The following is a 287255-nucleotide window of genomic DNA, read 5'->3' as shown; positions in this document are numbered from 1 at the left end:
GATGAGCCAATCTATCAAAAAGCTAACTCACAACACCTTTCTTTTTATGTTAGGACAGATTACAGATGTTTTTAAGAATTTTGAGTATCTTTGGGTATTTGATCGTACTCTGTTGATATTGTCAGGTTTGCTGAATGTGTGTCAGTTCATGCTAGTGATAAGAGAGAGGAGGCTAAATAGGAAGACTGTGTTTATTCCAGCTCCTGAGATATACGTTGTGTCTGCTCAAGCCTTGGTGACAGGCTCGGCACTTATGGCATATCCTAAGGCAGCTACTACAGCCACTGCCCCCCACCCTTCACATGGGGCAAAACAGCCAAGGCCGCTGCTCCAGCACCCACAGCCGCTGCCCTCCCAACACCAGGCTCTGCCGCTTCTCCAGCCTCAGTGACTGACAAGACAGCTACTGCACCCCCGACACTGGGCACTGCTGCTGCTGCAACCTCCACAACAGGCACTGTAGCTATGCCAATGGTGGTGACAGTCATTTATGCTCTGGAAATAAATCAAGAGATACCGAGCCCATGTCAACATCACTTGCTGGTTGTAAGAGTCACAGAAAAGACCATTCATGCTGCAGATGACGGCCAAGAGGCATCACCAACGCAAGTGGTATTGAGGCGCGGAATGACCTTACAACCCTTGAGGTTATAAAGAAGGTATGTATTTATTTACGACATCGGACACACGGGGAATCATTTCACCTAATACGTGTGTAAAATTACAGTAGCTGTGAACTTGGTTAAACGCAGTAAAGTGTTACATATTCATGAAAGTTTTAGGAATGCCTATACATATTCATCACCTGTCCCCGAGAAGGCGGTTCTTATTACAATGAGTTCCGGGAGACCATTTCCATAATCTCCACCTCTGGCTCCTCCTGGTTGCAGCTGCGCAGTGATCATGAACCCGGGTCCTCTTCTCTGTACACGGCCACCTTTGGTCCAGTGTGATGAGTTGGTTGGGTCTCAGACTGCTGAGTTGGTTAAAACTGGCATATCTCCTGTCCTGTGCCCAAATTTCTGTAATCTAGTTCACCCAAGGATGCATCAAGGATTATTATTTTTGCAAAGCGTCAGTGAAGTCCTTTTTTTCGTACAATAAGTAACAGAGTTAAGCAAGGCTAGGCAATAGTGATGTGGGTTAAAGGGTTAGCTCCCTAAGTGTCTTTAGTGATGTGGGGTAGGGTTAGTTCTTTAAGTGTCAAGTGTTAGTCTTTTTAAGTGTTAATTAGTTAATTGTCAATTCCCTGTATCAGTATCATCAACACAAAGGGAAGAGGAAGTGATAGCCACTTGATCCTTTCCTCCAGGTGAGCTGAGAGATCTGTGAAAAGACTTCAGTCGTTGTGAAGGTGAGAATGTTGTAACCTGACTGCTCCAATGCTGGGATAATGGAGCTGATGGTCCACAACTAGAAGGCAGGGAAGCCAGGCAGCTGGGATCTCTGTCAAGGGATGCCACCCTCAATAGGGCAATTTCAAGAGAGACTGACTTCTCCAACCCCTGGAGGTGACTCCTCACAGCTATGAAAGCAAGGTTTCCCTTCAAGGAAGATGTTATATGCAATCCAGGGAAATGGAAAACTATAGAGAGAGGTGTCTAGTTCCTGAGAGAATTAGCTGCACGGGAGATCATCTTTTTTGAGCCAAACAGCCAAGAGGGGACAGACACAGATAGAATCAATTTTACTCGACCTTTGTGACACAGGTTTGTACAAAATGCACCACCTGCATATGCTAAGTCATTGGCAGCAATGGTCTGGACAGCTGGAGGTGGATAAAACTTTTCTGATGTGATCAAGCAGCTTAGCAACTTTGAGGACAGCCTTGCTGATTCTCTACGGACTTGTGTCTCAACTGTGGAGAAACTGTGTGAAAAATCTGATGACCGGTTTGAAAAGATGTTGCAAGAAATCAAAACACTCAGAGAAGACAGGTTCCACTCACAGCCTGTACACACCTGTGTTTCAGCTATTAGGAGAAGGTGTTTCCAATCCGAAGAGAGAGGATAGAAGAAGTCCACAAAGAGAGGCACACTGTGGTTCTTCCTACATGAGCAGGGAGAAAACATGAGGAGGTGGGATGGAAGACTTACCTCAGAATTTCAGAAATGAGTACATGAGTTAAAAGGAAAAACTTGTAGGAAAATGACTGCTCTAGTCTCCAGAAGCAGCAGAAGAGATTCTGATCCTCTTGAAGAAACCTCTAATTCATACCCAGAGACTGTGCAGACACAGCCAGGTGGAGAGAAGGGACAACAGAGTTTATTGGACTGTGCTGATATGATGGCCTGGTACAACACACCCCCAGGAGTACAAATCTTTGGTGGACACTGGTGCTCAGTGCACGATAATCCCCTCAAACTATAAAGGAACACAATCCATTAACATTGTTGGAGTGACTGGGGGATCCCATCTGTTGTAGAGGCTGAAATGAGCCTAACTGGAAAAAACTGGCAAAAGCATCCCATTGTGACTGGCCCAGATGCTCTGTGCATCCTTGGCATAGACTACCTCAGGAGAGGGTATTTTAAGGACCCAAAGCAGTATTGATGGTTATTTGGCATAGCAGCTGTGGACACTAAGAATATTGAACAGATGTCTGATTTGCCTGGTCTCTCAGAGGACCCTTCTGTTGTAGGACTGCTGACGATCAGCAGGTGCCAATTGCGACCACGATGGTGCATCACTGAAAATATCGCACCAATCGAGACTCTTTGATTCTTATCCAGAAGCTGATTCATCAGCTGGAGGTTCAGGGTGTGATCAGTAAGACTCACTCACCTTTTAACAGCCCAATTTGACCAATGAGTAAGTCTAGTGATGGGTGGAGACTGTGGCCTGAATGAAGTTACACCACCACTGAGTGCTGCTGTGCCTGACATGCTAGAACTGCAATTTGAACTGGAGTCAAAGGCAGCTAAGTGGAATGCTACAATTGACATTGCTAATGCATTTTTCTCTATTCCTGTAGCAGGAGAGTGCAGGCTGCAGTTTGCTTTCACCTGGAGGGGTGTCCAGAACACATGGAATCACTTGCCCCAGGGGTGGAAACACAGTCCTACCATCTGCCATGGACTGATCCAAACCATGCTGCAACCAGGGAAAGCTCCAGAACACTTGCAATATACTGATGACATCAATGTATGGGGCAACACAGTGAAAGAAGTCTTCGAGAAAGGTGAGAGAATAATTCAGATTCTTTTGAACGCCAGCTTTGCCGTAAAATGAAGCAAGGTCAAGACATCCAGTTTTTAGGAATAAAATAGCAAGATGGTCATTGTCAGATCCCAATAGATGTGATCAATAAAATTGCAGCTTTGTCTCCACCTGATAATAAAATGGAGACACAGAATTTCTTGGGCATTGTAGGTTTTTGGAGAATGTGTATTCCTGACTACAGCCAGATTGTGAGCCCTCTCTATTGAGTGACTTGAAAAACAACCATTTTGGGTGGGGCCCTGAACAACGACAAGCCTTTGAACAAATTAAGCATGAGATAACTCATGCGGTGGCCCTTGGGCCAGTTTGGACTGGACTAGATGTTAAAAATGTGCTCTACACCACAGCCAGAGATAATGGCCCTACCTGGAGCCTCTGGCAGAAAACATCAGGAGAAACTCAAAGTCGATCCTTAGGTTTTTGGAGTCGAGGATACAAAGGATCTGAGGCCAACTACAATGACTAAAAAAGAGATACTAGCGGCATGTGAAGGGGTCCGAGCTGCTTCAGAAGTGATCGGTACTGAAGCACAGCTCCTCCTAGCACCTCGACTGCCGGTGCTGAGCTGGATGTTCAAAGGGAACCCTCTACGCATCATGCAACCGATGTTATGTGGAGTAAATGGACTGCATTGATCACGCAACGAGCTCAAATTGGAAATCCCAATCGCTCAGGGATCTTAGAAGTGATTAGAGAGTGGCCAGAAAGCAAAGACTTTGGGATGTCTCCAGATGAGGAGGACGTAACACGTGTTGAAGAAGCACCACCGTATAATACTCTTTCGGAGACTGATAAGCAGTGCGCACTGTTCACAGATGGATCCTGCCATCTTGTAGGAAAACATTGAAGGTGGAAAGCTGCTGTGTGGAGTCCCGCACGACAAGTCACAGAAGCCACTGAAGGACAAGGTGAATCTAGTCAGTTTGCAGAAGTGAAAGTCATCCAGCTGGCTTTGGACATTGCTGAACAAGAGAAGCAGCCAGTCCTTTATCTCTATACTGACTCACGGATGGTAGCAAATGCCTTGTGGGGGTGGTTACAGCAATGGAAGAGAAGCAACTGGCAGCACAGAGGTAAACCCATTTGGGCTGCCACACTGTGGCAAGACGTTGCTGCTTGGCTAGAGAGCCTGCCTGTAAGAGGTCATGTGGATGTTCATATGCCTAAAAGTTGAGCCACTGAAGAACATCAAAACAACCAGTAAGCAGATCAGGCTGCTAAGATTAAAGTAGCTGAGGTGGATTCAGACTGGCGACATTAAAGTGAACTTTTCCTAGCTTGGTGGGCCCATGATGCTTCAGGGCATCAAGGTAGAGATGCAGCATATAAATGGGCTCATGATCGAGGGGTGGACTTAACCATGGACACTATTTCACAGGTTATTCATGAATGTGAAACATGCACTGAAATCAAACAAGCCAAACATTTAAAGCCTGTATGGTATGGGGGGTGATGGTTAAAATCTAAGTATGGAGAGGCTTGGCAGATTGATTATATTACACTTCCACAAACCCATCAACGTAAGCCCTATCTGCTTAAAATGGTGGAAGCAGCCACCAAATGGTTGCAAACATATGCTGTACCTCATGCTACCCCTAGCTCAGAATACTATCTTGGGCCTTGTCAAGCGAGTCCTTTGGTGACACGGCACGCCACAAAGAATTGAGTCAGACAATGGGACTAATTTCAAAACCAGTCTTATAGACATTTGGGCCAAAGAACATGGTATTGAGTGGGTATATCATATTCCATATCATGCACCAGCCTCTGGGAAAATTGAAAAGTACAATGGTCTGTTAAAAACTACGCTAAAGGCAATGGGTGGTGGAACCTTTAAAAACTGGGATTCACATTTAGCAAAAGCCACTTGGTTGGTCAACACTAGAGGATCAACCAATTGAGCTGGGCATACCCAATCAGAAGTTCTATGTACCATAGAAGGAGATAAAGTCCCTGTAGTACACATGAAAAATATGTTAGGAAAAGCAGTCCGGGTTACTCCTGCCTCAGGCAAAGGTAAGCCCATTCGTGGGATTGTTTCTGCCCAAGGACATGGCAGCACCTGGTGGGTGATGCTTAAGGATGGAGAAGTTTGGTGTGTACCTCAAGGGGATTTGATTTTAGGTGAAAATATTCAATACTGAACTGTATGATGTCAATTGCTACATGATGCTATATGCCATACTAACAGTGTTCAGTAAGTGTCTTTCAGATCAAGACAGTGGTGATGAAACCAGACCTGCTTCAATAAGTGGTGCCTGACAGCTTCTTTGAAATTGATGTCTTTAACCCACAAACTGTGGGCATGAGATGCACTAGATGTACCATTTTCACTGCCCTGGGAGACTGTCGTGATAAATGAAGCTTAAAGTAATTAACTAAATTAACTGAATGAGCTTTTCAAAAGGATGGTCCATGGACTAAGAGAATGATGAATTACATCTATACATATATGTACATATGTATATACATATATATATATATATATGGTAGTAGTAATTAATTAGATTGTATTGATAAAGCCTAAGCATGCCATGAATGGTATGTGATAAGGGGTAGAATGTTCCGGTTTTGTTAAAAATAAGAGAAGTTTCTCTTTAAGTGATTTTTTCTTTCAGTTAAGCCCTTCTTAGTAACTGCACTTTTCTGAAGCTGGATACATGTTTTGGTAGACATAGCAATGGAATGCAAGGTCGCTGATAAGGATGCACGTCCTGTAAGTGAGAGGGGCAAGGAGGAGCAAACTGAACAGGTGACTAAAACTGACCAACTAAGTATTCCATCCCATTCATGTGATACTTCATATAAAAGTGGGAGATCATGAGGGTCTTGGCCCTTTTTCCCCTCTTCAGCTATGGCTGGCACCTGGTAAGGACCTTGCAAGTCGTCCCTGCAAACTGAGGCCTAGTGACAGACTGAGTCCAGTTCTGGTTTGCTGCAGAGTCCAACTTAGGACTTCTGGGTGTCTGCTCTGTTGCTGCTGGGGCAGCCAGCACTGAGTTGCCGGGAATTTCAAGATTGGTTTTGTATATTTTGTATTATTTTCTCTGTTTTATTAGTAGCATTAGTAAAACATTTTGAACTTTTTCCAACTCTCTCTCTTTGTCTCTCTTTGCCCTCCTATCACTTGTACTTAGTGGGGAAGGGGGACTGAGAGGGTCTGGGGGGGGAGAGGGGGTTTACAAAGCATCTGCCACAGTGGTTTATTGTCGCCCTGCAATCAAACCTTGACACTCTGTAGATCAAGAAACCAGCAGGAAATAATTTGTCTGAGCTCCCATCTCTTCCAATCTTCTCTGGAGCTGCGGATACAGCCCCAGCAGGAAGAAAGGGTTATGGAGTCAAAATTCCAGCTGCCACATGGAGGAGCAGCCCATGGGACGGGAGGCTGCATCTTGCTGACTCAGCAGGGGCTGCCTCTCTGCTGCCTGATGGTCACCATGGTTGCCACTTCCCTGGAGCCATGGCCCTCCAGAGTGTTGACAGCTTCCCCCAGTTTCATTTCATCAGCAAACTGACTAAGCAACCCCTCAAGTCCCGAGTCTAAGTCGTTTATAAAGACATTGAAGAGTGCTGACCATAAGATGGATCCTTGTGGAACCCCACTAGTGACTGGGCGCTGGCCCAACATGACCCCATTTACTAGAACCCTTTGAGCCCAGCCCATCAGTCAGTTGCTCACCCACTGCATTGTGTGTTTACTCAGCTGTGTGCCGGACATCTTGTCCAGGAGGAGACTGTGAAAGACAGCATCAAATGCTTTACTGAAATCCCAAAAGATCACATTGACAGGCTTCCCTTGGTCAACTAGGTGGGTAACCTTGTCCCAGCATGAAATTAAGTTTGTTAAGCAGGACTTTCCCCTCATGAACCTGTGCTGGCTGGGACCAATGACTGCGTTGTCATTCAGATGCTTTTCAACAACTCCCAGAATGATCTTCTCCATAATTTTGCCAGGAACATCAGTGAGGCTGACAGGCCTGTAGTTGCCAGGGTCATTCCTGTTGCCCTTCTTGTAGACTGGGACAACGTTTGCCAGCTTCCAGTCATCCGGGCCGTCTCCAGATTCCCGAGAGCATAGAAGAATCATGGAGAGAGTTCCCTCTGGGATGTCAGCCAAATCTTTAAGCACTCTTGGATGAATCTCATCAGGCCTCATCGACTTCCAGGGATCTAGCTGGAGTAGCCAATCCCGTACAATTTCCGAATTGATTGGGAGTTTATAATTCTCATAGCTATGGTTTTCTAACCCAGGGTTATGTGACCCCCAAGTCCCTCATTGGTGCAGCCCAGAAAACAATAATATCTTGGGCTGCATCCAGTGCAGCGTGGCCAGCAGGTTGAGAGAGGTTATTCTTCCCCTCTGCTCCACTCTGCTGAGACCCCACCTGCAGTGCTGCATCCAGCTCTGGGTTATCCAATACAAGAAAGACACGAACCCATTACAGTGTGTCCAGAGGAGGCCACAAAAATGACACCAGGGTTGGAACACCTCTGCTACGAAGAAAGACTGAGTTGAGGTTGTTCAGCCTGGAGAAGAGAAGGCTTCTCATGACCTTTCAATATGTAAAGGGAGTTTATTGGAAAGATGGAGAGAGACTTTTTGCCAAGGCCTGCAGAAACAGGACAAAGGGCATGGTTTTTAACTGAAAGACAGTAGGTTTAAACTGGATGCAAGGAAGAAATTTTTGTATGATGAGGGTGGTGAGACACTGGAACATATTGCCCAGAGGAGCTGTGGATGCCCCATCATTGCAAATGTTCAGTGTCGGGTTGAATGGGGCTTTGAGCAACCTGATCTAGTGAAAGATTTCCCTTGCCATGGTAGGGGGGCTGGACTAGATGATCTTTAAATGTCTCTTCAACATCAACTATTTTGTGATTCTATGATTCTGTGCTTGAGCTGTATGTGAAGGTGGATGAGCCATCACCACCCACCAACAGCCTGTTGTTTGGATTAATTTATGTGGAGACAATAACCCTCAAAGGATGTGTGGAAAATCGCGGTGCTGAACTTGAATTTCTTTTTTTCTGGGATTTTCTGACCACATCAATCTGCGAGGCTTGCCCTTCACAGTCTTCCTGTTCGTCAGCATCAAGGTTCTCACAGGGCCAAGTCATCACAGTGGGGGACTTAAGTCTTCACAGCCCCTTGTACTTCTTATTCAGGAACTCATCCTGAGGACTTATCAGGTGTTCACTTTTGTCACAGAATGGAGATGACAACCCATCTCTAAGCCTTCTTCCTGGGTAGGGCCTATGGGGCACTTTGTGTCAGAGGTACTTTCCCAGCCATGTCCCTGCTGCTGGCCTGTCACCTCCAGAGACAGAACTGACCTCACAGTCCCCTTCACAACCACATGCTTTTTACTGAAGTATGAGTTTCTGAGACACAACTGACCTCATAATACCATAGCCATCCATCAGCCTTCTTATGGCCCAGGACCTGAACAGATAGAAGTGTGCCTGTTTTATCAAATTGATCAAACCCTACTAACGATTTGAGTTGAGAAACATTCTTCCAAGGAACTTCTGTATTTATGCTGACATCTTTTATATCTCCTGACTCTTTTTAAATTTTCTTTTCTTTTTCCTCTCTGTATTCTTTCTTCAAAAACCTCTCAAAGGGAAAGAGTCATTGAATCACAAAATAACTCCAGTTTGAAGAGAGCCCAAATCATCTTTTCTCACTCTGCTGTTCAAGGCAGGGTGAATCACATGAGGTTGTCAAAGTGCTCCGCCTAGCTTTGCATCATCCACAAAGGTGCTGAAAGTGCACTCGTTAACATCATACAGTGGGAATATAAACGCATTCAACAGTCTTGGCCTGGGTTCTGGTCACTGAGGAATGCGACTAGTAACTGGTTGCATGGAGTATATTTTACTACAGGTGACACTTGATCTTGATGGTTCAGCCAATTTCCTACCCAATGTCCTCTTATTCAGCCCAGAGAGAACCAGTCTGGCTATAAGGACACCACAGGACATCACGTCTGAGGTCTTGCAGACCTCTATGTACATGACATTCCTTTCTCTCCCCAGCCTGTTTTGGTTTCAGCAATCCCTTTCCTGTCCTTCAACGGCCTGGAAATGGATGCAGAGGGACATGGCCCATCCCCTTCCCAGAGACAGAGTCAGGCTGATCAGCCTTATAATTCTCCCAGTTCTCATTCCTGCTCTTCCTGAAGATGGTTTTGATGTCTGCCTTTTCCAAGGACCCTAGAACCTCTTTCGTTGCTCTGGTGCTTTTGAGAGTACAACCCAGAATCAAGGGCAAGGGTGACATAGCAAACAGGAGCATTTGCAATGAACCTCTCCAAGGCAGCTGAGAAGAATCTTACTGGGCCAGTGAGGTTTTTTCCTGGAGTCACACACAGAAATGTCAGGGTTCTGTTGGGCATCCACATCTGGGCTGGCCTCGTGGACTCCCTATGTACCCAGGGATGTTCAGAGACAGACATTTCCCTTTTTCATACATAGGCAGGATTCATGGTGCCTCTGTGACCTGCTGTTGACACTCCCAACTGACTGGAGGTACTTCAGCCCTACAGTGTATCATCCTGCTCTGCACTGATCTGAGATTTCCCATTTCATGAAGAATGGACATGGGGATCTCAGTTCAAGGAAGCACATCCCAGTGCTGCATTCAGCCAGGTGCCCACAGATGTTACTCCCAACATAAAGTGACTTGAGACACTGTCTGTCCCACAGGCCTTCATGGAACCTCAAGGAATAGCTGATGACGTTTCTGCTCACTCCGGTTCATCTCACCTCAGATACGTGATGTGCATGTGTATATCTCACTTGTACAATGCTAACGTGGACTTGTGATCTACTCATTTCATGTCCCTCCATGGAGGGAAGAACAAACTCTGAGCTGGGCTAGGGGGCTGGAAATGGTGGTTGTGAGGGGCCAGTCTCTAATAATTGCTCTAGGGCAGCTTCTATGTGGTGTCCAGCACACACAGGCACACACCAGACCCTGCTCTGTTGGTCCTGCAGGTCTCTGTCAGGGGGCCTGGCTGTGAGAGGACACTGCTGTGTGCCCCAGCACTGCACACCCACACTGTTCAGCTGTACACTGCTGTTTGTATCTGTGGGCCACTTCCTTGGGCATGTTTTCCAGAAAAACTTCAGAAGAAGATCTAAACCTTCAGGTATTGCCCTGAGAAGATCAGCTTTCTTTATGGAAAGCCTGTTATGGAGTCCAGCTCTGTCACGCAAGTGCCCATTGCCTGTTCCTGCCTGTGGTCACAGGACTGCCACACAGCAGGACGGTGACCAAGCTGCCAGAGCACTCAGGACGTGCACCAACACAAGGGATCAGAAAGAGACTAGTTAAGTTCAAAGAGAACAGCTGGAGAAAGCCAAGCTCTGATGCTCCCTGAAAGTTCTGCCATGCTGGGATCTGTTCCCCTTCATCCACGTACACGGGAAATGTCCCTGCACCACCAAACAGCCCTTGAAGGAATGATTTCAGGGAAAAAAAATGCTGAAGGTTCTTTATTTTGCTTAAAAGCATAGGGACCATGGCTCCTCATTTAGGCAGCAACTCAGGAAAGAAAAGCAGACAGTGAACTAGAAGGGGTCATGTCATTGGTGCCTTCACCTGCAGGAAATTCTGCTGCAGCAGTGCAAAATTTGGTGCATTTCTGTTATCACTCTTTCAGCACAGAAAATCATAAATAAACAACTGTTTCCTAGGAGATGGTCAAAAAGTCCCTGTTACAGCCAGGAAAGCTCAACATGAGTTCTGGAGGGAGAGAATAAGTATATAGTAAGCAACAGGAAGATCCAGGAATCCCAAAGCCACTTCTGAAAAGCAAGTGGTTCTGACCATCAGTGACTCATCATGTGTAGGTGTGGGAGAGAGGGTAGGAGGGTGTCAGAGAGAAAGAAGGGAGTGGCTGATGGCTTTAGCCCTTGCACTCATTTGGGATCTGACCCTTTACCTTCCTTGCCTAGAAAAGAAACAGCTGCCATCTTCCACCTGTCCTCCACATAATGTGGAGAAAAGATATGAAGCAGGGATAATTTAAGGGCATTTGTCTTCCCAAGTAACTGTTACATGTGATATAGCCCTGCTTTCCTGGAGGTGGGCTGAACACATGCCTGCTGATGGGAAGCAGTGAATGAATTCCTTGGTTTGCTTTGTTTGCATGCACGGTTTTTGCTTTTCATATTAAAATACCTTTATCTCAACCCACAAGTTTTCTCACTTTTACCCTTCCAATTCTCTCCTTCATCCCACTGCGGGGGGGAGTGAGTGAGCAGCTGTGGTGTTTAGTTGCTGTCTGGTGTTAAACTATGACAAACAGAAATTCCAGAGCTCTCCGGGCCCCTGTTCCAGTACTGGACTGTTCATCAGGTGATTTCTGGTCTTTTATTCCTTATGTCAAGTTTGTCTACCATTACACAACGCAGTGCAAGACTCATAGCAACAGAAGATGACCTGCAGGTCTTTTGTCTTTTTTAAGCTAATTCCATGTGGGGAGACTGCAGGTAATCCATGGGGTCTAGCAAGGGGTTTCTCAGCCCTGAAGATGGTCATCTCTTCATCAATTGTGTCACCCTCTGGGGCCCATTGACTACTGGCCATGCTTTGACTATTTCCGTTTAATGTTACCTTGGTCAGACAGAGCTTGAAGTAGCTGTTGGCATTAAGCTATTTAGGGGCACTGAAGATGCTCTAGAGTACAAAGACAGCATGGTGGGGCATGAGATAACAGGAATGTCTAAGGAGACCTTTCCCCTTCTTGAGGAGGATGAAAGCCAGAGTGGACACATGGTTTTGTTTGAGCAAATATGGGATGCTTTGTTCAGGCAACCACGTACCTCAGTGGGACTTCTGGTACTATTTGGAACTATTTTACATACTCTGTAGTATCACTTTGTCCATAGGAGTCTCTTCAAGGCAATTCTCACTTCCTTATTTCTCAGGCTATAGATGAGAGGGTTAAACATGGGGGTCACAATTGTGTAAAACAGGGCAAGGTATTTGTCGATGTCTACAGAATTCCTTGACCGTCGCTTTAAGTAGACCACTGTGGCTGAGCCATAGAAGAGCGTCACCACTCCAAGGTGTGAAGAACAGGTGGAAAAGGCTTTGTATCTGCCCAGAACTGAAGGTATTTTTAGAATTGCCCTGATAATATTAATGTAAGAAAGAATTATTAAGGAGAAGGGAAGCATCACAAATACCACGATGATGGTGTACAGCATCACTTGGTTCCAGAAAGTGTCTGCACAGGCCAGTTCCAGCAGAGGAGGGACATCACAGAAAAAGTGATGAAGGTCATGGGATGCACAGAAGGGCAAAGTGAACACCTGGTAGGTCTGTCCTATTTGCACCGGTGCAACAACCACCCATGACCCCACCACCAGCCTGATGCAGAGACCTCTGCTCATCATGAGGGTATAGTGCAAGGGGTCACAGATGGCTACATAGCGGTCATAGGCCATGGCAGCCAGGATAAAGCATTCGATGCTGCCCAACAAAACCAGAAAATACAGCTGAGCAGCACAGCCAAGGAAGGAGATCCTGCCATCTGCCATCAGGAAACCCACCAGCATTTTTGGCAGAGTGACTGATGTGTAGCACATCTCTAGGATGGACAAGTTCCTCAGGAAGAAATACATGGGGCTGTGGAGGGTGGAATCCACTACTGTGATGAGTGCTATCAGGCCGTTCGCTGTGAGGACCATGAGGTAGATGGCCAGGAAAACTGTGAAGCACAGGCCCTGCAGGCTGGAGTGGTCAGAAAATCCCAAAAGAATGAATCCAGGTCCAGCGGTGTGATTCTCCAAGCCTTTTCCTGGGAGCATTTTGCCTACAAAGAGCAATCCAAACAACAGGCTCTTAGAAGATGCTGATGGCCTGTCCACCACCACATACCCTTCAAGCCCAGAGACAGACTCCAAACATCAGCATACATGTGACTGCAGGATTAGGTGACATTGACCAAGATACTCATAAATGTTTGGAAATCTAACATCATTTATTTGCTGCAGATGGGTTTGTAAAGAGAGGAAAGAACAGAATCTTTGAGCCAGAATGACACTTTTTCATCATATGCTTAAAAGAAACTCGACTTCCTTTTTTAGAGGTGATTTTATTAAATATATTAACTGGTGATGGATGAGAAAAATGGAAGAAAATTGATAAATACTAGCACCCTTAAGAACAGTCTTGCTTAAGAACCAGTCTTACATGGTGAAGAGTGAATCCCATCAGGAGTAAAACAGGCTTCTACCTGTCAATGAATCCAGTGACACTGATGCATCCATGCAACATTTTAACAAGACAGATAAGCAGTAGTTTATACATGAATCACAAGTTTTCAGGGTGCTAAAAGACTTCTTTGTGTAAGCCATAGAACTTCTTCATGCAGTTTTCAGTCACACAGAGAAGAAAGTGATTAAAAGTGGGTAATCTCCCTACGGCACCCAATTTTCCTTAACAGGTCAGGTTTTTATAACTTCTGAATGAACCCTGAATAATTCAGCATTCCTAAACTTGCTGCTCTGTCACTTGGATTTCTGACAGATTACAAATCCAGCTGAGGGCCCATTCACTATTGTCCCAACCCTGCAATGCTTCCCAGATTACTACAAGCCCTCACAGATGCAGAGCAATGGGGAACTGAGCCTTCCCTTCACATTCCCCACCGTCCCAGAGCACAAGAATGTCTTGCCAGGTACAGATGAAGGGTGTGAGCTACAAGCAAGCAGGACTGCAATAGCAAGTTGCTTCTTATGCAGAAGGGGCTCAGCTGAAATCTTTTTAGGAATCTCAGCTTGACATGAGGAAGGAATGTCCTCTTCCAGGCAGAGGACTGAGGCTGCTGGCTGTGTCTTTCCAGCTGTCACCATCTCCCTTTGAGAAGTCTTAAATTCCAATGTATTAATGATGAGAACAACAGATCAGAAAACATGATAAAAGTACTCAGGTTAGCTAAGTAAAAAACACAGGGTGGTTTTCTCAAGAGAAAAACCTGAATTCACAAAAAACCCGTGGTCCTAATAGTTCAGTTATTTTTTCAAGCTATTCTTGCTTTTTTCCTATGAGTTTTTTTTCTGTCTCATAGAGATGCCATTTAAAATTTCCAAGATAAAATTCGGGTTTGCATAAGGGAAAAGTCACAATGATAGTTTTTCAATATACCTATTTATTAATATAAATGTAAAGAAAAATAAAATACTTTTATTTTCTGAAAGAGCTGTAAGATACCACATTTATTTTAAATTAAGGCTTTAACTCAAAGCAACCATTTACCTTCAGATTATCTACATACCAACATTTTCTGCTTGTTTCAAAATGTCTTCAAACATACAGCCTATTCTTTTTAATTCTCAGTGCTTCACAAGATCAGAGGTAGAACACAGTTCAGGCTAGCTTTGCTCAAGGGAAGCTGACAGAGATCTTCTTATATTGTGATTAACCCATAGGCAGCACTTCTCAAAGCTGAAGGGAACACATTCCAGTGAGCCCAGCCAAGCTGGACAGATGCCTGCACCTGTTTCTGGCAGTGTCTGTGCTGCCAGACTATACCCACATTTCAGAGCCTGCCAGAAGGGATTTACCGTTGCCAGGAGCCGAGAAGCAGGAGAACACACCTCAGTCCATGATGCTGCAGGAGGCAGTGGTGACCTCTTTTTCTCTCCGTTGTTCCCCTGAAAACCACCTGGATTTGGTTTTCTGGGCACCTCTCTGTCACTCTTAGTTATAAGACAGTTGGTAAGCAGCCTCAGGAGAGAAGGCGGGGATGCTGGTGATGTCACATGGACACCCACAGCACCACAAACAGTTTTAGAAAGATTGTCAGAATCATGGGCGTTGGTGTGATGAGCAACAGCCAATATAACCATAGGTCTTTAAAAAGTAGAAAAACTGGGACATGAGGTTTAGTTGCTCAAAAGAAAAGTGTCAAACTTGTAGGAGGAAAAACAAAACAAAGGCAAGCAGGACAGTGGAAAAGAAACCAATTCTATCTGTGCTTAACTTCACTGTGCAGCAACAGAAAAGGCTTCTTGGTACCTCCCTGTCTCTGGGACACAACATGTGACTGTGCCCCACGTTATCCCCAAGACTGAGGTGGCCCTGAGAGGCTGAACTCCAATTGCTTGTGGTGCCTGCATGCTGGTTCACATCTAGGAAGGGCCTGAAGATGAAGACTGGATTTGAGACATGTACATTGGAAGGAAAAAAGGACCATGTCATGTCACTACACTGCAGGTCTCTGTATTTGTACAGAATAAATCGACCTCAATGCCTGTACTTGTCTGAATCGTTGACTGAGTCTGACCTAGACAGCTTTGGTGGCTTCATAGCCAATAGCACAAATAACCACTCCAGAGGAAAGTAACTCCTGCCATTGTGTGAGGTTAATGCTGTCCCTGATTTCTTGCTCTGAAACCCTCCATGTAACTCAACAGCTTCCAGTCTGTCCTTTGGGGTGACCTAACAAAGTCAGGATTAAGACAAGAAGATGATCTCCCAGCAAGACCAAAATACCCAATAATGAGAAAGGCCATGAAATGCTGTTTTTTGGACAAATCCAGGCACTGCAGGATGATTTTCTCCTGTCAGAGCTGTAGGAATGTAAACACAGAGAGTGACTGGGGCCAGTAGAGCTGCTCCAAGAGGTCATTGCACAAAAAATATCCCACCCACAGACTTACACGTCAAGGTAACTAAGTTCTTCATACAATCATCAAAGAAACAATGGACATAGTATATGAGAAATATAAAACAGGTCATCTGATCTATGAGTCTGATTTGGGTGACAGTGGTGCCCACAGCCTCCAGTTCATGAGGCAGCAGAGGGCAGCTGCTCATATGTCACGGTCCATTTGGTGGACTCGTGATAGTTCATTTACCTTGATCTCAAAGAGCAAAATTAAGGCAACCAAAATGCCAAGGGGCATCAATCAATCAAACAGTGTAATTTTATTATTTTGCCCATAAAGCGGCACATGATAGAGAAAGTGGAGAAAAAGGAAAGCAAAAAAAAAGGGGATTATGACTACCACCATGGGTCCAAAGGTGTGCCTATGGTCCCAGGTCCTGAACAGTGTACTGTCGGTCCTTTGTCGTGATCCATGATCCTTTGGTGGGGAGATCTCTCCAAGATTTGGTTAGGAACCATCTTTTATGTTCACCTCACACCTCCTCACTCCCATGGATTGAGGCAAATCTCTGCCTTTGTTTTGCAATCCAGACTTAACTGAGCAGGCCCCAAAAGTCCCCGCTTCGCTTGCCAAATCCTGAGTGCGCCTGTATCGCCTCACATTCAGGGGTCTCTTACTTGTCTGCTGGGTGACCTCAAGACCCTTTGTGAGCCTCTGTGCATGCTCCTCTTCATTGGCCTTAGTAACAGGGAGGAGGTGGGGCAGGTTTGGCTGAGGCAGCAGGTGAAATCCACCTTCTGGACAGCAGCTATTGTTACTTGTAGTCCCAGGTTGGAGACTACCTGTACCATGCAGCTCTTTCTCTCAGGTCATTTGTTTCTTGGCATCTCCCCAAGTCCCTGATGGTGATGTTGAGGCAAATACTGTTCTTCGGACTGACTCTTACATCAAGCCATCAGGCCTTGAACCAGCACTGATGAGATGATACCAGGGTGCTCATCTGTCCATCCCAGGTACCCCTCCCCCCGCCTTTTTTTTTCTCTAATGCTGCTACCACACTAATCATCACCTGATATGATACCACCGATGTTGTTACACGGGTGCTGCTGGCCTTGCAAGATGGTTTAAGATATGTTAGGTTACTTAGGATTTGGGTTCAGGTTTGATTTGGAGTTAGAGTTACGATTACAGTTGCTTTATGGTTAGACTTCAGGTTGGTGTTAGTGCTCATTTAGGGTTAGCGTTTGGGTTAGAGCTGAGTTTTATGATTACAGTTGGTGTAGGGCGACGATTGGGTAATGGTTAGGGTAAGGTTTAAAACTTTAGTTTGGGGTTAAGTGAGGAAGTATTTGTCTTCCAAGTTACCATGAATGTCCCCCTTCATCCTTCTTTTCCCCACCTTTGATTGTTGAGCATGATGTCATATGCTCTGTAAGATCCTTTGGTCAGTTGGTGTCAGCTGTCCCAGCTGTGACCTCTCCCGGCCTCTTGCCCACTCCCAGCCTACTTGCTGGCAGGGCAACGTGAGAGGCAGAAAAGGTCCTGACACTGTGCAGGCACTGTTCAGCAGTAGCTAAAACATCCCTGTGTCACCCACATTATTTTGGTCACAAATCCGAAGGATGGTACCATACAGCTGCTATGAAGAAAATTAACTCTACCCCAGCCAGGTCCTGCACGCTGAATCTTTCGTTTCTGGGCATTTCTGATAGCAGTTCTGTCTCATTTCCTGCCCATTGCAGACCAACCATCTGCAATACAAATGTGGGTGCCAAACTCCTCTGATAGGCTTGGATAAGTAGTTAGACCTCAAAGAGCCCAGCAGTCCCTCAGAAAGGTCCTCTCCTTCCCACGATGTTATTCCTCAACTGTTTTTTCTTTTAGGATCCATGAATGGTGAACAGAGAAACCTGGTCACCCTCTGAGGATGCAGGGAAGTTTGGGACTGGGGCATCTTAGGTGACCAAGGAGCATTAGCAGGGCTATGAAAGAAGCCAGACTGATTGTGGGGAATTCACAGGCATTGTCAAATCCCCAGAAAACCACAGATTTGTGGTTAAAGCAACAGCATCTGCTACCACCCCTCTCCATTCACACTGACCCCAGGAAGGTCACGGGGCAGCAGGTGGGGGAAAGAATCTCTTTTACCAGGCCCTGGGGGTCAGGGCTTGGACATTCTGATGCTAAACAAACATCAAGAACTTGCATGGCATCAGAGGCACCTGTATGTTTCATTTACCACCTGAAACCAGTGTTTCCAAGTTTTTGTTTAACCAGTCCCTGGGAATGGGCACCTCAGCTGGTCATTGCCTTCACAGCTTTGTCAGTGATGACCCTCAGTGGGGCTCCCAATGCCCTCAGAAAATTGAGGTTTGCTTCTGCCTTTCACTTCCTCACAGGCTTGTTCGTTCTTTCAGCATCTGTAGTTCAAGAACTCAGCACTAGAAGGCTCATGGACATGTAAAAGGCACTAAGAAGCCAAGTGTCTGTGCACAATTTTCCTTAAGGCTTCAGTCTTCAAGACTTATGTGGCTGATTAGAGAGAGGGAGATTTCAGGAGTGTAGCCAAACACAGAACATGGCTTCAGTAATAAAAAACAGTAAACCAGGTTTTCAAAGGGAAATTCCTCCAGCTTTTTTTTACTTTTCCTCTAACAGAACAAATGGTATCAGCCTTCTCCAGTTCACCTGCATCTGGAGTGTCTCCTTATGAGACACCTCCCCTTTTCCTTCTTCTTTCAGTTCTATCATCTGCCACCTGGGACTTGCATCATGCTTTCTTAAATCTAAGCTTTTCCCACTGAAGTCTGCAGCTACATGATTAAACTCATGTGCACCATTTCCCACCTGTTTCATTTGAAAAAAAAAAACAAAAAAAACAACAGCCATGCAGACTCACAGAAGGATGTTTCTTACTTGCTAAGAAGAAAGAAAGAAAAAAAAATAAGAAAACTAATAGTAAAGTAAAAAATAAGACACATTCCTCAGCTCGATATGAAGTCAAAATTGCTTCCATTGAAGTCTCCTTTCCAGAGTGGATAACTTCAGAGGATAACCTTCAGTGAGATAACTAGGAAAGGGAAGGTACAAACACGATTAAGGAGTTGTCTAAAGAGCCCTTCTGACAGACTACTGACAGACAGGGCAAACTTTAACTCCCTGAAACTCAGAGAAGCACCTGGACAGCTGAAAAAAGCTGGACAGACACTGGAAAATGTTTAAGTCCAGACAGTCAGCAGAACAGAAGCCTTTAGAAGTGGTAAGTCTGAGCAGGATCTGTGGAAACATGTGAAAAAGTGGTAAGAGTTACCACACAGTGTCCTGGGCAGACCAGTGTCATGGGTATAACAGGAACAAGCAGTATTTCTTCTCCTGAGTGTAGCACATGTGCTGCAAATGTCCATGTTGGCATCAAGGGAAAATATTGCCTGGGGAGGGAAAGTGTTCAATGCAGTTCAGCTGACCAAAAATGTGCTCATATTTTCTTTAGAAGTGGAGAACAGTTCCTCAGCTCTGCAGGCAGGGCACAGCTGTGCTTGATCATTCAGGCAAGGAAGGTGCTCACCATGCTGGGCAGCTGGAGGTGAGTTTCTTCAGTTTATGCACAATCTCTGCAAGGAATGGGATTCATCCTGCCTAGTGTTAATGGTGTCAAGATTTTGATTGCAGGGTGACAAGAAAATTGTGGCAGATGTATTGTTAGCCCACTCTTCCCTGCCTCTCCCCCGTCAGTATACCATTGTTATGTCTACCAAAACATGTATCTGGCTTTTCAGGAAAATGCAGCTAATATGAAGGCTTCAGCTGACAGGCAAATTCACTAAAAGAGAAACTTGTTTTTAACAAAACCAGGACACCAGGTCTTTCTCTTTTCCTTTGCAATATCAGCAGAGTATGCACATCTCACCATCATGTCCTACGACCGCTACGTTGCCATCTGCAAACCGCTGCACTATGGGGCCCTCCTGGGCAGCAGAGCTTGTGTTCACATGGCAGCAGCTGCCTGGGCCAGGGTTTCTCAATGCTCTGCTGCGCATGGCCAATACATTTTCACTGCCACTCTGCAAGGGCAATGCCGTGGACAAGTTCTTCTGTGAAATCCCCCTAATACTCAAGCTCTGCTACTCAGACTCCTACCACAGGGAACTGGCCTTCTTGCTTTTAGTGCTTTTCTATTTTGGGGATGTTTTGTTTTCATTGTGCTGTCCTACATGCAGATCTTCAGGGCCATGCTGAGGATCCCCTATGAGCAGGGACGGCACAAAGCCTTTTCTACATGTCTCCCTCACCTGGCCGTGGTCTCCCTGTTTGTCAGCACTGGTGCATTTGCCTACCTGAAGCCCCGCTCCATCTCCTCTCCATCCCTGGATTTGATGATTGCAGTTCTGTAGTCAGTGGTACCTCCAACACTGAACCCCCTCATTTACAGCATGAAGAACCAGGAGCCCAAGGATGCTCTAAGGAAGCTGATGACTGGATGTTTTCAGCAGCCATAGGCTGCCTAATTCCCTCTGAAAATTGCTCCCAGTGTATGTCTTGACAAGCCAAGTCTGTCTTTCCTTGATTACATTTTTTTTCTTTTTCCACTTGCACTGTTGATGTCTTCAAAGAAATGTCACTATTCATCTCCTCCTGCTTCATTATCCACCCATCTTCTTTGACCCAGAGACTTTGTGTAAACTGGTAGTCTCTCACTGAATTTAAGTTAAATAAATGAATCTACAGCAATATTTTTATTTTTTTTTTTTCCCTGAGATCCATACTTACTCCATGAGAGATAAATGGGAAATGAAAACACCTTCCTGGCAGCACCAGCTCTGGGAAGGCTGCTGGGTGCCTGGAGCAGTAAGAGCTCTTGAGGACCTCAAGGGCCAGGGGTTTTCTGTTGTGGGATCACATGGAGGGGCTGCGGACTTCTCAGGATCTGCTGGAGAGGAGAGCAAAGGACATAGGTGCCTCCTTTCCTATTGCTGTGCATGTTCACCCACCTCTGGGGTGACCCCTCTCTGACCCCCAGGAGCTGCTGTGCCCTTCAGAGGGGCAGAGTCTGTGGGGTGACTGCCCAGAACACCTGCAATGGGCACTGGTGTGGGACCAGCCCAAACTGGGCTTTGTTGGGCAGAGGGCATTGGGGGTGGAGACAGGGCAGGGGAGGTGGGAGAGACTCGAGGGAGCTTGGATGGGCTGGAAAGTACCTGGGAGAGAAAAACATCAGCCTGTATCTCGTGCTGCATGGCCATGCAGGGTGAAGACTCACACTAGGGGTTGTGGTGCAGAGCCAGGGCTTGTGGAAAGGATCAAAGACATGCAGGTGCAGGAGAGAGGAGGCTGCTCTGTGACCTTGGTGGCTTGGACAGACCAGGAAGGTGGCCCAGGGCCTTTGTCACCCCAGCCACTGGCCATCTCTCATGGGCCATGTCCAGCACTGGGCGCTCAGCCCAGGATTACAGGTGAGGTTCTCTGTGAGGCCACGTCCATCCTGCTGCTGGGCTCAGGGCCTGTCTCAGGGAATGGCCAGCCCTGCCCAGCCTCTCTCCTGGCCCGGACCCTGGCAGAGCCTGGGGCTGGGCTGTCTGTGACCCCACAGCTGACATGGCCTCTCCAGCAGCTTGGAGAGGAAGCACAACAGGAGAGCAATGGGGTGACAAAGCACCAAGGACTGATGTGGGCATCACACTGGGAGACCGTTCCCCACCCTGAATGCACCCTGTCCTGTGATGAGCCTGCACCGTGGGGCTGTGGGACCATCTGTGGGGCAGCAGGGCTGGGCTGTCACAGCACAAGGTGCAGACAAGGGCAACAAAGCAGCTGTCAGAGGTGACAGCAAGAACAGGTACAGGCAAGGAGTTCATGTGCATCGCTTTTGCTGAGCAGGGATAATATTGGGAAAGGCAAAGCTCACCTGGAGTTGGTGACTGCAAGAAAAGTCAAGATCAAAACCAAGAACTTCAATGGCTGAGTCAGGGACGATGGTTGAACAAGGGAAATGTGGGGCTGCTGCTGGGTGGGGAGGGGATTTTAATAACTGAAGACACTGACACTAGTGCTGAGGGACTCAATGATTTCTGTGCCTGGGTCTGTACTGAAACACCCTACCAGGCCTCTGTGCTCGATGAACGGGTTCAAGGAGGAGAAAAACACATCTTGGCAGGAACCTCAGGAAACCCCAGCAGGACAACCTCAGTGTCTGCCCCTGCAGGGGACTCACCTGGCAATGGCACAGGCTGGGGCTGCCTGGCTGGGAGCAGCTGTGGGAAAGGTCTGGGTGGGCAGGGAGCTGGACAGGGGGCAGCAAGGGAGGCCACCAGAATGCTGTGCTCTGTGACCAGGAACATGGCCAGGAGATCGAGGGAAGGGAATCTCTGGAATACTCCATCCAGATTTCAGATAGATGCCCCGGGAACACCTGCTCAGCCTCCACCTGCAGCTTGCAAGGTGGTCTGGTCTCCCCCAGGTCCTTTGTGGTAGATGCCAATCCCAGACCAGCACCTCAGGGACACTGGGGCCCCTAAAAGTGACACTGGCTCTTTGGCTCTTTATGGTCAGACAAATAATGTCTGTCTGGAAAGGCGCACAATTTTACATTTTTGGTTTACATTTCAAAAAAAGAGACAATCACATTTTCATCAACTGGATAATCTGAGTACTTTTTAAAACTGGCAGTGTATTCCCACCATGACAGAATGGGTATTTCCAGTCTGGACTAATGGCAAGAGAAGAAATATTGATCTTCCCCTGTACGTCAATTACCAATACCTATCGTTTCATTTCCCTCACCATTCAGGAGTTTCTGCCTCTATTGATTAAATGTCCATGTCTAAGGACACCTTTCAGCACTGTGTCTGGACATACACCTTTCCCAGGGCTCTCAGTTTCCCTTCTCAGCTTGCTCTTTGATCATTCATATTCCTCACTGCTGGCTGGTTTCTGCTTTGAGCTTCAGGGAATCAGAAACTCCATTTTTCAGAAGTCTGGTGAAGACATTACTCAGCATTTTAATTGTGTTTATACCTATCCTTTCCTATTTCTTTGTCTAAACCAGTTTTTGTACAGATGACCCTTGTGGACAATGGGCTTCATTATATCCTTAGACATACAGTTGAGGAAAGTGTTTCACTGCTTATTAAATTGTGTAGTGGTTGTGTTTTGTTTGTTGGCCTTTCAGTGCCTGTCTCTAAGGAGAGCAGGTGGGAGCTGCTGTACAGGAGCTGCACCATCTACCTGCAGACCTCAGTGAAGAAGTCTGATGTGAGGATAAGTGATGTAAGTCCCAGGTGGCCAATGAGGGAGCTCATGGGATTTGGGGGATCAGAAGTGAGGTTGTCCATACAGTATCTGACCTCAAGGGTCTGCTTCTTCTGCCTGTCCAAATGTCGTTAGGAGACCCTGTGGATCAATGTCCATTGTAGAATGCTGCTATCACTTCTTCTATAAAATCAAAATTGATAAAATATACCATTGAAATAAAAAGAACTCCTTTATGAAATTTTCATCATGAAGTATCCCACTGAAACCTCTCCAATTATTTGTACAAGTCTTGAAGACTTGAAGAAAATCACAGGAAGAGATATGGCTCATTAGGGCTTTTTGTATTTTAATAAGCCCCATGGTGTATTTGGTGCTGAGTCCATGAACCTCAGGTACCAAGAACAGACTGAAGAATCTTCACAAGAAGCCCCAAGTCAGGAGCAAACTCCAAAGTACCTTGAAGCATTAATGGGTCCCACTGAGAGTCATTACTGAAAAGCCTCCCCAAGGACTCGTTAGAGCAGATAATCAGAGGCTGTGATTGCATCAGGTAAAGCCAAAGTGCAGCAGCTCTGATGCTGAGAAAACCCTTGGTTTGTTTGATGAAAGAGGATGGTCAAACCTTGACCCCCTGCCCATAGGAAGGGAGATCCTGTTCCTCACGTGTGTCTCAGGGCTCTTGCTGGGAATGTGGGGATTGAGATGCCAGGTGAAGGACGATGGTGTGACACCTCCATGTCTCTGCTAGGGCATGCAAGTGGGCAATGAGGCCCCATGGCCATGATGACAATGTGTTTCCTCTTAGGGCTCAGTGGCAGTGACATCAGCCACAGCCAAGGGGACAAAGACCTTGGGTCTTTCAGGGACATTCAGCCTCACCCTTGGTCATCTCCACTGCAGGTCATTCTACACTGTCCCAGGCCTGTGGCTGTTTCCCCACAGGCTGCAGACACCCATGCACTTCCCCACATTGTTCTCACCTCAGTACATCTCCACCTGTGCTGCTGTCTCTCCATCCTTACCAGCTGTTCCTTGAAACACAAAGTCATGGCTGATCCAGACTCCCTCTGAATGACCACAGCACTGTGCTCAGAATGACATTTCTTTATCCTGAGTCCACTCTGGACCTCCAGAGCTACAGTTTCTGGTGGTTTTCCTTTCTCATGCTGTTTCCCACTACCAAAAAAAAAAAAAAAACCACACCATATTGGAAAGTGATTTTCAAAATTTCTCAAGCTACTGCTAGTCTTTCTTGTCATGGTTTTACCACAGCCACCATCTAAGACCATAATAGCTGCTCACACTCTACTCCCAGCCCCACCAAGCGGGATAAGGGAGGGAACTGAAAGGGTAAGGAGAAACTTGTGGGTTTAGAAAAAAAATAATAAGAGAATAAAAATAATACAAATAATAATACACCACTACTAAAAATGTACTGATACTAAAATATACATAAAATATATGATACCCAGTGCAGTCCCCCACGTAATTCCAGTTGTGCCGAATGGCCAGCACAAAAAAGGGAATGCCCTGGTCCCAAACAGCTGATTCCAGCAAGAGAAAACAAAAATGTAAATGCAGAAAAGCCCAAGGGCCAACTGAAAAACAATTAAACATCATAAAACTGAACTAAAATCAAAATCTCAATGGAATGGAACTTCCAAACAGAACTAACCAAATTAGCCAGAAAACTTGAACTATCTAGCTGGAAAAGGCATCTTCAGCTTTATATCGAGCATGGCACTAATGGTAGAGAATAGCTCATTGATTGACCTGGATGTCAATCAAGGTGCTGTCCTGTCTGTGCTCCCTCCTATAATTTATACCTGCAGCTGGACACCAAAAAAGTCATTGGTTTCACTGACAACAGCCAAGGTAAATTAAATAGAGATAGACAGATAGATAGACAGATAGATAGATGTAGTTTAAATTAAGAAAATATACTGAGTGCAATCTCTCATGTAACTCCAGTCACACAGAACAGACAGTCCTGGAGAAGGGAGCACCGCAGTCCCAAACAGCCAATCCCAGCAAGAAAGAGCAAAAAGACAAATGGCAGAAAGGCCCAAGGGCCAACTGCAAAATGGCAGAACAGCAAAAGGCCAAGCTAACATTGAACTCCCGACAGAATGAAAATTCCGAATGGAACTAACCAAACTAGCTAGAAAACCCAAAGTAATGGATGTATCAACATATAAAAGCTGGCTCCAGCTTTATACCGAGCATGACACTAATCATAGTGAATATTTCATTGATCAGTCTGCATGTCAATCTAGGTGCTGTCCTGTCTGTGCCCCCTCCTACTCATGTGCACCAGCATCTGGATGAACAAAGAAGTCCTTGGTTTCCCTGACAACAGTCGAGATATCAGTGAGTTCCGACAGTCCTTTCACACCAAATGGCAAACACTGTAAAGCTGCTAAAAGAAAAAATTAACTCTGTCCCAGGGAAGAAGGAGTGTTATCTCATTGTTCTCATGGTAAATCTAAACAAAAGACTGTACTAGCTATGGAGGAGAAGAGACTCAAAATGCATGAAGAAAATTGACTAAATTTCAGTAAAACCAACATGTTTCCTCAGTCTCCACTTCAACAGGCTAAAGAAGTTAGGGTCTCTCAACATCTCCACATATGACCCAGACTTTCATTGGCCACGTGACAGCTCCTTCACATTCCTCCAGAATGGGGAGCCTCACTCTGGAACATGACACTCCAGATGTGACCACACGAGTGCTGAGTCAAGACAAACAATAGGTGTCCTTGTCTGGTTAGCCACACACCTCCCAGTGCAGCCCAATAAGCTCATGGTCATATTCCTGCTTAGTACCACTGAGAACTGACTGAAGAGCCAGGCTCAGAGGGTTGTGACCAGTGGCACAAAGCCCAGCAGGAGGTACAATGAGGAGCACTGAAGGACACCATATCCCTACCCAATATCTCCTTCCAACAGGTGTCTCTTGGGTCCCTGGAAACATCACAGTGATAAGGAGGAGGGCATTGCCTGTACAGGATGAAGGAGATGGGGTCTGGAATGAGGGTCCTGGGGCAGTTTCTCCTAGGTGTTCATGCAGCAACAAGCTGGGCTGGATATTTGGACAGAGGGAGGCATCCTGAGGGTCCCCCAAGGGCATGAGGAAGGTCTGCAGTTTCCTAAGTACTGGTGGGGACCACAGAGGCTGCCAGCCCTACAGAGGAGCCAGAAGAGGCCTTATCCTTCCTGTGGTCACAGCTGGAACCCAGTTCTCCAGCTCAGACCGGCTAAAGAGCCTTGCCTAGGGGAGATTTTTGGGGTAAGGGTGACATAAGGGGTAGGGAAGGTTGTCTTAAGGACATGTGCTGGGCATCAGTACTGAAGTGCCAGCGTAAAATGATGTGACTTCTGGATCAATACTTCCTTCAGTGAAGACACAGGCTCCCAGACTTGCTTTCCATACCACCCATCAGTAGGGACAATGGCACTGAGAGGTGGCAAGTGGTGAGCAGCCAGTTCCCTGTCCTGGTGAAGCACCAGGACAGCAAAGACTTCTGGCTCTGCACCCTAAACTCTGGGTATTATCTTGGGGCAGCTGAACACCAGCATTTTTCTCTCCAAGGCAATTTCCAGCCCAGGTCAGCTCCTTTCTGATCTCCCCCCGTCCCTTCTCTGATCTGGTCTGGTGTTCCTGATCCTTCACCTGTGCTCCCCACAGGGTCCCAACCTGGCAGTGATGCTCTGCAGAGCAAGTTGGCTGCAGGACCATAGGTGACACTGGCTGTGCTGATCAGTGATAGAGGCAGATGCAACTGGATGGGCCGCACTGACACTGAGCTCTTTCCCAGGGGTCTAAAGCTGTGGAAAGGGCTCAGAGCATTTCTCATGACTTGGGGTGTTCTCCATTGCCCACACTGGGATTTTGCTGAAGGAGATGTTAATCATCCTCCAGTCTCCATTGCACAATCTTGCTGGGTCCCCACGGCCTCCTCTGGGATAGCAGAGACCTTGTGGATACTGTCCTGGTTTTAGCTGAGATAGAGTTAATTTTCTTTCTAGTAGCTGTGTTTTGGATTTAGTATGAGAAAAATGTTGATAATACACTGATGTTTTGGTTGTTGCCAGATGTTAAAAGACTTTTCACCTTCCTATACTCTGCCAGATGCAGAAGAATTTGGGAAGGAGCAAAGCTGACCCAAGCTGTATATAAAATGAAGTTGTATGGGGCTCAAATACCACTACTTGGAAACAATTGGTGTTATGGACAGTAAGTGATTTCATTTTGCATCACTTTTTGGAATATTCCATTATTATTATTATTATTATCATCATCAACGACATCATCATCATCATCTCTTCCTTTGCTGTTCTACCAAACTGCTCTTATCTCAATCCATGAGTTTTTTTCCTTTCCCCCATCTCTCCCCCACCCCACCTGGGGAGGCGGAGTGAGTGAGTGATTGCGTGGTCCTAGCTGATGGCTGGGATTAAACCACAACAATCCTTTTTGGTGCCCAACATGGTGCAAGAAGAATTTGAGATAATAACTGATTGAGCAGATCATATTAAAGGATTTATATCTTTTAATAGTTGTGGGTCATAATATTGATTCATCTGGTTTTGATATTTGTTTATTTGATCTGAACTCTGCTCCTGTTTTTGTGGTACAAGTTAAAAATGGGTGCTCATGTTTGCACCTTGCTGTGTGCTGCAATGATTATTGATGTTTTGCCTGGGAAATTTGTTATTAGAACACTGACCTCGAGTTTAATCTGGTATTTGAGCTTTGTAATGAAGACATTAGTGTTCTTTGGCCACAATCGTGTGGAGATAATTGTAATTACACCTCTTCTTCCAATAATTTTTTTTTTATGGAGGAAATACAAAATAGCACCTTTGCTGCCTTCTTCTGTGATGTTTCCTCCTTCTTTACAATAACTTATCAGTAGTACAGTGAACAGCCTTGGGTAGTTAAAACACTTCTATTAGTGTTTCTTGAGAGTATTGTTTCTGTTTTGTCAAAGATTAGCAAGTAATTTGAGAATATCATGCAGATATCTGCCCCAAGGCTGAGAGTATAGCATCAGCAAATACCTAGGACCATGTGTGCCTCAGGTGCTTTGGAACTCCACCCCTGAACAAGGGCAGAATCTTAAAAAATTGTAAGATATTTGGAAGAAGTGTGGTGTCACCCTGGCAATTTCGGGGATACACAGATCCCTGCAATGTGCTGGAGCCTGGCCCATGACTACCAAGCCCTGTTCAACACTGACCAGTACTCCCAAGGGGAAGAGATGATGTCCCATCCTCAACAGATGGGATGAGGGATTGTAGAGCGAGATAAAGGACCAAGCAAAACAAGTCGATTCAATGTGAATCACGCTAAGCCATTTATTACAGAAACAAGTCTCCTTATATACGTAACTATATTCTAATCACGCGTCCACGCTCCAAGTATGGATTTGTTAAATGAGTATCGTGGGCTGTCCGTGCGCTGGAGTCTCACTGATGATACGTCCGATGATTCACGCCACGCCAGGACCCCGGTGATTGTGGAACGCCCCTCTTTCTCACAGCAGACTCTGTTCTCGAAGTGGCCTTGAGATACCTTTGAGCCTGACTAATTCAGCAACAAATCTTTATCTATCAAGACCCACCCACACTTCCCCCTTTCTTTTCCTGAATTAGTCAGGCCCCTTAAACTGCACGGTGCATCATTTTTGAAGTATACTGCAACATATAACACGTGATTAACAACGTAATTACGATTACATATAATGCAGTTAAACCTTACTTAATAAGATCAAACAACTACCTGCCTATTCTTAAAACCTTAATTCTACTATGACAACCTTATTAACACACTATTTTAATAGATTCAAAATAACCAGACAAGTTAATACAATATATTCTCTTAAATTCCTAAAAGATTTATAACTGCGCAGTTTATAGGGTAACTTACTTAATATCATCAGCATATACTAATAATTGAATTAATATCTTAAAAGTTATCTTAACCTATTTAAAAGATCAATAGCTTAACCTTAATATCCCTTCTAAAACTTTATCAGTTGCTGAACTTAGATTACTATGATAGAGATATCTCATAATTTTACCTTATCTATGCATTGACTATCTAATCATAATATCACCCTTTTGGATCTCCTGCTGATTGTTCAAATTGCCATTCTCCACAGAAGGCACACCACCTGCTTGCTAATAGGTTTCTAGACCACCAGGTCTGCGAGCATCTGTAACACTGAATTAGGATCCATGGTTTACATCTGAAACAGTCCTCACAACTTATCTCCCTCCTGTCCATCTGCATCCATTGAATCTTTGTTGAATCCACTTCAATCCTTGGCCTGTAATGACACAAACATAACCTTTTCCCCAGGTTATCAATTGATGTGGCCTTTTTAATTGACTAGTGATTTGACCATAACTAATGTAGGTTCTTTCTGATTTAGCATGGTTTTGGGTCATACTTGCAAAGCATTTCATCACATACAATGCTTTTGACAATTGGTTTTGTGGTGCTTCCCCTACTTCCCCCCTTTTTTTTTTAAAAAACAAACAAACAAAAACTTCAGAACCAGATATGTGCGTTGGACCTTGACTACGTACTCAGAATCACAAATCAAATTTAGAGGTTCCTCCTTAAAAAGCTCTAAGTAATTTAAAGCTGTGCCAAGTTCTGCTAATTGGGTTGAACCTTCAATAATTTTTACAGAATGACGCCAATTGTTATCTCCACACCAAACCACTACAGCTTTATGAGACTGCCCAGAACCATCAACAAAAACTTTGCAAGTATGTAGGATCAGACCAAATACAAGTATGGCCTATGACTTGATGTTAAAGGCTTGCAGGTTCTGCAGCAATTTACATTTAGGCGTGTCAAAAGCTGTGCTGTTAAGAAAACCAGCTAGTGCGATTTATAAAGACATAGATTACAAATAAAAAAAAATCAGAATTAAATTTCACAAGTGGTACATATATGACAAAAGGATCATGGTCTATTAAGACTTAAATTCATTCCCTGCATTTTCTTGATCAGAGTGACAATTGGTATATAACAGTTGGTATATCAGTTTGCTAGCAACCTCATCATACTGTCCCACAATAGCCACAGGTTGTTTCTATGTTGTAGCCATAAACAGACAAATCTGCAAGTTCAATCGAATGCAGCCAGCCTGTAAGGTTGTCATAAATTCGTTCCTCAAAGTTTCTAACTCCATTTTGGCTGTCATATTTATTGGATATTGTTTTCCCTTACCAGATCGAAGTCCTGTTTCAGATCTATCAGTGTAGTGTTTGCTTTATCGAAACATTGGCTGTTAATAGTAGTAGAAATACAGCATTTGAAATTTCCTTGGAGATTTCTCACTTGCAGCAGCAGATCTGCACCATCCGAGCAGCTTCTTGTAGGCCATGCAACTAAACAGAATTCTCAGAAAATGTTATTTGAGCTTACAATTTACTTAGCAAATCTCAACTTAAGAGAGGTATAGGACTTTCTGGCAAATATAAGAATTCATGTATTAAAACTTTGTTTCAAATTTGGTATTCCACTGGTCACAAAAAACGGCCTTTCTTTCGTTCTCTCCCATGACCTCAAAAACTAGCATGATGAGTTTACTGAGAAGTCACTTACAACTAATTACCACAGAATAAGTCTATTAAAAAAATTTTTGGTTTAATTTTCCAGTTTCATTAGAACTATGGATCCACTGGCGATGCCTTAAATTTCACCCTCAGACTCCTTCATGCAGTATTACAGCTCTCTAGCAGTAACATTGCTTGGGGGAGGGGCACGAGGGGGAATAAAACTTCCCTCTCGCCCCCATTTGAGATGGCAAGACGTACAGCCCAGTATGAAAACACATCAGTTTGAATTCCACATCAAAACAATCTGGCTCCACTCCACACTCAAACCAGTACCGGTCTGACCCAGAGAAGCACTGAACACTGTGACCCCCCAAAGCTGACCAGTGTGAAAAGACTGACTTCAGCAAGGAGGTAAAATTATGAGCTCTTTTTCCCAAATGTGCCAAAACCTAGGAAACAAGACAGAAGCAAAAATAAACACCAACAACCCCTGATTCAAAGCCAAAAAACAACACAGTGCCACAACAAAAATGGATGACAATACTTCAGGGAAAAAAAAGGACAGAGCGGGGGGAGTAAAGCCCCCCTTTCTCCGCTTAGCAGCGGGAAAACAGGTTTCTCCATTTTTTTTTTTCGTTCTCTTCTTCCTGCAGTTCAGATATAGCCAAGGTCACGCAGCTGGTACGAGGTGGGAGGCTCTGGTAAACTCCTCAGTTACAATGAGCTGCACATAGGCCTGGAATATTTTGCTGTTTTGTTTTCCCATTTCATTCCAACCATAATACACTTTAAATGCAATTTCAAGTAGCTCAGCAATAGTTACATTCCTTAGCTCTGTTTACCTGTTACAATTTAGAGATGTCAAAAAACAGTATAAACCAGTATAATAAACATAAATCCATTATTCTATTTTCCTAAATCTAAATCAGTTAATACTCTAGCAACTTTTAAATACAACCTCTTCCAAATTCACAGCTATCATAGCATTTTAACAATTTAAATGCTTTTCTAACAATATAAGCAATTACTCTAATGTGTAAGGATGCATCCTAAGGGGGAGCAAGGTGGAATTTTAGCAGTGGAACCGGTTCCCATTTTGTAATTATCTCCCCAAACAAGATTCTTTTGGTACCAAATATGAATATACAAACTAAAATACTGAGCTCAGATATGAAAACCATATACCAAGTTCAAATATGCAGATGGATCACAGTTACACCAATTTAAGAAAACATCTCAATTTTTTATATTGCACCTTTGGGCCGCTCACTGCTCAGCCAGGTGGAGGTACCTCTGGGTCTCCCTGACAAAAAAGGTCAGTTGCGCGCTGAAACCCATCCACATCCACCGACCCGGACTGAGCAAGGCCTTCTTTTGTTTTGTTTTGTTCTGTTTTTGTTTTAGTGTCTCATCTGGTGCGCTACAGCTGCCATTCCAAAACCAGGATTCTTTACATGATGTGCATACGGAAAAACCAAATCCAGCACACCGAGAGGAGACACAGCCTGTCACAGAGTTGCGCAAGTCTGAATGCTGGAATAAAGCTAGCATGCTAGAGAAAAAAAAAATAACAGCTACTACATGCAAAATTTTACCATCACATTCACGCAGTAAAGAACTAAATTACTCATGATCTTCTGAATTATCACAAAATGCACATTTTGAGTCAACGGATTCTCATTATTTAACAGACTGTGAACTTATCGTACCATATAGCACAGACCTACCAAAATTGCAACATACTTAAACAGATACCCACAAAGAAAACAGGTTAATAAGGAAAGCATCTTGCAGACTTTAACAAGTTTTCTGTGACCTGTGTGTTATCAGTTAACTCTCAGCTTGTTGAAGTTCAAAGCACCCCGCCTGTAAAATTGTCTGAAATGATTTAATGATCTCTTGTAGGGATTTATTTTGTCCTGATCTTCTCGCCCTAAAAACGACATTAATCGCAACAAGATTCTATTGTCCGGACACTTTTCTCAATCATTTAACTTATACCGCAGCCACCATTAATTACAATATTTTACAAGATCTTCCTTCCTTATAATTCCGAGTGCTTTCCTAAGTTTTAAAACACCTCCAAATACTGATTTTTTAGGAACACAACTGAAAACAATTATTCCTGACCCCATCTTGCAACTAAAAACCTTGAGAAGGGGGGGGAGGGAGGGGGAGGAAGGCACAGGGCTGTTTGCAGCGAGAATGGGAAAAGTGGAAGAAGGTTTTACAGCGCACTTAAAAACAACTAGTAAAACAATTAACTCACATTCCTGACAAGCTGCTTGATTTTCAGAGAGGCAATACACAGGAGCACATAATATGTACTGGAAAACTTGCAAATAACACATTGATAGCAAACATTAGCATTATCTACTGCTAATCTCAACACTAGTGCTTCCTTAGCTTCTAAGTTTTCGGCCTGCTTACTGATGGCGTCTTGAAGATGGTCAATAAATTGCATGTAATTCTCATTGGGATCCTGATTAATAGTTGCAAGTGATTTGGCACCTCTCTTATAGCTTGATGTGCAAGATCTGTTGACTGCCTCAGGATTTCAGAAACTTATCGTGTCTGTAGTTGCGGTGTGTCGATTAGTGTCTCTTCCAGGAGTTGTGGGACACCTGCCCCCCTCGACGAATCCCCATTGTTCTGTCCTAAATGATCTATAGCTGTTACATTTCACACAGTTCTTTTGACAAATTATCTGACTCCAATTCCTTGGACTGCTTGGTCTCCTTAGGGTCGTGTGATGGTATGGGAGGCCATCCACTCGGTAATTTTCCTCCCCCGGCCCAGATTGCTGAATCAGTGCCGCTGGCACAACAGGGGATGGAGTGGGGAGGGGGTCAAAAGACACGATCCGGGTAAAATTCACAGTCATTTTTAGGTTTGTTATCAGGCTGCAATGCTGGAAAAATTCTGGCAATAGTAGCCCGCTCAGCCTTAAAGTCTTTTAAGGTGGAAATTTTAAGCTTCCCTTTAGTCGCTAGTGATTTAGTTTCTTTATCATCTCCATTGCTGACCCTATTCCATAATTTCTGCCTTTTATCATCCCAAAGTTAACGTTTAAAAGCCTTCTCATTTTCTTCTGGGTAGCCTTTAATTCTATACTGAATTAATAGTCCACATATGTTACTTTCTTCTTATTTAAGTCCTCTCATAGAGAGAATAGGCAGGAGGAGTTTAACTACGGCTTCTTCCTCAAAGGATTTATTTTGCCCCATAACTTCACTCTTCCCTCCTCCCGCTCCCAGCCGCTCACCCTTTTACGGTGACTTCTTCAACAACGCGGAACGTCCGTACGCCTCCGCCCGGTTCTCAGTCCAGCTGATCCACCTCCGGCTGGGCCGCTCTAGGCTTTTCCCCAACTTCAGTGGTACGCCGATCAGAGTATCACGTCGGGGTCACCAGATGTAGAGCGAGATAAAGGACCAAGCAAAACAAGTCGATTCAATGTGAATCACGCTAAGCCATTTATTACAGAAACAAGTCTCCTTATATACGTAACTATATTCTAATCACGCGTCCACGCTCCAAGCATGGATTCGTTAAATGAGTATCATGGGCTGTCCGTGCGCTAGAGTCTCACTGATGATACGTCCGATGATTCACGCCACGCCAGGACCCCGGTGATTGTGGAACGCCCCTCTTTCTCACAGCAGACTCTGTTCTCGAAGTGGCCTTGAGATACCTTTGAGCCTGACTAATTCAGCAACAAATCTTTATCTATCAAGACCCATCCACAAGGGATGAGTTAATTCTGAACATGACATGCAACCTACTGCAACAGATGAGATCAGGTGTGAATTAACTCTGGGTATTTCTGTGCGGTAATGTCAAGTGAATGACAATCACTCCAGAGGTCCAATTCAATTATGAATTTACTAAAAGCACTTGGTGGAGTACAAATGACAGCGATTAGTGACTTGGCAAAAGTATGTTATAATATCACAAAACTTGTCAATACATTGACAGCAAAAACCCTTCTAAAAATAGTGGACTGACGACAATTAGTAACTGTAATGCAAAGCTTAACAAGACTTTAGCAGTAGAACTTAGAATGATATTACCTTAATTTGTTCAAGAAAAACAAAGAGAGAGGGAAAACTAAGATATCAGTGAGAGAGAGAGGGAGAGTAAGATATCACCCATCCACAGGTCTATTGACCCTGTAATGTCTTCTAGGGGGGTGGACACATTGAAGATTTTGGTACATGCCACCGCCTTGTATCACACGTGAGGTGTTTTTATAACCCAGTTCATTTACATGCAAGATAGGAGAGGACGGTTCATCTCCTCCTTCTGTTTGCTCTTCATGCTAATTAGGAAGACTCTTCTGGAAATAGGTCTGGGGTCTTCAAACTAGGGAAAGTTGACAGTACTCACCAGAACTGAGGTTTTTGCCTGTCAGGAGTAGCTCTTTGTTAGTGGCTACTTCTGGTGGTTGGCTGTCCAACAGAGGGTTCATCTCTATCATCCCGATTAGGCCATGAGGCCTTTCACAGCAACACTGTTAATTGCCTTTATCTTACAAGGTGTCTGCCTCCACAGCCATCTATTGTTTTCTCCCTAAGTAACAAAAAGCAGACATTAAAGGCATAACATAGCCCTTTGTTCTGCTAAGGATGGGGGGAGCACTTCAAAGTTGTTAAAGAGGGTCTCTGGATCTGACAACAATGCAACAATAACTGCATTTCCTCCACCCCCTGCCACAGGCCCCGTTGCTGCTCAAACCCTGATGACAGGCACTGCAGATGGGCCAGAGGACAAACCCGTGCCAGTACCAGTTGCATCTGTACAAAAAAAGAAAGCTGAAAGTGAAAGTTGGCCCATTTAGTAAAGGATGATGAAAAAGCAGGACCACCACAAGAACGGGAGGAGGAAGAAGATGAGGTGGTAACCTCCCAATCTCTATGCCTGACTGAGCTGTGAGACATGCAAAAATATTTCAGCCATCGTCCAGGAGAGCACATGATCATTGGTTTGCACAGTGATGGGATAATGGGGCCAATAACCTGGAATTGGAGGGTAGGGAAGCCAAGCAGCTTGGATGTCTGTCTAGGGAAGGAGGTATTGACAAAGCAATTGGAAAAGTGGCACAAGGGCTCAGCCTCTGGAGTCCACTCCTGTTGGGCATAAAGGAAAGGCGTCCCTTCAAGGAAGAATTTAACCATCCTCTACTAATGGCTTTGAGGGAGCACAGGCAACCAGGAATGCAGCAAACAGAGCCAGCAAACAAGGCTGAGGCAGTTAGCATGTCAGTTCATGTGGAAGGGCAAGTGGCAAGGGTGAGTGGGGAGGATCCTATCATTTCAAGCGGAGACTAGAACCTGCTAGCAAGAAGCTAAGTACACCAGGAGGCACAGTATCCACCCAGAGAAGAGCCGTACCTTCAGTGGCCCTCACAGTCCCTCTGTTTGCGAGAACTGATGTAGCCACTGAAACTGAGTTTGGGAGGGAAGATGCAGCTGTCCAGCTGTATATACCTGTATAAAACAGGTATGAAGCCCTGGAATTGGATGGGCAAGCAGCTGATGCTGCTGGAGAAGACTCTTCTGGAAAGGAGGCGTCCTCTAAGCAATCCAGGCCCCACATGAAAACACTGTAAACCCATTAAAACCTCACATGTAAAGAGAAAAAGAAAGTTAATTGTCATAGGCAACTCCCTTCTGAAGGGATCAGAAGGCCTGATATCCTGACCCAACTCAACCCACATGGAAGTCACTACCTCCTTGGGTCCAGGGTAAAGAGATGTGACTCAACAACTCACCAGGCTGGTAAGGTGCTCTGACTATTACCTGCTATTGGTTTTTAATGTTGGCAGGGAAGAAATAGTAGTAGTATTAGGCAAATAAAAATTTATTTCAGAGTTTTGAGGTGGCTGGTCAATTGCTCATGTGCTTAAGCGCTTTTCTCCTCCATCCCTTCAGTAGCAGGCAGGAATACAGAATGGAACAGGCAGGCTCAACTGTTCAACACATGACTAAGTGACTGGTGTGATCGATGGAAGTTCAGGTTTTTCAACTATGGGATAGTCAGTCCTTTGCCAGATCTTCTGATACTCAATGGAATGCACCTCTCACAGAGGAAGAAAAGGGTCTTTGCTCAGGAGTTAACAGGACTGATTGTCAGGGCTTTAAACTCAATTGGAAGGGGGAAGGGGGCAGTACCAGGCCAGTCAGTGATGAGCAGCGGGATGGACACCAAAACTTGAGGAGGTGCTTGGCAGCGATACTTCTCAGACTGCGCCATGGGGTGAAGGGCACAACCAACCACACTTGAAGTGTTTCTACACTAACGTGTGCAGCATGAGGATCAAGTAAGATGAACTAGAAGCCTTGACCCGGTCCCAGGGATATGATATAATTGGCGTTAATGAAACCTGGTGGTATGAATCCTGTGATTGGTGCACCATGATGGATGCTACAGGCTATTCAGAAGAGATAGGCAGGGCAGGAGAGGTGGGGGGCAACACTGCTTGTAGCTGAGAGGCTGGAGTGCATGGAGCTGGCAGTTGGTGATGGCAAAGTTGAGAGCTTCTGGGTAAGGACTGAGGGTCAGACAAATAAAGTGCATGTCATCGTAGGTATCTGCTATAGGCCATCCAGCCAGGATGGTGACACTGATAAGTTATTCTTCAAGGAACTAACTGAAGCCTCCAAATAACCTGTCCTTGTCCTTATGGGGGACTTCAACTTGCCAGATGTCAACTGGGAATATCACACAGCTGGAACCAACAGGTCCAGAAGATTCCTAAAGCATCTGGATGATAACTTCTTGGTGCAGGTACTAAGGGAACCGACCAGGAAAGGTCAGTGGCGACTGGTGGCTTCCTTGGCCGCAGCGACCACGGAGCAGCCAGGTTCAAAATCTTTGCTAACGGGAGGAAAACTGCCAGCAAGACCTTAACAGTAGATATGAGGAGAGCAGACTTCAGGCTGCTCAGAGAACTACGTAGTAAGATTCCCTGGGAAGAAGCTTTTGAAGGTGTTGGGGTCCATCAGTGTCGGTCACTTTTAAAGTACCACCTACCAAAAGCACAGGACCAGGCAATTCCAAAATGCCAAAAATCTAGCAGGCAAGGCAAAGCCAGATTGGATGAGCAGGGATCTTCTTCTTGAAATACAGTGAAAAAAGAAATTACATGGTCAGTGGAAGCAAGGTCACACAATGTGGGAGGGCTACAGAGATGCTGCTCACCACTGCAGGGAGGAAATGTGTGCTGCCAAAGCTCAATTAGAATTGAAGCTGGCCAGTACTGTGAAGGACAATAAAAAAGGCTTTTTAAAATATGTCAATGGCAAAAGGCAAACTAGAAATAACATTGGCCCATTACTTGATGAGCATGCTCACCTTATTAACAGAGACATGGAGAAAGCCGAGAAGTTTAATGCTTTCTTTTCCTTGGTCTTCAATGCTGAAGATTGACTTGGGGGCCCTTGTAGCTCTGGGTTAGAAAACCACGGCTCCAAGAATTATAAACTCCCAATCAATCATGAACTTGTACAGGATTTGCTACCCCAGTTAGATACCTACAAATTGATGGTGCCTGATGGGATTAATCTAAGGTTGCTTAAAGAGCTGACTGACTGCTTTGTCCTTCAGGACTGCATCCTAAGGGACTCTGCCAAACAGCCTCCTAAACAGATCAAAGTCTGCCCTTTGGAAATCTGAAGTAGCAGTTCTGCTGACCGCCCTCCTTACTTCTCCAAGAATAGAAAGCTAGATCATTTCATGATTGCTAAGCCCAAGTTGACATGTGACCAACACATTACCCATGAGTTCTGTTCTATTCATAAACAACAGGTCCAGTGGGGCTCCTTTCCTGGTAGGCTCACTGAACAGCTGTGTCAGAAATTCACAGAATCACAGAATGTCAGAGATTGGAAAGGATCTCAAAAGATCATCTACTCCAATCCCCCTACCGGAGAAGGAACATCCAGATGAGGTTACACAGGAAGGCGTCCAGGCGGGTTTGAATGTCTCCAGAGTAGAAGACTCTACAACCTCCCTGGGCAGCCTGTTCCAGGCTCTGACACGCTCACTGGGAAGAATTTTCTTCTCATATTTAAGTGGAACCTCTTGTGTTCCACTTTGCACCCATTACCCCTTGTCCTACCATGGGTTGTCACCGAGAAGAGCCTGGTTCCATCCTCATAACATTCACCCTTCATATATTTGTAAACATTAATGAGGTCACCCCGCAGTCTCCTCTTCTCCAAGCTCCAGAGCCCCAGCTCCCTCAGCCTTTCCTCACACGGGAGATGCTCCCCTCCTTTCAGCATATTTGTTGCCCTGTGCTGGACTCTCTTCAGCAGTTCCCTGTATTTCTTGAACTGAGGGGCCCAGAACTGGACACGATATTCCAGGTGTGGTCTCACCAGAGCAGAACAGAGGGACAGGAGTACCTCTCTGACCTACTGACCACAACCATTCTAATCCACCCCAGGTACCATTGGCCTTCCTGGCCACAAGGGCCAGTGCTGGCTTGTGGTCATCCTGCTGTCCACCAGGACCCCCAGGTCCCTTTTCCCTATGCTGCTCTCTAACAGGTTGTTCCCCAACTTATACTGGAACCTGGGGTTGTTCCTGCCCAGATGCAATACTCTACACTTGCCCTTGTTATATTTCATTCAATTATTCCTCGCCCAACTCTCCAGGCTGTCCAGGTCTCTGATGGCAGCACAGCCTCTGGCGTGTCAGCCACTCCTCTCAGTTTGGTGTCATCAGCAAACTTGCTGACAGTCACTCTATTTCCTCATCCAAGTCATTGATTAATATATTGAAGAGTACTGGTCCCAGTACTGATCCCTGAGGCACTACAGGGCTCAACTGGACTCTGCCCCATTGACCACGACTGTCTGGCTTCCTCCCTTCAGCCAGTTCGCAGTCACCTCACTACCCGGTCATCCAGACCGCACTCCCTCAGTTTAGCTGTAAGGATGCTGTAGGAGACTGTGTCAAATGCCTTACTGAAGTCAAGGTAGACCATGTCCTCTGCTCTGTCATCATCCATCCATCTTGTTATGTCCTCATAAAAGTCAATGAGGTTGGTCAAGCATGACTTCCCCTTGGTGAAGACATGTTGACTGCCCCTAATGACCCTCTTATCCCTGATATGCCTTGATATGGCACCAAGGATAAGTCGTTCCATCAGTTTCCCAGGGATGGAGGTGAGGCTGACTGGTCTGTAGTTACCTGGGTCCTCCTTCTTGCCCTTTTTGAAGGCTGTCTTCCATACACTGCAGGAGCCTCCTAGACTGCTTCCTCTCTGCTGTGTTGTCTTTCCAGCAGACATCTGGTAGGCTGAAGTCCCCCACAAGAACAAGGGCTAGCAATCAGGAGATTTCTCCCAGCTACCTGCAAAATATTTCATTTGCTTCTTTGTCCTAGTTGGGTGGTCTGTAACAGATTTACTCTGCCTTTAGGCATAAAAATATAATAGGATTGTTTAGGGGCATCTGATGTTGTTTGTGTCTTAATCTCACTCTTGGAATCGTTTTTGAACCTTCCTGAGTCAGAAATTTGACTGGGACCCCACACCATCCAGATGTGAGAGTCATTCCACCATGTTTCCGTGACAGCAAGTACATGGCAATTTTTGTGCTGCACAATGCCGTCCAGCTTCTCCTGTTTGTTGCCCATGCTGCCTGCATTCATATAGATGCACTTCAGCTGGACCATTGATCCCACCACCTTTTTCTGGGGAGAAGTCCTGATTACTTTTTGGCCATCCTCAGGTGCTTCCACATTTTCTAACACATAAATAACCCTTGTATCTCTTCTATTGCACAGTTCTCCGTCCCCTTACCTTTACTGGGACTGCAGACCGAAGGGCCTCTTTAGCATCCCTTCTTTCAAATTCTGGCATCCGACTCTTGGGTTTGCCTCTGCCACAGGGTTTTCTCCCCTTCCCCCTTCAAATCTAGTTTAAAGCACTTTCAATGAGCCCTACTAACTCCTACCCCAGAATCCTTTTCCCCATTTGAGACAGGTGAGTCCCATTTGTCACCAGCAAGTCACATGCCATGTAAACCAACCCATGATCAAAAAACCCAGAATTCTGTTGGTGACACCAGTCCCACAGCCAGGTCTGGCTGTATCTGCTCAGTCTTCCCATATCTTTCCTCATCACATCCTGTAAATGGGAGGACAGAGGAAAATTCTACTTTTGCTCCTGATGGCTTAACCAGTTGTCCCATGGTCCTCAAGTCCCTCTGCAGTTCCCACTGCAGTCTCATCACTGCCTACCTGAAAAAAGCAGTAGTGGATAATTATCTGAGGGCCTTATCAGGGCAGGAAGATTTCACTTTTCTAACTTGTGCTCCACGGAGGCAGCAGACTTCCCTAAGTGGGTCTCATTTGCGTATTGAGCCTTCTGTTCCCTTCAGAAGGGAGTCTCCTATGACAATGACCTAATTTTTTTCTTTATAGCAGCCGTTTTTATGGAGGCTGCAGATCAGCTTATCCTCTGCAGCACCTCCAACTTAGTTGAAGTACCTTCCTCAACATTCAGTAAAAGTGCGCGTAGATGGAGGAGGTGAGACAGAGAGGTGAGATAGTCTATGTGGTCTTTGCCTCAGACTTCACCAACAGTCTCTCAAGCCTTTAGCTCAAGGTAGGTCTCTGGAGAGCAGCCAATGGTGGACAGGAATCAAGTCTCAGGTTGCTTCAGCAAACTCAATCCTTACTTGTCCGTGGGAGCAGAGGGGCTGCATCCAAGGGTACTGAGAGAGCAAGATGATGTCACAGTGAGATCAGTCTGCACTGTTTAAGAGAAGTCACGGAGACTGGGGGAATTCCCTGGCAACTGGCAAAAAGCAAATGTTGCATGTACCTTTCAACAAGGCTCAGGGCATGACCTGGGGAGCTGAAGGCTGCTTAGCTTCACTTTGGATGAGGGACATATACCAAAGCATGTACTCTTGGATTGCATTTCTGGGTGTGTGAATGAGCAGGTGACTGGGTGAACCCAGGTCAGATTATGCATGACCATCCTCACTGCTTCCTGAGATGAAAGGACCACATGTCTGGGTGAAGGGAGAGTAGTGGGTGTATTCAACCAGGACACCAGCAAGGCTTTTCACACCAACCCCCAAAATATTATCTTTTCAAGGACAAACAGGCTGGATGGCTGAGTCAAAGGGAACCCTTATGATATCCAAGAAGGGGAAATCCAAAGTCCCTGGGATGGATGAGCCCTTTGAAGTAACACAGCATAGGGACATCGTGGCTGGCTTACAGCTCTGCAGAAAAATTTCTCCATTCACAGTGTTGGGAAGAATGGACTTTTGGAACTGGACTGTAAAAATCTATATTTACATAGAGTGAAAGCAGTGCCAACTTGCTTGTCCACATCTATGGCCCATGACAAAAATAATGAGAATTTATAGATCAGCTTCTAAGTTTTGAAAATGAAGACTTCTTACACCGTTATTACACAGAGATCTTTTCTGTATATGTTTCAACTTTAGCCTAACATCTTCATTCAGAGGTTGATGCAGTCACCCACACAGAGATGGCCACCGCCTCCAAGATACACAGAGGGAGCTGAAGCCCTTATGTGGGACAGGGAAATGTGACCCAGGAACTACAGGAGACTTTCTGAGGCAGGAGCTGGTGGCAGGCAGAGAAGGCTAAGACATCTTGAACGAGACAACTGATTTCCCTCTCTTGACTAGACAAGGAAACCTGGGCAATTGCACCCAGGGTGTCCAACACCGCTCTTATCCCTCTCTTCACCTATAATAGAGTCATACATAATTTGCTGGGAATGAGAGAACCAGAAGATGTCCCTTGTACCCAGATATATTGGGATTTGAGCAATTTTAATGTCCAAAAAAAAAGAGCATTTAATTTCAGTTTGTCTGCTTCCCTTGGTGATTCAAGGGAGCTGTGACTTCAGTGTGTGACTCTCTGTGTGCAAAGAGCAAATCTGGACAAACAGGTGCAAGTAGGCTGTGCTCTGAGGGGTTTTGGCATCTGTGCTTGACATGAAAATGTGTTTTCTGCTGGTGTAAGATTTTTCCACTGTTGGAACTGGAATTCAAAGGAAATAATGTGGACCTAATGCAGCTGAGGAATGGGCTTGATTTTCTCTGAACTAAACCTGTCTTTTAGATGTATTGGCAGTTAAGAAATGTCCTCCTGTGCCTGTGTGCAGCTGGTTCTCCAAGTAAAGCAAATGGGAATTGGTGCCTGCTGAGAAAAATCTCATGGGTCAACATAAAGGCATTTGTGGAGTGAGGGAAGGAAAAAACAAAGCAAAACAAAACAAAACACCAAACTAAAAAAAAAAAGAGGCAAAAAGCAAAGGCAACATGCAGAAGCAAAACATAAACAAAGGACATTTATTCTTTGCTTCCCATCAGCAGACCATGTCCAGCCACCTCCTGAGAGGCAATGATTCAGTACACGTAGCAGTAACTTTGGAAGATTAATGTCTCAATAACAAATGTCATCCCCTCTCTCTCCCCACTCCTTTCTCTTGGCTTTTGTTGCCGAGCATGATGTCATATGGTCGGAATATCCATTTGGTCAACTGAGGTAAGTTGTCCCACCTATGTCTCCTCCCAAACACCTGCCCACCCCAAGCTGACAGCTTTTGGGGACTTGGAGAGACAACTAAACACAGCACAATGATGTTCAGGGGTGTCTTGCAACATACGTTATTTAGGATTCCATTACTCTTTTCCTTGGAGAGCTCTTTCAAGTCAGAATACACAGAGGAAGAAGAATAAACAGAGAGGCAGAAGCAGAGATATAAAATGCCCCAGTGTAAATACAGCACAAGGAATGTTTCTCCTCTCAAACCCTTGGTAGGAAATCTATTAGATAAATTTGATGAAACCAGCTTAGTTTTATCTGCTCACACACTGCACCACAAGGGGGGTGATGGCTGGGTACGATGTCATGCGGTCAGTTGTGTCTCAGGAACTCATAGTCCAGTAGGAAGCCAATGGCTCTGGAAGGGACTGTGAGGTCACTTCTGCCTCTGGAAAGGACAGACCTACAGCAGGAACAAGGGACTGTGAGGTCACACATATGAGACAAGCAATAGAGCCCAAGCAGCTGGGTTTATGAAAGGCAGGTCCTGCTTGACCAACCTGATCTCCTTCTATGACAGGGTGACCGGCTTAGCAGATGAGGGAAAGGCTGTTGTGGGGGAGTGAATCCATCATGCAGGTTGTGGATGTTGTGTACTTGAACTTCAGTAAAGCCTTTGACACCATATCCCACAGCATCTCCTAGAGAAGCTGCAGCTCATGGCCTGGACGGTGTATCTGCAATGGATAAAGAACTGGCTGGATGTCTGGGCCCAAAAAGTTGTGGTGAACGGAACCAAATCCAGTTGGTGGCCAGTCACGAGTGGTGTTCCCCAGGGTTTGGTATTGGGGTCAGTTCTGTTTAATCTCTTTACCAATGATCTGGATGAAGGGACTGAGTGCACCCTCAGTGAGTTTGCAGATGCAACAGACTACCCAGTGAGGTGGTAAAGTCACCATCCCTGAAGGTGCTTAAAAGATGTGTAGATGAGGTTCTTAGGGACATGGTTTAGTGCCAGATTTAGGTTACAGTGGGACTCTGATTTTAAGCATCTCTTCCAACCACAATTATTCTATGATAAGTCATTTTTTATATTTTCTTTCTCAGAGGACCATGCAATCTCCCTCGGAACCGTGACTTTTCTGAGGTGTTTGAGAGATGTCTCACAGTGACACCAGCCAGTTCCACCAGCACCTTACTGTCCCTTCCCACACCAAAAGTTTTCTCCATATCCCAAACTTCCAGGAGAGTTTCTGGGACACAGCGAATGCTGTCCAGGTCCTCTGGGCCTGTTCAGAAGAGAACAGCAGGCCAACATGTTGATGGGCTCTCTGTGCACCTCCAAGCTTTACTGACCAATTTTCTCTGTGCTCCACTTCTTCCCAATCTTTCTGGTCCTTAAGCTGTGTATGAGGGGATTGAGCAGGGATGTGAGGATGGTGTAGAAAAAAAGGCTTTGTCAAACTGTCTTGGGAAGGCTGTTCTGGGCATCCCACAGTGAAGGATGAGATGGCTGTAGAAAACAGTGGCATTGGTGAGAGGAGGTGGTGGAGAAGGCCTTATGCCTGTCTACACTGGGGTAGTGATACATTCATGGGATGCCCATGTGAACAGGAAGGGGAGAATCGGCTCTAAAATGTAAACAATGCATGCAGGAGTTGTAGAAAGAGTCCTAACATGTCTGTGAGCAGAGGTGATGCTGTCATCAGCCACGAAGCTGGGCAGCAACTGGGCCTGGGTGGTGCAGCTGTAGCAGGTCTCCAGGGAGGACACAAGGACCTTGGTTCAAGGAAGCACATTGTAGTGCTACATTTAGGTGATTTCTCAGGGAAGTTACTCTCAACATGAAGTGACCTGTCCCACAGGCCTCCATGGCCTCTGCAGCAACAGCTGATGGCATTTGTGCTTATTATAGTACATGTTCCCACACACAGGATGTGCATGCTCACATCTCATCTGAGTGCACACCTGGACTTCTGACCTAGTGTCCTTCCATATAGGTCTCCCAGCTGTGGTGAGAGGACAGTGATCAAAATGGTGGTTCCAAGAAAGAACAGCCCCAAGCTGGTACCCAGCAGTATGACAGACTATTTCCATGTCTCTCTTGCACACACACTGTGCCCTGCTCTTCTCCTGGGACATCCCTTCTCCCCACAGAGTGCACCTGCACTGGCCTGGCCAGCCATTCCTGCATCCTCTCCCCATGTTCCCCACAGCCCCCAAGTTGGGGATTTTGCTCTGTAGCTCAAGTGGGCTGTGGTGTGTGGACTGTGGTGACTCTGCAGGGTCATACTGGTCAGGCTGGGAGGCAGACCCAACTGATGGTGGCCACTGCCACTGACCACCTCCACTCAAGCTGGCTATGGAGGGTGCTCAGAGTGACTCAGACTTGTTCACCATCTGCATGGGTGCTGGCTACCAACAAGCAACACCTGAACCAGCCCTAAGTGTCACGAAAAGTGCACTGGGACCCTGATGTCATCACACTGAGCCCACAGAGGAAAAAGCAAAGCAACGAGCATCTTGAGAGTCTATTTCTTCGGCATGTTCTTTAGAACAACTTTGGAAGAACCTTCAGACACTGTGCAAAGAGATCCTCTTGCTGACAGAGACGCTGATTGTCGTGGTTTGATCGTGGGGAGACAATCAAAACCGTGGCAGATGGTTTCCCTTCACCCTTTATCCTCCTTCCCCCTTCAGGACCCCCCCCCCCTTCCTCCTTCCCCCTCCTTCTCACTAGGATTTGGGGAGGACAGGAAAAGAGAAAAGTAAAGGAAAAGAGAATTGGGAAACTTGAAAACGTTTACTAAGACTAGGAAAATGAACACAGAGAAAGATAACACAGAAACAAATATTGTAAAACCAGTCCTGAAGTCCAGCAGGATCCCACAGTTGAACTGGAAACAGCACAAGACCTCAGCTTGCAGGAACAGCAGAATGAAGGAAAGCGCTCCAATGAAAAAGAACCAACGCGCCGAGCAGCCGATGCAAAAAAAGAGAGCAAGCCCGTCCACGTGCTCTGCTTTTATAGGCAGGAAATCATGAATAGGATGGAATACCCCTATTGGTCAGTTCGTGGCCACATGACTCGGGCCAGTTCCTTCCATTGCTTCCCCTCGCCCCGGCTTCAGCCCAAAATGGGGGAGGGAGAGTGGGGGGTTGGGGGGTCACAACACCAGGACACTGATATGGAGGCCAGCTCTGTCACAGAAATGCCCATTGCCTGTGCCTGCCTGCACACATGGGACTGCCACACCACAAGACTGTGACCAAACCTCAGGAGCAGTCAGGCCTTACACCAACACAAGGGCTGAGAAGGAGGGTGGGGAAGCGGAAAGAGAACAACCCAGGAGAGAACAAGGCTGGTGCTCCCTGGCAGAGCTTCTGTGCTGGGATCTTTGTATTCAGTTTCACAAAGGTCTCAGAGGAAGGATCTCAGAAAAACAATTCACTGCAGGCTCCTTTATTTTGTTTATATGCACAGAGAGCACGACTTCTCATTTACACAGTCTGTGACTCGAACTATAAATGTAGATGTTGAATTAGAAGTCAGATGGATAATGACTTTTTTTCGTGGACAATATCATCACATTTAAAAAAAAAGCAAAACCAAACAACCCTCTCCCCAGCTACAAACAGTAATCTACAACTACAAAATATACAAAAGAGAGACTGTCATGAGTTATACCATCAGTGATGTGCAGAAGATGGGCAGTTTATTGCTTTTGAAAAGCATCCAGCCATTAGTTTCCTCAGGGCATCCTTGAGCTCCTGGTTCCTCATGCTGTAGATGAGGGGGTTCACTGCTGGAGGCACCACCGAGTACAGAACAGAAACCGCCAGGTTCAGGGATGGGGAAGAGATGGAGGGGGGCTTCAGGTAGGCAAATGTGCCAGTGATGATATCTAGGGAGACCACAGCCAGGTGAGGGAGGCGCGTGGAAAAGGCTTTGTGTCATCCCTGCTCAGAGGGGATCCTCAGCACAGCCCTGAAGATCTGCACATAGGACACCACTGAGAAAACAAAAGAGATTAATATTACTGAGATACTAACCAGAAGAAGCCCAAACTCCCTGAGGTAGGAATCTGAGCAGGAGAGCTTGAGGATCTGGGGGACTTCACAGAAGAACTGGTCCACAGCATTGCCCTTGCACAGTGGCAGTGAAAATGTATTGGCCATGTGCAGCAGAGCAGTGAGAAACCCACTGGCCCAGGCAGCTGCTGCCATGTGCACACAAGCTCTGCTGCCCAGGAGGGTCCCATAGTGCAGGGGTTTGCAGATGGCAACGTAGCGATCATAGGCCATGATGGTGAGAAGAGAAAATTCTGCTGTAGCAGAGAAAAAATTTAAAAAGACCTGTGCAGCACATCCTGCATAGGAGATAGCCTGGGTGTCCCAGAGGGAATTGGCCATGGAGTTGGGGACAGTGGTAGAGATGGAGCCCTGGTCCAGCACGGAGAGGTTGAGGAGGAAGAAGTACATGGGGGTGTGGAGGTGCTGGTCACAGGCTATGGTGGTGATGACGAGGCCGTTGCTCAGGAGGGCAGCCAGGTAGATGCCCAGGAAGAGCCAGAAGTGCAAGAGCTGCAGCTCCCGTGTGTCTTTGAATACCAGGAGGAGGAACTCTGTCAAGGAGCTGCTGTTGGACATTTTCTACATTTGAGCATGGGGCACTGTCACAGGAGGAAAAGAAAGTGACAAGTTAGGGGATACTTCTCTGAACAAAATCAAAGCCATTTCTCATGCACCCTCCCCCTGCTCCACACCCCCTTGTCCTTTTCCAGACTTTCCTTCAGCTCCGAGGCTGAGCCCTGGGTGGTGCTGGCCGGAGGTGCCGTGAGGAGCAGGGCCTGTGCCCGCTGGCTGCTGAGGAGTCAGCCCTGCTCTGCAGCAGGGGGCATGGGAACGGGGGAGCAGCAGCCAGTCCTGGGGTTCAACCTTGTCAGATGGAATGACTCATCATGCAGACGGCTTGTCAGCATCTGCACTCCAGTGATAAGGAGCTGAGATGGCAAGGCAGGCACTTTGAGAGGTTTTGCTTTCTTATGGCTCCTTCTGCCCTCCCACCCTGGAGAGTGTTCTTAGGTGTCAGAAACCCTCAGCATTTCTGCTGCACTCAGGGAGAACAGAGTAAATCCTGCTAGGCAAGAGGATGCCTGTGGCTTAGTGCAGAGTGAGAGGAGCTGGTTTGTCCCTCTGTATTGCTCCCAGCTGCTCTGGGCTGGCACCTTTCTGAGATGGAGGCTGATCACACTCCCATGTTACCCTGAAAAGCCACCAGGCACTGCTGAGAGCAGAGGAAACCACCTCAGACCATGACATATCTCACCCTTTCCTTAAGGTCCCAGCATCCCACATTCAGCTCATTTTGCAAACGCAACAGTATTTTGTCCATCATAGCATCTCTGTGCTTATGTGTGGGGAATTCAGATAACACAAAGATGCTGTAGGATGGGCTTTCAACCTGGAGTGAAGCTCACAGCTTGGAAGGAAACTTCAAGAAGACAGCAAACTGTCTTAATGATGGCATTTCATTCAGGGAGATTCAGCTCATTCCCCAACCCCACAGACTGCATTGCCCACAGCCCCACAGGTCAGAGGAAAGCTGGGACACGTGTGCCCATGGACACACCTGCAGGAAAGGACCCACAAGATCAGGCTGTGACTCTGCAGCTGATACTGCCATCCCCAGAGAGCCTGACAGCAAGAACAATATCACAACAACAGGGACCCAGAGCAGGGGAGCAAGAAGGAAAATGCGGTGAGGCTGGGTGTGCGAGAGGCCAGGGCAGAAGCAGACGGGCACTCAGACAGCATCACCCTTCCCCAGCTGTGCAGCCACCTCCCAGACACCAACCTTGCCGGGCAGCTGCTCTCAGCCCCTGTGCTCTGCAGAGGAACTGGAGCTCTGGCTGCACAGGAGCTGGTTCATGCCTTGGAGCCCCCGGCCCTGAGGGCAGAGGCTTTGCTGGGGGGGAGAGGGGGCGAGGGGGCTGCTCAGAGGAAGGATCTGCACTGCAGGGGATCAAAGGGAGTTTTCAGTATTCTTCCTCCCACAACATTTCTGGGTTTAATTCCTCTCCTTCCCAGATCACATTCCTGCTGTCTGGAGATTTTCCTCTTTGGAGATGTTTCTCTGTCCCGTGTCTTTTCCATGTCAATGCTCACCGACCCCATCCCACCCTCTGTGCCCTCATCCTGGCTGTACAGACACCTGCCTGTTTACAGGGCAGTGCCTGGGCACATCTTCTTGTTTGCAGGTTAGAAAAAAACACAGGTCAGACTAAGCTGGATGTGTCCAGCAAATGTGATGCTGGTGCAGTCCACAGGCAGAGGAGTGGCTGAAGGGAGGATATGAGGCTTCTGGCAAACATATTGATCACTCGGAATTGCAGTTCAGGAGTCTCAGTGACTTCTTAAAACTAGAGAGCTCCTTTTCTATGTATCCTTTTAACCCCAGCCTCTTCCAACCCCAATCCCAACCCTCCTTGATTAGGAAACTGAAACGACAGAGTCTCTAGAGCTCCTTATCTTCATAGTAATCGCTGCATAGATTTTTCTTTGGAACCTCCTATAGTAAATACTCTGGGGTGATCTTAAGCTGTGGGCAACCTTGACCCACGCAGCACCCTCTTAACAGCAGAAGGACCCTGCCCTGCCAAGGGTCACTCCTTCCACCCAGAGCTTCTCCCCACAGCACCGTGGTGATCTCCCTGGGCAGGCTGAACACTGACCCTGACAGGTGGCAGAGTCCCTGTCCTGGCACCACCCTGGGGTGCAGGGACCCTGCCCTGCAGGATAGGCCTGGGCACCCCTGGGTGCACATTTACATTTATACCTCTGCAGCTATCCTTGGGAGAAGGCAGCCATCATGCCCTGTCCCTCTGAAGGTGCAGATGACAATGGCTGCTTTGCAGCACATCCTCCTCCTCAACATCAGAGAATCTCTGAGAGTTGTACTTACGTCTCTTGTAGGCTCTGCAATCTGCCAGCTTTAGGAGATCCTGCCATGATTTGCAGATGAAATGCCTTCCAGCCACAGAATTAATACCCGTGAAGATTTCATTTCCAGTGAGTTCTCAGCATCCTCCCACCCCACGTTGCCTTTCCCCTCTCTCTCTCTGGCTTCTCTCCCCTCGGTGCTGCAGGCAGAGCCCTCAGCCCTGCTGCAGAGCTGTCTCTCTGCAACGCTGCCGCTTGCCGTGAGCTCCCTCTGTCCCAGGAGCCCAGCCCAGATCAGCAGCACAGGAGCAGCCCATGATGTCCCTTTCTCTGTTCCCTCTGTGCTCCCCTGAGGTGTCCCTGGGGCTCCAGAGGAACCTGCTCTGAAACTGGATGAAGTTATCACTGACATTCCTTTCACCAACAGAGGCACCCTTATTTTTCACTGAAGTCCCCTGACTGTCTCTCCCAGACCTACACATCGACATCCACTGCTGCTCAGGGCCTCTCATTCTTGCCTCTTGTCCTTGTGTCTTGTACCACAGACATGAACCTGGCTTATTCTTCCAGGGAACTGTGTAATGCTTCTACATTTTCCCTCCAAAGATCTCTTTTACCAGTTGGTCAAGTCCAGATCTCTAAACTTCTTCTCACAGTACATGGTTTATCACCCTAAACACCTTGGTAGTCCTCCACTGAATTAGATCCAGATTTTCTAGGTCTCTTTGTCATTGTGGGGTTTCAAAACCCAGGAAATATTCTGAATATGGTGTAAGAAATGCTGAGAAAAGGGGTATAATCTTTTCCTCTCATTATGCTCCTGCTCATAGAGCCCAGGATGCTGTTGGCCTTAGAATGATAGAATCACAGGCTCATTTTGGTTGGAAGAGAACCTCAAGATCATTGAGTCCAGCTCTTAACACTGACACTAAACTGTGGTGATGAGAACGATTCATACAGACGCAGATACACACACAGACACAGAGTTCTTGTTAGCAGTGAGAGCACAGCTAGGCAGAGCTGAGCTGACTTTTATTAACAGTTCTCAATTTATAGGTTTACAGATACGGGCCTGTACCAAGAGGTTAGACAGGATGTTTTTTCAATAATTCCAAATATACCACACTCATATTGTGACTGTTATCAGTCACATTGCCATGCATATCTTGTGGGCGGTATTCCAACCCACTCATTCACAAACCCAGGCCCAACATTCACACATCATACATATGGGGGCAGTTTTCTGACCCAAGATATCATTCCCACTGGCCTGGGCTATCACTGCTTACACTCATAAAAAACATACTTCTATATAACCTGTCCAAGGCCCTTTAGCCAAAACCACACATCCTACCATTCCCACACCAAACAATGTCCCTAAGAACCTCATCTACACGTCTGTTCAACGCCTCTGGGGATGGTGACTCAACCACTTCCCTGGGCAGCCTGTGCCAATGCCTGACATTCCTTTCTGGGAAGTAGTTTTTCCTAATACCCAATCAAAATCTCCCCTGACACAACTTGAGGCCATTTCCTCTATCACTTGCTACCTGGGAGAAGAGACAACACCCTCCATGCTACAACCTCATTTCAGGCAGTTGTAGAGAGTGAGAAGGTCTCCTCTCAACCTCCTGTTCTCCAGAGTGAACTCCCCCAGATCCCTCAGGAATGTGTCCAGGCAGGTCTTGAGTGTCTCCAGAGAAGGAGACTCCACAATCTCTCTGGGCAGCCTATTCCAGGCTCTGGCACCCTCAAAGTAAAAAACTTTTGCCTCGTATCCAGATAGAACCTCCTATGCTTCAGTCTGTGCCTGTTGCCCTTCATCCTCTCATTAGGCACCACTGAAAAGAGTCTGGTCCCATCCTCTTGACATCCACCCTTGAGATATTTATAGACATTTATGAGATCCCCTCTCAGCTTCTCTTTTCCAGCTGAACAGACCCAGCTCTCTCAGTCTCTCCTCATAAAAAAGGTGCTTGAGGCCCCTCATCATCTTCATAGCCTGCCACCAGAGTCTCTCCAGTAATTCCTTGTCCTTAAACTGCAGAGCCCAGAACTGGACACAGTACTCCAGATGCGACCTCACCAGGATACAGTAGAGGGGGAGTACAACCTCCCTCAACCTGCTGGTCACACTCTTATTAATGAACCTCAGGATAACATTGGCCTTCTTGAGCACAAGGGCACATTGGTGACTCATGGTCAACCAGAACTCCCAGGTCCTTCTCTGTACTGCTGCTTTCCAGCAAGTCGGCCCCTCAATTGTACTGGTGTCTGGGGTTATTCCTCCCCAGGTGCAGGACCCTACACTTGCCCTTGTTGAACTTCATTAGGTTCTTTTCTGCCCAGTCCTCCAGCCTGTCCAGGTCCCACTGAACGGCAGCACAGCCTCTGGTGTGTCAACCCTTCCACTCAGTTTCGTATCATCAGCAAACTTGCTGAGGGTGCACTCAGTCTCTTCATCCAGGTCACTGATGAAAAGATGGAACAGCACTGGACCCAGTACTGACCCCTGGGGAACCCAACTAACTACAGGCCTCCAACCAGACTCTGCACCATTGATCACAACCCTCTGGGCTCTGCCATCCAGCCAGTTCATGATCCATCTCACTGTGCACAAGGTCACAGAGCAGCCTCCTCTCTCCTGCACGTGCATGACTTTGATCCCTCCCACAAGCCCTGGCTCTGCACCACAACCCCTGGTGTGAGTCTTCACCCTGCATGGCCATGCAGCACGAGATACAGGCTGATGTTTTTCTCTCCCAGGTACTTTCCAGCCCATCCAAGCTCCCTCGAGTCTCTCCCACCTCCCCTGCCCTGTCTCCACCCCCGATGCCCTCTGCCCAACAAAGCCCAGTTTGGGCTGGTCCCACACCAGTGCCCATTGCAGGTGTTCTGGGCAGTCACCCCACAGCCTCTGCCCCTCTGAAGGGCACAGCAGCTCCTGGGGGTCAGAGAGGGGTCACCCCAGAGGTGGGTGAACATGCACAGCAATAGGAAAAGGAGGCACCTGTGTCCTTTGCTCTCCTCTCCAGCAGATCCTGAGAGGTCCACAGCCCCTCCATGTGATTGCCCAACACAAAATCCCTGGCCCTTGAGGTCCTCAAGAGCTCTTACTGCTCCAGGCACAGAGCAGCCTTCCCAAAGCTGGTGTTGCCAGGAAGGTGTTTTCATTTCCCATTCATCCCTGACACAATGAGGATGAATCTCGGAAAAAAAAAAAAGTTGGCACATGTTCATTTATTTCACTTAAAAACGAGAGACTCCCCATTTACACAATGTCTTTTGGTCACACTAAATGGGTGGATAATTAAGGAGAAGGGGATGAATAGTGACATTTCATTCAAGAGAAAAACATCACAAGTGTTAAAAAAGGTAAAAAGTAAAGAAGGAAAGACAGACTTGGCCTGTCATGACCTACGCCTTTGCGGGAGGAAACAGGCAGTCTATGGCTGTTGAAAACATCCGGTCATCAGCTTCCTCAGAGCACTCTTGAGCTCCTTGTTCCTCATGCTGTAGATGAAAGGGTTCAGTGTTGAAAGTACCAGTGCATACAGTACTGCCACCACCAGATTCAGGAGGAGGTTTTCAGGTAGGTAAACGTGCCAGTGCTGACGAACAGGGAGACCACGGTCAGGTGAGGGAGGCATGTGGAAAAGGCTTTGTGCTGTCCCTGCTCAGAGGGGATCCTCAGCACGGCACTGAAGATCTGCATTGTAGGACAGCACAATGAACACAAAACATCCCCAGAATAGAAAAGCACTTAAAGCAAGAAGTCCAGCTTCCCTGTGGTAGGAGTGTGAGCAGGAGAGCTTGAGTATCAGGAGGATTTCACAGAAGAACTGGTCCACAGCATTGCCCTTGCAGAGTGGCAGTGAAAATGTATTGGCTGTGTGCAGCAGAGCACTGAGAAACCCACTGGCCCAGGCAGCTGCTGCCATGTGGACACAAGCTCTGCTGCCCAGGAGGGTCCCGTAGTGCAGGGGTTTGCAGATGGCAACATAGCGGTTGTAGGACATGACTGTGAGGAGAAAATACTCTCCTACAATCAGGAAAAGGAAGAACTGTGCAACACATCCCATATAAGAAATGGTCCTGGTGTCCCAGAGGGAATTGGCCATGGATTTGGGGACAATGGTGGAGATACAGCCCAGGTCAAGGAGGGAGAGGTTGAGGAGGAAGAAGTACATAGGGGTGTGGAGGTGCTGGTCACAGGCTATGGTGGTGATGATGAGGCCATTGCCCAGGAGGGCAGTCAAGTAGATGCCCAGGAAGAGCCAGAAGTGCAAGAGCTGCAGCTCCTGTGTGTCTGCGAATGGCAAGAGGAGGAACTGGGTGATGGAGCTGCTGTTGGACATTGGCTGTTTCTTGGCATGGGGACTCTGTACAATAAAGGAAATTACAACTTCAAATGAGAGCAGACTCCTCTAACCAAAGCCACTGATTTTTGTAGAAATCATCCCCAACTGAAATACATTTCCTTTCTCTGTTTTTTGCTGGCTGAGTGTGCTGAGGGGAGCAGGACCTTTGCCCGTGTGCTGCCAAGCAGCCAGCTTTGCTCTGCTGCAGTGGGGACATGGGAGCTGGTTTTTGACAGTTCTGACATTCCCAAGGAATGTCAGATATAATCCAGCTTTAATGGAAACGTTCTGTGTGTGCACTCATTAGTTGAAAGGGTGTGGTCTCCACAGGAAATGTTTCACGTATCTTTGTGTGAACTTTTTCTGTATTTTTAACTTTCCACCATGACATCTGTGGAATGTGTTACTTATGGGTAGAAATAGGGATTTATATGACTGAAAATGGGAAGAATCTTGAGACAGGACAGGCGAAAGGGCTCAGCTCTCTGTAGCTCAGTGCAGAGTCAGGAGAGCAAAAGTGTCTGTCATGTTTTTTACTCATCTCCCCTGTGCTATCACTGGTGCTGTGTTGAAGATGTCTTTATATACAAATTGCTCTTTAAAAAAAACTCAAACAGCTGGACTCATACAGGAGCAGGGGAGCACTGTTTGAAAGGACAGACCTGAATACTCTTTGTCCCAGCCCAGAGGTGGAGATGTGATGGAGAGAGCAAGGTATGACCCATCACTGAGAGAAGCAAAGGACCTTGAGAGGACAGTGCAGAGCCCAAGGAAAGGCTCAGCACTCGTGGGATCCTACAGCAGACCTGAGCCTTTCTGGGGGCAGCTCGTGAGCCCAGCAGGACAGGCAGAGCAGAGTCAGGCTTCTGAAGATGGGATCTGCTAAAGGGACAGTCAGACCATTGTTCAGCAAACACCCAGAAGACAGAATGCAGCCTCCCCCCAGCTCACACAGTCCCTGTGAATCCTCCCTAAATTTGCAGCCATTCAAAGTTGCCTGACAAAAGCCCCTGGTCAGGGAGTCCTCATGACACATCCTGTGAGCTGTGGCTGTGCCAGCATCAGGAGATGCCTCCAGGAACTGCAGCTGCGTTGCCCGGCAACCAGAGACTTACCATGTCAAGGGCTGTGCAGATTTCACTTCCAGTGAACTCTCAATCATCCTTCAACTCCCAGCTGGCCTCTACCTTCTCTCTGCCTGGCTCCTCTGCCCTCGGTGCTGCAGGCAGAGCCCTCAGCCCTGCTGGGTGTGCAGAGGAGCTGCTCCTGGGCAGAGCTGTCTCTCTGCAGCGCTGCCGCTTCCATGAGCTCCCTCTGTGCCAGGAGCCCAGCCGAGCCCAGCCCAGCTCAGCAGCACAGGAGCAGCCCAAGGCACTTTAATGACCCCTCTGGTGTGTTTGGTTCCAAGACTATAGACAGTGATAGGAAGTTGAAGAAGCCTCTCAAGAAGTCAAAGTTGCAAACTCCAAAGTTTCTTGTAGTGTTAATGGACCCCACTGAGGGACATATCACTGACAAAGCTTGTGTGCTTGTTAAGGCAGAAAACTGGTGACAGTGAGGACAGGTAGGCAAAGGCAATGGGAAAGTGGCTCTGATGCTGTGTAACCAGCCCCTGGGGAGGCAGATCTTGTCCCTCAAACATTGCTCAGGGCTCTTCCTGGGGCAGTGGGATGTGGGGCTGTGCAATGCCAAGAGCAGAACTACGGTACAATATCTCCCAGGCTTACAGGTTGTGACGAGCAGGCAATGGAGTACTGGTGCTATAGTGGTGTCTCATAGACATCAACTGCTCAGAGAACAGCCACAGCCCAGGAGGCAAAGGCCTTGGCTGTGTTGGGGGCTTTCAGCCTCGCCAGTGCCTCCAGCTTTCTCCACCACTGGATGCGATACAGTGTTGACCTCCACCCTGCTTACCAACCTTGGTTGCACCTGAGCATCTTCCCACCCTTACCGATATCTCTCCATCCTAACAGACTGTTCATTGAAATGCAAAGCTTTGGCTAATCCAGACTCTTTGTAAGTGGCCTCTTGTACCACAAAACTGCACTTGGAGTGGCATTTGTTTCTCCTTTTGTCAAATCTCAGCCACCCCATCTGCACTTTGTGGCTTTTTTTCTTTCCAAATTTTTCTTACTCAATTTTGAAAAAAGCTCCATCATCTCTGAAACTACACTTCAAGCAGTCTCAGGCTACTCCTATACTGCCCTGAGCCTCTGTGCCACTGAGAAAGAAGAGCAAATAAGTCCAGGTCTCTCAGTCCCTCTACACAGGGCATCTGCTGAAGGCCCCAAACTCCAGATCTCCTCTGGGCACTCTCCAGCTCCTCTCATCTCCATCAAAATAAGGAGCCAATAACTGTGACAAACCCATGTGTGTGGGTCCCTGCCAGTGACCAGTGCTGTGCGAAGAGGCATAATATCTCCTCTGGGTGAACATGCTCAACGTAATGCAGCCCCGTATGCAGGTGGTCTTGTTCATGGTCAGCGTAAATCACTGGCTTCTGTGGTATCTCCAATAGTTCCCAGGCTCTTCTCCTCAGAGTCACTCCTCAGCACTCAAAGTCACACAGACTCAGGTCCCAGCTGGACCTGATGTGCAGGTCTTTTATTCCTCTTGAAGCCAGACTGGCCAATTATCCTTGTAAAGTTTGAGAGGTTTCTGTTGGCCAAACCCCTGAGTATCTCAAGGCCTCTCTGGATTCAAACTCCATTTGCTCATCTGCTAATATCTGCATGCAGGTGGCTCACCCTGACTGTGGTGTGGTCTCACAAGATAACAACATGAGGAGTTGAAGGTCTCTGCAAACTCAGGCAGGATTTACCATGAACACAATCTCCAAGACACCAAAGGAGGGTACAAAGCAAGCAAAAGCAGAGTCAGCAGAGAAAGGATAAATGAAGGTTGGGCTGTTCGTATGCAAGGCTATATTAGTGGAAAATGTACGCATATATAGACACACAGAAAATGTGGATGCCTGCAGGGGCTGGTCATAGACCCTTTGTCTGTGCGGGAGCTGGCCCCAGGATCCCCTCATCTCCCCATTTCCCCCCCACACAGACAAACTCACACATGCAGATGTCTGTCTGCAGCACAGCAGCACAGAACCATTGAGGCCAGAAGGCAGCCAGCTTCCGCCTTCTCTGTGCTTCCTTTTCATGGCTGTATTTTGGAAAGAGCTCTTTTCAGTTACTCCTTTGTCAAGCATTTCCATGCCTTTCTCCTGCCACCTTTTCTTAACAATCTGCATGTGGGAGTAGAGCATTCTGGAGGTTGAAGAGGAGATCCTTGACCATCAAACAGCACACTGCAGCCCTCCTCTCTGTAGGGCTGCATCCTATAGAAATCTTAGAGGCAGGTTGCCCAGCAGGCCAAAGCCTGCCTCAGGATCCTGCACTCTGCTTTCTCATCCCTGCCTGTTACATCTCTGACCAGTTCTTCCTTGTCTGGAAGTGTCAAGTCCCAAAGGACACCTCACCTCATTGACTCTTCTGTTTTTTTTCCACTCTGCTCCCACCAGAGAGTAGGTTTGTGGGCAGCGAGGGAACTTGCTAAAACCCCAGTGAGAATTGGATCCCAATGGACAGTGACCTGTGGAACAGTTCACACTGGAGTTACATCAGCTGAGGGGATGGTTGCCTTTGGATAAGTCCATGTCAGAACATGCACACCCCTGCAGGGACTGTGAGGAGTCACCCACACCAGAGCAGGGACAGATCTGAAGGGTTGTTGAGACAGCCCCAGGTCTCTTAACCTCTCCTCATATGCAAGATGCCCTTTATGGCCCTTTGCTGGACTCTCTCCAGTTGCTCCAAATCTCTCTTGTCTGTGGTACAGACCCCTCACTCACACACACATGTACTGTGTGTGGCCCCAGACATGCAGCCCATCCTGGAACTTGTCTTGGATTCTTGCTCTTCCCAGGTTCCTTTGTTCTAGAGACACCCATGTCATGGAGTGTCTTTCAACCATATGTGCACACACCAGACACACAAAAATGTACAGAGAAACATGTCTCCCAGTCACCCCTCAGACCCCATAGCCTTTCCAGCACCTGCAAGGACTCCCCTGGTCCCTCTGCAGCCAGCTCCTCCCATTGTGTCCTCATCAGAGACCCTCACACAGCCTTGGCTTCTAGGTCACTTCACCTACATTCCAGCTGATCCGGCTTAATCTTCACCTCTGATGGCACATCTAATATCCCAGAGCCCACTTGATCATTAATGTCTTCAGTGATAATAATCTGTATTCTGTTTTCTTTCCTTTTTTTCCAGCCTTTAACTTTTTAATAATCTTCCCAGATGCTTTCTGTCACAGCCACCTCTAATGCACCCTCTCACTAAACAGAACATGAATCAAAATAAAAATTCTCCCACTACCTCTACGTGCCGAGGAACTAACTGTAACCACAACCCTGACTTGACTTCAGGCTGTTGTATCACTGAGGTACCAAAAATTCTCTGGGATCGGTGGGACAACTTCTCTCCAGATCATTAAAAGTTATGTTCATGCGTTGTTTAAGTCTGAACTGCTTCTTTTCAGTGGTTGGTTGGTTGGTTGGGTTTTTGGTTGTTGTTTGGGTTTGAGGTTTTTTGTTTGATTGGTTTTGTTTGTGTTGTTTTTTTTCTTGGGGGGTGGGGGATGTCATAAATGGAGATTTTTAGGAGCTTTCTGAATAACTCCTCTTTTTGTAAGATTTTTGGTGCTTGAAGGCATCTCATCTTTATTGTTTATAAAGATGTCTACTCTTCTTCTTTTTCTTTGTTTTTTTTCACCCACTTGGAGATGATGATTTCAGGGCTCCTGTTTCTACTTTTTGGGGACAGCCTGCACTAACAGTCATCATTTTCTCAGCTCAGATTTCTTTAACTTCAGTGTTCAGTTTGTCCTCGTTTTGTTATACTTTTAGCATCTTCTCTATCTGCGTTTACTCTTTGAGAGTCACCCGTCTCACCTGTATCAGATATAACTGGCCCTTCAAGGATTACTCATTCTATTGAGGGAGGGGTCAGTATCCAGTGGAACACAGGGAAGTCTCTTATTTCCCTAGTTAACTCTTGTATGTACTATACTGAAAAAATTAAAAATTATTATATTTGAGTAAATTCAAGAATTGTTAAATGCTGCCAGTTCTTTTCACCTCTTTCTAGTCCCTTTTTTCTGTTCTTACTGTTCATTTCAGCTTCCATAGGACCATAGAATGGTTTAGGTTGGAAGGGACCTTCAGAGCCCATCTAGTCCAGCCCCTGCCATGAGCAGGGACATCTTCACCCAGCTCAGGTTGCTCAGAGCCCCATCCAGCCTGGCCTGGGATGTTTCCAGGGATGTGGCATCTACCACCTCTCTGGGTAACCTGGGCCAGCATTCTGCCACCATCAGTGGAAAAAATTTCTTCCTCATGCCCAGCCTGAATCTCCCTCCTTTAGTTTAAAATCACCACCCCTTGTCCTATCACAGCAGGCCCTGCTAAAAAGTCTGTCCCCATCTTTCTTATTAACCCCTTTTAAGTACAGAAAGGCTGCAATAAGGTGTCACCAGAGCCTTCTCTTCTCCAGGCTGAACACCTCGACTCTCTCAGCCTGTCCTCACAGCAGAGCTGTTCCATCCCTCTGATCAATTTTGTGACCTCCTCTGGCCCCTCTCCAACAGGTCCATGTCTGCCCTGTGCTGAGGACCCCGAGCTGGATGCCGTACTCCAGGTGGAGTACCACCAGAGTGGAACAGAGGGGCAGAATCGCCTCCCTTGACCTGCTGTCCATGCTGCTGGTGGTGCAGCCCAAGATACAATTGGCCTTCTGGGCTGCAACAGCACATTGCTGGCTCATGTCAAATCTTTCATCCAGCAGTACCCCCAAGTCCTTCTTGGCAGGGCTGCTCTCCATCCCTTCATCCCCCAGCCTGTACCGATACTGGGCATTGCCCTGACCCAAGTGCAGGACCTTGCACTTGGCCTAGTTGAAACTCAAGTTATTCACATGGACCCACTACATGAGCTTGTCCAGGTCCCTCTGGATGACATCCCGACCCTCAGGTGTGTCAACTGCACCACTCAGCTTGGTGTCATTCATAAACTTTCTAAGGGTGCACCCAATCCCTCTGTCCATGTCATTGATGAAGATATTAAACAGCACTGGTCCCAGTACGGACCCCTGAGGGACACCACTTGTCAACAGTGTCCATCCAGACATTGTGCCATTGACCATTACTCCTGGGGTGTGACCATCCAGCCAGTTCCTCATCCACTGAACAGTCTACCCACCAAATCCACACCTCTCCAATTTAGAGAGAAGGCTGTTTATGGGGGACTGTGTCAAAGGCTTAACAAAAGTCCAGATAGACAACATCTGTAGCCCTTCCTTTGTACACTGATGTAGTTACTCCATCATTGAAGGCCCCTAGGATGGTCAGACAGGACTTGCCCTTGGTGAACCCATGCTGGATGTGTCAAATCACCTCCCTGTCCTCCATGTGCCTTAGCACAGCTTCTTACTCTTTACGTCTCTTAGACATGAACCATTGTTCAAGTCTGGAACTAAGTTTAGATCCAGCTGCACCCATACTCCTCACTGAGAAGGAGTTTAGAAAGCAAGGGGGTCCATTCTGAACCTTGTGACTCAATGGGAGGGCCTCCTTCTATTCTTTCACGTCTCCTGTCCCCACAGAAATCACTCTGAAACAACTCTCATCCTATTCTGTTTGACACATTTCCTCCATGCAGTAAGTAATAGAGTGAACCTTGCCATCAAACTCTGTTAACATGCATTTTTCTTTAAGTGTCCTAAATACTGCTCTGCAGCAAGCAGGACCCTAAACCACTCAGCCGTGCAACTTCTCACAGGGAAACCTGAGCACCAATCCTGACCAGAAGACCATTGTACCTCAAGCAGTAACTGCTGTGCTGTGCTGCATGTACAGCGTGTCCTTCATGCCTGTGCTGGACTGCAGGAATCCCTTGGCCACATGACAACCTCAGCAGCATACTGTCACGCAAGAGTTGCAGGCAGGTCCTACTCTGTACCAGACATTATGCTTTCTGCATGGCCTTGCCTGGATCTACCAGTGCAGAAAGAAGATCTAATGAAAACATAATTTCTGTTGAGTGTAGAGATGATGAATAGAGTTGTTTCAAAGTAATAAAATCCTACAATAGCTTGAATGACCAAAACAGAAGACTGTCTTCTATGGATGGGGTCTACATTGTGTGCTGCATTTAGGTCAGAAGCTTGTTCAATGCTACACCTTCCAGGGTTTCCACCAACTGAAAGAACATAAGATTGCCCATGTGACACTTCTCTTACAGTGCTAGACCTAATGAACAACATTTTAAATTGTTATCTAATCTTTATTATCTTAAAAAGCTTATCTTGGTGCCTTTCAATTACTTTTCGAGTTTCAGTTGAGTTTTGATATGAACCATTGCTGCGCTTGGAGGATGCCGTCTTGAAGACAAGATATATCCAGGCCCACTGTTAAAGTATTTGGTCTTTTCATTGACTATATCAAGAGAATGAGTGAAGATCCCTGTGTGATGTGCTGCTTGTCTGTGCAATGTCTGCAGCTATAGAACAGAGACAGACCTTGCCTCTCTGATGACATCTGATGACTGATGTCTCTGACTGATTGTATCAGCCAACAGCAAACAGGCAGTAAATTCCACTCTGCAATGCTGTCTGGGGCAGTTGTGATGCACCTGCCCTGAGTAGGGTAGATTTCCTGGAGGTCTTGTGTGGTTCTTGTCAGCCTTGGCATCTCATGTCGTTGTATGGGCCTGGATTTGAACATGAAATTGAGTATTTGTCCTGAATTCAGTGAAGCAACGTGGAGATGAAGATGGGACAACTGCCAGTGTAGTCATTGGAGAGCTGGTAAATTCAGCTGCTGGACAAGAGAGAGACTGAGCTGTCCCTGTGGCACAGGACTATAATCAATCATTCATATGAATACCTCTATCAACTACCATGAACACAGTGAGAAGGACAAGGTTCTTTCAGCCTTTATTTGGACATCATCTGTCATTTCACTCGGCCAAAGGGATTCCCCACCAGGCTCATGTATGATCCCAGAGATGTTGCCCAGTCTCTATGGACTTCTCCATTAGATCTTGCAATTACCTGCATATAGCTTGCACCACCTGTGGCAGCTCCAGTGTAACCAGGTATTTGCATCTGAAGGTCTCACTCCTGCATTTTGTCTCCATTAATTATCATGGGAGTTGAGAAAAGAAGATGACATGCCTATTTTATGTCTCTATTTTGTGCACAACTGAACAGATGTGAGAGAAATCCCACCTCCTGTGAGTTTCTGGCAGGCACAGGAGGGAGCTGATTCTCCTCCAAATGCTGGGAATGCAATGCAGGATGAGATGCCTCTACTGACTCAACTGAATCTCTGCCCTCAACAGGGATAAAGGAGATCCCTCCCTGTCACCCTCCAGCTGTCCTGTCTAATATAAGACAAAAAAAAAAGTGATATTTAGATGTAACATTGTCTCCGAAAGGGGAAATTACACTTCTGGAAAAGTCTGTCTCTCCCCAGATGAGGGGGAGGTAATATCAGTGATGACTTCTGCCAGTTTCACAGCAGGTTCCCTGGAGCCCCAGGGACACCTGGAGGGAGCCCAGAGAGGACAGAGGAAATGCCACCTTGTGCTGCTCCTGTGCTGCTGAGCTGGGCTGGGCTCCTGGCACAGAGGGAGCTCATGGAAGCGGCAGCGCTGCAGAGAGACAGCTCTGCCCAGGAGCAGCTCCTCTGCACACGCAGCAGGGCTGAGGGCTCTGCCTGGGTATCTCAGGGAGATGAGCAAGTCTAAGAGAGAGCTGAAAGGTGATCAGGATTGAGAGGATGACTGAAAGCTCACTTGAGAAGAAATCTTCACAGCCCTTGACACGGTAAACCTCTGGTTCAGTGACAATGCATCTGTGGCTCCTGGAGGCATCTTCTAAAGCTGGCACAGCCACAGCTTGTGGGTTCTGTAAGGAAGGGGCTCCTGTCAGGCAATTTTGAACAGTTATGAAGCCATTTGTGCAGTCAGGGGTGCCCAGGGCTGTCCTGCAGAGCAGGGTCCCTGCACCCCAGGGCTGTGCTGGGGCAGGAACTCTGCCACCTGCCAGGGTCAGCACTCAGCCTGCCCGGGGAGATCCCCACGGTGCTGTGGGGAGAAGCTGTGGGTGCAAGGAACAACCTCTAGCAGGGCAGGGTCCTGCTATCGAGAGGGTGCTGCATGGGTCAGGGCTGCTCACAGCTCTAGATCAGTGCACGACATTCCCAGGTGATGTTTAAAGAAGGGTAGCAAGGCAGGGGCTACCTGAAAGGGAAGGATGCTTTTCTTTCAGTCTGCTACTCCGGGTTTTCTGTGTGGGCAATGGGACATAGAATTAATGTCTCAATTCAAGAGAGGCACTGAAATTACAGATCTATTTCTTTTAGCAGTGAATAAACCTGGAAGTATCAGAAATGGACACACCATGGCTTACAGACAGCATCAGGATGACTTTTCCAGCCTCATCAGAGCTGCCCCTGGGCAGCGCCGGCTGCTGGGAGGGGTCTGCAGAGCAGAGCTGAGCACACAGCGGGTGGGATGGGGTCTGTGACACTGACAGCAGGAGACCTGGGGACACAGACACAGCTGCAGGCAGGGACAGCTCCCGGCAGCAGAGCAGGGGGTATTCAGGATCTCTTTTGGTCCTTCTCTGCAGATGATGCTGGGTGTTGTGTGCTGGGCAATGATTTGACTGTCCCTTTAGGACATCTCGCTTTCAGGAGCCTGACTCTGCTCTGCCTGTCCTGCTGGGCTCACGAGCTGCCCCAGAAAGGCTCAGGTCTGCTGTAGGATCCCAGCAGTGCTGAGCCTTTCCTTGGGGTCCACACTGTCCTTTCAGAATTCTTGGCTTCTCTCAGTGATGGGTCATACCCTGCTCTCTCCACCACATCTCTAACTCTGGGATGAAACAGAGGTTCTGGGATCTGCAAGCAGAGGTTTACAGAACTGCCTTTTCAAACAGGACTCCCCTGCTCCCATATTAGCCCAATTGTTTGGGTCTTTCCAGAGTTTATATTCTTTGTGATCAAATCTTCATGACAGCAGAAATGAAAGCACATGGCAGATCGGTAAAAGCCTGATGGATGGTGAGGCTGTCCTGATTCTGCACTAAGCCACAGAGAACTGAGTCCTTTGGCCTGTCCTGTCTCAAGACTCTTTGAAGTTTCAGTCATAAAAATGAGAATTTCTAACCCTGAACTCCCACTCACCAGATGTGGTGGTGGAAAAAAAAAAAAAAAAAAAAAAAAAAAAACACCGAAAAAATTTCTGTAAAGACATGCTAACCCTCTCTTCTGTAGGCCACACTCCTCAGAGTCATGAGTGCAAATACTCAACTTTTTCAGTAACAGTGGATAATATTTGACATTTGCTGTGAATGTCAGAGCTGTCACAACCCAGCTCCTGTGTCCCCACTGCAGCAGAGCAGGGCTGGATGCTTGGCAGCACACGGGCAGAGGTTCTGCTCCTCACAGCACGCTCAGCCAGCACAGACCAGAGAGAGGAAATGCATGTTATTTGGAGGGCTGGGGGGTGGTTTCTGTGAAAAATAGAGTGACTTTGGTAAGAAGATTGTATTCTAATTTTATGTTGTTCTTTCCTTTGTTTTTTAACAGACCCCCCATGCCCACAGCCAGCAAATGTCTAACAGCAGCTCCATCACCCAGTTCCTCCTCTTGCCATTCGCAGACACACGGGAGCTGCAGCTCTTGCACTTCTGGCTCTTCCTGGGCATCTACCTGGCTGCCCTCCTGGGCAACGGCCTCATCATCACCACCATAGCCTGTGACCAGCACCTCCACACCCCCATGTACTTCTTCCTCCTCAACCTCTCCCTCCTTGACCTGGGCTGTATCTCCACCATTGTCCCCAAATCCATGGCCAATTCCCTCTGGGACACCAGGGCCATTTCCTACGCAGGATGTGTGTCGCAGATCTTTTTTTTCCCCTACTTCACCACAGCAGAGTATTGTCTTCTCACAGTCATGGCCTATAACCGCTATGTTGCCATCTGCAAACCCCTGCACTACGGGACCCTCCTGAGCAACAGAGCTTGTGTGCACATGGCAGCAGCTGCCTGGGCCAGTGGGTTTCTCAACGCTCTGCTGCACACGGCCAATACATTTTCACTGCCACTCTGCAAGGGCAATGCCCTGGACCAGTTCTTCTGTGAAATCCCTCAAACTCTCAAGCTCTCCTCCTCACACTTCTACCTCAGGGAAGTCTGGGTTATTCTGGTCAGCCTCTTATTAATATTTGGATGTTTTGTTTTCATTGTGGTGTCCTATGTGCAGATCTTCAGGGCCGTGCTGAGGATCCCCTCTGAGCAGGGATGGCACAAAGCCTTTTCCACGTGTCTCCCTCACCTGGCCGTGGTCTTCTTGCTTACCAGTACTGGTACATTTGCCCACCTGAAGCCCCCCTCCATTTCTTTCCCATCCCTGAATCTGGGGGTGTCTGTTGTGTACTCAGTGGTACCTCCCACGTTGAATCCCCTCATCTATAGCATGAGGAACAGGGAGCTCAGGGATGATCTGAGGAAGCTCATGACTGGATGTTTTCAGCAACCATAGACTGCTCCCCTCTGCATAGGGCTCCTAGTGTATGTCATGACAGGCCAAGTTTGTCTTTCCTTCTTTACATTTTTTTTCCTTTTTCCACTTGCACTGTTATTGTCTTCCAATAAATGTCACTGTTCATCCCTTCCCGCTTAATTATCCACCCATCTTGTGTGAACTAGTGACTTTGTGGAAATGGGAATACGTCATTGTATTTAAGTGAAATAAATGAACTGACAACACCATGTGTTTCTGGGCTCTTCCTGGGGATGTGGGGAGTCCGATGCTACTGAAGGATGATGGTGTGACCTCCTGGTCTCCCGGGGACATGGGTGTAAAGAGGCAATGAGGGTCCATGCCCATGATGATGATGTGTCTCCTTTTAGGCCTTAGTTGGAGGCACATGAGCTATAGCTAAGGGGACAAGGACTTTGGGGCTTTCAGGGACATCCAGCCTTACCAGCATCCTTGGCCATCTTCGCTGCAGGCCATTCTACACTGACCCAGGCCTGTGGCTGTTCCCTTGCAGGCTGCAGGCTGCAGACACCCAGTGTGTTGGGAACAGAAGGGAAAGGGAGAAACCCATTGGTTGAGGATAAAAACAGTGTAATAAGACAACTATAAGACTATAATAAAACAAGACTATATTTAATAATATACTACTAAAAATACAGATGTGTAAGATAAAATAATGATATTCAGTGCAATCCCTCATGAAACTCCAGTTGTGCTGAACAGTCCTGGAGCAGGGAACATCCTGGTCTCAAACAGCCAATCCCAGTGAGAGAGAGAGAGAGCAAAAAGGTAAAGTGCAGAAAGACCCAAGGGCTGACTGCAAAACAGAGGAATGGCAAAAGGCCGAACTAACTCCAAACTCCCAGTGGAACAGAACTTCCAAACAGAAATAACTAAAGTAGCCAAAAAAAATGAGCTAACAGAACTGACTAGCTGAAAAAGCTGGCTGCAGCTTTATACTGAGCATGGTGCTAATGGTAGGGAATATTTTGCTGATCAACCTGGATGTCAATATAGGAGCTGTCCTGTCTGTACCTCCTTCTACCAATTTGCACCTGCAGCTGGACAGTCGAAGAAGTCTTTGCTTTCCCTGATAACAGGCAAGGTATCAGTGAGTTCTGACTTTCCTTTCATGAGAAATCCCAAACACTGAAAAGCTACTGGAAGAAAATATTTGTTCCATCTCAGGGAAAAAACAGTGTTATCTCATGATTCTCAGAGTAAATCTAAAAAATAAAAGACTATTAAAGCTATGAAGGAGAGAAGATTCTAGCTACATTAAGAAAATTAACTCAGTTTCAGTCGAAGCAGCATGTTCCCTTGACCTCCACACTTCAACAGGCTAGAGATGACTGGGCCTCTCAGCCTCTCCACAACATGACCCCAACCCTATCTTGGCAGACTTTCTCTGGCCACGTGACAGCTACTCCACATTTCTCCAGAACGGGGAGCCTCACACTGGGACACACCACTCCAGATGTGACTACACCAGTGCTGAGTCAAGATGGACAATAATGGTCCATGCCTGGTTGGCCACACTTCTGCCAGTGCAGCCCAATATGCTCATGGCCATATTCCTATTTAGCACCACTGGCTGCTATGGCATTACTCATAATGTCCAAACCCTTCTTGCTGAGACTGCTCCTCAAACAGTCATGCCTGAGTCTACCTTGATGTGTGGGTGTTGTTGTTTAACCCCGTAGACAGGTAAGTCCCACATAGCCACTTGCTCACTCATGATGTCATATAGTGTGGAACATCTCTTTGGTCATTTGGGGTCAGTTGTCTCAGCTGGGTCCTCTCCGAGCTTCTCATGCACCTCCAGCCTACCTGCTGTGGAGCAGCATGAGAAGCAGACAAGGCCTTGATGCTGTACAAGAACTGCTCAGCAATAACTGGAACATTGGTGTGTTATCAGTACTGCTTTGTGCACAAATCCAAGCCACAGCACCATATGGGTTGCTATGATGAATATTAATTATACTCTAGCCAAAACCAGTACAACAGGGTGGTTCTGCCCACTGATGCAGCGCATCAGAAGCTCAGAAGGAGAACAAACATTCTCTTTAGAAAACTTCTTGAGGTTTCTATTGGTCAAATCCCAGAGTTTCTCAAGGTCTGTTTGGAGTGAAGCTCCATTATGTCAGTGGTTAAGGTGAGTTTGTAGATGGTTCACCTGTGGCCCCTGACTAGATCAAAGCAATAGGAACTAAAGGATGTGACAGAATAGAAATAAACAGAGGAGTCACTAGGTAAATGAAATTGCAGTGGGAAAGCCTGGAGCTTTGCCTTGGAATAGTTGACAAGTCTGTTGAGAGCTTGTGGGTCAGGATTAGCCAGGCAGACCAACATGGGTGACCTCTTAGTGCATGTCTGTTGTTGACTGCTTGTTGAGGAAGAAGTAGATGAGAACTTCATCAGGCCATTGGAAGAAGCTTCATGTACTCACACCCTGGGCCTCCTGGTCTTGGAAATGGACCACTTTATTAGCTCCCTGAGAGGCAACATAGTAGGGTACAAACCATCCAGAAGGCTTCTGGAGCACATCAGTGATAACTTCCCAAGTGTGCAGAGTTGGGATTAGGGAAGCCAAAGCCCAGCTCAAGCTCAATCTGCATTGTGACCTGAAGGACAACAAAAAAGGTTTCTACAAGTATATAAAGTGCAAAAAGAAGACTAAGGACATGGTATATGGTCCAGGATATGGAAAAGCCTGAGATAGTCAATGTTTTTCTCATCTCAGTCTTTACTGATAGGACAGACATTTGAGAATCCCAGGGCCCCAAGAGCAGAGGGAAATCTGGAGCAAGGAAGTCTTACCCTTGGTGAAGGAGTCTCAAGTTAGAGAACATTTAAATAAACCAGACATACTTAAGTCTATGGGAACTGAGGGGATGCACCCACAAGCGCCAAGGGAGATGGCTGATGTCACTGCGAGGCCATGCTTAATTCACTTTTAAAGGTCATTGTTACTGGGAGAGGTTCCTGAGGAGTGGAAAAAGGTAAATGTCAATCCTGTCTCAAAGAAGGGCAAGGAGCAGCATCTGGGGAGCTGTCAGAATGTCTTCTCTAACATCCTGCTGGACATGTTGATGAAGTATAGAGTACATAAGTGGAAAATGTGGTGTACTCAGAACTGACAGAACAGTCAGGCTCAGAAACACCAGGCAGGAAACACCATGAGGCCTGGTGAAGCACCAGGACAGCAAAGACTTCTGGCTCTGCACCCTAAACTCTGGGTATTATCTTGGGGCAGCTGAACACCAGCATTTTTCTCTCCAAGGCAATTTCCAGCCCAGGTCAGCTCCTTTCTGATCTCCTCCCGTCCCTTCTCTGATCTGGTCTGGTGTTCCTGATCCTTCACCTGTGCTCCCCACAGGGTCCCAACCTGGCAGTGATGCTCTGCAGAGCAAGTTGGCTGCAGGACCATAGGTGACACTGGCTGTGCTGATCAGTGAGGGACGCAGATGGAACTGGATGGGCCGCACTGACACTGAGCTCTTTCCCAGGGGTCTAAAGCTGTGGAAAGGGCTCAGAGCATTTCTCATGACTCAGGGTGTTCTCCAGTGCCCACATTGAACCATCCATGGGCTTTTGCTGAAGGAGATATTAATCATCCTCAGATCTCTTTTTGATGATCTTGCTGGGTCCCCACGGCCTCCCCTGGGATAGCAGAGGTCTTATTTACTTGTGGATAATGTCCTGGTTTTAGCTGAGACAGAGTTAATTTTCTTTCTGGTAGTTGTGTTTTGGATTTGGTATGAAAAGAATGTTGATAATACACTGATGTTTTGGTTGTTACTGGTTAGTCAAAGACTTTTTGTCTTCTCAGATGCAGAAGAATCTGGGAGGGAGCAAAGCCAGGGTAGCTGACCCAAGCTGGCCAAAGGGTATTCCTTACCGTATGATGTCATGCTACCTATATAAATCAGAGTTCCTCAAGAGGCAAATATTGTTGCTTGGTCATGGATGGACTATTGGTGTTGCAGTTACTAAGCATTGTGCATCACTTATTTTGCATATTTCGTTGCTACTACTACTATTATTATTATTATTATTATTATTATTATTATTATTATTTTATCTTCCTTTGCTATTCTGATAAAATGTTCTTATCTCAATCTATGAGGCTTTTTCATTTGCAGTTCTCTCTGCCATCCCACTTGGGGAGGTGAAGTGAGAAGTGTGGTCCCAGTTAACACCTGGGATTAAACTGCAACAGTTCTTTCTGGTGCACAACATGGTGCAAGAAGAATTTCAGATAGTAACAGAGTGACTAGAGTGTATTAAGGGACTTATATTTGTTAACAGTTGTGGGTCACAATATTGATTCATCGGTTGTTGATATTAGTTTATTTGATCTTAACTCTGCTCCTGTTTTTGCGATATATGTTAAAGATTAGTGTTGACTTTTGCAGTTTGCTGTGCTCTGAAATGATTAGTGTTGTTTTGCCTGGGAAACTGGTTATTAGAATACTGACCTTGAGTTTGATCTGGTACCTGAGCTTTGTACTGAAGCTATTGCTGTACAAGAATTAGGGAGGAATCAAAGCCAAGACAGCTGACCCAAGCTGTATAAAAAGTAAAGTTGCCCAGGGGGCAAATACTGCTGCTTGGAAACAAACAGGCTATTGGTGTCACAGGCAGTAAGTGACTTCATTGTGTATCACTAGTTTTGTGTATTCTATTATTGTTATCATCATGATCATCATTTTTCTCTTCATTTACTGTTCTAATAAACTGTTATTTTTTCAGTCCATGAGGTTTTTTCCCTTCTGATTCTCTCCTCCATTCCACTTGGAGTGAGTGAACGATTGTGTGGCTCTAATTGCCAGCTAGTATTAAATGACAACAGTACTTCTTGGTACCCAACCTGGTAGAAGAACAATTGGAGATAATAACAGCTACAGTAGAGCATATTATGGAATTTCTATCTCTTAACAGTTGCAGGTCACTATATTGATTAATCTGTTCTTGATATGAGTTAATTTTGTCTGAACTATACTTCTGTTTCGCTATACATGTCAAAGATGGGTGTTGGAGTTATCAGTTTGCTGTGGTCTGCAGTGATTAGCGGTGTTTGCCCTGGGAAATCTGTTATTAGAAAACTGACCTTGAGTTTAATCTGGTATTTCAGCTTCATACCAAAGCCATTACTGTACATCTGGCACCAACTAGTGGAGACAATTAATAATTATACTTCTTGATCTGAGACAATTTCATGGAGGAAATACAGAATGGCAGCTTTGCTACCTTCTCCTGTGATGCTTCCTCCTTCATTCAAATAACATCAGTACCTTCAAAATCTTTGGTACTTAGAATACTTGTATTGGTATCTTTTGGAATATTATTTCAGTTTTGTAGAACAATGCACAAAGAATCTGAAAAACATTTAAAAAGCAGCTGAAAAAAAACCAATTCCAAACAATGCACCTCTAGAAACCAATCAGTCTCAACCAGCCTCAAACAACCTAAACCAACCAAAACCAAAAACCCTCAGCAAACCCAAACCAAAACAGCCTGAACCACAAACCTTAAAGAACCAACCTGAGACAATTAAACTCAACTAAAACAACACACTTTCAACAACCTACAAACAATGCAAATGGCAAAGGAGGCACCAGGGACACCCAGCAGCTGTGCCCAGTGCCCAGTGTCACTAAGATCAGAGACAGCCCCCTGGGCCTCTTGTGCACAGGGACCCTCAGGGACAGCAGCACAAGGGCTCCTCCAAAGGGTACTGGGGAAGGTGGTGGTGGGGGATGCAGAGGTGGGCAGGGCTGCATCCAGGGGTCACCCCCATCTCACAGGGCCACCACCTGGCAATGTAGGCATCACAATGCTCCAGGGCAGGAGAAACAGCAACGTCCTTCTGTGCCCACAGCCAGAACTGGCCTGGGCCAGCCCCAAGACATCCCAGAGGAAGTCCTGGAGGAGACAGTGGCATCACTTGACAGGGCTGAAGGGACCAAGGGAAGCGGCTGGACCAGGCTGCTGCAGCTTCTCTGCTGCAAGGCTCATCTCATGGGTGGAAACCCTTTTCAGCTGGACAGCAGAGGCAAGACCAAGGAAATGACTTCTTGAGGAGCACTGCAGAGCTCGATGTCTTCATCCACTGCAAAGCCTGTGGCAGCAGGCATAATATATAGGATACAGAGATGTTGCAAGTGGTCCAAATGACCTGGATCATCCCCTGGGGTCCTGACAGGCACAGGAAGGACTCTTGTCCCTGAGGTCACTCAGGTCACAGGAATCTGGGAACTCTCAGAAGCTCCAAGTCAAGAGAAAATAGGGCTTGGGAATCTCCTCAGAGGCGTGAGTAGCTTGTGGGATGAGGAGCCAAGCCTTGCCTAGGGAATATCCAATCACCATCCCTGAGGTCGGGAAGGAATTTTACCCCAGGCAGATTGGCATTGGTCCCCAGGGTTGTTTTGCTTTCCTCTGCAGCATTGAGCATGACCACTTCTCAGGGCTTCTCTGGTCCCTCTGGGCTCAGTGAGAGTCTGCTGCTCAAGCACTAACAAGATAGCCTTTCATGCCCTGCAGCTGGGGGGAGAAAGGCTTTTATTTTCTTATGCAGGAAAGTAAGTGTCCCCAGGGTTGTTTTTTTTTGGCTTCCTCTGCAGTGTTCAGCATGGCCCCTTGACAGGGCTTCTTTGGGCCATTTTGGCTGCCTGCTGCTCCTGCTGCATGAAGGTGGGCCTGGTGCCCCACACAACCTGCCTAAACCAAAACAACCTACCTAAAAGAAAAGAACCCACCCAAAACAACCAACATAAAACAAACAAACAAACAAACAAAAACTGGCTAAAAGAAAGAACCTAAACCAAAACAAACTACCTAAGCCAATCTACCTAAAACAACCTACCCTAAGAAACCCTAAACTGAACAACCTAAATGAAACCAAACCAAAAAACCTAAACCAACGCATCTTGAAACAACCCAACCTAAAAGCAACACTACCTGACACAGTCTACCTAGGAACAACTAAACCAACCCAAACCAAGTAACCTAAACCAACATCAATGGAAACACTTAAACCAACCTAAATAATGTAAACCAAACCTGTTTCACCCAACCTACCTAAAATCACATGCATACACCAAACTTATCAAACCACCTACCAAAAAGAACCAATCTAAAAGACCTTTAGAAGAGAAAATTTCATGCCCTAGTAAGGCCCTCATATTATCCATTACTAATTTTTCAGGTGGGCAGTGATGAGACTGCAATGGGAAATCTAGGGGCAATCAAGGGAGACTTTAGGGCATTGGGACAACTGTAGGAGGGAAAAAACAGAAAGCTCTGTATGATCCTCCTGCAGTGCAGACCCCTCCTCTGAGCAGCCTCCTCACCTCCTCTCCCACCCAGCAAAGCCTCTGCCCTCAGGGCCGGGGGCTCCAAGGCATGAACCAGCTCCTGTGCAGCCAGAGCTCCAGTTCCTCTGCAGAGCACAGGGGCTGAGAGCAGCTGCCCGGCAAGGTTGGTGTCTGGGAGGTGGCTGCACAGCTGGGGAAGGGTGATGCTGTCTGAGTGCCCAGCTGCCTCTGCCCTGGCCTCTCGCACACCCAGCCTCACCACATTTTCCTTCTTGCTCCACTGCTCTGTGTTCCTGCTGTTGTGATCCTGTTCTTGCTTGAAAAAGGTAGTTGTCAAACCTGTCTTCAATAAGGGCAGGAATGAAAACTGTGAGAATTACACGTTGGTCACCCTACCTCTGTCCCTGGGAAGGAGATGGGACATGTTCTCCTGCAGCCATGTCTAGGCACTTGGAAAACAAAAAAGTGATTGCTGAACAAAAATGGGCAGGGGAAAGAAAGGTATGTTGTGCACATGGAATTTTCCAAGGTGTCAGACATTGTTTCCTGTGGTGTCCTTATAATGTTATTGGTGCTCTCTGGGCTAAAGAAGTGGATTTGGGGTGGGAAGTTGGTTGGATGATGAAGCCCAAATGTCAGCAGTTACCAGTGGAGTCCTTCAGTGACCAGTACTTGGGCCAACACTGTTGAATGTCTCTGTTCTCCCCCTGTATGATGTGACAGAGTAAACCTTCAGCTCCTTTGTGGATGGTGCAAACCTGGGAAGAGACCTTGAACAACCTCATCTGGTTCACCCTGTCCTGAGCAGGAGAGTGAGACAAGATGATATTCAGGGTTTTCTTCAAACCTGAGTTACTCTGTGATTCAAGGAATCTTTCCCTTAGAGAGGTTTTGGAAGACAGACTAGGGGGAGGAACAAGAAAAAAAAAATAATTAAAAAAAAAAAGAGGCAGATGAGGAGACATTTCCTCTTGTCCTATCACTTGTTACTTGGGAGAATAGACCAACAACCTCCATGTTCCAACCTCCTTTCATGTATTTGTAGAGAGTGAGAAGGTCTCCCCTCAGCCTCCTTTTTCTCCAGGCTGAACAGCCCCAGTTTCCTCAACTGCTCCTCATCACATTTGTGCTCCAGCCCCTCACCAGCTTTGTCGCCTCCTCTGCACTCTCTCTAGTATTTCAATGTCCTTCTTATAATGAGGGGCCCAAAACTGAACACAGGATTCAAGGTGGGACCTCACCAATGCCGAGTACGGTGGCATGATCACTTCTCTAGTCCAGCTGGCCACACTGTTCCTGATACAAACCAAGATGCTGGCAGCCACCTGGGCACATGGCTGGCTGATATTCAGCCGCCTGTCAATCAACACCCCCAGATCCCTCTCTGCCAGGCAGCTTTCCAGCCACCCTTCCCCAAGCCTGTAGCATTCCTGGGGTTGTTATGACCCAAGTGCAGGACTTGGCACTTGGCCTTGTTCAGCTTCATACAATTGGCCCCAGTCCAATGATCCAGCTGGTTCAGATCCCTCTGTATGGCCATCCTCATGTCCCACATCATAAGGAATGGACATGGGGACCTCACTTCAAGGAAGCACACCCCAGTGCTGCATTCAGGTGGTCTCCCATGGGATGTTGCTGGCAACATGAAGTAACCTCGTGAATGATTGTTCCACGGGCCTTCATGGAACGCGCAGGAATAGCTGATGGCATTTGGTTCCACAGCAAGAAATGGAGGCCAATAAGAATGTTCATCCAGCCGGCATGCTGATGAGATGCTGAGATCTCCAGACCAGGTAGTTGGCAATCTTAGGTGCCAAACTTGCAACCTAGGACAGCATGAGAGAATTGACGCAGAGGATCCTCAGGAAGGTCCTGCTGCAGCAGTGACAGGGCAGCCTGCCCCGAGCTGCCAATGGCAGCAAAGAGTTTCTCTTTCCATGTCTGCACACACACAGTGCCCTGCTCTTCTCCTGGAACATCCCATCTCTCCACAGAGCCTTCTCCCGAGAGACCTCATCTAGGCTGACCCAGCCAGCCATTCCTGCACCCCCTTCCCATGCTCTGCACAGCCTTGAGCTGGCATTGCTGCTCTGCAGAGCAAGTGGGCTGTGGTGCCCAGGGCCATGGGTGGGTCTGCAAGGTCATGCTGGTCAGGATGGGATGTAGACCCTGCTCAGGTTTGCTACTGGTCTCTCCATCTCAGCACACAGACTTGGCTCCTGCAGCTCCAGAGATCTCGGAGAGAGGATCTTGGACAAACAAGTCAGTGCAGGGTCTGTTTTTTTGTTTGAGCACACAGAATGAACACCTTCTTATTTATACAAAGTCTGTGGGTCACACAAGACAGGTAGATGCTGACACAGAAATGGGATAAAGAATGATTTCATTTTTTGTCACCAGCATTAATACAACCAAGAAAAGCTAAAAAGCAAAGAAACCAACCAAGCAACCTACCAAAACTAGGCTGAGTGCATATTGAGTTACACTATGAGTGATATGCACAGAGAAGATATCAGTTCATTACTGCTTCTGAAAAGTGAACAATCATCACTTTCCACAAGGCATTCTTGAGCTCCTGGTTCCTCATGCTGTAGATGAGGGGGTTCACTGCTGGAACCACCACCGAGTACAGAACAGCCAGCACCAGATCCAGGGAGGAGCAGGAGATGGAGGGGGGTTTCAGGTGAGAAAACACACCAGTGCTGATAAACAGGGAGACCACGGCCAGGTGAGGGAGACACGTGGAAAAGGCTTTGTGCTGTCCCTGCTCAGAGGGGATCCTCAGCACGGCCCTGAAGATCTGCACATAGGACACCACAATGAACACAAAACATATGAAAACTAAACAGGAACTAAACACAAGAAGCCCAACTTCCCTGAGGTAGGAGTGTGAGGAGGAGAGCTTGAGGATTTGGGGGATTTCACAGAAGAACTTGTCCAGGGCATTGCCCTTGCAGACTGGCAGTGAAAATGTATTGGCCATGTGCAGCAGAGCAGTGAGAAACCCACTGGCCCAGGCAGCTGCTGCCATGTGCACACAAGCTCTGCTGCCCAGGAGGGTCCCGTAGTGCAGGGGTTTGCAGATGGCAACATAGCGGTCATAGGACATGATTGTGAGCAGATAAGTCTCTGAGGAAATGAAAAATACAAACAGAAAGAGCTGGGTAGCACATCCTGCATAAGAAATGACCCTTCTGTGCCACAGGGAATTTGTCATGGATTTGGGGACAATGGTGGAGATACAGCCCAGGTCAAGGAGGGAGAGGTTGAGGAGGAAGAAGTACATGGGGGTGTGGAGGTGCTGGTCACAGGCTATGGTGGTGATGATGAGGCTGTTGCCCAGGAGGGCAGCCAAGTAGATGCCCAGGAAGAGCCAGAAGTGCAAGAGCTGCAGCTCCCGTGTGTCTGTGAATTCCAGGAGGAGGAACTCGTTTATGGAGCTGCAGTTGGACATTTAATCTCCCTGTGTATGGAGCACTGTCATAAGAGGAAAAGAGAGTGACAAGTTAGAGGAGCACTGAGCAAAATCAAAGCCATTTCTCATTCACTCTCCTCCTGCTCCACACCCCCTTATCCTTTTCCAGACTTTCCTTCAGCTCCGAGGCTGAGCCCTGGGTGGTGCTGGCTGGAGGTGCTGTGAGGAGCAGGGCCTGTGCCCGCTGGCTGCTGAGGAGTCAGCCCTGCTCTGCAGCAGGGGACATGGGAACGGCGGAGCAGCAGCCAGTCCTGAGGTTCAGTTTTGGCAGATGGAACTGCTCCTGGTGCAGAAGGGCCTGTCAGCATCTGTACCCCTAGAACTGAGAAACTGAGATGGCAGAAGGTAGTTTGAGATGTTTGGTTTTCTACAGCTCCCTCTCCCCTCCCACCCTGAGGAGTGTTCTTAGGTGTCAGAAACTCTCAGCATTTCTGCTGCACTCAGGGAGAACAGAGGGAGTCCTGTGAGACCAGAGGAGACCTGAGGTTCAGTGCAGAGTGAGGGAAGCTGATCTAAACTTCTGTCTTGCTCCAGCTGCCCTGGGCTTGCACTTATCCAGGATGGAGGCTGATCACACTCCCACGTTATTGTGAAACACCACCAGGCACTAATGAGAGCAGAGGGATCCACCTCAGACCACAACATGTCTCACCCTTTTCTAAGGTCTCAGCATCCCACGTTTAGCCCAGGATACACACAGCTTATTTCACAAACCCCATTTTCTCTGTCATAGCATCTCTGTGCTTCTCCATGGGGCTTTCAGATAACAAAAAGATGCTATAGAACAGGTTGTCATGCTGGAGAATGGAAGGAAGCCTCAAGAGGATAGCTTAATATCCGAATGATGGCATTTGATTCAGGGAGACACAGCTCATTCCCCAACCCCACAGACTGCATTGCCCACAGCCCCACAGGTCAGAGGAAAGCTGGGACACGTGTGCCCATGGACACACCTGCAGGAAAGGAACCACAAGATCAGGCTGTGACTCTGCAGCTGAAACTCCCATCCCCAGAGAGCCTGACAGCAAGAACAATATCACAACAACAGGAACACAGAGCAGTGGAGCAAGAAGGAAAATGTGGTGAGGCTGGGTGTGCGAGAGGCCAGGGCAGAGGCAGCCGGGCACTCAGACAGCGTCACCCTTCCCCAGCTGTGCAGCCACCTCCCAGACACCAACCTTGCTGGGCAGCTGCTCTCAGCCCCTGTGCTCTGCAGAGGAACTGGAGCTCTGGCTGCACAGGAGCTGGTTCATGCCTTGGAGCCCCCGGTCCTGAGGGCAGAGGCTTTGCTGGGGGGGAGAGGAGGTGAGGGGGCTGCTCAGAGGAGGGGGGCTGCACTGCAGGAGGATCATACAGAGCTTTCTGTGTTCTCCCTCCTACAGCATTTCTTGTTTTGTTTTCCTCTCCTTCCTAGATCATATCCCTGCTGTCTGGAGGTTGTTCTCCTGGGAGGTGTTTCCCTGTCCCATGTCTTTTCTCTATCAGCACCCTCAGATCCCATCCCAACCTCTGTTCCCTCACCCTGGCCCTACAGAGACCTGGCTGTTTGCAGGGCTCTGCCTGGGCACATGCTCCTGTTTGTAGGTTGGAAAAATGGCATGTCAGAACAACACTGGTGGGTCCACCAAAGGTGATGCTGGTGCTGTCCATAGATAGAGGAGTTGCCGAAGGCCACTTAAGCTTACAGCTCAGTGGTGTCAGTAAGTTGTTGAAGCATGAGAGCTCCTTTTTCTTTTTTCTTCTCCCATTCCACAAGGGAAGCAAATTGAAAACACAGACTCAGAAAATCTCCTTAGCATTTCAATAATCCCTGCCTTTACCTTCCCTGTGATAAGTGCCCTCAGAAATGTCCTGCCATGATCTGGATCTCTGAGCAGCCCTGATCTGTACAGCACACTCTTGAGAACAGGAGGACCTTCTTCTGCCAGGAGTCCTCACAGTGTTGTTGGAATCTCCCTGCACAGGCTGAGCATTGACCCTGGCAGGCGGCAGAGTCCCTGTCCCAGCACAGCCCGAGGTGCATGGACCCTGCTCTGCACGACAGCCCTGGGCACCCCTGGCTGCACACACATCTTTGCAATTTGTAGCTATCCATGGGATAAAGCAGCCGTCCTATCCTTCTGAAGGTGCAGCAGAAAAGCCGTGCTCCAACTACATGCTCCATGCTGGAGGAGAAATGGCAAGGCTCCTGACACATCCCATAGAATGTAGGACATGCCAGCTTTAGAACATCTTTCCAGGAACTGCTGCATTGCCCTGGAGTAAGAGACTTACCATGCTAAGAGTTGCGAAGATATTTCTGCAAGTGAGCTCTTCTCTTTCTTCCCACCCCAGACTGCCTTTAACCACTCTCTGCCTGGCTCCTCTGCCCTCGGTGCTGCAGGCAGAGCCCTCAGCCCTGCTGCGTGTGCAGAGGAGCTGCTCCTGGGCAGAGCTGTCTCTCTGCAGTGCTGCCACTTCCATGAGCTCCCTCTGTGCCAGGAGCCCAGCCCAGCTCAGCAGCACAGGAGCAGCACAAGGTGGCACTTTCTCTGTCCCCTCTGGGCTCCCTCCAGGTGTCACTGGAGAAAAACCTGTTGTGAAACTGTCTGAAGTCATCACTGTTGTTTTCTCTCTCAGCTGGCCAGACACACATTTCTAGAAGTGTGATTTCCCCTCTCAGAGACAAAGTTACCTCTGAATATCATCCTTTTTTGGTTTATTATTACATGGGACAGACAGACAGAGAAAGGGAGTGATCTCCTTTACCCCTGCTGAGGGAAGGAATTCAGCAGAGTCAATGGAGGAATCCCATCCTGCATTTCTATGCCCAGAATTTGAAGGAGACTCAGCAACCTCCCATCTCTGCCACAAACCCACGGGAGGTGGGATTCCTCTTTCCTCTTTTCAGGTGGGCATGGGATAGACAAACAATATAGGCATGTCAGCCTCTTTTCTCAACTCCAGTGCAAATTAATGGAAATGGAAGGCAGAAGTGAGATGTTCAGATTCAAATACCTGGTGACATTTGAGTGTCCAGACGTGGTGCATGGTATGTTCAGGTAACTGCAAGCTATAATGGAGAAGTTCATAAAGACAGGGTAATATCTTAGGGATGATACATGTGGAGCTTGGTGTGAAATTCCTTTGACCAAGTGAAAAGACAGATGATGTCCCAATAAAGGCCAAAAGAACCATTTCCTACTCATTATGTTCACAACAGTTTATAAATATTTTCATATGAACAACTGCAGTCCTATACCATCAGGACAGCTCAGTCTCTCTCTTGTCAATCAGCTGAATTTACCAGCTCTCCAGTGACTACACTGGCAGTTGTCCCATGTTCATCCCCACATTGCCTCCTTGAATTCAGGGCAAATATTCAATTTCACGTTCAAATCCAGGCCCATAGAGCTACATGAGATGCCAAGGCTAGCATGGACCACACAGGACCTCCAGGAAATCCATTCCCATTCAGGGCAGGTGTGTCACAACCGCCACAGACAGCATTGCAGGGTGGGATTTCTTGTCTGTGTGCTGTTGGTTGATACAATCAGTGCAAGGCATCAGACATCAGAGAGGCAAGGTCTGTCTCTTCTCCACCCAACAGCCACAGGCATTGCACAAACAAGCAGCAGATCACACAGGAATCTTTACTCACTCTCCTGAGGGTACAATCAATGAAAAGACCAAATACTTTAACAGTGTGCCTGGATCCATCTTGTCTGCAAGGTCAGCATCCTCAAGTACAGTGATGGTTCATATCAAAACTCAGTTGAAACTCAAAGAGGAATTCCAGGGCACCCATATAAACTGTTGCTACTTCAACAACAGCTAAAGAAGAACCCTAAATTCTGTGAGACCACTACTAAATTTAGTAAGACTAGGTGTAGGTAAATCCAAGGTACTTCATGTCATTGCCTCAGTTACCACCAGCAAGGTCTTCCAGGCCTTTGTGCTTTCAGGCAGGACTCTGGAGTAGAACAACCAGTGGTGGATGGGGATAAAGCCAGGGGTTACATAAGCAAACTGCACCCTTACCAAACCTCGGGACCAGAGGGTTTGCATCCGAGAGTGCTGAGAGAATGCTTTTCCCAAGGAGGTGCTGGTCTGTTATGATCCTGGTGAGAAAGGCCCTCAGACTCTGTGAGGTATTTGAAATGTTGTTCTTTAGGTCTAGCACTATAAGAGGAGTCATAAAGACAATCTCACCTCCCTTTAGATGGTGGGAACCCCAGGTGGTGCAGCATTGAGGGAGCTTCCATGACAAACACTCTTTCATGGTGCAACAGCTGAGGTACTGTGGCCAAAATGTGTACTGCCAGGAGGTGTCCCTTGTCCTGTCACAGCACTGTGACATTTTTGGATTCAGTGAGATGTGGTGGGACAGCTTGTTTTTCTGGGGTGCTGCAATGGAGGGATACAGGCTCTGCTGGAGTGTGTAGCAAGGAGGATGAGGACAGGAGGATGCCCCTGTGTGAAGAAGAATTTCAGATATATGGAGCTTCTCAATGAGGTTGGCAACAAGTTGAGTTAGCCTGTGCAAGTGTGGAGGAGAGGAGAAGTCAGTAAGGGTGACCTGGGATTTCACAGAAGAACTGGTCCACAGCATTGCCCTTGCATAGTGGTAGTGAAAATGTATTGACCATGTGTAGAAAATAGTTGAGAAACCCACTGCCCCAGGCAGCTGCTGCCATATGGACACAAGCTCTGCTGCCCAGGAGGGTCCTGTAGTGCAGGGGTTTGCAGATGGCAACATAACGATCATAGACCATGATGGTGAGAAGGGAACACTCAACAAGATCAAGGAGAGAAAAAAAAAAAAAAAAAAAAAAGCTGTGTAGCACATCCTCGATAGGAGATAGTCCTGGTGTCCCAAAGGGAATTGGCCATGGATTTGGGGACAATGGTGGAGATGGAGCCCAAGTCGAGGAGGGAGAGGTGAGAAGGAAGAAGTACATGGAGGTGTGGAGGTGCTCATGGAGGGGAGAAGGAGTTCTTGTCTGGTGGGGGCTTTCAGCCCTTTTATATCCCATCTCCACGACAGCCTGTCCTATGCTGTGGCATCACCTGAAACTCTTTCCCTGCTGGCTGGAGACATCCTCCCTGCTATCCCACCTTGCTCTTGTCTGAGCATCTTCCTTCCTTTGCTGATATCTCTCCATCCTCTCCAGCTGTTCCTTGAAGCACAAAGAGTTGGGCTGATGCAGACTCCCTCTGGGTGACCTGCTCCACCACAGCACTGCCCTTCCAGTCACATTCCTTTCTCTTCATGTCCAGCCTGCACCTCCCCAGCTGCACTTTGTGCCATTATTTCTTTCTCAAGCTCTTTCCCACTATGAAGAAAACTTCCACCATCTCTGAAACCACCCTTCAAGCACTCTCAGGCTACTCCTACACTGCTGCATCCTCCCCAGCGCTGCTCAGCCAAAGCAGCCCAGGTCCCTCAGCATCCCATGCTATGTGTACTATGTCCCAAACCCTTCCTTGGCAGAGTCCTGCACTCTGCAGTTTCTCCATACTTCTCCAAACTGGGAAGCTGCACACTGGCGCACACCCATGTGTGTGGGGTCACACCAGTGCTGAACCGAATGGGATGAGAACTCCAGGTGTCTGCATGCCCACGCTCCTCCTAATGCAGCCCCATGTGCAGCTGCCTTGTTCATGGTGAGTGCACCACTGACGTGTGTGGCAGCCTTTGTGGTGCCCAGGCCCTTCTCCTCAGGTTCACTCCTCAACATGTCAGGTCCTGGTCTGGATGGGGTTGTTCTCCTGTCCCAATACAGAACTCACCATTTCTCATTGTAATTCTACAGACCTTTCTGATGGGTAAATCCCAGATTTTCTCAAGGTCTTTACTCTCCCTGGACAGAAGCTCCATTTGCTCAGCTGTTAATGTTTGCATGCAGGTGGCTTATGCTGATAAGGGTGCCTCTCCCAAGATAACAGCACAAGGAGTTACAGGACACTATGAATACCACCTCCTGGAGAAACTGTGGGGTCTTGTGGGTCTGGTTCTCATAATACCAGAGGTCTGGAGTCAGAGGGGAAGCTTCCCTTCCTGTGGGAGAGCAGCGTGGAGCTCTGCCTGGGGACAGATAATATGAGCTGAAAGCTGAGGATACAGCATGAGAGGGTAGAACAACGTGGGCAATGTTGTGGTGGGTGGACATCAGCTACTGCCTCACTGATCAGGAAGAGGAATTAGATGAGGCCTCCTTCAGACAAATGAAAGAAGTCTCACGTTTCCAGGGCTCTGTCCTCATGGCAGACCTAAGATATCCCAATACCTGCAAGGTACCAACCACCCAGGAGGGTTTTGGAGTTCATTGGTGAGAACTTCCTGATGTGATTGACTGAAGAGTCAATGAGATGAGGTGCCCTGTGGGACTTCAGACTTACAAGCCAGAAAGAGTTGGTCAGGGATGCAACAGTCAGGGACAAGAAAGTAGACTTGAGGCTCCTGGAAGATGATAACAAGGCAAAGAGCAGGATTTCAGGAGAGCAAGCTTTGGCCTGCTGAGGGACCTACTTGGGTCCTATGGAATATGACCTCTTTGTCTGCAGCATTTTGTCTCTCACATTTCCTCCCTCTTCTCTCCCACCTGCTGGTGTGCAGCGTTTTTTACCCTTTCTCAAATGCAATATCACAGAGGTGCTGCCAACATCACTGAGTGGCTCAGATTTGGCAAGGAGTGGGTCCATCTTGGAGCCAGCTGAAATCAGTTCTGTCTGATGTCAGTCAAAGTCCTGTTGTCTTCTCAGACAGGCGACAACTGTAGCACACCCACACTCACCCCCAGTTCCAAGTCTATGTAAATCCAGTACGGGGTGACAACGTGTTGGATGTTACAAACTACTTGGTCATGGAGAACAAATGGAAATTATCTTCTGTCAGTAACCTGAGGATGTCCCCTGTCAATGAGTAGGTTTCTATGGGGAACTGTAATTGCTCTGACATTCACTGGCCAGGTAAAGCAGCAGGTGCCGCAGGATCTTGGGCCAACTTCTTAACATGACTGCCTGGTGGGCCAGCAAGGGAGATGCTCAAAGGGATCTGTTACTGGCAAACAAGGAAGAGCTGCTGAGAGATGTGAACATCAGTGTCCACCTTGGCTGCCGTGACCATGAAACAGTGCAGTCTCAGGCACCAGAGGGAAGGGAGGAAGGCCAGTAGCAGAGCACAGGCTGGTGGGCTCCAGAGAAGAAGACTTTGACATACTGGGGGATGGCAGCCAAGTTGGCAACATGGTGACATGGAAGTAGGTCTGAAGGTTGAAGGAGCTCAGGAAATTTGATAGGCCTTACAGGACAGCCTGCTCCACGCACAAGCATGATCTCTCCAAGTACCCATGAAAAGCAGCATTTATCTTGTGAGGTTGCTCATCTGATCTGATGGAGCTCCAGGGCAAAAGGGCAGCACACAGGAGGTGGAAGTGGGGGATCCTGAAAAGGAAGAATTTAGAAACGTTGCCCATGGATGTAAGGATGATGCCTAAGTTTCCCTGAGCTTGACACCTGCAGAGGAGGGTGAGGGCAGCAAGATGAGCTGAAACTGCTTCATTTGCAGTAAAAGAACAGACAGGGCTAACGTGGGCCGGCTACTGCACTTTGTAAGAGTAGAAAGAGGCAGGACTGACACACTATGTGGCTTCCTTGCCTCCATCTTCACCAGCAAGGTCACTTGGGACTTTGTTCTGGAAGGCAGGAGTCAGGAGAAAAAACAGGAGTGACCCCTCAAGTCAGGGGTTCCCTGCGCAAACTCAGACACTGTTACAGAAAAGGAGATGGGTCATCTGACCAGCTCCCTCAACACAAGTATCGCTGTGCTGTGGCACCTGAGATTCCCAAGAACACGCATCTCTTGATCCAGAGTAGTGTGACTCCTCTTGAGGTATCCTGGCCTGTCTCCTCACTCACATGGTGCTTCAGGCACCCCACTTTTCTGACATGTTCGGTCTTTATCAGGAGACGCTCCTGGTCAATATGAATCAGATATCGCTGATACCATCTGTTCTGGAAGTGAGGGCATGGGAAAGGGGAAGGAAATCAAATAAATTTGACTTTATAGCTATTTATTATGGAAATGCTCTCTGTTTGGCTATTCCTGAAAACTCCCTAATCATCCACACCAGACTTGAAGCCTTTAGGAAAATGCAGGAGAGAGCCTTGGCTTGTAAGGGTATTTTGGATGTTAATGAGCCCTCTGCTGCCATGACCCTGACTGCAGATACTGAAAAAATGCACAAACCTCCAATGAATTAAAAGGCAGAAGCAAACTCAAGTTTCTGAGGGTGTTTGGGGCCGCACAAATGGACATCGCTGACACAGCTGTGAAGGAAACAAACAGTCCCTGTCCCTGGAGGCTGGTGAAGCAAAAACTCAGGCACTGGTTACAGGTGGTAAAGGCGATGGATGCAGAGGTGGCTCTGATGCCACGTCATCCCTTCATGGTGGTTTTTCATCAGAAAGTCCAAGCCCTGACCCCCAGGGTCTGGCAAAGGAGACCCTTTCAATCAAATGCTTCTCAAGGCTCTGCCTGTTGTCAGTGTGAGTGTATCTATGTTTTTGGTGTGGGTTTGATGCCAAGTGTCACTTTAACCACAAGGCTCTGTTTTTCTGAGGAGCTGGCAATGCCTGTGAGCACCCAGCTTCTTTCATAGACCTGACAATGGTCCTCAATCACCTAAGCTGTCCCAGTCCCAAACTTGCTTGAATCCTCAATTTGGATCCATGCCCCAGAACTGAAATGCACATGTTCCTTCCTCTGCTGTCCTAAAATAAACACATTAAAAAAAAAAAAAAAACAACAACAAAAAACAACCAAACAACAACAACAAGAACACACACAGTATCACAGTATCACAGTATGTTCTGGATTGGAAGGGACCTCAAAAGATCATCTAGTCCAATCCCCCTGCTGGAGCAGGAACGCCTAAGTGAGGTTGCACAGGAACATGTCCAGGTGGGTCTTGAATGTCTCCAGAGAAGGAGACTCCACAACCCCCCTGGGCAGCCTGTTCCAGTGCTCTGTCACCCTTACTGAGAAGAAGTTTCTTCTCAAATTTAAGTGGAACCTCTTGTGTTCCAGCTTGATCCCATTGCCCCTTGTCCTATCATTGTTTGCCAACGAGAAGAGCCTGGCTCCATCCTCATGGCACTCATCTTTTATATATTTATACACATTAATAAGGTCACCCCTCAGTCTCCTCTTCTCCAAACTAAAGAGACCCAGCTCCCTCAGCCTTTCCTCATAAGGGAGGTACTCCACTCCCTTAATCATCTTGGTTGCCCTACGCTGGACCCTCTCCAGCAGTTCCTTGTCCTTCTTGAACTGAGGGGCCCAGAACTGGACACAATATTCCAGATGGGGTCTCACCAGGGCAGAGTAGAGGGGAAGGAGGACCTCTCTTGATCTACTAACCACCCCCCTTCTAATACATCCCAGGATGCCATTGGCCTTCCTGGCCACAAGGGCACAGTGCTGGCTCATGGTCATCCTGTTGTCCACCAGGATCCCCAGGTCCCTTTCCCCTACACTGCTCTCTAATATGTAATTTCCCAACCGATACTGGAACCTGGGGTTGTTCCTGCCCAGATGCAGGACTCTACACTTTTCCTTGTTAAATTTCATTAGGTTATTCCCCGCCCAACTCTCCAGCCTGTCTAGGTCTCGCTGGATGGCAGCACAGCCTTCTGGCGTGTCAGCCACTCCTCCCAGCTTAGTGTCATCAGCAAACTTGCTGATAGTACACTCTATTCCCTCGTCTAAGTCGTTAATGAATATATTGAATAATACTGGCCCCAGTACTGACCCCTGAGGTACTCCACTAGATACTGGTCTCCAACTAGACTTCGCACCATTGACTACCACTCTCTGGCTTCTCTCCTTAAGCCAGTTTGTAACCCACCTCACTACTCTATTGTCTAGACCACACCTCTGCAACTTAGCAACTAGGATGCTGTGGGAGACTGTGTCAAAGGCTTTACTGAAGTCAAGGTAGACCACATCCACGGCTCTGCCATCATCCATCCACCTTGTAACATTCTCATAAAAGGCTATGAGGTTGGTCAAGCATGACTTACCCTTGGTAAAGCCATGCTGACTGCCCCTAATAACCTTCTTATCCTTGATATGCCTTGAGATAGCACCAAGGATAAGTTGTTCCATTACTTTCCCAGGGACAGAGGTGAGGCTGACCGGTCTATAGTTACCCGGGTCCTCCTTCTTGCCCTTTTTGAAGATTGGAGTGACATTTGCTTTCCTCCAATCCTCGGGCACCTCTCCCGTTTCCCAAGACTTGGCAAAGATGATGGAGAGCGGTCCAGCAATGACCTCAGCCAGCTCCCTCAGCACCCGCGGATGCATCCCATCTGGACCCATGGATTTATGGATGTCCAGTCTATTTAATTGCTCCTTAACCCAGTCCTCATCAACTAAAGCAAGCTCCTCCATTGACCTCGCTTCATCTGGGGTCTCAGGGGTACAGGGCTCCCCAGGACAGCCTCCGGCAGAGTAGACAGAGACAAAGAAGGCATTCAGTAATTCTGCCTTCTCTGTATCTTCCGCCACCAGGGCACCCACCCCATTCCTCAGTGGGCCTACATTGCCTCTGGTATTAGTTTTATCCGCTATGTATTTGAAAAAGTTCTTTTTGCTGTCCTTGACCCCTCTCGCCAGCTGTAATTCTAAGGAGGCCTTGGCTATCCTAGCTGCCTTCCTACATCCTCTAACAGCAGCCTTATATTCCTCCCAAGTGGCCAGCCCCTGCTTCCATGACCTGTAAACTCTCCTCTTCTGCTTGAACATACCCAATAGATTCCTATTCAACCACGCAGGCCTCCTGGCTCCCTTCCTTGACTTCCTACGTGTGGGGATGCTCTGATCCTGAGCGCGGAAGAAGCAATCTCTGAATGCAATCCAGCTCTCTTGGGCCCCTTTTCCTTCAAGCAGTCTTGCCCATGGGATTTCCCCCAGCAATTGCTTGAAAAGGCCAAAGTTAGCCCTGCTAAAGTCCAGGGTTGCAATTCTACTTGCTATTCTGTTCCTGCCACACAAGATGCTGAACTCCACCATCTCGTGGTCACCACACACACACACAAATCAGTCTATTCCACATTAGCATGACCAGCACATGGTCTTCAGGTCTTTTTCTTGCCTTTAACACATTTACTGCCACACATAGACCACTCTCTTCCTGCACTCCCATGTGTATCACAAACCTTTCACTCTTGTCCTCCAGTAATGGGCCAACACTCCAGAAAGGTCATTTCTCTTCCAGTGTCATGGAGGATTCCTGAGGACCATCGAAGTGTAGGGACTGTGAGAGAGGAGCAAAGCAAGGTCAGCTCATGGGCCATGACTGAGCATTGCGAGCCCCAGCAGCAGCCATGCCCGATCTCCCAGGCACAGCCATGCCCACAGCATATTAATGTCACTACCATGTATGATTAGCCCAAGAGAAGCCTGCCTTCTTTCCATAACCCTCCAAAAACACTTCCTCCTATTCCCCCTCCACCCATAGACATCAACCACATTCCACTTGTGGACTCAGACACGGTTGTAAAGATTTGCTAAAGTAATCAGCCATCACCCTTTTGTACCTCACATCGCCTGACGCTCTCTCCCACTCCTACACATGGACATTCATGGCTGCTCAGGGCCTCTTACTCTTCAGAAGTGGCCTTTAACTTATTGGTTCTTCCTGGTGCTTGGTTATAATCTTCCTCGCTCCCTCCAGAGCTCATGGTGAGCTTTCTTGGTCATGACAGGGCCTTTGTGTCCATCTCTTATGAAATGGTTGTCTTTTAATGATCACCTGTGCAGAAGGAGCTATCACAGAAAAGCACCAACTACATAAGATCTGATGATGTTGAAGTAAATGCAATAAAACCTTGTTGAGTCATCCCATAGCTGTGTCTTTCCAGCAAATAGTTTCTCCTGAAAAAGGGATCCAGGGTCTGTCACTCTCTGGAGAGGCACATGAGAAATGTCCATGTCACCTGGGAACAAAAAGGTTGAATTTTGAAAGACCACTCTTTATCTGAACTTCTTAGATATGTACTTATGGATGGGGCATCAGACCTTACAGTGCAGCAGAGACTGGAGTTCTGAGTTCTCTTCTGAGCACCCAACCTTGGCAGTTTATTCCATCCATGTAACAGCTCTGTCTCCAACACTGATGGCTCCAGCAAATCCAGTCAGGTCCCTGGCTGAGGGCATTGCCTTCACATTTGGGCTGAACCACTCCAGCTGTGGCACCAGCCCAGCTCTGACTCACCATAAGGAAACCTGGTACCAAGTGTGCAAGACCCCATGTGTGCAAAGGTTTTGTTTCAGAGCACAGACATGACATGGTTAAAAGACTGTTGAATGTCTCTCTAGACCTAGGAGTATAAAAGCAGAATAAAATGTCTAAATTCATTCAACTGAAGATATTCCTCCCCCAGCTTGAAGAAATTAGATCCTTTGCTGTAACATGCCTGGTGTCCTGTCTAATGATGGGACAAGAAAACATTCTTTTCTTGCCAATTTATTTTTTAATACGAAGAATACAATGCTGGAAAGAAGTGTCTCTGCAGAGGAGAGAGAAAAAACATCACTGATTACTTCAGGTTGTTTCAAAGGATGTGCCCCTGGAGCCCCAGGGACACCTGGAGGGAGCCCAGAGGGGACAGAGAAAGTGCCCCCTTGGGCTGCTCCTGTGCTGCTGAGCTGGGCTGGGCTCCTGGCACAGAGGGAGCTCATGGAAGCGGCAGCGCTGCCGAGAGACAGCTCTGCCCAGGAGCAGCTCCTCTGCACACGCAGTAGGGTTGAGGGCTCTGCCTGCAGCACCGAGGGCAGAGGAGCCAGAGAGAGAGGGGGGAAATGCAGTCTGGGGTGGGAGGATGCTGAGAGCTCACTGGGAGATAAATCTTCACAGATATTGAGTCTGTGGCTGCAGGGCATTGCATTTGCAAATCATGGTAGAATCTTTGAAAACTGTCACATTGCAGAGCCTGCAAGAGATGTAAGTACAACTCCCAGAGATACTCCGATGCAGAGGCAAAGGATGTGCTGCAGAGCAGGGATCACCTCCTGCACTGTCAGAGGGACAAGATGTGAATGCTGCCTTTTCCCAAGGATGGCTGTGGGTTGTAAATGTAAATGTGTACCCAGGGGTGCCCAGGGCTGTCCTGCAGAGCAGCGTCCCTGCACTCCAGGGCTGTGCTGGGGCAGGGACTCTGCTGCCTGCCAGGGTCAGCACTCGGCCTGCCCGGGGAGATCCCCACGGTGCTGTGGGGAGCAGCTGTGGGTGTAAGAAGTGGTGCCTTCATAGAAGGGTCCTTATGCTGTTGAGGGATATTTTGTTGGTACAGGCTGCTTAGAGCTACAGCTCACTCCCACAATACTTCCAACAGTAGGTTTCATAAAGGAGGTCAAGACACGTGTTAACAGCAATATAAGAAACTTTCCTGAGTCTGTGTTTTAGATTTCCTGCTCTTTGGAAATGGCAACACATACATGGAAAAGGAGTTCTTAATTTTAAACAAGTCGTTGTGACTCCTGAACTGTAACTATGGGTGATCAGTAGGACTGCCAGGAGGCTCCTGATGTGTCTTCAGCCAGTCCCCAGCCTGTGGGAAACACCAGCATTACCTTGGCTGCATATCAGGCAAAACATCTGGCATGTCCTTTTTTCTGACCTGCAAACAGGAGTATGTGCCCAGGCTGTGCCCTGCAAACAGGCAGGCTTCTGTAGGGCCAGGGTGAGTGCAGAGTCTGTGGGTTAGGGTCTGTGAGCACTGACAGAGAAAAAACAGGACACAGGAAAAAATCTCCCAGGGGGGGAATCTCCAGAATGCAGGGTTGTGATATGGGAAGGAAAGGAAACTAGAACAAGAAATGTTGTAGGAGTGTCCCGAGGGAGTGTCCACCACAGGGAGGGAGAATTCTGAAAACTCACTTTGATCTCCTCCAGTGGAGAGCCCTCATCTGAGCAGCCCCCTCACCCCCTCTCCCCCCCAGCAAAGCCTCTGCCCTCAGGGCCGGGGGCTCCAAGGCATGAACCAGCTCCTGTGCAGCCAGAGCTCCAGTTCCTCTGCAGAGCACAGGGGCTGAGAGCAGCTGCCCGGCAAGGTTGGTGTCTGGGAGGTGGCTGCACAGCTGGGGAAGGGTGACGCTGTCTGAGTGCCCGGCTGCCTCTGCCCTGCCCTCTCGCACACCCAGCCTCACCGCATTTTCCTTCTTGCTCCCCTGCTCTGGGTCCCTGTTGTTGTGATCCTGTTCTTGCTGTCAGGCTCTCTGGGGATGGGAGTTTCAGCTGCAGAGTCACAGCCTAATCTTGTGGTTCCTTTCCTGCAGGTGTGTCCATGGGCACACGTGTCCCAGCTTTCCTCTGACCTGTGGGGCTGTGGGCAATGCAGTCTGTGGGGCTAGGAAATGAACTGAATCTCCCTGAATCAAATGCCATCATTAGGACTCTTGGCTGTCTCCTTGAGGCATCCTTCCAAGCTGTGAGCTTCACTCCAGGATAAAAATCTGTCCCATAGAATCCTTGTGTTATCTGAAACCCCATGGACAATCACAGAGATACTGCGACAGAGAAAATGCTGTTGGGTTTGTGAGATGAGCCGTGTGTGTTCTGGGCTAAATGTGGGATGCTGAGACCTTAGCAAAGGGTAAGACATGTCATGGTCCAAGGTGGATCCCTCTGCTCTCAGCAGTGCCTGGTGGCTTTTCAGGTCAACCTGGGAGTGTGATCAGCCTCCATCTCAGAAAGGTGCCAGCCCAGGGCAGCTGGGAGCAAGACAGAGGGACAGACCAGCTCATCTCACTGTGCGCTAAGCCACAGACATCATCTTGCATCACAGGACTCATGCTGTTCTCCCCCAGTGTAGCAGAAACGCTAAGGGTTTCTGACACGCAAGAACCCTCTCAAGGTGAAATTGGGTGGAAGCTATAAAATCCTAGAACTCTGAAACTGCCCTTACCATTCCCGTATCTTATCCCTGGGAGTGCAGATGCTGACAGGCCTGTCGGCATTAGCAGTGGTTTGCACTTGACAAGGTTGAACACCAGGACTGGCCACCTCCCCTGCCCACTTCTTTAGAGTCAGGCTGACTTACCAGGAGCCCATGGTAGAGGGCCAGTTCTTCATAAGGTGCTTATCAAGCACCAACCAGGGCTCCAGCTACAAAGCTGAAGGCGGTCTCCAGGAAAAAGAAAAGTGTCTGTGTGTGACAGTGGGGCTTGTACGGGAAATGGCTTTGATTTTGCTCAGAGAATTCTTTTGTAGCTTGTCATTGTCTTTTTCTCCTATGACATTGTCCTCATGCCCAGAGGCAGCACGTCTAACAGCAGCTCCATCACCCAGTTCCTCCTCCTGGCGTTCACAGACACACGGGAGCTGCAGCTCTTGCACTTCTGGCTCTTCCTGGGCATCTACCTGGCTGCCCTCCTGGGCAACGGCCTCATCATCACCACCATAGCCTGTGACCAGCACCTCCACACCCCCATGTACTTCTTCCTCCTCAACCTCTCCATGCTCGACCTGGGCTTCATCTCCACCACTGTTCCCAAGTCCATGGCCAATTCCCTCTGGGACACTAGAGCTATATCCTATCAAGAATGCACAGCCCAAGTTTTAATGGTCGTCTTCTTCTTTGGAGTAGAGCTTTCTCTTCTCACCATCATGTCCTACGACCGCTATGTTGCCATCTGCAAACCCCTGCACTACGGGACCCTCCTGGGCAGCAGAGCTTGTGTGCACATGGCAGCAGCTGCCTGGGCCAGTGGGTTTCTCAATGCTCTGCTGCACACGATCAATACATTTTCACTGCCCCTGTGCAAGGGCAATGCTGTGGACCAGTTCTTCTGTGAAATCCCCCAGATCCTCAAGCTCTCCTGCTCAGACACCTATTTCAGGGAAGCTGGGCTTGTGGTGGTTAGTGTCTCTTTAGGATTTGGGTGTTTTCTATTCATCATACTGTCCTACGTGCAGATCTTCAGGGCTGTGCTGAGGATCCCCTCTGAGCAGGGACGGCACAAAGCCTTTTCCACGTGTCTCCCTCACCTGGCCGTGGTCTCCCTGTTTATCAGCACTTCCATGTTTTCCTACCTGAAGCCCCCCTCCATCCCCTCCCCAAGCCTGGACCTGGTGGCATCTTTTCTGTACTCAGTGTTGCCTCCAGCAGTGAACCCCATAATCTACAGCATGAGGAACCAGAGGATGAAAGTGGCACTGGAGAAGCAGATTCAATCATTTTTCTGTCAGCAGTAATAAGTTACCCATGTCTCTTCAGAAGTTATTTCCAGTTCATCTCAGGAACCTCCTGCGCATTGAGCATTTGATCTGTGATAACCATGTTTGTCAAGGAATTTCTTCATCCATGGCACTTCTCCAGAGGCATGAAGCCAGCCTCTCTGACTCAGAGGCCTGTGTCTAAGGAATGGTCAGGATCTGCTGATCTAATAACCTGGGGAAGGGACTCTGCTTGTGTCTCTGCAGGTTCTCAAGTGAAATGAATACCGTCAAGATGTGTGCAACCTTGTTACCTTCTCCTTGGAGTCTCTGGGTGGCCCATCAGCAGAGGCCTAATTCAGGAGCACCCTTTGGAGGAGCCCTTGAGGTGCTGTCCCCAAGGGTCTCTGTGCCCATGAGGCCCAGGGGACTGTCCCTGCCCTTAGTGGCCAGGTGCTGGGCACAGCTGCTGGATGTCCCTGACACTTTCTTTGCCATTCACATGGTTTATAGGTTCTTCGTAGGTTGTTTTGGGTTTGTTGGTTTAGTTTGGTTGGTTTGCGGTGGCTCTTTCAGGTTGGTTTGTTCTGGCTGTTTTGGTTGAGGTTGGTTATTTGTCTGGGGTTAGTTTAGGTCATTTGGTTTAGGTTATCTGAGGCTGGTTGGCTGCTTGAGGTTCGTTGTTTAGAGTTGGTTGACTTTGGAGACTTTTTTTAACACATTTTCTAGGTTCTTTATAAGTCTTCCTTTTTTTTCCGACTTCTTTGTTTGTAGCTTCTCAGTTTGTAGCTTCTTTGTTTCTACATTCTTTTTCGTCAGCTTTTGTGTTTCTACCTTGTTTGTTTCTACCCTGTTTGAATGCTCATTTAAGTTTGTTTTAGCTCGGTTTATATTACTTAGTTTTGGGTGTTTTTTAAGGCTGGTTGTCTGACAGGTGAATTTTGGGTTGGTTGGTTTATGCTGAATTAGTTACTTTATGGGTGATTTGTAGGGTGTCTGTTTGTAGCCCATTTCAGGTTGGTTGGTTTCTGTTGTTGAAGACTGGTGAAGTTGAGTTTAGGTTGTCTTAGGTTGCTTGGTTTAGCTTTGTTGGGTTGGCTTGGTTTAGGTTCGTTAGTTTAGGTTTTATGTCATTTTTTGAAGGTTGATGTGTGTTGTTTCATGTAGGTGGAAGCATAGGGAGCAGATTTCTTCCCCTCTGGGCAGCTGCCTTATATTCTGAAGATGTGGATATAGCTTTATTCTCAATAAGTGTATCCTTGGTATTTAGTTTCAGTAATTTGCCCTCTCAGTAATTACTCCACAGGAGGTCATGTTAACAATGAATTACTTTCCTGAGAATGAGCTCTGGGTGGGGAACTGAACCATCATACGGAACACACGCATGATTAACAGTAATTAACTAAGACTTTGCTCTCAATTGAGAACAAAGCATTAGAGCAGTAAACAAACGGTGACAATAAATGAAAATAATCAACAATATGGGACGATGGATGAGTGGGATGACAATAACACTAGTGCAGAGCATCGCAAAAGACTGATAAAATAATCGAACTTCACCGAGCGATAGTTAATATTAATTCTAATAATCCAAAGGCAATTAATTACTGACGACTCGCTGACAGCGGTTCGATCACCAAAAGCACCGCGGGGGGTCACAGTAAGTTGGGCAGCCGGATGCCTGTCCAGGAGTGCCCGGGCCAGCTCCGGCCACTGCCCAGCCTCACTCCCCAGGGCTGTGCTGGGCCCTGGCGAGGCCGCGGGGGCTCCAGCCCTGTCCCACGGACACAGCAGCGCGGGGGCCGGTACCGGGTTCCTCGAGGCGCCAGAACCGGCGCTGCCGCCATCCTCCAAACCCCACTCACGGCCCGCCCCGTGGCCCAGCACCAGCCAATGAGCGCCGGCAGCGGCGCAGCCCTGGGCTGGGATTGGTCAGCGCTGCTGCAGGGCTCAGCCTGTCAGGGAGCGGCTGCACTCAGCCCTTCAGCCCCGGGACGGGCAGCGGCGGCTCCTGGAGAGGCCGGGGCGGGGGCGGCGTGGGTCAGGGGTGGCTCCGCTCCCCGCCGGGCCTGGGCCGTGCGGCCCACAGGTCCCCGGGCTGCGCTCTCTGGTGACCCCCCCATGCTGTCCCCTGGGCCAGGGTGGATGTCCGTGTTGCATCGAGCTGCCGCTGGAGCAGGATCAGGATGTTGGGGGATGGCCCCCAGAGCCCCCCCAGCCCGAGGCCCCAGGGCCGGGACAGCCGGCCTCTCCATGAGCCGCCAAGCAAAGAGGAATAACCATGAAAGACAGAGGAAGACTGCCCCGTCCATGGAGCTCTGCAGAAGGAGCGTGGAGCCGTACATCATATGAGGCGATATAGTTGGAATCAGCACCTAGAGAAGACTTCTGTAGAGAAGACTTGGAAGGGAGTGGCCTGACTCCATGCAGCTGCAAACCTGAGAGCTGGCAGTGTGCTGGAGGGATGGGGAGAAGTGTCAGAAGTGTCCTGGGCTGAGCAGACACCTGTGGATGACACAAGATTGGGGAGATGTGCTTTGCAGAGACTGGCAGGAGTCCTTCCCAGGGTTGAGCGGGATGAGCTTTGGACACAAGGAAAAATAAAGCGGCTTTTAAGAATGTTTTGGAATTAGTGCCACTGTCACTAATAACAGAAAGAGGACCATGCTGTAAGGGAACTCCTTGTTCTTCAGGAGAAAAACTGAAGCTTTTTCATGTCCTTACTTGTCAAAGCAGGTGTAATTTTTCAATAGTTAGCCTCTGGCATCACAGAATCACAGAATGTCAGGGGTTGGAAGGGACCTCAAAAGCTCATCCAGTCCAATCGCCCTGCCGGAGCAGGAACACTCAGATGAGGTGTCCAGGTGGGTTTGAATGTCTCCAGAGTAGGAGACTCCACAACCCCCCTGGGCAGCCTGGTCCAGTGTTCTGTTACCCTTCCCATGAAGAAGTTTCTTCTCAAACTTAAGTGGAACCTCTTGTGTTCCAGTTTGAACCCATTTCCCCTTGTCCTACCATTGGTTGTCACCGAGAAGAGCCTGGCTCCAGCCCCTGACACTCCCTCTTTCCATATTGATCCCCATGAATGAGTCACCCCTCAGTCTTCTCTTGTCCAGCTCCAGAGCCCCAGCTCACTCAGCCTTTCCTCACACGGGAGATGCTCCACTCCCTCCAGCACCTTGGTGGCTGCGGTGGACTCTCTCCAGCAGTTCCCTGTCCTGCTGGAACTGAGGGGCCACAACTGGACACAAGATTCCAGGTGTGGTCTCACCAGGGCAGAGCAGAGGGGCAGGAGAACCTCTCTGACCTACTGACCACAACCCTTCTAATCCACCCCAGGTACCATTGGCTTCCTGGCCACAAGGGCCCAGTGCTGGCTCATGGTCATCCTGCTGTCCCCCAGGACCCCCAGGTCCCTTTCCCCTACGCTGCTCTCTAATAGGTCATTCCCCAGCTTATACTGGAACCTAGGGCTCTTCCTACCCAGATGCAATACTCTACACCTTCCCTTGTTATATTTCATTACATTTTTCCTGCCCAACTCTCCAGCCTGTCCAGGTCTCTGGATGGCAGCACAGCTTCCAGTGTCAGCCACTCCTCCCAGCTTGGTGTCATCAGCAACTTGCTGGCAGGCACTCCATTCCCTTGTCCAAATCGTTGATGAATATATTGAATAATTCAGGCCCCAGTACTGACCCCTGAGGCACTGCACTGGATACAGGCCTCAACTGGACTCCACCCCATTGACCACGACTCTCTGGCTTCTTCCCTTCAGCCAGTTCGCAGTCCACCTCACTACTCGGTTGTCCAGACCGCACTCCCTCAGTTTAGCTGTAAGGATGCTGTGGGAGACTGTGTCAAATGCTTTACTGAAATCAAGGTAGACCACATCCACCACATCCACCACATTCACCGCTCTGCCATCATCCATCCATCTTGTTATGTCCTCATAAAAGTCAATGAGTTTGATCAAGCACGACTTCCCCTTGGTAAAGCCATGTTGACTGTCCCTAATGACCCTCTTATCCTTGATATGCCTTGAGATGGCACCAAGCATAAGTCATTCCAGCAGTTTCCCAGGGATGGAGGTGAGCCTGACTGATCTATAGTTACCCAGGTCCTCCTTCTTGCCCTTTTTGAAGACTGGAGTGACATTTGCTTTCCTCCAGTCCTCCAGCACCTCTCCCATTTCCCAAGACTTGGCAAAGATGATGGAGAGTGGTCCAGCAATGAACTCAGCCAGCTCCCTCAGCACCCGCGTGTGGAGAGGTTTCTGTTAGATGGAGATTTATTGTTGAATTAGTCAGGCCCAAAGGAGTCTCACTACGATTGGGGAAAAAGCCTGGGGTGGCCCAGCCAGAGGCAGTTCAGCTGGACTGAAGACCGGACGGAGGCGTACGGATGCCCCAGGGATAAATTCGTCGACGGATCACCAGAAAAGGTGAGCGGCTGGAGGCAGGAGGAGGAAAGAGTGAAGTTATGGAGCAAAATGTATTTTTTGAAGAACAAGCCGTAGTTAAGCTCCTCCTGCTTATTCTCTCTGTGAGAGGACTTCAATAGGAAGAGAGTAACATATGTAGACTGTTAATTTGGTGTAAAATTAATGGCTACCTGGGAGAAACCAAGAAGGCTTTTAAACGTGAACTTTGGGACGCTAAGGGGCAGAAATTATGGGATAAGGTCAGCAATGGAGACAAAGAAGCTAAATCATTAGCAACTACATGGAAGCTTATAATTACCACCTTAAAAGATCTTAAGGCTGAACGGTCTGCTGCTGCTGGAGTTTTTGTAGCATTGCAGCCTGATAAGAATCCTGAAAGTCGCTGTGAAGTTTACCCGGTTCGTGTCTTTGATACCTTCTTTACTCCATCCCCTGCTGTGCCTTCGGCACACCCGATAGTTCATCAGTCCGGGGCGGGGGGAGGAATAATGCTGAGCGGGTGGGCTCCTGTACCATTGCCCAACCCTGGTGAGAACAGCAAGTCCAGAGAATTGGAGTCAGACAACTTGCCCAAAGAACCTGTGAAAGCTGAGAATGCTAAAGTCATAAACAAGTGTACTATCAGTCCTTTTACCAATTTGTATCTGCCTTTACTGCCTTTTAACCCTCCAACTTCCACGAGAGAGCAGAAGGAGTCGCCGGATAAGAACTGGGCAAAAGAACTGTGTGAAAGATCAGATCAGCTATTAGTGAGTGCATCCAACAGTCAGAAATGATAGAGGTGTTTGAAACTGACAAAGCAGCCAAATCATCTACAAGTATTAATCAGGGTCCCAGTGAGAATTACATGCAATTTATTGACCATCTTCAAGAGGCTATCAATAAGCAGATTGAAAACTTAGAACTTAAGGAAGCACTAGTGTTGAAATTAGCAGTGGAGAATGCTAATGTTTGCTATCAACGTGTTATCTGCAAGGTTTATTGTACATATTAGGTGCTTCTCTGTATTCCCTCACTGAAAATCAAGCAGCTTGTCAGGAATGTGAGTTAATTGTTTTACTGCTGTTGTTAGAATTGTTTCTTTGTGGTATAAGTACACCGTAACAAACCTTCTCTCCACTTTTCCCACTCGCGCTGCAAGCAGCCCTGTGCTTCCCCCCCTCCCTCCCTTTTCTCAAGGTTTTGACTTTACCACTGCCCACTGCCCGTCCCGGGGCTGAAGGGCTGAGTGCAGCCACTCCCTGACAGGCTGAGCCCTGCAGCAGCGCTGACCAATCCCAGTCCAGGGCTGCGCCGCTGCCGGCGCTCATTGGCTGGTGCTGGGCCATGGGGCGGGCCGTGGGTGGGGTCTGGAGGATGGCGGCAGCGCCGGTTCTGGCGCCTCGAGGATCCTGGTACCAGCCCCGGCGCTGCTGTGTCCGTGGGACAGGGCTGGAGCCCCCGCGGCCTCGCCAGGGCCCAGCACAGCCCTGGGGAGTGGGGCTGGGCAGTGGCCGGAGCTGGCCCGGGCACTCCTGGACAGGCATCCGGCTGCCCAACTTACTGTGACCCCCCGCGGTGCTTTTGGTGATCGAACCGCTGTCAGCGAGTCGTCAGTAATTAATTGCCTTTGGATTATTAGAATTAATATTAACTATCGCTCGGTGAGGTTCGATTATTTTATCAGTCTTTTGCGATGCTCTGCACTAGTGTTATTGTCATCCCACTCATCCATCGTCCCATATTGTTGATTATTTTCATTTATTGTCACCGTTTGTTTACTGCTCTAATGCTTTGTTCTCAATTGAGAGCAAAGTCTTAGTTAATTACTGTTAATCATGCGCGTGTTCCGTATGATGGTTCAGTTCCCCACCCAGAGCTCATTCTCAGGAAAGTAATTCATTGTTAACATGACCTCCTGTGGAATAATTACTGAGAGGGCAAATTACTGAAACTAAATACCAAGGATACACTTATTGAGAATAAAGCTATATCCACATCTTCAGAATATAAGGCAGCTGCCCAGAGGGGAAGAAATCTGCTCCCTATGCTTCCACCTACATGAAACAACACACATCAACCTTCAAAAAATGACATAAAACCTAAACTAATGAACCTAAACCAAGCCAACCCAACAAAGCTAAACCAAGCAACCTAAGACAACCTAAACTCAACTTCACCAATCTTCAACAACAGAAACCAACCAACCTGAAATGGGCTACAAACAGACACCCTACAAATCACCCATAAAGTAACTAATTCAGCATAAAACAACCAACCCAAAATTCACCTGTCAAACAACCAGCCTTAAAAAACACCCAAAACTAAGTAATATAAACCGAGCTAAAACAAACTTAAATGAGCATTCAAACAGGGTAGAAACAAACAAGGTAGAAACACAAAAGCTGACGAAAAAGAATGTAGAAACAAAGAAGCTACAAACTGAGAAGCTACAAACAAAGAAGCCGGAAAAAAAAAGGAAGACTTATAAAGAACCTAGAAAATGTGTTAAAAAAAGTCTCCAAAGTCAACCAACTCTAAACAACGAACCTCAAGCAGCCAACCAGCCTCAGATAACCTAAACCAAATGACCTAAACCAACCCCAGACAAATAACCAACCTCAACCAAAACAGCCAGAACAAACCAACCTGAAAGAGCCACCGCAAACCAACCAAACTAAACCAACAAACCCAAAACAACCTACGAAGAACCTATAAACCATGTGAATGGCAAAGAAAGTGTCAGGGACATCCAGCAGCTGTGCCCAGCACCTGGCCACTAAGGGCAGGGACAGTCCCCTGGGCCTCAAGGGCACAGAGACCCTTGGGGACAGCACCTCAAGGGCTCCTCCAAAGGGTGCTCCTGAATTAGGCCTCTGCTGACGGGCCACCCAGAGACTCCAAGGAGAAGGTAACAAGGTTGTACACATCTTGACGATATTCATTTCACTTGAGAACCTGCAGAGACACAAGCAGAGCCCCTTCCCCAGGTTATTAGATCAGCAGATCCTGACCATTCGTTAGACACAGGCCTCTGAGTCAGAGAGGCTGGCTTCATGCCTCTGGAGAAGTGTCATGGATGAAGAAATTCCTTGACAAACATGGTTATCACAGATCAAATGCTCAATGCGCAGGAGGTTCCTGAGATGAACTGGAAATAACTTCTGAAGAGACATGGGTAACTTATTACTGCTGACAGAAAAATGATTGAATCTGCTTCTCCAGTGCCACTTTCATCCTCTGGTTCCTCATGCTGTAGATTATGGGGTTCACTGCTGGAGGCAACACTGAGTACAGAAAAGATACCACCAGGTCCAGGCTTCGGGAGGGGATGGAGGGGGGCTTCAGGCAGGAAAACATGGAAGTGCTGATAAACAGGGAGACCACGGCCAGGTGAGGGAGACACGTGGAAAAGGCTTTGTGCCGTCCCTGCTCAGAGGGGATCCTCAGCACAGCCCTGAAGATCTGCACGTAGGACAGTATGATGAATAGAAAACACCCAAATCCTAAAGAGACACTAACCACCACAAGCCCAGCTTCCCTGAAATAGGTGTCTGAGCAGGAGAGCTTGAGGATCTGGGGGATTTCACAGAAGAACTGGTCCACAGCATTGCCCTTGCACAGGGGCAGTGAAAATGTATTGATCGTGTGCAGCAGAGCATTGAGAAACCCACTGGCCCAGGCAGCTGCTGCCATGTGCACACAAGCTCTGCTGCCCAGGAGGGTCCCGTAGTGCAGGGGTTTGCAGATGGCAACATAGCGGTCGTAGGACATGATGGTGAGAAGAGAAAGCTCTGCTCCAAAGAAGAAGACGACCATTAAAACTTGGGCAGTGCATTCTTGATAGGATATAGCTCTGGTGTCCCAGAGGGAATTGGCCATGGACTTGGGGACAGTGGTGGAGATGAAGCCCAGGTCGAGCATGGAGAGGTTGAGGAGGAAGAAGTACATGGGGGTGTGGAGGTGCTGGTCACAGGCTATGGTGGTGATGATGAGGCCGTTGCCCAGGAGGGCAGCCAGGTAGATGCCCAGGAAGAGCCAGAAGTGCAAGAGCTGCAGCTCCCGTGTGTCTGTGAACGCCAGGAGGAGGAACTGGGTGATGGAGCTGCTGTTAGACGTGCTGCCTCTGGGCATGAGGACAATGTCATAGGAGAAAAAGACAATGACAAGCTACAAAAGAATTCTCTGAGCAAAATCAAAGCCATTTCCCGTACAAGCTCCACTGTCACACACAGACACTTTTCTTTTTCCTGGAGACCGCCTTCAGCTTTGTAGCTGGAGCCCTGGTTGGTGCTTGATAAGCATCTGATGAAGAACTAGCCCTCTACCATGGACTCCTGATAAGTCAGCCTGACTCTAAAGAAGTGGGCAGGGGAGGTGGCCTGTCCTGGTGTTCAACCTTGTCAAGTGCAAACCACTGCTAATGCCGACAGGCCTGTCAGCATCTGCACTCCCAGGGATAAGATACGGGAATGGTAAGGGCAGTTTCAGAGTTCTAGGATTTTATAGCTTCCACCCAATTTCACCTTGAGAGGGTTCTTGCATGTCAGAAACCCTTAGCGTTTCTGCTACACTGAGGGAGAACAGCATGAGTCCTGTGATGCAAGACGTTGTCTGTGGCTTAGTGCACAGTGAGATGAGCTGGTCTGTCCCTCTGTCTTGCTCCCAGCTGCCCTGGACTGGCACCTTTCTGAGACGGAGGCTGATCACACTCCCATGTTGACCTGAAAAGCCACCAGGCACTGCTGAGAGCAGAGGGCTCCACCTCGGACCATGACATGTCTCACCCTTTGCTAAGGTCTCAGCATCCCACATTTAGCCCAGAACACACATGGCTCATCTCACAAACCCAACAGCATTTTCTCTGTCACAGTATCTCTGTGATTGTCCGTGGGGTTTCAGATAACACAAGGATTCTGTGGGACAGATTTTTATCCTGGAGTGAAGCTCACAGCTTGGAAGGATGCCTCAAGGAGACAGCCAAGAGTCCTAATGATGGCATTTGATTCAGGGAGATTCAGTTCATTTCCTAGCCCCACAGACTGCATTGCCCACAGCCCCACAGGTCAGAGGAAAGCTGGGACAAGTGTTCCCATGGACACACCTGCAGGAAATGAACCACAAGATCAGGCTGTGACTCTGCAGCTGAAACTCCCATCCCCAGAGAGCCTGACAGCAAGAACAGGATCACAACAACAGGGACCCAGAGCAGGGGAGCAAGAAGGAAAATGCAGTGAGGGTGGGTGTGTGAGAGGCCAGGGCAGAGGCAGCCGGGCACTCAGACAGCGTCACCCTTCCCCAGCTGTGCAGCCACCTCCCAGACACCAACCTTGCCGGGCAGCTGCTCTCAGCCCCTGTGCTCTGCAGAGGAACTGGAGCTCTGGCTGCACAGGAGCTGGTTCATGCCTTGGAGCCCCTGGCCCTGAGGGCAGAGGCTTTGCTGGGGGAGAGAGGGGGCGAGGGGGCTGCTCAGATGAGGGCTCTCCACTGGAGGAGATCAAAGTGAGTTTTCAGAAGTCTCTCTCCCTGTGGTGGACACTCCCTCGGGACACTCCTACAACATTTCTTGTTCTAGTTTCCTTTCCTTCCCATATCACAACCCTGCATTCTGGAGATTGCCCCCCTGGGAGATTTTTTCCTGTGTCCTGTTTTTTCCCTGTCAGTGCTCACAGACCCTAACCCACAGACTCTGCACTCACCCTGGCCCTACAGAAGCCTGCCTGTTTGCAGGGCACAGCCTGGGCACATACTCCCGTTTGCAGGTCAGAAAAAAGGACATGCCAGGTGTTTTGCCTGATATGCAGCCAAGGTAATGCTGGTGTTTCCCACAGGCTGGGGACTGTCTGAAGACACATCAGGAGCCTCCTGGCAATCCTACTGATCACCCATAGTTACAGTTCAGGAGTCACAACGACTTGTTTAAAATTAAGAACTCCTTTTCCATGTATGTGTTGCCATTTCCAAAGAGCAGGAAATCTAAAACACAGACTCAGGAAAGTTTCTTATATTGCTGTTAACACGTGTCTTGACCTCCTTTATGAAACCTACTGTTGGAAGTATTGTGGGAGTGAGCTGAAGCTCTGAGCAGCCTGGACCAACAAAACATCCCTCAACAGCAGAAGGACCCTTCTATGAAGGCATCACTTCTTACACCCACAGCTGCTCCCCACAGCACCGTGGGGATCTCCCCGGGCAGGCCGAGCGCTGACCCTGGCAGGCAGCAGAGTCCCTGCCCCAGCACAGCCCTGGGGTGCAGGGACGCTGCTCTGCAGGACAGCCCTGGGCACCCCTGCCTGCACATTTACATTTACAACCCACAGCCATCCTTGGGAAAAGGCAGCATTCACATCTTGTCCCTCTGACAGTGCAGGAGGTGATCCCTGCTCTGCAGCACATCCTTTGCCTCTGCATCGGAGTATCTCTGGGAGTTGTACTTACATCTCTTGCAGGCTCTGCAATGTGACAGTTTTCAAAGATTCTACCATGATTTGCAAATGCAATGCCCTGCAGCCACAGACTCAATATCTGTGAAGATTTATCTCCCAGTGAGCTCTCAGCATCCTCCCACCCCAGACTGCATTTCCCCCCTCTCTCTCTGGCTCCTCTGCCCTCGGTGCTGCAGGCAGAGCCCTCAACCCTACTGCGTGTGCAGAGGAGCTGCTCCTGGGCAGAGCTGTCTCTCGGCAGCGCTGCCGCTTCCATGAGCTCCCTCTGTGCCAGGAGCCCAGCCCAGCTCAGCAGCACAGGAGCAGCCCAAGGGGGCACTTTCTCTGTCCCCTCTGGGCTCCCTCCAGGTGTCCCTGGGGCTCCAGGGGCACATCCTTTGAAACAACCTGAAGTAATCAGTGATGTTTTTTCTCTCTCCTCTGCAGAGACACTTCTTTCCAGCATTGTATTCTTCGTATTAAAAAATAAATTGGCAAGAAAAGAATGTTTTCTTGTCCCATCATTAGACAGGACACCAGGCATGTTACAGCAAAGGATCTAATTTCTTCAAGCTGGGGGAGGAATATCTTCAGTTGAATGAATTTAGACATTTTATTCTGCTTTTATACTCCTAGGTCTAGAGAGACATTCAACAGTCTTTTAACCATGTCATGTCTGTACTCTGAAACAAAACCTTTGCACACATGGGGTCTTGCACACTTGGTACCAGGTTTCCTTATGGTGAGTCAGAGCTGGGCTGGTGCCACAGCTGGGGTGGTTCAGCCCAAATGTGAAGGCAATGCCCTCAGCCAGGGACCTGACTGGATTTGCTGGAGCCATCAGTGTTGGAGACAGAGCTGTTACATGGATGGAATAAACTGCCAAGGTTGGGTGCTCAGAAGAGAACTCAGAACTCCAGTCTCTGCTGCACTGTAAGGTCTGATGCCCCATCCATAAGTACATATCTAAGAAGTTCAGATAAAGAGTGGTCTTTCAAAATTCAACCTTTTTGTTCCCAGGTGACATGGACATTTCTCATGTGCCTCTCCAGAGAGTGACAGAGGCTGGATCCCTTTTTCAGGAGAAACTATTTGCTGGGAAGACACAGCTACGGGATGACTCAACAAGGTTTTATTGCATTTACTTCAACATCATCAGATCTTATGTAGTTGGTGCTTTTCTGTGATAGCTCCTTCTGCACAGGTGATCATTAAAAGACAACCATTTCATAAGAGATGGACACAAAGGCCCTGTCATGACCAAGAAAGCTCACCATGAGCTCTGGAGGGAGCGAGGAAGATTATAACCAAGCACCAGGAAGAACCAATAAGTTAAAGGCCACTTCTGAAGAGTAAGAGGCCCTGAGCAGCCATGAATGTCCATATGTAGGAGTGGGAGAGAGCGTCAGGCGATGTGAGGTACAAAAGGGTGATGGCTGATTACTTTAGCAAATCTTTACAACCGTGTCTGAGTCCACAAGTGGAATGTGGTTGATGTCTATGGGTGGAGGGGGAATAGGAGGAAGTGTTTTTGGAGGGTTATGGAAAGAAGGCAGGCTTCTCTTGGGCTAATCATACATGGTAGTGACATTAATATGCTGTGGGCATGACTGTGCCTGGGAGATCGGGCATGGCTGCTGCTGGGGCTCGCAATGCTCAGTCATGGCCCATGAGCTGACCTTGTTCTGCTCCTCTCTCACAGTCCCTACACTTCGATGGTCCTCAGGAATCCTCCATGACACTGGAAGAGAAATGACCTTTCTGGAGCGTTGGCCCATTACTGGAGGACAAGAGTGAAAGGTTTGTGATACACATGGGAGTGCAGGAGTGCAGGAGTGGTCTATGTGGCAGTAAATGTGTTAAAGGCAAGAAAAAGACCTGGAGACCATGTGCTGGTCATGCTAATGTGGAATAGACTGATTTTTGTGTGTGTGTGTGTGTTCTTGTTGTTGTTGTTTGGTTGGTTTTTTGTTTGTTTGTTTGTTTGTTTTGTTTTGTTTTGTTTTGTTTTTTTAATGTGTTTATTTTAGAACAGCAGAAGAAAGAACATGTGCATTTCAGTTCTGGGGGATGGATCCAATTTGAGGATTCAAGCAAGTTTGGGACTGGAACAGCTTAGGTGATTGAGGACCATTGTCAGGTCTATGAAAGAAGCTGGGTGCTCACAGGCATTGCCAGCTCCTCAGAAAAACAGAGCCTTGTGGTTAAAGTGACACTTGGCATCAAACCCACACCAAAACCACAGATACACTCACACTGACAACAGGAAGAGCCTTGAGAAACATTTGATTGAAAGGGTCTCCTTTGCCAGACCCTGGGGGTCAGGGCTTGGACTTTCTGATGAAAAACCACCATGAAGGGATGACATGGCATCAGAGCCACCTCTGCATCCATCGCCTTTACCACCTGTAACCAGTGCCTGAGTTTTTGCTTCACCAGCCTCCAGGGACAGGGACTGTTTGTTTCCTTCACAGCTGTGTCAGCGATGTCCATTTGTGGGGCCCCAAACACCCTCAGAAACTTGAGTTTGCTTCTGCCTTTTAATTCATTGGAGGTTTGTTCATTTTTTCAGTATCTGCAGTCGGGGTCATGGCAGTAGAGGGCTCATTAACATCCAAAATACTCTTACAAGCCAAGGGTCTCCGCTGCATTTTCCTAAAAGCTTCAAGTCTGGTGTGGATGATTAGGGAGTTTTCAGGAATAGACAAACAGAGAGCATTTCCATAATAAATGGAAATGCAGCATGGACAGCACGTCAAGGGAGGCGATTCTGCCTCTCTGTTCCACTCTGGTGGGACTCCACCTGGAGTACGGCATCCAGCTCGGGGTCCTCAGCACAGGACAGATATGGACCTGTTGGAGAGGGGCCAGAAGAGGCCACAAAATTGATCAGAGGGATGGAACAGCTCTGCTGTGAGGACAGGCTGAGAGAGTCGGGGTGTCAGCCTGGAGAAGAGAAGGCTCTGGTGACACCTTATTGCAGCCTTTCTGTACTTAAAAGGGGTTAGTAAGAAAGATGGGGACAGACTTTTTAGCAGGGCCTGCTGTGATAGGACAAGGGGTGGTGATTTTAAACTAAAGGAGGGAGATTCAGGCTGGGCATGAGGAAGAAATTTTTTCCACTGATGGTGGCAGAATGCTGGCCCAGGTTACCCAGAGAGGTGGTAGATGCCACATCCCTGGAGACATCCCAGGCCAGGCTGGATGGGGCTCTGAGCAACCTGACCTGGGTGAAGATGTCCCTGCTCATGGCAGGGGCTGGACTAGATGGGCTCTGAAGGTCCCTTCCAACCTAAACCATTCTATGGTCCTATGAAAGCTGAAATGAACAGTAAGAACAGAAAAAAGGGACTAGAAAGAGGTGAAAAGAACTGGCAGCATTTAACAATTCTTGAATTTACTCAAATATAATAATTTTTAATTTTTTCAGTATAGTACATACAAGAGTTAACTAGGGAAATGAGACTTCCCTGTGTTCCACTGGATACTGACCCCTCCCTCAATAGAATGAGTAATCCTTGAAGGGCCAGTTATATCTGATACAGGTGAGACGGGTGACTCTCAAAGAGTAAATGCAGATAGAGAAGATGCTAAAAGTATAACAAAACGAGGACAAACTAAACATTGAAGTTAAAGAAATCTGAGCTGAGAAAATGATGACTGTTAGTGCAGGCTGTCCCCAAAAAGTAGAAACAGGAGCCCTGAAATCATCATCTCCAGGTGGGTGAAAAAAAACAAAGAAAAAGAGGAAGAGTAGACATCTTTATAAACAATAAAGATGAGATGCCTTCAAGCACCAAAAATCTTACAAAAAGAGGAGTTATTCAGAAAGCTCCTAAAAATCTCCATTTATGACATTCCCCACCCCCCAAGAAAAAAAACAACACAAACAAAACCAATCAAACAAAAAACCTCAAGCCCAAACAACAACCAAAAACCCAACCAACCAACCAACCACTGAAAAGAAGCAGTTCAGACTTAAACAACGCATGAACATAACTTTTAATGATCTGGAGAGAAGTTGTCCCATCGATCCCAGAGAATTTTTGGTACCTCAGTGATACAACAGCCTGAAGTCAAGTCAGGGTTGTGGTTACAGTTAGTTCCTCGGCACGTAGAGGTAGTGGGAGAATTTTTATTTTGATTCATGTTCTGTCTAGTGGGAGGGTGCATTAGGGGTGGCTGTGACAGAAAGCATCTGGGAAGATTATTAAAAAGTTAAAGGCTGGAAAAAAAGGAAAGAAAACAGAATACAGATTATTATCACTGAAGACATTAATGATCAAGTGGGCTCTGGGATATTAGATGTGCCATCAGAGGTGAAGATTAAGCCGGATCAGCTGGAATGTAGGTGAAGTGACCTAGAAGCCAAGGCTGTGTGAGGGTCTCTGATGAGGACACGATGGGAGGAGCTGGCTGCAGAGGGACCAGGGGAGTCCTTGCAGGTGCTGGAAAGGCTATGAGGTCTGAGGGGTGACTGGGAGACGTTTCTCTGTACATGTTTTTGTGTCTGGTGTGTGCACATATGGTTGAAAGACACTCCATGACATGGGTGTCTCTAGAACAAAGGAACCTGGGAAGAGCAAGAATCCAAGACAAGTTCCAGGATGGGCTGCATGTCTGGGGCCACACACAGTACATGTGTGTGTGAGTGAGGGGTCTGTACCACAGACAAGAGAGATTTGGAGCAACTGGAGAGAGTCCAGCAAAGGGCCATAAAGGGCATCTTGCATATGAGGAGAGGTTAAGAGACCTGGGGCTGTCTCAACAACCCTTCAGATCTGTCCCTGCTCTGGTGTGGGTGACTCCTCACAGTCCCTGCAGGGGTGTGCATGTTCTGACATGGACTTATCCAAAGGGAACCATCCCCTCAGCTGATGTAACTCCAGTGTGAACTGTTCCACAGGTCACTGTCCATTGGAATCCAATTCACACGGAGGTTTTAGCAAGTTCCCTCGCTGCCCACAAACCTACTCTCTGGTGGGAGCAGAGTGGAAAAAAAACAGAAGAGCCAGTGAGGTGAGGTGTCCTTTGGGACTTGACACTTCCAGACAAGGAAGAACTGGTCAGAGATGTAACAGGCAGGGATGAGAAAGTAGAGTGCAGGATCCTGAGGCAGGCTTTGGCCTGCTGGGCAACCTGCCTCTAAGATTTCTATAGGATGCAGCCCTACAGAGAGGAGGGCTGCAGTGTGCTGTTTGATGGTCAAGGATCTCCTCTTCAACCTCCAGAATGCTCTACTCCCACATGCAGATTGTTAAGAAAATGTGGCAGGAGAAAGGCATGGAAATGCTTGACAAAGGAGTAACTGAAAAGAGCTCTTTCCAAAATACAGCCGTGAAGAGGAAGCACAGAGAAGGCGGAAGCTGGCTGCCTTCTGGCCTCAATGGTTCTGTGCTGCTGTGCTGCAGACAGACATCTGCATGTGTGAGTTTGTCTGTGTGGGGGGGAAATGGGGAGATGAGGGGATCCTGGGGCCAGCTCCCGCACAGACAAAGGGTCTATGACCAGCCCCTGCAGGCATCCACATTTTCTGTGTGTCTATATATGCGTACATTTTCCACTAATATAGCCTTGCATACAAACAGCCCAACCTTCATTTATCCTTTCTCTGCTGACTCTGCTTTTGCTTGCTTTGTACCCTCCTTTGGTGTCTTGGAGATTGTGTTCATGGTAAATCCTGCCTGAGTTTGCAGAGACCTTCAACTCCTCATGTTGTTATCTTGTGAGACCACACCACAGTCAGGGTGAGCCACCTGCATGCAGATATTAACAGATGAGCAAATGGAGTTCGAATCCAGAGAGGCCTTGAGATACTCAGGGGTTTGGCCAACAGAAACCTCTCGAACTTTACAAGGATAATTGGCCAGTCTGGCTTCAAGAGGAATAAAAGACCTGCACATCAGGTCCAGCTGGGACCTGAGTCTGTGTGACTTTGAGTGCTGAGGAGTGACTCTGAGGAGAAGAGCCTGGGAACTATTGGAGATACCACAGAAGCCAGTGATTTATGCTGACCATGAACAAGACCACCTGCATACCGGGCTGCATTACGTTGAGCATGTTCACCCAGAGGAGATATTATGCCTCTTTGCACAGCACTGGTAACTGGCAGGGACCCATCACACATGGGTTTGTCACAGTTATTGGCTCCTTATTTTGATGGAGATGAGAGGAGCTGGAGAGTGCCCAGAGGAGATCTGGAGTTTGGGGCCTTCAGCAGATGCCCTGTGTAGAGGGACTGAGAGACCTGGACTTATTTGCTCTTCTTTCTCAGTGGCACAGAGGCTCAGGGCAGTATAGGAGTAGCCTGAGACTGCTTGAAGTGTAGTTTCAGAGATGATGGAGCTTTTTTCAAAATTGAGTAAGAAAAATTTGGAAAGAAAAAATGCCACAAAGTGCAGATGGGGTGGCTGAGATTTGACAAAAAGAGAAACAAATGCCACTCCAAGTGCAGTTTTGTGGTACAAGAGGCCACTTACAAAGAGTCTGGATTAGCCAAAGCTTTGCATTTCAATGAACAGTCTGTTAGGATGGAGAGATATCGGTAAGGGTGGGAAGATGCTCAGGTGCAACCAAGGTTGGTAAGCAGGGTGGAGGTCAACACTGTATCGCATCCAGTGGTGGAGAAAGCTGGAGGCACTGGCGAGGCTGAAAGCCCCCAACACAGCCAAGGCCTTTGCCTTCTGGGCTGTGGCTGTTCTCTGAGCAGTTGATGTCTATGAGACACCACTATAGCACAGTACTCCATTGCCTGCTCGTCACAATCTGTAAGCCTGGGAGATATTGTACTGTAGTTCTGCTCTTGGCATTGCACAGCCCCACATCCCACTGCCCCAGGAAGAGCCCTGAGCAATGTTTGAGGGACAAGATCTGCCTCCCCAGGGGCTGGTTACATAGCATCAGAGCCACTTTCCCATTGCCTTTGCCTACCTGTCCTCACTGTCACCAGTTTTCTGCCTTAACAAGCACACAAGCTTTGTCATGATATGTCCCTCAGTGGGGTCCATTAACACTACAAGAAACTTTGGAGTTTGCAACTTTGACTTCTTGAAAGGCTTCTTCAACTTCCTATCACTGTCTATAGTCTTGGAACCAAACACACCAGAGGGGTCATTAAAGTGCCGTGGGCTGCTCCTGTGTTGCTGAGCTGGGCTGGGCTCCTGGCACAGAGGGAGCTCATGGAAGCGGCAGCGCTGCAGAGAGACAGCTCTGCCCAGGAGCAGCTCCTCTGCACACCCAGCAGGGCTGAGGGCTCTGCCTGCAGCACCAAGGGGAGAGGAGCCAGGCAGAGAGAGGGTAGAGGCCAGCTGGGAGTTGAAGGATGATTGAGAGTTCACTGGAAGTGAAATCTGCACAACCCTTGACATGGTAAGTCTGTGGTTGCCAGGCAATGCAGCTGCAGTTCCTGGAGGCATCTCCTGATGCTGGCACAGCCACAGCTCACAGGATGTGTCATGAGGACTCCCTGACCAGAGGCTTTTGTCAGGCAACTTTGAATGGCTGCAAATTTAGGGAGGATTCACAGGGACTGTGTGAGCTGGGGGGAGGCTGCATTCTGTCTTCTGGGTGTTTGCTGAACAATGGTCTGACTGTCCCTTTAGCAGATCCCATCTTCAGAAGCCTGACTCTGCTCTGCCTGTCCTGCTGGGCTCACGAGCTGCCCCCAGAAAGGCTCAGGTCTGCTGTAGGATCCCACGAGTGCTGAGCCTTTCCTTGGGCTCTGCACTGTCCTCTCAAGGTCCTTTGCATCTCTCAGTGATGGGTCATACCTTGCTCTCTCCATCACATCTCCACCTCTGGGCTGGGACAAAGAGTATTCAGGTCTGTCCTTTCAAACAGTGCTTCCCTGCTCCTGTATGAGTCCAGCTGTTTGAGTTTTTTTAAAGAGCAATTTGTATATAAAGACATCTTCAACTCAGCACCAGTGATAGCACAGGGGAGATGAGTAAAAAAACCTGACAGACACTTTTGCTCTCCTGACTCTGCACTGAGCTACAGAGAGCTGAGCCCTTTCGCCTGTCCTGTCTCAAGATTCTTCCCATTTTCAGTCATATAAATCCCTATTTCTACCCATAAGTAACACATTCCACAGATGTCATGGTGGAAAGTTAAAAATACAGAAAAAGTTCACACAAAGATACGTGAAACATTTCCTGTGGAGACCACACCCTTTCAACTAATGAGTGCACATACAGAACTTTTCCATTAAAGCTGGATTATATCTGACATTCCTTGGGAATGTCAGAACTGTCAAAAACCAGCTCCCATGTCCCCACTGCAGCAGAGCAAAGCTGGCTGCTTGGCAGCACACGGGCAAAGGTCCTGCTCCCCTCAGCACACTCAGCCAGCAAAAAACAGAGAAAGGAAATGTATTTCAGTTGGGGATGATTTCTACAAAAATCAGTGGCTTTGGTTAGAGGAGTCTGCCCTCATTTGAAGTTGTAATTTCCTTTATTGTACAGAGTCCCCATGCCAAGAAACAGCCAATGTCCAACAGCAGCTCCATCACCCAGTTCCTCCTCTTGCCATTCACAGACACATGGGAGCTGCAGTTCTTGCACTTCTGGCTCTTCCTGGGCATCTACCTGGCTGCCCTCTTGTGCAACGGCCTCATCATCACCACCATAGCCTGTGGCCAGCACCTCCACACCCCCATGTACTTCTTCCTCCTCAACCTCTCCCTCCTTGACCTGGGCTGTATCTCCACCATTGTCCCCAAATCCATGGCCAATTCCCTCTGGGACACCAGGGCCATTTCTTATATGGGATGTGTTGCACAGTTCTTCCTTTTCCTGATTGTAGGAGAGTATTTTCTCCTCACAGTCATGTCCTACAACCGCTATGTTGCCATCTGCAAACCCCTGCACTACGGGACCCTCCTGGGCAGCAGAGCTTGTGTCCACATGGCAGCAGCTGCCTGGGCCAGTGGGTTTCTCAATGCTCTGCTGCACACGGCCAATACATTTTCACTGCCACTCTGCAAGAGCAATGCTGTGGACCAGTTCTTCTGTGAAATCCTCCTGATACTCAAGCTCTCCTGCTCACACTCCTACCACAGGGAAGCTGGCCTTCTTGCTTTTAGTGCTTTTCTATTTTGAGGATGTTTTGTGTTCATTGTGCTATCCTACAATGCAGATCTTCAGGGCTGTGCTGAGGATCCCCTCTGAGCAGGGACAGCACAAAGCCTTTTCCACATGCCTCCCTCACCTGACCGTGGTCTCCCTGTTCGTCAGCACTGGCACGTTTACCTACCTGAAAACCTCCTCCTGAATCTGGTGGTGGCAGTACTGTATGCACTGGTACCTTCAACACTGAACCCCCTCATCTACAGCATGAGGAACAAGGAGCTCAAGAGTGCTCTGAGGAAGCTGATGACTGGATGTTTTCAACAGCCATAGACTGCCTGTTTCCTCCCGCAAAGGTGTAGGTCATGATAGGCCAAGTCTGTCTTTCCTTCTTTACTTTTTACCTTTTTTAACACTTGTGATGTTTTTCTCTTGAATGAAATGTCACTATTCATCCCCTCCTGCTTAATTATCCACCCATTTAGTGTGACCAAAAGACATTGTGTAAATGAGGAGTCTCTCGTATTTAAGTGAAATAAATGAACATGTGCCAACTTTTTATTTTTTTCCGAGATTCATCCTCATTGTGTCAGGGATGAATGGGAAATGAAAACCCCTTCGTGGCAACACCAGCTTTGGGAAGGCTGCTCTGTGCCTGGAGCAGTAAGAGCTCTTGAGGACCTCAAGGGCCAGGGATTTTGTGTTGGGCAATCACATGGAGGGGCTGTGGACCTCTCAGGATCTGCTAGAGAGGAGAGCAAAGGACACAGGTGTCTCCTTTTCCTATTGCTGTGCATGTTCACCCACCTCTGGGGTGACCCCTCTCTGATCCCCAGGAGCTGCTGTGCCCTTCAGAGGGGCAGAGGCTGTGGGGTGACTGCCCAGAACACCTGCAATGGGCACTGGTGTGGGACCAGCCCAAACTGGGCTTTGTTGGGCAGAGGGCATTGGGGGTGGAGACAGGGCAGGGGAGGTGGGAGAGACTCGAGGGAGCTTGGATGGGCTGGAAAGTACCTGGGAGAGAAAAACATCAGCCTGTATCTCGTGCTGCATGGCCATGCAGGGTGAAGACTCACACCAGGGGTTGTGGTGCAGAGCCAGGGCTTGTGGGAGGGATCAAAGTCATGCACGTGCAGGAGAGAGGAGGCTGCTCTGTGACCTTGTGCACAGTGAGATGGATCATGAACTGGCTGGATGGCAGAGCCCAGAGGGTTGTGATTAATGGTGCAGAGTCTGTTTGGAGGCCTGTAGTTAGTTGGGTTCCCCAGGGGTCAGTACTGGGTCCAGTGCTGTTCCATCTTTTCATCAGTGACCTGGATGAAGAGACTGGGTGCACCCTCAGCAAGTTTGCTGATGATACGAAACTGAGTGGAAGGGTTGACACACCAGAGGCTGTGCTGCCATTCAGTGAGACCTGGACAGGCTGGAGGACTGGGCAGAAAACAACCTAATGAAGTTCAACAAGGGCAAGTGTAGGGTCCTGCACCTGGGGAGGAATAACCCCAGACATCAGTACAGTTGAGGGGCCGACTTGCTGGAAAGCAGCAGTACAGAGAAGGACCTGAGAGTTCTGTTTGACTGAGAGAGCAGGATCTGTTCAGCTGGAAAAGAGAAGCTGAGAGGGGATCTCATAAATGTTTATAAATATCTCAAGGGTGGATGTCAAGAGGATGGGACCAGACTCTTTTCAGTGGTGCCTAATGAGAGGATGAAGGGCAACAGGCACAGACTGAAGCATAGGAGGTTCTATCTGGATACAAGGCAAAAGTTTTACTTTGAGGGTGCCAGAGCCTGGAATAGGCTGCCCAGAGAGATTGTGGAGTCTCCTTCTCTGGAGACACTCAAGACCTGCCTGGACACATTCCTGAGGGATCTGGGGGAGTTCACTCTGGAGAACAGGAGGTTGAGGGAAGACCTTCTCACTCTCTACAACTGCCTGAAATGAGGTTGTAGCATGGAGGGTGTTGTCTCTTCTCCCAGGTAGCAAGTGATAGAGGAAATGGCCTCAAGTTGTGTCAGGGGAGATTTTGATTGGATATTAGGAAAAATTACTTCCCGAAAAGGAATGTCAGGCATTGGCACAGGCTTCCCAGGGAAGTGGTTGAGTCACCATCCCCGGAGGGGTTGAACAGACGTGTAGATGAGGTTCTTAGGGACATTGTTTGGTGTGGGAATGGTAGGATGTGTGGTTTTGGCTAAAGGGCCTTGGACAGGTTATATGGAAGTATGTTTTTTTATGAGTGTAAGCAGTGATAGCCCAGGCCAGTGAGAATGATATCTTGGGTCAAAAAACTGCCCCCATATGTATGATGTGTGAATGTTGGGCCTGGGTTTGTGAATGAGTGGGTTGGAATGCCGCCCACAAGATATGCATGGCAATGTGACTGATAACAGTCACAATATGAGTGTGGTATGTTTGGAATTATTGAAAAAACATCCTGTCTAACCTCTTGGTACAGGCCCGTATCTGTAAACCTATAAATTGAGAACTGTTAATAAAAGTCAGCTCAGCTCTGCCTAGCTGTGCTCTCACTGCTAACAAGAACTCTGTGTCTGTGTGTGTATCTGTGTCTGTATGAATCGTTCTCATCACCACAGTTTAGTGTCAGTGTTAAGAGCTGGACTCAATGATCTTGAGGTTCTCTTCCAACCAAAATGAGCCTGTGATTCTATCATTCTAAGGCCAACAGCATCCTGGGCTCTATGAGCAGGAGCATAATGAGAGGAAAAGTTTATACCCCTTTTCTCAGCATTTCTTACACCATATTCAGAATATTTCCTGGGTTTTGAAACCCCACAATGCCAAAGAGACCTAGAAAATCTGGATCTAATTCAGTGGAGGACTACCAAGGTGTTTAGGGTGATAAACCATGTACTGTGAGAAGAAGCTTAGAGATCTGGACTTGACCAACTGGTAAAAGAGATCTTTGGAGGGAAAATGTAGAAGCATTACACAGTTCCCTGGAAGAATAAGCCAGGTTCATGTCTGTGGTACAAGACACAAGGACAAGAGGCAAGAATGAGAGGCCCTGAGCAGCAGTGACTGGCGATGTGTAGGTCTGGGAGAGACAGTCAAGGGACTTCAGTGAAAAATAAGGGTGCCCCTGTTGGCGAAAGGAATGTCAGTGATAACTTCATCCAGTTTCAGAGTAGGTTCCTCTGGAGCCCCAGGGACACCTCAGGGGAGCACAGAGGGAACAGAGAAAGGGACATCATGGGCTGCTCCTGTGCTGCTGATCTGGGCTGGGCTCCTGGGACAGAGGGAGCTCACGGCAAGTGGCAGCGTTGCAGAGAGACAGCTCTGCAGCAGGGCTGAGGGCTCTGCCTGCAGCACCGAGGGGAGAGAAGCCAGAGAGAGAGAGGGGAAAGGCAACGTGGGGTGGGAGGATGCTGAGAACTCACTGGAAGTGAAATCTTCACAGGTATTAATTCTGTGGCTGGAAGGCATTTCATCTGCAAATCATGGCAGGATCTCCTAAAGCTAGCAGATTGCAGAGCCTACAAGAGACGTAAGTACAACTCTCAGAGATTCTCTGATGTAGAGGAGGAGGATGTGCTGCAAAGCAGCCATTGTCATCTGCACCTTCAGAGGGAGAGGGCATGATGGCTGCCTTCTCCCAAGGATAGCTGCAGGGGTGTAAATGTAAATGTGCACCCAGGGGTGCCCAGGCCTATCCTGCAGGGCAGGGTCCCTGCACCCCAGGGTGGTGCCAGGACAAGGACTCTGCCACCTGTCAGGGTCAGTGTTCAGCCTGCCCGGGGAGATCCCCACGGTGCTGTGGGGAGAAGCTCTGGGTGGAAGGAGTGACCCTTGGCAGGGCAGGGTTCTTCTGCTGTTAAGAGGGTGCTGCGTGGGTCAAGGTTGCCCACAGCTTAAGATCACCCCAGAGTATTTACTATAGGAGGTTCCAAAGAAAAATCTATGCAGCGATTACTATGAAGATAAGGAGCTCTAGAGACTCTGTCGTTTCAGTTTCCTAATCAAGGAGGGTTGGGATTGGGGTTGGAAGAGGCTGGGGTTAAAAGGATACATAGAAAAGGAGCTCTCTAGTTTTAAGAAGTCACTGAGACTCCTGAACTGCAATTCCGAGTGATCAATATGTTTGCCAGAAGCCTCGTAACCTCCCTTCAGCCACTCCTCTGCCTGTGGACTGTACCAGCATCACATTTGCTGGACACATCCAGCTTAGTCTGACCTGTGTTTTTTTCTAACCTGTAAACAAGAAGATGTGCCCAGGCACTGCCCTGTAAACAGGCAGGTGTCTGTACAGCCAGGTTGAGGGCACAGAGGGTGGGATGGAGTCGGTGAGCATTGACATGGAAAAGACATGGGACAGGGAAACATCTCCAAGGAGGAAAATCTCCAGACAGCAGGAATGTGATCTGGGAAGGAGAGGAATTAAACCCAGAAATGTTGTGGGAGGAAGAATACTCAAAACTCACTTTGATCCCCTGCAGTGCAGATCCTTCCTCTGAGCAGCCCCCTCACCTCCTCTCCCACCCAGCAAAGCCTCTGCCCTCAGGGCCGGGGGCTCCAAGGCATGAACCAGCTCCTGTGCAGCCAGAGCTCCAGTTCCTCTGCAGAGCACAGGGGCTGAGAGCAGCTGCCCGGCAAGGTTGGTGTCTGGGAGGTGGCTGCACAGCTGGGGAAGGGTGACGCTGTCTGAATGCCCGGCTGCCTCTGCCCTGCCCTCTCGCACACCCAGCCTCACCGCATTTTCCTTCTTGCTCCCCTGCTCTGGGTTCCTGTTGCTGTGATCCTGTTCTTGCTGTCAGGCTCTCTGGGGATGGCAGTTTCAGCTGCAGAGTCACAGTCTGATCTTGTGGTTCCTTTCCTGCAGGTGTGTCCATGGGAACATGTGTCCCAGCTTTCCTCTGACCTGTGGGGCTGTGGGCAATGCAGTCTGTGGGGCTGGGGAATGAGCTGAATCTCCCTGAATCAAATGCCATCATTAAGACAGTTTGCTGTCTTCTTGAAGTTTCCTTCCAAGCTGTGAGCTTCACTCCAGGATGAAAGCCCATCCTACAGCATCTTTGTGTTATCTGAATTCCCCACACATAAGCACAGTGATGCTATGATGGACAAAATACTGTTGCGTTTGCAAAATGAGCTGAATGTGGGATGCTGAGACCTTAAGGAAAGGGTGAGATATGTCATGGTCTGAGGTGGTTTCCTCTTCTCTCAGCAGTGCCTGGTGGCTTTTCAGGGTAGCATGGGAGTGTGATCAGCCTCCATCTCAGAAAGGTGCCAGCCCAGAGCAGCTGGGAGCAATACAGAGGGACAAACCAGCTCCCCTCACTCTGCACTAAGCCACAGGCATCCTCTTGCCTAGCAGGATTTACTCTGTTCTCCCTGAGTGCAGCAGAAATGCTGAGGGTTTCTGACACCTAAGAACACTCTCCAGGGTGGGAGGGCAGAAGAAGCCATAAGAAAGCAAAACCTCTCAAAGTGCCTGCCTTGCCATCTCAGCTCCTTATCACTGGAGTGCAGATGCTGACAAGCCGTCTGCATGATGAGTCGTTCCATCTGACAAGGTTGAACCCCAGGACTGGCTGCTGCTCCCCCGTTCCCATGCCCCCTGCTGCAGAGCAGGGCTGACTCCTCAGCAGCCAGCGGGCACAGTCCCCTGCTCCTCACGGCACCTCCAGCCAGCACCACCCAGGCCACTTGGATATCATAAGGGTTCCCTTTGACTCAGCCATCCAGCCTGTTTGTCCTTGAAAAGAGAATATTTTGGGGGTTGGTGTGAAAAGCCTTGCTGGTGTCCTGGTTGAATACACCCACTACTCTCCCTTCACCCACACATGTGGTCCTTTCATCTCAGGAAGCAGTGAGGATGGTCATGCATAATCTGACCTGGGTTCATCCAGTCACCTGCTCATTCACACACCCAGAAATGCAATCCAAGAGTACATGCTTTGGTATATGTCCCTCATCCAAAGTGAAGTTAAGCAGCCTTCAGCTCCCCAGGTCATGTCCTGAGCCTTGTTGAAAGGTACATGCAACATTTGCTTTTTGCCAGTTGCCAGGGAATTCCCCCAGTCTCCGTGACTTCTCTTAAACAGTGCAGACTGATCTCACTGTGACATCATCTTGCTCTCTCAGTACCCTTGGATGCAGCCCCTCTGCTCCCACGGACAAGTAAGGATTGAGTTTGCTGAAGCAACCTGAGACTTGATTCCTGTCCACCATTGGCTGCTCTCCAGAGACCTACCTTGAGCTAAAGGCTTGAGAGACTGTTGGTGAAGTCTGAGGCAAAGACCACATAGACTATCTCACCTCTCTGTCTCACCTCCTCCATCTACGCGCACTTTTACTGAATGTTGAGGAAGGTACTTCAACTAAGTTGGAGGTGCTGCAGAGGATAAGCTGATCTGCAGCCTCCATAAAAACGGCTGCTATAAAGAAAAAATTTAGGTCATTGTTATAGGAGACTCCCTTCTGAAGGGAACAGAAGGCTCAATATGCAAATGAGACCCACTTAGGGAAGTCTGCTGTCTCCGTGGAGCACAAGTTAGAAAAGTGAAATCTTCCTGTCCTGATAAGGCCCTCAGATAATTATCCACTATTACTTTTTTTCAGGTAGGCAGTGATGAGACTGCAGTGGGAACTGCAGAGGGACTTGAGGACTGTGGGACAACTGGTTAAGCGATCAGGAGCAGAAGTAGAGTTTTCCTCTGTCCTCTCATTTACAGGATGTGATGAGGAAAGATATGGGAAGACTGAGCAGATACAGTCAGACCTGGCTGTGGGACTGGTGTCACCAACAGAATTCTGGGTTTTTGATCATGGGTTGGTTTACACGGCATGTGACTTGCTGGTGACAAATGGGACTCACCTGTCTCAAATGGGGAAAAGGATTCTGGGGTAGGAGTTAGTAGGGCTCATTGAAAGTGCTTTAAACTAGATTTGAAGGGGGAAGGGGAGAAAACCCTGTGGCAGAGGCAAACCCAAGAGTCGGATGCCAGAATTTGAAAGAAGGGATGCTAAAGAGGCCCTTCGGTCTGCAGTCCTAGTAAAGGTAAGGGGACGGAGAACTGTGCAATAGAAGAGATACAAGGGTTATTTATGTGTTAGAAAATGTGGAAGCACCTGAGGATGGCCGACAAGTAATCAGGACTTCTCCCCAGAAAAAGGTGGTGGGATCAATGGTCCAGCTGAAGTGCATCTATATGAATGCAGGCAGCATGGGCAACAAACAGGAGAAGCTGGACAGCATTGTGCAGCACAAAAACGACCATGTACTTGCTGTCACAGAAACATGGTGGAATGACTCTCACATCTGGATGGTGTGGGGTCCCGGTCAAATTTCTGACTCAGGAAGGTTCAAAAACGATTCCAAGAGTGAGATTAAGACACAAACAAGGTCAGATGCCCCTAAACAATCCTATTATATTTTTATGCCTAAAGGCAGAGTAAATCTGTTACAGACCACCCAACCAGGACAAAGAAGCAAATGAAATATTTTGCAGGTAGCTGGGAGAAATCTCCTGATTGCTAGCCCTTGTTCTTGTGGGGGACTTCAGCCTACCAGATGTCTGCTGGAAAGACAACACAGCAGAGAGGAAGCAGTCTAGGAGGCTCCTGCAGTGTATGGAAGACAGCCTTCAAAAAGGGCAAGAAGGAGGACCCAGGTAACTACAGACCAGTCAGCCTCACCTCCATCCCTGGGAAACTGATGGAACGACTTATCCTTGGTGCCATATCAAGGCATATCAGGGATAAGAGGGTCATTAGGGGCAGTCAACATGTCTTCACCAAGGGGAAGTCATGCTTGACCGACCTCATTGACTTTTATGAGGACATAACAAGATGGATGGATGATGACAGAGCAGTGGACATGGACTACCTTGACTTCAGTAAGGCATTTGACACAGTCTCCTACAGCATCCTTACAGCTAAACTGAGGGAGTGCGGTCCAGATGACTGGGTAGTGAGGTGGACTGCGAACTGGCTGAAGGGAGGAAGCCAGAGAGTCGCGGTCAATGGGGCAGAGTCCAGTTGAGCCCTGTAGTGCCTCAGGGATCAGTACTGGGACCAGTACTATTCAATATATTAATCAATGACTTGGATGAGGAAATAGAGTGACTGTCAGCAAGTTTGCTGATGACACCAAACTGAGAGGAGTGGCTGACACACCAGAGGCTGTGCTGCCATCCAGAGACCTGGACAGGTTGGAGAGTTGGGCAGGGAATAATTGAATGAAATATAACAAGGGCAAGTGTAGGGTATTGCATCTGGGCAGGAACAACCCCAGGTTCCAGTATGATTTGGGGATCAACCTGTTAGAGAGCAGCATAGGGAAAAGGGACCTGGGGGTCCTGGTGGACAGCAGGATGACCACAAGCCAGCACTGGCCCTTGTGGCCAGGAAGGCCAATGGTACCTGGGGTGGATTAGAAGAGTTGTGGTCAGTAGGTCAGAGAGCTACTCCTGCCCCTCTGTTCTGCCCTGGTGAGACCACACCTGGAATATTGTGTCCAGTTCTGGGCCCCTCAGTTCAAGAAGGACAGGGAACTGCTGAAGGGAGTCCAGGACAGGGCAACAAATATGCTGAAGGGAGTGGAGCATCTCCCGTGTGAGGAAAGGCTGAGGGAGCTGGGGCTCTGGAGCTTGGAGAAGAGGAGACTGCGGAGTGACCTCATTAATGTTTACAAATATATAAAGGGTGAATGTCATGAGGATGGAACCAGGCTCTTCTCAGTGACAACCGATGGTAGGACAAGGGGTAATGGGTACAAAGTGGAACACAAGAGGTTCCACTTAAATATGAGAAGAAAATTCTTCCCAGTGAGTGTGTCAGAGCCTGGACCAGGCTGCCCAGGGAGGTTGTAGAGTCTTCTACTCTGGAGACATTCAAACCCGCCTGGACACCTTCCTGTGTAACCTCATTTGGGTGTTCCTGCTCCGGTAGGGGGACTGGAGTAGATGATCTTTTGAGATCCTTTCCAATCTCTGACATTCTGTGATTCTGTGAATTTCTAACACAGCTGTTCAGTGAGCCTGCCAGGAAAGGAGCCCCACTGGACCTGTTGTTTATGAATAGAATAGAACCCATGGGTAATGTGTTGGTCACATGTCAACTTGGGCTTAGCAATCATCAAATGATCTAGCTTTCTATTCTTGGAGAAGTAAGGAGGGCGGTCAGCAGAACTGCTACTTCAGATTTCCAAAGGGCAGACTTTGATCTGTTTAGGAGGCTGTTTGGCAGAGTCCCTTAGGATGTAGTCCTGAAGGACAAAGCAGTCAGCCAGCTCTTTAAGCAACCTTAGATTAATCCCATCAGGCACCATCAATTTGTAGGTATCTAACTGGGGTAGCAAATCCTGTACAAGTTCATGATTGATTGGGAGTTTATAATTCTTGGAGCCGTGGTTTTCTAACCCAGAGCTACAAGGGCCCCCAAGTCAATCTTCAGCATTGAAGACCAAGGAAAAGAAAGCATTAAACTTCTCGGCTTTCTCCATGTCTCTGTTAATAAGGTGAGCATGCTCATCAAGTAATGGGCCAATGTTATTTCTAGTTTGCCTTTTGCCATTGACATATTTTAAAAAGCCTTTTTTATTGTCCTTCACAGTACTGGCCAGCTTCAATTCTAATTGAGCTTTGGCAGCACACATTTCCTCCCTGCAGTGGTGAGCAGCATCTCTGTAGTCCTCCCACATTGTGTGACCTTGCTTCCACTGACCATGCAATTTCTTTTTTCACTGTATTTCAAGAAGAAGATCCCTGCTCACCCAATCTGGCTTTGCCTTGCCTGCTAGATTTTTGGCATTTTGGAATTGCCTGGTCCTGTGCTTTTGGTAGGTGGTACTTTAAAAGTGACCAACACTGATGGACCCCAACACCTTCAAAAGCTTCTTTCCAGGGAATCTTACTACGTAGTTCTCTGAGCAGCCTGAAGTCTGCTCTCCTCATATCTACTGTTAAGGTCTTGCTGGCAGTTTTCCTCCCGTTAGCAAAGATTTTGAACCTGGCTGCTCCGTGGTCGCTGCGGCCAAGGGAGTCACCAGTCGCCACTGACGTTTCCTGGTCGGTTCCCTTAGTACCTGCACCAAGAAGTTATTATCCAGATGCTTTAGGAATCTTCTGGACCTGTTGGTGCCAGCTGTGTGATATTCTCAGTTGACATCTGGCAAGTTGAATTCCCCCATAAGGGTAAGGGCAGATGACTCAGAGGCTTCACTTAGTTCCTTAAAGAATAAGTCATTAGTGTCACCATCCTGGCTGGGTGGCCTTTAGTGACACCCATGACAGCATGCACTTTATTTGTCTGACCCTCAGTCCTTACCCAGAAGCTCTCAACTTTGCCATCACCAACTGCCAGCTCTATGCACTCCAGCCTCTCAGCTACATGCGGTGTTGCCCCCCACCTCTCCTACCCTGCCTATCTCTTCTGAATAGCCTGTAGCATCCATCATGGTGCACCAATCACAGGATTCATCCCACCAGGTTTCATTAACGCCAATTATATCATATCCCTGGGACCGGGTCAAGGCTTCTAGTTCATCTTACTTGTTCCTCATGCTGCACATGTTAGTGTAGAAACACTTCAAGTGTGGTTGGTTGTGCCCTTCACCCCATGGCGCAGTCTGAGAAGTATCGCTGCCAAGCACCTCCTCAAGTTTTGGTGTCCATCCCGCTGCTCATCACTGACTGGCCTGGTACTGCCCCTTTCCCCCTTCCAATTGAGTTTAAAGCCCTGACAATCAGTCCTGTTAACTCCTGAGCAAAGACCCTTTTCTTCCTCTGTGAGAGGTGCATTCCATTGAGTATCAGAAGATCTGGCAAAGGACTGACTATCCCATAGTTGAAAAACCTGAACATCCATTGATCACACCAGTCACTTAGTCATGTGTTGAACAGTTGGGCCTGCCTGTTCCATTCTGTATTCCTGCCCACTACGGAAGGGATGGAGGAGAAAAGCGCTTAAGCACATGAGCAATTGACCAGCCACCTCAAAACTCTGAAATAAATTTTTATTTGCCTAATACTACTACTATTTCTTCCCTGCCAACATTAAAAACCAATAGCAGGTAATAGTCAGAGCACCTTACCAGCCTGGGAAGTTGTTGAGTCACATCTCTTTACCCTGGACCCAAGGAGGTGGTGACTTTCCTGTGGGTTGAGTTGGGTCAGGATATCAGGCCTTCTGATCCCTTCAGAAGGGAGTTGCCTATGACAATTAACTTTCTTTTTCTCTTTACATGTGAGGTTTTAATGGGTTTACAGTGTTTTCATGTGGGGCCTGGATTGCTTATAGGACGCCTCCTTTCCAGAAGAGTCTTCTCCAGCAGCATCAGCTGCTTGCCCATCCAATTCCAGGGCTTCATACCTGTTTTATACAGGCACCTGGACAGCTGCATCTTCCCTCCCAAACTCAGTTTCAGTGGCTACATCAGTTCTCGCAAACAGAGGGACTGTGAGGGCCACTGAAGGTACGGCTCTTCTCTGGGTGGATACTGTGCCTCCTGGTGTACTTAGCTCCTTGCTAGCAGGTTCTAGTCTCCGCTTGAAATGATAGGATCCTCCCCACTCACCCTTGCCGCTTGCCCTTCCACATGAACTGACATGCTAACTGCCTCAGCCTTGTTTGCTGGCCCTGTTTGCTGCATTCCTGGTTGCCTGTGCTCCCTCAAAGCCATTAGTAGAGGATGGTTAAATTCTTCCTTGAAGGGACGCCTTTCCTTTATGCCCAACAGGAGTGGACTCCAGAGGCTGAGCCCTTGTGCCACTTTTCCAATTGCTTTGTCAATACCCCCTTCCCTAAACAGACATCCAAGCTGCTTGGCTTCCCTACCCTCCAATTCCAGGTTATTGGCCCCATTATCCCATCACTGTGCAAACCAATGATCATGTGCTCTCCTGGACGATGGCTGAAATATTTTTGCATGTCTCACAGCTCAGTCAGGCATAGAGATTGGGAGGTTACCATCTCATCTTCTTCCTCTTCCCGTTCTTGTGGTGGTCCTGCTTTTTCATCATCCTTTACTAAATGGGCCAACTTTCACTTTCAGCTTTCTTTTTTTGTACAGATGCAACTGGTACTGGCACGGGGTTGTCCTCTGGCCCATCTGCAGTGCCTGTCATCAGGGTTTGAGCAGCAACAGGGCCTGTGGCAGGGGGTGGAGGAAATGCAGTTATTGTTGCATTGTTGTCAGATCCAGAGACCCTCTTTAACAACTTTGAAGTGCTCCCCCCATCCTTAGCAGAACAAAGGGCTATGTTATGCCTTTAATGTCTGCTTTTTGTTACTTAGGGAGAAAATAATAGATGGCTGTGGAGGCAGACACCTTGTAAGATAAAGGCAATTAACAGTGTTGCTGTGAAAGGCCTCATGACCTAATTTGGATGATAGAGATGAACCCTCTGTTGGACAGCCAACCACCAGAAGTAGCCACTAACAAAGAGCTACTCCTGACGGGCAAAAACCTCAGTTCTGGTGAGTACTGTGAAAATCATTTCAGACAGTTCTACAGGTGGAACGGTTTGAACTTCAACAAGCTGAGAGAGAATTAACTGATAACACACAGGTCACAGTAAACTTGCTGAAGTCTGCAAGATGCTTTCCTTATTAACCTGTTTTCTTTGTGGGTATCTGTTTTAGCATGTTGCAGTTTTAGTAGGTCTTTGTTATATGGTACAATACATTCACAGACTGTTAAATCATGAGAATCCGTTGACTCAAAATGTGCCTTTTGTGATAATACCGAAGATCATGAGTAATTTAGTTCTTTAACTGTGTGAATGTGATGGTAAAATTTTTTGTGTAGTAGCTGTTATATTTCTAGCATGCTAGCTTTATTCCGGTATCCAGACTTGTGCAACTCTGTGATAGGCTGTGTCTCATCTTGGTGTACTAAATTTGGCTCTTTTGTATGCACACCAAGTAAAGAATCCTCGTTTTGGAATAACAGTTGTAGCACACCAGATGAGACACTAATAAAAGCCTTGCCCAGTCCAGCTTGCTGCAGTGGCGGAGGGGCAGGTGCCAATGGGGCTCCAGCGCGCACTGACCTGTTTTGTCAGGGAGACCCAGCAGTACTTCCACCTGACTGAGCAGTAAGCAGTTCAAAGGCACAATGCTAAAACTGAGATATTATCTTGAATAAGTGTAACTGTGATCCGTCTGCATATTTGAACTTGGTGTTTGGTTTTCATATCTGAGCTCAGTATTTTAATTTGCATATATATATATATATATATATATATATATATATATATATATGGTACCAAAATAATTTTGTTTGGGGAGATAATTACAAAATGGGAACCGGTTCCACTGCTAAAATACCACCTTCTTCCCCCTTAGGATGCATCCTTATACATTAGAGTTATTTCTCATATTGTTATCTATTAATTTTGAGACCAGAAAATAATTTAAGTTGTTAAACTTTGATTTGCATTTAATTTATGTGCTAGTTGGAGGTGTGGGAAAGAAAACTAAATGCTATGATGGATGTGAACTTGGATGAGGTTGTATTTAAAAGCTGCTAGAGTATGAGCTGATTTGGATTTAGGAAAATGGAATGATGGATTGATGTTTAATATGCTGGTTTTTGACATCAGTAAATTGTAAAAGGTAAATGGAGCTAAGGAATGTAACTATTGCTGAGCTACTTGGAATTGCATATAAAGTGTATTATGGTTGGAATGAAATGGGAAAACAAAAAAGCAAAATATCCCACGTCTGTGTTGCAGAGTTTGAATATAAATTTCAGGCCTGTGTCAAGCTGCAAGATAAACTCAGCTCATTGTAACTGAGGAGTTTGCCAGAGCCTCCCACTTCGTACCAGTGATTTCGCCACCTGCGTGACCTTGGTACATCTGAACTGCAGCAAGAAGAGAAAGAAAAAAAAATGGAAAAACCTGATTGCCCGCTTTCAAGGCGGTGAAAGGGGGTATTTCTTCCCCCGCTCTGCAGCGATGTTGTAATACTGAATGGAGAAGCCTGCAAGTGAAATGTAAAGGCATCCCCAGCAGATCCGTAGTTTTAATGAAACTGGGAAATTAACCCAAAAATTTTTAAGAGACTTATTCTGTGGTAACTACTTGTAAGAGACTTCTTAGTAAATTCACCGTGCTAGTTTTTGAGGTCATGGGAGAGAATGAAAGAAAGGCCATTTTTTGAGACCAATGGAATGCCAAATTTGGAACAAAGTTTTACCATATGAATTCTTGTATTTGCCAGAAAGTCCTATACCTCTCTTGGGTCAAGATTCGTTATGTAAATTGTAAGCTCAAATAACGTTTTCTGAGAATTCTGTTTAGTTGCCTGTCCTACAAGAAGCTGCTTGGATGGTGCAGATCTGCTTGCTGCAAGTGAGAAACCTCCAAGGAAATTTTGAATGCTCTATTTCCACCAGTATGAACAGCCAATGTTTCGATAAAGCAAACACTACACTGATAGAACTGAAACAGGACTTTGAACCAGTAAGGGAAAACAATATCCAATAAATTTGACAACCAAAATGGACTTAGAGACTTTGATGAATAAATTTATTACAATCTTACAAGCTAACTGTATTCAATTGGACTTGCAGATTGTTTATTTATAGCTACAGCATAGAAACAACCTGTGGCTATTGTGGGACAGTATGATGAGATTGCTAACAGACTGATATACCGATTGTTACTCTGATCAAGAAAATGTAGGGAATGAATTTAAGTCTTAATAGACCATGATCCTTTTGTCATATATGTACCATTTGTGAAATTTAATTTTAATTTTTTTTTTTTTTGCAATCTATGTCCTTGTAAATTATACTTGCTTGTTTTCTTAACAGCACAGCTTTTGGCATGCATAAATGTAAATTGCTGCAGAACCTGCAAGTCTTTAACATCAGGTCACAGAGCATACGTGTATCTGGTCTGATCCTACATACTTGCACCGTTTTTGTTGATGGTTGTGGGAAGTCTCATAAAGCTGTAGTGGTCTGGAGAGAAGATAACAATTGGCATTATTCTGTAAAAATTCTTGAAGGTTCAACCCAATTAGCAGAACTTGGCACAGCTTTACATTACTTAGAGTTTTTAAGGAGGAACCTCTAAATTTGATTTGTGATTTTGAGTACGTAGTCAAGGTCCAACACAAGTATCTGATTCCAAACCTGTTTCTTTAAAAACAAACAAACAAACAAACAAACAAACAAACAAAAACAAAAAGGGGGAGAAGTAGGGGAAACACCACAAAACCAATTTTCAAAAGCATTGTATGTGATGAAATACTTTGCAAGTATGACCCCAAACCACGCTAAATCAGAAAGAACCTTCATTAGTTATGTTCAAACCATTAGTTAATGGTCGATGGAAAAGGCCACATCAGTTGATAACCTGGGGAAAAGGTTATGTTTGTGTCATTACAGGCCGAGGATTCCCTCAAAGTGGGTTAAGCCATGGCTGAATAAAGACAACAAAGATTCAATGGATGCAGACGGACAGGAGGGAGATAAGTTGTGAGGACTGTTTCAGATGTAAACAATGGATCCTAATTCAGTGTTATAGATGCTCACAGACCTGGCGCTCTAGAAGCCTATTAGCAAGCAGGTGGTGTACCTTCTGTGGAGAATGGCAATTTGAACAATCAGCAGAAGAGCCAAAAGGGTGATATTACACTTAGACAGTCAACGCAAAAATATGGTAAAATTATGAGATATTCCTACCATAAGTATCTATTGCACTCTTTCTGCCTAGTCTAGCAGCTGGTAAAGCTTTAGGAAACATATCAAAGTGAAGCTGTTGGTCTGTTCAATAGGTTAATCTAACTTCTGAGATACTAATTCAATTAATAGTAGATGTTGATGGTATTAGGCATGCTACTCTACAAAATCGCACAGTTATAGATCTTTTAACTCTAGGTCATGGTTGTAAAGAATTCCAGAGAATGTGTTGTATTAACTTGTCTGATCATTCTGAATCTATTCATAGTACTTTAGACAAACCAATACAGCACATTAATAGCACTGTCATAGTAGAATTAAGGTTTGACAAATGGTTTGAAGGTTTGGGAATGGGTGGGTAGTTGTTTGATCTTATTAAGTAAGGTTTAACTGCATTATATGTATTTGTAATTATGTTGTTAATCACATGTTCTATATTGCAGTGTATTTCAAATATGATTCAGTGTGCTGTTAAAAGGGCCTGACCGGTTCAAGAACAAAAAGGGAGAATTGTGGAGGGGTTTCTGTTAGATGGAGATTTATTGTTGAATTAGTCAGGCCCAAAGGAATCTCAAGGCCACTTCGAAAAGCTGAAAACAGGACCTGCTCTGGGAGAGAGGCATTTCTACAATAACAAGGCCTCAACATGATGTAAATCAACGGACCTGTCATCAGTGGGACTCCAGCGCGTGGACAGCTCGGGAACATAGATGATATCCAATGAGTGAATACATGCTTGGAGCGTGGACTCGTGATCGGAGAATAGTTGCATATATAAGGAAGCTTTTTTCTGTAATAAATGGCTTTGCGTGATTCACATCGACTTGGAATGCTGAGTCCTTTATTGTTCCAACAGCATGGAAAGGGTTTTGGGAAAGGGATCGATGGGGCAGTCTCTGGTAGGGTATCAGCCACCCCAGGGTGAGGCTGGGTGACATTTTGGGGAGCTGAAAACCTCCAAAGGCGGAGATCACCGAGAGTCCCCGGGTGTCCTGCTGCAGGGCAGCACAACCCACCTGCTCAGTTTTTCCTAATGCTCCGTCCAAAGCTCCCTGGAGGGTGTTGGTGGCTGCTGCCTCTGTCCCACCAGCCGCCACTGCAGAAGGGTTTGCCTCCCCAAGCAGGAGTCGCTGCTTTTCCAGTGCCCTGTGCCCCCCTTCAGCAGACTGAAGAGGCCCCATTGACTGAGCTGCTCCACAAAGCTCATGTGCCCCTGACACCACCATGACAGATGTTCCTCTGGACCTTCAACCGTGTTGTGGTTTAACCCGAGCTGGCAACACAGCCACGGCAGCTGATCACTCACCCCCTACCCCTTCCCCTCCCAATAGGGGAAAGAATCGAAAGTGAAGGGAGAAATTCAGGTTGAGAGACACACAGTTTAATAAAATAACAAAATACAAATAGACTTCTAGTAAATATACATAAACCCATCATAACTCCCACATCCTTCTCCTCAGGACTGCTCAGCCGGTCACATTCCAGCCTGTCCCGGGACACCAGGTTTGCTCTGCCCCCAGTGCACACCTTGCGTCTTGGCCTTGTAAGACTTGCAGAGGCTTTTGTTGGCCAAACCCACCACTGTGTCCAGGTTCCCTGCACTGGAACTACAGTGTGTGACCATTTAGGGATTCTGGGGCGTGGCCGGAGCACGATGGCGTCACAACAAGCCCCGCCCCCGGCAGGTTCCGCCCCTGGCGTTGCCGGGACGCGCAGGCGCAGCTCAGTCCTGTTCTGGACGCGGAGCGGAGCGCACGGCGAGGGCGAGGGGAGGAGTCCGTGGGCCGAGCCGAGCGCGAGCGACCGCAGCGAAGGGCGGGACTTGAGGAGGAGGTGCGGGAAGCGCGTGTGGTGGCGCAGAGGGAGACACCGAGAGACTGGCGCGACCTTGAGGCGGTGGCACGTGCGGTGACACGCCATGGCGGGCACGGCGAAGCCGAGGGCGCTGCTGAATGCGCGGCGGGACGCGGGCGAGGCCGGGGCGCTGGGCCGGCTGCTGAGCACCTCGGCCAAGAAGGTGCTGCGGCACAAGATCGAGTTCCAGCCCGCCAGCCACGGCTTCTCCAGCCAGCCGGAGCTGCTGCGGGCCAAGTACCTGCTGCTCAGCCCCCGCACCGAGCCCGCCGAGCACCCCCGCGGTGCTGAGGAGGGACAGCCGGGCCAGCAGGGTGGGTGCAGAGGGCCGGGGGCTCTCCCTGCGCTGCGCAGCCCGCGGCTCACCCGCCTCTCTCCCCGCAGGCAGCGACCGGACCCCGGGGCGCCACGGGGACGGCATCCCTGCGCCCCAGAAGGGGCTGTTCCCTGCAGGGCGCCTCGCCATGCAGTGGCAGCGTGTCCAGCGCATCGGTGCCGGGCTGCTCAACCTGGGAAACACCTGTTTCCTCAACGCCACCCTGCAGTGTCTCACCTACACGCCACCGCTCGCCAACTACCTGCTGTCCAAGGAGCACAGCCGCACCTGTGAGTGGGGAGGGGAGCGCCCGCCTGTCCCGGGGCTGCGCTCAGCACCCTGCGCACGGCTCTGCCCGGGGCTGTGCGGCTGCCGGGATGTGCCTTCTCTGCTCCCTCCTGCCCGTTTCTCCGTGGAGAGGACATTCCTGCATACGGGAGCATCCACTTTTCCTGGCCGTAGCAGTGTTCCGAGCTCTGCACCCTGCGTCTGAGAGGCTTTGTCTGTGCTGCACACAGCCAGGACTAAGATGGGTTTGTCCTCAACGTTCTGTCTTCTCCTCTCCTACTCCAGGTCACCAAAGCGGCTTTTGCATGACATGCGTCATGCAGAATCACGTCATGCAGGCTTTCGCGAACAGCGGCAGCGTGATAAAGCCAGTGTCCTTTGTCCGAGACCTCAAGAGTAAGGATGGCTGCCCTCACGTCCCCTCCTGTAGCCGTGCGGGAGGGCAGAGACTATTGCAGGAGCAGAACCTTTGAGACCAGGGCAGGTCTTGGCAGAGGTTCTTCTGAGACAACTCACTGAGCCTGCCAGGGCCTTCATGGGCCTTGTTGGGCTTCCCCCATGGCCGACATGAGTCTGAAGTCTGGTTTGGGCCAAGGGAGCTCACACCCCGCAGTCCCTGCCCCAACAGAGGGCGGGAGGACCTGCCTCTGTTGCAGCACGTGCTGCGGCTGATCCCTCCCTCTCCTGCAGAGATCGCCCCGCACATCCGCTGGGGCAGGCAAGAGGACGCGCACGAGTTCCTCCGTTTCACCATCGATGCCATGCAGAAGGCCTGCCTGCCCGACTGCACAGAGTACGTGGGGCCTCTGGTGGCCGTCACTGCCCTTGTCTGCTGGTCCCCTTGTCTGCTGGGCCGCTGTCTGCCTTCTCCTGACGCCTCCACCCCAGCACAGCTGCGGTTCTGTCCCCAAATCCTGTGACTGGGCTGGGTTTGGATCCGAGGACACAGCGCTGGCCCTTGGGGGCGGCTCTTGGGCCGGGCGCTGTGTGATCCGAGCTGCCGTCTCTAGGTTGGATCGCCAGACCCAAGCCACCACCCTGATCCACCAGATCTTTGGCGGTCACCTGCGGTCCCGTGGTGAGTGCTGGCTGCCAGGGCCTGGGCCTGTGACTCTCAGGGCTGCTGTTTCCCAGAGAGCCTTGCAGTAACTTGGGAAAGTCACTAAGCATGTGAAAATTATGCAGAGCTGCAGCTGGTCAGTCTTTTGGTATCTGTGGGTCACGAAGCTGCTGGCTGCGGGTGCCCAGCTCATTGCCACCAGCAAAGGAACCCACGTTGCCAGCTGTCCAGCAGCACTTGTTGTCCCAGCATGTAGAGGCTGCGAATGCTGGTGCTGCCATCCCAGAGCCCAAACGCGGAGAGGAGGAACACGGCAGCTGCCTGCGCTGTGCTGGGGGTGGCGGTGCCGTGTTGTGCCAGGGGGTGCTCACTGCTCTTTCTCTTGCAGTGAAGTGCTCGATGTGCAAAGCAGTCTCGGACACCTTTGACCCCTGTCTGGACCTGCCGGTGGAGATCACGGTACCGGGGCAGGGTCAGGCAGGGAGGCGCTCTGCTCTGCAGGGGATGTTCCTGCAGCTGCACTGCTACTGCTCGAGGCTGTTTAACCTGCCAGCGTCAGGCACGGTGCAGGCAAGAGGGAATCAGCTCCTGTTGTTGCGCTGCCTCCTCTGCCTGGCCCTGACCTCTCCTCTGTCCTGGCAGCAAGCCGCAAACGTAGAGCAGGCACTGGAGCTGTTTGTGAAGCCAGACCTGCTGGGCGGAGAGAACGCCTACCTGTGTGACAAGTGAGTGTGCGGGGCTGAGGCGGGAAGGGGCCGCGGGTGTGCTGGTGGGAAGCTGGAGGGCAGCTGCAGTACAGGAGGGCTTCTCTACCTGCTCCACCGCTAAACCATGAGGTACGTGGCTGTGAAGCCTGCGATGAAGCCTGTCACTCGTCATCTCCCTCCTCTTGAGATGAGGACCTGAGCCAGCAGACCTGGCCGTGAGCAGGTGCCCTGGAGCGGTACCCGCTCCCAGCAGGGTCATTTCTGGGGGGTTTGTGGCTTGGCCAGGGCTGACAAGCACCTGGGTCATGGAACAGCATGAATAGCTCAAGCTCTCCCTGTGCAGATGCAAGAAGAAAGTGTCGGCAACCAAACGCTTCAACATCCACCGAGCGCCCAATGTTCTCACGCTTGCTCTGAAGCGTTTTGCCGACTTCACTGGAGGCAAGATCACAAAGGTGAGTGCTCGGCACCCAGAGCGGGGCTGTGTCCTGTCCCGAGGCCCTGCTGCTCCGAGCAGGGTGGGAGGTGGTTCTGTGCGCGGTGCGAGCTCTACCGCAGTCCTGCAGCCCTTCCCCAGCTGTGCGCTGCGGTGGGAGTTTGGCTCATCCCGGCATCTTCCTCACCGTGGGCTCTGCCTGTGGAGAGCGGGTTCCCCCTCCCTCGTGAGACGGGACTCGCAGGACAGCTGAGCCGCTCTTGTCATCTGCTGTGCAGGCTTCTGAGACATCCTCTCTCTGCAGGACGTGGGCTACCCTGAGCTCCTGAACATCCGCCCGTACATGTCCCAGACCAGCGGGGATCCGGTCATGTACGGGCTCTACGCGGTGCTGGTGCACTCGGGGTACAGCAGCCACGCAGGACACTACTACTGCTACGTGAAGGTGAGCCCAGGGCGCTCTCTTGGCACCTCTCTGTGCTGGGGGCTGGCGCGTGCTCGAGGGTCCGTGTCATGCGCAGACAGGAGGGTGCTCAGCAGACGTGCGTGGTGTGGAGCACTGTGGGGTACGGGCTGTGCTCCGTCACAGGAAGAGTGGAGTTCTGCTCTCGCAGAGTCCCCTCACTTGCCCGGGGCCGCTTGGGAGTTTTGGGGAGCAGAGCTCTGCCAATGGGCCTGTTCCTGCTCCTCCTCAGGCCAGGACCGTCCCTGGACACAGCCCGACCCCGTTCTCTCTCCCTCCGCAGGCCAGCGACGGGCAGTGGTACCAAATGAATGACAACGTGGTCCGCCCCAGTAACATCAAGGTGGTCCTTAACCAGAAGGCGTATGTGCTGTTCTACCTCAGGTGAGCGTGCCCTGTGTCCCCGGCCCCTCTGCCCTTGCTCAGCATGTGGGACAGGGCTGGGGGCACATGCCTGGGTGTGGGAAGGAGCTTGGCCCAGGCAGCCCCAGCGCCCACGTGCGTGTGCTGGCTCGGGGGAGGGTGGCAGGGAGAGCTCCAGCCCCTTGTAGTGGTTTTGCTGCAGCTCAAGAGCTCCTCACTTCCTCGGAGCTTCTGGCTCCTGGTTCTCGCAGCTACGACAAGAGTGTTGCAGTCGCTCAGACACTGGCAGTTAACACGTGCCCTTCTCTGCCTTCCCCAGGATCCCCAACCCCGGGAAGAGCTCAGAGGGTCCCGTTTCCAAAGCTGCCTCCAGCCTGCCTGGCCGTGTCAAGCTGCCTTCTGGGTCACTGTCACCCAAGCTGGCCCGGAAAGCCACACACGCGGCTGCAGCGTTGCCCGGTGACGCAGCCCAGAGGCCCAAGAAGCCGTTCTCCTCGCAGCCGCCACCCGCGCCCAGAGCGGCTCCAGGATTTTGTGGCCCCAGTCACACCAGTGGGGCCAAAGCGCAGGTTCCCTGGAAGCGCTGCTGGGAGCGCGGGCCCCTGCCCGCCTCCCCCAGGCTGCCGGAGCCCATGCCCGGCCAGGGGCCGTGGGGCAGCGGGGAGAACACCGGGACACCGAGAAGGGACCCTCGCAGCAGGGCTCCTGCCAGCCTGGTGCTGGCAAAGCTGAAAGCCTTCTTGTCGGCCAGTGCTGCTCCGCAGCCCAGCAGCACCATGTCACCACCACCGGCCAAGAAGCTGACGCTTTCCAACACATAGGTGAGTCTGAGCTTCTGCCCAGAGACTTCAGTAGGTGCCTCGTGCCTCCGGAGCCGGGGCTTGTGTTGGGGAGTGCAGGAATGGTGCTGGTACCTTGCTAAGCAGGAGGCAGGCGGGGAGAGCCCGTCAGCCCCAGGGCCCTGCCCTCCCTCTGGGTTAGGGTGCCAGGCCAGGCCCCGGCTCTTGCTCCCATCCCTGCAGAGGATGGAGAACTGGCTGCTGCCTCCTTGCTCAGGACGGCGGGTGGCTGCGCCAGTCCCTGGAGAGGGGCGGCCTCGCCAGCCTTCGCAGGGCAGCGTGTCCCCGGGGGCGATAGGAGCTGGTGACACCACAGCTGGAGGCTGCAGAGTCGCCTCCTCCCCAGGCAGCGGCTGCACCGGCTCTCTGGGCTCCGCTGTGCAGCCGGGGCTGGGGACGGCGCTGGGGTTCTGTTCTTAACGTTTCCTTCCTTTTTTCCTTTCTGCTTCTAAGGGAAAACACTTCTGATTCTTCTTTGACTCCCCCACTTCCCTCTCCCTGTCTGTGTCCTTTCCCCTCCCCTTTCTCTGGGCTCCCCTTTTTGTTTTCTCCTCTTAGCTCACAGCAACCTCTTTTATTTAGACCACCAAGTTGTTCTTTATGTCAATAACTGCAGGGTAGCCCCCAGGGAAGGAGAGCAGAGGGGACCACCATGCACGTCCTCACCTGCTGCTGCCGGTTCCTGTGCCCGCCCCAGCCCCGCGCTGGGTCCCTGTGGGGCCGGGGCGCTGCCGCCGGGACACCGGGCAAGAAACTGGAGCGCTCCCTCGGGAACCGGCGGGGCTGGCGGGACAGCGGGAGCGGCCAGAGGGGCCACAGGGAGGATCCCAGGCTGGAACAGCTCTGCTGGGAGGAACGGCTGAGAGAGAGTCCTCAGCACTCGGACAACTCCTGGGAGAGCTTTCCGTCAGAATCTGCATGGTGAAGATTTCAGACACGATTTCATAAAGGAGGGGTTTTTCTTTCCAAGTTGTTTTCTATCATTTTTCAGTGTATACAAGAAGTGATAGCAGCATTCTACAATGGGTATTGATCCAGGGGGTCTCATGGAGACATCTGGACAGGCAGGAGAGCAGTCCAGTGAGGCTGGACATTGTATGGATGACTTATCCTCTCACCCTTCCCAGTCCCACCTGTTCCCTCACCGGCCACCTGGGACTTGGCCTCATCAAGCTGGAGCACAAGTGTGATGGGAGCGGCTGAGGGACCTGGGGGTTCAGCTGGAGAACAGGAGCTGAGGGGAGACCTTCTGAGCTCTGAACTGCCTGAAAGGAGCTTGGAGCCAGGGAGGTCGGGCTCTGCTCCCCAGGAACAAGCACTAGGAGCAGAGGAAACGGCCTCAGCTTGCGCCAGGGGAGGTTGAGGTTGGATTTAGGAACAATTTCTTCCCCAAAGGGCTGTGGGGCATTGGAACAGGCTGCCCAGGGCAGTGCTGGAGTCACCATCCACAGCCAGGGTTTCTATTGTCTTGTCCTGATATTTTTGCAAATGGGTAGAAGTCTGTCTCAAAGAATGTAATGAAAACAAAACAAAATAGCATGGGTAGAGCGAACAATGGCAAGGGGGGAGGGCCAAGTATGAAGATGAATCCCAGTGAGAGCAAGTATTTGGGTGATACAATCAGGCCTGAAATCATGCTCTGTTATGCACAACTGAACCCGTAAGCCCCTTCAAAAGACGATTCGCCTCCAGTGGACCCAGAACTGGAAGCAAATCTGCTCAGGAAGAGACCATGAATTCCCAGAGCCTCTGCCACAGAGGAACTACAGGGCGAGGTTCGAGCTAAGCTGTACTTTGAGATGCCAGAGCAGCTGCTCGGGTTCAACAGCGTCAGAAGAAATGGTCTTCCTGCCTCACCACCCTGCAGGAAGAAGAGGAAACGGCAAATTCCCCTCCAGGAAAGGAACGTGCTCTGGTGCTCCCAGTACTGCCCTACCTCTTTGGGGATGGTATGTTGGTCGACTCTTCCCTCCAGCTCCTGCAGCTGTGCAGCAATGCGAGTGAGCTTTGCCATTCACACTATCTCACATAGGACTTGCCGACAGTACCTGCAACCATAAGACTTGGTCAGTTTAACCCTCCCAGAGAGAAGTTTGTCCATGTCCTTGTGGTGGCACCTGCTGCATTGGGGCCACAGTCTGCTCCTGGAGTTCTCTCAAGCCACACCGAGGCACTTCATTGTCTTTTTTCTGGCCAAGAATCCCAGCATCTTCGCAAGAAGCATTGAATCTCATTATCAGCTTTTAGGGAAGGCTACTGAAATCTCTCTTCGCCACACTTTTTTTCTGATTTTAAACCAAACTGACTCTGCTTAAAAGCATAAACACACCAGTCCTTATCCTGAACCTCTCACCCATACAAGACGGGGCAAGAAACCCACACACTCAATACTCCCTTACTGAAACTCTGACATTAGTCCAAATACAAAATGTACCCAGTTGCACCAACAGATGCATGAAAAATAAAGGCACACTGTTGACCAGCCATCATCCTAGTTCTGTGGCCCTTTTGAAAGAAGATTACTCCATGCTTTCTCTCTAGATATGTCTAAAATGAATCCAACCATTAAAATAACTTTCTGAAAACCAGGAGAGAAACCAAACAAAACAAGAAGCAAAAAAATTTTGGCCTGGCAGCCTGGGCACTGATTCTGTGCTCTGCCAATGAACCTCAAGGGTTTCTTATAGACACCCTGAAGACAGTAGCTTGGTCCCCATGTCTGGAGCCCTACGGCACATTCTGTCTGTGCTGCAAGTCATGCTGTGGTTTGATCACTTCCAGAAAAAAGAACAGAGTAGCTCTGGGATGCCTTATCCTGTCCCAGTGTAGGCTGGGCACCAGGTCCAGTACATGAAGCCCCTGTCCCCACACAACCTTCCTCCGCAGTTCCTTCTATAGGACCCACCTGAGCTGCTCCATTTTCTCATGTGTAATTGGTCCCTTCCCCAGAACGCCGTCCATCTCCTTGTACAGATTCTGCTGAACATCTTCGGAGGTTGTCAGGAAATAGACTGCCCAGGTACATGCTGGGAAAGAAATCAATATAAGACTGGGCCCAGAAAATTCAATCCTTTACAAATTGAATTCAGTTTTCTTACTTCTTGTATTCGCAACATTACTTTTTGGCACAGAAAAGGATGACCTTCTGGTCACAGCAGGCTGGGGAAGGGACCACACAGCCCAGCAAACCCTGGGGAACCAGGGTTTTAGGCCAGCCACGCCAATGAAAGGCTGGTTTGTCCAAAGCATCACAAAATTCCCTTATTTAGGGGGCTTCCCCAGCACATCTGAGGTGGGTACTCCAGACAGCCAACGTCTGGGGCTCCTGACTGGGAGCAAGAAGAGCAGCAGAGCTCCCTGCAGCAGGCTGGCCAGCACTTGTCTCCCTCACATCTACAGCTATTTTGTGAGCTATTCAAGAGATATTTTCAATAGCGGAGTGAAACAGAAACCTTGCATAAGAAATAACTGTGTAGGATACAGTTTTCCTAAAGCTACAAGTAAATGTTCCTACCACTCCAACCTGTCTATTCATTAGAACTATCTGGAATCCCTGAGGAGTCGAGCCCCTTAAAATTGGAGAAGATATTCTCTGGGAGGACCATTATCATATTTGCCCAATTTACTTGCCACAATCTTTAACACCCAGCTGCACCTAGGAGGTTTTCTTTGGAGTTCCAGCCCACTGGCTGAGATACAGGGCCTGATAACCATCCCCCATCATAGAAGATTTTACACAGCTCCAGCTTATTTATATCCATATTTTTTTTTCCATAATCTTTGCACAAATCACAAAGTAGCTTATTTGAAAGCCTTCCATACATGGAGCACTCCTATCCTCCAGAAATTCAAAGCAGCCAGTCAAATTCCAGCACTCTGCTCTAATTTCCTTCCCATGTGCCAGAGCCTATTTTACAACACAATCTTTGTAGCTGACATCTTTTGGTGCTTTTTCATGAAATTTAGCATCACTTGGCTGAGTTGAGAGTGCAAGCGAAAAACAATGGGAAGAAAATCTAAGGTTCACCAAAAGACTGGGAAGGTTGTCAAACACAGCTTAGTTTCAAATCACTAGCTGTGAGGCTGTGTCAAGAGTCCGCTGTAAAATTAGCATGTCCTACACATCTGTAGCTCAGGAGAAACAGAATGATGACTATAATTTTTTGTTAGCCTAGAACAAGCCTCATGTCATCACACAGAGCTTCAGACAGCTGAATCTGAGGATGGAAAGTTACTTACAATCTGTACTTACAGTTAGCAGTGATTATGCATCCTGCCAAGGAGAAAATCATGGTATCTTCCAGAATCTAGGAAATAAAATCTACTTCAGAGAATGAAGCTCATGAGACTGTAAAGATAAAAAAGAAGTGGCACATTCTCCATTCAAGCGCATGAAATCCCTTTAGTGCAGAGAGCAGGAAATACATCTAGAAGACACGGAGTGAACTCTCCACAGACCTTGCACTGGGATGGCACGAGCCATGCATAATGCTAACGTACTTCTGGCTTTTAAAAATAGCAATGAAGCGGTGGCAAGGAAGCTACCGAAGCCTAATGCAATTAAACATTGTGGGGATGGAAAAAGAACAAGAAACTCTGCTTTAGTAAGGAATCTGATCTAAGATGCAAAAGCTTAAATTAATCAAAGGCTACAATGTAATGAGCAAGTCCATTAGTGTGTAATGACTTAGCTGCACACACCTGCTGGTCACTTAGGCTCCCCTGCAGCAAGGTGTCTATTGAATGATCTCCCTCAGCGCTCCTTTGTAACTTTCCTTAAGGTGGATTCCATCTCCATCAGAGCTTTGGAAGCAAAAAAACATGTTTATTTTAAAACCTGGTCATTCTGAGTGCTGCAGAGAAGCAAATCCATCTCCCCAAGCAGATTTTCAGACCAGCTGGCCCTGCTGGGCTCACTTACAGAAGCAGCCTCTGTTACATGTTGCTGTCAATTTGGAAGGCAATATCTCCAATTTAGTTGAAAAGGTAGGAACCAAGCAAGACAGGTTGCCTATAAAAAGCCAGCCTTACAGGTATAACTGAGACACGTACTCGATGAGCTGAAATCAGCAACACCTGAACAGCAACCTGCACTACCTGGAGTTTGTGAAATTGTGTCCTAATGCATCATACTGCTACAACTCAGCAACAGGCCTGAACAAGTGCCCATGAGAAAAGCCCATTTTAATGGGACAGCAGTTGTCCTCAGGTTCTGAAACCCAAAGAACTAACAACAAAAAGATGGAAACACTGGGTTTGGAGGACTAACAAGCAAATCCATAGTTCTGGATACAAACTGCTTTTAACATCTTCTCAATCAATACTGAAAGGCTTTAACTATTTGTGACAAAAAAGACAGGACAACTGAGAAATAAAGTAACTTACTGTGAAATATATGAGAAATAAAAGCACTGCCATAACAGGCTTGAAAATCAGTATCAATCAGAGTGGAAGGAAGACCCCGATTTTGGGAGGTACCTACCATCTTCGTAAAGCTTCTTCCTGGTCATGTTTTTGTCAAGAGACCCATCCAAGAAACCTTTCCCAATCTCTGACCAGATCTGAAAGGACAGAGAGAAGAGCATCATCACTCACCGCAAGCTGAGACCCTTCTATTCTTCCCCTGTTCAGTAATACGAAAACACCAAATGAAGACTTCCCGTGACTACAAGACTGGTCTCCTCTCTAGGACAGCCTGTCCCATTCCAGATATTATGATAGCTGAAACTGAATTGAAATGAAACAACTGTAATTACAACTGTAGGAAAAAAACCATGGGATTCTTTAATGGGAGATTAACTATCTCTTTCCTACCCTATCACCAGCAGATTTAAGATCCCCAGATGAGGACACAGCTTGGGACCTTCTCTGATTTTCCTGTCTCCACAATGTCCCAGAGCCTTCAGAAGATCTTTGAAAAGTGGAAGTGCCATTAGCATTCCCAACAGAGTTTATCTCACTTATGTACCAAACACCTTTCAATTGCCATTGGATCTGGGCTCCTGGTCCCCATAGATCCTCTAGAAACCTCTTAGACTAATGACAGCAGGATGAGCAGTAGGATCTTTCTGACAGTTTCAGCTTGGGATAACTGAGGCAGAGCCCTCAGGCTCTTGATGTTAACTTAATGTTCAAGTCTCAGCAGTACCTTGTACTAAACTGTACACAGACACAAGCCGTGTGCTGCTGGCGTAGGAAAAGATAATAGGAGATTTCCTGGCTCTTTGTGACACCTACTGCATCGTGGTGCCTGCGGAATCGGATAACTTCCCGGTCATCTTCAAAGCTGCTGCCCATAGCTGTCTGTGTGACAGCCTTCATGGCAAAGCCCAGCATGTGCTGGCAGAGGGGCACGTGTTGCGCCTCAGGCAGAGACAGCCATTTGGCTAGCAACTCTTCTGACAGCTGGAGAGGGAAGGAACCATTAGTTGGCAGTAATATCAGCAGCCTATTTACCAAACCTACCCTGGAGACATTCCCACCCAGTTGCTAGGGCAGACCACATTTTCACAGCTATGACATGAAGCTACACTCTTTCCAGGGTTTCCTTCCATTAACTTACAAACAGTAACATTTTAGCCTCAAATCTTGTGCGTCTTCCCAAGGTTTCCCCCCAACAAGGCAGCCCTGTCCTCCTCTCCTGCTCCCTCTATCACAACAGAAGCCTTACAACCTTTAATGCTAGTAGCTCCAGACTGAGAAAACAGATCAAATTCTGGCTGCTGGACTGAGTCAGCAGAACAGTTCTTCACCTGTTTGTGATCCCAAGAGCTGGTTCCTTGCTCCCCACTCCTGTCCTGGGAAATAAATCTAGAATCCAGATGCTCCAGTATGTTTAACTGCATCTGGTATCTTGGCATAAAAAGCCATCAAGCTGAGCCTTCCCCCTAACCCACGGGAGCTAAGAGAAACCAAATATTCACATCCTACCTGAATGGGCAGAGACTGTTTGCTGTCTCAGATGCTTATAGTTCCAGCACTAATTTGAACACAGCTCCTTTATCCTAGTGATCATTCTCACTAAACGTTCCCCTGTGAGCCACACAGGGCTTCTCTGCTGTACAAAGGCAGTTACGCACTTTCTGGATGAGAGCAAAGTTACTTTGCAAGGCCTTGTTGACGCCATTTTCACACAGCTTTCTCCTCATGTGGCTCTCTCTTGTATCCGCATTCAGGCTGGACTGGTACCTCAAGAGGGACTTCAGCATTGTCTCAAAAGGATCCGCTGAAAGCAAAAAAGGAAACGCCATTCAAAAGTCAGGCAGTCACACCACACAGAGGTGATGAAAACAGTTACCTCTTTAATCAGGCACTGTTACTTGTGCACCTCTTTGGGCTGTACATCTTCTCTTGCTCAGTGGGCTGGGACCTCCTATAAGGTCTCTTCTCGGGCAGAGCACCATCCTGTGATCAGCAACCCCTGCAGAGGGGGCCTGTTGGCTCTGCCAAGGAACTCTTTAGCAGTAACACCTCAGAAGCTTGTTTCCAGCTTTCCAGTTCCCAGCTGGTGGTGTCACTGACGTGGTGACACCAGTGAGCGTGGTGTGCTCCTCTCCCTCCTCCTCCAGCCTGACCTGCAGCCCCTCTAGCACATTCCCTCTTGACACCTCGTGCGCTCTCCTGCCCTGACCATGGCTGTGTGCTCAACACAGATCAGCTCCCATCAGAGACTGGGCCAAAGGTTGCTCTGTGTGCTCCTCACCTTGCTTCACGGCCCAGCAAACCTCAGCTGACACCCTACTGCTCCTGCATGATTTCTCTTGCATTTGCCGAGTTCCCTGCTGATGAGCTCTTCCCAAACTAACACCCACCTTTCTCAGTCGAGGGCTGCCTCCAGCAGAGCTCAGACAGAAAACAGTGCCCCACAAAGCTACAGAATACTTTGTACTTCTAATTGCCTTACTTCCCATCTTCCTTCTGCACAGACGCTTGCAATGGTGTACAAACTAGACAAAGCACACATCCTCCTTCCTTCATATCCACAGCTCACTTCAGTTAGATTTTTAACTCTGAATTTCACCACCAGGGGCCTTTACTTAATAAAGTTGCTAAGGTACATTAGATGTCAAGGCAAAACTATGCAATAAAGAATGGCATATGCTTTTCCCTTTCTCTAAACTTTTCTGTGGGTCTTGCAAAACTGGCAGAATCTTTAAGGAACTACTTAGAAGCAGCAGTCAGGGGGTTTTCAAGAGGGATATTTTATGAGAGTTTGTTATTTCTCCCAGATGGAAAATGAAACCTCTGAGGCATCAGAAAACATCAAGGCTGAGCTAGACACATATGACTTTACCAATTGTGGCTGTATTTAGGATTCCCAGCAGAGATCAGGGCCTCATTGCACTACCAGACAAACATACGAGACAATTCCCACCTGCACAGGTCTTACTACCTAATGACATGGAGGTAGCTAATGAGGCCATGAATGTGGTAAACTTTCCTAAATACTTTTCTCTCATATCATTTCCCTTCCAATGTTTTTAAGCTCTGCATCTCACCCTCTTTCCCACTTTGAATGACAAGGAGTATGTGTGTGTGTCTTTCGGCAGAGCAGATGGTACCGGTGGCTCTCCACGTGGAGCAGGCTGTTATGTGACTCGAGCTGCTGCTGCCGATTCCTCCTCCGAGCTGCTTTGCCACGGATGGGCTGCTGCTGCTATTCGTGCCACAATGGCCCGCTAACTGGTCCTGGCAGAGCGAGGTACAGTGCTGGGGTAGCCAGAAAGACACATGGTTGGTGGTGAAGCCCACACGGCAAATCTGGCAAGCAGATGCATTTGGAGAGGCCAGAGGATGCTTAGCACCACCACCTGCACAAACTGCAAAATTCTCCGGGTGCAGATGAAAGAAAACTGCTGGATCAAGCACGGGCTGTTTTTGTCTCCCCTGTCTCTGGTGCAAAATGACAGAGCCATGCCACTGACCCACCCTGTGCTGTGCGCTCAGGACTGCAGAGCCCAGGCTGCCCTTTGCTGAGGGCTGGCCCTGCCTCGCAGCATTTGGGAAATGGCTGTTTCTCCACGGGGACTCCACAAGGCACAAACGGTCTCTCAGAGACAGAGCTCTGTCCTGCGTCAGCTTTCACGGACTTCTTCCTTTGTCCTTGTCTTGAAAACATCTTAAGGCTACATTTTCAGTCTTCTCAGTGAAGCATACAAAAATTTCAAATGTTCCTTCCACTTACAAGGAAATCTCCCTCATTCCATGAGCCTCAGAATGTTGTCCTGGACATCATTGTAAGTGAATGTGGGGAAAAGATCTAACTCTAGACAGTCAAAACAAATGCCAAGCAGAACTGAGTATCACAAATGGAAAGGACCTCTGAACCTGCAGAGAACAAATGCACACAGAACAGCAATGAAGCGGTCCTTAAAGTGGTCCTGCTCAAACAGGCCAGGACTCATAGCTCCATCTCCAGCATTCGATGTGCATCAGGTTCATTGTCCCAACCCAAAAGGTGACATCAGCTCATGGGAGTTTTCCAAGTGGGTCTCTGAACACACTGGTCCTGGCAATCCTGAGCTAGTCCACCCTTTTTACACCCACACCCTTCGCAGTCCTGCTTACCCGGAACATCTCACAGGAACTGTCAGTCCCAGCAGCAAAGTTTTACTTCCTTCGAATTCTCCTTGCAAACTAATCTCAACAAAGCTCTAAGAGGCCACGAAAAGGTACCAACTTCAAACATTGCCTTAGACATAAGGAAAAATAGTCTCCTGGCACTAGGAACCTATTAATAACTGTGAATGCAATTAGTCCAACTTCAAGGCTAGCAGCCTGCCTTTGCACTTTCTTTATTCAAAATCATGCTGAGTGCGGGGGCCAGAGCCACACACAGGATTCCAGGTCTGGCTCATGTTTCATCATCCTTTCCTCTCTCTACAGAAAATACATGCACTCTTTTCTTTTTTTCCGTGGCCATGTCATCCTGCAGGCCATCAATCCAGCTCTTGTTCCTCCCCTTCCTGTTGCTGCTGCCCCAGCCCCAGGGGTACGCGTCTCCTTGCTCTGACACTCTGCTTCCCTGCGCTGGCAAGGGGTCCCAGTGTGATGCCATCAGGACAGGCTGCCAACCTAACTGGGAGTATTTAACCTCTCCAACCCAGCCTTTCACTTTCTCAACACAATCCAGCCTTGCTCCCACTTTCACTTTTCATATCCCTTTGCCTCCACCTTCAGTGATAATCCAAGCGGTGTCCAAGCAAATTCTGAACTGAAATTCTGACAGAAACACAGTTCTATCACTTTCCTTGTCTAGAAGTCCAATTATCAAAGGAGTACAGCATGCATTTCCTGTTTATCCCCATTCTTAACAAACCTGTTTAGCCCTTGGGCACAGCAGGATGCCAGGCTAGTCTGTAGCTGCCTGGGTCACTTCATTACCTGTATTTTAAGTCCAGGCACTGTATTTGGTTTTTTTACCAGTATTTGGGTACTCCAAAATTCAGTACATTTCTGAGAACTTCCCTGCTCAAGTGCTTGTCACCACTTCTCTGAGTGTGGAGAAAGTGACTGTCTGCTCAATTTCCCAAAGACACACAAGTGCATTCAGCTCCTTCAGAGTGGGTTTCCACCTTCTGGAGTGTCATTGCTATCTACTGTGTCTTGCTGATCTTTGCTAACTCCCACACCTTCCCCAGATTGTCACCGTTTTCTTTGAGTCCATCATGCAATTGCACAAAAAGCTTACCCGTCATGACTCCAGCACAAAGCGATGCTGAGATATGTGCCTGTGCCTATAGACAGCTTACAGTGTCAGGTCAGAGCTGTGCAACCAGCACCTTATTCAACCTTATAGGATGAAAACTGGAAAAACAAGAGGTTAAAGCCAAGCGTCAACTGAGTTAACTTATTGTCTGGCATCACCTTAGGAAGAAAAGCACCCACCTAAGAGGCTTACACCATAAATTCAAATACCCTCCCAGGACTAAGATGGCGAACTCAGCTACCAGCACCACTGATCACTTCCAAGTCTGGAAGATCATTTGAAGCTTTCAGCACAAAGGTCCACACACCAAAGAAAAACAGAAGTTAAAGCACTTCAAATACTACTTTAAAAACCTCCATACTGAACCACACCAGTGAGCTATCACAATCTAGTACAGCTGTTTTCAGACTTAATTTAGCAAAGTTCCTTCTCTTAAATTGTATTTCAAGCTGTTTTTAAAATGTTTGCCAAATGGCTCCAGGATCTTCACCTTGCAGTTTCAAGTTACTAATGAGCATTACGTTTTCCATCAACATTTGCTTGTAGGGAGATGGTAAAAGACACAAGCATGCTAATTTCTTGATGGCCATTGGACAGCAGCAACTCTTGGTCACTGATGCCCAATTCCAATAAGAAGGACCAAAGACATACCTGACCCACCATGACAGCTACAAACTAAGTCTCATTTTCTTTCTACTTAGAATGAAGCCCCAGCTTCCTTTGACATAGGATGCCAAGCAAGGCCAGGAGGAACAAATGGACTCAAAAACAAAGCAAAGAACACTTACACAACCGGCTGGGGTTGATATGTTGTTTCAGGAGATCAATGGAGCCAAGGCTGACAACAAGACGCCTTCCAAACCAGAAAGAGACCAGTGGGCCATATTTTTCATGAAAGTTCACCAGGAACTCATGAAAACTGCTGCTGGCAATGATGTCTGGCAAGTTGCCATCCCTGAGGAACACAAAGAGGGTGTCTGGTCATGAGCAGCATCCTCTGCCAATGCTGAACTTGATCGATACGAAGACAGAAAGCACTTACTTTTCATCAGCTAGAGCCAGCCCAGGGATAACTGATGCTTGCCTAGATGCCTAGAGAGGGAAAGGAAATGGATCAACCTCCTTGAATTTAAGATTTTAAGATTAAGCTCTCCAGCAGGAGAGCTGGATTTTCCACATCAATACTGCTGCATAACTTATAAACGTTAAACAAAAGCTGGATAAGCCACATCTTCAGGCCTCAAACCTACTAAGGCTCCTGAAGCAAATCAATTGTGTGTGCCTGGTCTCACTGGCTAAACCATGATTATAGACCTAGTTGAAAGATCCCTGCGTAAAAATTTTAACGTTCAGGTTTGTGATGTAGATCTTACACCCAGATTTTGCCCTGGACAGCAGCATACGTGCAAAACTCCAAGGTGTGCAGACAATGCCTTTGTAAGCGGGATTCAGCGGGGCGCGCAGAACACGCGGTGTGCCACAGCCTGCGGCCGGGAACGCCCTGCGCAACAAGCGCTCCCGGGGGCGCCGGCCCGGCCCCACCGCGGCGGGGCAGGAAGGAGCGGGCCGGGCCGGCATGGGGGGCCCGCGGCGCACGCTGCTGGTGTCCGACTCCATCCTGCACGGAGTGGGGTACCTGGGACACTGCCAGCAGCACATCAAGAGCTTCCTGGGCGAGTAAGCGCTGCGGAGGGGCTGCGGGACCCTGCCCGGGCCCTCCCCCGCTGCGCTAAGCGCTCTCTCCCCTCTCTTCTCCCAGGAAGGTGAAGCGGGTGCTGTTCGTTCCCTGCGCCCTGCACGACCGAGATGCCTACGCCCGGACCGCCAGGGAGCAGTTTGAAAGCCTGGGTAAGGCTGGAGCGCCCCGGCGCAGAGTCCCGCGGGCAGCTGGCGCGGAAACGGCGCCTTTGCCGAGGGAGCGGCCGTGTCGGGCTCCGGCCGTGCCGGGGGCAGCCGTGTCGCGCTCCGGCCGTGCCCGGGACCGGCCTCGCCAGCCGCTCCTGTAAGAGGAGCCGAGGTGGTGAACGCCCCTGGGCGTCAACGCTGCCACAGTCCGTTTTCCTGGGCTCCGAACGGGGGTGGTGCTGCAGAGAGGGGAAGAGGGGTTTGGCCGGCTCTGCTGTAACTCGAGGGACTGCAGCACGGAGCTGGTTGCTGACTTGTGCCTAGAAGTCCATGCTTTAGAGGCCTCCGGAAGAAATCTTGTTGCAAACACTTTGTAACTACTTCAGGGGGGAAGTTTTGGTTCCTGAATACTAAGTGGCATCTTTTTATCCTCCTTAGTCACATAAGGGAATGTTTCTTCCCATGCATCTTAAACCTCTGCTCAAGCCGTGCAGCTACTGGGGTTAAGTGAAGGCTGTAATGCATTTCAACCAGCCAGATATTTCCATGATGAACAGCAACTGAGCTTTGCTTCGAGCAAAGATCTTTTCAGAGCAGCCTGCAGCAACATCTCCGTCTAATATCTATCACCTTTCAGGATAACTTTGGACCTGTTACTGTAGTAATAAGCAGTACTCACTTCCTTGGGCAGCACACCTTGCTCCTTATCTTGCAGAGGTTGCTGCTATCAGATGTCACATGTACTTTTGGCTCTCCTGGTACTTCCCGCACTTAGTGAACCCCAGCAAGGCAAATCTGTCAAAGCCAGACATTTTAACTGTTACCAAAAAACAAATTACAAAGATCAGATATTTGTAGTAATGCTAGACCAATGATGGCACATCACAGACTCAGAATCAAGCTGAACACTGACAGCTTTTTCCTTCTCATTTTCTAGTGAGCCGGGAATGCTCAGGGGGACTTTGTGCCTCAGGTGGCACCTGCTGAGTGAAGTGCTCTGCTCTTAGGCACTGAGCATGTGTATCCATAAAGCAAAGGTTTGCTTCATAAGCCCTGCACTAACATAGGACATATACAGTTTTGTGGTGTAGAGTTCTCCAAAGTTTCCCTGGTTGTCTGGTGAGACTTTTGTCTTGAGTGGGGTATGGAGAGAAGGCAGAAGGGGTCTGAACATACCACATTCTTCTTCCAAGCTGGAGTGGCAAAAGTGAATACTTTTTCATTTAAGGTTATGGGCTGGACAGCATTCATGAATCCTGTGATCCAGTGGAAGCTGTAAGAAAATCTGAAGCAATATTTATTGGTAAGTTTTACTTTTTGCTCCTTGATGAGGGTTTATAAAGGGCACTGGATTAGTCCTGCTCAGAGCTGGCACTGTAGAGACAACAATGAAAAAGCTGGGCCTAGTGATTACTAGAAACTACAGAAAACAGTGCTTTAATTGGGAACAGTAAGACCCTGAATTTAGTGGTGGGGAGGGAAGCAGGAGAAATTTATCAATGGAACTTCATCTCCAGTAAGTTTCAAGTTATTAATTTGAACAGTACTTGAGGGTTTAAAACATGATCATAGCAGCTGTATGAGCCTTATGAAGTCTGGAAGATGCAGGGCCACTGTGCTTAACCTGAGCAGTGTCCCAATGCCACGCTCCTCGTATTAGAACAGTATCTGCTGCCAAACAGCCAGCGTTGGTGTTCCAAGGACAACTCAGGGCATGAGCCCATGGCCTGCTCAGTGACCATTTGTCTGAAGCTTCTGGTTTTAGTGCTGCTCAGATCAGGATAATAGCCTGAACAGAGCATAGAAATCACTGGGTCTGCCTAGTTTGTAAAGGCTTCAATTAAAACTGTTGGTGAAAGCATGTTAAATAAGCTGGACTCCCTTTCTGCAGGAGGTGGGAACACATTCGGTCTCCTGAAAGCTCTGTATGACCACAGCCTGATACAGGAGATCAGGAAAAGAGTTCTTGAGGTAAAAACTACAGGGTTTGGGCCAAGTCTGAAAGGCAGGATCTCATGTACAAGCTCTTGTTCAGACAAATCCGAGTTGATTCCACATATTTATTTTTAATATACTTCAAATATTGAGCCATCTCATGCAGCCTGATGAAATGAAATCTGTGGCCAAATAAGGCTGTCATTAATCCTTGAAGCCTGCAAAGAAGGTCAGCAATCTGTCTGTCTAGAGCAGTTTCCCACATGTGGAACTGTAAAACCTTAGGATCAACAATGCTGCACAGCACCTTAGAAGGAAGCCCATCAACTTTAAATACTAACGAAGAATTTAATCTATGTCCAGAAACTCTGGTTTTCAGCTTGAGATATCCACTTTGTATCTTGCTAATAGATACAGATGTGTTCAAGTTGCAGGTTGTCTGCTGATAAACCAGCAATAAAGCTGGATCCATACCTGCCTTCTAGACAACACCCTGTTGATGTTGAAAGTGGTGTAATTACCTTGAGTACCTCTTTGACCTGGAATTGAGAGGTACGAGTGCCACTGAGCCCTTCTGGTCAGCAGCCCCGTTCTGGCTGGTGAATCTCATAAGGCACAGCAAAAAGATGCCGTCCATGGCGGAGAACAAAGATGTTCCTCTAGCACTGTGGAACAGCAAATGACTTCAGGCTGATTTATGCAAGTGCAGTATCTGAAAAGGCCAGCTGCCAAGAAGAAAGGTTAGCCAGGCTGTCTTAATATACAGAAGCTCAGTGCCTGTTGTGGGCAGAAACACCATAAAATGTTGGGCCCCCAGTGAAATCTAGATAGGTATTTGGTTATATTCACACCAGTTCTCTCTAGGTAGCTTATTCTTACAAATTGTTTAGCATTATCCATACGCTTGTATGTTTGTGTGGAATCCTTCCAGGTACAGCATAGTACATACTACTATGTACATAGTGCTACGTACATAATAGTAATACCTACAGCGGTCATAGTGCCGGTAAGTTGATGCCGTGGCAACATTGTACTCAGCTTCAGGTGGCCCAGTCTCCTCAGAAGGTAGTTAAAAGCTAGTTCAGATATTTCCTCTAACTGCAATGTAGACAAGTTTCTCCTCTCTTAATAGCAAAGTCTAATATATGCACTGACTACCTTATAAGTTCCCTCTTGTGATGGGGTCACAGAGCTGCAAGTGCAGGACATTCAATAGCTAATTCTCCAGCAATCACAACATATACAAACTATTGCACACTTCAAAAATCTGAATTCTTGTTTGTCTGCTTTTCACTTATGAAGTCAGCAGTGAAGTGAGCTAGAAGTACTAAATCTGATCTGATCGCTGAGTCTCTGAGATTGATGGATGCTATAAAACGTAATTCCTAGTTGCGATACTGCATACTAATCATTGCTTTTGTCTTCCAGGATGGGATTCCTTACGTGGGATCCAGTGCAGGAACCAACGTTGCTACGATCAGCATCAATACTACCAATGACATGCCAATTGTTTATCCACCTTCCCTGCAGGCCCTAGGCTTAGTGCCTTTTAATATTAACGCCCACTACCTGGACCCAGATGTGAAGAGCACTCACATGGGTGTAAGTAAATCATGCCAGAGCTAATGCAGTAACCAGGGTGCAGCGGTGTAACAACAGTCCGAATTTGTGAGGCCTTACAAAGCTATATAACTCTAACAGCTGCTCTCTAGAGCAGCTGGAAATGTGCGTGGGGCAATGCCAGTGAGGCAGTAACATTTTACTCCTCCCTAAAGCTTTCCTGTGAGTGGGAAGAGGAGTTGGCAACAGTATTAGTGAGGTGGAACAGAGTGTTTCTCACCGATACTTTGCAATGTCTGAAATACTGTTGCTTCATACCTGGTGTGGAATTTGGGGCAGGGCAGGGAGAGAGAAATTTGAAATGTTAAGGTGCAACGCATAGTGTTTCTGGAAAGTTCTGCCATAGTCTGTCTTATCTGCTGCTTCAGAAGACATAACTTAAACATACATTAAGAGGCTTAAATATCTGAAGGACCCATCAGAACAGGGAGGTCTTGAGATTGCATGCAAACCTGTTGTGTGAGAAAATACTCAGGCGCCAGTGTCCCTGCAGAGAGCACCCCCTGTCATGTCCATCACTGAGCACGCGGGTGTGCTGGTGTGGCTGAAAGAAAAACACTTGAACCATCAAGTACAAAGACTGACATCTCCACTCTATGGAGGAGCCGATTATTGAGGAGCCTGCCAGGAGCTAATTCCTTAGGGAAGAGTTTCTATGGTGTGTCTTTTAACAGGCCAAATGCTTATAATCAAATTTCTTTGTGGGTAGAGGAAGTATTAAGAATTAGGGGACACTAAAGAGATGGAGGATCAGGGTGTGCTTCTAGAATTTAGATTAAGTTATAGGTACTCATTTAATTATCTTAGCTTGTCACTAGATGAGCAGGCAGTCTTTTCCCTATAAAAGGCTTTTGCTGTTTCTCCCGGAGGAGGCTAGAAGCTCTATGCTGTACCAAGTCCCTGCTGTGTTCCTGTGTTTCCTTACCAACAAATCCTTCTGGTTTGATTTAACTACTGTTGCTCAGTTCAGCAGCAAACCCTCAGAAAACACGGCAGAGCTGTTCACAGCAGGAAATTCTTCAGTGCGTGACCTACTTGAGGACAAACTAAGCAGATATGTAATCAGTGGAAATCCATGGGTCACTACCCTCTTTCACGAAGGTGGCATCACAGGCGTTTGCTTCCACCACTGTCCTCAGTGCTCTTGTTCTGAGAGTGATCATGAAGAGATAGCATTAAAAAAAATAGAGCTGGATGAATTGAGTGGAAGTAAAATTTAAGGCTTTTCAGGCTGGGGATTGTGTTAGTTCTGTTTGATCAATCTACAGCAATTGCTGCTAGTGAAGAAGGGTAAAATATGTATCTATTAAAGTAAATCCTGCCACTACCTTCAATACATTAGTCTAACGAAAGCATTCTGCTTGAGGGCAAGTGCCTGATTTGTTTAATGTTATGAAATTGCTTCGTGTCATGCTACTTGGAGAGCTCCAAGTCCTACCTTACTGCCTGGGCAGCTAATCTACACTCATTGCAGGAGACAAGAGAGGAAAGAATTCGCCACTGTCACGAAGAACCAAACACCCCTCCAGTTCTGGTGAGTAGTAGTTCCCAGTCAGGAAGTTCATAGCTGTAGCACAGTAAATATTTTAAATGCATTCTTGCTAGCTTGCAGTGGAGATTTCCCTGCTTGACAAGCCTTACAGAACTGGGGCATGGAAAGCTAAGAGCTTCAACCTTGGGTTTTGCTTACTTGCAGAAGATGTGTTAGAACACATGAAATGCATTCTGCTGATTAAATGTGTGGAGTCCTGTTGCCAAACACATTTTAGGCAGCTCTGATCTTTCCAGTCACTGGCTAGTCATATGGTGTATGTTGGGGGTGATGTGCATGCAGATTGTAAGATACCTCCCCTGAATCTTTTTGCAGATATTCTTAACTTTACATGATGTTTCATTCTCTGTGGGTTCTGAATTTGCTCATTCAGTAGTAATTACAGTACATCTGTCTGGGGAAGTGGGACCTCTGCGTTTCCTGTCCCTGTGCTTCAGCTTGGAGTATAAAGTTTGTGCTCTAACAAACCCAGCTGGCTGGTGCTTGGCCCAAAGTGCATCTAAGAATGGTGGCAGCACAAGTTCAGGGTGTTTCAAAAAGATGGACCCAATCTGAAATTACAACACAAGGTGTTTTGGGGTCTGTCGTTCTGAAACACCCTGTAACTGTTGTAAAAACAAGAAATAATAACTGTCCCGTCCCAACAGATGGGATGATGGATGAGTTAACTCTAGACATGACACGTGCCCTGACTCAACAGATGAGAACAGGTGTGAGTTAACTCTGGGTTAATTCTGTGCGGTTATGTGAAGTGAATGACAGACAATCACCTCCAGGGTCCAATTCAGTTGTGAGTTTTAGTAAAAGTTCTTGTTGGAATATTGGTTACAGCGAATGATGACTTGGAAAAAGTATAACAGAACTTATCAACACGTTAATAGCGAAAATCCTACTGCGAGCGATATGCTGGCAACCATCAGTAGCTATAATATGAAATTTAACCAAAAATCAACAGCAGAGCTTAAAGATGGTGTTATCCTTATATGTTCAAAAGGGAAAGGGAGAAAGAGAGTACTGAAGGAGAGACAAAGCAATGGGGGTATAGAAAAAAGGAGAGAAGGAAAGAGCAGAGAGAAAGGAAGAAAGAAAAGAGTGAGGGATCCAGTCTCCTACGGCCCCACAGTGTGGATGACAGGACTTGTACGATGATGTGTAGCCTTGGTGTTCCACGGCGAGGATGCTGGGGTCAGGAGCACAGCGTCCTCCGATGTCTGGTTCAGAGTGAGGGTCCTCAGCGTGCTGGTATTGGTGAGGCCAAGCTGGTATTCCCTTCGCTGAGACTGGTAGACTGGTATTCCCTTGGCAAGGCCGAGCTGGTATTCCCCAAACCATGCTGGTTTAGGAGAGTTTTTATAGCTCCCAGAGTGGAGGAAAGTCTTGGGGGGAGTGGGGGGGGAAAGTGGTGATTGTGAAAGAGGGACAAGTCTGGACAAGTCCTGGGCCACACTGAGGGTCTACGGCTTGCCCCTTTTGTGTCATGCAGAAATCAGGGGGAAGTGGTGATTGCAAAAGATGAACAAGCTTCAACAAGCCCTGGGCCATGTTAAAGGGTCTCAACTTTTTGCCTTTTTTTGCCAAGCTGAACATATAACGAGATGGGGCTATGTGCCCCCCAGCACATCCTCCATCTCTGGTCAGTCAACTGGCCTGATCTGTGGCTCCTTAGCTCGTCATTGATGTGTAGATCACAGTTCCCCCTGCTCTGAATGTGTCTTCTGGCTGAACTAGTTTTGTCACAATGTTTTCAGCCATGATCCTTATCAATGCTCAACAACTGGAAAAACACATTTTCTTTTTCTCCTTAATGGTTTGTCCTTCTTTAAAAGGGAAAAATAAGCAAGAAAAGCAGCTTCTAAAACAAGATAACTCACCTAAATTTGTCTTGGCAACTTTGTTAGAAATAAATGAGTGAGAAAGTCTTGTTGGTAGTCATGGCGAGCTGCACTAAGACTGCTTGTGACAAGCATTCTAGCCTTTCAAATAGCTTGAAAATAACATTAAATGCTTACACCTACATTAGGGCTTGCGGGAAGGTGCGATGCTGCTAGTGGAAGGAGACAAAGCCACCTTGCAAGGAGTGACAGGAGCACGTCTGTTTTTGAGGTAAATGCTTCATTTGAATTGAAATGGATATCCTCCTTCAGATAGATAGGAAGAGAGACTTCTGTTAGACTCCTTGTCCACGCTGCCTGTTCCTCACATCAGAAATTAATCCCTTGTTTCCCTTTCCCATTCTCTTTTTGAAGGCCAGAGGAATGCCAGTTTGGCCCTAACGTGTTCAACTCTAGAACACGGGAACTCATGTCTTTAGTCATATGAACGTTTACCAAGAAATCTGTCTTTCCCATGATGCAGGCAAGGAAGAGAGTCAAAACTCTGCTTGTTCTGAATAAGGATGCTTTGTTCTATCCCTCATAACAGATGGAAGCACAGTTGTCCTAGCTCCTGTTAAAGCTCACAACATGTTTTGTCTCATTTACAAGGGTAAGAAACCAACTGAACATGAGCCTGGAACAGATTTCAGTTCCCTCCTGATCGACAGTAATCTCCAGAATCTGTAGCCTTGCATATTCTGCAGCAAAAGTCACTTTATGGGAATGCAATGAGGAGGAAGCAGAGAGATGCTTCTAGTTCCAGGGTGGGTGGAGAACCTTATCTTCATAAATAAAGATAAATACGCATTAGTGGGCTCTTCTCCCCAACCTAACGCATGTCTTGGACACCTCTACCAGCAAAAAGTCAATTTTTATTGCAATACTTGAGTAATCATAGCTATTCTTAGTCTGAAAGTGTCTGTACATCCATGTATCCACTTTGATTACTTCCCCACCAGAAGAAAGTTATTTCAACACAACCAAGACTGGATAGCAAGTCAGCTCTTCCTGCTGCCCAGTTTTACCTGCCAAATGAAATAATTGTTCCTTTAGTGTACTCCACACCATTGGTTTCATTTTTGCGCTGTTAATAAAGGGAGAAGTTATGCATTCAATTACTTTTATTTGCTTCAGACTCATGTTAAATAGATACAATACTAATTATGTACAAAAGTGTGCATGTTAAAAATTGTCAGGTTACAAACTTGCAAATCCTAGAAAAGTGCAAAATTTTGAAACATCTTCCACCATGCTGTACAGAAAGAAAATCCATCGTTAGCCAATATACACACTCTTAAAACATACTGATCGAAACAAAATAAGACATATAGTATACTCTTAAAGCACCCAGAAGGGAAAAAGATATTGCACAGAAGACTGTCAGCAAGTTCATTACAGTGCCTGAAGGCTCATTTTGAAAGTAGATATTTACAACACTCCTCACTACCTAACATTTAACTCTTAAAAAAGGCATTTTTTGGCATTTAAAAATCCATTTATAATTGCACAATCTGTAAGAGTTATCAGAAAATATGGTTAACCGCTGCTGTAAGGCCTTTGTTTCCACTCTCTCATTAGCTTTAGTAAAAATCCATCAAGCAAGCTGAGCAGCATCACGGCTTCCACCAAAACAGACTGAAGGGACGCAAATCTTAATGAGCAGCGTTTCTCTAATCTTAGATTAAGCTGCTTCTGTGAAGAGTTGAATCGGAACACGTATCGCAAGTTTTCCTTGATGATTTTTTTCCCCTCGTGGCTTTCTTCAAGCAATAGCTCACAGCTACATATGACTAAAGCAGCACTGTCAGGTGCAACACTAAGTTTATGTTGAAAAGTTACTACTTCAAGGCAAAAAATATGGCTCACCCAAGAGGAAAATACTGACTGAGACAGGAAGCTAAATAAACAAGTGGCCTGTAAATTCAGTTAGGTCTCTGATATATATGGCTGGATGTTTCATATTTCAATCTCAAAACACCTTAGCAGCTTTAAACCATAATCTTTACTGACAATCATGCTTCTGGGACAGAAGACATGTTTTAAAACTGTGTCTGTGCTGAGTATAATCACAGACCTAAGCTCCTGCCAAACTTCCCAGCCCAGCAGATGAAAATAAAAAGAATACGCAACTGGAGGAACGCTCTCCTGAAGAAAATCAGCGCAACATCTATTTTATGGGTGCTATTTGGGTAAATGGTAACTAAAAGAAACACACACCAGTTTTCTTCCACAGATGCACAGTGAAAAGGTGAATTGAAACCAAAGGGTACCTTTGAATTAACGCTACAAGCAGTTCCTCACACCTGGGGTGTTCCAGCCTGCCGTAAGATGAGCAGCACTCGGCTCAGGCTCTGCACAACATGCTGTGCTGCCTTCAGAGGTGTTTCTGCATTCAGGCATCTGATGGCTATTTTAAACCGTAGCTTTTCAGAAAACCCTTGCTTCCTATGACAGTATGTGCTAACAATGGCAATCAGTAATAAGAAGGAGAATGTGGCTCCTTGGGATGGAAGGAAAGACATCTTCCCAATGCTTCAGTTGAGTCTAACGTTGGTGTACAGTGAACCCAGATGCATATGACTGCGCAAAAACTATTTCCGCCAAAGGAGACCGCTAACAAGTGTCTTTACAGCTGGAACTGACACAGTCTTTTAAACCAAAAAGCATGAAAAGCTCATTCTAGAAAGCACTGAAGCACATGCTTGAATTTCCACCCAATTAAATATAACCCTATGTTGTGCTTTCATCTAAGAATATTTAATATATCAGGCCTTAGGTTCACATTAGGATATGCGTTCATATGTTGTTTTTTCAAATAGATTCCTTGACAGGAAATAAAGTATTCACAGCACGTAGCCTCAGCATCTAAGCTAGCTATCAAGGGGCCACTAGCGGCGGAACAGAGGAGTCCCTTCAGGTGACAACACAGAGCATGTGTCTACACAGACTCAATGCAGGAACAGAAGGGCTGACATCTATTCTACTGCCCTCCCTAGCTCTAAAGCTCCCTACCATACCATAATTCCTATAGAGATACACATTTTCAACTAAATACAGATACACAGTAAAAGTTCGGTGAAGCATCTGGCTGCTGTGCATGTATTTTGTAATGATTTTGTTAACCGAGATTGGGAAAGACAGAGGAAACACGGAGGAGGGGGCCATGGTGTAGGGAAGTGAGCCTTACAGCTCCCATTGATTAGGGCACGAGTTAAAAGACCTACCTAATTATTGTGCATTACAAATAAATTCATAATTCCTGCAGACTACCTTAAAGCAGACTGATGTAGGACTGTTATCAGTTCCATATAGAATTTTTACAGTGCAGAAACTCAGTTCTTTGCACTTAAAGGACACAGAAATACAACTTTAAAGAGGATCCTTATGAAGCAGCCAATTGACTAGACTATTTAAAGCCTGTAAAGACTTTGATAAACCTCTTTTGTGATAACATTCATGATCTAAGGTATAACAGCGGGAAAAATGTTTCTTTATATCAATGCTGCAGATTAGCAAAGCAACTGTAATGTGTGTGTGTTAGTGCCTTTTCTTCTTTTCTTTTTAAAACAAAACAGGCTTCCTAAAACCTGATTTCCACAATGTGTATTAACCATGAAGAGAAGTGCAGTTAGTTTAAGATTGGGAATATTATTTTTTTGTTGGTGTTGGTAAAGTACATGGATAATAGAAAAGCTGGTTTTTAGATATCCTATTAGTGAGTATTAGATAACAAGTAAATTGATATAGGATAATTTGCTTAAGTCAGATGCTAACTTGAACAGCAAATATTCTGCTTTCTGAATGCTCCTGTAGCAGAAAAACTGCACAGACTAGATAAGATTCTTCACTATAGATGAAAAGACAACCAAAATACTACCAAGAATTACAAGTGAATTGATAAAGAGAAATTTAACAAACATTTTACTTGAAATAAAGGAGAGATGTCTTCTAAATATCATCCTTTGGTATGCAAGTTCAGAACTGTGCTAGGGAGAAGTGACTCAATGCTGCAAGCTACTTGTTCTCATCTATATGCAGCTATGAAAAGAGTCAGTTTGCAGTTTCTCTTCGATATCCATATTTACATTCCTACTTGCTCAGCTTTGAATGTGGTTGTTCCAAAGAGTAAAAGAAAGAAGATACCACCAAGAAGATCTTGACAAGTGTAGTGTTAGGAAACAACTGTCGCTTCAGACTATTTTATTCTGAATTCCCAATCAGAATGCTCTCATCTCACAGCTTTAATTTTTACAATTAAATAAATCTTGTTTCAAAAGCAAAGGAAAATCTTATTTCACCAATCCTACATGAAAAACAAAATGTGATCCTAAGTTTTACTGACTTGAGGAAATCAAAGAATTATGAAAGTCAGTTCACTAATTCACAGTGCACTGCACAACAGACTGCAATTCAACCAACGTGAACAGCTGATCAGAAAAAATCACTTTCTACTTTTAAAAAGACTTACACAAATACGTTAAAACCAAAAGAAACAACACACCAGCTGACGCTCACATTGACCACCTATATCTTTCAATTAGAGCTGGGTTTAGATAAAAGCAAAGTGCAGACCTTCAGACCTACAGGGGGGGTCTTTCCAGAGAGGCTCTGGCAAGAGCTGGTGTGCACCTCCCATCCTCGAGGACCAGATAACACATCAAAAGGCGATGGCTGTCACTGTTGTGCGTAGAGCACGAGGCAGCTCCGAGCTCACCTGTCCCCTCTTCATTCCACTGCATCGTGCAGAGCACAAACCAGGCTCAAGTCTGAGCCTGAGAACTCTCCACATTCAAACCCATCCCAGATATTTGTGAAGACCACCTAATGCTTGTGATACACTAAAATGACGGTATTCAAATGTCAAAGCTCTTCACCATTAACTCTTTCATCCCCAATTATTGCAACTACATGATATTTTACTTAAACTGACAGAGTGTATTCAGTATTCTTTAACATTAAACTACTAACAACATTAATTCAACTGTTGTATAAACATACCTAAACCACTGTAGGACGTTTTCAAACCCTCTCTGTGCAAGTCACAAAAAAACCCTGATGCTCTCACCAAACCTGGCTCCTCAGTTTTTCCACTTGATTCTACCAGCCTGAAACATCATCATTTCCTGCCCCCTTCCCCTGCAAGTAAACACTTAAACTCATCTATGCATTTAAACAGAACATATATGCATTCTTATAAAAGCCACCAACTCAATGCCCCAAATGAGTTGTTTTCAGCTTTCCATAATACAGGAAAGTCTCAGAGCTGAACTGAAATTCTTCTCAATTGCTCCCGAAAGAGCTTCCCTGAAATTCTTTCTTCATGAAATCAAAATGGACAGACATACGTCACATTCTCATATACACACTTAATACTTTCATAGTATCCTTAGTATTCTTACTGGATAGGTAATTGATTAAAAATAGTATTTTTCACTTCTCTATAGCTTATTTGAAAATAGGGGATGTGGGGTTTTTTTTACATACATCGAGCCTCAAAATAACCACACCACTCTGTTTCTTGAAACTTAATGCTCTCTTGTCAAGTGACTCAGGGAAATAATTCTTATTTTCTCCTAACCTTCCAGACAATCCAGTCTCTCACAGTGATTAATCAGAATATTGCAACTATGCATAGACCCCACTTGCTCACTAGTCTGATTTATTATCTCATTTAGAAAAGTTAAGAAGCAGCAACGCAACTTTCTTTATACAGCACAGTAATCAGTCATTAAGAGGGATTTCTTTTTTCCAGTAAAGAAATTGAGGAGAAGAAAACAGTTTGAATGAGACTAACAGAACTTGTGAAGGTTCTCCTTTTGCTGGCTAAGGAGGTATTACTATTTCTACAAAGTTAATAAATATTGTGCTAAAAGTTAATGAAATGAGATTATACCCTATGGAGTTCCTCAGGTAGTTCAACAGCTCCCCAGACACAGGGAGTATCTGGTAACATTTATAGGAGATACAACACACATTCATTTCCATAAATAAATAAAAATGACAAGAAAAGTGATGGTGGGGGAAGAAAGCAATAGCCAAAAGGGAACATACTAGCCAACAATCACTTATAGTTTTGTCTTATATCTATATGCCCCTTACCCCATGATATTTTCTCCTCTTAACAGACATACATACATGTATATACATATATACACACAAACATACACACATCTATACACATGCACACAAACTTTCGTACGCCGATCCAAAAATTCCTATTTTTCCCTCAGTACTAGGGTTTTCTAACAGTATGGGGTTTATCATTGTAATCAACATTATAAAAATGTCAGAACGACAAGGAAATACACACCCTTCTATCACGATGTATTGCTAAACCAAAAAACCCACCAGTAATGGCTTCTCCAAAATACACCATAAAATCCACAGCTATTTTGTTGGATATAGTGCACATAAGGATCTGATATTTTCTTTTCCCATGTCTTAAACACATCTTGAAAATGGATACGTTATCTGTTGCCCTGCTTTGTTTTACACAAAAAAATATATGGCTAACAACTAGTTTGCTGAACATCAGGCCAAGAAACAAAAAGGTGCCATTTAACTAAATTGTGCTGCAATGCTGTCAAAATGATTTCGCAGTGGAAATCCATCTTTTGTTGGTACGAGTTGCCTTACTAATGAAGCAGATTGATCTCTGACCAATATAGATACTGATTATTTCTCTGTATTTTTCAAGATATTACATATATTACGGTATTTCTTGGTGTATTTCTTAGTCTAGTGAACAATATAAATAATTTTCAGCAGCATTTCCTACCTCCTTTAGCTCCTTTACCACCTTCAACTCCTTTGAAGTTATTCATGTCTGTGCTTTAACCAATTTCTGATAATCAAGTAGTGCAACACAGGTGTTCCTTGAAGAACAGCCTAAGACTGGAGCTACAAAAAAGATAGCAATAGCCATTTACAGGAACAAATTGCAATACATTGTTCATTGGGCTAAAAACATATTGAAAAGGTTGTAATGTCACCTATCTCAATTCTGAATCTGGCCACTGCAACTGTCAGAATTTTAATTTACTGCTGGGGAATTACAATGCTGTCAAAGCAAAGCCAAATACCCTTTTTGTGATCAAGGAACATCTGACCCTATGCAGCTTTCCATCAAATGCTACTTATCTTAAATTCAATTAGCAAGCTTGGGTTTGGAGGTTTGGGTGTCTTTGTTTTTGTTTTATTTTCTTTCATTTTGTTCCTGAAACACAGTTATAGCAGCCATTTAGAGAGGGATTGTGCTGTGAGCAAGTCAACACCGTTAAGGAAAAATATGCAAGCAAGCTAACTTGCATGAGTACATATGCTTATTACTGTACCTCTACCATTGGTTCATCTTCAACAGATTTAAGAATCAAGCCCCTGAAAGTTGAGATACACATTTAAAGTGACCAAAAGATTAGACATGTTTCTGGAATCCACAAGAGAAGGTAGCAGCAATCACTTGCAATCTTGAGTGTTATATTCAGTCTCTCCTGATGAAATCTGGCTGAGCCGTTTGCTTGATCCCCACAGCTTTCGGGAAAGCTGACCTGAGCGCATCTGTTTAAAAGTAATTCAGAGAAACAAAAGGAGGGGGAAGGGATAAGGTGGATAAATTAAAAAGGAATTCAGACACTGATTCTGGTGAAATGCAGACACTACAATGTACTGCATAAACAAAATTAGACCAACAAAAATTATTTGAAAACAAACCAAAAGTTACACTTAGGGATGATTCTTGGGACTGACAAAAAACAACAGACAAAACACTGATCAAAGTCTTCTCTGGTTTTGAACAGTTAAAGGGTTATTACCAAGTAATGCAGACTTGTTACTTATCCTACTTCAAATGGCTTAGGAACAGTGTTTCGATTGCTATTTTGATAGGAAGGAAAAGAGGTGAATGTGAAGCAAAAAAGAACCAAAGTAGAAGAAAGGACGTTTTATTTTAGAGATTTCAAACAGAAATTGCTAGAAGTGAAAAGGAAAAGATAAGCAAAATGCAAGGCAGTGACAGCAGAATGGAGGAAAGAGAGAAAGGTTATCTCCTGGTGTCAGATTTATACAGTCTTCCAAAGATCCTGGGTGAAGTGCCCAGAGTAAAATTTAAACCAGAAGTAATTCATATTGAGTAAGTATACAGAAGTATAGACAGATAACAAGCAACCAGAGGCCACGTTAAATCCAGCATCTGGTAGGTTTGCCATCTGACAACAATTTGTAAGAAACTGTTTTAATTTCTTTCTTAAATATAAGGCTTAAGATTGGCCAGTAGCGATTAGCCTGGCAGCTAATTAGGTGGTGAAATCCCTCACAGTTCAACAAACAAGGTGCGTGTCTGAAGAGCGCAGCTTTGAGAACAGCTCCCAGCACTCGGAACTACAAGTTAAGCTTGCTCAACAACGGTGTCATTGCAGCAGCAGCCTGCTAGAAAAGGCACAGGGATCGGCACGGGCGGGTGAGCATCCCCCAGACCGTGCAGCATCCCAAACAGCCAAGTCATTGTTAAAAATACAGTGACATTTGTTGTACTTCACTTCGTACTGGATACTGTCAATGCAGAAACACTAAAGGCCAATCTTAATACCAAGCAGCATTTCACCGTATGCACAATAAAGTTGGTCTCTCCCTTTATCCCAAGGATCAGTATCACCACTAAAAGCCAGAACTACAACACTGTCTTCTGTATAAGGATAAAATTCTAGAAATTCATATATTCCTTCCAAACTACAAATAATTCAAAGAAATACCCCACATACATATGCTTTTCAAATATATTGATTGATGGCATTATAGAAAACTAGAAAATCTGGGACATAATGTTGTTCCTTAAAAAAAAAAAATCTATTCACATAGATATTAAGCTTGCAGATCATCTGAATTATAAACAGATTATCCTGAAAAAAAATTCATATAAGGAATCCAGTCTTTGGAACAACACTTTCTCCATAGTTAGAAAAATAGATGTGATTAACAGCTGAAAGAAAAAAAGCCTCTGGTCTAATGATATACATACATTTCAGCCTACAAAAGATCTTTGCTAAGGAACAGGATGCTGAGAAATGACAGTGACATTAAAACTGTCATTACAAACGTATGTTTAACCCCATCAGAAGCACCTCTCTGTCAATTGTGCAGTAGGACAAAGTCCAGCTGCAGGTCAGTGGGAACCTCCCTCCCCATCCGCTGCAAACAAAGTCAGGCTAACACTGTGGGAAGCCTGGTTCAAATATAAAACCATGTATCTCCTAGCTAAAACACTTTAAACTACCAGCAAATAAAGTCGCTCTGTTTTCACAATTAAAATATAAAATTAAATTAAGACACTTTTCTGGCATTTACTAAAGGCCATGCAAAAGTGGTAATCACACGTTCAAATAAATACACTGCAGCACAATGGAGATTGGGTTATAAAGAGAAGCAGGTTTAAACTAACCCAAGTACTTTGAAAATCATGACAAGAAGTACTTAAAGCAAAATCGTTCTGCACAAGCAAAATTGGGCACAGCTATTTGACAGATGGATGCTCTGTATTTGATATTGCATACGCAGTACCAGTACCAACAAGTTTCTATTCACCATATGGAGCACAGAGCATATCGGAAACCTACACAAGTGATTCTTTGTGCACTGTAATTAGAGACTCTGAACAGAAAGCAGTAATATTTTTTTCCCCAGTGTCAATCAATGCGTATCAAAAGATCTGACAGAAAGCATGAGAAATAAAGTAGCTTGCTCTCTTTCGCTTCCAGTTTTCTTCTGGAAAATTATTTCATCAAGAAGTGACTGACAACACTATCACGTTCAGAAAAAGTTAGCTACTATGACTTTGCTTATTCAGATGCGAGTGATAAGGTTTGCAAGTTAGTCCAGCTGAGCTTCCCATCTGTGATCCCTATAAACCTTTGATTCTTAATGAGAAATTTCAGTAGAGCAGTCTCAATAGTTATTTTTTTCCCACTGAAAACTGAAACTTGCTCTTAAATTTACCCTGCCATAGAGGAGACCTCTTGCTCAACTGGAAAGCAGATATAAGTGAGCTTCCCACTGTTCGGTAGAAAAAGTTCTTGATGGTGGGTTTTACCTCTGCGGGCTTGCCAACACCAACGATAATCAACTTGCCGTCCTCCAAGCCAACAAGGATGTGGCTGTACTCTTTGGTGACAGAAATGCAGTGAATTGGCAGTCGCATGGCTAAGGGGGAGATGCTCAGGCTCAGGCTGCAATGATCAAAAACCACATAGACAAAGCTCATCACGTATTTGTTTGCACATATGGCAAAGAATCACACTGCAGTTGAAATTGTTGTCTGTGGGATGCACTATAAAACACAGCTTCTCGATATCCGGTTCGCTATTTCAATTATTGTAAACTGCTACGGAACGACCTAGTCATACTCCAGAATGGAGTTCAAATAACAAGAACAGGCATAGATGTGTCAGTAAATTAAGACATTTTCACTGAAGAACAGTAACATTACCCCCACAACTGCCTAAACGACAAAGATCCCTCCCATTCTGAGGAGCAATGGAGCTCTACAGAGTGCAGCAGTAAGGAGAGTTTGAAACTCAGTGCAGAACTACATGAGACGTGATCCTGCAATTGCTGAGCTCCCAGTGACTAATCAGACATGAGGACAATCACAGCTCGCAGATGTCAGACACAGCTCTTCCCGAATTCTGTCAGTTCTAGGTGCATAATTGGGACAAATGCCTGGTATAACCTCCCATTTTTCTTTTCTCCTTATCTTAGTTCCCCCATAGAAGAGTTCTTTCAGGAATACAGAAAAAAGCAATGGTTACCACCTACAGCACCAAGCAAAGCCCACGTTACACAGCCATTTCTCAATAAATCTTTATATTTGCATCTCGATAATAAACTGCTGATGGTGGTACACTACCTGTAGAGATCCCGTATGGAAAGAAATCCCTGTAAGCTGCCCATCACTATATACTCGCCAGTCACACACATATCTGACACTTCCTCCTTCAGAGTCTCAGAACCCAAATATTTTCCATTGACAGAATAGAGATGTAATGCATTCTTATCCTGAAAAGATCAAAAAGGATCCAGTCAGTTCTCTGTGACATTTAAGATTGTATTATTTGTGTCTTTAGCTCACTAACAGGAGCTAACTTGGGTAATAACCCACAGATACTACTGATGACAACAGTTTCCTTGTCGAATGATGCAGGACTACCGAGCCTATACGCAATGTGTATGTACACCAGGTTCTGTATGGAAATTTTTGAAGTTATTTCTCATCACCTGTTGATGTAACATGGTATCGTCTTACCTATCTATCTAATCAATTCCAAATTTTCTGAAAACATTCATGGATTTAATGGACATGTCCCTATTTTATAAGGGTTTTTATTAAGGAAGAAGAAAGGAAAAGAGCACTCTTATTGTCAGCCCCGCTGCCACCCTCCCTCCCCCAACCCAAACTGAAAAGCAGGAGGAAATAGGTATATTTCCACAGAGCTAGATCTAGAAGTATTTTCTGGACAAGGCAATGAATTACTGATGGATTAAAGACATAGCTAACGTGACCACCTGAAGTTCTTTCAGCCTGACAATACCTTGGTCTCTTCTGTCCCCAGCTTCCCATAGCAGCTAGCATGCCAACATCCAATAAACTTGTCTTCAAGAAATTTTCCATGTTCATAGAAATCCTAACACCTCTACCCTTATTAAAGCAGCTACGCAGCTACTCAAAGGACAGAATAAGCTACACTGTGAACCTTAGAGCTCTCCCTCTAAAACTAAAAAACCTCAGTGTCTTCACTGGGAATCTTACACCCCGAACCTACTGCTCCCCTCGCCAACTTCAGTTTCTGTGCACAGTGGAACTTGTTTCCCCCAGTTTTCAACTTCAAAGCAGCTCTCCCACAAAGATTCACTGGGACATGCTTGGGCATCTTCCTTGCAGGTATTGGGAGATTTTAATGAAACTTACAGGTGCACAGTGTGTCTATGACTTAAGCTTTAATCCAATTTCACTCACATAGACTAGCAAAATAAAAAAAAAAAAATATGGAAAAAGACACAGGATGCTCAAAAAGTCTTATTACTTTAGAAAAGAAGGATAAAGTTAACAACATTTATGACTAATGTCTTCAGAGAAAGAGAGAGAGGTATGCCATGAACCTAAGTACCTTAAGAGTAGTCTTTCCTTCTATGCTGGTGTGGACTACTATGTGGCCTTCCCAGGACACAGCCAGATTGGGAACAGTCAGCAGGAGAGAACTCTCACAAGGTGGTCGCAAAGTCCTCACGTACTGACCTTTCCGAATAGTGTGGACAATAACAGTTCCATCCTGCAGTCAAATTTAGGTAAGTTGTTACTCAGCAGGTAAGTTACCGCAACACACAGAAAGAATATTTAAATAGAGAGGGAATATTATGAAAGCACTTAAATCCTTAACCGGAGATCGAGATTCCTGAGCATTAGGAACGCTACACAAAGAAACCTTCCCCTCAAGGCAACGTACTACAGGCACATGAAAAATAAATGCAAATAGGGCAATAGGGGAAGGACAGACAGTAAATCAGCCCTTTCACAGGTCACATATATGAGTAAGAATTAAGTGCAGGATAGAGTTCAGCAGCCTGCCAGAGTCATACAGTAAGGTAGAATCCCAGAATCACAGAATGTCAGGGATCAGAAGGGACCTCAAAAGATCATCTAGTTGAATCCCCCCGCCGGAGCAGGAACACTTACATGAGGTTACACAGGAAGGTGTCCAGGCGGGTTGGAATGTCTGCACAGAAGGAGACTCCACAACCCCCCTGGGCAGCCTGGGCCAGGCTCTGACACCCTCACCAGGAACAAGTTTCTTCTCAAATTTAAGTGGAACCTCTTGTGTTCCAGTTTGTACACATTAACCCTTGTCCTACCATTTCTTGTCACCCAGAAGAGCCTGGCTCCATCCTCCTGACACTCACCCTTTCCATATTGATGCTCATGAATGAGTCCCCCCTCAGTGTCCTCTTGTCCAGCTCCAGAGCCCCAGCTCCCTCAGCCTTTCCTCACACGGGAGATGCTCCACTCCCTGCAGCATCTTGGTGGCTGCGCTGGACTCTCTGCAGCAGTTCCCTGTCCTGCTGGAACTGAGGGGCCACAACTGGACACAAGATTCCAGGTGTGGTCTCCCCAGGGCAGAGCAGAGGGGCAGGAGAACCTCTCTGACCTACTGACCACCCCCTTCTAACCCACCCCAGGTCCCATTGGCTTCCTGGCCACAAGGGCCCAGTGCTGGCTCATGGTCACCCTGCTGTCCCCAGGACCCCCAGGTCCCTTTCCCCTACGCTGCTCTCCAACAGGTCATTCCCCAACTTATACTGGAACTTGGGGTTGTTCCTGCCCAGATTCAAGACTCTACACTTGCCCTTGTTATATTTCATTAAATTTTTCCCTGCCCAACTCTCCAGCCTGTCCAGGTCTTGCTGGAACACAAATAAGCTGCACAGAACCTTCAAGGTTAAGGAAGCAGGCATGAAACTATCACAGAATTGTTCCTATGAGAAGCTTAAGATCTCCAAATAAGTCCACACTCATTAAAGCTCATCTGTGCAGAATAACACAACATGGTAGCTGAGGCCCATGCTGTGCAGAGCAGTTTGAGACAGCCCAGTTTAAGCAGGCAGCAAGGGAGAGGATGCACAGCATCTTGATGTGCAAGGCTGAAGAAAACATCATGAAACAGTCACATTTTTATATTATTCTTCATCAACTTCAAACATGCTCTATGGTTTGAGTAAAGAAAAGGCAAAGAAGGGCAAAGTATGACAATGCTTACCCTGGATCCTGACACTGCCATATCCAGCTCAGTGCTGATGCCAACACTCGAAACTTCATCAGTATGCCCGTAAAGGATCTGTAACGGCCTAGGTGCTAGACCTACAGGCACTCCTCCCTGAGAGTAACAAAAAGTGCAATGACACATTCTCTTGCAGCTGAAGGACAAACAAAAAATAAATTTCTGGTATCTTCACTATCAGTTGTGGGAGATGTATATTTGACATAGACCAAAAGCGAAGGCATAACTCATCTGTTCCAATTCCAATTTTTTACCTTTTATGTCAGCAGTGCTATTTACTGACATCACAAGAATGAACGAAGGACATGTGGAAGACAGAGCTTTTTAGCTGCCTTGTTTATATCCCTTCAGATGTCCAGGTTACACCACAGTTAGCAATCCTAATAGGAGTTAGGATCCACTCATCTACCCACTTTTTCTTCATCTGTGTATCTGGGCTTGTTCAGTTCTTACAGTTTACATTGCACTTAAGCACTATGTTCACAGCCATGCTTAAAGAAGTTGAAAGTTATTTTCCTTAAAATTACAGCAACTCTGTTTGATCTTCTAAGGAAGAGCTAATATTCTCTCTCAGTGACTACCAGTAGTACAATATACAAAGGAAATACTGTAATAATGTTCATTAAAAACAGTAATTTTCCCACATGACTGCAGGGTGTAAAAAAATCATTTAGTACTTTTGTTCCAGCATATACAGACATCCTCAGACCAGTCCTACGGCAAGACCTGTGCTTAGTGAGAGGGTATTAGTAAATAGTTCCAAGAGGACTCTTTATTGTCACTTCTGTGATAGATATTTGGCAGTCAAGCAAGGCCAGGGAGCCTGAAGAATGCAGGGATGCAGAACAAGTGTCAAAATACAGAGCTGGGAAAAAATGCAGAGCAGACAAGTAGAATGGACGTGACAGCATGCAGTCATTGCTGCCACTTTGTAAAGACCAAGGGAAAATTCTCACAAGAAGAATTTACAATACATACAAGATATTTAGATATCCATTAAAGAAAAATAAAAAAAATACATGAGAAGTCTTAAGAAAAAGTAACTCTAAACAAATATCATCTCCAAAGGATGACTTATTTAACTCACACTAAGATAAACTAAAAAATGCTCAACATTTATCCTCACTTGAGACAAAAAAAATACTGTTGTGAGCACTAAGGTCTCATCTTTTTGACCAAACACTATTGGTACAAAGTACTTCTTGAAAGAATTCTAAATGTTCCCACCAAAAAGACGGCTTCCACAAAAAGACATGCAGTTACACGCCACTGTACTGGTTTAATGTGCTGACTTTAGTTCAATTATAACAAGGTGATGTGACAAAATGTGCTGTCCATAGTATGACAGCTTCCCCTGCAGTTAATCCTACTCATGTTACCTGTAATGCAGCAATCAGAAATGAGCATTTAAATGCTTAACAATGGAAATGGCCTCATGTTTCGTGTGTGAGTACACACATGCATCACACAAACACTTTCATTGTGTGAAAGCGCAAGACCAATACTAAAGAATTCTGAAATGCCAGCATAAATCCAGTTCACAGACTAGTGTTGGCTTTGCTAACTCCTAGTGTACTCGTTCAACAGTGGAAACAATACACTAAAATGCAAGTAGTACACTGAACAGCAGCCTAGAAATGTAAAAATCCCCAACTATAAACACTGTTCTAACAAATTTAGGAAGTCTCAAGCACTGTCTCTTTTTTGTTCTTCTATCTGTACAACGGGGAACAATATTTGCCTATCCTGAAAATAATCTATGACATCTTTAAGAGTGCCTCTGAAATACTGTACTTCAGCTGTAAAGTAACTAATGCGTATAGTGAATATTTCAAATACAGAAGACAATGGGAGTAGTAAAATTAGTAAGCTAATCAATTTTAGTGGCCTGTCTTCCCTGCCAACCTGAAAGGAAATCAATAAACCATCACAGCAAGACAGAGGAGCACAAAAAAGCATTCAGAAACTGCTTCTCAGAGTATGCCTAAATAGCCTACCTGCTGAACTATTTGCCATATCATGCAGGTAGTGTCTCTGGAGCCTGAAATTAAATGAATTCCACAGTAGTCTATTGCCAAGCAGGTCACAATATCTAGATAAAGGAAAGAAAACACAAGGTTATCATCACATAAATATTTAAAACTAACTTCCCACAGAGTGACAATGTGCATGTAACAGACCAACAACGTATCCTGATTTGCAGTCAGTTCACTGTGATAAGGGCTGATGAGACTATATTAAACAACGAAGTCTTGTACAGGTGTACCAACCTGATTTAACCACCTTTGCTACCTAAAACCAGCAGTCAAGCCTTCTTTTGAAACGACATTAAACCATCACTCCAATGACTAAAAAGTCATGCTGAAGTATTTATGTATAATCATGGTTCAAATATTCTTCTGTTCCTATGCTTCCATTCCTTTATAACAGCTGGGCTTGTCCGCTCGAGTGCACTGGCTACAATTATTTCCAAGAAGACCAAACATCAAGACACAATAAGCAAAACCTTTCATTTCACGATATAAACAATTACTAACCCATGTGCCTGAGGTGCTGTCCAACCAGCTTGCCTTTCGTAAGAGATGTCACTCTGATGCTGTTGTCCCAGTGTCCTCCACTAAAGAGCAGCTTTGCATCATGGGACACTGCAAACAACTTGGAGGTGATCTCCAGCCCCGGTGCAAAGGGACCACTCACATTGCGCTGGGTTCTGCAGGCAAATGATGAGCAGTTAAGGGTAGCTTTAGTGCAGACCAATGTATTTTGCACTTCCTATATCCTTAAAAATAAATAAGAAATTCCATCTGTAGAGGAGGCTATATCTAAAAAAATAATTGGGGGAATTCTGGCACCCTGATATCCAGGGCAATACTCTCACTACCAGCAGCAAGTGGAAGCAAGATTTCACCTTAGATCTTTTCAGTCTTTCATGCAATTTGATCCTATATGAATAACTCATGTCCCTACTAAGTATCGTTACAATAAAGAAAAAAAAGAATATTCTAAAAAGCAAAGAAGCAAACCTACCACATATACCTGCACTATAGTGTAAGGAAGTATGAAGACTCACCATCTCAGATTCAAAGATGAGTATTTATTTTTAAAAGTTAGAAGTACATCTAAGAATGGAGAACCTTGAAGTACTACTTAAATAACTCTTTACTAGAACAGTATTACAGGTTAGAGGTAATATTCTTGAACATCAGAAGATGCATTCTTATGTGAAAACTCAGCCAACGAAAACAGTGTAACCCACTGACTGTTGAACAATTACTGTGTTTTATTAGTGTAGATGCATTCATCCGCACCTCGCCTCATCACATGCTTACTTGGGATTTGTCACTGTGGTATCTCTGATGAATGTAAAATAGTTGGAGATATTTTTATCATAAGGCAGCCAACCATGAGTTCCAATAACACAGTTCAGACTTGCTGTTACCTAAAAAAGTTTGAAAGGAAAATCTGTGAAACCCACAGGTATATTTTCTGCTTGCCTTTGATGGCAATGGAGCTTGCATAAAATCCAGCGCGGCCTTCTACATTTCCATCTACAAATCAAAAAAAACATCCAGCTGAGGTGAGTTAATGCACATGTGGTGCATATTACCAAATTAGAATAGTGTGTGTTCTAGATACACCAGAGAAGTTGAAAGCAGGGAGAAGGAACATGTAGCAAGGAGGTAAAATGCAAAACACCCAGTCAGCTGCTGCTTCTCTTATTTGAAATAGCAGTCATTAAACGTTAACATATTACCACAGGAAGATGATTTTTAGAAAAAATTGTACTACAGTTCTATTTCTGAGAAATAAGAAGGGAATGTAAATAGTCGAGGATATTTTCATTAGATATTTAGAAAAAATAAAATGAGAATTTTAGACGTGTCCAAATTCTAAATTATATATGCATATACCACACTAAGCCAGGACAGTACATCTGACCTACAAAGTAGGAATATTGGAAAATAATATTCTTTCCTGCAAAACCAAGGTATTATTGCACAAGGCCCGTATGCAGACCATACATACAGATGTAAATACAAACCCACTCTCCTCTTTTCATCATTTGGCCATCTGCCATAGTGTAAGCACAAAAGTTAATTTCAGCAACAGTGCCAGCCTTTGAAGTAAGTATATGTGGCATACAGTATAGTTTAATATATGGGTCGGAAAGTAATGATAAACATAATGGTGCCATGAAAAACTGCCATTTTCAAGCTGGGCTGCACTGCATTAGGAAGTTGATTGCTATTATGGAAGTGGATTGAGTGGGCAACTTACACCACACCTCACGACAACTGACACTCATGTCTCATCCGTTCTTAAATGCCATTCAACAAATCAGCCTGGTTTCTCTATAGAAGACAAACGTTTAACTTATAGCTGACATTCACTATGGGTTTAAGGAACACATTTGAACAGGAACAGTTAAGAAGTGTTTCTCTACAAGTTGTATGAAACATACACACCTATTTGACTGTCTGCAGTCTAAGAATAGTATTGACACATGCAACTCACCAAGATCTCTGGGCTTCCCTGAGAAATAAAGGAACGTGCCTGATTCCTGGGGACAACAGCTTTGATGATGGGCACACCATCACTGATTCCCTAAGAGAAAGGACACAGTTTCGGTTTGATTATATGTAAGAGCTAAAGGACAAATCTGGTATCTGTGGAGAGTAAAACCCAAAGGCTCTGGAGTAACGTCAGCCATGTAGAGTCCTCTAAGGCACTGGAACACACATATCCAGTTCATGCAGGGATGCTTTGTTGCAGACACCAGAAATGAAACCCTGGCTCTGTCCTAAATCAGGGAGTTTAGCTCACAAGTTCAGGGAGTCCTCAGGTGCCGCCAGTGATGTTCTTGGTTTTCTTAGCATCCTAAGACTCAAAAAACACCCACACAAGCAGCCAGAAGATACAAATTTAGGGGATTCAACCTCTATGAAACTAATTAAGAAGACAGAGCTCATTTTAGACACATTTGCATTTTAAAAACGTTTTCTTAAATAGGAAGCATGTTTATTTTCATCTAGGTTGTGACCTTTTGTTTCAAGCACGTCAGAAATTTCAGATCAGATTTTACAAAATTTCAAGTAACATCTACCTCGATGAAGAATGACTTCAGTTCAGTGAGGTGCTGAAAGAGATTCAGGGTGGAGGTGTCACTTTTAGTCAGTCTTTGCACTACCTCTTCTGCTGACAGCCTCTGTGGATGGGGCTCCTAGGAGACAATATTTGAAGGATTATCAGGTTGCACAAATTTATTCATTTGTTCAAGTCACATGATACTCAGAAACTTCTTGAGAATCAATGGGAAAATAGACTCTTGAGCACCTAATTTCGCTTGGTAACGTATATTATTTTTTTTCGAAAACGGTATGTTAAATTTCCATCAGTGTGACCTTTAGCAGTGGTAATGTAGCAAAGACTTAAAATTCCTAAAATTACAAACTATGCTCTTAGAAACCATCATCTTTTCATTCTTTTTCCAAAGTCCTTTGTTACTCAGTTGGATTTAACCACAAAGGTCTCACTGAGAGGGAACAAAGAGCATTACCTTTAACAGCTGACATGGAGTTTGCCCAAAATTGTTTATCATCCCTTCTAAAGCTTTCCTTTCTTTCTCATCTGTTAAAGCATCCAAATCCACAGCCCCTAGGATGACAACCAGAATGATGAAGGGTAGAAAAATGGAAAAAGAACATGATCCAGACAACTTATTGAGAACTGATAACGGTCAACAAATGTTGTGAAACTTAATTTAATTGCAGTGTTATCACATTTTACTCCTGAAAAGCCTTCAAACAATGCCTTCATGTTAAAGATAATCTGAAAACTCCACTCAGTAAGTGGAATTTTAAGTGTATCTGTAAAAGTGCAAGAATTGAAGGCTTTTTTCTTATCAAATAAATTTAATATACATCATGCATGCAGCACATTGCAAATAAAAGCCACTCAAAATTCTGCAAGTTATGCTTCATCTATAATTCTGTTGCTTTACCATAGTCTACTATATGGCATGCTCACAAATCAAGTGGTTTTTGTCTAAGACTGAAAATCCCCAAGTCTGACAACAATGACAAGAGAGCATACTGCTTTGTACCTTCATAAGTACAATAATAGAACACATTGAGTGCCTCCACTGCAGCTGGTCCCCTCTGCTTGTAGCCAAAAATCAGATCTATCCATTCATGAAGATGAGCGGAAACATACTCAGATTCCTAGAACAGAAAAATACTCTTGTAAGAATAAGAACTGCTGCTTTCTTGAAATATTTACTATTTTCTGTGAAAGAGATTTAATTCCAAAAGATATTTAATTCCAAAACTAGGTATACACCAATGTATAGGGCAGAAGTATAAGAATATCCATGTGCATTAAGGGTAGTAACCGCCAGTAAGAGGGAAAATTAATCCAGCACAGCAGCACATCTAGACTATCGAAATGCAACTATGCAATGGAAGGCAAGCTGCTAGCTCTTGAGAACCATAAAGCATAATCTTTAAAAAGCAAGGGAAGCCTTATCACCTAAACCCACCTAATTCTGCATTCTATGTCTTAGGGCAGCAAACTCCCACATGATTCGTATCTTCAAGCTCTTCCCTTCTTTTTTTTTTGAGCATTTTATGGACATACACAGCGCTTTTAACTGAAAGTTCTAACAGTACTTGTAATGTCAAACGCAACCACCACTCTAGTTCAAATGTAGCCTCAGTAGTTCACACTTAAGCCACAGTGACGATGTGTAGGTGTACCTGCTTTATCATTATTTCACACATATAAACCCCATCTTACCAGAGCCTTCCTGTGTTTATAAATGAAGTCTTCTGGGGAGTGAGCCCATTTGGGGAGAACAACATCATTTACCACCTCTTTGGATATTTGAAGCTGACCTAAGTTAAAACCTAGTGAAGAATTTGGAGAATTTTAAGAGTTACTACAAAATATTTCAAGTATCTTGATACCTCAATAAAGACTGAAAAGCATTACTATCTCAATACAAGGGAAGGATATTGAAAAATTCTTAATGTATATTTCCAGCAACGCTACCACCAAGGGCAAGTTCTGCCTGAATGTTTAAAAAGTTAAATAATACAGGATAACAATTGTCCGAAGTACCTAAATTATTCCAAAGCTGAAGTCTCAACCTTCAAAGTAGCACTAATCATTTACACAGCTACCTGTAAACAGATTTGCATTTGCTTTCTTTTAGCAGGACTAAGAGTCCAAAGCATTTCAATGAGGTTATTCATAAGAATGAAGTTACTTTCAGGTTTCAATGGTTGTAGTATCAAGGCTTCAAGAAGTCTTAAATCCCACCAGGTTTCACTAGAACGACTCTAAATGCTTAAATCACTTTTGAAAGTGTGACCTGGATGTTTCCAATTTTTATAACTTAGAACTCTTGTAGACTGTAGCTAGCAGAATAAATTAGCAGCAACACACATACAAATCCATTTTTAAATTGTGTAATAGGTAGAAAACCCATTCACTATGCAATAAATGTGAATTAAAAACTGGCTAGGAGTCTCACATCAGAATGCAGGATGCTGTCTTTGCAATCAGCATTATCAGTCATTTTTTTTTCCTTGTGGGCACTGAAACCTTACAAGGCTCTAAAATCAGGTGATTTAACGTTACATTGGAAGGTAACTGTAGCAAGCAGAAAATATGTTGGTTGCCTAGAGCAAATAAAAGATCTCACATGTTTGAAGATGTCCAAACTCTATCATCCAATGAACCCAGTAAGAAGAATACTAGTTAGCCTATATTAACTTTTGCTAATTATTTAATCAGTGTTAACTGCTGTAATTTTTTTCTTTTTCAAACATCCAAATGATCATCTCTGGTATTTTACATTAGGTAAACAACACTATTTTTAGCCATCCTTAAGTCCCTAGTCTGAATTTATCAACAACATTGAGGCTGTTGCTTAACACAACTGATGCCTTCATTAAACAATCTGAAGCCAGCATGATGATTAAAGTAATTTCTACAAGCACACTATAAAGTTTACATAGGAAGTGTTCCACAGCATTCACAAATGGTTGTAACAATTCTTCTCTGAAGAACACTAGAACAGCTTTCTATGAGAATATTTGGCGTAGTCAGTTTACCATTTTGATTCTCCAGGAACTCTGGAAAGTAGAAGAACTCTGGGATAAGTTCCTTGACATCATTGGGGTTGTCCATGAGCGCCTGCCATGTAGCAGGAATAGAGTGGAACTGCCTGTCAGCACAGTCAAACCTGCAGATCAGAAATCCCAGGTTAGACTTGGTTCACTCCCTCAGTAAACTGGTAATGAAGCAAAATGAGGGTGCTGCTCATTTGCTCACAGTATACCTGCCACTTTGAAGCTGGATATGAAGCGTTGTGAAAGGTTCTACTCGAATGAGGTAATGCATGACACCAGCAGCATTTGAGTAGTGTGTCCCATAGTGAAATTTGTCAATCATCCCCAGGGGATCCTCGAAATTCTCATATCTAAAACACAATAAAGATTTATAAACACAACTGAGCACTACAGTTGATTGACATGTGGATCACAGCATTCTATAAGAGAAAAATACATTGTGTTTTGTTAAACATGAGGACTTCAATTCTGACTTCAAAAGTCCCTAAGAAAAAGACTTCTGACAGACAGAAATGTACACCAGATGAAGCCTTTGCATACCTGTTCTTATACTCTTCCCTAGGCAGTTGCTATCAGCTGTCAGAAACTGCATAAAGGGTAAGACAGGACTGATTTAGTATGACTTAATGCAACAGACAACCCCCCCTGCATCACTAAGCTGTACAGATATTATTGAAGGGACTTGTCACAGTTTCTTGCAAGATTTAAGAAAAAAAAAAAGATAAAAAGATTGTGTGTGTGACTGTGTCGAGATGCAGAAAAGAGATTTAATTGACACTTTTCTACAGGCAACCTCACTGTACAGTGCCCCGCCACCATCTGGCTGATATATTGCTCAGTGGCACAAGGCTGGTAAGAGAAATTGGTTCTCCAGCAGTATGACTAACTACAATTTCAATACAGTCAAGGGCAGAGCCTAATCATTCAAAGACAATTCTCCACGTTCCAAGTTTTCTGAAGAAAGCTGGTTTTGGAAGCTGTCTGACTGGTGCAATGTGGTATGACGGACGGCACACTCACTCCCCACACTAGCAAAAAAAGAAGGATTGCTACACAGATGTGTGGGTGTAAGTAAGTACTTGTCATTCCTACCTACAGAGGAGTTGCTGCAAGTCACTGAGTTATATTTTATTTCAAAGATAATAATCTATGCTTGAAAAAAAGAGCAGGCAGCACAGACTCTGGTTCAATGTTACCTCTCAGCACAGGCAGCTCAACTCACAGTATGATTTTGCATTCCTTATCTTGAAGCAGACATGGGACATAGTATTCTCTCTGCAAGCTGCTGGGTCTTTAAGTGTTTCTCCAGCCTTTTAGTGTTTTTATCTCCACATCTCAGAAACAACTGAAAATTCCTCCTTTCAGTGCCATCTAAGCTAACTAATCTGAATACAGTAGGAACAACAAATCGTAACCTTTGCAAATGCACCTGTGATGTTATAAAACTAGTTTTTAAAACTTTCACTGTCACAACTTTATTTTTGAAATATCTTATTAGCCTGAAGGCTCAGAAAAGATAGAGAAATAGAATGGAGTGTTCTGGTACATACTTCTCTTTCACAGCCTTGGCATTCTTTTCATTTACCACCCCTATGGGTTTGGACAGATCTCTAAAGACTGCAGGATTGTTCAGGTCCAGTTCTTCTGAAGTATAATCTCGTAAAATCCAAGGGAACTATAAAAGAGTCAAAGATAAAACGGAGATTAAAAATCCATCTTTCAAAATAGAAAAAATACAACTGGCAAAAAACAAAAAAATTATTCCTTTTTAATTACCACAGGATACTGAGCGAGGTCATTGTAAGTTCGTCCTGCCATTGTGTTCAGCTGAATAAGGTAGTCAAAGTTGGATATTTCTCTATTCACCCATTTCTGAAAAACAGAAAAAGATACAATGGAAGTCACTACATGAAAGATACCACTATTGCCAATTACACGTTGTGGCAGTGTTTATCTGCCAGAGGACAGCACTGGCAAGTGAAAGACACACAACTGCAAGAATGGTATGAAGAGATGGAAATTAAAAACACATCTACTACATTTAAAAATGTATCCATATTTAGGGTAATACAGACACTTTGACATTTTCCTTTTATACCAATGTTACTAATTCTCTTAAGATCATATTTCCTGCTTAATCTTCATGAGTTTCATTGAAAGCCCCATCATGAAAAGGTAGCAGGGAAAATTATCCATGCATGTAGTGAAAAAAGTTCCAAAATGAGCACTCAGTATCATGGACTGAAAATAGAAGCAGGTCTGCTACATGTTTTCTACTCTTGTTGGAACCCTTGTCACAATCTCATCAACACAAGAGGCTGCTCCATCCGTTTACCTCACTGACTGTACACGACGGAACACAGTGGTTCTAAGAATATGCATGTGAAAGTTTGGGGCGAGACCGAAGGTACAGAAATTGGCAGTCGCCATCTAAACACTGGGGGAAAAAAGCCAAATCAGTAGTCCAGGATGTTCCAGGACTCCTTCAGGAAGCAGAGGAATGCTTTAGACCGTTTGTGCTGAAGTCTCATACCTGCATCAGACCTGAAGCTTTAAAAAGTTCCTGCGGAGATCTTGTCCCAGAAATATTTGGAGAACGCAGTGACAATATTCGACTATATACTTTGTTGCGTACCTGTTAGAAAGCAGCACGAATAAAACAATTATTCTAGAGACTGAAGCTGACAAGTAAACAACTTCTCTGCTACTTAAAACGTGAAATAAATGGAATACAATTATGCTTTAAACACTTCTATCTCTTGCTGCATAAAACATTTGGACATGGATGGTCATGACATCCTTCAATTACAGGATACAAAGGCAACAAATAACATGAAGCAGATTTTTTTACTTTTGTGTAGATGCTGCACAGTAAAAAATCACTGTTGCCACAGAAGTCTTCTAGGAAATACTGCTGCTGTTCAAATAAAATTATACCTATGTTTTTCCTACAAAATTATTGCAAAGGTGTATTTGCTAAAAACGAACAAACAAAACCCACAAACCCAAGTCTCCACAACATTTTATAGGAGCTATTCATAGACTGACTGTGGCAGAATGCAAACCCCCCTCTCTCCCCCTCCCTCCTTTGATATGGAAGGAGTAGACACATCTCCCTCTCCCTGCTGCTTGAGGCCAACAGCTGCTTTTGTTTGGCCCCAGAGCCCCCGGCCAGGGTCATTAAGAGAAGGGAGCACTGAGGCACCAGGGAGCCGCTGGGCGCCCGCGGCCAGTGTGGGGGATGTTTGGAGGCTTCAGGGGCACCCACAGCCAGGGTGGGGGTGCAGAGAAGCTTCTGGAATGCCCACAGTCAGATCTGATCAGGCTGTAAAAAACGGGATTCTCGTCGAGGCTCCGCCCCTTGCGTGCGACCTCTTGGAGTTACGAGCTGAGCCGCTGCTGCCAGGAACCACTGCCAATGCCACTGCCTACCTCCTTATTGAAGTTGAGGAAATAGTTGGTTTGGTCGGTCAGGAAGATCTCCAAAGCTGACCTCCTCAGGTTGTACCGACGCAAATGGATCTCTCGAATTTGAGAAAGGTGCCATTTGAAATCAAAACCTACTCCTAGGAAGACAATTTTGATAGTTGACTGGGCTTATATCAAAAACTTTTCATTTAGACATAACGCAGTATCGTTTCCAATCACCCTGGAGTTATCCCTAGAAAAGCTCAATTTTATGTGCGGCTTGATTAACCATCTTACTAGGAAAATGTAACTTCAGCTATTGTTCTACTGAAAGAAGGAGGCAGCAGGGAATATCTGATGGAGTGTATAATGGTTTTTGCTTTCTGATCAAGGTCACTTCATAAATGTATTCTGTTGATAAAAAATATGAACCAACCCCCTTCAGTTTCTTAAACAGGCTTGAATAGAGGCTTTTATGTTTAGAATTCCCAAAAGGTCAACTACTTGATACACTGGTTTTGAAAATTTTACCAGTATTTGTCAAACATTTCTGGTCACTGTTTTCATACTCAGCTATGTATATTCTATTAAAGTTCACTGAAATAGTATACGTGATTGATGTTCACATACCTTTTAATCATCACTTACTACAACTTTTTGATCAATGTAAAAGTGAAACATTTGTCAGGGAGAACATGGAGGTGCCAAAAATTTAGAGGTAATGACATTTTGTAGTCAAACTTAATTTCTTTTAATAGGTTAATTTTTTTATGAAATACTCAGAATGGTGAATCCATTTAGCAGCTCAGTAAGTACAATTCCAGATTCTTGATTCTGAAGGGATCAGCCAGCTACTGATCACCAAGTACAATATTAATTTCAAGTACCAATGCACAACTTGTCTCTTCACAATTAGTTTGACACTCAGTCTCAAAAAAAATCCAGCTCAGCCTACTGAAAACAGAATGCTGAACTGCACTGAACAGAAAGAGACACTGATCACACTCACCTTCCTCTTTTTCAATGCTGCTGTCAAAGAAATAGATGTGCTGGGTAGTGATCTCCAGCCTGCCAGGTATCACATCAATTACTGTAATGAGTTCACAGTCTTCAGACAATATCAGCTTTTCTTTCTGACTTTGCTCATCCTTCTCATCCCTATAAAAATACCACTAAGTGTTAGGAAGATTACACAGTTGCTTGGGTACTTGGTAAGAGTACAGTTCAGAAAATAATTACATTTGAATGGCATTAAAAGTACAACATAAATGACTATACGAAGGTACTTCCATCAGCAGTCTTGCATGTTCCAGACTAGACTACAAAACACCATTTCATAGCAGCACTCTTCAGGCTTGATATTTCAGTCTCAGGCACAATGGACTTGACCTCCCCTGAAGTACAAAAACATGAGGCTGCATTTCCCTTTCTTATTTAATTGCTGGGTGCTTAAATTATCCGACCCAGAGCAGCGCTAAGTCCTGGTTCATGTGACTAAAGTTACCTTCACAAGTATTTGACGAAATGGTTACCCAGAAGTCTGCAGACGTGACACACCACAAACAAGCGTTTAATTACCTTTATGGTACAAGAAAATACATGAGTATCACTCAGAGAAGCGCCACTTCTCTGCTGGACTTCAAGAGCACAGACAAACATAGATGCACGCACAACATCACATGCCCAGTCCTACTCTGCTGTACTTACAAATTGGAACTGGCTGCAGTGTCTTCTTCTGGTAGTTCAAGAACATCATCTTCCAAGTCACTCACTTTCACCTGCTTCACCACCTCCAGCAGCAGAGAGTCACTAGAAGGCTGTGTCTGGTGCACACCTGTCAGAAACAGATATTGCAGCTCACAAAATGTTTGCTACAACACTTTGGGAAAGCTGAACTCCTGAGTGTATCTTCTGCTGTCAAAACACAGAATCCCAGAATGTCAGGGATCGGAAGGGACCTCGAAAGCTCATCCAGTGCAATCCCCCCATGGAGCAGGAACACCCAGATGAGGTTACACAGGAAGGTGTCCAGGCGGGCTTGAATGTTTCCAGAGTAGGAGACTCCACAACCTCCCTGGGCAGCCTGTTTCAGGCTCTGTCACCATCACTGAGAAGAAGTTTCTTCTCAAATTCAAGTGGAACCTTTTGTGTTCCAGTTTGCACCCATTGCCCCTTGTCCTGTCCCTGGTTGTCACCCAGAAGAGCCTGGCTCCATCCTCCTGACACTCACCCTTTCCATATTGATCCCCATGAATGAGTCCTCCCTCAGTCTCCTCTTGTCCAGCTCCAGAGCCCCAGCTCCCTCAGCCTTTCCTCACACGGGAGATGCTCCACTCCCTGCAGCATCTTGGTGGCTGCGCTGGACTCTCTCCAGCAGTTTCCTGTCCTGCTGGAACTGAGGGGCCACAACTGGACACAAGATTCCAGGTGCGGTCTCCCCAGGGCAGAGCAGAGGGGCAGGAGAACCTCTCTGACCTACTGACCACCCCCTTCTAACCCACCCCAGGTCCCATTGGCTTCCTGGCCACAAGGGCCCAGTGCTGGCTCATGGTCACCCTGCTGTCCACAGGACCCCCAGGTCCCTTTCCCCTACGCTGCTCTCTAATAGGTCATTCCCCAACTTATACTGGAACCTGGGGTTGTTCCTGCCCAGATGTTGGTTTTAACTGAGTGAAAAATAACGAGACTTCTTAGATACTTTTGGGAGAAGCAGAACACTAAAGATACTCCCTGAACTACATGATATACATGTCAAATCGTAACAGTACAACAGGAAGACACAAACACATTAGAAAACTGAATTTTGATGTGGACATTTCCAACAAAATATTTTGCAGTGTTCTGTCAAACATGGTTAAAGTGTGCAGACTTCATGGAAATACACTGCATTTATTTTTTGCTTACTTGGGTTTAAAAGAGTTATTTTTTTTGTCTCAAGTCTTGACATCCAACACACCTAACTTAAATAACAGTTTGCACCCCTAACTCTGCTGTTTGGCATATTTCTGAAACAAAGTGCTTCATATCTACACATTTTAATTATAAGCTCTAAAAGGTTGTAAAGAAATAGTGCGTGCATACTCTGATCTCATTGTGTCCTTTTCTTGAAACAATCTTACGCAAGAAAGCTGTGTGACTGTTTATTTTAAACCAAAGGCTTTCTTTAACTTTTTGGCACAAAAACTCACATTTGAATAAACAAGGGGAAATTAATTCTGCTCAGTAGGAAGATGGTGTTTCAGGTGAAAGTACCACTCTTACGTCACATATTTTACTATAGAAGAAATAAATACAAAGAGTATTTAAATACAATTCTTAAATACAAAGAGTAAAGTGTGTATCTTTCTTCAGTAAAGACTGAAGAATCCCAAGGGAAATAGCAAATACAATCCAACTTTACCTAAATTATCTCTCAGGTCACTAGCATCCTGATGAGAGTTGAAGTTGTAATTCTGCACCAGTTTTAGTTTCATACGTGAAAAATTTTCCACATTTGAAAGTTTCCAGTGAATAGGACGCTGTTCCCTTGGAATACAAGAATATCCATAAAAACAGTTAAAAGAAGGTAAAGACCTATGTGAATTCGTTACGAAACAGTACATATTTAGAAAAATACTGGTCATCCACTTGTACACTGTAAAACAGAAAAGCAATAAACTGCGTTTTAATTTCATATTTCATCTTGCAGTTCTGATGAACCTAAAGTACTTTGCAAACAGTATTTATTTTCTATTATTATTATTTTAAACTGAAACCAACTTAACGCATAATAACTTGAAGTCTTTATTAACAAGTCTGTTATCTCTTTTCCAACAGAGCCACCTATCTGTAGGATGTCTCAAAAAGTTTTTGCAATCACTTCACTGATAACTAATTTTTTTGGTCACTTGGCAAGAGTACCCAGAAAACTACCTCGGCACTATGCTTGAAACTTTGCATTTTGGTAACTAAATGCAGGACACGTTATAAAAGATGCACTGAATGTTAACTTTACGTCTCAAGAATTGTTATCGGAGTCAATCTGCCACAGTTCACATGAAACAGTTAAGTTAGTCATGTGAGCAAACTCCTTTTAAGTATCATATACAGTTTGATTTAAAAACTTCTTACATCTCAGCCCAAGGGCCACATTCAGAGAGGAGGTAGAGCTGGGCTGCTCTCCACTGTCTCAGAGTAGCTGTGTGTTGACCGTGAAGTTGCTTTAACATACTGTTGTAGCGCAGATTTTCCTGTCGAGCTTTTCTGCCGAACGGTTCCACAAAATGCTCCTGAAAGACCATTAAAAACAGATCTAGCACTGAAATAACTCTGACCTTTGAAAACACAGTTTTGTGGCTTGCAAGGATTCTCACCAATTAAGAAGGAACAACAAAGCCTAAGAGGTAAAAATTTCTGAAAATTTAAGGTAATGCTTACAAGGAAAATTTTAAGAAGCTTAGTGCTGGAAGAAATGGCACCAGACTTTGACTTTAAGATGTGAAGAAAGTATTATCAATTCTGAATCCATATGAAAAGAATTCTTCGTCATCAGAAAAGTGGTCAGTATGGTAATCCTATTGTAACAGGTAGGATTTTTCTTTAAACTCCTGTTCTAGAATGTTACTCTCATTCTATCCTTCCTTTAGCTACTTGAATAAAAGAGGACTTACTATAAGGATCCTTATTAAGTAGACAAAGAGAACACAAGAGAAATGTAACTTAGCTATATTTGCTGTAATTACTGCTTAATTCTACTGCCTAAACTGAGTCAGTTGAGAAACAGTTTTTCCAAAAGTTTAATGTTAAATAGGAGCTGTTCAGTATTTTAAACACTTTCATTGTATTGAAATAGGGTAAACAACAACCACCACCAAAAACAACAACAAAAAAAACCCAAACAAAAATGAAACAAAACGAAACCAAATCAAATGAAAAACTCACACAAAACAAAACACACACACACACCACACACGCTGACTCATCTCATAATGGATAAGAGATTTTAATAATTCAAACCAAAGTAAAAGAACATGCAGCTTATATCTGAGCATAATTCCAGGTTGCTGCACTATGAGAAAGGCCTCATGTTCTTAAATAATTCTGCTTACAGATAAGACTCTTAAATAGAAAGAACATAATTAAAAGAAAATCCTACAAGTGTATCAAGTCACATTGCCCATAAAATCTTAAACTAATCAATCTGCCTGCAATCACTTGAATTGGAGCATCCTGGAATTCAGTTTCTCCATCTTTTAGAAGGCAACTCCCAAGATACTTCTAAGATAAACTTGCACTCACTCAAAACCTTACCTGAAATTTAAGCTTACTTTCTCCTCTCTCTCGGTCTCGCTTGTGCATGTTCACCATAAATGCTTCGTAACAATCCCTCCAATAAAGTGTCATCTGCTCGTGATCATGTCTGAATGAATTCTCTTCATACTGCTTCATATTTGGAATAATCTGGTTCCAGCAAAACAAAAAGCACAATGTGATTTCTGAATGAGTTTCTCTGCTTTCGTGGCTAAAAAGAGAGGGAAAATGATGGAAAATAATCTACTACTTACATATTTGCCAATATACACTTGCCACTCAGCAGAGCTGCAGTATTCTTGAAAATCCTCAAAGAAAGATGGGCTGCCATTGGTAGGAGGCAATGAAGGGAGATGCAGGTTCATGAAAAGAAGTTCATAAATCTTGGATACCAAAGTCCGAACAAGGGGAATCAAAAATGAGTAAGTTTCTGTCTTCTTTTCAATTGATCTACTCAAGATGCCTTCCAGCTTCCCCAGGATGTAGCACGCTTCGGGCTGGCTCTCAACTACTTTGGTCTGAAGAAGTGTGTTTAGTTTGGCTGCTGCCATAGCACAGACCTACACAGAAAAACAACAAAAAATGAATGCAATACTCAAAATAGTGATTTCCAGCACAGGAATATGGACATATTCTGGCTGCATCCTGGGAAGCCTAAGGCACACATCCATCAAATATGGACACTGACCACTCATCCATCCTGTAATAGACCGAACCTGAGTCCACTGCAACCACAAACAGCTGCATTAAGACAAGCCCAAACATAAACTAACAGGCCTGGCTTTTCTGAAGGGCTCATTCCAGGCACAGCCCTGCTAACTTTGCTCCAAATGTTGATTTGGCAGAACAGTCCAGGTTCATGTGCACTTAAAAATACATAAACCCTAAACTACAAATAGATGTATTTTATGGTAGAAACAAAAAGTCACAATCAGAATCACTATCTTACTGCCACTAGTAGTGCCTACATAGTCCCAGCTTCCAACAGCTTGGCCTCTACCTCATTCTCATGCTCAGAAGGTGCACATTGGCAAGACTGCGGGGTAAATTTGCAAATGGTAAGAATTAAGGCAAACATCTTCCCTGCACAAGGAGGAAGGACTGCCATCAGACTCACTAGATGTCAGCTAAAGCCTTCTTATTAGCTGCATTTTCCTGAAAAGCCAGATACATATTTTGGTAGACATAGCAACGGTATGCAAGGTCACTGATAAGGATGGATGCACATCTCACGAGAGGGGCAAGGAGAAACAGGTGACCAAAAATGGACCAACTTAGTATAACATCCCATTCATGTGATACTACATATAAAAATGGGAGATCACGAGGACTCTTGTCCCTTTTCCTTGTGGCCGACATTAGGAGAGGACCTTGCGAGTCATCCCTGCCAGCTGAGGCCAGTGACAGACTGAATCCAGCTCCGGTTGGCTGCAGAGTCCAGTCCAGGACTTCGGGTGCCGGCTCTGCAGTTGCCGGGACTTTCAAGATTGGTTTTGTACATTTTGTTTTATTTTCTCTATTCTTCTTAGTAGCATTAGTAAAACATCTTTAATTTTTCCAACTCTCTTCTCTCCCTCCTTCTTTCCCTCCCAGTCACCTGTGCTGAGTGGGAAGGGAGGAGAGGGAGGAGCTGAAGGCAGAAGTTGTGGGGGAGAGGAGGTTAACAATACATCTGCCACGGTTTTATTGTCACCCTGCAATCAAAACCTCGACACCCATAAGCCACAACAGTTACAACAACCACGCGCTTAAAACACAGCACTACTAGTAGGAATTTGCCACCAACCTGTAAGTTATCTTGTGCAATGAATCCAAGGAGCAACCGGACTTGTACCTGTGAAAGCCTCTTTGCCTCTGGGCCAGCAGAGTACCAGACGGACAGGCTGTCCATGAGAGTCACCAGTTCTTCCAAGAGCTATTGTAAAAACAGACTGGCGTGAAATAAAATTCACAACAGCTACTCCAGCTGGAAACACAATCATTTCAACTAGCTGAAGAAGAGGCTGTGTACACAGCTCTAACTTACCCAAATCCAGAAAATTATCCCAGAACACCGCACTGCAAAACAATTCCTGACTACAAAAAAATATCTCTAGCCCCATACGGTGAACTTAAGTGTCTCCCCTGAATAAAGCCAAAACCAACATGTGGTATATATGCATATGTTTTTTCCTATAATTGATGTCCAGTAAATGTCATTTCCTTAGGAAAGCTAAAGACTCCACAAGTAGGATTACTACAACTGAAAAGACACTATTACTAAATAGCACAGATCTCACACCAACTTGCAATTTCTGCCTTTAGTATAGATAGGACTTCATTCTTTTGCTTTGTATTTTAAATTATTTGACTGTAATGCTAGTAATTTACCAGGAATAGCAATGCACAGAGTGCCTTGAGAAGGAAAACACAGCTTCCTTCATGAATATCTGATTTAGTGAAACACCTGAAACTGTGTAACAAGCTATAAATGTCTTTAAAAATATATAAAAAATATAGGAGGCAATCCTTTCTGTTCAGTATTTCTACACCAGGGTAGGTATTTGCAGGTAAATGGCACATTTCACTATCCAGATGTATTTGCTTAAAACCACTATACCTTCATACATTCCTTAATAAATTACTGAAATGTAAAAAAGTGGTGGTGGCTCCATACAATGCCTCTCCCCTTTAGCCTTGAAAAATGGAAAAGCAATGACAACTCAGCAAAGGAAACAAGACTACTGCCAGAAACGACACAAATGTTGAGGCAAATGATGGGGATCTAAAAGGCAGGAGAAAGAGCCAGACGGCAGAAAGCTCCTTTACGTTACCTATTGCGTTGATTAGTAATTTTCTTCCACAGATCTCACGTTTCTGACTCTGATCTAGAAAATTGAGCTATTTGCATATATATGCACAACCTTATGTTGAACATCCAATAGGGGTCAAAGCCCAGAAGTGACATTTCTCAGCTTGCAACTGAGAGCAGAGTTTTGGCTGGTTTTTTTAATCAGGACACACACAATGCATCATACCTGCTGATAAACGGTGCAAAATCTGCTTAGGCTACAACTGACACTGTTTCATTAGCTCCTACATTTTCTAAATACCTCTCCAGTCTGAAAAATACCTGGATTTTCAAGAAAGAGTACCACCACTTAGAGGCCTATTTAACTTGTAAAATTAACTATATTCCCTGTGGTAAGTATTCATGCTTTTTTTACTCCTTAAGGGGCAAGCTAACCCATTCCACTGCAGACGCTCACTCTGTAGTATCTACCATTTAAAAACAAGCCTAGAAGGAACAGCAGTATCCAAGCTGACAGCTTTTCCAGTATTATTTCAGCCCATATACAGTATTTCCATTATGTAGTTACTGTACCTTTTCTGTCCATAAATTTGAATTAACTAGTCCTTCTGCCTGCAGGAAGTCTTGTACAATTAGCAAGAGCATGAAGGCATTTTCAGCATGTGCAGGGAGAGCTTTTGAATCTCTGTTGTCAGTGACTGACCATTCTAACATCTTCTCCAGTAAGCTGCATGGAAAACAAAATCCCAAAGTCATTATTATATGTTCTAAGTGTAAGTGGCCTAAAAATATCCAATTAAGTATTTAATTGAGCATCTTAGTCTGCAGTGACATAACTGTCATCTTCTCGATAAGTCAATGAGGTAAAAGAGATTTCGAAAAGCTCACGAAACCAGCGATACGTTTTCAAAACCTTATCACCATGTGACACTACTAAATAGGTAGCAGAATATACTTCTGACAGTATGTGAAGAAAAGTACATCTTGTTGTGAAACACCCGCCCCTTCCCTGCTTCACTAAAGCCCCTTTCCCTGTTTTCCCTCAAAAGAGATGAAACAATCCATCCTTGAACCGGACACTCACTTGAGTTTTATTTCATCAGAAGGTCGCAGCAACTCATTAGACATCCCCAGTTTGGTCAGTGCAGAAAACACCTGCCCTCGCTCAATCCAAGCAGCAGCATCAGATTTTTCAATGCCTTTCCACATTATACACAGTAGGATGTCGGTAAGTAACTGTATGAGTTCAGTATCACCCCCCTACAAAAGAACAGAAATATTTACAGCCCTTCTAGTCTAGACAACCTCCAAAACCTTTCTCCTTCATCATAGTCTACGTTTGCATGCTTCGGTGTTTTTGAAAACTCTGCAGTCTAAAGTCCAATGGCCACATACATGCAAATGCAAAGATAAGAGACCATGGCTTGCTTGTATGTTGTAATACATACTGACTTGATTCCTACATCATTATTTCAACCTGACCTTTAGTCTGCTCTATGCCTCCTCTGGAAGGTAAAGGATGTTGAAATATAGAAGGAGGGGGGAGTTTGTAGTTTTCTTTGTTTTAACATCAAAGCTATTCCAACCAGAGAACCATAAAAAGGAGACATGTTACAAAAGGAAGTACCCCTATAAAATAGCTATATTGTTTGCTCTTCTGTTGGAAGATAGGAGGGGGAAAAAAACCCTACAATAATTATGCATTAGGAAGATTATTAAAAAAATAAACAGCAATTGCAGACATTTGGAAAAATTAACCGCATAGAGAGTGCATTACTTACTCCTTGGTTTTCAAATAAAGAAAGATCGGCGGCAAAGCCCACATCATTTGAAAGAGCCAGCTCTTTGTCGGGCTGCCCAGAGAACGCCTTTGTGTTCTCTATGGGTGAGGGTGTGCTGGGCTGGCTGTCTGTCAGCCGATTTGCAACGTCCGCCAGTTCGTAAGAGTCAACACTGGAGAGATCTAAGCTCAAATGTGAAGGATTGCTGTGCCACAATTCCTCCCGCTCCTCCAGCCTAAAAGACATCTCCGCTGTGGACGCGTCTTCCAGTGGCATGACAGAGAAATGAGCAGGGACGTCCAGGGATTTGGCGTCTTCTAAACTCCACTGATCAAACAGACCATTAACACATGCGAAGCTGCCAGTTTTGTCTCCTTCTGTCTTATCAGATTGATGTTTCTGAAGCTCTTCAGCAGGAAGCTTTTTTTCCTCTTCCCTTGAGGAATCAGCCCTGGTCTCTTTCAAGCCAATCTGGACAACTGAGTTTTCTTTCAGGAACAGTCGAATCAAAGTGTCCTGCCAGCCCAACTGCTGAGAAATCTGCTGTGCTGCATCCAGCTGGGAATGCAAAAGGTGCAAAACCTGAGGACAGCAGAAGATATCCCATGAGTATACATTAATTTTGGTGGGTCACTGCATTCATTCTAGCTTTGCAATTAGACATTTTACAATCTACAACTTTTTGCCTTTTTTAAGGCTCTTGTAAAAGAGCCACAATCAGTTAATAATAAACAAACAAGCCATAAAATATTTTTTCTCATTAGAAATAGTATATTTGGAAAAAAAAAGGGATAAAGAAAAATTTCTCAGGAGCAGGGAAGAAAAGCTTCCAAAGCATATTGCTAAGTCCTCATATTCCAGCCACTCTTCTGTACCAATTCCAGCAAAAGCCAACTATCCCAACAAATAATCCTAATTCAGCCATTAGTCTGCAAAAAAGAAATCTAGACCAGAAAATACGCTTGATTAGGAACTACTCAATAGATAAAAGTAAGAAAGCTGCAATATTAATAGCTTTCCGATAATGTATATTATAATTTCCCTTTTTTCACTTTGAGAAACCTTAATAGACAATATAGTGCCTCACAGCTACATTCGCTACTACTAATTTCGGCAATAAAAGTCAGAGAGAGCTTGGTTTAGAAAAAGTCGCTGCTTCTTCCCTATCTCTTCCCTGCAGCCCCAACCACTCTTTTGAATCATAATATATTATTTCAAAAAAAGATATTAAGAATACAAAACTTTGATCATGGTCTTATGCATCCTTTGAGAAAACTCAGTATCTCAAGGAGTCTACAATCTCTAACTTGTAGAAAATACAGCTATTTGAGAATCATGACAGAGGCTTTGCTTGGTGTTTTGGTTCTTAAAAGGACTGGGATACAGAAAATTCAACATTAAGTGACAGATGGGCTTCATTTTTAAGGTAAATCATTGCTAACGAAAGCAGTAGCAACAAATAAAGCCTCAAATAATTAAGATATCACAAAGGGTGAGTGTCAGGAGGATGGAGCCAGGCTCTTCTCGGTGACAACCAGTGACAGGACAAGGGGTAATGGGTACAAACTGGAACACAAGAGGTTCCACTTGAATTTGAGAAGAGACTTCTTCCTGGTGAGGGTGGCAGAGCCTAGCCCAGGCTGCCCAGGGGGGTTGTGGAGTCTCCTTCTGTGCAGACATTCCAACCCGCCTGGACACCTTCCTGTGTAACCTCAGCTGGGTGTTCCTGCTCCATGGGGGGATTGCACTGGATGAGCTTTCCAGGGCCCTTCCAACCCCTGACATTCTGGGATTCCGTACAGCTTACGGGCTTAAGGGACAGTATTCCTGTTTAAAGCAGACTACCAACCTTTCTGCAGATGACCACTCTCATGTTTATATCTGATCTATGAGCCAGATGTACTACAGCTAGGAGATCTTTATAATTCACAGCAGGATCTGTAGGGCAGAAAGAAAAAACAACACTAATTATATCCTGCAAGAGAATGTGACAGCTAAATATTACAAATTGCCTTGGAGGTCACTGCTACATTCAGGGGTAATAAAGGGAATAAACTTCAGGGAACTAACACAATATTAGCTGAGACTAATGGGAACCTTGAATAGAAAAGCTCTGTAAAGTAACAGCTCTGGTTTTCCTTGAAAACAAAACAAAACAAAACAAAGCACAAACAAACAAAATCAATAAGTTTGCCTCTGAGCAGGAGGAGTTTATTAATGGTAGACACAACACTTGCCAATTACCTGCATACAGAACTTGGTTAAGAAGGTTTTTAATAAGAGAAACAGTAAGCGCAGATTCATTCAGAAGGAGCCCCAGTCCAGAGTACCCCACCTCCCTGAGTCTCATTCGGTGCTTACTACGTTCATAAACTTTAGTGCATTTTAGCATCTCTTCCACAATCTGCAAGAAAAAGCACACACAAATGCAAAATAAGCACAAGGGAGCATCCAGACCTCTACATCTTCATATGTATGATATAACATGCTGGTCCACTGTTTTTAAGTTTACTTTGTAAGCTAACTCAAGCAACATGGACTGTTTTTTTAAAGGTATCGATACTTTAAGAGAACACTAATTCCATTGTGACTATGGCAGTAAACAGAATAGCTAACAGAACAGAAAAGAAAAATTAAAACATGGAGGATGAGTATCTCTGCAATTGCATGCACGTCTGCAGTGTCAGACTACAGACAAAACCACAAATTTAGGTTCGATTGATCGATTTAAGAACATACAATTCAATTCATTACCTTGAAAACAAGTTCTCTAAGTCTGTCAGAGTATCTTTGGTGCAATAACAGAGCGTAAAGAATATCAGCATTCCCTGGTTCAAAGAGCAATAAAAAAAGCTGGTCTGGGGCTGGGCTGGAATGAAGTAGGCTGAAGAGAACATCCAGAATTCCATAGAGCTATAAAATTAAGACAACTAAATTAATCCACAGCTCATTCAGACTGCATACTCCATTTGGGGGACGTTTTATTGGCTTTGAAATTTTGCCTTTGGCTTGTTACAAAATAGACATTTTGTCTACTCAATATTACTCCATTTAAAATTACATTTTTTGGATACCTTCTTTCCCTCCATATAGGACACCTTATCAAACTGTAATTAGAGTTCAAGTTCAGTTGGCATTTACAAAATAGAAATGACATCATTACAACTTCTGATGAGTTGAAGTCCAGTTAATTTGGTTTTGTAAATTAAGAGAAGTTTTCTAATGGCAGTGTTACATATCATGTTCTTTCTGCCCCCTTCAGGGAAAAAAAAATAACCTGTAAAGTATGGCCATCTGCAGAGCACCGTCAGCTTTTGAGTGTGCTCCTATAACCTGCCTCAGCATCAAATAACACTTTGCTTGTGTTAATAACACTTTCCCCCCTCTTTTAAGCACACTAGACACAAGATTTCTAAACACCAAACAACAAAACCAAAATGCATACAGTTTAAACAACTAACATAGACCATATTGGATACCTGCTCCTCTTCAGTTGTGGCAGCTATGTATCCTATGATGCTCTGTATTTCTTCATGTGTTCCACCTTTGCTCAGGAAATACCTGATCAGTCCATAGAGGGACGTCCGTATTGTTCTCAGGTCATCAGGAGCCAAATCACTGTCTTTACAGCCACTGCTACACATGACAGACAGGAAAAGCAAAGGAAGTTCTTCATGCCTCATTAACAGTAATTTCGTTGTGCTAGTTTTGTAATTTTGTACTTTTTCACCTACCTATATATCATGGCACAGGTCACCAATTTCTACTGAAGTAAGGCAACCGAACAGTAATAAGAAATAGTAGATCAGACTTACCAAGTCTATAAGGCCCAGAAATGTAGACTTGGACTGATCTGGATACAGGTCAGGATTTCAGGTCCCTCCCACCCCGACCCTCTAAAGCAAAGAGCAAGGTCTCTAGCCAATCTTCCTCAATGACATAACTACATTCATACAGATACAGACAGAAATCACCAAGACTGAAAGCTAAAATTTTGAATTCCTAAAAAAGTCCTACTTCAAATTCTACAAGGCTATAAAAAACCAAAATAGCTTAAAATGATAAACACCCTCTCTTTTCATAATGATAATGATCTATGACTTAATTTGCATTGTTGATAAAATTACAAGATTGAATCACAGAATCAACTGGGTTGGAAAAGACCTCAGAGATCATGAAGTCCAACCCTTGGTCCAACTCCAGTCCATTTCAGATCAGGGCACTAAGTGCCATGTCCAATCTCAGTTTACAAACCTCCAGGGCCGGTGAGTCCAGCACCTCCCTGGGCAGCCATTCCAGTGCCTGACCGCTCTCTCTGCACAGAATTGCTTTCTAATCTCCAGCCTCAATTTCCCCTGGCAGAGCTGAAGCCCATGGCCCCTTGTCCTATTGCTGACTGCCTGGGAGAAGAGACCAATCTCCACCTGGCTAGAACTGCCCTTCAGGTGGTTCTAGAGAGTGCTGAGTTGAGCTCTAAGCCTCCTCTTCTCCAGACTAAACAAGCCCAGCTCCCTCAGCCTCTCCCCATAGGGCTTGTGTTCAAGTCCCTTCCCCAGTCTTGTTGCTCTTCTCTGGACCCGCTCCAGCACTTCAATCTCTTTCCTGACCTGAGGGGCCCAGAACTGAACACAATACTCCAGTATGGCCTCCCCAGTGCAGAGCACAGGGGAAGGATCACTGCCCTTGTCCTGCTGACCACGCTGGTTTGGATACAGGACAGGACACCATTGGCCTTCTTGGCCACCTGGGCACACTGATGGCTCCTGTTGAGCTTCCTGTCCACTAGTCCCCCCAGGTCCCTTTCTGCCTGACTGCTCTCCAGCCACTCTGTGCCCAGCCTGGAGCGCTGCAGGGGGTTGTTGTGGCCAAAGTGCAGCACCCGGCACTTGGCCTTGTTGAACTTCAGCCCATTGGAACCAGCCCATTTTTCCAGCCTATCCAGATCCCTCTGCAGAGCCTCCTGCCTTCCAGCAGCTCCACACTCCCTCCCAACTTGGTGTCATCACCAAATTTGCTGATGACTTGTTATATTTGTTGAAGGACTTGTTAACAACCTTTCCAAGTGTTTTTAGTGTCATTGACCTAAATTTATATAAGCCTATAATAAAAATTAAGGTCATGGAAAAGTAGGAAATTAAATGGAAAAATTTTAAAAAAAACCTTGAATTTTGAAAGTTAAATCAATGATCAAAAGTCAACCTGCAGTTTTATTTATTAATTTGCTCACTGGGATGTTGGGGAAAAACAAACAAAAAACAAAACCCAAAACAACCCCCCTCCTGCCCCCCCCAAAAAAACAACAAAACCCAAACCAAACAAAAATAACCCCCAAACAAACAAACATAAACAAACAACAGCCACATAAAATATTATAAAATAAGGAGGAGTTAAGAAGAGGTGAAACTCATACCCATAATAAATCCTGAGTGTGTCTAGAAGAAACTGCACACCATATTTCTTCCTGAAGACTCTTCTACTGTCTTTGATAATGGTAGAAAGATACTGTATATGCCCTGCAATATAAAGTTTTCTATTAGAACCCAGATAAAGGTTTATGTGACGTGAAGGGTACTGTGTCTTTGCACAGTTGCCCAAGTTGCAGAGCTCACCAATTCTGAAGGGGAAGTCCCCGCTGTTCCAGATACTGAAGTCAAAAAGCAAGTGTTGATACATCTGCTGCAAAAGCTGCATGTTCTTTTCTACTGAAACTTGTTCTATCAGCAACTGCACAGCCATCAGTACATTCACATCCATTAAGTTGCTTGGCACCTTTCAAAATAACAGCAGCTGTTAGCATTCAATCTCCTAACAAACTTCATGTTTTTTCAAGCCAAATTTTGGGATTCTTTGTCTTCTACAACAATGTCTTCTTCTATTAAAGCAATACAATAAACAAAAACCCAGTGTAGTCTGAAGAATCATACAGAGTATCTATAACCAAAAAAGCAGAACATAAAAAAAAGACAAAACACCAGCTTCTCATGTCTCTCTGTTTTCAGAAACATGAGAAAGAAAAGTAGGTACTAAGGGGACCTTTGAAGACCCTCGCATCCTGGCCAAACTAAGAACTTTTCCAAGAAATCAGGACCTCATCCCTAACTTCCATTTCTAAAGGATGTTTCTCAAACATGGCTTCACCAAGGGGAAGTCGTGCTTGACCAGCCTCAGTGACTTTTATGAGGACATAACAAGATGGATGGATGATGGCAGAGCAGTGGACGTGATCTACCTTGACTTGAGGCATTTGACACAGTCTCCCACAGCATCCTCACAGCTGAATGGAGGGAGTGCGGGCTGGATGAGCGGGGAGTGAGGTGACTGTGAACTGGCTGAAGGGAAGAAGCCAGAGAGTCGTGGTCAATGGGGCAGAGTCCAGTTGAGGCCTGTATCCAGTGCAGTGCCTCAGGGGCAGTGCTGGGGCTGGTGTTATTCAATATATTCATCAATTATTTGGATGAGGGAATAGAGTGACTGTCAGCAAGTTTGCTGATGACACCAAGCTGGGAGCAGTGGCTGACACGCCAGAGGCTGTGCTGCCATCAGAGACCTGGACAGGCTGGAGAGTTGGGTGGGGAGAAATTTAATGATATATAACAAGGGAAAGTGTAGAGTCTTGAATCTGGGCAGGAACAACCCCAGGTTCCAGTATAATCCTGGGGACAGCAGGATGACCATGAGCCAGCACTGGGCCCTTGTGGCCAGGAAGGCCAATGGGACCTGGGGTGGGTTAGAAGGGGGTGGTCAGTAGGTCAGAGAGGTTCTCCTGCCCCTCTGCTCTGCCCTGGGGAGACCACATCTGGAATATTGTGTCCAGTTGTGGCCCCTCAGTTCCAGCAGGACAGGAAACTGCTGGAGAGAGTCCAGCGCAGCCACCAAGATGCTGCAGGGAGTGGAGCATCTCCCGTGTGAGGAAAGGCTGAGGGAGATGGGGCTCTGGAGCTGGACAAGAGGACACTGAGGGGTGACCTTATTCATGTTTACAAATATATAAAGGGTGAGTGTCATGAGGATGGAGCCAGGCTCCTCTCAGTGACAACCAATAGTAGGACAAGGGGTAATGAGTTCAAACTGGAACACAGGAGGTTCCACTTGAATTTGAGAAGAAACTTCTTCCTGGTGAGGGTAACAGAACACTGTTACCAGGATCCAACAGAACACTCCCAGGCTGCCCAGGGAGGCTGTGGAGTCTCCTACTCTGGAGACATTCCAGCCCGCCTGGACACCTTCCTGTGTAACCTCATCTGGGTGTTCCTGCTCCGGTGGGGAGATTAGACTGGATGAGCTTTCGAGGTCCCTTCCAATCCCTGACATTCTGTGATTCTGTGATTCAAACGTGCTCACCTTCTGTAACAAGGCTCCTAGGGTGGCAACTCCATGGGAGTGGATGAGATTTTCTTGATTGACATGGTGTCTCTGAATAAAGTGTTTTATCATCAAGATGAAAGTTGCAACAACATTCTCCTCCAGGCGAGCTTCTGCAAAACAGAACAGTAGCCAAAGCCTCATGGTTTATTTTTGGACCACTGCATAAAAGTAGAGGGGAAGAAGTAAAATCAAGAGTTTGTATTCCTCACTATTTCCTGAATGTTTCAACTCTTTTTCTGTTCATTCCCTAGCTGTAGGTTGTATTTACATTTTTCCAGGGCAGAGTCACAGACATTCCATGCTGCTCCAGAATAAAGTGACCCCAGTCACCCCAGTCCTGACTTCAGTTGCTTTATCCATCTGGCCGTAGGTTACAGACAAACTTCTCTTTCAGTTGCAACATTTTACGTATGCTGCAGTTATTCTCCCTCTGGAGTTGCAAAGTGACACTTTCTAGCCATTAGACAGACAGACAAAAATATTTTATTTACTTTACTTCATCATCTAATATTTGAAACAAAAAAATGTGTGTTTTCCTTGCAAGGTCTGATTTCCCAGTGGTTTCTGTTGAGATGAAAGTTCATTCTTAATATTAGGACAGCTTTAAAGAATCTATTCTTAAAGCTTTCTTTTCATTTTCTAGAAAATATAATACTAAAATCTGACAGCGTGTGGAAGAGGTAGGTGTCTGAGCGTTTTCCTAAGAACATAAAAGGTTGGCTAATGGCTAAACAGTACTGTGCTGATGCTGCTAAGTCTTTGTGTGGCTTTTGGACCCAGTGCTTGAGTTGTAGGAAAGCTCTTATTATTGATATTAGTAGGCTTTGCATCAAACATAATTTCTCAAAATAATCAGAACAAACGTTTCAGAACAGCAATTTTAAACCTGCACACTATTACACTAATGTAATAGTAAACTATGAAAAGAAAAAATATGCTATTAAACATAACTATATTTGAAATATGCTAGTAAGTTAATTTTACATAGTGCTGAACTCCTAGTATTCAGCATCCATGTCAGATACCCAGGAACAGAAAGAGCCTTTCAGCTTTGCATACTAAAAAAGCCAGCACACAATCAAACAGCTTTCTGTCACTCACAGAAAGACTCTTTAAATCAATCTGAAAAATCCTTTCAGTTCAGCTGTACTTGCCCACCTGACGCCTTTGTGGATGGCATCACCACCCAGTCTCCCTCTACAGGAGTAAGGAGTTCTGGAGGGAGAGTTTCCCCTTCAGGCTTCTCAGGTATCGGCGCACCAAGAAAACTGATCTGCTCCAGCAGTGGAAACAGCACGTTTATTCCACCAATACAGTTGATCATATCCTAAATCAAGAGAAAAAGGAGGGAAAACATCAGCAAAAATGAAACCCCCAAAACTATGTAAAAGAAATTTCCTCCAAATAAAAGGAACCTCAGGGTTTTCTCCTCAAGAGGGTGCTAAACCCCACCATGTTTGTTAATGAATGATTCTCCTAAAACCTGTATTCACAACATAGAGCTAGAGATACAAGCACTCCGCACCCACCCCTCTTCCCACTACTGAGCAAAGAGAACAAACTTCAGTCTTTTCAAACTGTATCACGGCAAAATCAACTAGCAAGAGTCTGAATTTTCTTAACATTAATCTCCATAAATCAGCATATGCACAGTGTAGGTCCAACAATATTTCCTCAGTAATGAGTTTGCTAGTAGAGTAGATTATTAATTTGTACATACATTTTTCCTTAAAGAAAAAAGAAAGTGGTATTCTAGTGACAAGTTTTCTACACTCAGACTTTGGATTTTATTTTTTCTTAAAGCTAAGAGCCCTTAATCGAAGATTCTGCCTATAAAACAAAAGTGGATGTATTCTACCTAAATTTAAAATAAATAAATCCTTATTTGTGTCACTGTTTCTGGATCAAACTCTGATGCTGCACATAACTTGATTTCCTCCTGCACAGAGCAAGCCTGACTGATTTTTACATTCATATGTGCTAGTGATCAGGGAACAAATAAGCAAACAGGTACATGGTGGTATTTATTAAGCTGGAGTGCGTTTCATGGTTTCCTCCTCTTCTCCATGAAGTAGCAAGTAGAGGCTATTTGCTGTTTTACACAGAAGACATCCAATGGACATATAATACCGTCAGTGGCATGAGACTATGAAATTAACTGCTTTATCAGAAGGACGTAAGGACCTTATGTGTTGGTTAAGAAAACAAAAATCAAGATATAGGACAGCTTTGCTATAACGGAGTGTTTGAGCAGGAAACTACAAGCAGGTTTAGCCAGAAAATGTTAATTCTTAAGCTCCCATACTAATATAACAGTATTGCTGTGATTACAACTGTTAGCAAAAGTTAAACAAAGATGATTTGCATAGCTTGTAAGAATCAGATATCCCAATGTATCCAATAGTAAGGAAAAAGTATTGGTCACTTAGTGTACAGCAGAGACAGAATAAGGTCCAACACTTCAGTGAATATTTGTTGTTTTCTCTGAAATGAGGCTTTTGGACTGTGCCAACCCAAAACCAAAAGTAAACAAGATAACTACATTAACTTCTCTCTTTAAAAAATGCTAGATTCTTGTACTATTTTAACTCCAGACCTTGTCATCTGTAATTCAATAATATTTTTTATATGTCTAACATAGCAGAAGTCCCAAGTGTTAACTTAACCCCACTAATCTTAATCTAATTCAGAGTTTAAGACTGTAAGAAAACCATGACAGAATTCCCTAGAGATGATGAAATGCTTTCAATATGCAACATGCATTGAATAGGTTATGAAGAATAGTCAGCTACCAATATAACTTAATGCATTACCTGTGACATTAAGAGCAGTAGGACTTGTAAGGTCTCAATAAGTGTAATACTACTCCAGCTACAGGATTAACCCATTCATGCCCATTACAAAAAACATGCTGTGTCTGCTAAGTGTCATTTGCAGTATGATAATAACTTCCAACATTCCAGAAGTTAGCTGAACATACACAACTTCCACTACGGATTTACATTGGGTTATGCTTCTTCAGTATGCATTTACCTTGATGTCCCAGTTTACTACTTTGTTTCCAGTTAGTCTTCCATGGAAAAGATTTGCAGACAGGTCAAGACAAATTTGGTTTCTGCAGGCCTGTTAAACAAATGAAGAGGCTGAAACATCATATATGTTATCTTAGATTTGACATTCACAATTGTACAAGACAATTCTGTTCTTTTGCCAGACAAGAGAAAAATCTTTTATCTCTGCTAAAGACTATAGCTTAAGCAAGCTCTTATTGCTCTTTATCTTCCCAAAATAAGCACAGTGTAAAGATGGTATGCTCACGTGTTCTACGAAACAGCAACAGCAAAAAAAATAAAGAGACCATCTAGAACATATTCTGAGATTACTGCACGTTGTGAAATCACAGAGAAGCTATGTATTATTTCATACCTTTGGTGTATAATGAAGAAGAACCTTACTGGGGAGATCTGCTACTTCAGCCTCTTGAGACTTCCATGGAGTTAAACAGTTTGGACCTATTAAAATATAAATATATATATACATCTAAAATGATACATCAAGTATATCTTTATAACATATATATTTAAGAATACCCTGGATATCAATGCAGTTCATTAATTCACAGATTTTATACTACTATGCTTCGTTGCAACACATCGGATATTCTAAACCATACCTAAACTATACAAAGGTTTTTTTTTTTTTACATTCAAACAGATCTAATATTTCTCTCTTTACAAATATCTACCTCGTATTTGTCACCAATCTCTGTCATCAAGCCCAAATGTTCAGAAAATTAGTAACCTTCAAGAGAGCTTTTGTTTAGTAATGCAAAATGTTTCCTTTAAATGATGGAAGTGTTTTCATGCTAATCTCTAACAACCCCAAGTCATCATGAAATTTAATACCTTAACACCTTGAACTACAAAACAGAGCTTATCAGAATGTTTCTTAAAAATAACCCCTTAATTATCAATTAATTCTTATGGAAAAATCCCCAAGCGTACGTCACCTGTAAGCAGCCTATCAAAACAAGGGCAATACTTTAAAGAGTCTCAATGGCAAACTCAAGTGTGGGCAAACAGTAGCAAAAATTAAGAACTTAAAAATGAAAATACTACCTCATGTTTATATTTTTGCAGGTCTGTGCATATGACAGATAGATGAGCTTATTGCAAACATAACACTTTAAATAAAAGTAATAAAATATTTATCATTCCATTTTAAGCTTATTTGTTATCAGGTGCTCTCACTCAGGCCAGCTCTGCAATTCTTCTGGATTGTAACTTCTTTATGTGTCTATGTAGAGCTAAGCTCCACGGGGTCTTCTCCATAACTCATCCCTTTTATTCCACAAAAACCAGTACAATCACCACTCACCTGCTAAATACAACGCTTTCACCTGAGGAGGCTGCAGTGCTTCATGAAAGATGATCACTGACCCAAGGTGGCCCTCCAAAGATGTTGGACATCCCCATTCACTGTCCTGAGTCCCTGCTGAGATCATCTTGGTGATGAGCTCTGGTTTTCCAAGCATCCCGCCCCAACTCCCAGCAGAGAGGATGCCCCCGAGCGACGTCCGATGGGGCAGCACAGGGGAGGAAAAAGGTGGATCTGGTATCTGAGATGGAGGAGGAGTAGTTGTTCTTTGGCCAGCAGAACCAATGCAGCAAGACGTGAAAGACTGGAAAGTCACACATGGAAGAAAGAAAACAAAACACATACTGTAAATCTAACCTCTTTTTTCTTTTTGCCACAGTCAACAAAGTAAATCTAACTAAATAAACCTTACCTGCCATGGTTTTAGCTACCTTGGTGTTTACAGTGCTTATTCTAAAGATGGGCCAAAATCCAGAGTTTTATCTTGCAATGGAAATTACATTTACACTCATTTTTTAAGTGTTATACTGATTTTGCTAAGATTATGTCCGATTTAAGTGTTCGGTCAACACATTTAACAAATACCAAATTGGAACTTAAAAAAGACAGAGAATATTCAGCGTTGTAGCCCAGGTTAAATGGTATTTGTTCCACAAAAAAGAATGGACAATGCTTATAAAGAAAACTAAACTGGACATATACTTTGCTGTTTTTTCTTTTTTTAGGCTAAATGAGGACACGTTCAGATGGTTAGATTAACTGTGTGTAAACTGCTTATCCAGCTAACAAAGCAGGCATGAGATTAGGCTATTAAGGGAACATACAGAAAATACAAGTAAAAAACCATTACTGTTGAAAACAACAGGGAATATTCCTCATTAAGTACGGTCACATGAATCCTGAGGGCAGATGTGTGGTTTGTTACGATTACCCATCATAAATTATGTCAGTATTCTCAGGTAACTATGTTGGGGAAAACCCCACAATCTAATCATGGTAATCTGTTATTTCATTTTTAAACTGAGATGACTAAACAAGCAACAATGAATGGTTATATTCCAAATTGATACTCTGGACACTGTCCAAAGTTGAACAGTAGTTTATTAGCAGTAGGCTAAGCTATCTTAAGCTCTTACACAATTTCCAAAATGAAAAAAGCCAACTATGTTCTCAGTGTTCCACGAGAGCACGTCGGGACAGGGCATGACTCAGAAGCTGAACTTACTTCATTTATGGCAGGGAATCGAAGTGGGGCAGAGACCTTCTGCTGCCCGTTGACGTAGATGTACACGAGGCTCTGACCAAAGGGCCTCTTGCCAGGCATGTGAACAATAGTTACGTTGTGCTGGTTAAGCAACATAAAGTAAGGAGGTCATTATTAAAAAGCAGTGAGATGACTGTATGGTACTATTCAACTTCAGCTCTGCTAATCTGGTGAGGAAATCACTTAAGAGAATAAATCCAAAACAACAACAAGATAAGACCACCTGTCAGCTGCTTCCATTTTAAAGTAGTTTACATGCAAACAGGTTTTTGAAGGGAGAGAGATACAGCTCTTTCACATTAGTGCTTAAGTATGGGAGTAGAAAAAGGCAAGGAAGAAACAAAGGAGCACATTTTATCAAATTACATAGCACCGCAGCCACCTATGCTTGTTATAATTTAATAAAAAAGAATTCTGCATGTTAAAAAGATCTCTAAGCACAATGCTGTCACCAGCTTATCAATAACAAATAGCTAATAACATAGCCATAACTTAGCTCAATCAATCACTAAACTACATGGAAATTGCTTGCATTATTAGATATTAGGTCTGTTCTTATGCAATGAATTATTTAAATACAATAAAATAGACCATTTGTAAAACAACCAAAAAAAAAAGGACTTTGACTTCTGAGCTATCAGCACTATCCTGAACAAAGAGGTTTTCAGTATCAAATCTTACCCAGAGAGAATCAAAAAAACAATGGTCAGGCAGCATCACTGTTGCATATTCCCTCTTTGTGCAAACTGCAACCACCAGTACCCCAGAGCATGTAATAAATGCTTCAAACCCCATGCCACTTCCTGTGAAAAAGCTAAAGAAAAAGACAACAAAACACACAATCAAGTACTTACTTCATCAACACTACTGGAAATCACCTAACAGTACATTCAGTAAGGAGCAAACCAACTTGAGTCGTTGTCACTGGTCCAATATCTACTACTTGACTGGCTCCTACTATTATTCCAGAAAAAACAAGACGAAGAAGTGCCTCATAGGAGGGACCCCAAGGCACAGGACATGCAGGCTAAAAGGTGATCCACAAAGCTCGCAGAGCAGCTTGTAGCATCCATCTTTTACTTGAGAACATAACCCTGGTCCCAACAAATAATGCTTCAGTTTGACCCACACAGCTCAAGCTGGTTCTGCTGCAAAGTCCTGCCCGCTGCAGACTCTGGAAGCTACAATATTGTAATAAACAGACTGGCCTGCAACCTCTGCTGTTTTCTATCAGCGAAATTGTGTCTGACAGCCCCTGGTAGAGCTGCCAATATTGAGAAACCTTCCAATTTTTAAGCACTTGAGTACGAAAAACTATATATACATTTTGAACAGCTATCAAAACCTGCTACACACCCTTAGGCATCAGTATTCCAAGCGGGTGCTTTAACTACTGCACTATCAAACATCTGCATCTATCAATAAAAACCACACATACACACACAGAGCACGTGAATATTACAGGCAACCTCAACAGATATAAGCTATCTTACAGTGAAACACTGTAAAACATACCAGCTAGATCAAATTTTAATTATTTAGATTTAGTTCTGTGTTTAGCATTTCAAGCTGAAACTGGAATATTTAAACATTTCCTTTTAAAATTATTATTCATTTCAATGCACTACTGTTCTAGATTCCCAAAACTAGAATGATGTCTTCAAAATTGTACATAAAATGACAGAAAAGCAGTCAGATATTGGTATAATAGCATCGCATGGAAATCCAATCACAGCTTTTTTACTTTGCAGGGCAATTCCACTGCAATTTTCTAGAACTACAGTCTACTTCAGAACTGCAGTGGGACTCTGCTACCCAAACACACAGGGCAGCCATGCAAATCCAAGGGGTCTCCACCTGCCTCTGTGGTTACTGATAAGCAGAAGTAACACTCTAAGACACAGGGGGTTTGAAAATACCAATTCTGTTACGACTAGAATTGCATTCTTCAACATTTCCCTTGAAACTGCTGTGCAGTAAAATGGACTGAAGGGAGCAAAAGACTCTTCAGCTGGTATTCTCCCCTTTTGCATTTTGTTTGCTGCTGAAGGCTAGTACCTAGAAAGAGAAATTACACTGAGAACCATCTGCGTCAGTGACTGCTACTTAAGCAAATGAGGGTGTCCTTTTGTTGCACTCTAATATAGGAAACGCACTTCATCACCTTTACAGGACACAATGGGAAGGCTGCTCTCTTTTGGAGTGTGGGTTTTTTAGCTCTTTTTTTTTTTCTGGTTGAGCTATGAACCTTAATACAATTTGGAGTTGAAACATTACAAACTGAGAAACTACAAGCTTGTTTCTGTAACACAGCCTTGCTCTGGTGACAGATGACACTGCTCCTTTTCACAAACCAAGCGCCACATATCGCATTCTATGAAGATAAACAGGAGTACCACATGTCATAGGGAACCATATGCCACAGGGAAGAGCTGACCCAGATTCGTGCTGTTCAAGCAGTTATAGTAACTATACCTATAGAGTTGCTTCCTCTTGCCACTTTTGCTGGTCATGCTGGGGTCCACCCGGTCCTGGTCAAGGCAGAGCCAAGCGTTGAAAGAAAACGCAGAGCCTGGCCACTTATGAATTGATGGAACAGCAATTCCGGCCATGCTGTGGTTCAGGTTGAAGTACTGCAAGGCACTGGCCATGCCCTGCTTCCGTGCCATCGCCAGAATGGCTCGCATGGTTGGAACAACGTACGGGTGAGCTTGTTTTGGTTCCTCAGTCCTCAGGAGCCGTATGAGTTGAAGCAGTTCTTCTGAGCCCATTGACTGGCTCCCCAAAGAGCCCAGAAGGGCAATCAAGTTCTCTGCGCAAGTACAATGGAGCGCTGAGTGGGAATTTAGCGTCTCAATGATCCGGATGACCATGTTCGCATTGACACACGTGGCGCGACTCTGTCTGTTAATACAGCAGATTAGCCTCAACCAATTTGAGATGAAAATCTGCAGGTCGTGTGATTCTAGTTCTGGAAGCCACTGGATAAGCAGCAATAAGGGCTGGACGTTACTAATGCCAAGCATCCCAACAGCCATGTGGTCACCTTCAACAGCCTGAAAACCAGCAGAGAACTCAGACATGAAATACAATAAAATAGAGCCAGAGGACGAAAGCTTGAAAATATGTAAGCATTTTAGCATTCAAAGCAAGCACGTCTCACCATATTCATGAGTTCTTCCAGCAATTCTCGTGAGGGCTGACCCAGTGACTTTAGTACCTCATATATGTGCGCATAACCAATCCTCTCCTTGAAGACCTCCTGAGGATAAAAATCCCAGTCTCACTAACAAATAAAACGGACACAAATTGCTCATCTACTGCAGCAGGTTCTAATTTAATACAATACTAGATACAAAATAATTAGAATGCAAGAAAGACGTTTACAGGCTAGCAGTCTCTTTTTGATCATGTCCACTTTGTGATGGCCAGCATGCCGCAGATGAGAAGGATCTCACTGCAGCATGCAGATAAACAAGTAAAAGATCAAAGTTATATTTTAATAATTACCTATAACATAATTCCTTTGCTATAAGCAAAATGTTAATTCTATCACAAAATACTAACAGCTTTATTTTTCTAATGCAAACTACACCATGAAATGATTACATTGAGAATTAGAAGTATTCAGACATTAATTTTTGAGTGAAAGGTTTTCCTAGACCAGCTTGATTAAAAACTACCCATTCTAAACACTTCAAAAATTAGAAAGTGTTCTAAGGAAGTTTTCCTAAAAGCTAATTCTACCCCACAGGTTCTTGGGGCAAGTAACCATGCAATTCCTTTACACAGGTTCCAACTGCCATTAACGCTCTGACCTTCTACTTCTGATAGAAAGATGGGTCAATGTCCAGCCTTTGGACACAAATAAAGGGATAAGGGATGTTAATCAGCTATTCCAATCTGGCAGGAACGTATGACCATAATCCGCACACCTTCATTAGCAAGGTTCATCAAGATACGGTGATAAAAACACTAACTGGGAACAAGATCAAGAAGCCTCCTGCAAGCAGACCTCTCATAGATACTGTTACCTTAGCAGCTGGAGACTTGTGCATGACTGCAGTGAGGGCTTGAATGGTTGACACTGCCAAGCGGTCCAGGTGGCCCTGAAACACCTGAAAGCAGCAGGTACAGAAGTTATATACAAATGCACAAAGAGAGTTCAGCTCCAAAATCTATACGGTGTCCTCCTGCCAGGAGGGAAACCAAGAGCTCGCTAACATGCTTCCAAAATCATCTTTCCAGCAGTCAAGATTTTATAAGCCCAAGGTCTACACAGAAGTACATAACAATAGACAACTAGGCACACACTTCGAGATGAGAGAGGCATTTACAACACACATCACTCTTCAAATATTCTTACGGACAAACAAGTTTTCCTCATGCGGCTAATGGACAACCTCAAGAGGGAGGGAGGAAAACAAACTAGGAAACCCCTTGCAGCATGTGTGTGTGTGTGCTGCTGGACAACCAGGCACCGCCAGCTCAAATAAAGCGTCGTCTTTTCCTTCCGAGTCCCTACACACCAGTGCAGCGCACACACAAATTAGAAGAGAGAAGGCACACCAGCACAGCAAGGGGGCTGCCTCACCCCTGCCCTCATCGCATTGACCACGATCTCTTTTTCCAATTTAACTTATCTTTTGAGGGTTTTTTCTATCATTCTTGTTCACATTGATATTTTCATGGTGGTTTTAAGGACAAAAATGTCAGAGCACTGTTTCACATCCATCAGTAAACCTAATTAGCCAAACTGGGCAAACAAAATCTGTTTCATCATCTCTGAAATATATGCGTATCAGACATATTTTGAAAACGAAGTATCAAGAATTGAAGATCGTGTTAGATGTGAAGAAACATTTACATGTGGCTAGAGTGTCACCCTGCGTTTCTAAAAAAGCCAAAGCTATTCGTTAGAATCACAGTTTGTAGATTACTATACCTTGTATTTAGCATTTCTTTACATTTTTAATTAGAACAAATCATTCTACTATAAAATTAATACAACAACAATTTGCACTTGAAACTTTCCACGATATTTGGGGAAAATTAAAGCAACAGGCTATTCCTACCTCCCTGATTCAGCCTGTCCATTGTTCTGTGAACATCTGTTCTTGATGACAAGCAAAGAATCAGGACATCAAATACAACCATTGAGATTCACAAACAAGGCCCCAGAATCCAAACCACCACAGTGCTGAGACAAAGAAGCAAAAAAAGAGGAAAGGGAGGGGGAAAAAAATCACCACCAGGTTGATAGAATTCATTTGGATTCCATTTATGTACTTCACCTTTTCCTTAATAAAAGCATAAGTGAGGCTCAAGCTATTGCAAATATCTGCAATTTGAAGCAGATGAACAAAACTGAGGTTGATTTCAATCTGTTATTCAGAAGAATTATTTTCCAGAGACAGGAAATACTGATGCATGCAGCAACACAAGTTCATCTTGCTGCAGAAGGCTTAAAGAAGATGGTTAAGGTGAAGCACAAGAATCAGTTCTCCTGTGATTGTATCTTGAGTTCAACTGGAGCAAAAGACAGGTTAGGTAGGTACCTGGTCCTCATTCATTTCTGTCAGTAATTTGTTGGCAAGGTCTTTCTCACTCTTGTCTGCCACTTTATTGTTAGCATTTAAAAACAGCTGGTAGAAACAGAGACAAAAATAATGCATATAATTGCATTAAACAGTTACCCGCAGCCAAACCTGTGGAGGCTGCCTTGGACTTGTATTTCACATACACACCGAAAAGAAGAATTCTCACACCGGTGAGACACAATCCTCCATTAATCTGTATTTTCGCTGAATAGTTAAAAAAAAGGAACAATACTTCTTTTTCCTCATACATTTTGTTCCATTATGTGCTAGACAGTCTCTCTGACGAGGAACAACCTGAGAAATCAACTTCCATAAATCACAAGAAACAGAAGAACAACACTCAAGATACTACTTGGACTTACATAGGTGTGAAAGCACATAGTTAGAAACACAAGTCATTTTGAAAGGTACTTCACGGTCAAGGGCACCTAATATGGCAGAATAACAATAACATGCCTCAGAGGATTATAACATTAACAATCAGAAATAAGAACAAAGGGAAGCAGACACAGACATATGAAAAAAAAATTCACATGGGTTACTTCAATTCTGATAACACATGTAAAATGGACGCATAAACTTGTATTACAATGCCCAGATGGTTTTAATTCTTCTATTTTAAAGCTGTTCAGAAAAGAATATTTTTTTTAACCAGCCATATTGCTAGAGGTCATTGTGCTTTGATCAAAGTTCGACCTTTAAGAGAGTTTAGGCGATGAGAAAAGATTCAGGCCCAACAAAGCAGCTTATTGAATGACCCTCAGTATATGATAAGCACCTCCTGGTACCTCCAAAGTACCGTCCCTCTTTTGGATGTTGCAGGAAAAAGCAACATTCAGATCATCAAAACTTAACCGAGCAGTTTCAAAAGGCTGTTGTGCAGATCTCTAACCCTAGAGCATAATTAAGGGAATACAGTTTGCTCATAAGCCTTAAAAACAGCAAATATGAAAGAGAAAAAAGATGCAAAGAACTAGGAAGTATGACTACAAGTATGGCCCCAAATACCCCAAGTTCTCTGGGATTTCTATAGCAGATATAGCGGTATGGATTTTCGTCACCCCTTCCTTTCCATGGAAGTTTCTTGCACGTCACATTTGCTGCAGATCCATCAGCTTCCTGAGATCCAGATCCATATCTGGACTCTTCTTGCTGACTGTGGAGCTGCAGAACTGCACTTTACACTGCTTGCTGGTGAATCCAGTAGCAAAAGTTTCATAGGTAAAGAAAAAGATCTAGAAAGAGGGTATCTACTCCCAGCTAATAAGGAGAAATCCTAATTGCACAGCTAAATTCATCTTCCCTATTTGGCTTTGAAAAAGAATGCAGATACAAGTATATTGGAAAAGACACACGACTTCCCAGCCTTCACCCTCTCCACACTTCTCATCTTTGGGGATATTTTGACTGTAAAAGGTTAAAAAAACCCACTATGTAGCAAACTGGCAGCACTGATGTCCAATCACAGTAATATGTGAAACTATCACCGGAAAAACCCTTAGAAGAGTGTACATAGGCAGAATAAAAATAAAGGAGCAAGCTGCAAAGATAGCGTAGCTGTTCCTGCTTTCTTAAATTCCACAACTTGTTCATATGAGAGCAGGAACAGAGTCTCCATAAATAGGTAAACATCGCACTGCTTGATAATTTAGGAAGAAACTAAAAAATACATTTCTTATGGAGTACAAGGTCAGTACAAAAATAGGCACAGACTTCTAAACAGAGGAGAATGGAAAGGTCAAGCAATGTATTTTCACGAGAAGATTAAAAACCACATACAGTATTCAAAACACTTCAAGTCAGTTGGCATTCTGCCACTGATTATAACTACAGCTAAAACATAATCCAAGCACATTTATTTCTAATATATCACTGCACTATGTTCTAATCCAAAAATCTAAATGGATTTGAATCAAATTGCATACTGTAGCTACCATTAAATTATCTAGCATTAGAAGAGCTCAAAAGAGCTATGTGACCAACATATCACAAAAAGAGAAATCAAATATTCCACAGAGTTACATCACAGCTACGTCCTTTGGCACAGGGAAAAATGACATCTATGAAGCCATGAAGCAATTACTGGAAGACACTATAGCTTGCATATTATAATATGACCATCTGGGACTGAGATGAAAACACAACATCTATGTAAACACTAATCCTACGGAGAAGAACAATTGAAGAACATTTGTAACAGCTTGAGCTCATGTTTTATGTCAGCTACACAAGACCCAAATATTTTGAAATGCTTAAAGGCACATTGGCAAGGTCTTTTTTTAAAAATAGAACAATATCCCTCTGAAATTAGAATTCACACCTCCACCTGGCAGCACCTGGGACTCCCTAGCAATCCAGTGACAGAACGTTAAAACCAAAACCAACCAAACAAAACCACACACACAAAATAACCCTCATAACAACAACAATAACGACAAAAAGATTTTAAAGTAACTTGGATCTTTCAGAACTTTCATGGCACTAGTGGCACTAATTGATCCAAAGTTTTACTTCCAGTATGTAGACACTATAAAATTGCATCTAATTCAGACAGAAGACACAAAGGTAATGAATATATCTGCAATACCAGAGGAGAGATTTTGTTAAAAATTTGCTGATAAGGGAAAATTTACCTTGCAGTTCTGCAACAGTCGAATGAGATGCTCAAAGCAGTTACTGTTAAGGAAAATCGCCTGCAGAACAGGCCTATCTGTGCAGTCTAACATGGCTGTGATGGTATCTATAAAATTAAAATAGAACTGGCATCAAAGACAAAACACTTCCCAAATCCATCAAGCATTTTTTCTGCACGTTACATAATAAATATGAAGAAAAAAAAATGTATAACGAACTGTGCTGTGAATTCTTTGATAAAGAATTATGTGTATTTGAAGCACAGAGTGCTAGACCTAAAGCTAAATGTTTTGATGCTGTAAAAATTATCACGTTACCTACTATACCTAGAGAAAAATTGAGCTGCCAAATATCTTGGATTGCTTTGGGGCTCTGTTTAGAGTTACCGCCATTTGTGAGTACATAAGCAGCAGGTCTTTTATTTAAAACACAAATGCTCGCTTTCTCATCAAGCCATTACTGTGCATTCTACAGCAGCCTTATATATTGTAAGCATTCTTCATTGCCTTGGTACTATTCCTCAGTTTTCTTGGAAGTTTGTGAAAAGAAATACCTTTATTTCTATTACCCATTGGGAACAAAGTGGAAAAAATCCAAATCCTTATCCAATGACTTAAACCCAAGTGTTTCAGACCATCACCTTTGGCCAATGTTTACAACAATGCCATTTAAAGGCGAACAATCACAAAACAGCCACCACATGGGCCTTTCAGTACAGACCCATCTTATTCTGCCATTACTAAGGTGCTGATCAGTAATAGCTATTGCCTGGCAAAAGTTGTTGGTTTTTTGGGTTGTTTTGCTGTTTTTAAAATTGAGATGGGCAGTCTGTGAACCTTGATGCTCTGGTTAAATGGCAGCAATTCAATATGGTTTCTTGTGTTGTTTTTTGTAGTGAATGATTAAATAAGAATAGATCTGAAGTAATGTCAATGACGACATATGCAAAATATTTCAATTGCTTCTCCAAGTCAATGTTTTTAGTGGAACATTCAGTCATACTACTATCACGGTTCAATCATTGCTTGTTTCAGAGTTATCAAGAGATGTTTAAAGGAACTGCACAATTGAGTACTTACTCAGCATTTGGATCTGCAGTGCTATGAACCTGCTTTCCCACTGCCTGCATCGCCTGGGATTAGGTAAAGCTGAATGGTCTGAATTAAGCAACTTGAAATAGTTCTCCAATATTGTGCTTGTCTCCACTTGCCGCTGGTCAGAACTGCTGGTCAGGAGGATATGGACAACTTCTGTCAGGCACTGCAGAGTCAGCTCTGCCTTCCTGCTCACCTCCTCGGGGCTCCTGTCATCCCAGCTGTCACAGTCGGCCAGAACACGCATCAACACCTCCATGGTGGCAGGAGATACTGCTTGAAGAGCGTTCCTCTGAAACCCACAGGTAAAAACAATAAAGGAAGAAATACAATCAAACCAGCAGTTTCAATCTGAGTTATCCAAATCATGGAACATCTGGGATATTGTGTCCAGTTGTGGCCCCTCAGTTCCAGCAGGACAGGGAACTGCTGGAGAGAGTCCAGCGCAGCCACCAAGATGCTGCAGGGAGTGGAGCATCTCCCGTGTGAGGAAAGGCTGAGGGAGCTGGGGCTCTGGAGCTGGACAAGAGGAGACTGAGGCGGGACTCATTCATGGGCATCAATATGGAAAGGGGGAGTGTCAGGGGGATGGAGCCAGGCTCTTCTGGTGACAACCAGTGACAGGACAAGGGGCAATGGGTAGAAACTGGAACACAAGAGGTTCCACTTAAAGATGAGAAGAAACTTGTTCCCGGTGAGGGTGGCAGAGCCTGGCCCAGGCTGCCCAGGGGGGTTGTGGAGTCTCCTTCTGTGCAGACATTCCAACCCGCCTGGACACCTTCCTGTGTAACCTCATCTGGGTGTTCCTGCTCCATGGGGGGATTGCACTGGATGAGCTTTCCAGGGCCCTTCAACCCCTGACATTCTGTGAACATGCATTATGTCTCTTAATGCCCTGTAATTGTTAACTAAATAGGAAACATTCTACTTGGATTATATTGATGGCTACAGATGAAATGCACCCCATCTTGTTCACTTAACTATGCTTCCTTTTTCAATGAGAATGCTTATAGGGAAAAGGAAGTACAATTTAAATGCATGTTATAAAATTCTAATAAGGTAGCCTTGATAAACTGCTAATTCTAGGTAAATCTTCGCTTGAATTTTCATTTTACATCAAGAGATTAATAATACTTCAAAATTTTTGAAAAGAACATAATAATTGGTAAACATTTCTCTGTGTCCCGAGTGCATTTCCCTCACTTCTCTTCCTGGCCTGCACAGGGTCAGGGCCAACTCAAATCTGGGGCAGGAGCCCAGCCTCACAGAACCTTTAAGAAGCCTCAGCAGGGACTCCCGGCCTTCTCTAGGGAGCTGGATTCAAACTGCGGCTCTCAGCCTTTTACCTGCCCGCGCTGCACTGCAGCCAGAGAAACATGCTCTTTGCTTCCCGTTTTTCCAAAGATTTTCAACAGCTTCCAAGCTCTAAAGGCCCTGTGGCTCTTTCTGGAACAGCTTACTTCCAGCATGTGCTGATTCCAAATGTGCACCTTTGCAGGTGGAGACTCCTAATCTAGTTACCCACGTTTTTCTTCATGATACAAAAATATTACAGTAAGTTCATATGAATGTGTAGTTACTGTAGACAGCAAATGGCTACGGTTATTTGAAAGCAGGACCTAGCTTTTAGCATTTAGATACTACTGCACAGAATGTCCCCAAACTTCGTAAGACAAATTCATAGTCAATAACAAATTCTTCTCATTTATGGGTAATAGGGTATTTATAAACCTTAAACAATGAACAGGCATCTGGAGGCTTCAGCAGCTGAAAAGATTTCAGAACATCCTTACCTGACCACCAGCCACAATAGCTCCAAAGAGCTGAGCTGGGCTGGGCTCCTGGCACAGAGGGAGCTCATGGAAGCGGCAGCGCTGCAGAGAGACACCTCTGCCCAGGAGCAGCTCCTCTGCACATGCAGCAGGGAGGGGAGAGGAGCCAGGCAGAGAGAGGTTAAAGGCAATGTAGGGTGGTAGGTTGCTGAGGGCTCACTGAGAGAAATTTCTTCACGATTCTAACATAGTAAGTCTCTGGCTGCAGGAAAATGCAGATGTGGTTACTGGAGGGATCTCCTAAAGCTGGTGCATCCCCCAGTTTACAGGATCTGTCAGGTTCTCTCACAGTATTTCTGTTGAAGAGAAGAACGTGCTCCAGAGCAGGGCTTCCCTGCTGCCCTCTCACAGGGACAGGCATGATGGCATCTTCTGCTGAGGGTGATTGCAAGGTGAGCACCCAGGGGTGCCCAGGGCTGTGCTGCAGAGCAGGGTCCCTGCACCCCAGGGCTGTGCCGGGACAGGGACTCTGCCGCCTTCCAGGGTCAGCACTCAGCCTGCCCAGGGAGATCCCCACAGTGCTGTGGGGAGAAGCTCACACTTCCAGCTCAGGTGCAGAATATTTGCAACAGGAGGTTTCAAGGAGAAGATTAAGACAAGGAGTACTATAAAGATTAGGAACTTCCCTGAGTCTGTGTTTTCAGACTCCTACTCCTGGGGAATGGGTGGTGAGAAATAGAAAGGGAGCTCTTAATTTTAAACAAATGCTTAAGACTCATCAACTGCAACTGAGTGGTCAGCAGGTCTTTCAAGGGAACCCTGACATGCCTTCAGCCTCTCCTCTGCCTATGCAGAACCAGCATCAACTTTGCTGCACCTGTTATGCTTAAGCTGACCCATCCAGTTTTCAGGCCTGCAAACAGGAAGATGCTGCCAGGCAGTGCCCTGCAAACAGGCAGATTTCTGTAGGGCCAGGGTGAGTGCCAAGAGGTTGGGATGGGGTCAGCGAGCACTGAGAGGGAAAAGACATGGTACAGGGAAACATCCCCCAGGAGGAAAATCTCCAGGAATCAGGGATGTGATCTGGGAAGGAGAAGAAACCAAAACCAGAAATGTTGTTGCATGGAAAACACAGAAAACTCCATATGGGCAACAAAGATGATTAAGGGAGTGGAGCATTTCCCTTCTGAAGAAAGGCTGAGGGAGCTGTGTCTCTTTAGTTTGGAGAAGAGGAGACTGAGAGGTGACCTTATTAATGCTTATAAATGTATAAAGGGTGAGTGCCACGAGGATGGAGCCAGGCTCTTCTCGGTGGCAAACAATGATAGGACAAGGGGTAATGGGATCAAGCTGCAACACAAGAGGTTCCACTTAAATTTGAGAAAAAACTTCTTCTCAGTGAGGGTGACAGAGCACTGGAACAGGCTGCCCAGGAGGGTTGTGGAGTCTCCTTCCCTGCAGACATTCAAAACCCGCCTGGACATGTTCCTGTGCGACCTCACCTGGGCGTTCCTGCTCCAGCAGGGGGATTGGACTGGATGATCTTTTGAGGTCCCTTCCAATCCCAAACATACTGTGATACTGTGATATGCTCCCCTGCAGTGCAGATCCTGCCTCTGAGCAGCCCCCTCGCCCCCTCTCCCCCCCAGTAAAGCCTCTGCCCTCAGGGCCGGGGGCTCCAAGGCACGAACCAGCTCCTGTGCAGCCAGAGCTCCAGTTCCTCTGCAGAGCACAGGGGCTGAGAGCAGCTGCCCAGCAAGGTTGGTGTCTGGGAGGTGGATGCACAGATGGGGAAGGGTGATGCTGTCTGAATGCCCGGCTGCCTCTGCCCTGGCCTCTCGCACACCCACCCTCACTGCATTTTCCTTCTTGTTCCACTGCTCTGTGTTCTGTTGCTGTGATCCTGTTCTTGCTGTCAGGCTCTCTGGGGATGGCAGTTTCAGCTGCAGAGTCACAGTCTGATCTTGTGGGTCCTTTCCTGCAGGTGTGTCCATGGGAACATGTGTCCCAGCTTTCCTCTGATCTATGGGTCTGTGAGCAATGCAGTCTCTGGGGCTGGGAAATGGGCTGAGTCTCCCTTAATCAAATGTCGTTATTAGAACACTTGGCTCTGTCCTTGAAGTTTCCTTCCAAGCCGTGAGCTTCCCTCCAGGATGCAAACCTGTCCTACAGCATCTTCGTGTCATCTGAAACCCCCATGGAGAAGCACCGAGATGCTACGACAGAGAAAATGCTGTTGGGTTTGTGAGATGAGCCATGTGTGTCGTGGGCTATACGTAGGATACTGAGATATTAGGAAAGGGTGAGGCTTGTTATGGTCTGAGGTGGATTCCTCTGCTCTCAGCAGTGCCTGGTGGCTTTTCAGGGTAACATGGGAGTGTGATCAGCCTCCATCTCAGAAAGGTGCCAGCCCAGGGCAGCTGGAGCAAGACAGGGGGACAGACCAGCTCCCCTCATTCTGCACTAGGTCACAGATCATGCTCCTGCCTCTCAGGACCTGCTCTGTTCTCCCCGAGTGCAGCAGAAATGCTGAGTGTTTCTGACATCCAATACTATACAGGTATTTTTTTTTCTTTTTCTGTGCTACAGTAGAGTTTTTTCTTCTCACTGTCATGTCCTGCGACTGCTACGTTGCCATCTGCAAACCCCTGCACTACGGGACCCTCCTGGGCAGCAGAGCTTGTGTCCACATGGCAGCAGTTGCCTGGGCCAGTGGGTTTCTCAATGCTGTGCTGCACACGGCCAATACATTTTCACTGCCACTGTGCAAGGGCAATGCTGTGGACCAGTTCTTCTGTGAAATCCCCTCAGTCCTTAAGCTCTCCTGCTCACATTCTTGCTTCAGAGAAGTTTGACTTAGTGTGTTTAGTTTTTTTCCTAGAATTTGGATTTGTTGTGTTCATTGTGGTGTCCTATGTGCAGATCTTCAGGGCTGTGCTGAGGATCCCCTCTGAGCAGGGGTGGCACAAAGCCTTTTCCACCTGCCTCCCTCACCTGGCTGTGGTCTTTGTGTTCACCAGCACTGCTGTGTTTGCCTACCTGAAGCCCTTCTTCTTCTCCTCCCCATCCCTGGACCTGGTGGTGACACTTCTGTACTCAGTAGTTCCTCCAGCAGTGAACCTCCTAATCTACAGCATGAGGAACCAGGAGCTCAAGGATGCCCTGTGGAAAGTGATGACTGGATCTTTTTTCTGAAGCTTTAAACTGTTCATCATCTTCTGCATAACAGTTGTAGTGTAAATCATTGCAGACCCAGCCTTTTTTTGTTGTAGTAGTTTTTGTTCTTTTAATTGTAATAATGTTATCATCCCATTTGTTACTCACTTTCCGCTTTTATTTTCTGACTGAATGGCTGCAGAAATGAGGAGAGGTGCTCTCTGTGTATTGAAATAAGTTCAAGATTTTTTTTTTTTAATGCTATGATGCTTCCTCTAAGGTTTTGTTTTAGGTTTTTTTTTTTTTTTACAGCCACAGTTCCTGTGTGCATGAGAGAAGGGGAAAAGAGTCCAGCATGTCAGCACTGCCAAGGAGCACCAATGCTTGGTCTTAAGGGCTATTCTCTTTCCACTCCCACACTCTCCTTCTAATCCCTTGTATTGGTGTAAGACCTGAGTGCTCTGGCAGCTTGGTCAATGTCCTCCTGCGTGTCAGCCCTGTGACTGCAGGCAGGGACAGGCAATGGGCACTTGTGTGACAGAGCTGGCCTCCAGAACAGAATTTCCATAGAGACAGCTGATCTCCTCAGTGCAGTGCCTGAAGGTTTAGGTCTTCTGCCAAAGTTTTCCTCAAGAACATGCCAAATAAATTGACCCACAGATATAAATACCAGTGAAGATCTAATAGTGTGAGTATGCAGGGTTGGGACACACAGCAGTGTCCTCTCACTGCCAGGCCTCCTGCCAGAGACCTGAAGGACCAGCAGAGCAGGGTCTGGTTTGTGCCCCTGTGTGTTGGGCACCCTGTGGAAGCTGCCCCAGGACAATCTTAAAATCATAGAATGTCCTGAGCTGGAAGGACCCACAAAGATCATCGAGTTCAACTCCTGTCCCTGCACAGGACACCCCACAGTTCACACCATGTGTCTGAGGACGTTGTCCAGCCTCTTGAACACTGTCAGGTTAGGGCCGTGACACCTCCCTGGGGAGACTGTTCAGTGTCCAGCACCCTCTGGGTGAAGAACCTTTTCCTCACGTCCAACCTAAACCTTCCTGGCACATCTTCCTGCCATTCCTTCAGGTCCAATCATTAGCCGCCAGAGAAAATAGCTCAGTGCCTGCCCTTCCTCCTCCCCTTTGAGGAAGAGGTAGCCGCCAGTTTCCTCTTCTTCAGGCTGAACATTTCAGCCGCTTCCCTCCAAACCCTTCACCAACTTCATGGCCCTCTTTTGTAGTAGCTTAATATCCTTTTTATCCTGTGGTGCCCAGAACTGCACACAGTGCTCCAGGTGAGGCCACACCAGTGCAGAGTGGAGCAGGACAATCCCCTCCTTGGCAGCCATCAGTGCTTTGCTTCCCTCTTGGCTGCCTGGGCACACTGGTGGCTCATGTCCAACTTGCCGTCCACCAGAGCCCCCAGATCCCTCTCCATGGAGCTGCTCTCCAGCATCTTGTCCCCCAGTCTGTATGTACAGCCAGGGTTGCCATGTCCCAGGTGCAAAATCCGGCACTTGCCCTTGTTGAATTTCATGCAGTTGGTGATTGCCCAGTTCTCCAATTTGTTCAGATCCCTCTGCAGGGCCTCTCTGCCCTCCAGAGTGTTGACAGCTTCCCCCAGTTTTGTGTCATTTATGAACTTACTTAGTATTCCCACAAGTCATGAGTCTAAGCCATTTATAAAGACATTGAAGAGTGCTGGCCCTGGGATGGATCCCTGCAGAACCCGCTAGTAACTGGTCATCAGTCCGACATGACCCCATTTACTAGAATCCTTTGAGCCCGGCCCGTCAGCCAATTGCACACCTGCTGTATTGTGTGTTTACTCAGCTGTGTGCTGGACACCTTGTCCAGGAGGAGACTGTGAGAGACACTATCAAAGGCTTTGCTGAAATCCCAAAAGATCACATTGACAGGTTTCCCTTGGTCAACTAGATGGGTAACCTTGTCATAGAAAGAAATTAAGTTGGTCAAGCATTACTTTCCCTTCATAAACCTGTGCTGATCGGGACCAATGACTGTGGTGTTGTTCAGGTGTTTTTCAGTAACTCCCAGAACAATCTTCTCCATAATTTGTGAGGAACAGAAGTGAGGCTGACAGGTCTATAGTTGCCGCAGTCATCCCTGTTGCCCTTCTTGTAGATCAGGACAATGTTTGTCAGCTTTCAGTCAACTGGGACCTCTCCAGATTCCCAGGAGCATTGAAAAATCACAGAGAGAGCTCTCGCTATGATGTCAGCCAGCTCTTCAGGCAACCTTGGATGAATCCCATCAGTCCCCATCGATTTGTAGGGATCTAACTGGAGTAGCAAATCCCATACAAGTTTCAGATTGATTGGGAGTTTATCATTCTCTCAGACATGGTTTTGTAGCCCAGAGTTATGTGGGCCCCCAAGCCCACCTTTGGTATTGAAGGCTGAGGCAAAGGAAACATTAAATGTCTCAGCTTTGTCTATCTCCTTGTTAATATGGTGAACATACTCATCAAGTAATGGGCCAATGTTACTTCTAGTTTGCTTTTCACCTTTAGCATATATTAAAATGCCTTTTTTATTGTCCTTCACAGTACTGGCCAGCTTCAATTCTAATTGAGCTTTGGCAGCACACATTTCCTCCCTGCAGTGGTGAGCAGCATCTCTGTAGTCCTCCCACATTGTGTGACCTTGCTTCCACTGACCATGTAATTTATTTTTTCGCTGTATTTCCAGAAGATCCCTGCTCAATCAGGCTGGCTTTTTGCCTTGCCTGACATATTTTCGGCATTTTGGAATTGCCTGGTCCTGTGCTCTTAGCAGGCAGTACTTAAAAAGTGACCAACACTGATGGACCCCAACACCTTCAAAAGCTTCTTCCCAGGGAATCTTACTACGTAGTTTTCTGAGCAGCCTGAAGTCTGCTCTCCTCATATCTACTGTTAAGGTCTTGCTGGCAGTTTTCCTCTCGTTAGCAAAGATTTTGAACCTGGCTGCTCCGTGGTCGCTGCGGCCAAGGGAGCCACCAGTCGCCACTGATGTTTCCTGGTCGGTTCCCTTAGTACCTGCACCAAGAAGTTATTATCCAGATGCTTTAGGAATCTTCTGGACCTGTTGGTGCCAGCTGTGTGATATTCCCAGTTGACATCTGGCAAGCTGAAGTCCCCCATAAGGATAAGGGCAGATGACTCAGAGGCTTCACTTAGTTCCTTAAAGAATAAGTCATTAGTGTCACCATCCTGGCTGGGTGGCCTTTAGTGACACCCATGACAGCATGCGCTTTATTTGTCTGACCCTCAGTCCTTACCCAGAAGCTCTCAACTTTGCCATCACCAACTGCCAGCTCCATGCGCTCCAGCCTCTCAGCTACATGCGGTGTTGCCCCCCACCTCTCCTGCCCTGCCTATCTCTTCTGAATAGCCTGTAGCATCCATCATGGTGCACCGATCACAGGATTCATACCACTAGGTTTCATTAATGCCAATTATATCATATCCCTGGGACCGGGTCGAAGCTTCTAGTTCATCTTACTTGTTCCTCATGCTGCAGACGTTAGTGTAGAAACACTTCAAGTGTGGTTGGTTGTGCCCTTCACCCCATGGCGCAGTCTCTGCTCCCTTCAGAAGGGAGTCACCTGTGACAGTTACCCTTCTTTTTCTCTTTATATGTGAAGTTTTAATGGGTTTGCTGGGTTTCATGTGGGTTTCTTAGAGGACCCCTCCTTCCCAGAAGGGTCTTCGTCAGTGAAAGCACAGGGTAGTTGAGTAAAGTCCTGATGGACACTGCTGCTTTTCTGACTCTGCACTAAGTCACTGGAAGCTCAGAATTTTTCACTGTTCTCTCTCAAGACTAGTCACATTTTCACTCATAAAAATTAGGAATTCTACCCCTAAAACCATGAGTCACCAGATGTGAGGGTGGAAAATAAAAAGCACAGAAAAAGTTATTATGAAGACATGCTAAACCTTTCCTCTGCAGTCCAAGCTCTTGAGAGTCATGAACTTTTCCATTAACAGTGGATAATATTTGACATTCACTGTGAATGTCAGAGCTGTCACAACCCAGCTCCTGTGTCCCCACTGCAGCAGAGCAGGGCTGGATGCTTGGCAGCACACGGGCAGAGGTTCTGCTCCTCACAGCACACTCAGCCAGCACCGACCAGAGAAAGGAAATGCACTTAAATTGGGGCAATTTTTCAAAAAATTGAGTGGCTTTGGTTACTGGAGTCTGTCCTAATTTTAAGCTGTTCTTTTCTTTTTTAAACAGAGCCCGCATGCCCAGAGGCAGCCAATGTCCAACAGCAGCTCCATCAACCAGTTCCTCCTCCTGACATTCACAGACACATGGGAGCTGCAGCTCTTGCACTTCTGGCTCTTCCTGGGCATCTACCTGGCTGCCCTCCTGGGCAACGGCCTCATCATCACCACCATAGCCTGTGACCAGCACCTCCACACCCCCATGTACTTCTTCCTCCTCAACCTCGCCCTCCTTGACCTGGGCTTCATCTCAACCACTGTTCCCAACTCCATGGCCAATTCCCTCTGGGACACCAGGGCCATCTCCTACACAGGATGTGCTGCACAGGTATTTTTTTTCTTTTTATGTGCTATAGTAGAGTTATATCTTCTCACCATCATGGCCTATGACCGCTACATTGCCATCTGCAAACCCCTGCACTACAGAACCCTCCTGGGCAGCAGAGCTTGTGTCCACATGGCAGCAGCTGCCTGGGCCAGTGGGTTTCTCACTGCTCTGCTGCACACAGCCAATACATTTTCACTACCACTCTGCAAGGGCAATGCTGTGGACCAGTTCTTCTGTGAAATCCCTTCAATCCTAAAGCTCTACTGCTCATGGTCCTACCTCAGGGAAGTCAGGCTTCTTGTGGTTAGTGTAGTAGTAACATTTGGGTGTTTTGTTTTCATCATACTGTCCTATGTGCAGATCTTCAGGGCTGTGCTGAGGATCCCCTCTGAGCAGGGACGGCACAAAGCCTTTTCCACGTGTCTCCCTCACCTGGCCGTGGTCTCCCTGTTTTTCATCACTGGCACATTTGCCTACCTGAAGCTGCCCTCTATTTCCTCCCCATCCCTGGACCTGCTGGTGGCAGTTCTGTACTCGGTGGTGCCTCCAGCAGTAAACCCCTTGATCTACAGCATGAGGAACCAGGAGCTCAAGGATGCTGTGTCAAAACAGGCGACTGCATTTCTTCTGAAGATATAAACTGTCTCTATCTTCTTCTACATATAAGCTGTAGTCCAACTCATTGCACGTTCTTCCTCTCTGCAGTATTTTTTGTGTCCAGTTGTGGGTTTTTATTGTGATAATGTTGTAATTCCTTTTGTAATGCATTGCCTGCTTTTCTCACCGAGTGGCTGTGTCAATGAGGAACCCTACTCTCTGTGTTTAAGCAAAATAAAGGGCCCTTTAGTTAACTTTTTTCTGCTGACATCCTTCCTTCACAGCCTTTTTGGACCTGCAGGGACAGTTCCTGTGTGCACGGGTGGAAGGGTAAAGAGCCTTCACATGGCAACACCGACAGGGAGCACCAGTGCTTGGTCTTCCAGAGCTGTTCTCTCTTTCCTCTTCAACACTCTCCTTCTGATCCCTTGTGTTGGTGCAAGGCCTGAGTGCTCTGGCAGCTTGGTCACTATGACTGCAGGCGGGGACAGCCAACGGGCACATCTGTGACACAACTGGTCTCTAAATCAGTCTTTTCATAAAGAAATGTGATCTCTTCAAGGTAGTACCTGATGGTTTATACCTTCTTACAACATTTCTCTCAAGCATATGCCTACAAAAGTGTCCTGCAGATGAAAACACCAGTGTACAGCTGAACAGCGTGTATGTGCAGGGCTGGGCACACAGCAGGGTCTTCTCACAGCCAGGCTTCTGCCAGAGACCTGCAGGACCAGCAGAGCAGGGAGTATCAGCAGGGAGTATCAATTGTGTATCAGCAACCCTGGCTAACCGGGGAGGTCCCAGGTGACTGGCAGTTGGCGAATGTCTACAAGAAGTGTCAGAAGGAGGATCCAGGGAATTACAGGCTCGGTGCCCTCGGTGCCAGAGAAGGTCAGTGAACAGAACATCCTGAGTGACGTCACATGGCACACACAGGACAACCAAGCCATCAGGCCCAGTCAGCACAGGTTTATGAAAGGCAGGTGCTCCTGACCAGCCTGATCTCCTCCTATGACAAGGTCCCCCATCTTGTGCATGAGGGAAAGGCTGTGGGTGTTGTGTACTTGGACTTCAGTAAAGCCTTTGGCACCGTATCCCACAGCATCTCCTGGAGAAGCTGCAGCTAATGGCCTGGATGGTGTATCTGCGATTCATAAAGAACTGGCTGGAGGGCCAGGCCCGAAGAGTTGTGGTGAATGGAGAAAAACCCAGTTGATGGCCGGTGATGAGTGGGGTCTCCAGGGCTCATTATTTGGGCCAGTTCTGTTTAGTCTCTTTATCAATGATCTGCATGAGGGGATCAAGCGCACCCTCAGTATGTTTGCAGATGACACCACGCTGGGTGTGAGCGTTGATCTGCTGGATGGTAGGAAGGCTCTAAAAGGGATCTGGACCGGCTGGATCGATGGGCTGAGTCCAACTGTCTGAGGTTCAACAAGGCCAAGTGCCGAGTCCTGCATTTGGGTCACAACAACCCCATGAACGCTCCAGGCTGGGGAAGAACAGCTGGAAAGTGCCTGGAGGAAAAGGACCTGGGGGTGTTGGTGACAGTGGCTGAACATGAGCCAGTGTGTGCCCAGGTGGAAAAAAGGCCACCAGCATCCTGGCTTCTTCACTCCCCCTTGCTCCCATTGTTCAAGGCTAATCTCCGCCTTTGTTTCACAATCCAGGCTTAACTGTGCAGGCCCGAAAAGTCCCCGCTTAGCTTGCCAGGATCCATCTGTGCCTGCGTCGCCTTGCATTCAAGGGTCTCTCTCTGGTGCACTGGGTCACCTCAGGACCCCTGGCGAGCTTCTGTGCATGCTCTTCTTCGTTGGCCTTTGTTTCAAGGAGGAGGTGGGGGCAGGTGTGACTGAGGCAGCAGGTGAGAATCCATCTTCTGGGCGGCAGCTATTGTCCCCAGGTTGGAGAGACCTGTATAACAATCCCTTTTAGGAGGTGGGGACAAGCTTGGTTGAGGCAGCAGGTGAAGTCCATACAGCAGCTATTGTTACCGGTAGCCCCCAGGTCAGAGAGACCTGTGCAACACAATTCTTCTCCTCAGGCCTCTCTCCAAGTCACTGTCCATCTGTTCTTTCTGTCAGGGCCTCAGTTCTCCCAGTCCCTGATGATGATGTTTCAGGCAAATACTGTTCCATCTTCAGACCGACTCTTACACCCACTCGGGCCGTCCATGCTGCAAGATGCTGTTAAAGCCTGAGGAAAGAGCAGAAGAGTGTCCTGGTACTTTGATCTGTGCCTCAGGAGTTTTCAATCACCGTTCAAATGATTGTGCCGTACAGCAATAGAGTGAACTTGCCATTGAACTTGGTTAAGTCACACTTTTACAACATCATATTAAAACCACTTTTGCTAATATCTTTGACAGTGGTTCGTTAAGCAATCTCAGTCACCCATTGGTGACATCCTGGTCCTGTACCATCAGAGTCCTGTCTCGCCAGAGAATACCAATGCACTTGATAAAAGAACATTTTTTACTATGAGGTTGGCAAGACCCTGGAACAGGGTACAAGCTTCTCCTGGGGAGATCCTGACTGGACACAACAAGGAAATTTTTCACCATGGGAGCCATCAGCCATTGGAATAATCTCCCCAGGGAACTGGTGAATTCCCCAAAATTGGACACTTTAAAGATTCAGCTGGATGGGGCACTGGGGCAGCTCATCCAGACCGGGCTTATGCCAGGAAAGTTTGGACCAGGTGATCCTTGTCCCTTTCAGCCTGGGATTCTATGATTCTATGAGAAGGTGTGCACAGGTGTGCGTGTGTGTGTGCGCACACGTGTCCATGTATGTGAGCATGTATGTTCGTGTGTGCCTGTGTAGACACGCGTGTGCATACATGTCTGGGTGTGTGCAGACGTGTGTGGCTGCGTCTGTATAGACGTGTGGGTGTGTGTGAACATGCGTGTGTGTGTAGACACGTGTGTGTGTACGTGAGTGTGTATGTGTTCCGGCATGTGCGCCTGTGTGGGTGCGTGTGTGTATGTGTGTGTGTGTGCACACGCGTGACTGCGTGTGGAACTACGTCCCAGGAGCTGGGCTGGCACGGTGGGCTGGCACCGGGCATCCCACTGACCGGCACCACAGCTGGGACGGACACACCTGGGAGTTATACGGGCTTCTCCAAAACCAGGTTTCTCACTGACCCAAAACACGTCACTGACTCATGCACCTGAATAAAGGGGATTTGGGGCAGAGACAACATGGGGTTCAATTCCTTTCAAAACACAACGTTCCAGTGTTTGAGGGTTTGGAACAGGACGCGGAGCTCGGGGCTCTGCAGCCGCTCCCTGACCCCTCTGCTGCCGCCCAGCGCTGCCCCGACTGGGGCCTTGCTGGCCCCGGGACCGGCCCCCCGACCCGCTCCCCCGGGACAGTGTGGGTGCAGCGGACCCGCCCCGGCTCCCCCGGGGGCTCCTCTGCTCCCAGCCCAGCTCCTCCTGACCCGCCCCGGCACCGCGCTCGGAGAATCCAGGGGCCGAGAGCTGATCCCGGCACCGCAACGGCTCCCGCTGCCTCCCGGGAACCGGGGAACCGCCCGGCACCCCCGGCCGTGCCGAACTCCCGCCCGGCGCTCAGCCCGACAGCCCGCATACAGCGCGCCGCCCTCGGTGAAGGACCCGTTACCATAGCGACAGGGGCTGCGCCGCGCAGGGCCGGCCTCGGAAAGCCCCCGCTTCCATAGCAACGGGGGTGTCTGCTGCAACGCCTGACTACAAGTGTCCCCAGAGCCCAGCGTTGGGCTCTCCTCTCGGCCCGGCTGCTGCTGCCCGGTCCCCTCGCTGCTCTGTCCCCAGAGCACATCCCGCTGAAGGGACCAGAGCGGCCCTGCTGTCACTCCGGGGCTGGAGCAGCCTTGCAGCACTTCTGCAAGTCGTTTTCTTACAGCCCCGTAGAGCTGAACAAAGTTCAGCCCCGTCTGCGCAAAGGGGCGTCTCTCATTGGTGTCTCTGTCTTGCTACTTGGATTCAGACGGATCCTCCTGGTTCCCACTGAATCTCAGTTTGGAGCAGATGCTGAGGAAAACATGAGGAGGTTGTGTTTCTGCTTGTAGGAAACGATTATTTTGCAAATATAACAGGCCCAGGCAGGATCTCTCGGCAAAGCACGTTTTAATAACGATTTTGCAAGAGCGGGTGTTCTACCTAAAGGTCGGCACACATAACAGGGCGAAAAGCCCCTGCTTGTATCCCCCAAAATCCCGGCCGCAGTTTCCCTGCCCTGTTCCCCATTGGTTGGTAGTGCAGGGTTTACAGACTATCCCAACGCACACAATACCCTTCCCCTTATCAATCCATTTAACATATGGATTCCTGGTACTTTGGCTACAGTTCCCCCTAAATTAACTTGTCAATACAGGTGTCGGTTTGTATACACGTGTCACTACATATTCCGGGAAGAGACTGTGTTTTATATTAAGGTTTCACAGTCCGATGTCTCTCGGTCCTTCCCCCCTGCTGGGGTCAGGCACCAGGTCCTCAGTTATGTAAAAACAACGGGTCTTCGTTAAACGTTCCTTACATGCTCCTTAAAATACGTTCCTTTTCCACGAGCCTTCCAGCTGTCAGTGCCCGAGGGACAGCCCAGCTCAGCACCCGGCCCCAGGCACCGCCCGCTGGGTCCGTCTTCTCCTGCCCACACAGTCGAACACAAACAGCTTTCGCAGCTGCGACACGTTTGGTCACAAATCCAACACTCGGCACCACATGGGCTGCTGGGCAGAAAATTAACTGCATCGCAGCCACAACCAGAACAGATGTCTGATATCAGCTTTGTGCCACTCTGTGCTTTATCCACGGCTTTGCCTTATGGTGTGCGGACAGCAGAGGGGCTGGGGCTGGTATTGCCGTACACATCCCCCCTGTCCTGTGCACCCCAGAGCGAGCTGGCACGGGGGGCAGAGCTGGGGGTGATGACCTGTTAATGAGTCCCGTCTGTTCCTCTGTGGCTCAGAATTTGGCAGGCTGGTCCCGGCAGGGAAGCTGGGCTCCCTCAGCCCCATGCCCAGCTCTCGCTGCTGGCACCGCAGGCGCCCACCTCCCTGCATGCCCCGATATGAAGTTTGGTCCAGAATCGGTGAATTCCTGGGTTTGCTGCCATTACGACCCAGACAGTTGTGCTGCTGATCTGTATTTATTGCTCCCCCAGTTTTCCAGGCACAGGCGATGGCTCCTGGTTACGGCGCCTGCGGAGAGAAGAGGCTGCTGAGGCCCCGCCGTGGCCGCGGTGCCAGCGGGTGCGATGCTGCGGGGCGGCGCTGGGCACTGTGGGGTGCGGGCACTCGCTGCACGGAGCTGCGGCCAGAGCTGCTGGGACACCTCGGCTGAGGTGAGCATCTGGGATTTACAGCAGCACCCAACAGGGCGATTTCTGCTGGTGGGTTGTCTGGTAGGCAGATGTCTCTATTACGCTTCTCACTTGCCATGGCAATGTCATCCTTCGCTTTTGCTCCTGACCTTGCTCTGCCTACGTCTGGCTGCGGGGCTGCTCTTGTTGAGGCAGAGTCAGTTGTAACTAACGCTTGCAACAGTAAGAACAGGTTTCAGGACAGAGTGCCCAGGAACTGAAAGGCCAGTTAAAACATCTTTCAGCCGAACTCTCAGTGGAGTTTGGCCAGTAACTGACTCGGCACTTTAGAATACCGTACCTCTAAATGCTTCATGGCTAACAGTAGCCATCTCATATAGAAGCTGGGCAACAGCAACCCCAACAACTCACTTTTATCTCCTGATCCAGAACCAGAACACACAACACACTATCACCCCAAACAGCACACAGAGGAAGATCACCAGGAAGCCTTCTCCACAGTACGTCGGGGAAACGTAACGTTCCACAATTTTTCTGTTGCCATCCCGACCTGGAGGAACAATTCCATATGTTAGTGTGCCCGTACACTATGGGTAATCTCACAGGCGTCTGACATTGCCAGGAAATGTGCTTTCTCACTTTGTCAGCATGTCTGAACCAGTGAACATACTGGGGCTGCAACGGTTCCTTGGTTTCAGAAGAAGCAAATGAAATTCCCAAAGCTGATGCAAACTGATGCACTCTGGAGTCTCTCTTTCTCCTCTCAGCTTTGCTTACACTCTGGGATGGCCATAATCCAGTTTTCCCAGAGTGCCGGCTTTGTTCCCCCTTCTTGGTGATTCTTCCCATTTGCACACGATTTCTTTTGTGCTCGCCCACCTTTCCCTTGGAAACCAAGGCTCACCAGTGCTGTTGCACGGAGGCTCCTCTGACCCTTTGGGACAAGTGGTCCCACTGGACAGACCTCGCGAGGCAGAGGGAGAGCAGGTGGGGGAGCGCAGCTGTTTGACCAGCTGTCCCTTTGAGCGAGACAGACAAAAACCATCCCTGTGTCAGGGAATGCCACGCCCAGCTCTCCCTCCCCAGGGGACCCACAGCCCAGGAGGACAGAGTTGGGCCCTCTCAGGGGGCACCCGAACCTCGCTCTCCCTCTTTGCCTTTGCTCCAGCTTTGCACCGCTTGCATGCCCCCAGCCTTCAGGACTTGTCTCCCACTTATGGCTCCCTGCAAGGCTGCTCAGTGCCTGGAATCTTTTGAAAAAATTCCTATATCTCGGTGTTTCAGGCTTCCCTGGGGCTGGACAGCACTGCCAAGAATCAAAGAAAGGTAAAGCCTTTCTCAGCATGGCTCAGGCGCAGAGGATGCGGGAGGATGGTGCAGGTTCCCTCTAACCCACGCTCGATCTCTCAGCACATCCCTTTGGACCTCAGCTGACAGGAGGGATCCCCCTCTATTGTGCCTGGGGGGACTCACGGCAAGCTCTGGGATGCAGGGATTGCGGGAGGTACCTTCGATAAGAGTCGTGTTCCCCATCATCTGCTGAGCGTGGTTCAGATGGGCTCATTCCCAAATTGTCAGAGTTACGTTGGTTTATGACACTGGGTGACTGAAGGACAGCAATTACCTGCCGTGCCTGGTGATTGAATTGCCCGCGGTTTTTCATCAGAGACTGACACTGCATGGCCGCAATTACCTGGCGTGCCTGGTGATTGAATTGCCCGCGGTTTTTCCTCAGAGACTGGCACTGCATGGCCGCCTCCCTTCTGAAATGCCTCCTTCTCCACAGTCTCATGGTCCAGCTCTTTAGAAAGGAATTGGGTTGTTTTAATTAGAAGCAACCATTTCTCATCAGAGACACAATATCTTCAGATGGCAATACTTCTCAGAATACATTAGTAACACTTAGAAACACAGCCTGGACATTTGAGGGTGCATCCAGTCAGTAGTCCAAACAATATGTCATTCATGGAGAAAAACTTTCCAGTTTAGCAGTAGACAGCAAATCCTGACGTGCTGAGGGACTAGGAGATTGCATGTGATCTTATTCCACCCAGTGAGCTTTTGGCAAACTGCAAGATGATGGTAAATGACTTCCTTCCCAGAGGACAGGAAGGTGCTGCAGCCAGTTCAGCCAGGGAAAGAGCCCTTGTGAGCAGCACTTCCCATCATGCCAACTCCATCCCATGGGAAGGGTGACAGACACACAGGGTGGACCGAACTGCAAGCTCCGCAATTGTATTCTGGGCACTTTCACAAGTGGCAGTTAGGAGCCCACTGTCCCCCAAAAGAGGAAAACTACCACCAGGTTATCTAAGACACAACTAGAAAGGGAGAGCTGAACCGCCTGGGTCTGAATTCAGAGCCCTTCATTCTTAGCTGCCTTGAAGTCTGGTGTCTGGCCTCAAGCTGGGTGTCCGGCCTGTCCTGTCCCTGTCCCCAGGGTGTCACTGAGAGTCCTCAGACATCAAGGAGAACAGCCAGGCTGGACCAGGCCGGGGAGCTAGGGCTGCTCTGCTCCTGGCCAGGCCGGGCCTGCAGCCCAGGAAAAGTCTGCTCTGATCAATCCCTTCCTGCCATGTAGGCTACAGCTTGTCCAGGCGTGCACCTAAGCTCAGCTTCCCAAATCTTCTGCTTAGGAGCGATATATACACACCATGTTCCGCTTTGTCCAATTCCTTCAGGATTTCCGCTAGGACTTCTGATGAGCGCCGGGAAGATTTTCCTATTTCTGCCTTATACTTTGCTCTTTGGAGACCTTAACAGAAAGTGTAAAGGTAAATTCCTCACAAATAAAGCCCTGAAAACGAGAGCTTAGCCTGTCAAAGCAGACTGCTCATCCCTGCGATGCCAGGTGAGCTGTGGCACAGGATCCAGCTGAGGAGCTGGAAAAGCCGTCCCTGTACCCACACCTGCAACTGAACACCCACCACGAGTTTCCATCATACATTGTGATACTGGTAAGAGGAACAAAAATCTTTTAGAAACCCCAAGGCATAATGTAGCAAGACCAGGCATAATGTAAGAGAAACCTAACAGAGAAACAACAGCTCTATAGAGACTGGGCATGAGGCAAAGCGGGATGTCCTTGGCTTGCAAGCCGGGAAAGTGGAAAGTTCCACTCAATGGAGAAAGAGCTACATGACTTTTGCTGAGTAGCAGCACAAAATGACAATGTGCTCAAGAAATCAGGTCAAGTAGCCAACACTGTGGGTGGACACCAGCTGTGAAGACACCCAGGACCACTAGAGACCCCTGATGCAGACTCTGGAATACCAAAGATGGAATTCCGGCAGAGGGCGGGTTATGGAAATAACTTACGTTTAACACATTAACTAAGCGGTAGAAACAAATGAATATGCAACAGATATTTGTAATAAATACCAAGGAATGCGAATCACGTGCACGCTGGATTAAAGGAGCAATCATCTAAGTGTCCGGCACACTATAATGAAAGTGCTGCTTTTTAACACTTTAAAACTGTGTTAAAGAGTCTTTTTGTTGACTTTATGGCATCAACACACACCACCGTAACTGAATAGCAGAACGTATCAGGGGATAGTATAAGGACACGGCACAATGCAGGTCCATATTCTCACACTCGCGAGAGATGTCTCACCCCCCTTCCAGCTTTGAGCTGGCAGCTATCAAAGGAAGTAAAAAGCCATGACGTACCCATGCGATGACCCCAAGTTTCAGCCCTGGAACCCAGCCCGGGAGCTGAATACACATCACGTCCAGCCATGTCTGCAAACAGACAGAACAGAGAAGCTCCCATGAAATATTTCAGTGCACTTCTTTAGATCTGAAAAGCAGTGCATTCAGTTCAAGCACGGGATTGCTCCATGGCATTGGTGTCTGCCTTCCACTCTGGAGCGCTGTGAGGTTACCAGGTGCCTGCACCATGCTGATCTAAAGCAAACTTCACCCATTCCCTCTCTGCTCTTCCACACATCTGAGCGTAGGCCAAGAAAATATTAAGTTAAATTTCATATGAACAGAATAGTAAAACCTGAATGCTCACTCATTCAAGCGACAGACCTGGGGCATTGCCCTGAGGCTCCCAGACAAGATCCAGCTGGGAAGTCGGGTGACCATCGGCCACAGGCGCAGCTGTAATCAAGCACATTTCCATTAGATCTGTCATCTACTTCTTTCTCAGTGATCTGCAGTGACTGGAGGGGGGGTCAGGTAATGGCATGGCACCCAGATATGGGTGGAGGCTTCCAAAGCTGTGGAGGAGCTGGGGTGACACATTTGCTGGCACCTGGCAGCTCTCAAAATACTGTTTCCAGGCCATGTGCAATACCCTTCAAGGACAATCAATGACCCCTCAGGGATTTCCTACTGGGAGATTTCTACTGTGCACAGAAGAAGCCCCCACAAAAGCACTGGAGGGAAAAAACGATCATTCCCACATCTCATGGAGAAGAACCCGCTGAGCAGTGAGAGGCTTCACCAGCGCTGCCCACTCTGTTCCCCAGGCTGTGCGTCCCATGAGGACCTGGGTTCCCCAAGGAGAGCACTGCAGGGCAAGAGCAGGAGTGCTCCTGTTTTCCTAAGCAGACATGTCCCAAGGACAGACATCCCGGGGCTGAAAGGCAGGATCCAGCTGGGAAGCGTCAGAGCCACAGCCCCGAGCACAGCCGTGACCAGCCCGGGGATGAAGTGCTCCCACGGGCTCTTGTTGGCCCTGCAGTGCCGCTCCGGCCACAACCTGCGGGCTGGGGGAAGCTGCCCCAGGGCAGGGTGGCACAGGGACAGCTCTAGGGACAGTGTCTCTCCTGGCACTTCAACCTCAGGTGAGATGTCTCTACCTCAGAGGTGCCTGAGGCAGCAGATGTTCTCAAACATCTTGAGCTTGGACCCAGACTTTGCTCTTGCCTTGGTCTGTGAGTGCTGCCCTGTCCGATGGCCACCCCTGCCCTGTGGCCACCAGCAGAAGCCTGTGGGCACTGAGCACCCTCCTCCTGCTCCAGGCAGCTCTCCACACTCATGTCTCGGGCTTCTGCGGCCTGTGTTTCCAGCTCGTGCCTGTGTTTCCAGCTTGTGCCTGTGTTTCCAGCTCATGCCTGTATTTCCACGTTGTTCCTGTGTTTCCAGCTCATGCCTATGTTCTGAGGTTGTTCCTGTGTTTCCAGGTTGTTTCTGTGTTTCCAGGTTGTTTCTGTGTTTCCAAGTTGTTCCTATGTTTCCAGCTCATGCCTGTGTTTCCACGTTTTTCCTGTGTTTCGATGTTGTTCCTGTATTTCCAGCTCATGCCTGTGTTCCGAGGTTGTTCCTGTGTTTCCAGGTTGTGCCTGTGTTTCCAGGTTGTTCCTGTGTTTCCAGGTTGTTCTTGTGTTTCCACATTGTTCCTGTGTTTCCAGGTTGTTCCTGTTTTTGCAGGTCGTTCCCATGTTTCCAGGTTGTGCCTGTGTTCCCACATTGTGCTGGTGTTTCCAGGTTTGTGCAGGCTTTGCTGGTGTTAGATGTTCTCGTGGGACTGGAACAAAGGCTCTAATCCACAAATCACCAATTTCTCCTGCAGACACTTGTCTGCATCTCTCAGCATGTATCCCAAGGGAAAGGTCTAACGAATGCAAACATGCTGCTTTTATGAGCTGGTTCAGAGCAAAAGTACTTTGGGCAGTGTGTTAATTGACCCTGGTCTGACATCTGAAACATGATGAAATGCCAAAGAACATCCTAAAACTACATAAGATAAGCGACCAAAATAGAAGCATTACTGTCCAACGTCAGAAATATCTAATTGTGCACCCAAGCCACATCATTGCAAACTTGCCTGTCAAAACGTCCCTTACCACCCAGGATAACAACTTTGTTGTTGACGTCTTGCTAAGTTTTATGATATAGTTACAAACTTTTGCCAAGCCACTATTTGCTGTAATTTTTAGTAAATCTGTGATTTAATTGAATGCTTCCAGTAATTGTCATTATTCCGAGTTACTGCACAGCTTATTGAAACGTTAACTCTGCTCTCACCTCACTGAGTCAGATGGGACAAGAGGCAGAGCCTGTTTGGGAGTTGTCACAGTCTGCAGACAGAGGCCAGCTGGGGGCTGGGGCCCCAGGGGTGGGGCTGTTCCTGCCCCATACCCTTGTCGGGGTGCTCACAGCTTGGAAAGGGCTTTCCAAAATCCTGCTGGGAGGAGCCAGATGTGGCCACCCCCGGCACAGCCTCAGGGTCTGCTGCCCACCTGCCCTCAAATCATCTCTGCCCAGCTGGACATTGCCCAGAAGTCACTGCCAGTGTTGCTGTTCTCCTTGGGGCAGCACGGTGCTCACCAGGCACGGCCAGAGCTGTTCCTGTGCCAGGAGAAGACTTCACACAGAGCCTTGGCTGATGGGGACAGTTTCCACCAGCTGTCCAGCTCTGGAAGGTCCAGATGCCACAGAGGGGACGCTGACTGGTCGTCACTTCTCTTGCAGGAACAGGATTTAGCAGCAGAAGTGACGCAGGACAAGAGGGTCCATGAGGTCAGAAAGCACAGCGGACAGCTGGTACAGCCATGATGACAGCAGAGGGAGAAGAGAAAGAGATGCAGTGACCTGGCTGGAACAGTGCTTCTGATGTAACACCTGCCACACAAACACAGAGACAGACAGAGGCATTGGTGGGATCAGGCTGCTGAGATTAAAGTGGCTGAGGTAGATTTGCACTGGCAAGATGAAGGTGATTTATTTATGACGTTTTGGGCCCATGATGCCTCAGGTTATCGAGGAAGGAATGCAACATGTGGACGGGCTCGTGATCAAGGGGTTGACTCGACCATGGACGCTGTTGCACAGGTTATTCACCATTGTAAAACATGCACTACAATCAAGCAAGCCAAGTGGTCAAAGCTTGTGTGGTGTCTGGGGTGATGACTGAAGTGTAAATATGGGAAGGTCTGGCAAATTGACTATATCACACTGCCACAAACCCGCCATGGCAAGAGCTCTGTGCTTACAATGGTGGAGCCACCACTGGATGACTGGAAACATACGCCGTGCCTCACGGCACTGCCCGCAACACTGTCCTGGGCCTTGAAAAGCAAGTCCTGTGGTGACACAGCAGCCCAGACAGAACCGAGCCAGACAACGGGACTCATTTCCAGAACATCCTCATAGACACCTGGCCCAAGGAGCATGGCAGTGAGTGGGTCTGTCACATGCCCCATCATGCACCAGCCTCCGGGAAAACTGAGCTGTGCAATGGACTGTTAAAGACTGTGCTTAGAGCAATGGGTGGTGGAACTTTTAGAAACTGGGATTCAAATTTAGCACCCGGGTGCCCAGGGTTGAGCTGACTCTGAGCCTTCCAAGGGGACAACCTGCCCTGCCCTGCATGTGCTCAGCACAGCTGCAGCCCCAGCCCGCACTGTCCAGCAGGACAGTGATGGGACAGGGCACGAGCACAGAGCTGGTGAGAGCCCCAAGCGTAGCCCACGTCTTTCACAGATTCATAGAATCGTTTTTGTTGGAAGAGACACTTAAGATCATTGAGTCCAACCACAGCCTAACTCTAGCTGCCCCTGGCAGACCCCCTGCTGCCCCTGGCAGACTTGTGGCAAGTTGCTCCTGAGCGCAGCTCACATCTCTCTCTGGCGAGGAGCACATGAGTGCAGCTCATATCTTTCCCCGCTGCTACTGGCAGACCCGCAGTGTCAAGGCGTTTCACCAGAGCTTCCACCTTCCTGAAAATGGCGGAGAGAGCCCCCAGGCTGCCCCAGGAAGGTCCAGCAGGAAACACTCCTAGCTGTCCCAGGGTGGCCCTGCAGGAGAAGGTTAGGGCTCCCCAGGAGGTCAGTGCTCCACCGCAGCCCAACCAGGTGGATGTGGTCCAGCCACCATAGATGGGTGAGTGAGGGGCCCTGATTGCCTGGGCAGTGTGGGGACCAGTGAGCGCACCCTTCTCGACACCAAGACCACGTTTGCCCACACGCTGGCAGGGGGTTCCCACAGGTGGTGGGCATGATGCTGCCTGAAGTCCAGGGCTGCTCCAAGCTGGGAGCCGGCCCCAGCACAGCCTCTGCAGGGAGGGGGGACCCAGCTCCTGCTCCAGGGAATGGGCAGCGAGAGGCAGCTGGGTGGGCAGGAGGCAGCCTTGCTGTGGGACAGGGACCTTTTCTGCCTGTCTGAAGCGAGTTCCTCACCCGCTGCACTGGGGGTTTCCCTGTCCTGCCTGGCTCCAGCATCGCAGCCCATCTGCCAGGCACCTTCCAGCCCTGACACGCACAGGAAGACTGTGCCTGGGGAGCAGGCACTGGGCTGGACGGAGGGCAGAGCTCCTTCCTCTGCTCTTCCTACCACCAGACCCTCTCTGCAGTCCTCCCTGCTCTCCTCCTTTATTAGATGCTGATTTGTTACCAGTGAATGAATTACTAAGAGGATACACGGACTTCATCATGGCCTTTCTCAGCGGTGCAGAAAAGGTAACCACAGCCATTTCAAAGGCAGCTGTGCCGGCATCTGCTGACAGGGGCTTTGCTGCGAGGCTGTTGGAGGGTGCTGGCTGGGCAGAGATTCTTCTCCCAGGTCTTCACATGGCACTGCACCCCCCATGCTGTGGTGCTGCTGGGTGTGTGTTCCCCATCTCACACTCCCTGTTTGTCTCTCTGCTCCCTGGCTGCCAGGAGGAAACAAGCTGGCAGAGAATATCAAGGTGAGGGGATACCCAGTGACTCTGGGGAAGGGATCGAGGCCCCCGGCACCGGCACCGTGTGAGGACAATGCTTGGGCAGGGTCAGGGGCTGGTGACACTGGGTGCGGGCAGCTGCTGGGTCCAATCCCAGCTGTGCTCTGCAGGTGCTGCTGGAAAAGGAGCCCAGGGACCAGCTGTGCACGGGGATTTATTTCATTGCCCTGGAGAAGTCACTGAGACCACAATTCTTGCTAGGATTTGTCTGAGCTGCTCCTGAGCCCCTGCACACACAGAGCTGCCACTGGGAAGGGTCTGCAGGACAGAGCTGAGCACACAGTGGGTGGGATGGGGTCCCAGACTCAGGGACAGAGACACAGCTGCAGACAGGGAGAGCTCCAGGCAGGAGAGACATGGGCAGGGAGAGGAAGCTGCTACCAGAAATGCTGGGGTGGGGATTTCGGAAGCCCCCTGCCATCCCCTGCAGTGCAGACACATTCCCAGTGCAACCCCCTGGCCTCTGCTCCTCCCCAGCAGCGCCTCTGCCCCAAAGCCATGGGGTCCAGGTCAAGAGTCTCCACCTCAGTGTCTGGACCTCCACGTGAAGGATTCCTGGAATGTGGTACGCAATAATGGGGCCAAAAGAACTTGTGCCATGTGAGTGGCAGCAGCACAGCCAGGTAAAGAGAAGGTTTCACAGCATGCCCATCTCCCTTTCTGTCCTTGCTTTATTTTCCAGGAGCACTGCAGTGTCCTTCCCTGTTTCTCCACCTGTCCCTGGTGCTCTTGCTCTCTGGGGTTGGGGTGGGAAATTGGGTCCATTTTAGTTCTGGCACCAACACAGGGCGTTTTGTCCCAGGGGTGTGTTCATGGAAACTAGGTGCCCAAGCTGCATTTTAAGCTGTGATGTACCGTGTTTCTCGGTTGGTAGAAATGGAGAATGAGCTGAAACATCCCTCATTCAAGGAGGGGGTTTTTCATGAGAAATGGCATGTTTATTTTGCTAAGAGAAGTCTCCCCTAACTTGTCACTGTCTTTTCCTCCTATGACATGTCCCCACCTTCACATGCAAAGGAAATACCCAACAATAGCTCCATCAACCAGTTCCTCCTCCTGACATTCACAGACACATGGGAGCTGCAGCTCTTGCACTTCTGGCTCTTCCTGGGCATCTACCTGGCTGCCCTGCTGGGCAACGGCCTCATCATCACCACCATAGCTTGTGACCAGCACCTCCACACCCCCATGTACTTCTTCCTCCTCAATCTCTCCATCCTCGACCTGGGTTGGGACAAATGACTGAGTAGTTCAACAAGGGCAAATGTAAGGTCCTGCATCTGGGCGGGAATAACCCCAGGCACCAGTACAGGTTGGGGTGGAACTGCTGGAAGGCAGCTCTGCAGACAAGGACTTGGGAGTTCTGGTGGACAACAGGTTGACCACAAGTCAGCAATGTGCCCTTGTGGCCAAGAAGGCCAGTGGTACCTGGGGTGCGTTAAGAAGAGTGTGACTAGCAGGTCAAGGGAGGTGAATCCTGCCCCTCTGCTCTGCCCTGGTGAGGCCACATCTGGAGTTACTGGGTCTAGTTCTGGGCCCCGCAGTTTAAGAAGGACAAGGAATTATTGGAGGAGGTCCAGTAGAGGGACACAAAGATGCTGAGGGGTCTGGAGCATCTTTCTGATGAGAGATTGAGAGAGCTGGGGCTGTTCACCTGGAGAGGAAAAGCTGAGAGGGGATCTCATATATGTTTATAAATATCTCATTCCTGCCGTCGTTTGAGCAGTTGGCCCATCAAGAATCGGTGACCTTGACCTGCTTGGTGGCCAGTTTCCACCTGGTGGACATCTTGGTGACCTGGACCCACGGGGATGTCCTGCTGGCACCCAAAAGCGTAGCCTCAAAGCTGGGGAGAGGCCTACACCGTCTACAGCCTCTTGGAGGTGCCAGCCAGCCAATGGCAATGTGGCTACACCTTCTCCCGTGTTATTTGCTATGACGGGATCCCCATGAACTACATCCAGAAGAGTGTGGACAAGAGCTCAGGTAAACCCACTGCTGCCAGCATCTCGGTGTTTTAGGCCAATACTGATATCACCTGCTACTGGGTGTCACCAAGGGGCAGTGGGGGGCATGGGGGTCAAAATAAAGAAAAAGCTCCAGAAAAAACCTGCCCTGAAAAACTTGTATTTTGAACAAAAGGCCCAACACTTGGGTAGGCCTCATCCGCTGCTCCTATAAGCACGTTGCTGTGCTGGGGCTCTCCCTGGGCTCAGGACAGGGCATGCAGTGGTGTTTTAGGGAGTGGGTGTCACAGAGGTACCCCGAGGTTAGTTTAAGGGACAACAGGGTCCAAAACAGCTTTTATTAAACCGGTGAGAAACAGGGTTTTAGCACTCCAAAGTGACTTAAATAAAGGTTCGGATATCAGTTGAGGAAAATTATTAAGGGGCAGCAACTAATACAACAGGCGGTCCACAGTGTGCATGCACATGGCTTCACCAAAACAATACCGGAGCCATCCCTTAGTCCCGGAGAAGTACACACTTGCCTAAACACGGTGTGGGATTATTTTTAAAGAGATACACGTACTCGTAGTGAGTACGGGAAGTGTACACTCGCGATTCTGCGAGGGTAAATTTATAATACACTCGCAATCCTGCGAGGGTTAATTTTCTTACACGTGCAAATGTGCATGGAATATTACACGTGCTTATGTGGAAGCACGGGAGGAAAATACACTCGCGATTGTGCGAGGAAATAATTTATACACGTGCTCGTATTGAGCACAGAAAGTTACACGTGCAAATGTGCACAGAAAGTACACGTGCTTGTATTAAGCACGGAAAGTACATGTGCAAATGTGCACGGAAAGTTACACGTGCAAATGTGCACGGAAGGAAAATACACCCCCGATTCTGCGAGGATTAATTTATACACGTGCTTGTATTGAGCAGAGAAAGTTATACGTGCAAATGTGCACGGAAAGTACACATGCTTGTATTAAGCACGGAAAGTACACGTGCAAATGTGCACAGAAGGAAAATACACCCGCGATTCTGTGAAGATTAATTTTACACGTGCTTATATTGAGCACGGAAAGTTACACGTGCATATGTGCATGGAATAGTATAAATATGAGAAGGTGGGGAGTGCACAAAAAGCAAGGGGGATACACAGCTGGCACAGCTGACCCCAACTGACCAAAGGGATATTCCGTACAATATGACATCATGCTGAGAATATAAAGCTGGGGAAAGAAGAATGAAGGTGGGGATGTTTGGAGTTATGGTGTTTGTCTTCTCAAATAACTGGCTTTCCTGGAGACAGCTGAACACCTACTGGCCAATGGGAAGCAGTGACTGAATTCCATGTTTTGCTTTGCTTGCATGCACAGCTTTTGCTTTACTTATTAAACTGTCTTTATCTCAAGCCATGAGTTTTCTCACTTTTACTCTTCTGATACTCTCCCTCATCCCACCAGGGGGAAGTGAGTGAGCAGCTGTGTGGGGATTTGTTTCCAGCTGTTGTTAAACCATGACAGAAGGAAAAGCAAAGCTCTCTTGTGTTGGAAGGATAAAGGACTCAGCACTCCGATTCAATGTGAATCACTCAAAGCCCTTTATTACAGAAACAAGCCTCCTTATATATGCAACTATTCTCTGATCATGCGTCCACACTCCAAGCATGCATTCACTAATTGGATATCATCTATGTTCACGAGCTGTCCACGCGCTGGAATCTTACTGCTGATAGGTCCATTGATTTACATCTTTTGAGGCCTTGTTATTGTAGAACTGCTTCTCTCCCACAGCAGGTCCTGTTTTCAGCTTTTCGAGGTGACCTTGTAATTCCTTTGGGCCTGGCTGGTTCAACAACAAATCTCCATCTAACAGAAACGCATCCACACTCTTGGACTTGGTAGTTACAAGGAAAACCAAGAGCAAAAAGAATTGATTGCTGCACTAGAAACCAAGGCTGAACAAGGAAAACACAGGGCTGCTGATGAATGAGGAAGGGAATTTAGTAAAAGCAGACACAGGTGGCACCGAAGGACTCAAGGCCTCTGTGTCTGTGTCTTTACTGACATGGTCTCCAGACCTCTGTGCTCAGGGAAAGGCTTCAAGAAGCAGGAGAGAACAAATTGGCAGAAACTTCAGGAAATGCAGCAGGACAAGCACCACTGTCTGTCCCTGCAGGGGACTCACCCAGCAATGGCACAGGCTGAGTCTGCTGTGGGATCCGCCCTGTGGGAAAGGTCTGAGTGGGAAGGGAGCTGGACAGGAGGCAGCATGAGCCCTGGTGCAAGGGAGGCCAGGAGCACCTGGACTGTGTGACCCAGAGGCTGAGGGAGGCGATTGCCCATGTCACTGCATCCAAATTTCAGATCCCAACACAGGAAAGATGTCAGCAAGCTGGAGTGGGTTGAACAAAGAGCCCCCAGGATGAGGGACTGGAGCACTTTGCCTGTGAGGAGAGGCTGAGGGAGCTGCGCTTGCCCAGCCCAGAGAAGGTAAGATCTTTAGGGAACATGCAGCAGCATGGCCTTTGCCCAGGGAGACTGAGCCAGGGTCATGTCTGTGATCCAAGACACGAGGATGAGAGGTATTGGGCTGGAACAAGGATCGGGCTACACAGAGGGAGAAACTTTTTCAACGTGAGGACAGTCAAGCACTGGGAGCTGTTTCCCAGGGAGTGAGCACCAGCTCTGTCCCAGAGAGTGACCAAGATATGGTTGGATAAAGCCCTGAGAAATCTGGTCTGACTCTGCTTTGAGCAGGAGGTTTGTCAAGACACCTCCTTCCTTCCTTCCTTCCTTCCTTCCTTCCTTCCTTCCTTCCTTCCTTCCTTCCTTCCCCTTCCTTCCTTCCTTCCTTCCTTCCTTCCTTCCTTCCTTCCTTCCTTCCTTCCTTCCTTCCTTCCTTCCCCTTCATGTTTCCAAATCAGGGAAAGCTCTCTGGTTCTCCCTGAACACAGCCTTTGCTTCTGTTTTTATTTCCTCCTACCCAAGATCTTTTCTGTGAGTATTGTAATACCCTGGAAAAAGAACATTCTACCCCCTTGGTCATGCATTTCTTGTTTTGTATTCTCTTACAGTATTTCTGAGATAGTTTCTGTGGTGTTTTCCACATTGGGTAGCAACTCCATTAAACACAGATGTATTTCTTCAGCTGTATTTTCCTGCAATCCTCAACACTGTTATCATGTCAGAGGCACTGGCCCACAAACTTCAAATGCTGATGTGCTGGAGTTTCAGTCTTGATGGACATTGTCACACTTGTGGATTGGGCCAACAGAAACCTACGGCAGTTTTACAAGGTGAAGGGGACAAGGTCTGCACTGGGGCAGAATAACCTCACGCACCAGGACAGGTTGAGACCCGACCAGCTGAGGAGTGTCCTGCGGAGAAGGGATGGGAGTTGTGATGGATGCCATGTGGGCCAGTGGGTTTCCCATTTAGAAAGGAGGATGCAGAAACTGGAGAAGGTCCAGAGGAGTCTGTCATGATGGAGTTAGAGGCGTGAAGCACATGAGCTGTGTGGAGAGGCTGAGGTAACTGGGCCTCTTCCCTCGCTGAACAGGAGGTACAAGGCACTCTAGAAGCAGGTGACACCTTCCTGAAGAGGTGGTGGAACAGGGGGAGGGGAGGGGAGGGAAGGGGAGGGGAGGGGAGAGGAGGGGAGGGGAGGGGAGGGGAGGGGAGGGGAGGGGAGGGGAGGTCACCTCATGACGATGCTGTGGTTGGCCAGGAGCAGGCTGGCATCATGACATCATCAACAACACCAGCTGTGAAGACTGGAGACACATAACTGAGCCCCTGGGCAGGCCCTGTTCTGGGGTGAAGACACCTGAACATCACATGGAAGCACAAGGGACATAACGTGAGGAACTGGGATGGGAAAAAGAACATGAGAGAAGGGACTTGTCCCAGTTTGGTCTCACCAGTAGCTGAAGAGCAGAGACATGAGAAGAGGCCAAAGTACAGGGAGACCTGGAGGGAAGCACTGGGGAGCTTCTGGGTCATCGAGTCTTGCAAGGGCACAGTGCCAGGGGAACCCCTCAGAGATGCCATTGAAGGCCCAGATGACCTTGACGATGGCATCCCAACTACCAAGTGGTGGTACAAATGGAACAAACCTGAGACCAATGGGGAAAAAGTAATTGGTGACAGTTGTTAATTGGGGAGGGGCCTGGGGCACAGACAGGGAGGAACCCAGCTGAGCTGGTAGGAAGAAGCCTGTGCGTGGGGAGGGATGCAAGGGGTCAGCTGCAGCCGGGAAGGGGTTACTCAGTGCTGATCTGTCCGAACCCTAGGCCTGATCACATGGTGTGTCCTGCCCCCTTATTAAACACTGCTTCTGGCTATTTGCTCTGTGAGCTCATTAGTGTGTGTGTGACTGTATGTCTGTGCTTTGCTGGCCAGCTGCAAGGGGGGCTGGCTGGAAGAGAAGGACACCAGGGTGGGGAGACACCCAAGGCTGGAGTTGCCAAGTGGGTAACATCTCCAAGAGTGGATAGGACACCTGGGCAGACCCAAAATTCAGGCCCACGCTGCAGAGAATGTGAATAAGTGCTGCAGAGGATCAACAGACCATTCACGACTTTCACATCAGATCAGCCTGAGAAAGGAACCACATGGGGATGATTGTGTTGTCCATAGAGGGGGTGTGTTCTGTGGTTGATGTGTTGGCTGCAAAGGTGCTGTTCTCTTTTGGTCTGTGGATGGTTTATTTTCCTTGCAAGTACCAGTATTTAGCATTTCCCATTTGGGTGACTCTACCTTGGATGATCTCTCACTTAGGGAGGCTTCAGTCACCACTTACCCCAGATACAGCCTGTCCCTATAGCTCTCCAGAAAGCTCCAGGTTACCACCCTGGAGAATTTCTTCTGCACTGTCAGAGCTCAGAAAGCCCTGGGTATCTACCTCACCGACCGCTCACGATCTTCATAGTCAGCACACACCAATGAGTGAGTCCGTTTTATTTCAGAGATGCTATGAGAGTGTCAGCTCTGCCCAATGAGAGGCACACTTTTATATCAGTTAGACAGAGTAGGTTCGTACGTCAAGAGAAGTATGATGGATTCAAACATCTATGTCGGAAAATAATAAAAACTAACAACTATAAAGATAATTATTAAGAAAATAGAAAACACCAAACAAAGGACAAGCCTTCAGTGGGGCACTGTGGGAGTCATCCGTGAAGAGTGATGGAAAATTTACTACCACTGAGAACCACATCTGCAAGAACTTTCCTGATAGACCCCTTGAGCTCCTGGTTCCTCATGCTGTAGATCAAGGGGTTCACTGCTGGAGGCACCACTGAGTACAGAACTGCCACCAGCAGGTCCAGGGAAGGAGAGGAGATGGAAGGGGGCTTCAGGTAGGCAAAGGAACCTGTACTGGTAAACAGGGAGACCACGGCCAGGTGAGGGAGGCACGTGGAAAAGGCTTTGTGCCGTCCCTGCTCAGAGGGGATCCTCAGCACAGCCCTGAAGATCTGCACATAGGACAGTATGATGAATAGAAAACACCACAAAAATACAGAAGCATTAAACATGACAAACCCAGCTTCCCTGAGATAGGAGAGTGAGCAGGAGAGCTTGAGGATCTGGGGGATTTCACAGAAGAACTGGTCCACAGTATTGCCCTTGCAGAGGGGTACTGAAAATGTGTTTACTGCGTTGTCCTGGTATTGTTAAAAACAAGTTTCTCTTTCAGTGAATTTTGCCTGTCAGCTAAAGCCTTCATATTAACTGCATTTTCCTGGAGAACCAGACACATGTTTTGGTAAAACCTAGCAATGGAATGCAAGCTTATTGATAAGCATGGATGGACATCTCGCGAGAGGGGCGACGAGAAACAACTGACCAACTGTGTATAACATTCCATTCACGTGAATACTTCATATAAAATGGGAGATCACGAGGATCTCGTCCCTTTTTTCTCTTGTTCTTATGGCCGACATTAGGAGAGGACCTTGCTAGTCGTCCCTGCGAACTGAGGCCTAGTGAGAGACTGAATCCAGCTCTGGTTGGCTGTGGATTCTAATCCAGGACTTTGGGTGCCGGCTCTGCAGTTGCTGAGACTTTCAAGATTGGTTTTGTATATTTTGTATTATTTTCTCTATTCTTATTAGTAGCATTAGTAAAACATCTTTAATTTTTTCCAACTCTCTTCTCTCTGTTCTTCTTTTCCTCCCAATCGCCTCTCCTTAGTGGAAAGAGGGGAGAGGGAGGGGCAAAAGGCGGTAGTGGGGGGGAAGAGGGGGTTAACAATACATCTGCCAGGGTTTTATTGTCAGCCCGCAATCTTAACCCTCGACAGATAATTGGCGCCCAACGTGGGGCTCGAGAAAGGGGTAAATCTGGAGATTTTTGGCTTTTCTACTGCTCTGACTTACCTTTCAATTTTCTTGGCACGGTGTCAACTCATAGAGTTGTGATACTCGCGCGTCTGTTTGCTTTGGACATTATTTAGTGGTATTAAGGCAAAGTGAATTACATTGATTTAAAGATGTTATGGCTTAAGTTGTACCAGTTATTTTCTGCATTGTGCTCACTGATTCCATATCTGTGTTGGGCCTTCTTTTTAAATCGAAGTATTCATTATATAACAACAAGGAACTGGACAATGGTCATGATGATACTGTGTGGTTTGTCACTGGTTTATTTCGTTATACTGCAGCCGCTAATGAATTTCTACTCGCTTCTGCTTTACCTTGAAAAGCCTCCAGGAGAGATTAAAGAGCAGTACGGCTCTGTATTTGCTAATTGGTCAAGCGAACCTTTAGAAAGGCTGACTAACAATACTTTTGTTTTTTCGCTAGGACAGTTCACAAATGTTTTAGAGAGCTTTGAATATCCTTGGAGTTTTGATAGAACTGTGATGGTGTTATCTGGTTTGCTGAATGTGTGTCGGTTTGTGCTTCTGTTAAGAGAAATGGCGTTCAACAGGAGGTTTGCGTCTCTTTTTAGTCCTGAGATTTGCGGTGCATCTTCGGAAGCTTTAGTAAAAAGCACTCCTGGCCGCTCGAGAAAGAGCAAAACAGCGAAAGCTGCCACTGCAGCTGCTGCCCCCCCAACGGCGCCTTCGCAGGCTGAAGCTACAGCTCCTCCGCAGAGTTCCTCTGCCAAGGTCGCTTCTGATAACATTAGTTCTGCAGCCTCAAAGGCAGCCCCGCCTTCTTCACACACTGGGCACTGTTGCCGCTGTAACCATAGCGATCACTGTGACAGTCATTCAGACTCTGGAAATGAATCAAATGATGGTAAACCCATATCAGCATCAGTTGCTGGTTGTAAGAAAGTCACTAGAAAGACAACTCGTGCAGCAGATGATGGCACAGGGCCAACATCAACCCAAGGGGCACCATTAGGACAGAGAGGAGATGAAGTGACCTTTTCTCCAGGTGAGCTGAGAGATCTGCGAAAAGACTTTAGTCATCGTGAAGGCGAGAATATCTTAACCTGGCTGCTCCGATGCTGGGACAATGGGGCAGAAACAATTGAATTGGAAGGTGGTGAAGCCAGGCAGCTGGGATCTCTGTCAAAAGATTCCACCACTGATAAGGCAATTTCAAGAGAATCTAATGCCACTACTCTCTGGACCCGACTCCTGGCAGCTATGAAAGTAAGATTTCCCTACAAGGAAGATTGTATATCCAAGTTAGGGAAATGGAATACTATGAAGAAAGGTATTCAGTTCCTGAGAGAATTAGCTGTGCGAGAGATCATCTATTTTGGACCAAACAGCCAAGAGGGAACAGACCCAGATAGAGTAAATTGTTCATGACCTCTGTGGCGCAGATTTGTACAAAGTGCATCACCTGCATATGCCAAGTCATTGGCAGGAATGCTCTGGTCATCTAGAGGTGGACAAGATATTACTGAAGTGATTGAGCAGCTCCGTGAGTTTGAGGACAGCCTTGCTGGTTCTCTACGGGCTTGTGTCTCTGCTGTGGAGAAACTGTGTGAAGAATCTGATGACCGGTTTGAAAAGCTATTGCAAGAAATCAAAGAACTCAGAGAAGACACGTACCATTCACGACCTGCACAAACCTATGTTTCAACTATTAGGAAAAGGCGTTTCCAATCTCAAGAGAGAGGACACAGGCAGCCCACAAAAAGAGGTTCACTGTGGTTCTTCCTACATGAGCAGGGAGAAAACATGAATAAGTGGCATGGAAGACCTACCTCAGAACTTCAAGAACGAGTACGTGAGATCAAAGGAAAACCTCCTAGGAAGGTGGCTGCTCCAGCTTACAAAAGGAGCAGAAGGGATTCTGATGCTCTTGAAGGAACCTCTAATTCACACCCAGAGACTGTGCAAACCAGAAATTAGAGGTGCCCTGCCTCCAACCAGGTGGAGGAAAGGGATAACAGAGTTTATTGGACTGTACAAATACGATGGCCTGGTACAACACACCCCCAGGAGTACAAAGCTTTAGTGGACACTGGTGCACAGTGCACAAGAATTCCTTCTAATTATAAAGGAACGCAATCCATCAATATTGTTGGAGTGACTGGGGGATCCCAGGAACTGACTGTTGTAGAGGCTGAAATGAGTCTAACTGGAAAAAACTGGCAAAAGCATCCCATTGTGACTGGTCCAGATGCTCCATGCATGCATCCTTGGCATAGACTACCTCAAGAGAGGGTATTTTAAGGACCCAAAAGGGTATAGGTGGGCATTTGCTATAGCAGCTGTGGACACTGAGAAAACTGAACAGCTGTCTGATTTGCCTGGTCTTTCAGATGATCCTTCTGTTGTAGGACTGCTGATGGTTGACGATCAGCAGGTGCCAACTGCTACCACGACGGTGCATCACCGGCAATATCGCACCAATCGAGACTCTTTGATTCCTATCCAGAAGTTGATCCATCAATTGGAAAGCCAGGGTGTGATCAGTAAGACTCGCTCACCTTTTAACAGCCCAATCTGGCCAGTGCGTAAGTCTAGTGACGAGTGGAGACTAACCGTGGACTATCGTGGCCTGAATGAAGTTACGCCACCACTGAGTGCTGCTGTGCCTGACATGCTAGAACTGCAATTTGAACTGGAGTCAAAGGCAGCTAAGTGGTATGCTACAATTGACATTGCTAATGCATTTTTCTCTATTCCTGTAGCAGCAGAGTGCAGGCCGCAGTTTGCTTTCACCTGGAGAGGCATCCAGTACGCGTGGAATCGCTTGCCCCAGGGGTGGAAACACAGTCCTACCATCTGCCATGGACTGATCCAGACCACGCTGGAGCAAGGTAAAGCTCCAGAACACTTGCAGTATATTGATGACATCATCGTATGTGGCAACACAGCGAAAGATGTCTTCAAGAAAGGTGAGAGAATAATTCAGATTCTTTTGGATGCTGGTTTTGCCATAAAACGAAGCAAGGTCAAGGGACCTGCACGAGAGATCCAGTTTTTAGGAATAAAATGGCAAGATGGCCGTCGTCAGATCCCAATGGATGTGATCAACAAAATTGCTGCAATGTCTCCACCTACTAATAAAAAGGAGACACAGACTTTCTTGGGCGTTGTAGGTTTTTGGAGAATGCATATTCCTGACTACAGCCAGATTGTGAGCCCTCTCTATCGAGTGACTCGAAAAAAGAACCAATTTGAGTGGGGCCCTGAACAACGACAAACCTTTGAACAAATTAAGCGTGAGATAACTCATGCGGTGGCCCTTGGACCGGTTCGGACTGGACTAGACCTTGCGTCTTGGCCTCGTAAGACTTGCAGAGGCTTTTGTTGGCCAAACCCACCACTGTGTCCAGGTTCCCTGCACTGGAACTACAGTGTGTGACCATTTAGGGGTTCTGGGGCGTGGCCGGAGCGCGATGGCGTCACAACCAGCCCCGCCCCCGGCAGGTTCCGTCCCCGGCGTTGCCGGGGACGCGCAGGCGCAGCTCAGTCCTGTTCTGGACGCGGAGCGGAGCGCACGGCGAGGGCGAGGGGAGGAGTCCGTGGGCCGAGCCGAGCGCGAGCGACCGCAGCGAAGGGCGGGACTTGAGGAGGAGGCGCGGGAAGCGCGTGTGGTGGCGCAGAGGGAGACACTGAGAGACCGGCGCGACCTTGAGGCGGCGGCACGTGCGGTGACACGCCATGGCGGGCACGGCGAAGCAGAGGGCGCTGCTGAATGCGCGGCGGGACGCGGGCGAGGCCGGGGCGCTGGGCCGGCTGCTGAGCACCTCGGCCAAGAAGGTGCTGCGGCACAAGATCGAGTTCCAGCCCGCCAGCCACGGCTTCTCCAGCCAGCCGGAGCTGCTGCGGGCCAAGTACCTGCTGCTCAGCCCCCGCACCGAGCCCGCCGAGCACCCTCGCGGCGCTGAGGAGGGACAGCCGGGCCAGCAGGGTGGGTGCAGAGGGCCGGGGGCTCTCCCTGCGCTGCGCAGCCCGCGGCTCACCCGCCTCTCTCTCCCCGCAGGCAGCGACCGGACCCCGGGGCGCCACGGGGACGGCGTCCCTGCGCCCCAGAAGGGGCTGTTCCCTGCAGGGCGCCTCGCCATGCAGTGGCAGCGTGTCCAGCGCATCGGCGTCGGGCTGCTAAATCTGGGAAACACCTGTTTCCTCAACGCCACCCTGCAGTGCCTCACCTACACGCCACCGCTCGCCAACTACCTGCTGTCCAAGGAGCACAGCCGCACCTGTGAGTGGGGAGGGGAGCGCCCGCCTGTCCCGGGGCTGCGCTCAGCACCCTGCGCACGGCTCTGCCCGGGGCTGTGCGGCTGCCGGATGCGCCTTCTCTGCTCCCTCCTGCCCGTGTCTCCGTGGAGAGGACATTCCTGCATAGGGGAGCATCCACTTTTCCTGGCCGTAGCAGTGTTCCGAGCTCTGCACCCTGCGTCTGAGAGGCTTTGTCTGTGCTGCACACAGCCAGGACTAAGATGGGTTTGTCCTCAACGTTCTGTCTTCTCCTCTCCCACTCCAGGTCACCAAAGCGGATTCTGCATGACATGCGTCATGCAGAACCACGTCACGCAGGCGTTCGCGAACAGCGGCAGCGTGATAAAGCCAGTGTCCTTTGTCCGAGACCTCAAGAGTAAGGATGGCTGCCCTCGCGTCCCCTCCTGTAGCCGTGCGGGAGGGCAGAGACTATTGCAGGAGCAGAACCTTTGAGACCAGGGCAGGTCTTGGCAGAGGTTCTTCTGAGACAACTCACTGAGCCTGCCAGGGCCTTCATGGGCCTTGTGGGGCTTCCCCCATGGCCGACATGAGTCTGACGTCTGGTTTGGGCCAAGGGAGCTCACACCCCGTAGTCCCTGCCCCGAGGGAGAGCGGGAGGACCTGCCTCTGTTGCAGCACGTGCTGCGGCTGATTCCTCCCTCTCCTGCAGAGATCGCCCCGCACATCCGCTGGGGCAGGCAAGAGGACGCGCACGAGTTCCTCCGTTTCACCATCGATGCCATGCAGAAGGCCTGCCTGCCCGACTGCACAGAGTACGTGGGGCCTCTGGTGGCCGTCACTGCCCTTGTCTGCTGGTCCCCTTGTCTGCTGGGCTGCTGTCTGCCTTCTCCTGACGCCTCCACCCCAGCACAGCTGCGGTTCTGTCCCCAAATCCTGTGACTGGGCTGGGTTTGGATCCTGAGGACACAGCGCTGGCCCTTGGGGGCGGCTCTTGGGCCGGACGCTGTGTGATCCGAGCTGCCGTCTCTAGGTTGGATCGCCAGACCCAAGCCACCACCCTGATCCACCAGATCTTTGGCGGTCACCTGCGGTCCCGTGGTGAGTGCTGGCTGCCAGGGCCTGGGCCTGTGACTCTCAGGGCTGCTGTTTCCCCAAGAGCCTTGCAGTAACTTGGGAAAGTCACCAAGCATGTGCAAATTATGCAGAGCTGTAGCTGGTCAGTCTTTTGGTATCTATGGGTCACGAAGCTGCTGGCTGCGGGTGCCAAGCTCATTGCCACCAGCAAAGGAACCCACGTTGCCAGCTGTCCAGCAGCACTTGTTGTCCCAGCACGTAGAGGCTGCGAATGCTGGTGCTGCCATCCCAGAGCCCAAACGCGGAGAGGGGGAACACGGCAGCTGCCTGCGCTGTGCTGGGGGTGGCGGTGCCGCGTTGTGCCAGGGGGTGCTCACTGCTCTTTCTCTTGCAGTGAAGTGCTCGATGTGCAAAGCAGTCTCGGACACCTTTGACCCCTGTCTGGACCTGCCGGTGGAGATCACGGTACCGGGGCAGGGTCAGGCGGGGAGGCGCTCTGCTCTGCAGGGGATGTTCCTGCAGCTGCACCGCTACTGCTCGAGGCTGTTTAACCTGCCAGCGTCAGGCACGGTGCAGGCAAGAGGGAATCAGCTTCTGTTGTTGCGCTGCCTCCTCTGCCTGGCCCTGACCTCTCCTCTGTCCTGGCAGCAAGCCGCAAACGTAGAGCAGGCACTGGAGCTGTTTGTGAAGCCAGACCTGCTGGGCGGAGAGAACGCCTACCTGTGTGACAGGTGAGTGTGCGGGGCTGGGGCGGGAAGGGGCCGCGGGTGTGCTGGTGGGAAGCAGGAGGGCCGCTGCAGTACAGGAGGGCTTCTCTACCTGCTCCACCGCTAAACCGTGAGGTACGTGGCTGTGAAGCCTGTGATGAAGCCTGTCACTCCTCATCTCCCTCCTCTTGAGAGGGGGACCTGAGCCAGCAGACCTGGCCGTGAGCAGGTGCCCTGGAGCGGTACCCGCTCCCAGCAGGTCATTTCCAGGGGGTTTGTGGCTTGGCCAGGGCTGACAAGCACCTGGGTGGTGGAACAGCATGAATAGCTCAAGCTCTCCCTGTGCAGATGCAAGAAGAAAGTGTCGGCAACCAAACGCTTCACCATCCACCGAGCGCCCAATGTTCTCACACTTGCTCTGAAGCGTTTTGCCGACTTCACTGGAGGCAAGATCACAAAGGTGAGTGCTCGGCAACCCAGAGCGGGGCTGTGTCCTGTCCCGAGGCCCTGCTGCCCCGAGCAGGGTGGGAGGTGGTTCTGTGCGTGGTGCGAGCTCTACCGCAGTCCTGCAGCCCTTCCCCAGCTGTGCGCTGCGGTGGGAGTTTGGCTCATCCCGGCATCTTCCTCGCCGTGGGCTCTGCCTGTGGAGAGCGGGTTCCCCCTCCCTCGCGAGACGGGAGTCGTAGGACAGCTAAGCCGCTCTTGCCATCTGCTGTGCAGACTTCTGAGACATCCTCTCTCCGCAGGACGTGGGCTACCCTGAGCTCCTGAACATCCGCCCGTACATGTCCCAGACCAGCGGGGATCCCGTCATGTACGGGCTCTACGCGGTGCTGGTGCACTCGGGGTACAGCAGCCACGCAGGACACTACTACTGCTACGTGAAGGTGAGCCCAGGGCGCTCTCTTGGCACCTCTCTGTGCTGGGGGCCGGCAGGTGCTCGAGGGTCCGTGTAATGCGCAGACAGGAGGGTGCTCAGTAGACGTGCGTGGTGTGGAGCACTGGGGGGTACGGGCTGTGCTCCGTCACAGGAAGAGTGGAGTTCTGCTCTCGCAGAGTCCCCTCACTTGCCCGGGGCCGCTTGGGGGTTTTGGGGAGCAGAGCTCTGCCAATAGGCCTGTTCCTGCTGCTCCTCAGGCCAGGAGCGTCTCTGGACACAGCCCGACCCCGTTCTCTCTCCCTCCGCAGGCCAGCGACGGGCAGTGGTACCAAATGAATGACAACGTGGTCCGCCCCAGTAACATCAAGGTGGTCCTTAACCAGAAGGCGTATGTGCTGTTCTACCTCAGGTGAGCGTGCCCTGTGTCCCCGGCCCCTCTGCCCTTGCTCAGCATGTGGGACAGGGCTGGGGGCACGTGCCTGGGTGTGGGAAGGAGCTTGGCCCAGGCAGCCTCAGCGCCCACGTGCGTGCGCTGGCACGGGGGAGGGTGGCAGGGAGAGCTCCAGCCCCTTGTAGTGGTTTTGCTGCAGCTCAAGAGCTCCTCACTTCCGCAGAGCTTCTGGCTCCTGGTTCTCGCAGCTACGACAAGAGTGTTGCAGTCACTCAGACACTGGCAGTTAACACGTGCCCTTCTCTGCCTTCCCCAGGATCCCCAACCCCGGGAAGAGCTCAGAGGGTCCCGTTTCCAAAGCTGCCTCCAGCCTGCCTGGCCATGTCAAGCTGCCTTCTGGGTCACCGTCACCCAAGCTGGCCCGGAAAGCCACACACGCGGCTGCAGCGTTGCCCGGTGACGCAGCCCAGAGGCCCAAGAAGCCGCTCTCCTCGCAGCTGCCACCCGCGCCCAGAGCGGCTCCAGGGTTTTGCGGCCCGAGTCACACCAGTGGGGCCAAAGCGCAGGTTCCCCGGAAGCGCTGCTGGGAGCCCGGGCCCCTGCCCGCCTCCCCCAGGCTGCCGGAGCCCATGCCCGGCCAGGAGCCGTGGGGCAGCGGGGAGAACACCGGGACACCGGGAAGGGACCCTCGCAGCAGGGCTCCTGCCAGCCTGGTGCTGGCAAAGCTGAAGGCCTTCTTGTCGGCCAGTGCTGCTCCGCAGCCCAGCAGCACCATGTCACCACCACTGGCCAAGAAGCTGGCGCTTTCCGACACATAGGTGAGTCTGAGCTTCTGCCCAGAGACTTCAGTAGGTGCCTCGTGCCTCCGGAGCCGGGGCTTGTGTTGGGGAGTGCAGGACTGATGCTGGTACCTTGCTAAGCAGGAGGCGGGCGGGGAGAGCCTGTCAGCCCCAGGGCTCTGCCCTCCCTCTGGGTCGGGGTGCGGGCCAGGCCCCCGCTCTTGCTCCCATCCCTGCAGAGGCTGGAGAACTGGCTGCTGCCTCCTTGCTCAGGACGGCGGGTGGCTGCGCCAGTCCCTGGAGCGGGGCGGCCTCGCCAGCCTTCGCAGGGCAGCGTGTCCCCGGGGGCGATGGGAGCTGGTGACACCACAGCTGGAGGCTGCAGAGTTGCCTCCTCCCCAGGCAGCGGCTGCACAGGCTCTCTGGGCGCCGCTGTGCAGCCGGAGCTGGGGACGGCGCTGGGGGTTCTGTTCTTAACGTTTCCTTCCTTTTTTCCTTTCTGCTTCTAAGGGAAAACACTTCTGATTCTTCTTTGACTCCCCCACTTCCCTCTCCCTGTCTGTGTCTTTTCCCCTCCCCTTTCTCTGGGCTCCCCTTTTTGTTTTCTCCTCTTAGCTCACAGCAACCTCTTTTATTTAGACCACCAAGTTGTTCTTTATGTCAATAACTGCAGGGCAGCCCCCAGGGAAGGAGAGCAGAGGGGACCACCATGCACGGCCTCACCTGCTGCTGCCGGTTCCTGTGCCCGCCCCAGCCCGGCGCTGGGTCCCTGTGGGGCCGGGGCGCTGCCACCGGGACACCGAGCAAGAAACTGGAGCGCTCCCTCGGGAACCGGCGGGGCTGGCGGGACAGCGGGAGCGGCCAGAGGAGCCACAGGGAGGATCCAAGGCTGGAACAGCTGTGCTGGGAGCAACGGCTGAGAGAGAGTCCTCAGCACTCGGACAACTCCTGGGAGAGCTTTCCATCAGATACTTCATGGTGAAGATTTCAAACACGATTTCATAAAGGAGGGGTTTTTCTTTACAAGTTGTTTTCTATCATTTTTCAGTGTATACAAGAAGTGATAGCAGCATTCTACAATGGGTATTGATCCAGGGGGTCTCATGGAGACATCTGGACAGGCAGGAGAGCAGTCCAGTGAGGCCGGACATTGTATGGATGACTTATCCTCTCACCCTTCCCAGTCCCACCTGTTCCCTCACCGGCCACCTGGGACTTGGCCTCACCAAGCTGGAGCACAAGTGTGATGGGAGCGGCTGAGGGACCTGGGGGTTCAGCTGGAGAATAGGAGCTGAGGGGAGACCTTCTGAGCTCTGAACTGCCTGAAAGGAGCTTGGAGCCAGGGGGGTCGGGCTCTGCTCCCCAGGAACAAGCGCCAGGAGCAGAGGAAACGGCCTCAAGTTGCGCCAGGGGAGGTTGAGGTTGGATTTAGGAACAATTTCTTCCCCAAAGGGCTGTGGGGCATTGGAACAGGCTGCCCAGGGCAGTGCTGGAGTCACCATCCGTGGAGGGTTGGACAGACCTGAGATGAGAGTCTCAGGACACGGGCCAGTTCCGGGGGTGGGGAACGGTTGGACTCCATGATCGTAGAGGTGTTTTTCAACCAAAATGATTCTATCGCACGTCTATCTTTGCATTGTAATAGTGCCTAAAGGTCACAGCCAGGGTTTCTATGATCTTGTCCTGATATTTTTCCAGATGCGTAGAAGTCTGTCTCAAAGAATGTAATGAAAACAAAACAAAAGAGCGTGGGTAGAGCGAACAATGGCAAGGAGGGAGGGCCAAGTATGAAGATGAATCCCAGTGAGAGCAAGTATTTGGGTGATACGATCAGGCCTGAAATCATGCTCTCTTATGCACAACTGAACCCGTAAGCCCCTTCAACAGACGATTCACCCCCGGTGGACCCAGAACTCGAAGCAAATCTGCTCAGGAAGAGACCATGAATTCCCAGAGCCTCTGCCACAGAGGAACTACAGGGCGAAGTTCGAGCTAAGCTGTACTTTGAGATGCCAGAGCAGCTGCTCAGGTTCAACAGCGTCAGAAGAAATGGTCTTCCTGCCTCACCACCCTGCAGGAAGAAGAGGAAACGGCAAATTCCCCTCCAGGAAAGGAACGTGCTCTGGTGCTCCCAGTACTGCCCTACCTCTTTGGGGATGGTATGTTGGTCGACTCTTCCCTCCAGCTCCTGCAGCTGTGCAGCAATGGGAGTGAGCTTTGCCGTTCGCACTGTCTCACACAGGACTTGCCGACAGTACCTGCAACCATAAGACTTGGTCAGTTTAACCCTCCCAGAGAGAAGTTTGTCCATGTCCTTGTGGTGGCACCTGCTGCATTGGGGCCACAGTCTGCTCCTGGAGTTCTCTCAAGCCACACCGAGGCACTTCATTGTCTTTTTTCTGGCCAAGAATCCCAGCATCTTCGCAAGAAGCATTGAATCTCATTATCAGCTTTTAGGGAAGGCTACTGAAATCTCTCTTCGCCACACTTTTTTTCTGATTTTAAACCAAACTGACTCTGCTTAAAAGCATAAACACACTAGTCCTTATCCTGAACCTCTCACCCATACAAGACGGGGCAAGAATCCCACACACTCAATACTCCCTTACTGAAACTCTGACATTAGTCCAAATACAAAACGTACCCCGTTGCACCAACAGATGCATGAAAAATAAAGGCACACTGTTGACCAGCCATCATCCTAGTTCTGTGGCCCTTTTGAAAGAAGATTACTCCATGCTTTCTCTCTAGGTATGTCTAAAATGAATCCAACCATTAAAATGACTGATAACTTTCGGAAAACCAGGAGAGGAACCAAACAAAACAAGAAGCAAAAAAATTTTGGCCTGGCAGCCTGGGCACTGATTCTGTGCTCTGCCAATGAACCTCAAGGGTTTCTTATAGACACCCTGAAGACAGCAGCTTGGTCCCCATGTCTGGAGCCCTACGGCAGATTCTGTCTGTGCTGCAAGTCATGCTGTGGTTTGATCACTTCCAGATCCCTGGGCAAAAACAATCCCACGAATGGGCTTGCCTTTGCCTGAGGCAGGAGTAACCCAGACTGCCTTTCCTAACATGTTTTTCATGTGTACTACAGGGACTTTATCTCCTTCTACAGTCCGTAGAATTTCTGATTGGGCAGGCCCGGCTCGATTGGTTGATCCCCTGGTGTTGACCAACCAAGTGGCTTTTGCTAAATGTGAATCCCAGTTTTTAAAGGTTCCACCACCAAGTGCCTTTAGTGTAGTTTTTAGCAAACCATTGTGCCTTTCAATTTTCCCAGAGGCTGGTGCATGATATGGAATATGATATACCCACTCAATACCATGTTCTTTGGCCCAGTTGTCTATAAGACTGTTTTTGAAATGAGTACCATTGTCTGATTCAATTCTTTCTGGCGTACTGTGTCGCCAAAGGACTTGCTTTTCAAGGCCCAAGATAGTATTTCGGGCTTTAGCATGAGGTACAGCATATGTTTTCAACCATCCAGTGGTTGCTTCCACCATTGTAAGTACATAACACTTACCTTGACATGTTTGTGGAAGTGTAATATAATCAATCTGCCAAGCTTCTCCATACTTATACTTTAACCATCGCCCCCCATACCATACAGGCTTTAACCGTTTTGCTTGTTTGATTTCGGCACAAGTTTCACACTCATGAATAACCTGTGAAATAGTGTCCATAGTTAAATCCACCCCTCGATCGCGAGCCCATTTATATGTTGCATCTCTACCTTGATGCCCTGAAGCATCATGGGCCCACCGGGCTAGGAAAAGTTCACCTTTATGTTGCCAGTCCAAGTCCACCTCAGATACTTTAATCTTAGCAGCTTGATCTGCTTGTTGGTTGTTTAGATGTTCCTCGGTGGCTCGACTTTTAGGCACATGAGCATCTACATGACGAACTTTCACAGGCAGGCTCTCTAGCCGAGCAGCAATGTCTTGCCACAGTGTGCCAGCACAAATGGGTTTACCTCTGCGCTGCCATTTGCTTTTCTTCCATTGCTGTAGCCACCCCCACAAGGCATTTGCTACCATCCATGAGTCAGTATAGAGATAAAGTATTGGCCACTTCTCTCGTTCAGCAATATCCAAAGCCAGCTGGATGGTTCTCACTTCTGCAAACTGACTAGATTCACCTTGTCCTTCAGTGGCTTCTGTGACTTGTCGTGTGGGACCCCACACAGCAGCTTTCCACCTTCGATGTTTTCCTACAAGATGGCAGGATCCATCTGTGAACAGTGCATACTGCTTATCAGTCTCTGAAAGAGTATTATACGGTGATGCTTCTTCAGCACGTTTTACTTCCTCCTCATCTGGAGTCATCCCAAAGTCTTTGCTTTCTGGCCAGTCTGTAATCACTTCTAAGATCCCTGGGCGATTGGGACTTCCAATTCGAGCTCGTTGCGTGATCAATGCAATCCATTTACTCCACGTAACTTCGGTTGCGTGATGTGGAGAGGGAACCGTCCCTTTGAACATCCAGCTCAGCACCGGCAGTCGAGGTGCCAGGAGGAGCTGTGCTTCAGTACCGATCACTTCTGAAGCAGCTCGAACTCCTTCGTATGCTGCTAGTATCTCTTTCTCAGTTGGAGTACAGTTGGCCTCAGATCCTTTGTATCCTCTACTCCAAAAACCTAAGGGTCGACCTTGGGTTTCTCCTGGTGCTTTCTGCCAGAGGCTCCAGGTAAGTCCATTATCTCCGGCTGCGGTGTAGAGCACATTTTTAACATCTAGTCCAGTCCGAACTGGTCCAAGGGCCACCGCATGAGTTATCTCATGCTTAATTTGTTCAAAGGCTTGTCGTTGTTCAAGGCCCCACTCAAATTGATTCTTTTTTCGAGTCACTCGATAGAGAGGGCTCACAATCTGGCTGTAGTCAGGAATATGCATTCTCCAAAAACCTACAACGCCCAAGAAAGTCTGTGTCTCCTTTTTATTAGTAGGTGGAGACATTGCAGCAATTTTGTTGATCACATCCATTGGGATCTGACGACGGCCATCTTGCCATTTTATTCCTAAAAACTGGATCTCTCATGCAAGTCCCTTGACCTTGCTTCGTTTTATGGCAAAACCAGCATCCAAAAGAATCTGAATTATTCTCTCACCTTTCTTGAAGACTTCTTTCGCTGTGTTGCCCCATACGATAATGTCATCAATATACTGCAAGTGTTCTGGAGCTTTACCTTGCTCCAGCGTGGTCTGGATCAGTCCATGGCAGATGGTAGGACTGTGTTTCCACCCCTGGGGCAAGCGATTCCACGTGTACTGGATGCCTCTCCAGGTGAAAGCAAACTGCGGCCTGCACTCTGCTGCTACAGGAATAGAGAAAAATGCATTAGCAATGTCAATTGTAGCATACCACTTAGCTGCCTTTGACTCCAGTTCAAATTGCAGTTCTAGCATGTCAGGCACAGCAGCACTCAGTGGTGGCGTAACTTCATTCAGGCCACGATAGTCCACGGTTAGTCTCCACTCGTCACTAGACTTACGCACTGGCCAGATTGGGCTGTTAAAAGGTGAGCGAGTCTTACTGATCACACCCTGGCTTTCCAATTGATGGATCAACTTCTGGATAGGAATCAAAGAGTCTCGATTGGTGCGATATTGCCGGTGATGCACCGTCGTGGTAGCAGTTGGCACCTGCTGATCGTCAACCATCAGCAGTCCTACAACAGGAGGGTCATCTGAAAGACCAGGCAAATCAGACAGCTGTTCAGTTTTCTCAGTGTCCACAGCTGCTATAGCAAATGCCCACCTATACCCTTTTGGGTCCTTAAAATACACTCTCTTAAGGTAGTCTATGCCAAGGATGCACGGAGCATCTGGACCAGTCACAATGGGATGCTTTTGCCAGTTTTTTCCAGTTAGGCTCATTTCAGCTTCTACAACAGTCAGTTCCTGGGATCCCCCAGTCACTCCAACAATATTGATGGATTGCGTTCCTTTATAATTAGAAGGAATTCTTGTGCACTGTGCACCAGTGTCCACTAAAGCTTTGTACTCCTGGGGGTGTGTTGTACCAGGCCATCGTATTTGTACAGTCCAATAAACTCTGTTATCCCTTTCCTCCGCCTGGTTGGAGGCAGGGCACCTCTAATTTCTGGTTTGCACAGTCTCTGGGTGTGAATTAGAGGTTCCTTCAAGAGCATCAGAATCCCTTCTGCTCCTTTTGTAAGCTGGAGCAGCCACCTTCCTAGGAGTTTTTCCTTTGATCTCACGTACTCGTTCTTGAAGTTCTGAGGTAGGTCTTCTATGCCACTTATTCATGTTTTCTCCCTGCTCATGTAGGAAGAACCACAGTGAACCTCTTTTTGTGGGCTGCCTGTGTCCTCTCTCTCGAGATTGGAAACGCCTTTTCCTAATAGCTGAAACATAGGTTTGTGCAGGTCGTGAATGGTACGTGTCTTCTCTGAGTTCTCTGATTTCTTGCAATAGCTTTTCAAACCGGTCATCAGATTTTTCACACAGTTTCTCCACAGCAGAGACACAAGCCCGTAGAGAACCAGCAAGGCTGTCCTCAAACTCACGGAGCTGCTCAATCACTTCAGTAATATCTTGTCCACCTCTAGATAACCAGAGCATTCCTGCCAATGACTTAGCATATGCAGGTGATGCACTTTGTACAAATCTGCGCCACAGAGGTCGTGAACAATTGATTCTATCTGGGTCTGTTCCCTCTTGGCTGTTTGGTCCAAAATAGATGATCTCTCGCACAGCTAATTCTCTCACGAACTGAATACCTTTGTCCATCGTATTCCATTTCCCTAACTTGGATATACAATCTTCCTTGTAGGGAAATCTTACTTTCATAGCTGCCAGGAGTCGGGTCCAGAGAGTAGTGGCGTTAGATTCTCTTGAAATTGCCCTATCAATGGTGGAATCTTTTGACAGAGATCCCAGCTGCCTGGCTTCACCACCTTCCAATTCAATTGTATCTGCCTCATTGTCCCAGCATCGGAGCAACCAGGTTAAAATATTCTCACCTTCAAGACAACTAAAGTCTTTTCGCATATCTCTCAGCTCACCTGGAGTAAAGGACCGAGTGGTGGTCACTTCATCTCCTCCCTGTCCTAATGGTGCCCCTTGGGTTGACGTTGGCCCTGTGCCATCATCTGCTGCACGGGTGGTCTTTCTAGTGCCTTTCTTACAACCAGTAACTGATGCTGATATGGGTTTACCATCATTTGATTCATTTCCAGAGTCTGAAAGACTGTCACAGTGATCGCTATGGTTACAGCGGCAACAGTGCCCAGTGTGTGAAGAAGGGGGGGCTGCCTTTAAGGCTGCAGAATTAATGTTATCAGAAGCGACCTTGGCAGAGGAACTCTGCGGAGGAGCTGTAGCTTCAGCCTGCGAAGGCGCCGTTGGGGGGGCAGCAGCTGCAGCGGCAGCTTTCGCTGTTTTGCTCTTTCTTGAGAGGCCAGGAGTGCTTTTTGCTAAAGCTTCCGAAGACGCAGCGCAAATCTCAGGACAACAAAGAGACGCAAACCTCCTGTTGAACGCCATTTCTCTTAACAGAAGCACAAACTGACACACATTCAGCAAACCAGATAACACCATCACAGTTCTATCAAAACTCCAAGGATATTCAAAGCTCTCTAAAACATTTGCGAACTGTCCTAGCGAAAAAACAAAAGTATTGTTAGTCAGCCTTTCGAAAGATTCGCTTGACCAATTAGCAAACACAGAGCCGTACTGCTCTTTAATCTCTCCTTGAGGCTTTTCAAGGTAAAGCAGAAGTGAGTAGAAATTCATTAGCGGCTGCAGTATAACGAAATAAACCAGTGACAAACCACACAGTATCATCATGACCATTGTCCAGTTCCTTGTTGTTATATAATGAATACTTCGATTTAAAAAGAAGGCCCAACACAGATATGGAATCAGTGAGCACAATGCAGAAAATAACTGATACAACTTATGCCATAACATCATTAAATCAGTGTAATTCACTTTGCCTTAACACAACTAAATAATATCCAAAGCAAACAGGCGCGCGAGTATCACAACTCTATGAGTTGGCACTGTGCCGAGAAAATTGAAAGGTACGTCAGAGCAGTAGAAAAGCCAAAAATCTCCAGATTTACCCCTTTCTCGAGCCCCACGTTGGGCGCCAATTATCTGTCGAGGGTTAAGATTGCGGGGTGACAATAAAACCCTGGCAGATGTATTGTTAACCCCCTCTTCCCTCCCACTACCCCCTTTTGCCCCTCCCTCTCCCCCCTTTCCACTAAGGAGAGGCGATTGGGAGGAAAAGAAGAACAGAGAGAAGAGAGTTGGAAAAAATTAAAGATGTTTTACTGATGCTACTAATAAGAATAGAGAAAATAATACAAAATATACAAAACCAATCTTGAAAGTCTCAGCAACTGCAGAGCCAGCACCCAAAGTCCTGGATTAGACTCCACAGCCAACCAGAGCTGGATTCAGACTCTCACTAGGCCTCAGTTCGCAGGGACGACTAGCAAGGTCCTCTCCTAATGTCGGCCATAAGAACAAGAGAAAAAAGGGACGAGATCCTCGTGATCTCCCATTTTATATGAAGTATTCACATGAATGGAATGTTATACACAGTTGGTCAGTTTCTTGGTCACTTGTTTCTCGTCGCTCCTCTCGCGAGATGTCCATCCATGCTTATCAATAAGTTTGCATTCCATTGCTAGGTTTACCAAAACATGTGTCTGGTTCTCCAGGAAAATGCAGTTAATATGAAGGCTTTAGCTGACTGGAAAAATTCACTGAAAGAGAAACTTGTTTTAAGAAAACCAGGACACCCTCTCTGAAAATCAAGTAGCTTGTCAGGAATGTGAGTTAATTGTTTTACTGCTGTTGTTAGAATTGTTTCTTTGTGGTATAAGTACACCGTAACAAACCTTCTCTCCACTTTTCCCACTCGCGCTGCAAGCAGCCCTGTGCTTCCCCCCCTCCCTCCCTTTTCTCAAGGTTTTGACTTACAAGATGGGGTCAGGAATGATTGTTCTCATTTGTGTTCCTAAGAAATCTGTATTGGGAGGTGTTTTAAGACATAGGAAAGCACTCAGAGTTATGAGGAAGGAAGATCTTGTTAAATATTGAAATCAGTGTTGGCTGCTGTATAAGTTAAATGATTGGGAAAAGTGTCTGGAGAACAGAATCTTGAAGTATAACACCAGGTTTGCTCTGCCCCCAGTGCACACCTTGCGTCTTGGCCTTGTAAGACTTGCAGAGGCTTTTGTTGGCCAAACCCACCACTGTGTCCAGGTTCCCTGCACCGGAACTACAGTGTGTGACCATTTAGGGATTCTGGGGCGTGGCCGGAGCGCGATGGCGTCACAAGCAGCCCCGCCCCCGGCAGGTTCCGCCCCTGGCGTTGCCGGGACGCGCAGGCGCAGCTCAGTCCTGTTCTGGACGCGGAGCGGAGCGCACGGCGAGGGCGAGGGGAGGAGTCCGTGGGCCGAGCCGAGTGCGAGCGACCGCAGCGAAGGGCGGGACTTGAGGAGGAGGCGCGGGAAGCGCGTGTGGTGGCGCAGAGGGAGACGCCGAGAGACCGGCGCGACCTTGAGGCGGCGGCACGTGCGGTGACACGCCATGGCGGGCACGGCGAAGCCGAGGGCGCTGCTGAATGCGCGGCGGGACGCGGGCGAGGCCGGGGCGCTGGGCCGGCTGCTGAGCACCTCGGCCAAGAAGGTGCTGCGGCACAAGATCGAGTTCCAGCCCGCCAGCCACGGCTTCTCCAGCCAGCCGGAGCTGCTGCGGGCCAAGTACCTGCTGCTCAGCCCCCGCACCGAGCCCGCCGAGCACCCCCGCGGCGCTGAGGAGGGACAGCCAGGCCAGCAGGGTGGGTGCAGAGGGCCGGGGGCTCTCCCTGCGCTGCGCAGCCCGCGGCTCACCCGCCTCTCTCCCCGCAGGCAGCGACCGGACCCCGGGGCGCCACGGGGACGGCGTCCCTGCGCCCCAGAAGGGGCTGTTCCCTGCAGGGCGCCTCGCCATGCAGTGGCAGCGTGTCCAGCGCATCGGCGCCGGGCTGCTCAACCTGGGAAACACCTGTTTCCTCAACGCCACCCTGCAGTGCCTCACCTACACGCCACCGCTCGCCAACTACCTGCTGTCCAAGGAGCACAGCCGCACCTGTGAGTGGGGAGGGGAGCGCCCGCCTGTCCTGGGGCTGCGCTCAGCACCCTGCGCACGGCTCTGCCCGGGGCTGTGCGGCTGCCGGGATGCGCCTTCTCTGCTCCCTCCTGCCCGTTTCTGTCCTCAACGTTCTGTCTTCTCCTCTCCCACCCCAGGTCACCAAAGCGGCTTCTGCATGACATGCGTCATGCAGAACCACGTCACGCAGGCATTCGCGAACAGCGGCAGCGTGATAAAGCCAGTGTCCTTTGTCCGACACCTCAAGAGTAAGGATGGCTGCCCTCGCGTCCCCTCCTGTAGCCGTGCGGGAGGGCAGAGACTATTGCAGGAGCAGAACCTTTGAGACCAGGGCAGGTCTTGGCAGAGGTTCTTCTGAGACAACTCACTGAGCCTGCCAGGGCCTTCATGGGCCTTGTTGGGCTTCCCCCATGGCCGACATGAGTCTGAAGTCTGGTTTGGGCCAAGGGAGCTCAAACCCCACAGTCCCTGCCCTGACAGAGGGCGGGAGGACCTGCCTCTGTTGCAGCGCGTGCTGCGGCTGATCCCTCCCTCTCCTGCAGAGATCGCCCCGCACATCCGCTGGGGCAGGCAAGAGGACGCGCACGAGTTCCTCCGTTTCACCATCGATGCCATGCAGAAGGCCTGCCTGCCCGACTGCACAGAGTACGTGGGGCCTCTGGTGGCCGTCACTGCCCTTGTCTGCTGGTCCCCTTGTCTGCTGGGCTGCTGTCTGCCTTCTCCTGACACCTCCGCCCCAGCACAGCTGCGGTTCTGTCCCCAAATCCTGTGACTGCGCTGGGTTTGGACCCTGAGGACACAGCGCTGGCCCTTGGGGGCGGCTCTTGGGCCGGGCGCTGTGTGATCCGAGCTGCCGTCTCTAGGTTGGATCGCCAGACCCAAGCCACCACCCTGATCCACCAGATCTTTGGCGGTCACCTGCGGTCCCGTGGTGAGTGCTGGCTGCCAGGGCCTGGGCCTGTGACTCTCAGGGCTGCTGTTTCCCCGAGAGCCTTGCAGTAACTTGGGAAAGTCACTAAGCATGTGCAAATTATGCAGAGCTGCAGCTGGTCAGTCTTTTGGTATCTGTGGGTCACGAAGCTGCTGGCTGTGGGTGCCCAGCTCATTGCCACCAGCAAAGGAACCCACGTTGCCAGCTGTCCAGCAGCACTTGTTGTCCCAGCACGTAGAGGCTGCGAATGCTGGTGCTGCCATCCCAGAGCCCAGACGCGGAGAGGGGGAACACGGCAGCTGCCTGCGCTGTGCTGGGGGTGGCGGTGCCGTGTTGTGCCAGGGGGTGCTCACTGCTCTTTCTCTTGCAGTGAAGTGCTCGATGTGCAAAGCAGTCTCGGACACCTTTGACCCCTGTCTGGACCTGCCGGTGGAGATCACGGTACCGGGGCAGGGTCAGGCGGGGAGGCGCTCTGCTCTGCAGGGGATGTTCCTGCAGCTGCACCGCTACTGCTCGAGGCTGTTTAACCTGCCAGCGTCAGGCACGGTGCAGGCAAGAGGGAATCAGCTTCTGTTGTTGCGCTGCCTCCTCTGCCTGGCCCTGACCTCTCCTCTGTCCTGGCAGCAAGCCGCAAACGTAGAGCAGGCACTGGAGCTGTTTGTGAAGCCAGACCTGCTGGGCGGAGAGAACGCCTACCTGTGTGACAGGTGAGTGTGCGGGCTGGGGCGGGAAGGGGCCGCGGGTGTGCTGGTGGGAAGCAGGAGGGCCGCTGCAGTACAGGAGGGCTTCTCTACCTGCTCCACCGCTAAACCGCGAGGTACGTGGCTGTGAAGCCTGCGATGAAGCCTGTCACTCCTCATCTCCCTCCTCTTGAGAGGGGGACCTGAGCCAGCAGACCTGGCCGTGAGCAGGTGCCCTGGAGCGGTATCCGCTCCCAGCAGGGTCATTTCCGGGGGGTTTGTGGCTTGGCCAGGGCTGACAAGCACCTGGGTGGTGGAACAGCATGAATAGCTCAAGCTCTCCCTGTGCAGATGCAAGAACAAAGTGTCGGCAACCAAACGCTTCACCATCCACCGAGCGCCCAATGTTCTCACGCTTGCTCTGAAGCGTTTTGCCGACTTCACTGGAGGCAAGATCACAAAGGTGAGTGCTCGGCACTCAGAGCGGGGCTGCGTCCTGTCCCGAGGCCCTGCTGCCCCGAGCAGGGTGGGAGGTGGTTCTGTGCGCGGTGCGAGCTCTCCCGCAGTCCTGCAGCCCTTCCCCAGCTGTGCGCTGCGGTGGGAGTTTGGCTCATCCCGGCATCTTCCTCACCGTGGGCTCTGCCTGTGGAGAGCGGGTTCCCCCTCCCCCGCGAGACGGGACTTGCAGGACAGCTGAGCCGCTCTTGCCGTCTGCTGTGCAGGCTCCTGAGACATCCTCTCTCCGCAGGACGTGGGCTACCCTGAGCTCCTGAACATCCGCCCGTACATGTCCCAGCCCAGCGGGGATCCCGTCATGTACGGGCTCTACGCGGTGCTGGTGCACTCGGGGTACAGCAGCCACGCAGGACACTACTACTGCTACGTGAAGGTGAGCCCAGGGCGCTCTCTTGGCACCTCTCTGTGCTGGGGGCCGGCGGGTGCTCGAGGGTCCGTGTCATGCGCAGACAGGAGGGTGCTCAGCAGACGTGCGTGGTGTGGAGCACTGGGGGGTACGGGCTGTGCTCCGTCACAGGAAGAGTGGAGTTCTGCTCTCGCAGAGTCTCCTCACTTGCCCGGGACTGCTTGGGAGTTTTGGGGAGCAGAGCTCTGCCAATAGGCCTGTTTCTGCTCCTCCTCAGGCCAGGAGCGTCCCTGGACACAGCCCGACCCCGTTCTCTCTCCCTCCGCAGGCCAGCGACGGGCAGTGGTACCAAATGAATGACAACGTGGTCCGTCCCAGTAACATCAAGGTGGTCCTTAACCAGAAGGCGTATGTGCTGTTCTACCTCAGGTGAGTGTGCCCTGTGTCCCCGGTCCCTCTGCCCTTGCTCAGCATGTGGGACAGGGCTGGGGGCACGTGCCTGGGTGTGGGAAGGAGCTTGGCCCAGGCAGCCCCAGCACCCACGTGCGTGTGCTGGCTCGGGGGAGGGTGGCAGGGAGAGCTCCAGCCCCTTGTAGTGGTTTTGCTGCAGCTCAAGAGCTCCTCACTTCCGCAGAGCTTCTGGCTCCTGGTTCTCGCAGCTACGACAAGAGTGTTGCAGTCGCTCAGACACTGGCAGTTAACACGTGCCCTTCTCTGCCTTCCCCAGGATCCCCAACCCTGGGAAGAGCTCAGAGGGTCCCGTTTCCAAAGCTGCCTCCAGCCTGCCTGGCCGTGTCAAGCTGCCTTCTGGGTCACCGTCACCCAAGCTGGCCCGGAAAGCCACACACGCGGCTGCAGCGTTGCCCGGTGACGCAGCCCAGAGGCCCAAGAAGCCGCTCTCCTCGCAGCCGCCACCCGCGCCCAGAGCGGCTCCAGGATTTTGCGGCCCGAGTCACACCAGTGGGGCCAAAGCGCAGGTTCCTCGGAAGCGCTGCTGGGAGCCCGGGCCCCTGCCCGCCTCCCCCAGGCTGCCGGAGCCCATGCCCGGCCAGGAGCCGTGGGGCAGCGGGGAGAACACCGGGACACCGGGAAGGGACCCTCGCAGCAGGGCTCCTGCCAGCCTGGTGCTGGCAAAGCTGAAGGCCTTCTTGTCGGCCAGTGCTGCTCCGCAGCCCAGCAGCACCATGTCACCACCACCGGCCAAGAAGCTGGCGCTTTCCAACACATAGGTGAGTCTGAGCTTCTGCCCAGAGACTTCAGTAGGTGCCTCGTGCCTCCGGAGCCGGGGCTTGTGTTGGGGAGTGCAGGACTGATGCTGGTACCTTGCTAAGCAGGAGGCGGGCGGGGAGAGCCCGTCAGCCCCAGGGCTCTGCCCTCCCTCTGGGTCGGGGTGCGGGCCAGGTCCCCGCTCTTGCTCCCATCCCTGCAGAGGCTGGAGAGCTGGCTGCTGCCTCCTTGCTCGGGACGGCGGGTGGCTGCGCCAGTCCCTGGAGAGGGGCGGCCTCACCAGCCTTCGCAGGGCAGCGTGTCCCCGGGGGCGATGGGAGCTGGTGACACCACAGCTGGAGGCTGCAGAGTCGCCTCCTCCCCAGGCAGCGGCTGCACCGGCTCTCTGGGCGCCGCTGTGCAGCCGGAGCTGGGGACGGCGCTGGGGGTTCTGTTCTTAACGTTTCCTTCCTTTTTTCCTTTCTGCTTCTAAGGGAAAACACTTCTGATTCTTCTCTGACTCCCCCACTTCCCTCTCCCTGTCTGTGTCTTTTCCCCTCCCCTTTCTCTGGGCTCCCCTTTTTGTTTTCTCCTCTTAGCTCACAGCAACCTCTTTTATTTAGACCACCAAGTTGTTCTTTATGTCAATAACTGCAGGGCAGCCCCCAGGGAAGGAGAGCAGAGGGAACCACCATGCATGTCCTCACCTGCTGCTGCAGGTTCCTGTGCCCGCCCCAGCCCCGCGCTGGGTCCCTGTGGGGCCGGGGCGCTGCCGCCGGGACACCGGGCAAGAAACTGGAGCGCTCCCTCGGGAACCGGCGGGGCTGGCGGGACAGCGGGAGCGGCCAGAGGAGCCACAGGGAGGATCCGAGGCTGGAACAGCTCTGCTGAGAGGAACGGCTGAGAGAGAGTCCTCAGTACTCGGACAACTCCTGGGAGAGCTTTCCGTCAGAATCTGCATGGTGGAGATTTCAAACATGATTTCATAAAGGAGGGGTTTTTCTTTACAAGTTGTTTTCTATCATTTTTCAGTGTATACAAGAAGTGATAGCAGCATTCTACAATGGGTATTGATCCAGGGGTTCTCCTGGAGACATCTGGACAGGCAGGAGAGCAGTCCAGTGAGGCTGGACATTGTATGGATGACTTATCCTCTCACCCTTCCCAGTCCCACCTGTTCCCTCACCGGCCACCTGGGACTTGGCCTCACCAAGCTGGAGCACAAGTGTGATGGGAGCGGCTGAGGGACCTGGGGGTTCAGCTGGAGAACAGGAGCTGAGGGGAGACCTTCTGAGCTCTGAACTGCCTGAAAGGAGCTTGGAGCCAGGGGGGTCGGGCTCTGCTCCCCAGGAACAAGCGCCAGGAGCAGAGGAAACGGCCTCAAGTTGCGCCGGGGGAGGTTGAGGTTGGATTTAGGAACAATTTCTTCCCCAAAGGGCTGTGGGGCATTGGAACAGGCTGCCCAGGGCAGTGCTGGAGTCACCATCCACAGCCAGGGTTTCTATTGTCTTGTCCTGATATTTTTGCAAATGGGTAGAAGTCTGCCTCAAAGAATGTAATGAAAACAAAACAAAAGAGCATGGGTAGAGCGAACAATGGCAAGGAGGGAGGGCCAAGTATGAAGATGAATCCCAGTGAGAGCAAGTATTTGGGTGATACGATCAGGCCTGAAATCATGCTCTCTTATGCACAACTGAACCTGTAGCCCCTTCAAAAGATTATTTGCCCCCAGTGGACCCAGAACTCGAAGCAAATCTGCTCAGGAAGAGACCATGAATTCCCAGAGCCTCTGCCACAGAGGAACTACAGGGCGAAGTTCGAGCTAAGCTGTACTTTGAGATGCCAGAGCAGCTGCTCGGGTTCAACAGCGTCAGAAGAAATGGTCTTCCTGCCTCACCACCCTGCAGGAAGAAGAGGAAACGGCAAATTCCCCTCCAGGAAAGGAACGTGCTCTGGTGCTCCCAGTACTGCCCTACCTCTTTGGGGATGGTATGTTGGTCGACTCTTCCCTCCAGCTCCTGCAGCTGTGCAGCAATGGGAGTGAGCTTTGCCATTCGCACTGTCTCACACAGGACTTGCCGACAGTACCTGCAACCATAAGACTTGGTCAGTTTAACCCTCCCAGAGAGAAGTTTGTCCATGTCCTTGTGGTGGCACCTGCTGCATTGGGGCCACAGTCTGCTCCTGGAGTTCTCTCAAGCCACACCGAGGCACTTCATTGTCTTTTTTCTGGCCAAGAATCCCAGCATCTTCGCAAGAAGCATTGAATCTCATTATCAGCTTTTAGGGAAGGCTACTGAAATCTCTCTTCGCCACACTTTTTTTCTGATTTTAAACCAAACTGACTCTGCTTAAAAGCATAAACACACTAGTCCTTATCCTGAACCTTTCACCCATACAAGACGGGGCAAGAAACCCACACACTCAATACTCCCTTACTGAAACTCTGACATTAGTCCAAATACAAAACGTACCCAGTTGCACCAACAGATGCATGAAAAATAAAGGCACACTGTTGACCAGCCATCATCCTAGTTCTGTGGCCCTTTTGAAAGAAGATTACTCCATGCTTTCTCTCTAGGTATGTCTAAAATGAATCCAACCATCAAAATGACTGATAACTTTCAGAAAACCAGGAGAGGAACCAAACAAAACAAGAAGCAAAAAAATTTTGGCCTGGCAGCCTGGGCACTGATTCTGTGCTCTGCCAATGAACCTAAAGGGTTTCTTATAGACACCCTGAAGACAGCAGCTTGGTCCCCATGTCTGGAGACCTACGGCAGATTCTGTCTGTGCTGCAAGTCATGCTGTGGTTTGATCACTTCCAGAAAAAAGAACAGAGTAGCTCTGGGATGCCTTATCCTGTCCCAGTGTAGGCTGGGCACCAGGTCCAGTACACGAAGCCCCTGTCCCCACACAACCTTCCTCCGCAGTTCCTTCCATAGGACCCACCTGAGCTGCTCCATTTTCTCATGTGTAATTGGTCCCTTCCCCAGAACGCCGTCCATCTCCTTGTACAGATTCTGCTGAACATCTTCGGAGGTTGTCAGGAAATAGACTGCCCAGGTACACGCTGGGAAAGAAATCAATATAAGACTGGGCCCAGAAAATTCAATCCTTTACAAACTGAATTCAGTTTTCTTACTTCTTGTATTCGCAACATTACTTTTTGGCATGGAAAAGGATGACCCTCTGGTCACAGCAGGCTGGGGAAGGGACCACACAGCCCAGCAAACCCTGGGGAACCAGCGTTTTAGGCCAGCCACGCAAATGAAAGGCTGGTTTGTCCAAAGCATCAGAAAATTCCCTTATTTAGGGGGCTTCCCCAGCACATCTGAGGTGGATACTCCAGACAGCCAACGTCTGGGGCTCCTGACTGGGAGCAAGAAGAGCAGCAGAGCTCCCTGCAGCAGGCTGGCCAGCACTTGTCTCCCTCACATCTACAGCTATTTTGTGAGCTGTTCAAGAGATATTTTCAATAGCGGAGTGAAACAGAAACCTTGCATAAGAAATAACTGTGTAGGATACAGTTTTCCTAAAGCTACAAGTAAATGGTCCTACCACTCCAACCTGTCTATTCATTAGAACTATCTGGAATCCCTGAGGAGTCGAGCCCCTTAAAATTGGAGAAGATATTCTCTGGGAGGAGCATTATCATATTTGCCCAATTTACTTGCCACAATCTTTAACACCCAGCTGCACCTAGGAGGTTTTCTTTGGAGTTCCAGCCCATTGGCTGAGATACAGGGCCTGATAACCATCCCCCATCATAGAAGATTTTACACAGCTCCAGCTTATTTATATCCATATTTTTTTTTCCATAATCTTTGCACAAATCACAAAGTAGCTTATTTGAAAGCCTTCCATACATGGAGCACTCCTATCCTCCAGAAATTCAAAGCAGCCAGTCAAATTCCAGCACTCTGCTCTAATTTCCTTCCCATGTGCCAGAGCCTATTTTACAACACAATCTTTGTAGCTGACATCTTTTGGTGCTTTTTCATGAAATTTAGCATCACTTGGCTGAGTTGAGAGTGCAAACGAAAAACAATGGGAAGAAAATCTAAGGTTCACCAAAGACTGGGAAGGTTGTCAAACACAGCTTAGTTTCAAATCACTAGCTGTGAGGCTGTGTCAAGAGTCCGCTGTAAAATTAGCATGTCCTACACATCTGTAGCTCAGGAGAAACAGAATGATGACTATAATTTTTTGTTAGCCTACAATAAGCCTCATGTCATCACACGTTTCATCATCCTTTCCTCTCTCTACAGAAAATACATGCACTCTTTTCTTTTTTTCCGTGGCCATGTCATCCTGCAGGCCACCAATCCAGCTCTTGTTCCTCCCCTTCCTGTTGCTGCTGCCCCAGCCCCAGGGGTACGCGTCTCCTTGCTCTGACACTCTGCTTCCCTGCGCTGGCAAGGGGTCCCAGTGTGATGCCATCAGGACAAGCTGCCACCCTAACTGGGAGTATTTAACCTCCCCAACCCAGCCTTTCGCTTTCTCAACACAATCCAGCCTTGCTCCCACTTTCACTTTTCATATCCCTTTGCCTCCACCTTCAGTGATAATCCAAGCGGTGTCCAAGCAAATTCTGAACTGAAATTCTGACAGAAACACAGTTCTATCACTTTCCTTGTCTAGAAGTCCAATTATCAAAGGAGTACAGCATGCATTTCCTAATTACCCCCATCCTTAACAAACCTGTTTAGCCCTTGGGCACAGCAGGATGCCAGGCTAGTCTGTAGCTGCCTGGGTCACTTCATTACCTGTATTTTAAGTCCAGGCACTGTATTTGGTTTTTTTTTCCAGTATTTGGGTACTCCAAAATTCAGTACATTTCTGAGAACTTCCCTGCTCAAGTGCTTGTCACCACTTCTCTGAGTGTGGAGAAAGTGACTGTCTGCTCAATTTCCCAAAGACACACAAGTGCATTCAGCTCCTTCAGAGTGGGTTTCCACCTTCTGGAGTGTCATTGCTATCTACTGTGTCTTGCTGATCTTTGCTAACTCCCACACCTTCCCCAGATTGTCACCGTTTTCTTTGAGTCCATCATGCAATTGCACAAAAAGTTTACCCGTCATGACCCCAGCACAAAGCGATGCTGAGATATGTGCCTGTGCCTATAGACAGCTTACAGTGTCAGGTCAGAGCTGTGCAACCAGCACCTTATTCAACCTTATAGGATGAAAACTGGAAAAACAAGAGGTTAAAGCCAAACGTCAACTGAGTTAACTTATTGTCTGGCATCACCTTAGGAAGAAAAGCACCCACCTAAGAGGCTTACACCATAAATTCAAATACCCTCCCAGGACTAAGATGGCGAACTCAGCTACCAGCACCACTGATCACTTCCAAGTCTGGAAGATCATTTGAAGCTTTCAGCACAAAGTTCCACACACTAAAGAAAAACAGAAGTTAAAGCACTTCAAATATTACTTTAAAAACCTCCATACTGAACCACACCAGTGAGCTATCACAATCTAGTACAGCTGTTTTCAGACTTAATTTAGCAAAGTTCCTTCTCTTAAATTGTATTTCAAGCTGTTTTTAAAATGTTTGCCAAATGGCTGCAGGATCTTCACCTTGCAGTTTCAAGTTACTAATGAGCATTACGTTTTCCATCAACATTTGCTTGTAGGGAGATGGTAAAAGACACAAGCATGCTAATTTCTTGATGGTCATTGGACAGCAGCAACTCTTGGTCACTGATGCCCAATTCCAATAAGAAGGACCAAAGACATACCTGACCCACTATGACAGCTACAAACTAAGTCTCATTTTCTTTCTACTTTGAATGAAGCCCCAGCTTCCTTTGACATAGGATGCCAAGCAAGGCCAGGAGGAACAAATGGACTCAAAAACAAAGCAAAGAACACTTACACAACCGGCTGGGGTTGATATGTTGTTTCAGGAGATCAATGGAGCCAAGGCTGACAACAAGACGCCTTCCAAACCAGAAAGAGACCAGTGGGCCATATTTTTCATGAAGGTTCACCAGGAACTCATGAAAACTGTTGCTGGCAATGATGTCTGGCAAGCTGCCATCCCTGAGGAACACAAAGAGGGTGTCTGGTCATGAGCAGCATCCTCTGCCAATGCTGAACTTGATCGATACGAAGACAGAAAGCACTTACTTTTCATCAGTTGGAGCCAGCCCAGGGATAACTGATGCTTGCCTAGATGCCTAGAGAGGGAAAGGAAACGGATCAACCTCCTTGAATTTAAGATTTTAAGATTAAGCTCTCCAGCAGGAGAGCTGGATTTTCCACATCAATACTGCTGCATAACTTATAAACATTAAACAAAAGCTGGATAAGCCACATCTTCAGGCCTCAAACCTACTAAGGCTTCTGAAGCAAATCAATTGTGTGTGCCTGGTCTCACTGGCTAAACCATGATTATAGACCTAGTTGAAAGATCCCTGCGTAAAAATTTTAACGTTCAGGTTTGTGATGTAGATCTTACACCCGGATTTTGCCCTGGACAGCAGCATACGTGCAAAACTCCAAGGTGTGCAGACAACGCCTTTGTAAGCGGGATTCAGCGGGGCACGCAGAACACGCGGTGTGCCGCAGCCTGCGGCCGGGAACGCCCTGCGCAACAAGCGCTCCCGGGGGCGCCGGCCCGGCCCCACCGCGGCGGGGCAGGAAGGAGCGGGCCGGGCCGGCATGGGGGGCCCGCGGCGCACGCTGCTGGTGTCCGACTCCACCCTGCACGGAGGGGGGTACCTGGGACACTGCCAGCAGCACATCAAGAGCTTCCTGGGCGAGTAAGCGCTGCGGAGGGGCTGCGGGACCCTGCCCGGGCCCTCCCCCGCCGCGCTAAGCGCTCTCTCCCCTCTCTTCTCCCAGGAAGGTGAAGCGGGTGCTGTTCGTTCCCTACGCCCTGCACGACCGAGATGCCTACGCCCGGACAGCCAGGGAGCAGTTTGAAAGCCTGGGTAAGGCTGGAGCGCCCCGGCGCAGAGTCCCGCGGGCAGCTGGCGCGGAAACGGCGCCTTTGCCGAGGGAGCGGCCGTGTCGGGCTCCGGCCGTGCCGGGGGCAGGCGTGTCGCGCTCCGGCCGTGCCCGGGACCGGCCTCGCCAGCCGCTCCTGTAAGAGGAGCCGAGGTGGTGAACGCCCCTGGGCGTCAACGCTGCCACAGTCCGTTTTCCTGGGCTCCGAACAGGGGTGGTGCTGCAGAGAGGGGAAGAGGGGTTTGGCCGGCTCTGCTGTAACTGGAGGGACTGCAGCACGGAGCTGGTTGCTGACTTGTGCCTAGAAGTCCATGCTTTAGAGGCCTCCGGAAGAAATCTTGTTGCAAACACTTTGTAACTACTTCAGGGGGGAAGTTTTGGTTCCTGAATACTAAGTGGCATCTTTTTATCCTCCTTAGTCACATAAGGGAATGTTTCTTCCCATGCATCTTAAACCTCTGCTCAAGCCGTGCAGCTACTGGGGTTAAGTGAAGACTATAATGCATTTCAACCAGCCAGATATTTCCATGATGAACAGCAACTGAGCTTTGCTTCGAGCAAAGATCTTTTCAGAGCAGCCTGCAGCAACATCTCCGTCTAATATCTATCACCTTTCAGGATAACTTTGGACCTGTTACTGTAGTAATAAGCAGTACTCACTTCCTTGGGCAGCACACCTTGCTCCTTATCTTGCAGAGGTTGCTGCTATCAGATGTCACATGTACTTTTGGCTCTCCTGGTACTTCCCACACTTAGTGAACCCCAGCAAGGCAAATCTGTCAAAGCCAGACATTTTAACTGTTACCAAAAAACAAATTACAAAGATCAGATATTTGTAGTAATGCTAGACCAATGATGGCACATCACAGACTCAGAATCAAGCTGAACACTGACAGCTTTTTCCTTCTCATTTTCTAGTGAGCCGGGAATGCTCAGGGGGACTTTGTGCCTCAGGTGGCACCTGCTGAGTGAAGTGCTCTGCTCTTAGACACTGAGCATGTGTATCCATAAAGCAAAGGTTTGCTTCATAAGCCCTGCACTAACATAGGACATATACAGTTTTGTGGTGTAGAGTTCCCCAAAGTTTCCCTGGTTGTCTGGTGAGACTTTTGTCTTGAGTGGGGTATGGAGAGAAGGCAGAAGGGGTCTGACCATACCACATTCTTCTTCCAAGCTGGAGTGGCAAAAGTGAATACTTTTTCATTTAAGGTTATGGGCTGGGCAGCATTCATGAATCCTGTGATCCAGTGGAAGCTGTAAGAAAATCTGAAGCAATATTTATTGGTAAGTTTTACTTTTTACTCCCTGATGAGGGTTTATAAAGGGCACTGGATTAGTCCTGCTCAGAGCTGGCACTGTAGAGACAACAATGAAAAAGCTGGGCCTAGTGATTACTAGAAACTACAGAAAACAGTGCTTTAATTGGGAACAGTAAGACCCTGAATTTAGTGGTGGGGAAGGAAGCAGGAGAAATTTATCAATGGAACTTCATCTCCAGTAAGTTTCAAGTTATTAATTTGAACAGTACTTCAGGGTTTAAAACATGATCATAGCAGCTGTATGAGCCTTATGAAGTCTGGAAGATGCAGGGCCACTGTGCTTAATCTGAGCAGAGTCCCAATGCCACACTCCTCGTATTAGAACAGTATCTGCTGCCAAACAGCCAGCGTTGGTGTTCCAAGGACAACTCAGGGCATGAGCCCATGGCCTGCTCAGTGACCATTTGTCTGAAGCTTCTGGTTTTAGTGCTGCTCAGACCAGGATAATAGCCTGAACAGAGCATAGAAATCACTGGGTCTGCCTAGTTTGTAAAGGCTTCAATTAAAACTGTTGGTGAAAGCATGTTAAATAAGCTGGACTCCCTTTCTGCAGGAGGTGGGAACACATTCCGTCTCCTGAAAGCTCTGTATGACCACAGCCTGATACAGGAGATCAGGAAAAGAGTTCTTGAGGTAAAAACTACAGGGTTTGGGCCAAGTCTGAAAGGCAGGATCTCATGTACAAGCTCTTGTTCAGACAAATCCGAGTTGATTCCACATATTTATTTTTAATATACTTCAAATATTGAGCCATCTCATGCAGCCTGACGAACTGAAATCTGTGGCCAAATAAGGCTGTCATTAATCCTTGAAGCCTGAAAAGAAGGTCAGCAATCTGTCTGTCTAGAGCAGTTTCCCACATGTGGAACTGTAGAACCTTAGGATCAACAGTGCTGCACAGCACCTTACAAGGAAGCCCATCAACTTTAAATACTAACAAAGAATTTAATCTATGTTCAGAAACTCTGGTTTTCAGCTTGAGATATCCACTTTGTATCTTGCTAATAGATACAGATGTGTTCAAGTTGCAGGTTGTCTGCTGATAAAACAGCAATAAAGCTGGATCCTGCCTTCTAGACAACACCCTGTTGATGTTGAAAGTGGTGTAATTACCTTGAGTACGCCGTTGACCTGGAATTGAGAGGTACGAGTGCCATTGAGCCCTTCTGGTCAGCAGCCCCGTTCTGGCTGGTGAATCTCATAAGGCACAGCAAAAAGATGTCGTCCATGGCGGAGAACAGAAGCAAGGTGTTCCTCTAGCACTGTGGAACAGCAAATGACTTCAGGCCGATTTATGCAAGTGCAGTATCTGAAAAGGCCAGCTGCCAAGAAGAAAGGTTAGCCAGGCTGTCTTAATATACAGAAGCTCAGTGCCTGTTGTGGGCAGAAACACCATAAAATGTTGGGCCCCCAGTGAAATCTTATTCTTACAAATTGTTTAGCATTATCCATACGCTTGTATGTTTGTGTGGAATCCTTCCAGGTACAGCATAGTACATACTACTATGTACATAGTGCTACGTACATAATAGTAATACCTACAGCGGTCATAGTGCCGGTAAGTTGATGCCGTGGCAACATTGTACTCAGCTTCAGGTGGCCCAGTCTCCTCAGAAGGTAGTTAAAAGCTAGTTCAGATATTTCCTCTAACTGCAATGTAGACAAGTTTCTCCTCTCTTAATAGCAAAGTCTAATATATGCACTGACTACCTTATAAGTTCTCTCTTGTGATGGGGTCACAGAGCTGCAAGTGCAGGACATTCAATAGCTAATTCTCCAGCAATCACAACATATACAAACTATTGCTCACTTCATAAATCTGAATTCTTGTTTGTCTGCTTTTCACTTATGAAGTCAGCAGTGAAGTGAGCTAGAAGTACTAAATCTGATCTGATCGCTGAGTCTCTGAGATTGATGGATGCTATAAAACGTAATTCCTAGTTGCGATACTGCATACTAATCATTGCTTTTGTCTTCCAGGATGGGATTCCTTACGTGGGATCCAGTGCAGGAACCAACGTTGCTACGATCAGCATCAATACTACCAATGACATGCCAATTGTTTATCCACCTTCCCTGCAGGCCCTAGGCTTAGTGCCTTTTAATATTAACCCCCACTACCCGGACCCAGATGTGAAGAGCACTCACATGGGTGTAAGTAAATCATGCCAGAGCTAATGCAGTAACCAGGGTGCAGCGGTGTAACAACAGTCCGAATTTGTGAGGCCTTACAAAGCTATATAACTCTAACAGCTGCTCTCTAGAGCAGCTGGAAATGTGCGTGGGGCAATGCCAGTGAGGCAGTAACATTTTACTCCTCCCTAAAGCTTTCCTGTGAGTGGGAAGAGGAGTTGGCAACAGTATTAGTGAGGTGGAACAGAGTGTTTCTCACCGATACTTTGCAATGTCTGAAATACTGTTGCTTCATACCTGGTGTGGAATTTGGGGCAGGGCAGGGAGAGAGAAATTTGAAATGTTAAGGTGCAACGCATAGTGTATCTGGAAAGTTCTGCCATAGTCTGTCTTACCTGCTGCTTCAGAAGACATAACTTAAACATACATTAGGAGGCTTAAATATCTGAAGGACCCATCAGAACAGGGAGGTCTTGAGATTGCATGCAAACCTGTTGTGTGAGAAAATACTCAGGCGCCAGTGTCCCTGCAGAGAGCACCCCCTGTCATGTCCATCACTGAGCACGCGGGTGTGCTGGTGTGGCTGAAAGAAAAACACTTGAACCATCAAGTACAAAGACTGACATCTCCACTCTATGGAGGAGCCGATTATTGAGGAGCCTGCCAGGAGCTAATTCCTTAGGGAAGAGTTTCTATGGTGTGTCTTTTAACAGGCCAAATGCTTATAATCAAATTTCTTCTTGGGTAGAGGAAGTATTAAGAATTAGGGGACACTAAAGAGATGGAGGATCAGGGTGTGCTTCTAGAATTTAGATTAAGTTATAGGTACTCATTTAATTATCTTAGCTTGTCACTAGATGAGCAGGCAGTCTTTTCCCTATAAAAGGCTTTTGCTATTTCTCCCGGAGGAGGCTACAAGCTCTATGCTGTACCAAGTCCCTGCTGTGTTCCTGTGTTTCCTTACCAACAAATCCTTCTGGTTTGATTTAACTACTGTTGCTCAGTTCAGCAGCAAACCCTCAGAAAACACGGCAGAGCTGTTCACAGCAGGAAATTCTTCAGTGCATTACCTACTTGAGGACAAACCAAGCAGATATGTAATCAGTGGAAATCCATGGGTCACTACCCTCTTTCACAAAGGTGGCATCACAGGCGCTTGCTTCCACCATTGTCCTCAGTGCTCTTGTTCTGAGAGTGATCATGAAGAGATAGCATTAAAAAAAAATAGAGCTGGATGAATTGAGTGCAGGTAAAATTTAAGGCTTTTCAGGCTAGGGATTGTGTTAGTTCTGTTTGATCAATCTACAGCAATTGCTGCTAGTGAAGAAGGGTAAAATATGTATCTATTAAAGTAAATCCTGCCACTACCTTCAATACATTAGTCTAACGAAAGCATTCTGCTTGAGGGCAAGTGCCTGATTTGTTTAATGTTATGAAATTGCTTCGTGTCATGCTACTTGGAGAGCTCCAAGACCTACCTTACTGCCTGGGCAGCTAATCTACACTCATTGCAGGAGACAAGAGAGGAAAGAATTCGCCAGTGTCACGAAGAACCAAACACCCCTCCAGTTCTGGTGAGTAGTAGTTCTCAGTCAGGAAGTTCATAGCTGTAGCACAGTAAATATTTTAAATGCATTCTTGCTAGCTTGCAGTGGAGATTTCCCTGCCTGACAAGCCTTACAGAACTGGGGCATGGAAAGCTAAGAGCTTCAACCTTGGGTTTTGCTTACTTGCAGAAGATGTGTTATAACAAATGAAATGCATTCTGCTGATTACATGTGTGAAGTCCTGTTGCCAAACACATTTTAGGCAGCTCTGATCTTTCCAGTCACTGGCCAGTCATATGGTGTATGTTGGGGGTGATGTGCATGCAGATTGTAAGATACCTCCCCTGAATCTTTTTGCAGATATTCTTAACTTTACATGATGTTTCATTCTCTGTAGGTTCTGAATTTGCTCATTCAGTAGTAATTACAGTACATCTGTCTGGGGAAGTGGGACCTCTGCTTCAGCTTGGAGTATAAAGTTTGTGCTCTAACAAACCCAGCTGGCTGGTGCTTGGCCCAAAGTGCATCTAAGAATGGCGGCAGCACAAGTTCAGGGTGTTTCAAAAAGATGGACCCAATCTGAAATCACAACACAAGGTGTTTTGGGGTCTGTCGTTCTGAAACACCGTGTAACTGGTGTAAAAAAAAGAAATAATAACTGTCCCGTCCCAACAGATGGGATGAGGGATGAGTTAACTCTAGACGTGACACGCGCCCTGACTCAGCAGATGAGAACAGGTGTGAGTTAACTCTGGGTTAATTCTGTGCGGTTATGTGAATGACAGACAATCACCTCCAGGGTCCAATTCAATTGTGAGTTTTAGTAAAAGTTCTTGTTGGAATATTGGTTACAGCGAATGGTGACTTGGAAAAAGTATAACAGAACTTATCAACACATTAATAGCGAAAATCCTACTGCAAGTGATATGCTGGCAACCATCAGTAGCTATAATATGAAATTTAACCAAAAATCAACAGCAGAGCTTAAAGATGGTGTTATCCTTATATGTTCAAAAGGGAAAGGGAGAAAGAGAGTACTGAAGGAGAGACAAAGAAATGGGGGTATAGAAAAAAGGAGAGAAGGAAAGAGCAGAGAGAAAGGAAGAAAGAAAAGAGTGAGGGATCCAGTCTCTTACGGCCCCACAGTGTGGATGACAGGACTTGTACGATGATGTGCAGCCTTGGTGTTCCACGGCGAGGATGCTGGGGTCAGGAGCACAGCATCCTCCGATGTCTGGTTCGGAGTGAGGGTCCTCAGCGTGCTGGTATTGGTGAGGCCAAGCTGGTATTCCCTTCGCTGAGACTGGTAGACTGGTATTCCCTTGGCAAGGCCGAGCTGATATTCCCCAAACCGTGCTGGTTTAGGAGAGTTTTTATAGCTCCCAGAGTAGAGGAAGGTCTTGCGGGGGGAAGTGGTGATTGTGAAAGAGGGACAAGTCTGGACAAGTCCTGGGCCACACTGAGGGTCTACGGCTTGCCCCTTTTGTGTCATGCAGAAATCAGGGGGAAGTGGTGATTGCAAAAGATGAACAAGCTTCAACAAGCCCTGGGCCATGTTAAAGGGTCTCAACTTTTCACCTTTTTTTGCCAAGCTGGACATATAACGAGATGGGGCTATGTGCCCCCCAGCACATCCTCCATCTCTGGTCGGTCAACCGGCCTGATCTGTGGCTCCTTAGCTCGTCATTGATGTGTAGATCACAGTTCCCCCTGCTCTGAATGTGTCTTCTGGCTGAACTAGTTTTGTCACAATGTCTTCAGCCATGATCCTTATCAATGCTCAACAACTGGAAAAACACATTTTCTTTTTCTCCTTAATGGTTTGTCCTTCTTTAAAAGGGAAAAATAAGCAAGAAAAGCAGCTTTGAAAACAATAAATGAGTGAGAAAGTCTTGTTGGTAGTCATGGTGAGCTGCACTAAGACTGCTTGTGACAAGCATTCTAGCCTTTCAAATAGCTTGAAAATAACATTAAATGCTTACACCTACATTAGGGCTTGCGGGAAGGTGCGATGCTGCTAGTGGAAGGAGACAAAGCCACCTTGCAAGGAGTGACAGGAGCACGTCTGGTTTTGAGGTAAATGCTTCATTTGAATTGAAATGGATATCCTCCTTCAGATAGATAGGAAGAGAGATTTCTGTTAGACTCCTTGTCCACGCTGCCTGTTCCTCACATCAGAAATTAATCCCTTGTTTCCCTTTCCCATTCTCTTTTTGAAGGCCAGAGGAATGCCAGTTTGGCCCTAACGTGTTCAACTCTAGAATACAGGAACCCATGTCTTTAGTCATATGAACGTTTACCAAGAAATCTAATATGTCTTTCCCATGACGCAGGCAAGGAAGAGTCAAAACTCTGCTTGTTCTGAATAAGGATGCTTTGTTCTATCCCTCATAACAGATGGAAACACAGTTGTCCTAGCTCCTGTTAAAGCTCACAACATGTTTTGTCTCGTTTACAGGGGTAAGAAACCAACTGAACATGAGCCTGGAACAGATTTCAGTTTCCTCCTGATTGACAGTAATCTCCAGAATCTGTAGCCTTGCATATTCTGCAGCAAAAGTCACTTTATGGGAATGCAATGAGGAGGAAGCAGAGAGATGCTTCTAGTTCCAGGGTGGGTGGAGAACCTTATCTTCATAAATAAAGATAAATATGCATTAGTGGGCTCTTCTCCCCAACCTAACTCATGTCTTGGACACCTCTACCAGCAAAAAGTCAAATGTTATTGCAATACTTGAGTAATCATAGCTATTCTTAGTCTGAAAGTGTCTGTACATCCATGTATCCACTTTGATTACTTCCCCACCAGAAGAAAGTTATTTCAACACAACCAAGACTGGATAGCAAGTCAGCTCTTCCTGCTGCCCAGCTTTACCTGCCAAATGAAATAATTGTTCCTTTAGTGTACTCCACACCATTAGTTTAATTTTGGGGCTGTTAATAAAGGGAGAAGTTATGCATTGAATTGCTTTTATTTGCTTCAGACTCATGTTAAATAGATACAATACTAATTATGTACAAAAGTGTGCATGTTAAAAATTGTCAGGTTACAAACTTGCAAATCCTAGAAAAGTGCAAAATTTTGAAACATCTTCCACCATGCTGTACAGAAAGAAAATCCATCGTTAGCCAATATACACACTCTTAAAACATACTGATCAAAACAAAATAAGACATATAGTATACTCTTAAAGCACCCAGAAGGGAAAAAGATATTGCACAGAAGACTGTCAGCAAGTTCATTACAGTGCCTGAAGGCTCATTTTGAAAGTAGATATTTACAACACTCCCCACTACCTAACATTTAACTCTTAAAAAAGGCATTTTTTGGCATTTAAAAATCCATTTATAATTGCACAATCTGTAAGAGTTATCAGAAAATATGGTTAACCGCTGCTGTAAGGCCTTTGTTTCCACTCTCTCATTAGCTTTAGTAAAAATCCATCAAGCAAGCTGAGCAGCATCACGGCTTCCACCAAAACAGACTGAAGGGACGCAAATCTTAATGAGCAGCGTTTCTCTAATCTTAGATTAAGCTGCTTCTGTGAAGGGTTGAATCGGAACACGTATCGCAAGTTTTCCTTGATGATTTTTTTCCCCTCGTAGCTTTCTTCAAGCAATAGCTCACAGCTACATATGACTAAAGCAGCACTGTCAGGTGCAACACTAAGTTTATGTTGAAAAGTTACTACTTCAAGGCAAAAAATATGGCTCACCCAAGAGGAAAATACTGACTGAGACAGGAAGCTAAATAAACAAGTGGCCTGTAAATTCAGTTAGGTCTCTGATATATATGGCTGGATGTTTTATATTTCAATCTCAAAACACCTTAGCAGCTTTAAACCATAATCTTTACTGACAATCATGCTTCTGGGACAGAAGACATGTTTTAAAACTGTGTCTGTGCTGAGTATAATCACAGACCTAAGCTCCTGTCAAACTTCCCAGCCCAGCAGATGAAAATAAAAAGAATACACCACTGGAGGAACGCTCTCCTGACGAAAAGCAGCGCAACATCTATTTTATGTGTGCTATTTGGGTAAATGGTAACTAAAAGAAACACACACCAGTTTTCTTCCACAGATGCACAGTGAAAAGGTGAATTGAAACCAAAGGGTACCTTTGAATTAACGCTACAAGCAGTTCCTCACACCTGGGGTGTTCAAGCCTGCCGTAAGATGAGCAGCACTCGGCTCAGGCTCTGCACAACATGCTGTGCTGCCTTCGGAGGTGTTTCTGCCTTCAGGCATCTGATGGCTATTTTAAACCGTAGCTTTTCAGAAAACCCTTGCTTCCTATGACAGTATGTGCTAACAATGGCAATCAGTAATAAGAAGGAGAATGTGGCTCCTTGGGATGGAAGGAAAGACATCTTCCCAATGCTTCAGTTGAGTCTAACGTTGGTGTACAGTGAACCCAGATGCATATGACTACGCAAAAACTATTTCCGCCAAAGGAGACCGCTAACAAGTGTCTTTACAGCTGGAACTGACACAGTCTTTTAAACCAAAAAGCATGAAAAGCTCATTCTAGAAAGCACTGAAGCACATGCTTGAATTTCCACCCAATGAAATATAACCCTATGTTGTGCTTTCATCTAACAATATTTAATATATCAGGCCTTAGGTTCACATTAGGATATGCGTTCATATGTTGTTTTTTAAAATAGATTCCTTGACAGGAAATAAAGTATTCACAGCACGTAGCCTCAGCATCTAAGCTGGCTATCAAGGGGCCACTAGCGGCAGAACAGAGGAGTCCCTTCAGGTGACAACACAGAGCATGTGTCTACACAGACTCAATGCAGGAACAGAAGGGCTGACATCTACTCTACTGCCCTCCCTAGCTCTAAAGCTCCCTACCATACCATAATTCCTATAGAGATACACATTTTCAACTAAATACAGATACACAGTAAAAGTTCGGTGAAGCATCTGGCTGCTGTGCATGTATTTTGTAATGATTTTGTTAACCGAGATTGGGAAAGACAGAGGAAACACGGAGGAGGGGGCCATGGTGTAGGGAAGTGAGCCTTACAGCTCCCATTGATTAGGGCACGAGTTAAAAGACCTACCTAATTATTGTGCATTACAAATAAATTCATAATTCCTGCAGACTACCTTAAAGTAGACTGATGTAAGACTGTTATCAGTTCCATATAGAATTTTTACAGTGCAGAAACTCAGTTCTTTGCACTTAAAGGACACAGAAATACAACTTTAAAGAGGATCCTTATGAAGCAGCCAATTGACTAGACTATTTAAAGCCTATAAAGACTTTGATAAACCTCTTTTGTGATAACATTCATGATCTAAGGTATAACAGCGGGAAAAATGTTTCTTTATGTCAATGTTGCAGATTAGCAAAGCAACTGTAATGTGTGTGTGTTAGTGCCTTTTCTTCTTTTCTTTTTAAAACAAAACAGGCTTCCTAAAACCTGATTTCCACAATGTGTATTAACCATGAAGAGAAGTGCAGTTAGTTTAAGATTGGGAATATTATTTTTTTGTTGGTGTTGGTAAAATACATGGATAATAGAAAAGCTGGCTTTTAGATATCCTATTAGTGAGTATTAGATAACAAGTAAATTGATATAGGATAATTCGCTTAAGTCAGATGCAAACTTGAACAGCAAATATTCTGCTTTCTGAATGCTCCTATAGTAGAAAAACTGCACAGACTAGATAAGATTCTTCACTATAGATGAAAAGACAACCAAAATACTACCAAGAATTACAAGTGAATTGATAAAGAGAAATTTAACAAACATTTTACTTGAAATAAAGGAGAGATGTCTTCTAAATATCATCCTTTGGTATGCAAGTTCAGAACTGTGCTAGGGAGAAGTGACTCAATGCTGCAAGCTACTTGTTCTCATCTATATGCAGCTATGAAAAGAGTCAGTTTGCAGTTTCTTTTAGATATCCATATTTACACTCCTACTTGCTCAGCTTTGAATGTAAGCATATCTTCAGCTTTTATAAATATCATTAGGGTTGTTCCAAAGAGTAAAAGAAAGAAGATACCACCAAGAAGATCTTGACAAGTGTAGTGTTAGGAAACAACTGTCGCTTCAGACTATTTTATTCTGAATTCCCAATCAGAATGCTCTCATCTCACAGCTTTAATTTTTACAATTAAATAAATCTTGTTTCAAAAGCAAAGGAAAATCTTATTTCACCAATCCTACATGAAAAACAAAATGTGATCCTAAGTTTTACTGACTTGAGGAAATCAAAGAATTATGAAAGTCAGTTCACTAATTCACAGTGCACTGCACAACAGACTGCAATTCAACCAACGTGAACAGCTGATCCGAAAAAATCACTTTCTACTTTTAAAAAGACTTACACAAATACGTTAAAACCAAAAGAAACAACACACCAGCTGACGCTCACATTGACCACCTATATCTTTCAATTAGAGCTGGGTTTAGATAAAAGCAAAGTGCAGACCTTCAGACCTACAGGGGTCTTTCCAGCAAGGCTCTGGCAAGAGCTGGTGTGCACCTCCCATCCTCAAGGACCAGATAACACATCAAAAGGCGATGGCTGTCACTGTTGTGCGTAGAGCACGAGGCAGCTCCGAGCTCACCCGTCCCCTCTTCATTCCACTGCATCGTGCAGAGCACAAACCAGGCTCAAGTCTGAGCCTGAGAACTCTCCACATTCAAACCCATCCCAGATATTGGTGAAGACCACCTAATGCTTGTGATGCACTAAAATGACGGTATTCAAATGTCAAAGCTCTTCACCATTAACTCTTTCATCCCCAATTATTGCAACTACATGATATTTTACTTAAACTGACAGAGTGTATTCAGTATTCTTTAACATTAAACTACTAACAACATTAATTCAACTGTTGTATAAACATACCTAAACCACTGTAGGACGTTTTCAAACCCTCTCTGTGCAAGTCACAAAAAAACCCTGATGCTCTCACCAAACCTGGCTCCTCAGTTTTTCCACTTGATTCTACCAGCCTGAAACATCATCATTTCCTGCCCCCTTCCCCTACAAGTAAACACTTAAACTCATCTATGCGTTTAAACAGAACATATATGCATTCTTATAAAAGCCACCAACTCAATGCCCCAAATGAGTTGTTTTCAGCTTCCCATAATACAGGAAAGTCTCAGAGCTGAACTGAAATTCTTCTCAACTGCTCCCGAAAGAGCTTCCCTGAAATTCTTTCTTCATGAAATCAAAATGGACAGACATACGTCACATTCTCATATACACACTTAATACTTTCATAGTATCCTTAGTATTCTTACTGGATAGGTAATTGATTAAAAATAGTATTTTTCACTTCTCTATAGCTTATTTGAAAATAGGGGATGTGGGTTTTTTTACGTACATCGAGCCTCAAAATAACCACACCACTCTATTTCTTGAAACTTAATGCTCTCTTGTCAAGTGACTCAGAGAAATAATTCTTATTTTCTCCTAACCTTCCAGACAATCCAGTCTCTCACAGTGATTAATCAGAATATTGCAACTATGCATAGACCCCACTTGCTCACTAGTCTGATTTATTATCTCATTTAGAAAAGTTAAGAAGCAGCAACGCAACTTTCTTTATACAGCACAGTAATCAGTCATTAAGAGGGATTTCTTTTTTCCAGTAAAGAAATTGAGGAGAAGAAAACAGTTTGAATGAGACTAACAGAACTTGTGAAGGTTCTCCTTTTGCTGGGTAAAGGAGGTATTACTATTTCTACAAAGTTAATAAATATTGTGCTAAAAGTTAATGAAATGAGATTATACCCTATGGAGTTCCTCAGGTAGTTCAACAGCTCCCCAGACACAGGGAGTACCTGGTAACATTTATAGGAGATACAACACACATTCATTTCCATAAATAAATAAAAATGACAAGAAAAGTGATGGTGGGGGAAGAAAGCAATAGCCAAAAGGGAACATACTAGCCAACAATCACTTATAGTTTTGTCTTATATCTATATGCCCCTTACCCCATGATATTTTCTCCTCTTAACAGACATACATACATGTATATACATATATACACACAAACATACACACATCTATACACATGCACACAAACTTTCGTACGCCGATCCAAAAATTCCTATTTTTCCCTCAGTACTAGGGTTTTCTAACAGTATGGGGTTTATCATTGTAATCAACATTATAAAAATGTCAGAACGACAAGGAAATACACACCCTTCTATCACGATGTATTGCTAAACCAAAAAACCCACCAGTAATGGCTTCTCCAAAATACACCATAAAATCCATAGCTATTTTGTTGGATATAGCGCACATAAGGATCTGATATTTTCTTTTCCCATGTCTTAAACACATCTTGAAAATGGATACGTTATCTGTTGCCCTGCTTTGTTTTACACAAAAAAATATATGGCTAACAACTAGTTTGCTGAACATCAGGCCAAGAAACAAAAAGGTGCCATTTAACTAAATTGTGCTGCAATGCTGTCAAAATGATTTTGCAGTGGAAATTCATCTTTTGTTGGTACGAGTTGCCTTACTAATGAAGCAGATTGATCTTTGACCAATATAGATACTGATTATTTCTCTGTATTTTTCAAGATATTACATATATTACGGTATTTCTTGGTGTATTTCTTAGTCTAGTGAACAATATAAATAATTTTCAGCAGCAAGTATTTCCTACCTCCTTTAGCTCCTTTACCACCTTCAACTCCTTTGAAGTTATTCATGTCTGTGCTTTAACCAATTTCTGATAATCAAGTAGTGCAACACAGGTGTTCCTTGAAGAACAGCCTAAGACTGGAGCTACAAAAAAGATAGCAATAGCCATTTACAGGAACAAATTGCAATACATTGTTCATTGGGCTAAAAACATATTGAAAAGGTTGTAATGTCACCTGTCTCAATTCTGAATCTGACCACTG

At 47.0% G+C, this 287255-nt stretch overlaps 12 protein-coding genes and 2 pseudogenes across 14 annotated transcripts; 8 read left to right on the top strand and 6 right to left on the bottom strand.

Annotated features, from left to right (window-relative positions):
* Positions 1–12108: 12108 nt before the first annotated feature.
* Positions 12109–13047, bottom strand: LOC308041615 (olfactory receptor 10AG1-like; the record flags this gene model as incomplete). The annotated part of the gene is made up of 1 exon (XM_080346406.1): positions 12109–13047. The coding sequence occupies one exon, from the start codon at positions 13045–13047 to the stop codon at positions 12109–12111; it is 939 nt and encodes a 312-aa protein (XP_080202532.1).
* Positions 13048–46920: 33873 nt separating this feature from the next.
* On the bottom strand, positions 46921–47880 carry LOC308041725 (olfactory receptor 14A16-like; annotated as a pseudogene). Its single transcript has one exon. The product of its transcript is annotated as an olfactory receptor 14A16-like (transcript).
* A 17208-nt stretch (positions 47881–65088) lies between these two features.
* Positions 65089–66140, top strand: LOC308041724 (olfactory receptor 14A16-like; the record flags this gene model as incomplete). Its single annotated transcript, XM_080346626.1, has 1 exon — positions 65089–66140. The coding sequence occupies exon 1, from the start codon at positions 65208–65210 to the stop codon at positions 66138–66140; it is 933 nt and encodes a 310-aa protein (XP_080202752.1). The 5' UTR covers positions 65089–65207.
* Positions 66141–75971: 9831 nt separating this feature from the next.
* Positions 75972–76913, bottom strand: LOC308041723 (olfactory receptor 14I1-like; the record flags this gene model as incomplete). The annotated part of the gene is made up of 1 exon (XM_080346625.1): positions 75972–76913. One exon carries the CDS (start codon positions 76911–76913, stop codon positions 75972–75974), a length of 942 nt encoding a protein of 313 aa, XP_080202751.1.
* A 15314-nt stretch (positions 76914–92227) lies between these two features.
* On the top strand, positions 92228–93175 carry LOC308041722 (olfactory receptor 14C36-like; the record flags this gene model as incomplete). Its single annotated transcript, XM_080346624.1, has 1 exon — positions 92228–93175. The coding sequence occupies one exon, from the start codon at positions 92228–92230 to the stop codon at positions 93173–93175; it is 948 nt and encodes a 315-aa protein (XP_080202750.1).
* A 7567-nt stretch (positions 93176–100742) lies between these two features.
* On the bottom strand, positions 100743–130625 carry LOC308041721 (olfactory receptor 14C36-like; the record flags this gene model as incomplete). Its single annotated transcript, XM_080346623.1, has 2 exons — positions 100743–101726; positions 130410–130625. 2 exons carry the CDS (start codon positions 130623–130625, stop codon positions 100743–100745), a joined length of 1200 nt encoding a protein of 399 aa, XP_080202749.1.
* LOC308041720 (ubiquitin carboxyl-terminal hydrolase 36-like) lies at positions 130624–135013 on the top strand (the record flags this gene model as incomplete). The annotated part of the gene is made up of 11 exons (XM_080346622.1): positions 130624–130843; positions 130914–131165; positions 131449–131559; positions 131854–131956; positions 132174–132241; positions 132612–132682; positions 132866–132948; positions 133274–133385; positions 133671–133811; positions 134113–134213; positions 134512–135013. 11 exons carry the CDS (start codon positions 130624–130626, stop codon positions 135011–135013), a joined length of 1764 nt encoding a protein of 587 aa, XP_080202748.1.
* A 1688-nt stretch (positions 135014–136701) lies between these two features.
* Positions 136702–273068, bottom strand: LOC308041719 (cytochrome P450 20A1-like; annotated as a pseudogene). The gene is made up of 11 exons: positions 273033–273068; positions 272533–272582; positions 146528–146694; positions 142111–142256; positions 141269–141436; positions 140514–140592; positions 139733–139834; positions 139284–139338; positions 137937–138057; positions 136968–137079; positions 136702–136746 (listed from the first exon to the last, which is right to left on the bottom strand). The product of its transcript is annotated as a cytochrome P450 20A1-like (transcript).
* LOC308041618 (alpha-aspartyl dipeptidase-like) lies at positions 147316–155252 on the top strand (the record flags this gene model as incomplete). Its single annotated transcript, XM_080346409.1, has 8 exons — positions 147316–147416; positions 147499–147587; positions 148813–148887; positions 149476–149555; positions 150948–151121; positions 152614–152673; positions 154712–154794; positions 155174–155252. The coding sequence occupies 8 exons, from the start codon at positions 147316–147318 to the stop codon at positions 155250–155252; spliced, it is 741 nt and encodes a 246-aa protein (XP_080202535.1).
* Positions 161710–220368, bottom strand: LOC308041678 (neurobeachin-like protein 1; the record flags this gene model as incomplete). Its single annotated transcript, XM_080346586.1, has 50 exons — positions 161710–162122; positions 164647–164782; positions 165463–165611; positions 166721–166882; positions 168365–168481; positions 170383–170477; positions 170923–171095; positions 171715–171824; positions 172901–172990; positions 173490–173606; positions 173943–174040; positions 174489–174606; positions 175181–175290; positions 176503–176633; positions 176730–176870; positions 178071–178195; positions 178297–178392; positions 179054–179155; positions 179953–180086; positions 180938–181086; positions 181636–181762; positions 183329–183453; positions 184039–184196; positions 185218–185367; positions 185472–185777; positions 187004–187132; positions 188582–188735; positions 189093–189268; positions 189790–190371; positions 191639–191727; positions 192034–192193; positions 192544–192702; positions 193269–193425; positions 195200–195302; positions 195399–195558; positions 197131–197264; positions 198313–198481; positions 200188–200277; positions 200581–200666; positions 201532–201835; positions 202757–202876; positions 203477–203609; positions 205271–205851; positions 205959–206057; positions 206830–206913; positions 208354–208440; positions 211029–211135; positions 212109–212415; positions 213917–213964; positions 220327–220368. 50 exons carry the CDS (start codon positions 220366–220368, stop codon positions 162021–162023), a joined length of 7581 nt encoding a protein of 2526 aa, XP_080202712.1. The 3' UTR covers positions 161710–162020.
* Positions 221310–222242, top strand: LOC308041677 (olfactory receptor 14J1-like; the record flags this gene model as incomplete). Its single annotated transcript, XM_080346585.1, has 1 exon — positions 221310–222242. One exon carries the CDS (start codon positions 221310–221312, stop codon positions 222240–222242), a length of 933 nt encoding a protein of 310 aa, XP_080202711.1.
* LOC308041676 (ubiquitin carboxyl-terminal hydrolase 36-like) lies at positions 248231–252622 on the top strand (the record flags this gene model as incomplete). Its single annotated transcript, XM_080346584.1, has 11 exons — positions 248231–248480; positions 248553–248774; positions 249057–249167; positions 249462–249564; positions 249783–249850; positions 250221–250291; positions 250475–250557; positions 250882–250993; positions 251280–251420; positions 251722–251822; positions 252121–252622. The coding sequence occupies 11 exons, from the start codon at positions 248231–248233 to the stop codon at positions 252620–252622; spliced, it is 1764 nt and encodes a 587-aa protein (XP_080202710.1).
* LOC308041675 (ubiquitin carboxyl-terminal hydrolase 36-like) lies at positions 262156–266418 on the top strand (the record flags this gene model as incomplete). Its single annotated transcript, XM_080346583.1, has 11 exons — positions 262156–262405; positions 262476–262697; positions 262854–262964; positions 263259–263361; positions 263580–263647; positions 264018–264088; positions 264272–264354; positions 264679–264790; positions 265076–265216; positions 265518–265618; positions 265917–266418. 11 exons carry the CDS (start codon positions 262156–262158, stop codon positions 266416–266418), a joined length of 1764 nt encoding a protein of 587 aa, XP_080202709.1.
* Positions 273067–280890, top strand: LOC308041619 (alpha-aspartyl dipeptidase-like; the record flags this gene model as incomplete). The annotated part of the gene is made up of 8 exons (XM_080346410.1): positions 273067–273167; positions 273250–273338; positions 274564–274638; positions 275227–275306; positions 276654–276827; positions 278321–278380; positions 280347–280429; positions 280812–280890. The coding sequence occupies 8 exons, from the start codon at positions 273067–273069 to the stop codon at positions 280888–280890; spliced, it is 741 nt and encodes a 246-aa protein (XP_080202536.1).
* Positions 280891–287255: the final 6365 nt, after the last annotated feature.

The sequence above is a fragment of the Nesoenas mayeri genome, assembly GCF_963082525.1.
Source record: "Nesoenas mayeri genome assembly, chromosome: 6".
Lineage (NCBI taxonomy): Eukaryota > Metazoa > Chordata > Aves > Columbiformes > Columbidae > Nesoenas > Nesoenas mayeri.
Note: the sequence above shows the minus strand (reverse complement) of the source record. Positions and strands in the feature narration are given on the sequence as shown.